The 204,205-nt window shown below is 39.3% G+C and overlaps 10 protein-coding genes and 1 long non-coding RNA gene across 24 annotated transcripts; 8 read left to right on the forward strand and 3 right to left on the reverse strand.

Moving 5' to 3' along the window:
* Nucleotides 1-15,471: 15,471 nt before the first annotated feature.
* LOC119497463 (ubiquitin-conjugating enzyme E2 E2) lies at nucleotides 15,472-46,014 on the forward strand. The gene is made up of 6 exons (XM_037785606.1): nucleotides 15,472-15,642; nucleotides 18,328-18,511; nucleotides 20,055-20,105; nucleotides 38,579-38,711; nucleotides 42,333-42,480; nucleotides 45,171-46,014. Exons 2-6 carry the CDS (start codon nucleotides 18,336-18,338, stop codon nucleotides 45,266-45,268), a joined length of 606 nt encoding a protein of 201 aa, XP_037641534.1. The 5' UTR covers nucleotides 15,472-15,642; nucleotides 18,328-18,335; the 3' UTR covers nucleotides 45,269-46,014.
* Nucleotides 46,015-54,110: 8,096 nt separating this feature from the next.
* On the forward strand, nucleotides 54,111-71,727 carry LOC119497464 (ubiquitin-conjugating enzyme E2 E1-like). The gene is made up of 6 exons (XM_037785607.1): nucleotides 54,111-54,262; nucleotides 56,820-57,003; nucleotides 58,954-59,004; nucleotides 65,078-65,210; nucleotides 68,707-68,854; nucleotides 71,439-71,727. The coding sequence occupies exons 2-6, from the start codon at nucleotides 56,849-56,851 to the stop codon at nucleotides 71,534-71,536; spliced, it is 585 nt and encodes a 194-aa protein (XP_037641535.1). The 5' UTR covers nucleotides 54,111-54,262; nucleotides 56,820-56,848; the 3' UTR covers nucleotides 71,537-71,727.
* LOC119497466 lies at nucleotides 58,881-60,585 on the reverse strand. The gene is made up of 2 exons (XR_005208929.1): nucleotides 59,147-60,585; nucleotides 58,881-59,069 (listed from the first exon to the last, which is right to left on the reverse strand). It is a non-coding gene; the product is annotated as an uncharacterized LOC119497466 (long non-coding RNA).
* Nucleotides 71,728-81,496: 9,769 nt separating the features above from the next.
* On the forward strand, nucleotides 81,497-87,579 carry nr1d2a (nuclear receptor subfamily 1, group D, member 2a). 3 transcript variants are annotated; one of them, XM_037785598.1, is made up of 8 exons: nucleotides 81,497-81,759; nucleotides 83,938-84,159; nucleotides 84,265-84,353; nucleotides 84,463-84,607; nucleotides 84,723-85,384; nucleotides 85,492-85,677; nucleotides 86,002-86,212; nucleotides 86,330-87,579. In XM_037785598.1, the coding sequence occupies exons 1-8, from the start codon at nucleotides 81,729-81,731 to the stop codon at nucleotides 86,527-86,529; spliced, it is 1,746 nt and encodes a 581-aa protein (XP_037641526.1). In that variant the 5' UTR covers nucleotides 81,497-81,728; the 3' UTR covers nucleotides 86,530-87,579. The 3 variants fall into 3 exon arrangements, with proteins under 3 accessions (XP_037641526.1, XP_037641527.1, XP_037641528.1); XM_037785599.1 differs by having other exon boundaries at nucleotides 83,941-84,159; XM_037785600.1 differs by lacking the exon at nucleotides 81,497-81,759 and adding an exon at nucleotides 83,791-83,836 and having other exon boundaries at nucleotides 83,941-84,159.
* A 1,153-nt stretch (nucleotides 87,580-88,732) lies between these two features.
* On the forward strand, nucleotides 88,733-97,159 carry LOC119497462 (macrophage mannose receptor 1-like). 3 transcript variants are annotated; one of them, XM_037785603.1, is made up of 8 exons: nucleotides 88,737-88,958; nucleotides 90,476-90,536; nucleotides 91,688-91,739; nucleotides 93,071-93,436; nucleotides 94,850-95,218; nucleotides 95,572-95,663; nucleotides 96,037-96,133; nucleotides 96,221-97,159. In XM_037785603.1, the coding sequence occupies exons 3-8, from the start codon at nucleotides 91,703-91,705 to the stop codon at nucleotides 96,229-96,231; spliced, it is 972 nt and encodes a 323-aa protein (XP_037641531.1). In that variant the 5' UTR covers nucleotides 88,737-88,958; nucleotides 90,476-90,536; nucleotides 91,688-91,702; the 3' UTR covers nucleotides 96,232-97,159. The 3 variants fall into 3 exon arrangements, with proteins under 3 accessions (XP_037641533.1, XP_037641532.1, XP_037641531.1); XM_037785605.1 differs by lacking the exon at nucleotides 96,037-96,133 and having other exon boundaries at nucleotides 88,733-88,958; XM_037785604.1 differs by lacking the exon at nucleotides 90,476-90,536 and having other exon boundaries at nucleotides 88,736-88,958.
* Nucleotides 97,160-100,254: 3,095 nt separating this feature from the next.
* LOC119496940 (C-type mannose receptor 2-like) lies at nucleotides 100,255-110,569 on the forward strand. Its single transcript, XM_037784625.1, has 7 exons — nucleotides 100,255-100,639; nucleotides 102,419-102,760; nucleotides 102,845-102,933; nucleotides 103,023-103,041; nucleotides 108,640-108,900; nucleotides 110,248-110,336; nucleotides 110,474-110,569. Exons 1-7 carry the CDS (start codon nucleotides 100,294-100,296, stop codon nucleotides 110,567-110,569), a joined length of 1,242 nt encoding a protein of 413 aa, XP_037640553.1. The 5' UTR covers nucleotides 100,255-100,293.
* A 9,261-nt stretch (nucleotides 110,570-119,830) lies between these two features.
* On the forward strand, nucleotides 119,831-142,065 carry LOC119497461 (retinoic acid receptor beta-like). Of its 2 annotated transcripts, none has more exons than XM_037785602.1 (8): nucleotides 119,831-120,829; nucleotides 126,588-126,742; nucleotides 129,037-129,178; nucleotides 133,167-133,330; nucleotides 136,976-137,152; nucleotides 138,666-138,870; nucleotides 138,993-139,151; nucleotides 140,604-142,065. In XM_037785602.1, the coding sequence occupies exons 1-8, from the start codon at nucleotides 120,628-120,630 to the stop codon at nucleotides 140,759-140,761; spliced, it is 1,362 nt and encodes a 453-aa protein (XP_037641530.1). In that variant the 5' UTR covers nucleotides 119,831-120,627; the 3' UTR covers nucleotides 140,762-142,065. The 2 variants fall into 2 exon arrangements, with proteins under 2 accessions (XP_037641530.1, XP_037641529.1); XM_037785601.1 differs by having other exon boundaries at nucleotides 120,628-120,829; nucleotides 133,164-133,330.
* A 4,386-nt stretch (nucleotides 142,066-146,451) lies between these two features.
* Nucleotides 146,452-164,962, reverse strand: nek10 (NIMA-related kinase 10). Of its 2 annotated transcripts, XM_037786228.1 has the most exons (36): nucleotides 164,733-164,962; nucleotides 162,849-162,962; nucleotides 162,673-162,733; nucleotides 162,414-162,547; nucleotides 161,588-161,683; nucleotides 161,419-161,503; nucleotides 161,273-161,314; nucleotides 161,095-161,173; nucleotides 160,943-161,010; nucleotides 160,013-160,092; nucleotides 159,853-159,939; nucleotides 159,303-159,527; nucleotides 158,229-158,368; nucleotides 157,660-157,721; nucleotides 156,729-156,800; nucleotides 156,568-156,632; nucleotides 156,323-156,425; nucleotides 156,028-156,156; nucleotides 155,779-155,916; nucleotides 155,654-155,699; nucleotides 155,449-155,570; nucleotides 154,017-154,119; nucleotides 153,859-153,934; nucleotides 152,415-152,544; nucleotides 152,246-152,316; nucleotides 151,724-151,931; nucleotides 151,442-151,529; nucleotides 151,266-151,340; nucleotides 151,010-151,055; nucleotides 150,756-150,793; nucleotides 150,524-150,624; nucleotides 150,205-150,315; nucleotides 149,189-149,294; nucleotides 148,930-148,973; nucleotides 147,967-148,022; nucleotides 146,452-147,632 (listed from the first exon to the last, which is right to left on the reverse strand). In XM_037786228.1, exons 2-36 carry the CDS (start codon nucleotides 162,917-162,919, stop codon nucleotides 147,596-147,598), a joined length of 3,195 nt encoding a protein of 1,064 aa, XP_037642156.1. In that variant the 5' UTR covers nucleotides 162,920-162,962; nucleotides 164,733-164,962; the 3' UTR covers nucleotides 146,452-147,595. The 2 variants fall into 2 exon arrangements, with proteins under 2 accessions (XP_037642156.1, XP_037642157.1); XM_037786229.1 differs by lacking the exons at nucleotides 160,943-161,010; nucleotides 161,095-161,173.
* A 747-nt stretch (nucleotides 164,963-165,709) lies between these two features.
* Nucleotides 165,710-187,023, forward strand: sept7b (septin 7b). 7 transcript variants are annotated; one of them, XR_005208849.1, is made up of 16 exons: nucleotides 165,711-165,854; nucleotides 168,789-168,799; nucleotides 169,676-169,778; nucleotides 171,483-171,589; nucleotides 173,425-173,525; nucleotides 173,675-173,809; nucleotides 178,888-179,005; nucleotides 179,967-180,059; nucleotides 180,173-180,269; nucleotides 180,480-180,531; nucleotides 180,740-180,868; nucleotides 181,666-181,686; nucleotides 182,838-182,973; nucleotides 183,595-183,737; nucleotides 184,099-184,245; nucleotides 185,726-187,023. XR_005208849.1 is itself a non-coding variant. In XM_037784724.1 (15 exons), exons 1-15 carry the CDS (start codon nucleotides 165,809-165,811, stop codon nucleotides 185,763-185,765), a joined length of 1,332 nt encoding a protein of 443 aa, XP_037640652.1. In that variant the 5' UTR covers nucleotides 165,710-165,808; the 3' UTR covers nucleotides 185,766-187,023. The 7 variants fall into 7 exon arrangements, 2 of the variants coding, with proteins under 2 accessions (XP_037640652.1, XP_037640653.1); XR_005208851.1 differs by having other exon boundaries at nucleotides 165,794-165,854; nucleotides 169,679-169,778; XR_005208850.1 differs by having other exon boundaries at nucleotides 165,794-165,854; nucleotides 168,792-168,799.
* On the reverse strand, nucleotides 186,639-190,279 carry LOC119497006 (protachykinin). 2 transcript variants are annotated; one of them, XM_037784728.1, is made up of 5 exons: nucleotides 189,715-190,277; nucleotides 188,793-188,895; nucleotides 188,682-188,705; nucleotides 188,470-188,526; nucleotides 186,639-188,390 (listed from the first exon to the last, which is right to left on the reverse strand). In XM_037784728.1, exons 1-5 carry the CDS (start codon nucleotides 189,814-189,816, stop codon nucleotides 188,380-188,382), a joined length of 297 nt encoding a protein of 98 aa, XP_037640656.1. In that variant the 5' UTR covers nucleotides 189,817-190,277; the 3' UTR covers nucleotides 186,639-188,379. The 2 variants fall into 2 exon arrangements, with proteins under 2 accessions (XP_037640656.1, XP_037640655.1); XM_037784727.1 differs by having other exon boundaries at nucleotides 186,639-188,526; nucleotides 189,715-190,279.
* Nucleotides 190,280-191,908: 1,629 nt separating this feature from the next.
* On the forward strand, nucleotides 191,909-203,411 carry LOC119497188. The gene is made up of 13 exons (XM_037785124.1): nucleotides 191,909-192,037; nucleotides 192,159-192,875; nucleotides 194,486-194,616; nucleotides 195,707-195,882; nucleotides 196,202-196,362; nucleotides 197,136-197,276; nucleotides 197,713-197,834; nucleotides 198,479-198,647; nucleotides 199,071-199,216; nucleotides 200,990-201,114; nucleotides 201,193-201,319; nucleotides 201,674-201,807; nucleotides 203,181-203,411. The coding sequence occupies exons 2-13, from the start codon at nucleotides 192,424-192,426 to the stop codon at nucleotides 203,304-203,306; spliced, it is 2,010 nt and encodes a 669-aa protein (XP_037641052.1). The 5' UTR covers nucleotides 191,909-192,037; nucleotides 192,159-192,423; the 3' UTR covers nucleotides 203,307-203,411.
* Nucleotides 203,412-204,205: the final 794 nt, after the last annotated feature.

Genomic DNA, 204,205 nt, shown 5'->3' on the forward strand with positions numbered 1-204,205 from the left:
GCCCAACCATGACTTTTTACTAAACCTAACTGCGGACGTAACTGTAGCTTTGTTGCGTGGCGTACAAATGATAAGCGAAAAGCAAAAATGCTTCCTCATGACACGCGGAATGTCGTTTTAATGTCGTGCTATTTATACGCCTTCCCATGAGACCTGGTTGACTCCATAAAGCTGCTCCCTGGATGCATGAAGGTGAAGAAACACAGAAAAAGCATCATTTATTCTGCTAACGGAGCCTCAGGGGAAAAAGAAGAAAAGTTAAAAACCATGTGTCTCTGTTCGACACAAACCTCTTAATACCAATAAAGGAAGTATTTTCTCAGTTTTGCGCTGCAACAAAGTCTTCAGCTCTGACTCAGAGCGAGTTGGAAAGCGTCCAGCTCCACTTGAAAAGTCAGTTTCACATGATTGACCCTGAAATAGAACAGGACAGCCATAAAGAGCTCTGCTGCACCCTTGGATGAGGTCTGTTGTGGGAAAAACCTCCAGTTTTGGTGATTTTAATGTTTTATTCTGAAGGGATTAATCAATATTTCTGTCCATTCTGGGCCCAGAAATGTCAGAACCGGGGATAAAAAGTGGACCACGCAGAATTGTTGGTATGAAAGCCAGAGTAGACTAGATTTTTTTTGCCTCGGCCATTACCTGAGAAGTGTAACCTCTCCCAGCAAAATCCACTTTCATACCAACTTATAGCTGATTTTTAATGACTCAATACTATCAAAGAAAAAGCTATAAAAGTCCCTTAAGACCAAATGCCTTTCTGTGACATTTCAGGAGGGCGATTACACCTGGTAAAACAATTTAAAGCCTTGAAGGATCATTGAGCATCAAACGATTCTGGGCCGGGAGTTCATTTTTCCATGCTTAAGGGACTATGAGGGAAGCTTTTAAACAGCCCGTCCTCCCCATGCTTCGCCGCGGAGCTCGTCCTGCTTAGAATAGAGAGATGATGGGTTTGAGTGACCTTGGCGTGCTGTGGTTTGTCTCGTCACAGAGCGGCAGTCCCGTCCAAATCAATGTCTCCCAGACTCAAGTTCTGCCATCCCTGAGCGGGAGAGGGAAAACAAGACTCCCAGGAATCCAAACACACACACACACACACACACACACACACCATCTCACACGCTGGTCACGCCTCCTTCACTCCACCGCCGTGACATTAAGATGACAGCAAGCACCGACATCACCACCACGGAGGAGAACAAGTATACAGAGAGATGAGAAACATGAGAAAGGGAGGTCTGGTGATTAGCACAGGTCTCACAGCCCCACCTTGTGTTCGTAGGTAGGAAGTGACACAAACACACACAAACACGCACAGATCAGGGTGGAGAGAGAGAGAGAGTTATGCATTCCAATAGGGTCAGAAAAACTGATTGGTCAGATGATGAATACACAGCAACACAGATTTGAATTTTACAAGGAAGTAAAGCAGACTCACACACAAACACACATTTGCTCACATGCACACAGATGCATGCTCATAAAACTGGAGCAGATGCTTCTTATTTAGTATTATGCAATATTTGCTTTTGGGGGAGAATCTTTCATCATTCATGCACGTAAACAAAAATATTGAATTGAATTGAAAGTGTGTGTAAAGTAATTATGATGCCTTGTCGTCACTCTGAGCCACAATTGAACCCGTCGTGCAACTGTTTTATACTATTATTATACTAATACATACATACTAATATATAATATTGGATGGATTTAAATTGATTACCGGTATCCATGTTCCCCAGAGGATGAATCCTACCCATTCTGGTGACCTTCCTATCACACCACCGTGAGGTTAACCGTTGTGGTTTGAGTGAAATTTCGAGTGAGTGTTGGATGAATTGCTTTGAAATTTGGTACAGACATCTATGTTTTCCTCAGGTGAATTGTAATCACTTTGCTGATCCATCTTCTTTGTCCACTACTTAATGTTTATGACCAAATACCTGCAAAAAAAAAAGACATTCTCATGAGCCTCAGCTGTACTTTGTGCTTCGTTCTAAATACCAAATTTTAGCATGCTAACACATCAAATCAAAATGTTGAGCATGGTAAATTTGAATTGCTAAACATCACCATGTCAAAATAGTACTCCACCAATTTAGCATTTCACTCCTATAACAATACTCACAACGGACAGATTTTAGAAAATTATCAAAATCGATGCAGAAAAATAAGAGATATTTTTTATTCCGCTTCTTCCTTCTCAAAATCTGGTGCCTATGTTACCCACAATGCAACTTGACCACCAACAGCTCGGTTGGAGAGTCAAGTTTTTTTATGCATAGACTGTATATAAGAAGAAGAATTGGTTCGTGGACTGACGATCTGAAGCCTTTAATTCTGCATTTTGGCCGTCGCCATCTTGGCTTTTTGCAACCAGAAGAGACACGAGAGGGTGGAGCTAAGTACAACCGAACGCTGAATAAGACATTTTTTAGGCGACCAAATTGTTACAATTAATTTTCATGAACTGAAAACACACTGTGTAATGGTTAAAGTTAAGACGAAAACATGAACAACTCCCAGACCGGACAACGTCGTGGTAGCGACCTGTCAATCACAAGGCAGCCACGCCCTAAAGCATCCCCTGGTTTATGGTCTATTTGACTCTAAATGGGACCATCATTTACTGAATGAACATCATGCTGTATTGAAGAAGACTTAAAACTAGAGAGATAGGCCATAAACTTTACTGAGGTAATAAATCAAGTGAGGTCATTTTCTCATAGACTTCTTTACAATCAGACTTATTTTTGCAACCAGAGGAGTCGGCGGAGTTGGCTTCACTTTTCAGACCCGGAGGTTACCCGCTGGTATTATGCCAGTGACGGCTAATGTAGCCTCAAGCTGCTAGCCTCAGCCAGGGATGAGGAGCAGCCTACATAGGTCTGATAAACTCACATCTTTCTGTCTCTACACCCCCAGATTTTTTTCATTGTCAAACTTGTAGTCCCCAACTAACACTGACTCAAGTGACATCACTTGAGGCAACTTGTCAGACTTCACACAGCTCCCTCTGGAGCCACAAAAGGCTTTATACAACTTTTTCACGTAATGCAGTAGTGTTTCCCCAACACCTGTAAATAGACTTAGGTGTGTAAAATCGATGGAGTTCCCCTTTAAGGTTGTTTTTGTGAACATGTTAGCATGCTGACATTAGCATTTTGATCCAAGCACAGCCTCACAGAGCCGCTAACATGGCTAGTCTTGTTTTCTTCTACTTGCTCCTAAAGCAGATCATATCATCAGTTTTTTTCAATGTGCTATTTAACAGTAAACAAGTCAGTCTTACAGAAGGAAATCTGATTGCACGCTGCTGTGCAGAACAGAGGATGAGATCATGGTGAATCAGCAGTACAGCAGAACAGATGAATCATGCTCTTGGCATGAAAAACATTACAGTCAGCCAGCTGACGTGGAACAGATTTACTTTTATATGAATAGTGAGTATGTTTTGAGTGTGTACAGAGGTACTGTATATTTTAGTGTCTACACCGATTTTACTCTTGCTGCAAGGATAAAACAAGCTGAGCTCAGAGGAGGTTGGGGAGTGACGATATTTAACTTTTCCCTCCCGGGGGAACTTAAGGCTGGGTGGTCCCGATATTTTTAAAACTTTTTTTGTATGTTTCACTGTAGGACACTTTAGCCTGTTTTCCACGTTCCAAGTGAGTCATCTTGGCACTGAGAAAATTGCATCTTATCTCAAATTGCATGCTTGTTTCTTCTTTATTGTTGGCTTAATATCAGCACAAAAGTCAATTGCACATGAATCGATCCTTCATGCACATTATTACAGATGGATTTCATTCTCTTCCACCCCCCAGTCTCTTTTCCCTGCAACATCTGTGTCAAATCTAAAGAATACAATGCCACCCCACTCAAGCATACTAAACACTTATCCATCCAATCTGCAGGCAGGTCCCATAACAAGGATCTGCCACGGGACTCACAGCCTATTGCTTCTGGATTGGAGCAGGGGTGACCGGGGAGGGGGCCCAGCTAACATGGAGGACCAGGTTTTGGATTGTTCTAGGGGTTAAACTTTATCCACAGGATTTCCATCACAAAAGCCTCCTCAGCAGCGAGCAGACGTGACCTTGGGGCCTGCCAGGGACAAACTGAGGAAGTGGATTCACTGAAGCGTCCCCCCATTCACGTGTAGGCCTTATAGGTCGCTGTCTATCACACCGAGTACCCGACCCTCGCCCCACCTCCTCCTCCTCTTACACTGGCCAGAGTCCCTTTATTATGCTGATCTAATGACTGCGGAGGGTAATCCAAAAGGCCTTCGTTAGAATGAGGGTGGCGTGTTACACACTCAGCCAGATCTGAACTGACACTGGGCGCCATACCTGCCAACTTGGGTGAGCTTCAAAGGCAGCAGAAGAAGCAGAACATTTTCTTCTTTTTATAATTGTGGATTTATATTGATCTCACAGTTGGAAAATTCCTTTATCGCTGAAACACCTCCGGAGATACAAAGAGCGATCAATACAATACCCACACGGACAGAATCAGCAGTGCCACACAGGAAACATGAGATAACATGATGCTGGAAGGCCACTTTACAGAAAATGTGTTTTCTGATAGGTTTGTATGTATAGATAGGTTGGGTAATAATACAGAGGAGATAAATATCTCAATCGGAATAGTGTTGTGGTTGCACAAATATTTGATTATGAATTATATAGCACTCGAATGCTGAAAAGTAATTAAAAAACATTGTGTTTAAAGTCTCGGATGCTCTGCTAACTGGCTAAGGGGCTCAGTATGCTTCATACTTTAAAAGAGTATCTCACTTTAAAGGAACAGTGGGTAGCATTTAGGGGAAAAATGGAATATAATATTAGTAAGTATGTTTTCTTTAGTGCATGATCACCTGAAAATAAGAATCGTTGTGTTTTCGTTACCTTAGAATGAACCGTTTATATGTACAGATGGAGCGGGTCCTCTTCACGGAGCCGGCCGCCATGTTTATACAGTAGCCCAGAACGGACAAACCAAACACTGGCTCTAGATAGGGCTATTGGCATTTTCGCGTCAGCCACTTTAGTTCTCCTCATAGACTGTATACAAGATGTGGACGTATAGTCATCGTAACGTCCACAATCCATTGGTTTGTTCCATTTTGAAGCCTTGGAGTTCGGCATTTTGGCTGTCGCCTTGTTTTTTTTTTTCAACCAGAAGTGACACAAGAGGGTGGAACTAAGTACAACTAAACGCTGAATAAGACATTTTCAGGCGACCAAATAGGTTATAATTAACTTTCATGAACTGAAAACAAACTGTGAAAGGGTTAAAGTTATAAGACGAACACACAGACAACTCCCAGACCGGACAATGCCGTGGTAGCGAACTGTCAATCACAAGGTAGCCATGCCCTAAAGCATAGCTGCTTTATGGTCTATTTGACTCTAAATGGGACCATAATTTACTAAATGAACATCATGATGTATTGAAGAAGATTTGAAACTAGTGATTGAGACCATAAACTCATGTTTACGATGTTTACTGAGGTAATAAATCAAGTGAGAAGTAGGTTCATTTTCCTACACACTTCGCACACGGGAGAAGTTTCAGTTGGTTGCAATCTGCAACCTCACCGCTAGATGCTGCCGGATCCTACACACTGGCCCTTTAAAACCGGAGAATTCTTGATACATAAGTTTGCACTATTTGTCATCCAGACACATCTGAAGGCAAAAGTGTGTAGTAAGGGGAGTGACGTGATAATTGTTTGAGTATAATGGTGCGCACTTTGTCTTTCCTTGAAGGCATTCTTGGTGTTGCATACACAAAGTTCAAATCCAGAATACTTTCACACCTCCACACACCTGAACAAGTGGTCGTGATTATCGGAGTGTTGATCTCGGCAGTTACATTTGTCTGAGCGGTGTAGGGTGGAGGGCGTTTCCAGACGTTGTTCGATGATCCAACAAGCACTTTGTTTGATCCCCCTACGCAATGTTTGTACAACTGAGTGCAACACAGAGGAGAGACTGTCTGAAACGGTTATACCTGTTTGTGCAATCAATTGCATCAAGATACAAAGACACGCAAAAGACACAGGGTTCTTGAAGAGACAATGGGGAGACAGTGTGGTGCACCCAGGAGGACGCTATGATGGCAGATGTTTTGCGCCGCCTTCAAGTGTGGCCGTTTGGTAAAGATAGAAACACTTTTGCCTTAGACCTGATCGGATTGCATGTCGTACAATTTTGTTTCAAGAGATTATATTTCGGTTGGTCCAGACTGAAAAATCAACAACGAACTATTAGATGCATCGCCATTACATTTTGACATTCATGATCCTCAGAGGATGAAATCTAATGGCTTCGGTGACTTTTCCTCTAGTGCTACCAACAGGTCAAAGCTTTCAATTATTCAGAGAAATATGTCAGCATCTACTTGATGGATTGACACATTTTGCACAGACATTCATGTTCCCCAGACGATGTATCCTAATAACTTTGGCGATCCCTGACCTTTCCTATTGTGCCACCAGAAAGTTGATATTTTGGCTTTTTATTAACAACTATTGGATGGATTGCTGTGACATTTGGGAGAGACACGTTTGTTCCCCAGAGAATGAACTGTAATAACGTTGGTCCTGGCCTTTAATGAAAAGCCTTTTCAAAATTTCAATTTTCCCAAAGCTACCCCTACCAAAAAAAAGATTATTCAAGTGTGCTATTAGTATGTAGTATTAGTATGATTTCAGTTTACTTTTTATGTACTTATCAGAGATATAATTAATAAAATTATACTTATGCATACTTGGCTTATACTGACAAGTATACAGAAAAGTCTAAGTATACTTGGCTTATACTGACAAGTATACAGAAAAGTCTAAGTATACTTGGCTTATACTGACACGTATATTTGGGATTGGGAACATCATGAACATTAAACATGAAACATAAACATCCTAGCATTATATTTGTGAGTATGTTAGCATTCTGATGTTAGCATTGAGCCCAAAGCACTGTGCCTATCCAGCCTCACAGAGCTACTAGAACGGCTGCAGACTCTTCGTCTTGCTTAATTAATGGTGAGCATTGTACTTCATAACTTAGTGTTCTCTGAGTGTTGCAGTGAAACCTCTTCAGCCCAACAGACCATTTGATGGGTCCATTATTACAAGCTCATGTTGTGCAGACAAGGATTGCTCAAACCCAGAGCATAATTGTTAATTCTAGTCTAGAGCCCGATGTTTCCCAGAATACCAAACATGTTAGTCTGAATTACAGGGAAATGTGCTTATAATGATGCAGTAGACATCTAAAAGATTTCATGCAATGCAATGCTGTACCCAGATGAAATTAACAGGAAGTGTTATACAGCATCATTGAAGGCTATAAGAACATTTAGAATTTGCATATATTATATGTGATGTTTTCTAACAGTGAGGAGAACATTTAATATATGAGTTTTAAATTTATTTACAGAGACATTTATGGGAATGTTAGGTAACATTTTCTGGCATTTCTCAGCCTCTGACAAATGTCTTTGTAATGTCCAATAAGAGAAAAGTGGGGATAAAAGATATATAAAGCTTTAAGGGCAGGGCTGGATTATCAGCAGAGTGAGTATAACTGTCCCCCAGGCTCCAGACCTCAAAGGCCCCATATTCATTGTGTGTCAGTTGGTTTGATGAATTGCCAATTTGTTTAGGAATATGCACCACTAAATCATAATATCAACTCAAATGATTAAGGGCAACAAAGCGGATAATGCATGACTACTTGCTCTGTGTCAAAATGTACATGTTGCATATTCCTAAACAAATGTATGTTTAAAGGACCAATATGTAACATGTAATAAATCATAAAATGACCATGATATGTCATCAGAGATTAAGGAAACGTGCTAAATTGAAATACTGGCTTCTCCGACAACAATGCTACGGCCAGTATGTTCTCCTTTCAAATTTCCATTCCGGTCCGGAACGTCTGTTTTTGTTTGTGATCCCGTCCACTGCCCATTTCAACACCCCGTTGCCATATATGAAACAAACTGGCAGGCAAAAGGCTTCTGCAGCCATGGAAGCAAGCAAACGGACCGGATCAACAGAGATAACTTTGGATTCTACACGACCTGAAAAGCCTAGGCACATCTCTCTGTGGTCCGTGTGCAGCTGGGTTATTAAGGCAGCGAGTATTTGAGACACACAGCCGGTGAAGTGATTACGACTACTGCTGCTGGCCAGAGGCCAACCATCCGTGTCTAGAAGGTAACCCTCAAATTGTGTAAACGTGTGCTAACTGCAATCAGTCGTACCGAGGAGCGGACGGGCCACGGCTCCAATGTTTTGAATTTGGACTGCTGTTACCTATTTTCAACGCTAGCTGTCAGTGCTACATATTGCTCCTTTAACCAAAATGACCACAAACAGAGGGTCAGTGGGGGCCCAACAACAAATGTCTGCCCTGGAGCCCCGTTGTGAGCCAGGCATGTCTATGGGTCAAGAGAGAAGTCACAGTTTAGTCACCACTCGTGTGAATAAATGCATTAATTGTGCTGGATCAAGTACATGCGAGACTTTGACCTGGTGAGCATCCACTCTAAACTCCTTCAACGGTTTGAAAGGAGATTCAAGGTTTGAAAACTCTTCAAGAGTCCATTGATCTTACATTTTCTACCTCTCTTTCCCTCACACTTGATCATTTTCTGTGCCAGCACCTGATCTTTTTCTTGTCTAAAAATCTGCTTGGCTTTTATTCAGTAGAGCTCTTCCATTATTCTGGGGTAGGTAGTAATTATTACTGACATCAGTTCTCTGGCTACTTCTGGCTATTCTACTTTAATGATACGCTCATTGTAATTTACTTTAACAGGAGGAAAAAAAAAAGTAATGTTTCTGAAATTGCATGTTTAAATATGTAAATGAGTCATTATCCTATCAAATATGTATTAATTTGCATACATTTCCAGAACAAAAATCTGAACGTTGGATAATGCTATGTTCAAAATTATTAGAGTCAAAGACTTTTACAGAGTGAATTGTGGATATCTCTTTCTATCACTCCATAAATCAGAAAATACTGTCAACAGCCATAAAAAAAAAATCGAATTTCGCCATGTTTTTGGGAATAAAACATTCTATAAATCAGGCTATGAATGATGTATGAACAAACCCCTCTGTATAAACCTTCAGAATATAGATAGGAATAAAACTGGAAAGTTTGGTGTATGTAAGAGCTACTGAAGTGGAGATTTTATGGCTCAGAGAATGAGAAAATTTGCATTTTTAGAAAACGACCTTTAAAGATATTGTCTGTAAAATGTTATTAATTCATTCATTTTGTAAGAGACTAGGTGAATAGGGTAAAATATGTTTAAGACAATTATTTTTTTATTTTTACAAGTTTCTGCAATTTGATGATTAAATATGCAAATGATGCATTATCACGTTAACTTTTGGTAAATTTAGGAGAAATCTACAGACGCAAAGTAGTAAAATAAACACCAAAATGTGTATTTTGGATGTTTTCTTTCCACTAGTCTGAAAGAAAAAACATGTTATAGAAGCAAAATAGACCAAAATCTCATAACTGACCAGTGCATGAACAATTATGTTTTTGCCTGGGATATCTCCCATTAAATAGTGTTATTTACTATGTAAAAAGAAGTGAAATATAATGACTAATCCACCATTCTCAGCACAGTCTGGATTTTATTTTACAAACAAATGAATCAATTATGATTATAAGTTTGAATTTGACCCAACATCGAATACATAACCTTTTGTAAAAGTCAACTATACCTTGTTTAGACATTGAAATACAAACACTTTACAGTGTCAAAGTACGCTCTTGTAAAAAGCTGTCGTTGCCACACTCAGACTGTCGGACCGTGTGACAAATTCTCAGGCTATAAATTTCACAGTGAAAATAAACATCCTCGATCCAATAAATCTCTGTGTAAACAGAACAAGAATAGCACGCTTCAGCCTGTATGTGTTTTATCGATCCTCCAACAATCATCCCACAGGGGGGAAGGTGAGACTGTGAACCGTATTGGATAATCGTTATTTATTATTTTTTCTTTATTGAAGGAAGTTCTGCCAAAAATATGCATAACTGTAATTAACAGACATGTCACACAGGAGGAGCCAGTTTCACATGGAGCGCTGGTTTGGAGCCAGTTATTGAACAATTTATTCCCTCATAGTTTACGACAGAGCTTCCCCTCAGGCGTTTCCACAGATCTCAGAGGATTGAGTCTTAAGGCAGACAAAAAGAACAGCGCTTCCAGTAAGCCATTACCTCTGACCATAGGGTTATTAATCCAGACAATAAAGGCTTTCGCTGTCAGCAGCCCAGGTTTTTACATTTACAGCGTGGGCTTATAGAATGAGAGATACAATGATTATGCAGGAAAATGCTTTGGTGTTTTACTCAAAGACAATCTGAGTAACAGTGGGGGGTAAAAATGGTAACTATATATGTCGTTAACAAGCAGGAAGTGTTCAGATCCTTTATTTCAGGGGTCCGGAGACCCCCAGAGGTCCTTGAGGGAGTTCCAGGGGGTTCCCAGAAAAATGGGGTATAGCTTATTTTCACTATTTAATTCACTATAGAAGTGAGTCCAATGTGAGTAAGAGTCATAGCCGTGACAATTCTGATCATAGGTTTCACTTCCTCTGCGGTTATCTCCTCAACTGTAGTTGGTCTTAATCATATCTAACAACCAACATCTTCTCAAATGGAGGTCGGTGACCTAATGTGTATCAATTTAGGAGTCCTTGACATGAAAAGGGTTGAGCTTTATTTAAGTAAAAGTAGCAAGATAAAATAGGATAAAACTTTATTCATCCCGAGGGAAATTGTTGTGCAGCAGTTGCAATGCAAAGCAAAGTGGGAGGTGTGCAAATATAAAAGTCCAAAATAACAATAATGATAAGGTGCAAATCCAAAATATATACTGTATATATATAATGCCAAAATCAGGTTAACAGTATGGATCATAAAAATATAAACAGGTTAACAGCAGGGATCAGTCTATGGGTTGCATATAGATATGTATGTATCTGAAGCATAGGTACATACAGAACAAGCAATAGTGCAATAAAAAATACTCAATTGTCCTGCACTGAAAATGTCACTTAAATAAGAAATATTATTAGCAAAATGTACTACTTTCATTATTCAGAAATATACTCCTGTTATAGTGTTATAATAATGATAATAATAATACTAATTATTTTATTATTATTATTATAAGTAGTTATATTATATGGTATTATTTATATTATTGGATTATTATTACTTATGCATCAATGAATCAAAGTGAAGTAGAATGTACAATGAAATGGTATTTCATAAGTAATCATCTCATAACCTCATTAAAATATTGTTTTAGGTTGTTTATATTAATTTGACTTTCCTTTTCAGTCTCATTTTGTCATAAAAGGTGTCAAAAAAGGCACAGACAACGTAATTTCTGACCAGTTGAAATGTGTTTACGTCCCTCTGCGTTAGCACAGAACAGGCCCCTATACTATAAGGGAGACGCGATGGGAAGTGGCAGTCATATGGTTGCAGTTATCTTGTTTTAGCTGTTTTGTATTAAACATAATGAGGGCCATCAAATAGCGGTAAAAGGCAGGACGCAGCTTGAAGGCCCTCCGCTGACGATGTCTCACATGTGAAACAATAAACAATTATATGTAAATCAGGCCGGCAGGAAGGTAAAAAGTTTAAACAAATGAACTGGATTAGATCGGATGAAACTTTAACGATCCCTGTGGGGAATTTGGGTCATTTCAGCAGCAAGAACTGAGCATCAAAGATAAATGCAAGACAACAAGTAAACACCATTACAGTTCAGGGTACTACATCAGATAAATAAATGAAGACAGTAGATACATCGAACTGTTTGTGTTATCATTTCACACTTTCTGGTTCAGATAGAAGTCTATTTTGGTTTTCAGTAGCTCACTTACATACTAATATTATTACATAGGTATATTAATGTGCACTGTCCCTGTAAATAATCCAAAGATCATAAATACTGTGCTTCAAGTGGCCTTTTTCCAACCAACACCACAATCTTCCCTTAACTTAACCAGACATAACCTTAAAAAAGCGTAATAATGCTTTAGTCATTTTGCAGATGTGCTCTGTATGAACTAGCTGTCAAAGTTAACGCCATAATAATGCATTAATGCAAATTCGTTTTGACGTCATTAATTTCTTTAACGCATTAATGCATCTTGTGATTTTTAGGTTGTAGCTGGGCTCAGTTTTAAAGTGAAGATACTGGCATCATATGAAACTAGTACCAACCATGTCTTACTAGCTTGTCACCAAGGAGGCTAAATAACGCTCCACATTTACGCTAAATTTTGCCGAGGAAAAACTGTCATAGCCATCTTCAAAGGGGTCCCTTGACCTCTGACCTCAAGATATGTGAATGAAAATGATATTGCTTGACAAATCTTCCTTTGAGGTACATTTTCAACAGATAAAAAATGTGTGATTAATTAGCGATTAATCGCGATTAACTATGGACTATCATGTGATTAATCGTGATTAAATATTTTGATCAATTGACAGCCTTAGTATGAACATTTTGTGACTTGACAGGTACATTAATTGGCCAAAGCACATGTCCTCATTATGTTAATAAAACAATAAAACAGGAGTCTAGTTGCCATTGTATTTCTTTCAAAACATATCTGCTGTTGAAAATCAGTAGTTTGTAGTGTGAAATCTTTAGGAGACAGGGTTGGAATTTCTTTTAATTGTGAGCACGTGTGTAAATGTGCACTGTAACCTGCTCACATAGAGTGAGATAACAATCATGTACATGCATTAAATATTACATTTTTTTAAATATGTATTACTGTAACTGCATTTCAAATTACTCGTGTTTGGAAATTGGATCGGTAGAAATTTATAAAACTGCAAACCGTATTCATCAAAAACACAGCAGAAAAAAAAAAAACTATTTTATTTAACATTTATTATTAAAGTGGAATAAAACCTGGCTGAGGTTTTTTTTTCTTGTGTGTTAAACAAACACAGATTTTAATCAGGAGTCTATTAGGCCATGTATATGTCTAGTAATTCATCAGTAAATTGATGAGTGGAGGTGTGTTTGAACTGAGATTAGATGACAGAAGAGTGTAATTATATACACATCATATTAAAAGTCAGCTAATGGCTCTAAACTGGATCCATTCTGCTCTTCTTCTTTTTGTTTTACTTGGCAGACATTTGACCTGAACCAGTGTGGACAGAAACATGGTCTGCCTTGTGGTGGTGTGTGACAAAGTGTGGATGTGAACGCATGCTGTTAGAGATAGAATAAGTGTTTTAGTGCTTTTGTGGGTGCTTTGGCTGAGAGTTAACACAGTTTCACAGCGACTGAGAAGAATACATTTACTTTAAATATTCCATGAAAGTGCTGCGGCAGCACAGTGTGTTGTTTGAACTAAGAGAATCGTTGAACAAAGTATTTAATTCATGCTTTGACTTTTCCACAACAGTTAGTGGAGCTGTTTCTTGGTTTATCGTTCTCAGGCCCTGTTCACATTTGGTATACACCGAAATGATTTAGTTTCAGTGCTGCGGGTATTTCTGGTTAATGTGGACAGCCCGTTCTCATTTCCAGGGCGTCAAATACTGACGCTTTGTCACGGCTCTCTTGTTCGATACCGCCGCACAAGGCACCTTTTAGCGCCGGTATGAGACGCACCATGCTCTCCATTAACCACAATATAAACCAGCAACAGTAAACGCTCAGAGAAAGTGCTGTGGTGATGTAGTTTAAAGAGGGAAAAGACACAGGGCAGGTGGGTCCAACAAACACAAGGCTTTCATCCAGGAGACCGTTGTTTGTGTGTTATGTTTCACCTTCACATTACAATCAGCTGTTCGTTCGTTCGTACCATCAGTGTTAACCCTCATGCAACAATTTTACAACCATCTGAGTTATCAAATGAATGCCCACCAGTAATAAACAGGGGAATCTTTCCCATCTCCATCCATCTATCCCATGATGACGTGACCTGGCTGAGTGCAGGACACTCAGAACTTAAACACGGTATGAGGAATGTGACAGCGCTTTCTGAAATCAGGTTACCCGATCAGAGTTATTTCTGTGGCCAGTACAGTGTGAGGCGGATGTTTCACACTGTATGTATCTTAAAATGAGCTGGATCCTTTGTTGTTTGCTCCCTGTTTATAAGCTAAATAGACACATTTTGAAGTCACCATATCATGAGGTTAGAGACGTGTGTTTATACTTACCAGGAAAATGTCTTCTTGCTCACTCCTTTTGTTACACTGCAGAATTACACCGGCATTGCAGCTCTAATGTCACAACACTATGTATTGTGGGTTATTCCCTTGAGCAAAGTCTGCAGACTTAAAGGAAAGTGTGCATAAAGAGCTCAAAAACTTAACCAGAGCACTCAAAGTCTGTTAAGTCCCCTAACAGGGGATGTTGGAACTGGGCCCTATAGAGTGCAGATTTCAGGCTGTGACCCCACTCACCCACGCTTTCATGGCAATACCTTCATTCTGATTCTGACATGTTTACACAAAGTTCATAATGTGAAAAAAAAGTTAAAAAAGAGTTGGGACCATGCGTCAAACTCTGTTTGAGCATATGGGGCGGCAGTAGCTCAGTCCGTGGGGACTTGACTTGAGAACCGGAGGGACCAAGTACCGAGTGTGGACTGGTAGCTGGAGAGGTGCCAGTTTGCCTCCTGGGCACTGCTGAGGTGCTGTTAAAGGGACTGTTTGTAAGAATCAGAAATGCTTGTTAACAGCGACACATGTGGCCGTTAGGTCAACGAAAGTCAGCGTCGGGCTCGCGCTTGTGCTCGCTTTACAAAGACATGAACGAGCATCGTTCAAAACAGTGAGGCGACACACGTCAGCTAAAACCACAATATCACTCTATATTTCAGCTGCTTGGCAGTAATGTTAGCTGACCAGACGAAGGTCTCTCTATGAATCAGTGCTGATCCCATTGTTGGCTTTTTTCCTGCTTCTGCCTCCGGGGCTGAAGCAGGAAAAGCGGGTCGGGGCCGGGGCTCCGCAGCGAGAAACGTTATCGTCTCCCGACTGCGCCCGCAGGGAGACACCAGCACCCGGTCGGAGATGATAACGTTTCTCGCTGCAGAGATCCGTCTCTTCAGAAGACACGGAAAAAAACTCATATGCGCGGGCGAGCAATATGCGAGTGCGCATTGGATCCCGACCCGGTATATTTATACGTGTAAGAAGTTACAGTCCCTTTAACAGTAGAGTTTCTGTCTACACCCCCTGCATTCACACAGGACCAAACAATGTTACACGTAACAGGTCCAACATGTTTTATTATATTATAGTATTTTAATTAATTAGTCAGTCTATAATAAACACCATGGTCTCGTGCTAGAAAATCTCTCTTTACCAATGCAGCGCACGTGCTCGAGCCAGTGCGCGCAGGCCTCGGCAGCGCGCGTGGAGGCGGTCCGGTGCTGCCTCCAGTTAAAGAGCTGGTAGGACGCGGGAGCGCGCAGCAGCACGGCCGCTGAGAGAGAGACAGAGAGAGAGAGAGGAGATATTACTTTCTGTCGGTACCTTGTTTGGATTACGACGCAGGAATTTGCAGCATCGACGGCCAACCTGCCAGGTAACAAAACATTTAGCACATTTAACCGCCGCTCGGTTCAGACAGACGAGAAAAGTCAGTAAATGTCCCGAGAAAAGTGTCGTTTTTAACCAGTGAAGAAGAAGAAGAAGGAGGAGAAGGAGGAGGGAGGTGGTGGATGTGTGGGACGAGCCTCCCTTTGTGCCGAGGAAGGGTCACAATGTGGACACTCAACAAACGGAGAGGATCCGCACATTTCACCTCCAACCGCCCAACTGCCGCTCCGCCGACCAACCGCTCCTCTAACCGTCCTCCATCAGCCAACGGCCGTCCGAATCAGCCAACGGCCGTCCGAATCAGCCAACGGCCGTCCGTCGGCCGTTGGCTGATTCGGACTCGTCCGGGCAGAAACGCCTTCTTCTTCTTCTTCTTCTTCTTCTCTGCGTATTTCCAATGACTTTAAAACACCGAGGCCTTTTATTAAATACCCCTCAGCGGTAATGTAACGTTACTTTACCGTCTCCTTCGGCCTTGTAACGTCAGCTAGCTCCCCGGTAATGTTTACTCGGTTTCACTCCCAACGGTTGTTGACCCCTATTGTGTTTTTCCATCCCCACAAATGTTGACCTACCAAACAATTCAAGTGATGTATTTAAATTCCCCCGGGGGGGAAGGAAGGCGAGCTGTCCTCCACTTCACTTCATCATGTTGATTAACTTCTCTTACATGTCACCTATAGCTTATATATATATATATCTGTCTGGGTTTATATTACATTTCTCAAGTAACAACATTATCTGTTATAGCCATGTCTTTTGTTGTCTTCATTATCTAGTTGTCCTTTCTGATCTGTCACCGTTGGTTACTTTCTCACTAAATCAATAAGAGTTATTTTATCCATCTGTTTGGACTAGCAGGATGTCACCATACAGGAAATCTAGTAGTCGATACCAATACCGGTGAATTTCCACGATTCTCGATACCACAATTCGATACCACGGTAAAAAAACCCACAAAACAACAACAATGAATCCCATGTAATTCAACACGCACTCTTTTATTAAAGGGACTGTTTGTAAGAATCAGAAATGCTTGTTAACAGCGACACCTGTGGCCGTTAAGTCAACGAAAGCGATTTTCATTGATTTAACGTTTACTCAAGCTTGATCGCTCTAAATAAAGAACGAGCAGCGCTAGCCCCGCCGCTCACCGTCCTCCATCAGCCCCAACTGTCCGTCGGCTGTTTCGGGCACATCTGGGCATAAACGCCTTCTTCTTCTTCTCTGCGTGTTTCTAATGACTTTAAAACATTGAGGCCTTTTATAAAATACCCCTTAGCGGTAATGTAACGCACACTACTTTCCACCTTCCTCCTCCTCTTCCTCCTCTCGGCCTTGTAACGTCAGCTACCTCCCGGTAATGTTTACCCGGTTTCACTCCCACCGCCATCGGTTGTTGACCCCTATTGTATTTTTCATCCCCACAAATGTTGACCTACCAGACAATTCCCAGCCCCCACCCACGGGAGGAGGAAGGCGAGCTGTCCGCACACTTCACTTCATCATGTTGATTAACTTCTTACATATCACCTATAGCTTACATATCTGTCTGGGTTTATATTACATTTCAAAGTAACAACATTATCTAGTATAGCCGTGTCTTTTTGTCGTCTGTAAAGAGGGGCATGAATTAATTCATTATCTAGTGTCTTTTCTGACCATAACGTTAATGAGGTAATCGCCACAAGGTGGATGGTGTGCACGGAGCAGTGGCGCCAGGTAGACCCCCGCAGCGAAAGCGCTACAGGCGAGGCCAAACACACCACCACCAGACGGTACAGATCAGAGTCAGCGCTCTGCACATGTTGACCGTCATCTTTTCTTGTAAAATGTCCGGTGTAATCGGTAACACCGGTGTTCTCACAAGTTTATTAACCGGTGGGAAATGACCGTTACAGGCATCGTACAGTACCTTCGGTACTGCAGAAAAAGAGTACCGTCACTTTTTAGAATTTTGGCATCGACTTGGTACCGCAGTATCGGTTCTCGTGACATCCCTAGTTTGGACCCCATTCCAGTATTTGTTTAAAGAAAAGGGGCAGACACAGAGCAGCAATAATGCGCTCTGTTTTTATAAATGTAGGCCAGTAAAGCTGCTCACATAAAGTCCTCCAAACAATTAACCTGTAATATATAACCCCTAATAGATCATTAGGTGAAAGGCTTATTATATTCCTTTTAACAAGGGACCCATACATACTGTAATTCACAGCACTAGACTTTGACAAATGTCTTTTCATCAGCTCGCACTTTGCACATCCCTGCCCTGCTTTCACTCTCATCCAGCTGTACATTAGATTAAATTAAACCAATCTTAACTACGGCTTCCCTCAAATCTACCCGGTTTCCTGAAGCAATTTGACATATCCTCTGGGGCTGTCCTCAAACTAAGAAATTCTTAGTCAATTAACACACTAATTGATTTAATTGACAGATCTGTGAAACTTGAGTTTCTCCACAAAAAACTTTAAATCTTGTGTTTACCATGAGATGTGCTCATAAATTTCTTGGAAATAAGCCATTCAGCATGGAAAAAAGCATAAAAAACAACTAATGGACTACAGAAATCTTAGACTAAAACAACAAATAACAGGGGGCAGCCCTAAAATCATCTTTATTGCTCTTTAGTGCTCACAGGTTGTGGTTTGTGTGTGACATTGCTTTCCAGGGCCCACGATGTCCAGTGAAGTGCAGAGACCGGACGACAGCCCCAGCACCAGCGGGGGAAGCTCAGATATTGAACAAAGGGAATCGGTACCGCCTGAACATGAGCGGGAGCAAGCGCAGCCCAAAAAGAAGGAGACCAAGATTTCGAGTAAAACCGCTGCTAAACTTTCAACTAGTGCCAAGAGGTAAGAAGAAAGAAGCTGGCTCTGGAGAGCGGCATTTACACAGGGGTTGTTTGTTAAACTAAAGGCCTCTCTGCTCGTGCCCCGAGGGTGTGAAGCATATATAAAAAGACTATAGTCCCAAAGGCATTGTCATTTCAAACATCCAGTGTGACACTAAACCCACAAAAAAGGAGGTAACTCGCACAGCTCGGCACTGTCATTCGAAAGAGATATTCCCATTCCAGCCTGTTTTGTTTGAAAAGATGTGCCTCATGCTCCGCAGCACTCTTGTCTCTCCTACACCGCCAACACTACCTCCACCGGTCTTCGCACTTATTCCCAAAAAAAGACAGGCGATGACAGAGTTATTATGCAACCGGTTGAGCGAAGGGTTGGCTGAGGCCGCTGCTGAGTCTTTTTATAACAGCGACCCATGTTACCAACATCTCCCTTTTGTACGTCGTCTATGCTTCACTTAAAAAGCAAGTCTCCATGAGGGCCTTCAGCGCAACAAGGGGCTGGAACACATCGAGGCTTCACTGTTGTCTGAAGCACCGTGTTTATATCAACGCAAGCTTAGCAGCAGCGTGTGCACTCCGTTGCCCTTCACAGTCTGAATCATCATTTTGCACGGTTATCTGAAACCCTCACAGCAGTCGTGTTCATCCTCATGCTTGATGTTCCTTTTTCATTTTGTTTATGCACCACAGGCTAATGACGACAATGAGAGAGATAACACAACACCAAAACTTTTATATTCTATTCATGCTGGTATGATAAACTTTAAGCTTTACTTAATTTATGCCCTTAATGTAGACAGCAAATTAAGTTACAGCCTGCTTGGTGATGTTTGGAATATATGAGATGCCAACCAGGTCTCACGGGAAGGCATATAAATACCATGAACATTTCGCAATTAGGTTTAGGCAAGAAAACCCAGCCCAATCGCATGAAAAGGTGTACAAAATGCCAGGATAATGTGCAAGGCATTTAGTATGCAATAAGTACACCTTTCTTGATTCTGACGTACGCCTTTCTTTTGTACGTTATGTATCCTGTACTGACTGTAATGGCATATGTGTATAAATGCTACGGTAAGAGTTAGTGACGTAGTATAAAAAGCGAGAAATACCACTTATGGTGGGCGGGTGGGAAGGTCGATGGGTCCAACAAACACTGGACTTTTAACCAGGAGACCCATGTTCGAGACCGTTCTTGACCGGTGTTTTGTTTTGTAAGTTACGTTAGTGACATTTGTCACGTGATGAATGTCATGTGTTTTTTGTTGATGTTTATGACGCGTTTTACTTAGTTTACTTACTTATTGCGCATTGTCGTGGCATTTATATGCCTTTTCGTGCGATCGGACTGGAGATGCCCTCAGCAGCTCTGTCAGTGTTGGATGCTGTGTTGCTGGTCCACATGTTTGAAGGTGTGATTAAAAGCAACATTTACCTCATCACGAGCTCCAAACACTGACCTCATCCCTTCAGCTTTTATTATCCTCTGGACATTTGCCCTCCAAACATAGATTTTTAATAATAAAATCCTTCTCTTCTTCCAGGATCCAGAAAGAGCTTGCAGAAATAACACTAGACCCACCTCCAAACTGCAGGTAAGAAGATGTTATCTTTTCAAAGCGTTTCTCTAATGATTCATAAGCCTGTACGTACAGATGTTCTAGCTGTAAAGGATTCAGACGGCAGAAACGCGCTTCTTTCAAGGCTTCTTGTCTCGTAAAAAGGAAAGGCCACGCTGCAGTGCACTCGCTTTTGTCTCCGTTCCCATAATGCTGTTGTTTGTGTTTTGTTTGAGATGGTAATCTCAGGTGAATTAGAGAGACTCTAGCCTATTCTGGCATTGTTGTCGCTGCTGCATAATGCACACTACAACCTCTGTTGAAAGCCTTTTAGATCACAGTATTATGGTCGCGCTGAAATGGTGGAAAATGAGCAGCAGTGTGACTTTAAAAGCTGTTTCGATTCTCGTGTGGTTCCCCTCCCCACCCACCCCCCTCGCTCTGCTGGGGATTTACCACAGACAATGGTTATTGTGTGCTGCTGCCGCGGCTCTCAGCCCTTTTGAGGAAGAGATATGGTCGCGAGCGAGTGGCACGCCACATGTGCATCAGTCCTCTCTAGACATGACAAAATGCATGGGATATAGTAGCGCAGGAGCCCGCTTTTATAAACTTAAATAATACTAAGTGATTTAGTTTATTACAGCGCAATAATTACTCCCTGAATCAGCGCTCCACTGCAAATTAAGAGAGAAAATGGAGGCCGGTCCTCGCAAGATTGAGGACACTTGTGGGAGATGCGGGTGCGTTCCGACCAGTTTGGATTGGCTGCATTCGTTCACAGGCACCTGCTTAAAATGATTAAGGAAAACAGCTTCGTATGACTCATCTGGCGATTTGGAATTACTTCACCCTAGACGGCCTTGTTTATTGCATGAATTAATCACCCCTGCTGGGTCTCATCAGAACCCTACCATCATTAACGATAAACATTGAGCTAACCTTTTCATTCCAGCTCACAGCCCAGTTTTGTTATTGTACTGGAGGCTAAAAGAGATGTTGTTTTCCTCGAAGACCCTAATCTATTTCAAACCCCCACCTCCCCCCCACAAACAAACTAGGTTGGCTCACATGGAGGATTTAGCTGGGGGACACGAGTAAGTCATTTGAAAGTAAAATAATCGCTAGCGGAAATTTCACAGTCATCGTCTTAGTGGGGAACTAGTTGCCTGGGAAACAATTAAGCTTCTTCAAGATAATCCTTTTCGGTGTGTGTGTTCCCTTTCTGTGCACTCCAAAATTATACCAAAATCTAATAATGTGTTTTTCTGTGATGCACCCAAATAGATTAGCCCTCTGTTAACAATGACAGGGGGAAGCAGGGGAAGGGGCGGTGGGGGGGGGGTCAGATGCATCAAACATTCAATTTCCCACAGCACCGTTTACATTCTCGCATGAACGAGTGCGCACGGGCGGCGGAGCCAGTGTCGTCATTTGTATGCCACACGTTCCTCGCTCCCGGCCAGGTTAGCCTGAAAGGTTATTCATTTCTTTCCCTGCGACAAATGGAGTCACAGACTGTTGGGCCCCTTCAGGAAGCAGACAGAGAGTTGTGTTAAAGAGATTCACTTCGGCACATTTCAACAAACGCTGCGCTGGGGGGGTTGGTTGATGTATGTCGTCTCATCTGTATCTCGGCTGAGGAGGAGCCCCTCAGTCTCCCTCGCCACTTTGTCGTGGTCAGAGAGAATTCGCCGTCCTCATCACGTTAGTTAAGATCTACTTAAAGTCTCTTTGGTATCACGTATCTCCTCAGTATCACCTTCGGGGCTGTTTGTGCAAAATGGAGAGCTCTCTGCTTCGTGTCTTTCGGTGTAGATGTGTGCTGAGAGACAGAATTTACCATTTAACGCCTTGGAAGTGTCTAATTTAGTGAAACATCTGTGGCAGGAGGTTCCCATTTGATAAGTCTAATAAAACGCCCACCCTTTTTCTTCCAGCAGCAGTCTAAGGTTACCCTCAGCTGCATTTGAAATCACAAACCGCTACAATAACTCGTCTGTGTTGATAAATCACACGCTGATGTTTCCTTGCTTTCTGTGGCTATGAAGAATTTGTAATATTAATGCTTAAATTGTTTTAAAAAATCCATTTCCATACAGTGTGACTGAAAACTGTCATAGCTTTAGTGCTATGTCACTACTTGGAAAACGCACGCAAGTATTTAAATTTGTTGCCAAGCTTTATCTCACTCTCGGCATTGTGACAGCTCGCTTGTCACCTTGGCAGTTGTCATGCATCAAACGAACGGGAACACGCTGAAGCCCAAGAGGATTTGACATGGCAATTATTCTCACTGTCATACACTTCCAAGTACATTGTACAGGCAGCTTGTGCTTTTACACCTATTGATACAAATGAAGCAGCGTCTGAAAGGAGCAGTGTTTTCCTTAGGGATGTCACGGTGAGGAAATTGTTCCCACCGGTTTATAAACTTGTGACAACACCGGTGTAGATTACACCGGACATTTTACAAGAAAAGATGACGGTCAATAAATGCAGGGTGCTTACTTTAACGTTGGGTTGGCGGTGTGTCTGGCCTCCCCGGTCGAGCTTTCGCTGCGGGGTTGCAGGTTTCCACCCGGCGCCCCGCACACTGGCAGCCCCATCCTCTGCACGGCGATCGCCTCATTAACGTTAAGGTTCCCTTATAGCATTGGGTTTAAATCCGAAATACTGCCAAATAGGCGCTTTCGCTTTTCTCTTTGACACCAAATCCTCCGCCATCGTCTTGTCTGTCATCTCTCTCTCGTCCCATGTGTGTGAAATCTGACTCCTGCCACTCTTATTGGGACTCCGTACGGAGCAGACACTTTCACTTTAGTTTGTAGCGTCCGTCGTCCGACTATGTATTGATAACACAACGCTTATGCGCGAAAATGAACTAAATGGGTTTTTATTTATGCTAGTCGCGGTAGTCGGTGTTACTGATGTTACACGGTGGTCGGGCACACACTGATTACATTATGAACCCACTGCCGTTTTGCTTTTTTTTACAGAAATAAAACCCATTTAACTTAGTTCATTTTGCTGTACCATGGTAGGTACCAATGGATTCCTTAGGTTTTCTAGTCTCATGTGATACCAGTATCTTCACTTTAGCTTTTTAAAACTGATCCACTTTCGTAAAAATGAATGGTCGCATATAAAAGCGAGTTGAAAGTTGAGTTGGTGGTTGTGAATACCTAGAAAATTCCCCTAATAGCTTTTTTTGCTCACTTTTACTGTTTTTTTTTTCCAGTCCATCCGCTATGGAAACGTTTTTTCATTGAATGCCTGACATTAGGGCTGCAACTATTATTTTCACAATCAAGAGCCGTCCTAAAAATGCCTGTTTTGTCCAACCAACAGTCCAAAACTCAAAGATATTAAATACCGTGCTATAAAACACAGCAAAAGCAGATAATCCTCACAATTTGAGAAGCTGAAACCAATGAATTTTTGACATTTTTGCTAGATTAAATGACTTAAATGATTATGAAAATAGTCCAGCTTTAGCTGATTTGGTTCAAATGTTATATCTTTCCAACACCACAGGAACAATGGTGGCGATTCTTAAACTGAAATAATCATTCTGCTTTATCTCACATACCCGCCTGAATCACATTCCATCTCCCACATCTGATATTCTCTTGTCATAAAAATACTCCTCGCTGCTTCTCACTTCATATTTCCATACTTATCACTTCCATCTTGTGCATTTGCATTGCCGCTGTTGTATCGCAGGAATAGTTTTAGCTGCAGTTGTTATTGCGGTGCTGCGACTGTTGTGACTTGTTACTATTCCTTCCATGTAGTGTTGATCCACCGACGCCAACATTTCAAGCAGGTATCCAAACAAAGACACCTTGACATTGTTAGAATAACTGCTGCTGGTGTTGTACCTTGCAGTTCTGGACCACTGTGCCGTTTGATCTGTTTATCTTCTTCTCACAGATGGCCAAACAGATACTTTCATTACAGCTACAATGGAGTGATGGCAGAACAATGTTCAGCTGCCTAAAACATAATAGTACGTGTCAGGTTTTGGTGTCAACTCATCCGGATTCAAAGATTCCGTTTTTTTAAAGCTGCTATTGTTCACTGACATTCAGCAATCACAGGAGAATAATCCGTTGCAGAAGAGGCAGAGACACCAATTTCTCATCCCGAGGCAGCTCAAATAGATTAAATGCAACGCAGCCACAACCCATGGTTTTTTTTTTAGTAACAAGTTCACCCCCCCCCTCCTCTGTCAGGTTGTCACAAGTCATTCTGGGAAATGTAAGAAACTGCTAACTGAAGTGGAAGTAGATAAGGTTGAGGGAGAGTTGAAACGTCAAGAAAAGTCATTTACAATCCTTAATTAGAGAATAGCTCCTGTAGGGCTTTGGACATTACACACTGAGAACACTTTAACAGTGTATAGATAAATATACAGAATTGGATCTTTATTTAAGACAACGGATTATTTGTTAAGCCCCACCCCCCCTTAGTCAAGGCCTTTGCACACCAAGTCCGTGTTTTTCGTCATGTTTAAAAATAAATACGGCCTCATGTTGCGTCAATCACGTTTACACTCAGACTCTGAAACTTCAGAATCAGAATCATATTTATTCGCCAAGTACATACATACAAAGAATTTGACTCCAATTTTATATATATATATACACCAATGACCAACAATAACAAATAAGAAATAAAATGTCTAAATATTCTATAAGTTGTTGACAATACTAATAGTGCAAAGAAATAAATACTGAATGGATATACATGAGCTGGATGATTATATACAGTATGTACATGTAAAGACATCTATATAACTATTAAAGGAAGAGGTTTGATTTTCTGCTATTTTCACTTTTTTTCTGTTAGAATGCAAAAGAGGGTTGTTTAACTACTTAAAATGGCATCTGATAAGATGATTCACTCGATTCACTTCGTCTCCCAGCACAAAGCCCTTTAGGACAAACAAATTAAAGGATACAGAGATGTCGATTTTAAAGATGGATTTCTGGCAGGTGATTGCAGAACAGCTTGGAATCAGGGATGATTGCAAAACAAAGGATGCAGGAAAGATTTGAAAGTTGTGATTGTGCTCTAGGCAGCTAAACGATATAGCTTCTTGCTAATGTCATTCATTCATTAGCGCAGTTTGGGACTAGCGCTATCCATTTTTGTTTCGTATTTTGAATTTTCGGACGGATTTAAAAAACGCATACGAAAGATACGGACTTGGTGTGTAAAGGTCTTTATTGTTGCTACGCCTGTCAAGCATGTCGTCCTTGCACGGCACAAAGCTGTTTACATTGATGACATTGGCAGATTTACCACTCGAAATTCATAGTTATGTTTTAAGCAATGGGTCCTTGATTACAGACAAAAGTTGCATCTCGTCTCTAGTTGGCGACCGTCAATTTCTGCCAGCTGAAATGACGGTCACTGGCAGATATTACCAGCTGTAGATAGCTAACTAATTAAGCCAACGTTAGCTGCGTGAGTTGTTTGAAAATGCTGTCTCCATGACTGACTTTAATGTTTCCAGCTGACTCTTTTTAAAACGAGAGTCTTGCTTAAGGTGTTTTGCATTGTTGTAGGGGTGCGACTAACGATAATTTTCATTGTTGATTAATCTGTTGATTATTTTCTCGATTAATCGATTAGTTGTTTGGTCTATAAGTGGTCAGAAAATGGTGAAACATGTCGATCAGTGTTTCCCAAAGCCCAAGATGACATCTTTAAATGTGTTGTTTTGTCCACAACTCAAAGATATTCAGTTTACCGTCATAGAGTAAATAAGCCAGAAAAAAATCACATTTAAGAATCATGAATCAGAGAACATTGTTGCATCAGCATTGTTCTTGTCTCGCAATGCAGAGCTAGTTAGTTTTTGTATTATACGTAATAAAAATAAGATATCTTACACTTGAAATCCAAAGCTTGACAGGCCTTTTTACGATTGCTACGCTATAATTGGACAATCACTATTCGGGGGAGGGGTGTAGCAAATTGTCAATCCTTTGTATTGTCTGTCTCTTGATTAGAGCTTTAGCTGACCTCAAATGTCACTCCTCCTTTAGTACAGCTGTAATATATGGCTGGTCCTTGAAACAAATAGCCTTCTTTGGTCCTTGAATTTTCCTGGTGCGATGTAATGCCCCCATGATGCCCAAAACAGAGCTGTCAGTCCCTGATGACAGCACGCAAGCTGCGGGGAACGGTCTTTTCACGAAACACACACCCACAGCTGGTCACTGCACCTCATGCTCGCTGGCTTAAAGCCTTGACATGAATATGCATCTCCATCATCATCAAGTCTCACCAAGAAATGAGGCTCTCGTTATCGTAGGTTCTGACCTCTAATTCTCTCCTCGCTGATGGAATCATCTTCGTGTCTGTGATCGCTGCATATTAGTTTGTGCCATGCCCCTGGGGGATTATGTGCCAGAGACACACCCAGCATCATTTTTCACAGCGTTACCATTAAGCACAGCAGGGAGGGTTATCAATATTCATGAGGGGGCGGAGGGATGAAGACCGGAGGCGGGGGGGGGGGGGAGCTGCAGGACTACCTCCTGGCTGGTCGAGCTGATCACCGTATTGTGCATGAATTATTGTGGGTGGGATCTTTTGCAATGTGATGTCAATTTGCAGCAAGCAAATGCTTTAAAATGACGGCTTCTTTGACCTTGGATGAATCCGTCCTAATCGATGTGTTGTTCCATAATCGCCACCTTCATAAATATTGATGAATTATAGGCACCCATCTGTGTCTGACGCTGGCGCGTTCCTGACCTTTCAGTGAAGGTCTTGTCCATCGACTGCAACAGCTAAGAACCTTCATGAAGGCACCCCTGCAGAATCAGAATCGCTTTGTTCACCAAGCAGAATAAATGAAAAGGGGTCTTCTTGGAGACGTTTGTGTTAAAGCATATCTAACAGTTTGCATTGGCACAAGGCGGGGTCAGAGACTGACGAGGAAGTGTGGGCAAAATCAACCTTCAAAGTTGATGAAATGCTTACAATAAATAAAGAATGAGCGAGCAAATACTAAAACTAAAACTGAACATTGAAGGAGTGAAAGTTGGTTGAAAATAGAGAGGGGTAAAACTAAGGGCTCTTAGTTTGCAGCAATGGAAGAGAGTGCAAATAAACAGTTTGAAGTACTATGATTTTATAACAGCAACAGTAAATGTATTATAGATAACTAAAATTTCTCTCAAAGAGGACCATAAGACAGGAAGAAATATGCTATCTGGAAAATAAAACATCTTGGCTAAAGATAAATAAAGATGTTTTATAGCTGATACAGCAGCAGAAGGATATTGTAGCGTACAGATGGACAGTGCCAGACTGGTTTCTGCTGATTTGTTACTGCCACCATTCTCCTTGTGCACCTATGAAACATCTGCTGAACATAATTTCCCTCCCTAGCAAACCAATCTGCCCTCATCGTTTTTCTCCTCACACAAAGTTTTTTGAGTGGAAAAGAAATAAATTTGCTCCTATAGAACAACGGCAGCGTTACGCTCTCCCTCTGACTCCGGCCTGAGTTTAATTCATCCTTAATGTTTTCCACTGCGGCACTTGTTTGACAGCGAACATGGCCTGCCTTGATTCATGCGCGTCATTGAATTCTCAATGTCCTCATTTGTGAGGTAGCTTTCTGGCAAACATTTGTCCAGAACATTATTAATGGGTTCGCGGGGGGAAGCCGAGCATGAGGCACGGCGTGCGGTGGACATTTTGTGGTGGAGTGTTGCCATTACACTGCCGGTTCCACAGAAGCAGCTCAGGTCATTGAGGGTGACTGAATCTGACATGAAAGCAAACAGAAGAATCTTTTGGCAAGCGAACACATAACTCCCAAGTAAACAGTTCGCATGAGATCCCATTACTCCTGTGAGATCTCCAAACCTGATAGATTCTCCCCCCTGAAGTCACAAATCACAGCTCCTGCCAAGACGCTTTAAAGTGTCTTAATGACATATTTACAGTCCGTGGGACGAAATGTTAACACTCTTAACATCATGTTGCAAATGAATAATAACCAGTGAATAACATCCCAAAGGAATGCCCTTTTCTCTGTGCTGATTTGTTTAACCCGCAGCTTAAAAATCGTGTTACATTTCTCTACCTGCAAACCTCAGGGCTAATATGGTGTCAGGGGAATAGACCAACGGAGGATCAGGCTCCACAGCAGATCTGGCAGCTCAGCTTGTTCTGATCACTGACCTTTCGGTAATAAGTCCGTTCCCTCGGCCACCGGGCCAAATGGCTGCCCAGAGTGCTTTTGTGGAGCGAGGCTGAAGAGAGTCTCTAATTATGGCTGAATAGACTTCGGTGCAGGGCTGTGAAATTAAAAATATTAACATCGTACTCTTGACTAATTTGGTTTATAAATTGCAAGAGGCTGCAGTTTTGTCTCGGCGGCAGATCTGTTTTTTAGGCGGTTTCCTTTCCTGAAGCAGTGAATCCCTGGACTGCACACCAATTTGCATGTCAGCACAAATTCTTACACAAGAACTTGTTTTATTCAAGCAAAGCAAATGTTTATAATTACCCCTCGACAAGAAGCTCTTTTATGTTCAGAAATGATTGAGAAAAAGCTGCCGTCCACATACATTGTGATTAATATCACACACACAATGTTTTTATCTTAAATTGCACAACTTTGGTTTGAGGGTCATGAGCTCCTCGTTTATGCAACTAAAGCTTTTTCTTTTACTATTAGATGTTGTGTCATCCTTCACCCTGGGTGCACACTACGGCAATGCTTTGTGGGCTCAGTGATATTTTTATGACTCATGATGTTGTGCTGTTTCCTTTATGCACAAGCCTGTGTGTTATGGTAATGATATATGCTCTGCATTATTCATGTTTTAGCCAGAGGCAAACATTTTGCACTGCATCAGACGCCGGCTGCATGTAGCAGCTCAGATGCAGAGAAGAAAAAACGCTTACCGCACCAAAATCTCTCCTCAGAAGCATCTTGCTGAATCAAAAAGGAAAGGCTCAGGAAAATAAACAGATCCCCTGCTTTATTTACAGGCTTTGTTAATGTGACTTTAAAACCTCAGTGGTAACAAACTTCCTGAGTGAAAGGCCAGTTCTTCAAACCTCTCTTTAGAAGTGTAGCTACTTCCTCAATTCAATACTGACTGCTGTTTGGATTGATTCAGCCCAGCATGCGAGGTTGCCCTCCTGTGTGAATAAAATTGTGCTGTTCCCTCCGACTTGGAAAGCATGCAACCACCTACGCAACCATTTCCCCTGTTGCTGGATAAACCGTCCGGTCAGTAATTGCAGTATTCTTTGTACACATGAACAATAAAAGGCTTGATTAAAAAACAAACCATGTCATTTGAGACAATAAAGAGAAGAGAACAGAGGAAGGAGGTGTCACCTCGGCCGTTGAGCTGCACAGTAATTGGTCTTGGGGCTCTTTCACGGTCGGGGGGAAAGAAGATTGCTTCATTAAAGTTCCTCTTCTGATAACCGCCGCAGCCACACACTGATAGAAAAGAAGATCTTAACTGAATGACGGCGCCATTAGGAAAAAAAGTGCCCGTGGGGAACGAAGTGGAATGGCGAATAATGCAGATAATGGCTTTATTTGTGCATGGCGGTATTCACAAGTTCCAAAACATACTGATTCACATTCAATTACTGGTTTACTTTCCTGTTTTATTTATCAGCCCCTCGGTGCAGTTCTGGGCTCAGACAGCTATTTACCTGCTCGCTGTGTGTGCGTGTGACAGGCTGCTTTGGGAACACACTGGTGTTGTGCTCGCTGTGTGTAGTGTTTTCACACCAGTAACATGTTTGCATGATTTGTTTTCTGACCCTTTTATGTTGTTATGTTGTAAGTGATATTCAAGCTATCTGATCTTTTATATGTAAGTTAATCTTAGAGTATCAAACACCCTCTTTAGACTTGAAAGGCGGCTGTAAAAAGTGTGTAGTTTCTTTCAAGGAGCAGCTGTGGTCAGCTTGAATTCCAATAGGGATCAGTTTTTATGGTGGTAAAATCCCACTCCTGCAACACTACGCTATAGTCCATTCATACGCTCAGTATGTTCCCACTACAGTCATATTTTCACAGAAATATGACTAAATAGACTGCTTTCAACTAGGTGCATCTGTTACAGCAGGTGATATTTGTCATAGGAACTAAATTCACCCAAACATTCTCGTGTTTATGACATCAACATCAGCTGCAAAGCACAGTGGCTGAAACATTTCTTTGAAAGGGCGTTAATGTTTCTCGACAGTTTTCTGAGAACAGAGGCTTTACTTTGTGGTTTCCTTTATTAGGCCAGAAATGTCATAATTACCCACGAGCACCAGAACTCCTCACATGCCTGTGAGTTACACGGTTAGTTTAATAGACCTGGACAATGAGTAACAAATGATCATCCTCCACATGCGTACAGTCTGGCACCAGGGGTTGCGTTAGACGTTCTCGATGTCCGTCATTTTGACAGAGAGGGTCATAAAAATTCTGTCACAATCTATTATTACCAGTCATTTTTATTTCAGGATTTTTATGATAATAAGACATATTCAATAGCATTTCAATTTCATTCATTCATTTACATTTTTGATCATTAATATACAGAACAGGCTTATAGATTATGCATTTATAAGGGCATGGAGAGAAAAGATGAACAGACACACCGATCCGTGCGGTCACTTTTCAGGTAGGGCTGTGACGATACATCTATCTCCCGATTTTGATACTGTCATGATAAGGAGAGTGACGGCTGGCTTGACCGCACGTTACCGCAATACGATAACGTTTCCTGTCCATGACAGAGTTAGCATGAATGCACCTGAATCTCGTTTCATTTTAGAACGTGATCGCCTCGTTTGACAGCTTGGTCCAAGTTTCATGAGCCAGACAGGCTCATTTGCGTAAAGGACTGTTCCCCGCCTTTCCATTTTGAAAGAACAATGGTCAATGAGGAAACTCCAACACTCGACCGACCAATCGTGTCACTCAGTCAGTGACAGACTTTTGCGTTTGTAGGGCTGGCCCTCTGCGGTCCAACCAAAAATTCAGTCAATGATGGAAAGTATTCGGTTAACGCAACCTCTGTCTGGCCCTAACAAGACTGATCTTTGAAGTCTTAACAGTGTACTCTTTGGAGTTTTGTTTTTTTTTGACAGACGACTGTATATTGTTTGTTGATTGATTGATTTTATTAGACAATTTCATTAAAAAAAAATGCCAGCTCAGCCAGGGCAGTGAGCGCTTTCATAAAAGGAAAAGTCACAATAAAGCCCTGAGGCTTATTTCCAAATGTCTAAATGAAAGTTTCTGTTAGACTCTATTACCACCGCACACACTCATTTTAGGCACACAAGACTGTTTGTTCCTGCTGGGTTCGGCTCTGGCATTCTTTAACTGTGGTTGTTTTCAGTTTTGTCTTTGATCTTAGTTTATTCTGGTGTGTCATTGCAATCTGCTCTGGTGCTCTGGATTCCCAAAACTAAATAAGTTTGGATCGAAGATGTACAGTAGTTTAACAATGTTCTCTTCTCAATCTTTTTTTTCCTCCCTGTAAATATGATCACAGTCGATGAATTCACCTGTGAGTGGCACAGGCCTATCTCATGACTACATCTCTTTCATCAACTTAACCCGAGCCCTGGAGTCTGTGGGGAATTGGCTCTGGGTGACAAGATAGGTTAGCGATTTTGCGGAGATTAGCTCAGCTCTCATGGCGCAAGATAACGGTTATCTTTTGCATTGGCACCAATCTGCAGATTGCCCTGTCGATGAAATAAGGCAATGTGGATGATTAAATGGGCATCCTGGTCTCACATAGCACACTGTATCGTGAGGCGGAAAGGTCATTCAATATATATGGAAATTATTACTGCTGTCTGTGATTATGGGGCACAGCTTGGATAGTCTTCAGGAACTGAGAATGAAAGGTAAAAAAAAAATGGCGAAGTAGGTCCGTGTTAAAGTGTTTCTTTATATTTGAAAAAGAACTAACTGTTTTATTAATCCTTCTTCTCTGAAAGCTGTCTCAGTGCAGTCTTTGGGTTTCAAAGTGTCCAATCTTCCTCAGCCTTGTGTGCACTGATGAGTGTTTGTTGAGGTGAAGCACTGAGCAAGGTCAGCGTGGGATGCAGATACTCGCTCCCTCACTGGTTCCACAAACAAACGCTACTTTATGACTGAATCCTGGTGACAATACAAGCTGGTGCTGATGCTACATTTAGCGAAGGATCTGGGCTGTTGTTTCTAGGGATGCACCATCGATTGGCAGCCAATAGAACCATGTAGCCCGTTGTGGAATTTCTTTTGTGTGAGTGAAGAACACATAGAAAGAAAATTGCAATTTGTCACAACTGCAAGTCCAAAATAAGCTGTGGAGGAACAACCTTAGAAACATTTGGAACAACTAACTTAATCAGAAACTTATTATATTGTAATTCATTCCCATGATGCTGCTCAGAGCAATCACAGTGACCGCCTCGTCTGCTGACAGCACAGAGCGAAAGAGCTAACGTTTAGGGAGGGCGCATTGACTTGCATTATGACACGTTAAAGTTCTACTCAGTAAAACAAGAGTATTGGGCGAAGATCGATTGCAACGCTATTATGATGTGTTCAAATATAACCTTGTAAAATGTATTTTTTGGCAAAAAACTTGAATAGATGCAGTTGTTTGAAGGATATGTTTTTGCAGCAATATGAAATGGATATTAGAGAGAGAAATATGACCTGCTTAACTTCCTAACACTAGCTCTAAGCAGCTTATAACATACAATTAAACTACTAATGCCAAGATTTGTTTTAATCAAAGCAAATATTTAAATAAAAATGCAATCATTTATTTCCTAATCATTTGAATTGTGTTTTTATACATATAGACACATTTAGATATTTTGTTTACACTGAGTTCAAAACGGTTGAAAATCATTTCTCGTGACGGTTCCAGGACAGTGGTGAAAGAAAGTAGAAAAACCCAAATCTGAATCAGCAGGTCAGACTTTTAAAAAATGGAAATCTGCCAAGAAAATTGTAATTGGTGCATCTCTAGATATTTCTATTAGAATAAGAATAATCCCAAAAAAAGAAGATGAACTCTAAGGAAAAAACATTAAAGAAAGAGATCAGTGTGAATCTGTGGTTAAACACTATTTTTGTGCTCCGTCGTGGAAGAAGCAGCCCAGCTGTCAAAGTGGGTTCCTACATGAGTGTAATCTCTGAGGACAGGGCAGTGGCAAGACTCTCACGGACACCCGCACCCTAATGTATCCCAGACCCCTGAAACAAATGACCCAAATACTCACTGAATCAAGGCATTTGGCTGACAGTGCACTGCAGACGTACTCCTACTTACACAGAGGTTGGTATTAGTGCAGCCTCCAACAAAGCCCATAAGAAGCACTGTTACACCAGTTAACGTCATGTATTTAGATCTGTCTGCTTGAAGAGAAGATTGTTTTTCCGTAGAGAGAGAAAAAAAGACAGGAGTGACACGGATATTTATCTGACTGTCGCTCTCAGTTTCAGGGCTTTGTGTTAGATTATCGTGTGTTTGTTCTTCTTAACGCCTCCATTGACTTCACATTGACTGATTTTTTTTCAATGAGGACTTTGCAGCCGTGCATGACAACACAGAACCCTGAAGAGATGTTGAAGTTGCTCTTGCAGAATTAAAATTCATATAATGACTCGATTACCCAATGATTACTGTGAATTTAATATGTCAGTTGCAGAGCGTAATATTCTGCACGGCTATTAACCGGGGTCAAGGAATCAGCGGCTATTTAACTCCTGTCATTAAGCGTGCATTAATTAAAGCCCGGCGAATGGGATCTAACTGACGAATCTGCAGATTGACTCAACTCGAGCTTCTTGCGATGTCCACGCCGCTCACCTCTCCCAAAACGAATGGCCAAGCGAGAGACTGTCAGATCCTGAATGAGCTGGCCCTCAACCAGCTGCAACAAAGCGCCGCAGGAACGCCCGAGCCGGTGGGGGGAGGAGGTCTCCAAGCAACAGCCAGCGGTGGCATGCACATTCAGCTATTGACTTAGCCTTTATCCACAGCCCTTGTGTGGTTGTCAGATCCCCTACAGCAATCTCGCTGCTGAGCGAGGACCTCTGCCATGCCCGCTCATCTCTATCTTTCCATCATGTCTAAGTTATTATCACGGCTACAAACTCATCAGCCTCCAAAGGAAGTGAGCATCTGCTTCTATTGGAGATGTTTGGAAATGGAGAAGTCGGCTGTCTCTTTCAACATGGTGTCAGGTGAAGCTTTTGAATAGTCTAGCAGTAATGGAAGTGTTACCTTGAGGTGTGTGTGGCTCAGAAGTGTAAGCGCAGAGGGGAGATTGCCTTGAGCAAGGAAAATAAGCTGTCTATGTGGTTCTGTCAACAGCAGGAAATGTAGAAGGTAATGTTTGGAGAGTTGGGGAGGGATCATAACAAGTTCAGTTGATATTTCTATCAGTCACGATCACGCTGCCTAATTACAAGCCAAACAGGATTTTCTTGAAATGAACTGGTTTGTGCAACGCGTCGCCCGACCACATCTGAAGTGTTAGCTGATCTTAACGGCTCATTTAAATATGGAGATAAAGGTGCAGACTTTTTGACAATCTTTCCTCTAAGGCATTCACAGTGTGGCACTTATTTGTGGATACAAAAATGCCAGAAGTGATTTTGTGAAGAATGAAAAAAAGAGCTTGAGAGAGAAGTTTAACCCCTGCCTACTTTCTCACCTCCACATACCTGGTCGATCAATGCCTGCAGTGAGCGTGTGCTTGTTTTTTTAAGCATACTGATGTCTTAATAGTACAGTGTGTAGGATTAGGCGGCATCTAGTGATGTAGTTGCGGATTGCAACCAACTGAGTAACCCTCCGCTCACTCCTGCCTTTCCAGGACTGCAGTAATGTGAGCCACCGAGTGCAAAACCGTTGTAACGCCGTTCACCTCGCTTAGAGGTCATCCTTACTACAATAACGGTACTTTAGGAGCAATGGAAGGCTGCCATGTTGAGATCAGTTGAGGAAATACCAAGCATCGCCCACCAGCCGGAGCAAACTTTCTCATTTCACAGCTAAACAGTACATAACAAGATGTTTCTGAAAACATTTGAGGAGAGAAATAGGCATTACAGTAACAGAATATTGATTAATATTTGATCAGCGTGGCCTAGTTTGACCGTTTTGATCGGAGTTTGCGATTGATTGACAGCTGCCTCCGTTGAATGAACAGCCAATAAGAACGCTCTCTCTCTGAAATGACCTGTGGTTGACCAAAGTCTCCCGTCACGGGCAAGGGTTTTTTTAAAGCCTGAAAACAGAGCCATGAGGAGGTGCAGAAATCCAGTTATTTCTCAGAACACTTGAATTACAATATGCTGAAAGGTTATTATGGATTTTTGCCCAATGATGCCAAAAACATTCTGCCTACTGCCGCTTTAATTGACCTTTGGGATCTCAGTCTCTAAAGAATCAAGTTGTTTTTCATGTGCTTTTTATTCAGATTTGTTTATTTGTAATCACATGAAAATTAGTCACATCTGTGGCTCTTTGATAGGCGCCAGATCTAAAGAGCTCCATTTGTATTCATCTGCAGAGGGACAATAAATACTGAAGAAACGACTGGACAGATTAATCAATTAGTCAAACTCCTGTGACATGTTTGAATTCTTCGGTCGAGGACAGCCCTTCAAGTAGGTCATTTATTGAAAAGACATTTATTTTGGCAACCTGACATCTTGTGTCAAAACTCATTCAGTTCCAGCCAAGGCATGATGGAAATATTGAATCCCTCTGCTCCAATTTAACTCCTGTTAAATAACACAACAGAAGAATGTAGGAGCAGCTAAATATGACCACCAGTTCGTACTGCGGTTCGCCCTCACTTTACATTGTTATGACAGGCTTTCCAAGCACAAGTAACTGCTGGCTATCACATGTCAACATCTGTCTCTGTGTGCCTATAAATCCTTGTATTTTGAGGTCATTTCCTGTGGTTGGTTCAGATAGCGCTCTCTGTCTGTCTGTTTGTTTGGAAGAGAAACAAAACCTGGTCATATAGAGGTAGCATCGTTTGGGGCCTGCCAAAACAAATGAAACCAGCATTGTGTGATGCGAACATGTTCTTTAACACCTTATTTGACAGCTTGTACAGCAAGCACCCACCGCGTGTATTAGGGGTGTAACGATACGTTTTTACTACGATACGTATCACTTTCTATGGTTCCGATACGATTAAAGGATGATATTTGGCTCCCCTAGAGCGATACGATATGATATGACTCAATGACTTGAAATTGATAGTAATTTTTTTTTACAAAAATTCAATCAGTGTGAATAAATAGCTGGATACTGGACAGTGCAGGTCAGGATTCCTCAAAGCTTTTCTTGTATGGGAATCAGGGATGAATTATTTATGGGTATAAACAAGTAAACGCAAAGATTAATGGCAAATACATACACCTTTTATTTGAAAATAATAAAAAGTGCAATTTCAGGACCTACTGATTCAGTTCTCAAGATACAAGGCGGTGCAATATTTAACAAAAAATAAAATAAACCAACTTCTATTCAAGTTAAATGAACAGTGGTTTAAACTGCTGCTTCTGTTTTCATGTTCAAAGCAAAAGGTAGAGCAATAACATTTATGAAAAAATAAAATGCAACCAACTTCTCTTCAGGTCGAATGAACAGTGGTTTAACCACCTGCTTATGTTCTCATTTTCAATATAAACGGTAGAGCAATAATACTGGCGTCTCAGTAGGTGCGTGGAAAGATTGGTCGTGTTGCCGTTGTATTTTATCTGGCCTTTGCATATCCTGCAAACAGCGGGCGATTTATCAAGGACATCTCCCTTTTTGAAAAAGCCAAAATGTTTCCACACGCTGGACCCCAAAACTCGGCTTGAAAAATCTCTCGCTCGTCTGGCTCTTCCCCGCCATCAGCCATGCTTTGTTTTGTTTTCGTCTTTCTGAGATTGGCGTCGACGACGTCATACACGGAGAGAGTGAACCGGAGTAACGTTTAACATTTCTGTACTATTAAAAGTGCTAAAAAAAAAACATCTATACATCGTTTGTTGTGCTTAAAAACAAGGTGCAAATTCTTAGAATCGATGCGATAGATTATTTACTTAGCAAATTGATTTTAGGTCGAGATACGTCCCCCGTGAAGGACAACTTGTCGAGGACCTGTCGATATAAATCGATACATCGATGTCGAAGATGAATCGTTACATCCCTAATGTGTATGGTGGAAGTAATCACTTACTGCAGTACCAATAAGTATTGGGTTTACCATAGACAAGTACTCTGTATGTGTCCCCTTCTTATACACCAACAATGCCCAGCATGGTCCCTTTACAGTCTTTGTTTTTATTTTATTTTCACTCTGACAAAAAAGATTTTCTTTGTGCCTAAAACAACAGGAGTCCAGATTGGCGACGTCCTTATCGACAGTGCATTTTGAAGTAATTCCCCAGAGGAGAAGTAATCATAATTGGCTAATTAAAGAAGGCTTAAGAGAGGGGCAGTGTGTGAAAAAAGAGTGGCAAAGTAGATTAGTGGAAATTTGCTTGTGTTGATACTGCAGGAGGAAGGAAATGTCTTATTTCTATTTATGGAGAACGATCTGTTTTCCAAGGGCACGCTTGGAGCCAGATGCTGCTTTTAACAGTTTGCTGTTTGAGGTTATTACACAGGAAATCTCTGTCTGAGATTATTGGTTTATGTCTGAATAAAAGTGAACAGTAATGCAACAGCCTCCAGTGAAACCCTGTGTGTGTGTCGGGCAGTTTGCATGCGCGCATTTGTAAGCTGCCAGCAAGCTAAAGGTTGGCGTTAAACACCATCCCAGGTAATTACATGAAATCGGAGGGATTGTTCATTGTCCCGGGCTTTGTGATCTGGACATTGTCCCGGTCTCTTCCTGGCTCTGTGCCAGCTCAGGGTCTTACACACAAACAACAGGGAGGGGGGGGGATGGAGCCCCTAATATGGAAATGGCATTAATTACTGGGCCTATACAACAGATGTGACCTTCAGCCTCCACTTCAGCATAAATACTCATCTCATGAATGAAGACTGACTCCAATATGAAATCATTTTTGCACCGTTTGGCCTGTGAATATCTCTTTTCTTTCTGTGTAAAAAGACTTTCTTTCAATCGTTACATGTTTGAACTGGTTCACTGGTGTGTGTCAGTGTGGTGTGTGTGTGTGTGTGTGTGCTTCAGCAACTCCCAATAGCAGGTAATCTAATCTTCTAATCAAAATGTTGAAAGATAATCTAAATCCTACTAAAATAGCCGTGAACTAAAAACCCTCAAACCTCCACGGCTTCGCCGTTCCCCAAATCTCCATTATTAACTTGTCAGAAGGTAGCATTTACCGCCTGAGCTGCTCTTTCCCCCAAATCTCTGTCAGCCCGCTGGCAGTTTGAGCACCAGGCTGTCGAGTCCAATGCGCTCTGCTCATTAACATATTAACGCGTCTTTTGTTTCAATTTTTCTAGCGCCGGCCCCAAAGGAGACAACATCTACGAGTGGAGGTCAACCATCCTGGGACCCCCGGGCTCCGTGTACGAGGGAGGCGTCTTCTTCCTGGACATCGCCTTCACGCCAGACTACCCATTCAAACCCCCCAAGGTCAGCAGCCAGTACATATAGCTGAAATATCTGGATGTTTGAGTAAGCTGATAAAGATCCTTGCGCAGAGTCTGGAAAAGTGTGCAGAATATATCTGGGTCATTTAATGATCTGGAATAGTTAAGAGATTGTGATACACGCTGTGTATGACCACACATTTTCTTCCATCAGAGACACAGAGTCACTTTTATATTGAATATGTTTTGTGCGGAGTAATTTACGGTTACATATGGCCATGTGGACTGTCATTACCAGCAGATACATCCATCCATTATCTGTAACCGCCAGACTATCACAGGGCTGACACATCCAGACAGACAACCATTCACGCTCACATCCACACCTACAGGCAATTTAGAGTCAACAATTAACCTAACCTGCAAGAACCCGGAGAAAACCCACGCTAACACGGGGAGAACATGCAAACTCCACACGGAAGGGGTTTGAAGCCGGGTGTGAAGCTCCACCAGCAGATACAGAGAAGCGTAAAAGTATTAATTTGGAGTCACGTCTCTGGCCACCTTGAACTTTTATTCATAGTTTTGAGGAAGGGTTGCTGTAACTACAAAATAACACATATTCTTTATATATGTGCACAGTGTGTCTGCTTTCCCATGAGTATTAGGGTTATCAGAGCAGACTCTCATTAGCTTACATTATATAGGGCATGTTTTTCTGTAGTAGCTCTGTGACAGACTGGCAACCTGTCCAGGGTTTACTCTTCCTCATACTCTATGTTTACTGGATTAGCTTCCAGCCACGGACTGTATTTCAGTTTGCAAACTGGAAGATGAAGTTATGACACAGGGTCTTTCGTTTTGTTTGTTTACAGGTTCATAAACCTGTTCACAAATCGTACAGAGCCCCTTTCCCTTTTTTTTTTTTGGAGAAAAACCCCACTAACACCCGGATATGACGTTGTCTGCAGAGTACTTTCAGGATGTTGAATGAACGTCGTTATTGAACCCGCAGACTGTCAGGGCCGGTCTCCGTTTAGTTTGCAGTGCACCCTATTACCCTTTCCCTCGGCCTTCATTTTCTCTCCCCTCTTTCTGTCATAGACACCCCCGCTCGCTCGCCCTCTTCTCTCCCTCTTCCTCGCTCTTTGTGCTGTGTAACCACCAGCTCTGTGTTTGACAGCAGACTCAAACAAATCCACAGGCTCCGGCCCAGCTTTCTGTTGCCAGAGGGACTTGAGTGTTTCCGCCCCTTCCAAAACCTCCTACCCCTCCGACACACACTGTGATCTGCAGCCAAACCCCCCTCACACACACACACACACCAAAACCTTCGGCCTGTGGCTGCCATACACTCCCTCACTATAGAAAACACTCCAGTGGAGCTCAGTTGCTGAATGCAACTCAGACCTCATGCTTGGGAGTTTTGGACCCAGAATCCGACTCGCTTTTTTAAAATCTCAAGACTCTAAAAGAAAAACAAGAGCTGACAAGTTCTCCAGGTGGATGTGTTTCTGTTTCTGAACTCAGGCCAGGAGAGGAGCTCTGTGTCTGCAGAGGAGGTGGAGGGGTTGGTTATTTATAACGTCCTGCCCCTGTGTGATTTTTGGGAATGCCAAGGCTCATTAGAGGTTTCCTCTGGAGGGTCAGGAGGGCCAGATGTTGGTGATTGGAGCAGTGGGGGCGCGCAGTGGTGTCAAGTGTCAGAAAACCAAGCAGATGTCAAGCTCACATCTGAGCAGAGACAGACATACATAATCAGTGGTAGGTTGGTTGTTGAGGGTGTTTCAGTTTCAGCATAAATCAAGGTAACATTAGTCTATAGGTTATGGGTTACTGTTTGAAGCTGTGTGGTTTGGGGAGGCTGTTTACTGTGATGGTGCTGGGGTCCAATATTCAATGTGGCAACAAAGGTGTTGTTGTGTTGTTTGATTTGACACCATGCTGCCCTCTGTTGGTCTGATGTATTAAAATATCATGAGAATTGGGGGATACTAGATAGAGGAAATCCTATTTTTCAAGCCAGACAACAAAAACCATAATAATACAAGTTTCACTGACTGCAATAGAATACACTCATTGTATATTTGTGGCGACATGCACATCCAGCAACAATGTCAAATGGTGTTAAATGGCCCTCAGTGAAGCAATTGAGTGGGGCCATTAAACTGGTACTGATGATGATACATAATGTGAATAAAAGAGAAAAAGGAGGTGAAAGGCCCACAGCAGCCTTTAACTGTCCTCCATGTCTCACCTGTTATTACTCCCAGTTACAACAAGCTTCTCAACCTGGAACATTGCCATAGACTGTATATAAGAAGTGGACGTAGTCACCGTGACGTCACCCATTGGTTTGTGGACTGCCGTTTTGAAGCTTTGAGTTCAGCATTTTGGCCGTCACAATCTTGTTTGTTTTTTTTAACCAGAAGTGACAAGAGAGGGTGTAGGGTACGACCGAATGCTGAATAAGACATTTTTAGGCGACCAGAATGTTACAATTAACTTTCATGAACTGAAAACGCACTGTGAAAGGGTTGAAGTTGTAAGACGAACACATGGACAACTCCCAGAGAGGACAATGCCGTGGTAGTGACCTGTCAATCACAAGGTAGCCAAGACTTTATAGTCTACGGTTAGACTTGAAACTAGCGATTGAGACCATAAACTCTTGTTTACAATGTTTACTGAGGTAATAAATCAAGTGAGAAGTAGGCTCATCCTATAGACTTCTATACAATCAGAGTTCTTTTTGCAACCAGAGGAGTCGCCCCCTGCTGGCTGTTAGAAAGGATGCAAGTTTAAGGCACTTCCCCATTGGCTTCACTTTTCACAACCGGAGGTTGCCCACTACACACTGCACACCAAATTGTCTTTCTTTACTTCATCTACTGCTTACGTGGTATTTGAAATTTTAGCATATCTTAACTCTCCGCAGGTCTCTGTGGTCATACTAGTGTAACAGGAATGTTGCTGTACATCTGTAGAGCACCGACTGTTGGTGGTGGCAGTTTTGGGATTAATTAAAACCTATTTCATTATTCCGTTTATTGTAAATTTCTCTGAGAAAGAATATCAGCAAATTAATTGTGTTAAAATGGCAACATCCTTTTATTTTAGTTGTTTCCTGGTTATTTTTTGTGTGTTTATTGGCTTATAGATATTTTTTTTATTATTGTGAATTAATCATTTTAAAAATGTTGTTTATCTCTGTGGAAGACATCTGACATTTGGTTTCCACTTCTAACAAGGCTTGTGAGCCATTAGTGAAAACGTATCTCTGGGTCATCAGTTAGTGTGGAAAAAACTGATAAATGGAGATTGAATTAGAGATTAATAAGTGCCTGGCAACGACTTGTTGTGAAGTGAATGCAATGGAACGGAGGAGGGAGAATGCGACATCTAGTGGCTGAATGTTATCAATGTTATCAATAGCACTTCTAAAGGTAACAGTTCCAGGAAAGCGCTGAGTAAACAATGATAATTATAAATTCTAATATTGTCATCTGGATTTCCTATTCACACAGTTCCTATAAGTTGTTGACATTTCTTTGCACCACCATTGTCCTTGTTATAAAGTCCTATTTTCCTGTATTCGGAAAAGTGAGAACATTCGGTTGGTAAACTTCTAAATGTCTAAACTGTAGTATTTTTGTGTCTGCAGGTAACTTTTCGTACGAGGATCTATCACTGCAACATCAACAGTCAGGGGGTGATCTGTCTGGACATCCTGAAGGACAACTGGAGTCCCGCGCTCACCATCTCCAAGGTGCTGCTGTCCATCTGCTCCCTGCTCACAGACTGTAACCCAGGTAAGACCAGCATCTCTACAGCACGGCCTTGTGACGTTTGTTTAATGCTTTTTGTAATGTTAGTAGATCTCTTTATCCACCTCAGTAAGATGTAACTGACACTAGTTGTTCTGTGTAATGTGTGTTTTTACTCAAGGCCAAAAGGTTCCAGACTGTTAACGGCGTATTAAGTACTGTAAGCCATGAGCAATTCAAACCTTCATTGGTTCTCAATGCCGTCTAACCCTGACAGATCTTTGGCTCAGTCGCTGACCTGAAGTTGTAAATAATAAAACCACATTTCCGCAGCAGAGAGGAGCTGCTGGCAGAGGAGAATAACTGTTTAATGAAACACTAATATTATCATTTAAGATACTAAAAAAATAACAATACTGATGATTTGTCATTTACTTTTTTAGCTTGAGAACAAAATGTCGTGCATAAGTACAGGCTGGAAACTTCAAGATCTGGTGAAGGAATAATTGGGTCAGTGGTCTTACATAAAAGATGTAAGATGGCCATTTTGTAGCAATTTTGAGTTAAATATGATGTAAAATATGTGAGCATAAAGGAAGTACAGGGAATTAACTAACCAGGATGGTTTTATTGTCATTTTACCGCCTTTCCACAAATCTCTCTTCAGTCTTTGCTGCTCCTGGAGGGGCTGTCTTAGCTTTTAATATGATTAACTGGTTAATGATACAGCTGAATTTCAGACAGTGTAATCAAGTCTACTTGAAGGTCACCACACCATAATAAAATGAATGCTGCATCTGTCCCGCAGGAAAAACTCTTTATAGTTTGGAACCAACATGAGTCCGGTAGATGGCTTAAGATCTGGAATGAAATTTGATTGCATTTATATCCGTCATGGTTAGTGTGGAGGGCAAAATGTAAGACAGCATTTGTCAATTTTGGCCATAGTTTTGTTTGTTTTTTTGAATGTATATACTTAATAGAAATTGCCATTTATAAACTGCATGAATTTGCAAATGGTAACTGTACATATAAAGTAATTCTTCTCAAAGGAAAACAATCAGGGGATACATGAGACGGGCAATATGCATACTTGCCAACCTTGAGACCTTACGCCGCACAACAATGGCTTTTTGCTGCGTCGAGCAAAGCCCGACTTTGGGCGCTGCACGCTGTGGCGAGCGCAGCTTAAACATGAGCACCAAACTGCACTGTGTCGCGAGCATAGACTGCTCTCTTCCGCCGGGAAACAGCAGTTGGTGTAGCTCCATTGTCGTCCGGGTGGAAACAGTAGGGGATTATACACACTGTTCAGTTCCAGAAACAGGATAAGATAACAAAAAGGGGGAAAAAAGTGTGAAAATTTGCCATAAATTGGGAGAAATATGGGAGAATTGTGTCTTGTTTCTCATTCATTCAAGCAAATTGCCCATGTTTTAGCACGTGTGCAAAGAGTCAGTACAACTGTCTACAGTTTGCACAACAACCACTTGCACGTCTTGCTGATCAAACACTCCTTCATCGTTTGAGCCGTCACATGCAAAATTATCCTTTCAGTTATCAAAATCTATCAGACATACATGTAAAATGGCATAAATATCTTTGACATGGTGTTACGTACTGTGGGGAGGTACAGTTTGTTGGTTTTTACTGAACTACGACAGCTTTTTTCATTGTTGCAGGGTTTGTTTTTTTGGCATTGATGTCATTTTGTGGCAAATGTTCTGTTCACTGTATATGTCTTTACATGAAAGCTCAAAGGTGAATTTTCTGTTAATACTATAATACATGTAACGCATCGCTACACAAATACATTTACTGTAAACACAAATGTGCATATCCTGTTTCTGTGTATACAGTATTGACTTCTCCCGGTAAACTTTGAACTGCTGTTGAAATGGGAATCTAAAAAGCTTCGTGCGATACACATCCAGCTAGACAAAACTGACATTTTGGTATCATACAGTAAACACTGTGTCAACAAAAAGTAGAACGAAACAGAGATTTGCATATAAGAAACATTTCCAGGTTTGACTGCCTTGGTGAAAAAACATGTAAACATTCTGACGAGTACGGCTCACACGATGACAAAACAACTTTTCATTTTGGGCACGTTGGCCAGTTTATTGACACAATAACTGTTTCAAAACAGTTATTGTGTCAATAAACAAATCAAACAGTTAATTACGAACAACACACAACACTTAGCCTGACGTGATTCAATCAAATATGGTAGAAGTCTGAATAAGTTGGATGGGGGAAGACTGAAGGGACATGGCGGCGATCAACCTTCATTTATTAAGGTATCATGAATCGCAAAATAATTATTAGACGTGTGTATAAATCCAACTTTATTAACAAGAGATGAATGCATACGAAATTGTCAAAATTACAAACACATCAAATTGCATTGACATCCTATAGGATATTGGGTTTTCCGCCTTTACAAGCCTTGACTTTTTGCAAACTTTTTTCATTTTTTCAATGATCTGATCTGCAAAAAAAATTAGATTGTATAATATATATACAGTATATAACCATAAATACTGCTTATTGGCATGTTCCAATACATCCTACGGAATATTTGATAATTCATCTTCTCTTGCACAAAAGTTTACATAATCTGGACCCGAGAGGATAAAAATGTTTAGAAACATAGTTTGTGATTCCTGCCCAGCAGCCGAGGTGATAGATTAATGATTTAAATATCCTCTCTCTGTCTTTGTGCCTTTCAGCCGACCCTCTGGTGGGAAGCATCGCCACACAGTACCTGACCAACAGAACAGAGCATGACAGAATAGCCAAACAATGGACGAAGAGATACGCCACATAGGCCAGCAGCCATCTCCTCCTTTACCTCCCTCACCCTTCACTGTACCTCTCTCTACCTCTCTCTCTCTCACCCTTAGTCTGTCAAAGCACACTCACTAAGTGCAACGGTATACCTGCCCTCCTATCACCCTCCTCCTCCTCCTCCTCTTCCTCCTCCACCTCAACATTTTATCTACCTTTTCTGTGTAAAAAAAAAAAAAAAAAAATCAAACAAGACAAAAAAATGTCCTTTTGTTCCTTGTTGACTTGAAAGCTTCTTTTTTATACAAAGAGTAGATTGGGATTTTTATTTTCCAATATCTGAATGTTGGAAGTATTGTATTGGAGAAAAAACAAAACACAGAATATTATAAATATCATACGCATTGTCCTCCAGCTATACAGTATGTATTCTCATTTTCTTAGTGGCACCTGGAACAAACATGCAGAATATTATTATGCTTTTACTTTGTTTTCCTTTGTTTTTGTTTTTTTGTATTTGTCATCAATATGTTATCTGCATGGAACAGGAAGGTTTGCGTCAATGGATCCTTCATGCTTTTTAACTTCCTCTGATTTTGTTTGTACTGTATGTATTTTTTCAACGGCTTTTGAGGCAGACCACAAAAGTATAGGTCTGCCTGTGAAAGAGGCAGGACTTGTATATTTACTGGCTACCCGCCACCTCTGCAATTGCAGAGTGGTTTGTTGTGCACTTGTATTACTGAAGCACCCAATAAAACACACTGTGGTTGGCTTGTGAGAAAACGCTCGCCTCCGTCTGGGATTTGTGTTTGACTGCAGCCCTCAAATATTTACACCTCGTCACTCACTGATCTTCCATTCACTGCTTTTATGTCTCACACACACCTGATTATACAACTTTACAGGCTGAAACATCGGCTCAAATACAATAAAAGTTCTTATCAGATATCTGCTTCAGCTGGGTGTGGCTCATTATGACTGCTGCCGTATCTTGTAGCTTTTATTACCTCTATCAAGGAGGTGTGATGTTTTCATGCATGTTAAGTCTCTTCAGTCTGCAGGATATCTCAGAAACTCGTGAATGGATCTCCATGAAATTCTTCCTTTTAGGTCGAGGAAGAAGTGATAACCAGACGTGTGATATCTTGTGTCGGTCGAGCTTGGCGTGTTTACATGATAAAGAAGTCAGATTAGATGGTAGGAATTAACTAACTGAAGTACTGTTGTCACTGTAATTAAAAAGCTTTTTGATGTAATGTTCCAGTCTGATCTCATGGGAGGCATCAGAATAGTTATGGGAACGCATTTTAGCCTTTTCGCTAGTCATTTGTACGCCTCTTTTCACATGTTGTTTTTTACGCCAGGCAACAAAACCACGTAAGTTTAGAAAAAATGTCATGGTTGGGGTTAAAATAAGTATGTAAACTAAGTAAAAGTCAAAAATTTCAATTTTTCAAACACTTTGGTTTCTGATACTTGACATTCCCATCAGCATCTGAATCTGAGAATTTTGACTTTTTTTTCTTAAAAAAATGACCAATTACAAACCAATTAATGGAATATCAAAATAGTTAGCGAATAACTAATCGATTAATTGTTGCAGCTCTAATGCTAACGAGCTAAACTAAAACGGTGGCATAAACATCATACCTGCTAAACATCAGCATGTTAGCATTTAGCTCAGAGCACCGTTGGAAGTACAGCTTCACAAATCCGCTAGCGTGACTGTAGACTCTTAATCTTTGTTAAATATTTATTAACAAGCAACACAAGACAAACAAACAGAATACACATAAAGACAGCAGACAACTGCTGATCCTGATGTGGAAGAAATCTAGTGTTGAAGAAAAGTCACCCAGGTCCAATTTGAAGAAAGGATCTTTACTCAGCTTGCATCCTAAAGGCAGCGACCTTTAAACAACCTGTTGTCTGATAACCAAATGGTGAGGAGATGAACAACAGGACAACACACATCTGGCTTCCCACGGGCCAAATGCCAATTGAGTCGGGGTTGCAGGATGATACATTTTACATCTCAGTGATACTTAAAGTTGTAATCCTAGAAGATCAAAAGAGAGTCTATATGGGATTCTGGATCAGGTTGAGCTCTCGTGTAAATTCAGGTGTGACTGAGCTCTCATCGTAATAATAAATGGAAACAACACAGCAGCTACTGTCACACAGAAATGGCAGGAACACAAAAAGACAATATGAACTCAAATTTAGATATAAAATCTTCTTCTGCACTTGTTTATAGTCAACAATGTTTGCACTTCATACAGTAAACAATAAAATTACAACATTAACATTTTATCAAATAATAAGATTACACCAAAACTAGGGCTGTCAATCGATTAAAATACTTAATCACATCTGTTCAAAATGTACCTTGAAGGGAGATTTGTCAAGTATTTAATACTCTTATCAACATGGAAATGGACAAATATGCTTGCTTTATGCAAATGTATGTATATATTTATTATTGGAAATCAATTAAAAACACAAAACAATGAAAAATATTGTCCAGAAACCCTCACAGGTACTGCTTTTAGCATAAAACAATATGCTCAAATCATAACATGGCAAACTGCAGCCCAACAGGCAACAACAGCTGTCAGTGTGTCAGTGTGCTGACTTGACTATGACTTGCCCCAAACTGCATGTGATCATCATAAAGTGGGCATGTCTGTAGAGGGGAGACTCGTGGGTACCCATAGAACCCATTTACATTCCAGACCCCAAGCCAGTGTGACATGGTTGGCACCAATGGATTCTTTAGGTTTTGAGTGTTGCAGATGAAGCCAGTGTCTTCACTCTCGCTTTAAAACTGAGCTACAACCTAAAAAGCGCAAGTTCCGTTAATGCGTTAAAGAAATGTGCGTGTATTTTGCAGACCGGTCTTCAAGAACCTCAATCACCTTTTTAAACAACTCACTTCGACGACAACTCCAGTCCCATAAAAACTCCAGTCCCATAAAAATTCCAGTCCCATAGTAACTCCAGTCTTTCTAGGATATTGTGGTCTTCATAGGTCGGTGGCGGTGGAGACCACTGGAAAGCCTCTTCTTGAAGTCGAGCAAAACAAGTGTCATAATCAAGCTCATCCTCGTCACTGTGTACAGCTTCTGGCTGTTGACGCGTTTCCACTCCGGCGTCAGTCTTAGCAGCTTCTTCTTCGGTCCGAGCAGCGGCGTCACAGTCCTCTGCTATAAAGTCACTGTCATCCCAAAACTTGATCTGTTCTTCTGACCATAACCATGGGGGGGAATTCAGCACAATGTCATGAGATGAATCTGTAAAGAACACAAAAAAAACAACTTAAAACATCGTAACATGCATTGCAATTTTTAGAAAAGCTGCCATGAAATCAGGCATTTTAAGATGATTATGTCCCAAGCTTTATGATTCATAAAGATGGTTTCCACTGTAATATACTGTATATATATATACATAAGTAGTGAAATGTTGGCTTACCTTCTCTGAGTTTGGGCTGTTTTGCAGGAGGTTCACCTTCACAGCTACAGCTCGCAAACACAGAATTTGAGAATCTGATGTTTTTCTGCTAAAAGTGTAACAAAAAAGACACGGAGGATTATTCTCTAATCCTGATCAGTCCACATGTACACATAAATAACATGTAAGATGTTAATTAGACTCACCGTCATTCTGTCTATTGGGATGTTTCAGAGTTGACGATGGTTCTGGTGTTATTCTCACCAGCCTTTATGCTTATTGGCCGAAATCTGCAATTCAAAAAAGGTGCTTGTAACAAAACACACTTTGTTTTCCTCAGATCATTCTAGACGTGAAAGAAAAATCCTGCTTACCGCTGCTCTCCTTGTATGTGACAGTATCTCTTCTACTTTTCTTTAGTTGTGGTCCATCAAGCAACTCTACACAACAGACAACAGATGTTTCACTTAACCTTTAGATAAAAGAAAAAGAATAACTATTGGCAAAGTATATATATAAAATCATATTACACAGTAACTCACCATTGCAAGTAGATGCTCCTTCACTGTTTTCCGGAAATAAAATGCCGCTCTCTCAGTGTAGGCTTGTAGAAGTCGAGACATCAAGAATGAAAGTACCCTTATGTATATATGCTTGTTTAAAACGCCACCCCCTTGTAACGCCTTGTAAAACACCCACCAGAACCCTTCAAACACCCCGGAAGACTTGTGACGTGTCCTGAGACAGATAGTCACGTGACGCAACCAGCATGAGGTCACTTTCTCAAGTGGTTATAACCCCCCCACATGAATGTCAAAGACACAGACCCCCCGCCCTACCAACGACCTTTACAACAGAGATACAACACTAAGATTACAAACGCTTGATTTAAATGTGAACTGTATCTCGACAGTGGCTCGCTGGGGTGTTTTTAAATAGATCATTATTTACCCAACGCAGACTTTATTGTCAAACCACAGTGTCATTCTGTTGAATAGTAACGTTATTTTAATTACAGTTGGGAAATGAAGAATATTTGTACTGGGGCTGTCATGTTTACGTGATAATAACATGTTAACAGGAAGCGTTCTGAGTTTTGGTACCAACCATGTCATACTATGTTGTCGTGAAGGAGGCAAAATAACGCTCCAAACTTGCGCTAAAATTTGGCGAGGAAAAACTGGCATGGACATTTTCAAAGGGGCCCCTTGACCTCTGACCTCAAGATATGTGAATGAAAATGGGTTCTATGGGTACCCACAAGTTTCCCCTTTACAGACATGCCCACTTTATGATAATCACTTTATGATAATCAATCTGTTGTTGCCTGTTGGGCTGCAGTTTGCCATGTTATGATTTGATCTGTTTTGGCTTTGTGACAAAACTTTGGATGTAAATGTTGAGGATGCATACGTCTCCACCATCCTGCCCCCTCTGGGAATATCAGATCACAACTTGGTTCTTCTCACCCCTGCCCCCCCTCATAGCTGCCCATTGTCCAGCAGCTCTCTGTGACCAACAGGACAGTCAGGAGGTGGTCACAGGATGCTAATGAGGCACTACAGGGGTGTTTGGAGGCGACAGATTGACTGGGATGCACTCTGCGAGCCCCATGGGGATGACAACGACAGTACATCACTTTCTGTGTGGACGACACCGTCCCCACCGAGATGGTCTTTCCCCAACAATAAACCCTGGATTACCAGTGATCTGAAAGAGCTTCTGAACAAACAAGAAGAGAGCCTTCAGGGACGGAGCTAGAGACGAACTACAGAGTGCAGCGGGAGTGCAGCAACGACGCCTAGAAGCTGTAAAACAAGCTCCAGCAGAACGACGTCAGAGAGGTCCATCCCAACGCCTGGGATGGAACAGATCACAGGGTTTGAAGACAAAAAAACAGACAGAGGTGACAATGAAATGAGATGTTTTTCAATAGGTTCAGCTCAGGGTTCCCTGCTGCTCCCCCCCCCCCATCCCAGCATCTCGCACCTCCCCTGCCCCCCCACAGCACACCCCTGCTGCCACCGACCATAACTACAACCACCCCACCCACATCAGCCTGGAAGCCAGAAATTCAAAACTGCTGTGAAAAACAAAATAATTGTTCAGATTATTGTTTTGAAAAAAAATATGAATGAGAAAAACTGTAATCAAATAATTATTTCAGCTGTACTTGTATAAATGTTGGGTAGTTTGATTTATAACAATTATGTTTCATGAGCTCTTCATACGCTTTTGTTTATGCAAAAATCTTAATTTTTAAAGTAACTAGAAAACTAAAACTGTCAAATAATTGATTGGAAAAAGTAAAAGCCTGAAATGAGTATATAGAAGTAGAAAGTGGCATGAAATGGAATTACTCATGTACCTCAAATTTGTACTTAAAGGGGACATATCATGCTCATTTTCAGGTTTATACTTGTATTTTGTGTTTCTAGTAGAACATGTTTACATGCTTTAATGTTTAAAAAACCCTTTATTTTCCTCACATACTGTCTCCCTGAGTATACCTGTATTCACCCTCTGTCTGAAACGCTCCGTTTTAGTACATTTCAACGGAATTTCAATAGAATTGCGTTGCTAGGCAACAGCTTGGGTCCATGTTTACTTCCTGTCAGCTGAAGTCATTCACATACACTGCAACAGGAAATAAACTGGGACACATTTAGAATGTTTACGTTTAAAACTGTGAAATGGTCTAAATATTGTAGATTTGTGACATCACAAATGGACAGAAATCCTGACGGCTTGTTTTAAAAGCTCGGTTTCTGAATACGGGCTGTGTGTATTTCCCTGTGGATTGAGTGTTTCGATACTTTCACAGTATTTATATAGCACTTAAACCTGCTTTATAATATAAAAGCTATGAAAATGTCACTTTTTACAATATGGGACCTTTAAGTACAGTACTTGAGTAAATGTTCCGGTTACATTTCACCACTGATCTTTGGGAAAGTAATATCAAAAGTATTCAAAACAGAAAGGAATGGACCGTTCAGACTCAAATCATTGCACACAACATGTTTTGGCATTATAAATTAATTATATAAAAGCTTTTAAGCAAATGACCACTTCAGCTCTTGGTCTGTTTTTTTTGTTTTTTTACAGATTTGGTGTTCCACTTTTAGGATCCTGCATGGTGCAAAATACCATTACAAAAAAAATACTTTTGATTTTTATGAATGTCCTGATTTGCCATTAGTCTGCATAAATAATAAGATGTCCATTAGCCTGCTAGAAAGTAGCAGCAGGCTGCTTGCCAGACTGGCTAAAGCCTCCACGCCTGCATTAATGGGTGCTGAAATAACAACACCAGATATATATTCGCCAAAGATTATTAAAGGAAAGGATTCGGTTCATGTGCTGCAGTAATAAAATGTGTCTGAATTCATTAGCGTTTGCTGGATCTTAAAACAAGTTGTTCTTCCGTGGCTCCTTGAGGTGTGTGGCCTTTGTGCAAGAAAGAATAAATCCTCAAATTTAACTTCACCGTGAATCGTGCAACTTGGATTTCACTCGGCATTATACAGCCTCAATGAAGCATTGAAACAGACACATTTCTCAGTTTCTTTAACTGTTAAGACATGAAGAAACCTTTTTACACCTCATTACAGACAGATGAGGTGTAAAAAAAAAGGTTTCTTCTGTCTATAATTTAAATAAACTGAAAGGTAAATCTATAATTCAGGACTTAAAGAGGGTTAAAGATGAGCACATGCTATACTGTCAAAATATTGACACAGCTAGTGTTCACAATTTGAGATTAGCCTATTAAGCTTTTAAACTCACACATCCGCCAGCAGGTAACAGTACATACTGTTCTTTACGGCTCATTTAACTGCTGTAAGGCACCGCTTTCCACCTCACAAATCTCTTACTACCTAATTTGTTAGTTAATTGCACCAGATGCAGTTAAAATACTGGCTTCACATGATGGGATACGAGAAGTGCAGAGAACTAATGAATAAAAAAATCCACAATATCACCTTGAAACTGTGAAAATGTGCTCCTTATTTTCAACTCACTGGCTCTTTAATAACACCTTGTTAGTCATGAGTCAGACATGGTCAGTTTAAGTGGTTTCTGTGGGCAGTGATGCAGCAATTTAGTCATTGCTGGAGTTCTATTAGTGTAACCCCCTCTCTGAATATAGTAAACAACACATCATATTTTCCAGATTCTATTTTTTATATTATGAAAAAAAAACTGCCATTGTATTTGTGCCCAGAGTTTTTATAGGCCTAGTTGTCTGTAAAATGCTGCTGATTGTTAAAATGTTTTTATTTATTACACATTGGTTGTTAAAATTGAATCATCTCAAATTAAATATTGAAGTAATGTAACTTTAAAGGTCCCATATTATGCTCATTTCCAGGTTCATACTTGTATTTTGTGTGATTCTTTTATGGAAATGATTGAGGAACTTAAAGGTCCCATATTGTAAAAAGTGAGATTTTCAGGTCTTTCACAGTATTTATATAGAACTTAGGGCGCTATAAAAATACTGTTAAACTAGCAAAACGCTCAATATACAGAGAAATACACACAGCTCGTATTCAGAAATTGTGCGTTTGAAACAAGCCGTTAGGATTTCTGTCCATTTGTGATGTCACAAATATACAATATTTAGACCATTACACGGTTTTAAACTTAAACATTCTAAATGTGTCCCTAGTTTATTTCCTGTTGCAGTGGATGTGAATGACATCAGCTGACAGGAAATAAACATGGACCCAAACCGTTGCCTAGTAACGCAATTCCGTTGCAATTCCATTGAAATGCACTAAAACGGAGCGTTTCAGACAGAGGGTGAATACAGGCATATTCAGACAGACAGTATGAGGAAAATAAAGGTGTTTTTTTTAACATTATCGTATTGTTGTTTTTTTCCCTGCTGTTACGGCATTCTTCCTTCATTTCACGGAAGATGAGAACACTTGTAAACGTATACTGCCCACATATATTTGTGACATCACAAATAGACAGAAATCCTAACGGCTTGTTTCAAACGCACAATTTCTGAACACGGGCTGTGTGTATTTCCCTGTGGATTGAGCGTTTCGATACTTTCACAGTATTTATATAGGACTTAAGCCTGCTTTGTAATAAAAAAACATGAAAATCTCACTTTTTTATAATATGGGACCTTTAAATCTGTGTCTGTTATCACAGCAATAAGGTAGTTTAAATACCAGAGTACAGAAAGGTGTTAGTATTTCTACTCTACCAGCTGCTGTGGCAGATAAACCAGCAGTTGCTTTATGAAAACATGCAAATGAAAGTTTATAAATATTTATAATATGGGACCTTTAAGTTCACAAGTTCGACCTCATGTTGCAAAAACACGTGCAAGATGTTGGGATTTTTAAGATAACATTAGATCAATAAACTTAAATGCACATAGTGAGTTAAAGTGTATTAAACTGATATATAATGTAGGATGTGTCCTGGTGTCTCCAGAGGAGGACCGGGTCCGTGCAGCCCTCTGCAGCCGAGGCAGAGCCACTTCCGCTCCGCAGAGGGCGACAGGCAGCAGCCTCTGACTGGTGGAGGAGGACCAGACACAATAGAGACTGGGGTAAGTTTCATTAGCGAGCACAAATACATCATTTAACGCCGATATCTCACCGTGTGGTCAGAGAACACGACTCAGTCCTTCGCCTGGATGCGTCTCGAGCTGAAGTCTTAACTCAGTTTAGTCAACAGAGAAAGAAAGAAACATTTAGTTAGTTACGGAAAACGGGCGCCGGCTACGTGCTGGAGCGGAGCAGTTCCTGCTGTCTGACGCGTTTTAATGTTTCACATTTAGACCTTGAAAATACATATTTATACGCTTTTGTTTTAATATACGTGACGTTATATTTAATAGCTCAAGACAATAGACGTGTATATGTTTATAATGACAGTTAATCACGGTTGTTGGGTCACTTGAAGAGAAGGATGCTTAGCAAGCAGCTTTACACACCACGCCGCTCCAGGAAGTAGTCTGAGCCCTGAAGTCGTCGCAGGGCCTCTGAGTCGTTACCAGAGAAACATCTACTTTATATCAGCTAGTAATATCTAGTGTTCAATCACCAGCTAGTAATATCTAGTGTTTAATCACCAGCTAGTAATATCTAGTGTTCAATCACCAGCTAGTAATATCTAGCAGTCAGCAGAGTGGAGTCTACGGGGGATGTTAACTTGTGATCACTTCTCTAGCTTGTTGGTTAACAGCAGTTCATCACAGACACACACAGAGACACACACAGAGACACACACACACAGAGACACACACAGAGACACACAGAGACACACACAGAGACACACACACAGAGACACACACACACACACACACACACAGAGACACACACACACACACACACACACACACAGAGACACACACACACAGAGACACACACAGAGACACACACACACACACACACACACACACACAGAGACACACACAGAGACACACACACAAACACACACACAGAGACACACAGAGAGACACACACAGACACACACAGAGACACACACACAGACACACAGAGAGACAAACACACACACAGAGACACACAGAGAGACACACACACAAACACACACACAGACACACAGAGAGACACACACACACAGAGACACACAGAGAGACACACACACACAGAGACACACAGAGAGATACACACACAAACACACACACAGACACAAACACACACACAGACACACACACAGAGACAGACACACAGACAGAGACACACACACAAACACACACACAGAGACACACACACAGAGACACACAGAGACAGACACACACACAGAGACACACACACAAACACACACAAACACACAGAGAGACACAGACACACACAGAGACAGACACACACACAGAGACACACACAAACACACACACAAACACACAGAGAGACACAGACACACACAGAGACAGACACACACACAAACACACACACAAACACACAGAGAGACACAGACACACACAGAGACAGACACACACACAGAGACACACACAGAAACACACAGAGACACACAGAGATACACACACAGAGACAGACACACAGAGAGAAACAGACACAGAGACACACACACACAGAGACAGACACACAGAGAGAAACACACACAGACACACAGAGACAGACACACACACAAACACACACAGAGAGACAGACACACACATACATACACACACACAGCCACACACACACACACACACACACAGATACACACGCACTGAGACAGACACACACACTCAGACACACACATACATACACACACACACAGACACACACGGAGACAGACACACACTCAGACACACACAAACACACGCAGAGATACACACACACACACAGACACACACTCAAACACACACACGCAGACACACACTCAAACACACACACACGCAGACACACACTCAAACCCACACAGAGAAACACACTCAAACACACACACACTGACACAGACACACACTCTCACTCACACACACACACACACACACACACACACACACACACACACACACTCTGCTGGAGCGACCAGTTGAACAGATGACCATGACATGAGTATAATTTACCTGCTAATATATAAATAATTAAGTTAAATACACATCTAATGTTGACACAGTTTCTCTTAAGGTCCTCAATCATTTCCATAAAACAATGTTATCATAATAATAAGGTGTCAGTATTTCTACTCTACCAGCTGCTGTGGCAGATAAATGAGTAGTTCTTTATGAAAACATGCATATTAATGTGTATAAACAGCAGCTTTAAATACACATTTGAATGTTGACACTATGTTTCCTCTAGTTCCTAATAATCATCTTCATCAAAACACTTAAATCTGAGTCAGTTATCATAATATTAGGATAGTTTAAATACCAGAGTACAGAGACGTTTGTCAGTATTTCTACTCTACCAGCTGCTGTGGCAGATAAACCAGCAGTTGCTTTATGAAAACATGCAAATGAAAGTTTATAAATAGTGAAAGTGGCTTGTGTGTATTATGAAACTTTATCAGCTATTGTGGCGACTCACGGGACGAATTAGCATCTGCTTTGGTTAGAAATGATTCAGAAACTGCTCCACCTCCTTGCAGCTGTGGTGTCAACTTATTCCGTTGTTTGTGTTTTTTCTCTCCCTCAGGTTACGGCTTTTCTCCAATCCAAACCGGTATGTCGGATGAGGATTCCCGTGCCAGCACCAGCTCTTCTTCATCGCCGCCTTCCTCCAGCCAGACCAGACAGAGGGACACGCTTTGCAAAAAGAAACGGGAGAGCAAAGCCAGCATGAGCAAGACCTCCAAGCTGCTTTCCACCAGCGCCAAAAGGTAACGATAAAACCCCAGATTGTACATTAATGAATCGCTCATTATATTCTGACTAGAGGTGTTAGAAAATATTGATACACGTGAATATTGCGATATTGTGTTTTGCAATACTGTATTATTATTAACCTCTTAAAAATCCGACGGCAGACCTGGCCACGATTCTGTCTTCATACTGAGATGTCACGAAGGAGGCTAAATAACACTTTAAAGTTAAGCTAAATTTTGGCGAGGAAAAACTGGCATGGCCATTTTCAAAGGGGTCCCTTGACCTCTGACCTCCAGATATGTGAATGAAAATGGGTTCTATGGGTACCCACGAGTCTCCCCTTTACAGACATGCCCACTTTATGATAATCACATGATGTTTGGGGCAAAAAAACATGCAGTTTTCTGCATGCAGTACAAATGTGTTAATGTCAGCTATTCTAAAATTGTGTATTTGAATATTTCTGCATACTGGGGTCCCTAAACAGTTTTAGAAATACATAAATTGGGTATGACTGGAAAGCTGAGACTCTTTTGGATCTAATGAGTCCATTTGTATTAATGTGTGATGATGTTAGTCCCCATAGTAGCCATCTCACATAGTGACTTTTTTTACTTTCCTTTTACTTATTTTATACATCTGGTGTGTCTTTATACCATGACAGTTTTCTTAAAATTAGATTTGAAAAAAATCTCAATTATCGGCTTGCTTATATATACATTCACCGGCCACTTTATTAGGTACACCTTGCTAGTACCGGGTGGTCTTCTGCTGCTGTAGCCCATCTGCTTTAAGGTTCGATGTGTTGTGCGTTCAGAGATGGTATTCTGCATACCTTGGTTGTAACGAGTGGTTATTTGAGTTACTGTTGCCTTTCTATTATCTCGAACCACTCTGCCCATTCTCCTCTGACCTCTGACATCAACAAGGCATTTCCGTCCACACAACTGCCGCTCACTGGATATGTTCTCTTGTTCGGACCATTCTCTGTAAACCCTAGAGATGGTTGTGCGTGAAAATCCCAGTAGATTAGCAGTTTTTGAAATATTCAGACCAGCCCGTCTGGCAACAACAACCATGCCACGTTCAAAGTCACTTAAATCCCCTTTCTTCCCCATTCTGATGCTCGGTTTGAACTTCAGCAAGTCGTCTTCACCACGTCTAGATGCCTAAATGCATTGAGTTGCTGCCATGTGATTGGCTGAATAGCTGTTTGTGTTAACAAGCATTTAAACAGGTGTGCCTAATAAAGTGGCCAGTGAGTGTATATCACAACATATTGAATTGTTACCCCTGTATCATGATACACATCGTATTGCCAGATTCTTGCCAAAACACAGCCCTAATTCTGACATAGCTCAGGATATATCTCAAAATCAGTCAGTTGTTTCTTCTAATATTTATCTTTAATCTGAGTGCTTTGCTTGTTGTAATTTGGGATTTCTCTTGGGAAGAAAGGCACATGACAAAAGTCCACTTTTAATCATCATAATACTAACAGCTGTGGTTGCATTTAGACGATTTCTTGCAAAACTATGCAAATTTGACACCACGTTGAGCTACTTCCAGTGCAGCTACAATTACGTTTTATATCAGGAAACAAAATGCAGAAGCAACTGTGAATTTCAGAAGAACAAACAGCGTTTTCTAGTACTTCCACCTTGCCTCATAGAAGAGGAACACACTAATTTCTCAACAGACCATAACGTACACAGTCACAAGATATAAATATGAGTGGCTTACTTTCACAATTAATGTTGCTCTGCCTTTGACACAAGAAACCAATGGCAGAGATTACATTACTCACAAACCGATTAGATCAATATGGTTTGAGTAAGGAAACCTAAAATGTAAATCACATAATAATGCTCTGAAGATCAGAGATGAATGATGCGTTTCATTATTTAATATTTAAGAATGATGTTTTGCCAGTGTGACTAAATTTGAATTCCTTTTGTGTGCAGGATTCAGAAAGAGCTGGCTGATATTACACTGGACCCTCCGCCAAACTGCAGGTGGGTTTCATTCTTTGCTTTAAAGTCTGTCCGTTGGCGTACTCATTAGGAACACACTGATCCCACTATTTCTCTCCTGATACCTATTGTAGTAAAACCTAAACTCGGATACAAAGTACTCACCTGAATCCCGCTATTTTACTTACTGAGTGGGATCATTCCTTTGGTGCATATTCTAATCTCTGTTGTCATTCAAAAGTTAATATAATCCTGTTATTACAGTTTTATATTGAAACAGCAGTGAATGTGGATCGAACACTGATACCTGATCTGTTTAGTGAGGTCAGTATAAAGGTGGATACTGAGCCATTATATCAGGCTACGCATATATTGGCAAGTGTATTAAAAACTGCAGTATTTCTTTTTAATTCATTCAGAACTAAATGGGCAGTAGAGGCCAACTGATACGGGTTAGAGGCTGATCTAACTGGTGGGGTTGGGCCGTGTGTAAAAATGCTTAAACCGTTTTTTAAAGTGAGCCAAACATCGGACCCGACCTGTATACAGAATATTTCCACTGGGTGTCGCACTTCACTCTGTTGTCTGACCCTGATTCAACCCTCCTGTTGTCAATTCAAACCAAGTCAGTCAACCCGGGTCAGATATCAGATACGATCTGGGTCACACCCGGGAGCAATGCATACCACTTAGCTCAGGTGTTAGATATGAGCCGGGGGGGGGAGTTTACAGGTGTGGAGGATTATAGAGAGAGGAGATGATAGTGGCATCATCAATGTGTGCAAAAATGTCACAGAATAATGCATGCACAGCATTTTTAGTTTAACTACCGTATGTTGTATGTATGGAGCTGTAATGTATGCAAAAACATACAGACAACATGCTGTACAGATTTACAGCATCTATCTCTCTCCATCACGTCATCTACCGCTTTTTTTCTTCTTCACCGCGGACGGCCAGAAGCTCCCGCACCTCGATGTCTCGCCACACATCCGTGTTGTTCTCGTCCCTCGTGTCGTGTGTCGGAAAACATTCCTGCTGCTGTGGCACCGTTTGTTTATGAGCCACGGTGACCTGGGTTGAGAAGCTGAGTCAGTCAACGCGGGTTAACCCTTTCATACACACAATCAACCCTGGTTCAACCTTGGTTGAGTCCTCGGTGTGAAAGGGGTATGAGAGAGCCCATGAATGAGAGTGTTGTAGTCTTGCATAGCCAGATCTATCTCCACAGCGCTGTGTCAGCTCTAAAGAAACGTCTGGCTCCACACATTATCATTCTGGTACAGATAGTATAAAGCTAACAAAAGCTTGTTTGTATTTCTTCAAACCAATCACAGTCGTCTTGGGCGGTGCTAAGCTCAGGATGCAGCGATGGTGCCCTTGCAAAGTATATATTATGTTAATCACATTGTCATATTACTTATTACTAATGCAATACAAGCTGGATGGTTGCTGATGTAGGCTACTTTTTAATTTGCCAGAAAATGTCATAATGACAAATGTCAGTTTGCATAAAATCTAACCAGTATGAGTTGGGATGTTCTTATACCAAATCTCTTTTTAGGCCTGTGCAATTTTTAATTATGCTGTCCTCAAAGATATACGTATATATGTAATGACGGCCACTAATTTGTTTACATGACTCAGTGTTCATGAATACTACTAATTTACTGTCAGGTGTATTAATATAACTGCAATATTTCATTTTTAGTGCATTCAGATTAGATTAGATTATGTTCAGTTTTATTGTCATTGCACATAGTACAAGAACAACGAAATGTAGATCTGGTAAATTTTCATGCACCATTACAGTAAAACCTTTAAAGCACAAAATGTATTTTTTTTCAGTCGAAGAATCTAAATAAAACTCAGGACAGCATGGCACTCATATAACGAAAAGTAAAAATGTCAAAGGAAACATTCATTCAGAGCCGAAACGATTAATCTAGTTATCAGTTGACAGAAAATTGAACCGCAACTATTTGGAGAATCAGATCGTCGTTATCATATTTCAAGCAAAAATGGAAATATTTGCTGTTTCTAGGTCCTTAAATCAGAGAATTTGCTGCTTTTCTTTGTTTCACATGGTAATAAACTGAATATTTTTGCGTTTTGGACCGTTTGTTGGGCAACACAAGCAATCTGAATACGTCACTAATTTCTGACATTTTATAGGTCAAATGGGAAAATAGTTCACAGATGAATTGAAAATGAAAATAACCGCTAGTTGCAGCCCTAAACTGATATTGTATTTAGCGTGAGGACTTGGGTGTGACTGACACTTCTGCAGCTCGGTTTACTTTAGTGTTGTGATTTGAAAGATTATCCTTAAAACCAGATGGTCTGGGTCCGAGCTCCCATCGCAGCAGGCGTCCTCCCTGTCCCGAGGCGAATCACCAAAGCCCCGCTCTCCCTGCTCCAGGCTGCTGTTCTGCAGCAGAGCTTGACCTCTGACCTCCCTGTGAAAGGAGAAAAGAAAAACAGAGGAATCTCTCCCATCATGGCTCAGTAGATCAAACAAGCCACCTCAGGCCACAGACCATCCCCAAAAATGAACACCCGTCTGGATATTTGCTGCTAACTGGAAGAAAACAGTTGCGTTAGGTATTCACAGTCGCAGTCTTAAAAAAAGAAAAGTCTGTTTCTATTTTGATTTTTTTGTTGTTACTGCTGCCACTGTTTCCTCATGTATAAAACAACAGCTTCTCAGGCGGAGTCTCGGCGGGAAAAATAGCTTTTCTATTCTCTCTACCTGCCACCTCACAGGCAACCAGGCTTCATTTGAAAGTCTGTTCATAAAATCAAGCTGTTAGTTTGCTGCAGGGGAGCACATGGCATGTGCAAATGTTTAACTTCACCGCATAGCACCAGCGTTTTGAAAAATGTGTTTGGAAGATTGCAACCATCTGAGAGTTTCTTTTTTATGATACAGCAGTAACTTAAAATCATGTTTTTATGTTTTCATTCAACATGTTGATTACTTTGAAATAGCTTCGAGCTTTATTTATATCTTGACTTGCACTCACAAAATTGATGTCCAGTTCTTGCATAGTAAGCCCTCTTAAAAGCTTTCCTTCTTAAATCCTGAGATATTTTCAATGAAGCTTTGAGTGACATTCAGAAGGTGATTTGTGTCTCTGACTGTATCATGACTACAGCGTGATGATGTTCTCGGTTAAACTAACGGCTTAAACTCTGGATTAAGGACGGATGACTGCAGCTGAAGGTTCTGACACTGAAGGACAACAGCAGTTTCTGGTTTCTGCCATTTAGGCAAATTCATAATGGACTCGCTAATTACGACAATGAAGTGTGACAGCTTAAAACACAACCTGACGAGCACACGATGAATTCAAAGCCATGGTTAATTGAGTACCTCGTATTACTGTATATGATAATGTATTTTGTAATAACTTTCAGAATGTGAAAATACCCTCAAGCATAACTTGTTATTGAAGGGGAATTTAGCACATCTGCATTTTAGTGATATTAACACAACTGAAGGCATCTCTTTTTGGCTTGTATCGTAGTTTTAACTTGTTTATTGTACATATTTAAATCAACAGGGACAGTATATTTATGATGTAGATTATTTATTGTTTCATTTATTAGAGCTGCCACTAGCAATTATTTTCAATATCGAGTCATCTTGAGATTATTTTCTCAATTATTTTATAAAAAGAATAAATAATAATAATAATAATAATAATAATAAAAATATATATAAATAATAATAATAAAAAAATATATAAATAATAATAATAAAAAAATATATAATAAAAAGTCCCAGAACCATAAGTGACATCTTCACATTTCTTGTTCTCATTAAATAAAAACACTTCCTCTTAGTTGCTACCTCTTTGAGGAAGCTTTTATGTGAAGTTGTATTGTAATGAGTTTTGCTGCTGTGACTCTGGAAACTGTTTAAGTTCAACCTGTTTGACTGTTTAAAGTCTCCATCTTGAATACATTTCATAACTGCTGCCTAGCTGTGATGAAACTATGCACCGACCACACTGCTTTGATTGATGGAAAAGGCTTATTGCGACAGTTTTCATAACTGTATCCGAAGTAGCTGAACCAACATATCTTATATGATATCAAAATCAATTGCTCCCGTATCAGACTCTGGTATCCCTTAATGGCTTATCATGAATAGATAAGAGAAGAGTAAAATGTTGTTTTGAGGCTGAGTGGGAGTGTGTGTGTGTGTGTTGGAGGGAATGTGTTCACATCATTAAAATCAACAACTTGGAAGTCTTTCATGTGGTGGAAGTTTCAACTCGTCACATTTCCCCGTTATATCTTTTAACACCCAGTTAATTAGTCCAAACTGTGCCCTCTGAATCGATTTCCTCCGTCGTAGCACTGAAACTCTGCCAAACATCCGTGTTAACGTTGATCAAAAAAAGCACAGCGGAGCGCAACACCTGCCCCCTCCCCTAACCCCCCGCCAACAGTTTTGGATCAATACTATTATGTCTTGTACTCATGACCCCAAGGGGGTTCAAGACCACATGTTCTGCATGTAAGGGGGATAAAAGCCGGGCTGCTTTGAGGGAAAATCAATACAGATTACAGCTCATGATGCGCAGACACATCACCGGGGATTTGCTTTGAACTGTCTTCTGAATGATGCACGAGGGAAATTAAACTTTCATCACTCTATATTTAACGGGGAAAACTTTCATTATTATGACCATTAATCTGTGAAAGTAACTTTGCAGAAATAGTTTTGTGTTAGTGCATTTTGCTGTGCAGTTGCAGTTTGCTATTTTGCTTAGGTGCTTTGCTTTACCTGCTTTGTTTATTTTACTACTTTCTCTATTATTTGTATAGCACAAAATCACAAATTTGCCTCGGGGGGGGGGGCTAACATCCACCAAACTTTCTAATCTCATTTCTATCTATATTCTGAAGGTTTCTACAGAGGGGTTTGTACATAAATCATTCATAGCCTGATTTATAGAACATTTTATTCCGAAAAACCTGGCGAAAATATATATTTTTTATGGCTGTTGACTGTATTTTCTGATTTATGGAGTGGTAAAAAGAGATATCTAAAATTCCCTCTGTAAAAACCTTTGACTCTAATATGTTAAAAAAAAAATGAAACAAGAATTTTGAACCTGGCTTTATCCAATGTTCAGATTTCTGTTCTGGAAATGAAAGCACATATTTTGATAAGATAAATAATGCCTCATTTGCATGTTTAAACATCACATTTCAGAAAACTTGTATACAAAAAACCCCCAATTGCCTTAATGTAATAATCAACTGGAGAAGTTGCATGGTAATACTTATTACTTCTCCTCTTAAGGTTACAGGAAATGGAACACATTTGCACATGTTATATTTGCTTTCATCCATCAAAGGCGGTGCAAGCACGAGATTTCCAAAGACACTTTTCCCTTTGATCCTTTGAGCTTCAGAAATGATGGAAATGTTTCATACGGCATCTAGTCCCGCAGAAAGTATTTGGTTTAATGCCACACGTCGAGCAGATCTTGAATGGAAAGTGGCATTTATAGTCAGTTTTACTTCTCTTAAGCAAGTATCTCCTTACTGATGAAAAATACAACGCCCACATACTCCAGAATGCTGCCAGTAAGCTTTAGTGCAGTGATTCATCAGGTTACACACACAGTACATGAATAACTCTCATACTGTAGTACATACGGCATTGATTACTCCATTGATGTACATCCAGTCGCATCTGCTTGAAGCATATAATCTACATTGATGTATTGACAGGCTTCCTCAGTGTGTGGGTGTCTTTTTTTTTCTCAAGTCTTTTCCTCTGACTTAATTTATTTATTATGCTGTATTTACTTTGAATGGTGTGGGTGTGTTTTTCCCCTGGTAGTGTTTTTCTTCCTCTGCATCACTGATGAGACTGTGAGGTAGAATGTAAATATTGATGACCAAGAAAGATAAGAGTAAACATTGATTCTTTACATTTTCAAATATGAATCACGGTGTGCAGTAGCAGATGAATCCATAATGTTTTTTGCAAAACAAAACATGAAATTGACATGCAAGATGATGCGAACGGTTATAAACTTTTCTAAGTGATTGTGCAGCTGTAAGTGAGACTTGTGTTTTGTGCCTGCAGTGCTGGCCCAAAAGGAGACAACATCTATGAGTGGAGGTCGACCATCCTGGGACCACCGGGCTCCGTGTACGAGGGAGGCGTCTTCTTCCTGGACATCGCCTTCACACCTGACTACCCCTTCAAACCCCCCAAGGTACTGAGATTAGTACATGTCTGGTAGCACTCAAGCAGACTGATCGAAACTTTAAAGTAGTGTATAGATACTACCAGTCGTATCCTGACTTGGTTCTCAAACAACAACAAGACAAAATGATAGATAATCTGATTACTTTAATACATTTCTGAATACTTTACATCTGCATGTCACATGTTGACCCCAGAGATTAATATTGAGAAGAGAAATGTAACTATATAACACAGAAATCCTTCGACCTGACATCAGTAAACTGCACAAAGCTGGCTGACATTCTGACTCATTATACTCTATGTGAAAGTTGAGATCTGACATTGGGGAGTTTCTGCTGCTGTCACAGATGTTTTTTTGATATTTAGCCCAAAGGTTAAGCTTTGAAAGAGTTATTTGAAGGATAAGTCTGGTTTTTTTTTTCTATATTTTTGTCAAATCCAATGAAAAGACCAAAACCAACGGTGCTACATGTCCGTGTATTCTTAAGACTTTTTATCTTTTGTACTCTGTCTTTGGCACTCGACCTTGAGCCCATTGGTACCAAAGGAAGATGAAAATGTTTTTAAAAAAGTGAAATAATTAATATATACTTTCATTAAAAATTAAGATTTCCTTAAACAGCTTGGCACTGTAGTTTTTAGTGTCCGTTACTCAAACAGGAATTCAGTGTATTTTTGGTGACTATATTAAGCCACAGATTTGGCGTAAAAGATAAACAAGTGTTTAACTCGCTGCATAGAGAAGCAAAAATATATACGGTAGTTAACGAGAGACAAATCATTTTTTAATCCCTTATGAATCGCGCCATAAACCACACATATGACTGATGTTTGTCAACTTAAAAGATAATTTTGCAAGTCAAGAAAGTTGCAGTTTGTCGTACAACTGTTGAAATACAAGACATAGAAAGACTACACACCCAAAACTTCCTCTCTCGCTGAAGCTACGATGCGTGTGTGTTTCGTGCTCACACAAGCAACTGGTCTTTGCTCGTTCTTTTGCTTCCCGGCTGATTTTCAAAAAGACCAGGAGGTCTTTTTGGCGTCGGTGACATAAATTGCGCGAGACGAGAGATGTAGTTCACTGAGCGGTTTCACACAAAACTAAATGATACTACGACAAACGGCGACTCTCTTGACTTGCAAAATTAACTTTTAAATTAGCTAACATCATGATGTAATTAATGCCACAATTCAAACGGGATCAAAAAATGATTCGTCTCTCACCGTTTACTACCGTATGAATGTTTTCAAAATAAGGTCCCATGGGCTCCACCGTCATTCTACAGCACTGTACGCTAACGTGTGGCGAGGACAGAAGAACAATGGGGCTCTATGACACAGAAGACAAGTAGTTGTTGTTTTTGGTCTTTTAATGGGTTTTGCTGACAACAGGAAAAATAAAAGAATAACCCCAGACTGAAAAACAAAAAGTTGTTTACAGTGAAGTACAGCGTCTGTCAGATCACTTACACTCAACTATTAGCTATAGATTGTGCTTTTGTCTGACGTGTTGGAGCAGAAACAAACACAGCTTCTCCTGAAGCAACACAACAACACAAAACAGGATTTTCTAGAAAGCCTGCTCTCTGCATTTTATACACAGATTTACATTCTTGAGTCGGATCCTAACTATGTTGTCCGTCCTGATTTTTGGAAAAACTTCTGTTCTGTTTGACCAAAGTCCTGACGAAGTCTCTGCTCTCTTTTGAACGGTTGTATCCACCGCAGGCATGTAGAGGATGCCACATAAAGTCACTTATCAGACATCAGTAGTTGATGTCTGTGATTTTCTCCTCTATAATAAGAGCTTTCTTCTTTTTTTATGATCTCATTGCTGTTGTCTGTACACTAAGGATCCACTGTTGACATTCAGTGTACTGAGCAGATGGATAGTGGTTCATTTGTTTGTCCCCACAGGATTATTTGGACCAATTAAGCTACATTATGTAACAAATACGGTCATTATGATGACAATAGAAATGTCAATCCTGATTTGTTTGTTCTGCTAAGGCTCGTTTCCAGTGGGATAAAACAAATTGTCATAAAAAAAAAGTGATGTAAGCCTAAAAAACAATAATAAACAGGAGGTTGAGAAAACAACCTGTTATGGAGAGATTAAAAACGAAGCAATGAACCATTCCACAATCTGTTTTGTAGCAGGTATTTGTTACCGCTGTTTGTTTTGAGCTAATGTTTTCTCAGCTCTGGAACATTATACGATCGTGACATGATACATATTTGGTCCTTTGCGTGTGTGTGTGTGTGTGTGTGTGTGTGTGTGTGTGTGTGTGTGTGAATGGAAAGTTTGGTTTACTGTGTAAACACCAGCAGGAAATAGTCTTGTGAAGTTAGAAAGGCAAACGTGAAACTGAGATTAAAAATACCCACACGAGCATCTTTAATCTGAGAATCAAATCGGCGTGTGAAAAGTCGTCTTTATAAATCTGCACCTTTTTGATGCTACATGTGCTGCAGATCTACACTGATGGACAAATACAAAGAAAACTCCAGCTGAGATTTCCCACAGATCAGCACAGTGTTCCAAAGAAATGTTGTTTTCAGTTTCATCAGAACATTTACAGTAAATAAAACCACATGCTTTCACTGCTGCCTTAATGAGAAGTTCTTAGTAATATTTTTGTGAAAAGCAGAAGTAACGGCAGACAGCGTTTCCTATCCATTCATACAGTAGAAGTACCTCTTTTCAACCACCAGAGGGCTTTCATGTCCTGCAGATAAAAGATGGACCTTCAGCATCAAACCTGCAGTCACTGCTCCACTAAGCATTTCTTAGTTTAGTGTCTCTGTATGATTCAACTACAGTTAAGTCTTTATGTCATCTTTAGAAACGATAGTATAACAACTTAATATAGTAGATATAGTATAACATTTAATTTTCTCCATATCGCCCAGCTCTACACACACAACTAAAAAAAGGTTTTAGAAACTTAAAAAAAAATATCACAATATATTTGACAAAATACCTCTACCGATATTGTAGTGTTGTTTATTGGTGCTTTTAAAAAATATTTCCACAATGAGATTTTTGATAAATAAGCATCAGTAATGTGGATATAATGGCTAAGTGGGTAAAATTAATAATAACTGGAGCTATAACAGGAACGAACTATAATGCAGAAAACAAGGAAAAGACAATAGTTATGCTATATTACGATGTTACAATATCCAAAATCGAATACAAGTCTCATATCACGATATTGATATATCAATATATTGCCCAGCCCTAGTTGTGTGTATATTTGACTACTTTAATCATCAAATTTCTTCTATAAGAGTGTAGGAAATATGTATATGTAAAGCTTGCAAACAAACTTGACAGCCAAGTACGTAATACTGCATCAATATGTAACATTACACATCATATCAGACTTTTGTTTTGGGATCGTTGGCTGTTTTTAGAGTATTTGTTGTGTGGATAAACAAAAGTAGGGAATGTTTTCGCACCCTGACTGTGAACGGCACTGTTTGTGTGTCTGCAGGTAACTTTTCGTACGAGGATCTATCACTGCAACATCAACAGTCAGGGGGTGATCTGTCTGGACATCCTGAAGGACAACTGGAGCCCCGCACTCACCATCTCCAAGGTGCTGCTGTCCATCTGCTCCCTGCTCACAGACTGTAACCCAGGTAAGACTCAATGACGGCTCGGTAGTCAGAGCACCATCACACTGATCGAACTGCTGAAACAGATGTTTGGAAACATCTAGGGCTGTCTCAATAACCACAATATTGCAAATACCCCACTATTGACAAGCCAACCGGAGGGGATGGCAAACATCCGCCACAACTGCGATGTTTACGTTTTCTTTTTTGAATTCTTTGCAACGGGCGTGCCGCATATTAACACTATGCACAAACGCCAGCAGCGTGACGAGGTGCTGAGCATCTATTCTGCGCTGAGGGCCGAGAATTGAAAAATGGTCAGCTTTGGGTAAAACTCTGCGCTCGTCACTGTCTCCTTTTTACCCAGTCATCCAATCATTGGTCAAAACATTGTCCTCTCTCCCTACGGGCTTCAGCCTTCCCTTCATCCATAGCAAGCACTCTAACTTGTGCCGACATTTTTACTTCTGCGGATATTCCGTATCATAGCAACCAGATGCAACCAAAGCATCTCGGGAAAAAAACGCTGCGCCTCATTGCCTTTGTGAGTTCTGCATTTAATAATACAAGTATTTCATTAGTTTTAAAACTCTGTCATCTTTGTCATTTAAAAAACAATAATAGCCTAACAATAAAGTTTATTTATATAACACTAAAATCAGGATAAATGAAGTAATTTGCCAAAAAAAAGGGCAATAATACCGTATATTGCGCTGTTGTGCCAAGTATTATTATCGCAGGGGAAATTCCCTCAGCTTTATTCAAACAGCAGGCTGATGAGTTGTTAAGCGTCTGAGGTGGACTAGTTCACAGTTATATTTTGTGTGTTCGGCATGCTGCAAAAAGCAGCTAACACGGTGGTTATAGTTTCATAGTGGCAGTTATGTTCTAAATTTTTTTTAATCTCGTTGGCGTTCTTCATATCTTGCTGATTTCCGCTCTACTTCTCGCAGTGTGCCACATCAAGTATAAATATCCGTAGGTGGACACGCGTTCCCTTTTCAGAATGTGACTTCAATCACTTTTCAGGCTCGTTAAATGCTGCCTAAACAGATTCTGCTCCATGGTTTTGCAGAACAACAGGGATCTGAAACATCGGGTGTGTGTAAAATGCTGGTAAATTCTGTCAGCGCTGCCACCTTGACAGGAAACCCAGCGTCATCTGGACATTCTATTCTATTTTCGTGTTGTTTGTAAGAGTGAAAGCAGAGAGGGAGTTTTTTTTGTATTGTACCCGCCACTTGAGGCCAAAGTTAATATGGTGCGGAAAAAAGACATAATTTATTCTGACGTCTGAGTGCTGATTTATTAAAAGATTGTACATGAGTAGAAACAGACAGTCCTGTCAAAAAGATTTTACTCTATAATAAACCTTTCCAATCCATAAAAGGCATTCTTAAAAGATTTTGAAACAGGTAAGTTGAGGTAGTGGAATCAGTACTAAAATTTCAAGACATTAACCCTCTGAGACCCACAATAGACCCGTTTCTTTTGTCTTTTTTAGGGGGGTGCAGGGGGTCTTTAGAGGGAGATAGACGTCACATAGAAGTGGTGCACGTCATCTGAAAGCTGGGAACCTGACGATTAATTTGAGATGCAGCTCAGCACTGTGTGTCAAATTGTTCCAGTCATAAATCAGGAAAAAACATTAATTAATTAATTAATTAATTAAAATAAATTATAAAAGTGTATAACGGTTCAGGACGTGATGATGAAAGTATATGATGTCCATCCCCATGCTCTATTATGTCTCATAAGTTGATGCTACAATTTTTGGGTTGATACCATTTGTTACACAGATTTGGTGCTAAATTTTACCATTTTTTACCACTCGAGATAACAATAATAATCCCTCCAAAATACCACATTAAGTGACCAAGACCTTGAGGAATACAATAGAAAAGCCATGCTGTGATTTGATATCAAACATTTATGCAAGAATTGCATTTTTCGGTGATTGGATGGCGAGCACTTCTGTTCTGGAAACTGCTCAGAAACCCCCTTATTGTCAATCTACCGAGGGAAGCCATCCATCCTCTGAATGCACTAGGTGATGTGATTATCATAAAGTGGGCATGTCACTAAAGGGGAGACTCGTGGGTACACATAGAACCCATTTTCATTCACATATCTTGAGGTCAGAGGTCAAGCCCTTTGAAAATGGCTGTCCCAGTTTCTCTTCGCCCAAAATGAAGCCTACCTTTGGAGCGTCATTTAGCCTCCTCACCTCCCTGTTACCAAGCTTGTTACCAATGGATTCCTTAGGTTTTCTAGTTTCATATATCCTGTACCTTCACTCTAGCTCTAAAACTGAACCTGCTACAGCCTCTGAAAGACAGTGAAGTCGGTCGGGATCGCAGGCGGGTCTCAGGGGGTTAATGGGACGAAATCTATTACTCGTTTTTGCTATGCACCTAAAAGATGTTCATGTTTATAATAAAGACATATGGCAAATGATGATGTTAATTCAAACGAAACAAAATGTAATGTTATGAGACACATCGAGATATTTATATGCCCTTTAGTGTCCTCTTCCTCTCTTTGTCTGTGTTTTATTATTTTTCTGTGCGCGGACAAACTTAACTTGACACCTGTTTTTCCGTTTCAGCCGACCCCCTGGTGGGAAACATCGCCACCCAGTACACGACTAACAGAGCGGAACATGACCGAACAGCCAAACAGTGGACGAAGCGATACGCCACATAAACCCACAGAGGACGCCGGTGGGGGGAGGAAGAGGAGGAGGAGGAAGAGGAGGGGTGGGGGACTCCGGGTGGTTTGTGTTGGGGGGTTATTTCTATCTCAGATTTTTAGTACTTTATTGTCTGGTATATTTTTTGCTTCCTGATTAAGTTATCTCCACAAATATGGTAATAAAGGAACACAATGGAAAGGAAGTCTGGTCTGCCTCTTTTTTATTGTTTCACATTGTTAATTAAAGGGTAGATCCCACATCGGACACATTCCCAGTAATCACTTATGTAACACTTGTACTGTGACGATATCACTTTAACCTTCCCTATTTAGCATCCATAAGCAGTATGTAAACACTTATTAGTCTTAAGTGTTTATTAATGTATTCGTCAACAATGACCATATATCTCCCTTATACTGCTGTATAAACAGATAACGAATGACAATGTAGTAAAAACACCTGTAATGATATAAAATAGGAGAAGTTATAACTGTTTACGAATACTGCACATTACATATGTAGTTGTAAGGAGATAAGAAAATTTTTAAACACTTAAAACATGTCCTTATATCCTTTCAACTACATTATATTGCGTTGTAAACCATTTATTAAATGTTAATATAGTGTCTCCTTACTTTAAGACTCCTATTTAACATTTATAGGCAAGTGATGAAATCTTTTAGTTTGTCTTCTGGCTGCTGCTGCCACATCTTTCTGGTGCTTGACTGGTTCAAGGAGTCTTAATGCTTCATGTTAAAGTCAAAATATCTGCCAAATAAATATAAATAGTGCTGCTTAAGAAAAAAAAAGCACTGCCAACACTACTATGCCATTTGCAGGGAAAAAGTTGTGACAGTATGGCAGATATGATTAAGACATTTTATCAAACAAATGTTCAATGCATTTAAAGGACCAGTGTGTAACATTTCAGGGGATCTATTAGCAGAAATGGAATATAGTATTCATAACTATGTTTTCATTAGTCTATAATCACCTGAAACTAAGAAACGTGTTTTCGTTAGCTTTGAATGAGCCCTTTATACCTACAAAGGGAGCGGGTCTTCCTCACAGAGTCCGCCGTGTTACTACAGTAGCCCAGAACGGACAAACCAAACACTGGCTCTAGAGAGCCGTTTGTGTTTGTACGTTACCTGAAGGCCACCGTAGTTCTCTGACACACTTGTGAAACTGCGGTAGCGTGAGCCGCAGACTGCAAAACCGTGGCACCACCAGATGCCACCTGACATCCGTTGCTCCTAAAGTAGTGTTATTATGGTAAGGATGGCCTCTGAGCGAGGCGAACAGTGTTACCACAATTTTGCACTCGCCGGCTCACGTTACTGCAGTCTTGTAAAGGGAGGAGTGAGCTTGAGGGGTATTCCGTTGGTTGCAATCTGCAACCACACCACTAAGTGCAGCCAAATCCTACACACTGTCCCTTTAAACTCTGTTCCATTGTTATTCTCGCACATGTTAAAAGCTTCAATATATTATTATTTTGTACAGTTTTATCATTAGTTCAGACGAAAGAATTTAACTTGAAGTAATAATCTTGAAGATTTTCATTTAAATAAATGTCTACTGGTAAGTCTATCACCGGATGAGGTAACATAATGGTGATTGAGCCTATAGGCCACTGATGAAAGCCCACTCTTTTGCAGTATTATAAACCGGGTGTCTGTGGCGATATTCCCGGCAATTCCAGACACTTTGGATCTCTGGGAAGTGAGATCCAAAAAAGCACACCTGCAATTACCGCTTCTCGCCATAGGTGCCGCCAAAGAGAACCAAACAGATCTTCAAGATTGTAACTTTAATATCACTGAATGATTATCAGATTGCAATTCCAGTGAAATTCAGTAAATAATAATACTGAATAATTTCCCAACCCTAGCGTCACTGCATTTTCATCATTGATCCCAATTTTAGTCAATACAAGCTGTCACCTTTGGGGGTTTCGGAAAGCAGGATTACTAATTCAGCTACATAACTGGTAACCAGTTAACAACCAGCACCACTTCAGTCTATTTTCCACTTTTAAAGCACATGTCATGATAATCCCTCTTTGTGACCCCCTCTCACTCAGTGTTAGTTAATGTGTTGGATTTGCTGCAGAGAACGCCTCAATGACATTTAATGTCAGGGTGACATTTTCCATGAAGTGATGTCACCTCTCTGGCATCATGTAGGGCAACAAAAAGCTGTATTTATCTCAATCTGTTGGCAAATAACTGCCCTTTTCTTTATGACTCAACAGTTTTGGGACATTGGTGTGAGTGGAAAAAATCAACCAGTATGTAGGCGTTATAAAGGCAGGCAGATTTACAAAAAAAAAAGCATTCTGACCGGCCACAAAAAAGAGAAACCATTTCATTAGGATTATCAGTTGGGGTCCTTCGCAGACAATTAGTGGGGGAAAAAACCTGCACAGTACACAAAACAAATAGAAGATAGTATCAGACATTGAACTGTTTGCCATTCATCAGAAGGAGCAAGGGGAATGTACACCTTCCTCTCAGCGTACAGTACTTGCCAACACCGCCTCAAGGAAATTACATATTTGGGAGTGGAGGAAATGTACTCTATGATGATGATAATTAATACCAGAGGAAACACTCCAGTTCTTACCAGACATAAGTGTGCAAATCAGAGAGGGAACACTCTGACCTGCCAGGTGGCATCACTGGAGATATACTCGATGTTAGATAATCAGTTCATGAGGAGGAATTAAAAAAATGATCTGCCCCTCAGAGCACCCGTTTAAGTAGACTTGATGCAAAGTCATTGATAATACTTTACTTTCATGTAAACTCAACACACCAAAATCCAGATAAACTGAATAGATAGATACTAAATTGCAGCAACATACACATCTTTGTTGGTTTTTTTTGTGTGACATGTAACATATACAGTTTAAGACGAACAACCTGAGGCCTGAGATTTGGCTGAAGTCTCAGACCAGCTGGGGGATATACTGTACAGAGTGGGAGGCTCTATGGTGTGAACATATAGCAAAGTCTAAAGCCAATTGTTCTCAATCTCCCCTGAATGAACAGTATGTAATACAGTTTTTATTCAATAAAATTGGATTCTCTGCTTTACTGTTTGTCCGTCGCCTCAGAAACTGTAAACGTCAGTGATAAATCTCAGAAACTGGATGTTAAAGAATAAGTTTATATTTGTCTTATTGTCAACAACCCCAGTCCGTTTACTCCTCTGTGCCATAGAGCTCTGTTGTTGTCCTATTATTGTCCTTAATTAAGCACACCATTAGGTATGTTCCTTCGACTCAAAGAACATGGGCGCAGTAATTAGTTTGGAGTCCTTCCCACATACACCGTCCTGCTGACACAAATACTCAATACTGATGATGTAAGAAACGAGAAAAAGGCTAATAACTACAGTGAGCAGCTGTTTTAGGAAATGAATTGGCCTATTTTATAAATCAAAGTATATATTTGTGAGCCGTTTTTAAAGATTTATGTTTTTAATAGAATATAATAGGGAATATATTCTGTACATAAATAGGATACAAAGCCCATTTAAAACAATTAAGCCAACGGTGTTTAACTGAATTTTATTTATTAATTCTATTTGTGCTTCAATTCATTTTCATTTTCCTTTATTAAACCAGGTTAACATGTCGTTCTCAGAAGAGAACTCAGAATGAAACCATTGTAACCCTGGCACCAGGCCAAGGACATCGTGTATACTTTTAATTTCCAACAGTGACTTTGTTTAAAACTGTGTCTCAATGTTCAACTCTTAACATACTTTCGATGACTGAAAGGTCTTGATCACCTGCCAAGAGTGAACTCCTCAGGTTCAGACAGCTCAATCAGGTAAATAAATACACCCTCACTCTGTACTGAAGTTACGAGTGCACATGAATTTCAAACTGACTGACAAAGGGATTTTTGTCCCTCTATTTCTATTAATAATCGTCTTCTTGTGAAAACGTCTTTTCCTGGAACCCAGTACAGTATATTATTTTTTTTCCAAAAAGAAAGTGGCCAAAGTTAATAATTCACTGATTTTCAAAACACAGCTGATTTTGTACACGTGCGATAACAAATTCCAAACGTGAAATTCCTCCAGTCAGAAAAAGGTACATGTTAAACATTTACATTTCTGTCATTCACATTTTAGGTACATACATAGCGAGCCTGTGAGATTTACAATAGCCCAGAGAGTAGAGTGACTCATGATACAATAGGCATAACAACGTCATGTTATTACAAGTAATTAGAACGAACAAGTACATTGCGTTCTAACCACAATTGTTATTAGCTGCCAAGTATTTTAAAATAGATCAGCTAGAGTACAATTCCTGTGGTTTGTTGTGTTAGTACATTGTGTACTTTGCGGTTTTCACACGTGAACCGGTACACCCATCAACATTGGCAGGTCACGTCAAGTCTTTCAGTGTTTCAGTGTCTCTATTTCAGAGCATAATTTGGACCACAGAAAAAAAAAAAAAAATACATAAACATTTTGTTTTCCTTTTCTCTTTCAGTAAAACACTTAAATATTATTTGGGGGAACTCAAACATGTATAACTATAATCCAATCAAGTGTTTCATTTGGGCCAACTATCCAACCAGCCCTGATGCTAAGCATATGTAAGGTTTACCATGTTTAAGAAAGGAAAATAGCAGCGAGCACGTCTCCAAGTCTTGAACAGTATCGGTTGCCAGGTAGAGGTAAGAACAAAAGAAACAAATCACAGATAAAAAAGTCTTTTATAGTTTATTCTGGGCAACCAAACGAACGTGTTTCAGCTATAAGCCGTCATCAGCGTCTGACTCAGACTCTCTATCTGTGAGTGCCGCTGATTTGTATCTTCAGGTTTAAAATGTTCACCATCTTAGTTTAGCCTGTAAGCATGCTAACATTTGCCATTTAAGATAAGATAAGATAAGATAAGATGAACCTTTATTAACCCCCGTAGAGAAATTCAGGTGTCGAAGCAGCAACATCAGCAAACAGAGTGAAACACAGGAGAGGTAAAGGTATACAAAAATTATAAAAAAATAATAGAGATATAAAAGATACAGAGTGAATGGGTGAACATAATGTGTACAGTCCGTCAATAAATAAATGTAGTATGTACAATAAATAAATGTAATGTGTGCAGTCTATAAAGGGGTATATAGGATGTATATTGTAAAGTAAGTGTAAAGTGCGCCAGTGGTTTGAGTCATTTAGTATTAATTACAAAGTTCAGCTAAGGCTGACGGGTACGTCATTAGTTTTGCCGGCTTTGACCTCGAATGGTTAAGGCTAGGCACTGATCTCGAATGGTTAATGTTCGGCATTGATATCAAATACTTAAGTGTAGGCTTTGATCTCAAGTAGTTAAGGTAAGGCATTGTATGTCACTGTATGATATCATCTGACAGGAAGTAAACATGATTCCAAGCTGTGGCTCAGCTATACAGTTCAGTTGAAGTTGAACCATTTCACTTAAAACCATGAATGCCAACCTGATGGTGCAATTGACCACCATTTGTCGATGGCAGCAGCGCCGTAATGTGATATCATAGCAGGTGTGTTGAATTGCGGTCTGCAAAAACTTTGTTTACATTTCAAAATAATGTGGTTTAATGTGGTCCTATTAATTCATTCCTTCCTCTTCCTCCTGATTTGACAACACAGTGAGGTGTGGGTGGAGGCCAGCGGTCTGTATTCGTTAGAATTTGCTAAAATCCCTTCCTTCCCTCTCCTAACTACCCCACACTCATATATTCTGTAGACACTCTAACTGTAGTTTCACTGTGACTGTTTAAACTTTGTATACTGTATCTGTCACCTTGACACCTGTACATCCTTTGACCCACAATCATCAAATCTTTGATTTCTGGGGGAGTTCGGGGACTTCCAAGGGGCTCGACAAACTGACAAATAACGCAGTTTCAATTTCACTTCTTAGAAGTCAGCGTAACGACCGAGTGCACAAGGACGACTGTTTCTGTACAGATAGATGTCTACACTGTAAGTCTCATAAATCTACATAGGTGTCATCTACTTGTCAGTCCATAAGGGACCTATATCATTAAAGCACAATGAGATGAGACACTGATTCAAAAGTTAACGGTATATCAATCTGCGTAGTAGATGTAAAAAAAGGTCTGGAAAACTTTGATTTTACTCACACGTGTTGAATTGATTAGGAAAAGATGGGACATGCATTTCCAAGTAGTCAATATAAGTAGGATATTAATTCAGACTGTGTGGTTGTAAAGGAAAAATAAACATGTTGCAAGCCAATGTCATTTCCTGAAGTTATTGTTCCATATCTGTAAATATATTAGTTGTGATGGGATGAGTCATCAGTTAGATTAAATTAATCCTTGTTGGTAGAACCCAAACTAATACAAGTCTAACTTGAATTACATAAATTGGGTATCACTGTAAAGATGAGACTCTTGTGGATCCAATGAGCCCAACTGTATTCATGTGTGATGATGTTAGTCCCCATAGTAGCCATTTCACTCTAGTGAGCGTATTTTTTTTCTTCAAATTTGACCTTACTGTATAAAATGACCTGTGGTGACCTCTAGGATAATCACAGCCTCATGAAACTTTACAGCCACAAACTAGACACCTAGAGCATTCAGAGGATGGATGGCTTTCCTAGGTAGATCGACAATAAGGGGGTTTATGAGCAGTTTACACAACAGGAGTGCAATTCTTGAAGAAATGTCAAAATGTCAAAAGTTTTTGATACCAAATCACAGCATGGCTTTTTCTATGGTGTTCCTCAAGGTCTTGGTGTCTTAATCCGGTATTTTGGAGGGATTATTGATCATTTTTTATCAATTCTTGAATGGTAAAAAACAGTAAAAATGTAGCACCAAATCTGTGTAACAAATGTTATCAACCCCAAAGTTGCTGAGAACAACGTATGACACATAATAGAGCATGGGAATGGCTCTATTATTTTCTATCAAAATGTTCTACTCCCTTATACACTTTTACAATTAATTTCAAATGAATTAATTAAATAATTGAGTAATTAATGTTTATACAACTTGACACACAGTGCTGAGTTGCATTTCAAATTAATCTTCAGGTTCCCAACTTTCAGATGACGTACACCACTTCTATGTGACAGCTACTGTTGACCTGCTATCTCCCGCTAAGGCCTCCCTGTACCCGCCTAAAAATAGACAAACACAAATCTATTTTGGGTCTCAGAGGGTTCAAATTTAAGATTTTACAAACAAAACATATGATGATCTTATAACATATGATACTGTGCTATATATTGATCTATCAATATGAAAATGCTGCTACCAATAATATATGTTTAAATAGCACTTAAACCTGCTTTATAATATAAAAGACATGAAAATCGCACTTTTTACAATATGGGACCTTTAAATATTTTAAAGGGGACATATTATAAAAAAAGTGAGATTTTTTATGACTTTTATATTATAAAGCAGGTTTAAGTGATATATAAATACTGTGAAAGTATCAAACACTCAATCCACAGAGAAATACACACATCCTGTATTCAGAAACAGAGTGTTTGAAACTAGCCGTTAGGATTTCTGTCTATTTGTGATGTCACAAATATAGAAAATTTAGACCCTTTACGCAGTCTAAACGTAAACATTCTAAATGTGCCCCAGTTTATTCCTGGTTGCAGTGTATGTGAATGTCATCAACTGACAGGAAGTAAACATGGACCCAAGCTGTTTCCTATAGCAACACAATCCTGTTGCAATTCCGTCGAAATGCGCTAAGACGGAGCGTTTCAGACAGAGGATCCTATTCAGGCCAACAGTATGAGGAAAATAAAGTTGTTTTTTTAACATTGCAGCATGTAAACATGTTCTAGTAGAAACACAAAATACAAGTATGAACCTGAAAATGAGCACGATATGGGACCTTTAAGTCAATTTTGCTGTTAATACTTTTCTTTCTTTCGTTCTTTTTACTTGTAAAAGAGTATTGTTTGTGGTATTGCTACTTTCCCCTTTATAATAGTACTTCTTCCACCACTGTAGGCTATACTACCAGAAGGAAATGTACTTAATAATAATAATAAAACGGAGCGTTTCAGACAGAGGGTGAATACAGGCATATTCAGGCCGAAAGTATGAGGAAAATAAAGGTTTTTTTTTAACATTACAGCATGTAAACATGTTCTAGTAGAAACACAAAATACGTATGAACCTGAAAATGAGCACGATATGGGACCTTTAAGTAAATTTCGCTGTTAAAGCTTTCCTTGAATGTAGGACGTTTACTTGTAAAAGAGTATTTTTGTGGTATTTTCCCTTATAATAATACTTCTTCCACCACTATACTACCAGAAGGAAATGTACTTTTCACTCTATTTAGCATTAATTATCACAGATTAATATGTGAGTACATCATGCACATTTACTGCTGCAGCTCGTCAGTGCTGAAAAAAACCTTTAACGAACTAAAAAACAAAAATGTTTAACATGACAGCATGTAAACATGTTGTAGTAGAAACACAAAATACACATATGAACCTGAAAATTAGCATAATATGGGACCTTTAAGTAAATGTTGCTGTTAATACTTTTCTTTCTTTCTCTCTTTTTACTTGTAAAATAGTATTTTTGTGGTATTTTCCCTTATAATAATACTTCTTCCACCACTATACTACCAGAAGGAATTATAATTAAAGCTGCAAGCAGCGATGAACGGGCCCTCGCCCCTACTTGCGCGTCGGGGATGCTGGCGGGACGCCGACCAACGCGGCCGGGCACCGTGAAGCCGAAACTCTGACGAGCGCCACGACGCCTGCTGCAAGGCTCTACGACAAGCGATTCACGAGTTAGAAGGGGGGCGTGGCTAATGTGTAGGGGGCGGGCATAACCTTCACCAATGAAACAGGCACTCTCTGCTGAGTGATATGACACCTCCCGCAAGACTGTACTACAAACGGATCATGAGTTATGAAAGGGGGCGGGGCTAACGTCTTGGGGCGGGGCTATGAGTATAATTTTTCATATACATGTCATCAGTACTGGACCACCATCATACCTGAGAGATTTGGGGCAGATCGGACTATGTACAGTTGAGTTACAATAACTGCCTGTTTCATGGCGAATGGCTCAAAATGGCCGCCACTCTACGGTCCGGTCGTTAAGTGAACACTCATCATTTTAATAACTTTTCATCTTCAAGGTCTTAAGATGGTCCTGACCAAATTTCAAGTCGATCAGATCAAATCTGTAGGAGGAGTTCGTTAAAGTACGCGGCCTATAAAACGCTAAAAATGACATGAAATCCAATATGGCCGACTTCTGGGTGGGCGGAGCTAATGAAACCCAATGAGGAATATGTTTCAAATGATGAGTGGGATATGCATACCAAATTTCATGAATATCGGATCAACTTTAGATTTCGACGCGTTAGGGGGCGCTATAGAGCCCGCTGGCGACGCCCGTTCCTAATCACTACAGAACATTGCAATTTTCGCCACTCCCGACGCATGTTCCAATTCTGGTGAGTTTTGGGGATGGCTAAGGTCGTCAAAAACGCGTTCTTGCAGCAGAAAAATAATAATACCGACAAAAACAATAGGTTCCTTGCACTTCGTGCCAGGACACCGTTGGGTCCTGGCACTTTCGTGCTCGGGCCCTAATAAGTGAGTACATCCTGCACGTGTTCTGCTGCAGCTTGTCAGCGCTGAAAAAAACCCTTTAACGGACTAAAAAACAAGCCTGACAGGCTGCTCCACGGACAGCACGATGACTGTACTGTACAGTTGGTTGTACACGGTTCACGTTGAGCTGTGCAACGTGAGCACGATGTTACCATTCCTCGCCTCCGGCCACGAGGCTGGCTGGCTCCGCCCTGCCGGTGTCCTGAAAGTGTGTCACTGGGTTAAAGTGGCTCCAGCAGCCGGTGGGCGGTGGGAGGAGCCGACAAATAGGTCACATGGGCGAGCCCCACGATGGAGAACATTTAGTTCCCCTGACTAACCGACCTCAGGCACACTCAATAAGGAGGAGCTGCTCAGACTCAGACCTACCAGTCCACTGCTGCTCTCTCAGAGACAAGGACCTCCTGATACATTATTATCATCATCAGACTCCTGATATGAGCTGCAACCTTTAAACTAGTCAACTTTAAGTCATTTTGTTCAACCTGTGACAGAACAACATTGAATCACCTTTTGGAGATTTTTTCCTATTCCTGGATCATATATATATGCCTGAGGACATGGGAACAACTAAGCCTGGTAAGAGGACAATTATTTCATATTGAATAAAATGTTTTTTATTGCATGCACTGTGCAGACTTTTACTGCAATTATTGTGGTAAAGAAATTACCTCTTTATATATAATTAATTCTTAAAATTAATTCTCACACATATATATCAAGTGTCTCTTCCTATTAATGTGGAAATATTACAATGTTGAGTTATGAAAAATGCATATTTGTTGCTCGAGTTTATTCAATGCATTATACTCTTAAATATATCTATATACAGACTTTACTGCAATTATTGTGTTATCATTTAAATATACATTTATATATAATTCATTCTTAAAATTAATTATCACACATACATTACATTCATCTCCCTATTAATGTGGAAATATTACACTGTTGAGTTATGCTAATGCATATTTGTGGCTTGAGTTTATTTGAATGAATGCATCATACTCTTGAATAGATCCAGGAAATAACAATCTTAGGAGGGGCAGAACACAAATGAATGGTGTCTTGTCATTGAAACTATTGCTTGCTTTAAGTGCACACTTTTTATAAGTTTATTTATTATTTGTTTATTTGTTTTGCACAATTTAAGAATATACAACATAACAAAAAAATAAATGAATAATATACAGTGCAGGAAGAGGCAAAAAAAAAAACACTGGGCTTATCTGAAGCATCCAGCTATAGAGACAACATTAATATAAAGAAATAATATGACAAAATAATAGTGATAACAAAACAATTAGAACAAGATATAAATATATATATAATAACAATAATAACAATACAGTAAATATATAAAAAAAAAAAGTTTATTTATGACATTGTCTGTCTGTGCTCCATTCACGTTGACACAACAGCAGTGTGTTTATGTTCCTCGGCCTGTCTCACATGCACATCGTAGTCTAGCCATGTGTCCGTGTGTACACGCTCCTCCTGGAACACGCCTCTGATTGGCTGCTCTCTGAGAGCACGCGTTCTGAACGGACGCGTCTCTGATTGGCTGGAGCGCAGCCTGTGACGTAGAGCCTTGCATAATTCACGCTGTACAGCAGCAGAGGCTGCACTGCGAGGTACACGTGAGACCGTGAGACGGTGGTGTTGGTGGTGTTGGTGGTGATGGTGGTGGGAGGAGGAAGAGAGAGAGATACAGCAGCCCATGACCTAGATTTTTTTTCTACCCCTCGAAATTCATGACAGGTCCACGTGTGGGTGGGCTGTGAAAGAGGACAGTCACTGTGGAGGGTTAGGTAATCATCTATGGCCTCTAAATTTAGTATCTTATACACATATATTCCAATAAAGACATCAAATGGAAGCATATAAAAAAATTATAAATATTGCACTTTAATTGTTAAATTCTAGTGCCTTGCCCAAGGGCACTATAACAGAACTTAAACAATGTTGAATTATAAGGAACTTGCTTATTACTCTGAAAATTAATTGATCTCTGGTTGTAACATGGCTTCAGGCTACCACCAAACTCCATTTCAAATTCTTGTAATTTAACTGTCACCATGAACTGGTCAAACCTGTCATTACATAATAACCCAAACAGTGGATCTGTCTTCCCTTTTGCATTATTTTCTCCCCACTATACTGTTTGTGTTGCTTCAGTGCTTCATTCACCCTGCCTGGATCACACTCCCCATAGCACAGAGACCCATGTTTGTTATGTAATAGCGTTATCCAACCACCAGCAAACTAACTGGAGGAGATAAAGCAGGTCAAACCTTGGCAGCAAAGGAAACACACACATATTTTGGAGTGTTCTGCTGTCTAGGCGTGTCAGATTGCACTAGTACTTGATGTACAGCCAAGAGTTTTGTTTATTTGGCACACGGAAACATTGGCACTGCTACTATAATTTTTTTTTATCACTGCGGCTCATGTTCCTGTTATAGTCTCTGGGGTCACAGTTTGGCGAGCGTGATGAGTAGTATAGAGTGGGTGTGTTCTCAGAGATAGATTGACATAAAAACAAAGTGTCACACAGACACACGCCACACATTTTGTGTTTGCTCAATGGTTCACACTAGAACAGCAGCAGTAGGACGAGTCTAAATGTCTGCAACGCCACCATCATATACAATTGGTAACGAAACCTTCATGGACATTGGATGCAATTGCATCGACAGCCTTTGAAAGAAAGGGAAGTAATTAACCTGCTATAACTATGTCACCTTCTCTCAACAGCAGGCGTCATTGCCTACATTTCCTCTGGATCTTCCTCCAGCCCAGAGCCCTGTATGATGAGCACCAGCCCCAGCAGAGGCTACCTGTCCACATCACAGTCGGTGTCCCGCCAGTCGCTGCCCAGCAGGGCCGTGGGCATGGTGGTGGACATCTCTCCGCCAACCAAGCGCGGCATGGAGAAGGCTGGACGCTCATCCACATCTGGCAAGAGCAGCATTACCAGTAAGCACAACATCAAAGTCTTTACAATCAAAATACCACACTGTTGAAAAAAAATGTTGCTGATCAGGTGCACTTGACTAACGGCTTATCTTTTTGTTTTTGCAGAAATCAACGGCATGGTGCTGTTGTGCAAAGTGTGCGGTGATGTGGCCTCTGGCTTCCACTATGGCGTCCACGCCTGTGAGGGCTGCAAGGTGAGACCCGTTTACCAGAACGAGGCGTCGCCTTCTCTGCGAGTTTTACTCATATTCTATCTATCGCTGATGCTCACATGACTAATGCTCCTCTCGTTTGGTTCTTCAGGGCTTCTTCAGGAGAAGCATCCAGCAGAACATCCAGTACAAGAAGTGTCTTAAGATGGAGAACTGCACCATCATGAGGATCAACAGGAACCGCTGCCAGCAGTGTCGGTTCAAGAAGTGTCTGGGTGTCGGCATGTCCAGAGATGGTAAGCGGTGCATTTAGTTTGAATTTCATTCAGCTCATTTACTCTAAAGCTTTTTGTTTTTGGTGCTGGTAATGTTCACACAATCTAATGGCTGTCCTTTTTTTTTTACTCCCAGCTGTCCGATTTGGCCGCATCCCAAAGAGGGAAAAGCAAAGGATGCTGCTGGAGATGCAGAACGCAATGAACAACATGATGAGCAGCAACAGCCAGCTGCACAGCATGCTGCACGGCCACCAGAGCCCCTCGCTGCCCATGGACTCCGTCACCAGAGACGTCAGCTCCTCACCCTCCTCTTCCTCTTCTTCTGCTTCCGATTCCCCGTCGTGCTCCAACCCCTCGTCCCCGCGGTGCCCCCAGGACTCAGAGTTTGTGGTTTCCATGGACACCAACTCCAGCTCCCCTTCCTCCTGCGCGTCAGACAGCGGCGAGGACGAGGCCCTCGTCAACGTGAGCAGGCAGCATCAAGATGCCTTCGCATACAGCCAACAGAGGTCGCCGAGACAGGGCCAGGCCTCGCCCACGTCGGGTACGGAGGGGCAACAGGAGAGCTGGAGCTGCTGGAACAACAACCAGCACGGTTCATACAGTAACGGCCAACACGTCACCAACGTCGCTTACAGGGAGGACAGTGGAGTTTACCAGCAGCAGCAGCAGCTCAACAGCGCCCCTAGCTGTCCAGCATCAGGAGACAGCCAAAGACAGCACGGCTTTAACACACAAACTGCCTCAAGTGGTTATCATGGACCAACCAGCTGCATGAATCGTAGATCACACTTGGTGAGTTATTTATCTTTTTCATAATTGAAATTGATATTACTATTCTGGAAACTTAAAGTTAGGCGTTTTTGATCAACCTCGCTGACTGACCTTGATGTTTTTTCCAGGTCTGTCCAATGAACACGTCACCCTTCGTGGACCCCCACAAGCCGAGCCAGGAGGTCTGGGAGGAGTTCTCCAATAGCTTCACCCCCGCCGTGCGGGAGGTGGTCGACTTCGCCAAGAGGATCCCGGGCTTCCGCGACCTTCCCGAGCACGACCAAGTCGGTCTGTTGAAAGCCGGCACTTTTGAGGTAAGAGGGCAAACAAGCAAAACATAAACACTCCTTGTTATTCTGCGCTCGCTTTGAAATCAAACAGGGTAGGGCTCTTCAAATACTGGGAATATAGGCGCCACTGTGGCTCTCCCAAACAGAGCAGACTGAATAATATTTGCTCTGATAACAGTTGGAATGGAAATGAAAGAGACTTCACAATGTGTTAAAGACTTTTCTAGTTGTAAGAGACGAGACTCAGTCAGTTAGATCTACAAACTTATCACAGGATGTCTTTTGAGTCCCTTGTTTATCTGCACGAATGAAAAACTAAAAATCCTCCTTCCCTCTCTTGACTCCCAGGTGCTGATGGTCAGATTCGCTTCTCTGTTCAACGTGGTCGAGCGCACGGTGACCTTCCTGAGCGGCAAACGCTACAGCCTTGACACCCTGAGGTCACTGGGCGCCGGCGAGCTGCTCAACTCCATGTGCGAGTTCAGCGAGAAGCTGGCGGCGCTGCGGCTCGACTCTGACGAAATGAGCCTCTTCACGGCCGTGGTGCTCGTCTCAGCCGGTAAGAACACTTACGGTGGAATATGTTGATGTAGAAGTCATACAAAGAAACATTAATGAAGCCCTGTTCTGTCCTCCAGCATTAACACTTTCTCCCTCCTTTTTTGTGCTGGCACAGATCGCTCAGGAATCCAAGACCTGAACTCAGTCGAGGCCCTGCAGGACAAACTGATCCGGGGGCTGCGGCACCTGGTGATGCAGAACCACGGCGAGGAGGCGGCCACCACCTTCACCAAGCTGTTGCTCAAGCTTCCCGAGCTGCGTTCACTCAACAACATGCACTCAGAGGAACTGCTCTCCTTCAAAGTGCACCCATGAAAGCTTCCCGAGGGGGTTCACCTGCACCCTCCACCTCATCCACACACCTCCACCTCGACCTGCCTCTTACTGCCCCGTCACCTTCTGGATTCGACCAACCCAGTTTGTTTCTAGAATGTATCGACAGTTATTTTTTATTTCTATTTTCGTTAAGTAGACCATGTGTGGTCTGAAGAGAGAAAGAATATACTGTATTTATAGAGCGATAGCTTACGCTTGTTGCACACAAACACACGCAAGTGCATGTGTGTCAGAGGTTGTTAGTTTTGCAAAGATGGAGGCGCTTTTATATTTTCGAGAGAACGAAGAGTACTTAACTGGCTTCATGAAATAATATGAAGAGAAACCACCAATTGGACGATCCAAAAGACATTTAATTCCAAAGCGTATCCTCTGATGAGCAGGTGTACGCGAGAGACATTATATACCCTACATACCGCATGTTTCTTTGGTCCAATATTCTGACTGATCCATGTCGGCGAGGAAAGAAAGGCAAGCTATCGGAAAATGTATCGAAGAATGTGTGACGATCGCTGCTAATGCATGGCTGTACTTAATGCAAAACAATTATTACTTGGATCTTCTCCCCTTGCCTCAGAAAGCATCAGTTCACAGTTTCAGTGTAAATAGTGTTTGTATATGATTTCTTTTTATTTAATTTTTTACACGGTTTATTATGTCAACTGCCTGTACACTGCCTGGTGATTTCTGGGGGAGTCGATGACGCCATTTTCAGCAACACTACATTTGCACGTTCTGGAGCAGGAAAACCAAGTAACATGTAAAAAGGCGACATGTAAAAAACAAAATAGTCACACAAGTGTTGTTGCTGTTCTCCCCACTTTGTTTTTGTTTTTTTTATCGAACTTTATGTGCATTCAGCATAGCACTGAATTTGATGTGTTTGTCATCCATTTTGTTGAAATATCTGTTTCTTCGACTGGCAACACTGCCATATGTAAATATCTATATAAATATATATATATATAAATATCTGATGAACATAGAATATAAATATGATATAGTATGAATAAATACAAGTGAAGAATACTCTTTGTGGTTTGTGTTGTTATTGATATCCAAGTGTTTTTAAATGAATGAAGCTGACATTAGATCAGCACAATGAGTCTCCAGAGGAGCAGAGCCAGATGTTCTCCATTAGGTGGAGCCATTTGCACACAGCATCTGGATTTCAACTCTATTCTTTGCAAAATGCTGCATAATATGAGTTTAGTGTCCAATGATTCACGAGTAGCCTGCAGAGCTGAACTGATTTCAAATCAGTTAAGCTCCAACAAAATCCTTTTTAAAGAACACACTAATCTGATATGGAGTACAGAACCTGCCAAAATAAATAAATAAATAAATAGATAAATAAATAAATGTCATTAAATGCAGCAAAAATAATATTAAAATTAGATGTTGCATTAATTGAGTGATAAAATGGGATATCAATTGATATTTCTGTTTTAAATTGTTTCTTTATTTTTTTTATCTTTGTATTAATTCCCTTATTTATTTACTCTTCTGTTTAATTTCCCCCTCTTCTTTTACATTATTATTTATTAATTTGCGTGCATGCACGATTTACTTTTGCATTTCACCTCTTATTTATTTCCCCCAAACTTATTTATTTATGTATTCTTTTCTTTAGAGATTTCTTTATGCATTATCTGCCTCATTATGCCTCATATATATTTATATATCGAGTCATTTATGTATTTCTTTTTTATTTTGGCACGTTCCATCCTCCATAACTGAAAGCTTTATTCTCTAAGAGGTTGGGTTGAGCCCTAATGTTTCTTACAAGTAGCACTATTAGATGTGTATATATAGATATAGTAGTAAGACAATTATATTTATTTATTTATTTATATAGCGCCAGGTCATTACAGAACAAGATTACATTTCAGGCTTAATTACAATCAGCTTGATGCACAGCCAAAATTTAAGACCTAAAACTTATAAATCACCTGAAAAAAATGGCTGCAGAATAAACTCACACAGACAAATAATACAGTAAATATACTCAAGCATCTTGTTGTATTTTTTATGTTAAAAACAAGAGCCAAATATCAAAATCAGTGAACAAAGAGGTATAAAACAAACACTGAGGATACAGAGGTAGCCTCACTGCTCAGATATTAAACTATAGGCATGTCGTTCAATCATCTGTATCTGAAGGTCTGCAGAGATTTATTTTCCACCAAAGGTCAATGTTTTAACAAGAAGAGATTGTTTTTGTATTCAAAGCTCTCCGAATGTAAATTGTGAACCGATATTAACGAGTTTAGAGTCCAACGACCCATGAGCAGCCTGCAGAACCACTTTCTAACTCACCTGCAATTCATCAAGCACAAAGTGAACACACCTGTAGAGGTGCTTCATACATTTGGAGGAGCTTTCTCCACATCATCCCATACAAACAGGTAAATATTCACAGGTAGACTGTGCTCACTGTAGAGACTTAAAACATGTTGTGATTTTAAAAAAGTTTTTAAAAGTGAATGTTAGATCAGTGGTTTTTAAATCGGTGTAGGTTTCTTCTCCGTAGACGTTTTAACACAACTAGATCGTCTTTGTATTCAAATCTCTTTAAATGTATCATTCAAATCCAAGAGACCACACAAACAGCAACCACTGATGATGATGATGATGATGATGATGATGTTTGTGGATGTTTTGTGCATTCACACAAACAACATCTAGCAGACCTTTTCATATATTTAAATGACAGGAAACAATAGAATAAATCTGTCTGTTCTAGGAGATGATTTTTTTCCCCTTTAAGTATCATGTTGAATTTTATGAGTTAAAGGTGCCCTGTGGAGTTTTCTTGTAAACAACAGTTTCTGTTTAGATTCAGTGTTATTCACCTAAACAAACTGTGAGTATCCTCAACATCGTCCCCATACAACAGTAATGGTCAAAAACTCCACAGGGTACCTTTTGATTGTTTCTGGTTTGTGTAATTGTTTCAGGTAAATTTTCCTTGTACCTGATCACCGTAAAGAGTCAGACTAGTTACAAACTTCAGATCATTTACATTCAGGGATTTCCAGATGATTCATTCAAATCTAACTGACCACATAATGTCAACATCCAGTCCGGTCTGATGATGATGTAAATGTGGTAATAAAAGAGAAAAGCACTTCTGAACCTGAATCTCCAGTCTGATGTTTTTCTGTCATAAATTGGTATTGAATTAAAATTGTCATATTTAACATACAAACAAGTCCAAAGTAAAAAAAAAAAATACACCTACCAGCAACTTTAAACCTTATTAATCGACACAAACTTGTTTGTTAGGAGTGTTCAATCAATCATCAATCTTCTCATCTAAAGTAAGCAAATAAGTAGGCCTATTTCCAACATTTTGAACTTTTCCTTTAAACATGTGGGGATAAATACACTTTTTAGTTCCTTTTGAGTTTAATTTAGGCTCTTAAAATAAGATTTTAACATTAAAAAAATGTTTTTTTAAATTTTTAATTAATCTTTAAGACGTTGTGTAACATTAAACATCATGTCGTGTTTTGTCGAAAGGCATTGAGCTTACCTTCTATTAGCCGTAACTAAGAAAAACTCTCTTCTCAGTTATGCATTTATTTAACAAACCATACAAACATATTTTTTCTGGTTCTTTTTGATCAGATATTAAGGTTTCTACAGATATAATTTCATATCATATCTTATAAAGAGCTCAACAAAGCTAAATGATCTCTACTGGTATAATCCGTGAGTGATGACCTTCAAATGTTTAAATTGAGTAAAGTTTTTTTAAGTAATAGCTTTTATTCAGACAAAGGAAACGGTTGAGTTTCTGGTCAGCGTGGGCGTTTCACAGTTTTCTCATCCAATCCGTGTCTTTCAAAGTTAATCATTCAGCTGTAAGTCTACTGTACTGATTTGCATTAACGTATAAAAACAACCTTAAACACAACAGTCTAACACTGAAGAGGACAGACAGCTGCTCGTGTTCGACAACTGAAGAAATTTAACATTTGGTAAGAGGATATCTTGGTACATACGTAGCTTCATGTGTTGTTATTGTATTAAATTGCTTTATTTTTATTAATGCAATGTGACATAAATCAGAAAAGATTAAAAGAGTAGAAACTGCATAAAGGAAATATGACTTTATTTTATGCAGCTTGTCGAAACTTTATCACCACAGGATTATTGAGGGAAAAAACATCTGAGATTTCCAGAATAAAATCATAACTTTACGAGAAAAAAAGAAATAACACGTACAATTTCTACTTTATAATATCATGACTTTATTCTCATAATACTACAACTTTTTTTCTTGTAAACCTTTGACTTTATTATTGTAATATTACGACTTTTATTCTCTTAAATTTCAGATTTTATTCTCATAATATTATGACTTTTTTCTCGTAAACCTTTGACTTTATTCTCGTAATATCATGACTTTATTCTCGAAATCTCAGATTTATTTATTTTTCCTCAATGTGGCCCTAATACTCCGTCGTACCATAGACCTACAACAATGATAAATAAAAATATTATTCATTTCCATTTTTATAAATCCACAGGGAGCCACTGGAGAGGAGCTAAAGAGCCGCATGTGGCTCCGGAGCCGCAGGTTGCAGACCTTTGGTCTAACCAAATTCACAGAAACGGGTTAAATGAAAATGTAAAACGAGGGGAAACTTGATAAATACATTAAATTAAATCAATATATACTTGTCTACACAAAACGTACAAAATGTTTTGCATAAAACAAGAGAATAAAACACAAATAGAAGCCAGATCTAAAAACAGCCAAAGAAAAGGTTACAACACTAAGTTAGTCTTGAGGTTAAGTGTCAGTTCTTCAGCTTCTGTGCAGCATATGAGCTAAAAGCAGCTCAACACCACTACATTTTGGAGGCCAATGTTGTACTTTTTTACTCAACTACATTTATGTAATACCTTTAGTTTCTTTACAGATTCAAATTAATAATAACAAATATAATCTGCAAATAAATGATGATGTATTATTATGGATAAAAACTTTAGGCAGGCTAATACAATGCAGAGGATACGTATGATAGCAGTCCAAAAGACTCGGCAAAGTAAAGGATCTCATTGAAATGTCTCATTAAAATGTGTGAGTGCTAATTCAGCTCTCATGTTCTTTTTTCGTCCACAGTTAATCAAAGTCAGAATGGACGGGACTGTGTTTGTGATACTCCTGCTCACAGGTGAGATGTGATTCATGTGATCATTGATGATGATAGATAGATGGAACAAACCATCACGTAGTCTGAATTTCCATCAGGGAGGTGTGTGGGTATATGGTATTGGTACATGTTTGTATTTTTTTCTTTCTTTTTTGGTATATACAATTTTGTCCAAACAAGTACACATATCAAAACAAAGCATAAATATACTTATTTCTTAGTAAAAAGGTATTTTAATTTCCCCTCTGAGACCCACAATAGCGGAGATAGCATGTCAACAGTAGATATCACATAGAAGTGGTGTACGTCATCTGAAAGCTGGGAACCTGAAGATTAATTTGAGATGCAGCTCTGCACTGTGTGTCAAATTCTTCTAGTCATAAATCAGAAATAAAAATTAATTAATTAATTAATTAATTAATTAATTATTTAAAAATAATTGTAAAAGTGTATAAGGGCTTAGAACATTATGATAGAAGTATATGATGTACATCCCCGTGCTCTATTATGTCTTAAGTTGTTGCAGCAATTTTGGGTTGATACCATTTGTTACACAGATTTGGTGCTAAATTTAACCATTTTTACCTCTTGAGAATTGATAAAAATTATCAATAATCCCTCCAAAATACCACATTAAGACACCAAGACCTTGAGGAACACCATAGAAAAAGACATGCTGTGATTTGGTATACATTTTTTTTTTACATTTGGTGATTTCTGCAAGAATTGCATTTTTCAGTGATTGGATGGCGAGCACTTCTGTTGTGTAAATTAATCAGAAACCCCCTTATTGTCAATCTAGCTAGGAAAGCCATCCATCCTCTGAATGCTCTAGGTCTCTAGGTTGTGGCTGTAAAGTTTCATGAGGCTGTGACTATCATAGAGGTCAACACAGGTCATTTTATACAGTGAGGTCAAGTTTCAAAACATGGTCTCACTACAATGAAATGTCTACTATGGGGACTGACATCATCACACATGAATACAGTTGGGCTCATTGGATCCACAAGAGTCTCAGCTTTGCGGTGATACACAATTTATGTAATTCAAAGACTGTTTAGGGACCCCAGTATGCAAAAATATTCAAATACACAATTTTAGAATAGGAGAAAATAACACATTTATACTGCATGAAAAAAAAAGTTTTTTGCCCCCAAACTGCATGTGATTATCATAAAGTGGGCATGTCTGTAAAGGGGAGACTCGTGGGTACCCATAGAACCCATTTTCATTCACATATCTTGAGGTCAGAGGTCAAGGGACCCCTTTGAAAATGGCCATGTCAGTTTTTCCTGGGGGCTGAAGGGGGTTTAAAGAATCCTACATTTCAACAGATCCACTTCCCTCCTCAGGTTTCTGCGTGCTCTCCACGTCCTTTCCAAACGTCTACTACTTCATCAGCCAGAAGATGACTTGGGATGATGCACTAGCCTACTGCTCCTTGGAGCACACATCAATGGCCCAAATAGTTAACAAGGAAAACGTTACAGCGATGATGAACACTCCACCTGAGGGGTACACGGGCAAGGCCTGGATCGGACTGTTTGAGAACATGTCAGAATGGACCTGGGTGGATGGACAACCAGCCACGTATTTCAATTGGGGATTTGGTCAGCCAGATGACGTTAATATTGATGAGATCTGCGTGGCCATGGATCCGGAAGGAAACTGGAGAGTTGTCAGCTGTTCAGAAAAGAAGGGATATGTTTGTCATGGTGGTTAGTACGGTTTTGACATTCTGGTGCTTTAGCTTCTTGTTCTGGAAGACTTCTGAATTTTCTGCCTTTCAGAGGGAACTGTAGGCTACTTTTCACTCCACTAGATTTATCTGACAGCTGTACTTACTTCGCAGACTGAGGTGTTAAAATCAAAACATGCAATAAGCTTACACATATAGTTTATTTAGGCCCCGATCCCAAACTGAGTCCAATATGATACTTACTTTCTCAGCTGCCCAGCGCACACACTATAGCTACAACCAGAAAATGACATAAGACAGAACTTATAACCAGTAGAACTAATAATCTACTACATAGAAGCAGAAGATATGCAATATTGGAATAACGTGTGTGGCCTGCTGAATTTGGGACAGCTTATTTTTCACAAGCTGCTTGATCCAAATTTTGGAGGTCCTGGGTCAAAACATTTCAGTTGTTTAGCTTAAACTACTATATTATATGTTATCAGTAGTGGAAGAAGTACTCGGATGTTTTACTTTAAATACTTTAAGGAACAGGATCAATTAGCAGAAATGGAATATAATATTCAAAACTGTTTTCATAATCACCTGAAACTACGAATCATTGTGTTTTCGTTCATATCTACATAGGGAGCGGGTCCTCTTCACAGAGTCCGTCATGTCGCTCCACCATGTTTCTACGGCAAACCAAACACTTTCACTTTTTCATGTTACCTGAACGTTCTCCAAAAACGATTGTGAAACTACGGTAACGTGAGTCGCAGAGAGCTAAACTGTGGTACCGTTGCTCCTAAAGTAGTGTTATTATGGTAAGGACGGCCTCTGAGCGAGGTGAACGGCATTACTATGGTTTAGCACTCGGCGGCTCACGTTACCGCAGTCTTGGAAAGGGAGGAGTGAGCGGAGGAGTATTCGGTTGGTTGCAATCTGCAATCACACCACTAGATGTCGCTGAATCCTACACACTGTCCCTTTAAATTACCAAAAGTAAAAGTACTCATTATGCAGGCGGTAGGGCCATTTCAGAATACTATATATTATATTATTGAATGAGAATTAGTGATGCATTAATGTGTATCAGTATCGCTAATGATGGAGCTGGTAAAAGGCAAGCTTCCACTACTTTATATACTGTTGGTTAGCTTAATCCATAATAATACATCATCATTTAATAGTTTATTTATATTTTGATGACGTTTCACTCTTTTTGAACTACAGAAACACTCATAGTTGTACAGTGATATTATGGAGTAGACAGCTGTTTGTTTTTTTTACTCGACAACACAACTAATAGTGGCTGTTCACATGCATTGTACTGCTAATACTTGCTCAGTTTTGCTACACCTGTGGTCTAAATCCATCTGCTCACGGTTTACTGAAAAACTATTTTTTAACTATTTCTTCCACGTCTTCATTGTCTTCATCTCAACAGGTGACAACTACTTTGTTGGTCACAAAAGGATGACTTGGAATGACGCCAGAATCCAATGTGAAAGCAAAGAGGACGTTCTGGTCACTATCTCTAACACGAGTATCAATTCTGAAGTCCAGGGGCTTCTGACAGACGTTGACGGAGACGATAGCGATAGCGATAGCATAGCGTGGATTGGCCTCAAAAGATCTAAATCATGGTATTGGTCAGGACCCTCAGAACCCGAAGAGGAATACACGTTCACAAACTGGCAAAATGGACAACCTGACAACGTGAACGGGGAAAACAGTTGTGGTGCCGTCGCATTGACAGATGGAACCTGGACGGATGAGCCCTGCAACGCGACATACCCTTTCTTCTGCTATGGAAGTATGAATCTCTCAAACATTTCCACATTTAAAGCTCGAGTTAGATGACAGAAGTGACATGTGAGGAACTGATTTATTACACACAGCATGGAAAGTGTATAGTCCTAAAACAAACCGATACTGCTGCTGGCCGAAACTGGGACTGCAGCTAACGTTATTTTCACTACTGATTGATATTTAAGAGATAAAATGACAGAAAACTGCAGCGCAAAATGCAGTCAAATCACCTTGTTTTGACCAACTTGAATGATTAATTAAAAGAAGTTAATTTCTCAGCCCAGCTGTTAGAAAACACAGATCTCTTGTATGAGTTTTTTTCTGAAATGTCTGCCTGTTGTTTGTGACCCTGTGCAGTTTACAAAGCACAGAAAAAAGTTGTGAGGATGAAGATCGAGACCAGCGCAAACATGGAAGATCCAGCCTGCAATGCCGAAATGCTGCGGCAGGTATTGTGTGTGTGTGTGTGTACTTGTACATCTATCTGTGTGAGGACCAACTGCAGAATGAGGACATTTTTGGAAAGTGAGGACGGTCCTCACTTCTTCAAAGGCCTGTTTGAGTGTTCAGACTTGGTTTTAAGGTTCAGGTTAGGTTTATGTTAGGGAACGGGTTGGGGTTAGTTGTGATTGTAAGGGTTCGGGTAAAGGGCCAGAGAATGTATAATGTCTATGAGTGTCCTCACAAAGATAGAAGTACAGGAATGTCTGTGTGTGTGTGTGTGTGTGTGTGTGTGTGTGTGTGTGGGAGCGTGAGCAAAAAAGAACAAAAGGGGATACAAAACAAAATACTTTGAGTATCATCTTTCTTCTTCTTCTTCAGTTGCGTGCAACACTCACTAATCAGGGAATGACTGACTTCAAACTGACCTGGAAGAAACTGCCAGAGAAGCAGACACAAGAGAACAGTGACATAAAAGGTACACACACACACAGACACACACACACACACACACACACAATGAATCTTCTCTAAATACCAAAAATGCTTTTGTCTTTCCGTTTAGATCCTTGTTGACGCTGTGAGAGCAACTCCCAGAAAGATGCACCACAGCATCATTCACACAGAGAATCTTTACTGTATGTAGTTCAGTAAGTTACTCTGCAACACATCAAATATATTCATGTTTGTGCCATTTTAAGTTAAAGACTGGAATCAGTAAGCCTTGCCATATACATGTTTTTGTGTGTTAGTGTTGCATCTGTGTGTAAAGATGCAGATTTAGTGATTTCAGTTCATTTCTATTAGAAGGCAGTGTGTTTGACCAACTCAGTCTCACAGGAAGGCATAAATAGCATGACATTACACGGACTTACTATGTGTCATGACGATGCATTTTAGACTTTTTGTGTGTCATTTTTACGCCATGAAACAAAGCTACGCTAACGTCTGCAGTTTTTAATATGTGACAAAAATACAATTTGAGTTTTAACACTGCAATACATTTTCCAAACAGAAGATATTGGACCATTCTGCAAAAATCGCAGATTACGATCAATTCGTTTGATTATTTCTACAAATCCATTCATGAAAACTACATTATTGTGAAGGTTAGGGAAATAAAACGTAGAAAAAGATTGTTGTCCTGCATTGGCACTGACCCAGGGATATTGGTGTATTGATATTGCATTTCCATTTACCACTTGGTAAAGCAGCTCATTCACGGTCACCCTGCATGCCTTTGCAGTAATGGACTAACCCCAAAACAAAAGAAGAATAAATCGCTAACGTGCAATGTTTCATTTGCAAAATGCAAAGTTTATGATTTTTGGTAATATTATGGTTAAGGTGTTATATTTAAGGCTTTTATTAGGCTAATCCCTGTTTGTATTGTCTACTGAGTGAAGTGCTTTATTTGCCTATAAACTCCCCCTTTATAGAATATTTATTCTTTTTTGACTTGTTGTGTTTTTCGGTTGTGTAGTAAATAAACATTTACAATTAACATATCAAACTGTCCTACTGTGTTCCAGTGGTTAACGATAGTTGTTGGTGCTCTTGAGGTTTTATAAAAATGTTAAAAGGGAAAAAATGACACTTTAACTTCACCTATAATGTGATGAGAGAAGCACACTGACAGCAGGGTAACTAAAGAGATCATACTGTACAGATCATTATTGTCTTTAAAGAGGTTCGTATGTTAATCATGAACAAACAGAGAAGCATCATGGTTTTTACAGTGTGTCACTAACTCATTTCAGTGTATCCCAGCAGTATATAACAATAATTCCTTATGATATAATAATTAAAATGAGCGTGACCTGGATCCGCATAAGTGGCATAAAATGTATGAATTAATCAAATCAAAATTATTTATTAATTTAAGTGAGACAATGAGCTTCCTAGCCACTGCAGTATTAACAGTGTTTGTTATAGGTCTGATATTGCTGACTGAAACTACAAAATAAAAGTATTCTTTTAGTTTGTAAGTGTGTAACGTCTCTCGACACCCTGCAATTGGATATGAAAATACTTTATAACCAATATTACTGCCCATAGCAGGCAAGAGGACATATTTACTTTACCTTTGTAAATTAAATTTAAGACTTTTTAATACATTTTAAGGCCTTTCTTGTGCTTTTTAAGACTTTTCAGGATCTGCAGATATCTTGTAATTACAGTTAGGACGTTGGACACAATAAAACCTGTTTAATTCAATTTAAGTGAAATAATAGAGCACACACTTTACTGTTTGACTAATTGCTAATTGTTTGAACTGAAGTTGTAAATGAAATGTAAAATTAGAAAGTAAAGAGCCCAAAGTACAACAGTCCATTTTACTCACAAATTCATTACACAAACTTCTTTGATATTAAACAACCATACCTCAACAGGGAGCTTAATGTGGTAAAACAAAGGCAAATGCAGCAGCAGCAGCAGCAGGGACACTAAAGATCCATTTACATTTAATTTTACTGTTTTGAATAAGAGATTACTGTTGACCCTATGGCTACGGCCTTGATTCAAATGCTCCGGTTGTGACTGACAGGTTGCTACCTCGGCGTTGGGAGTTGTCCGTGTTTTCGTCTTAGAACTTTAACCCTTTTTGGTCGCCTAAACTTATTCAGCATTCGGATGTGCTTAGCTCCAACCTCTCGTGTCACTTCTAGATCTAAAAAAACAAGATGGTGACGGACAAAATGCCAAACCAAAGGTTTCAAAACCGCAGTCCTCAAACCAATGGGTGACGTGACCGTGACTACGTCCACTTCTTATATACAGTCTATGGTTTCAATGTGACAATGCCCCCGTGCACAATGTCAGCTCCATAAAGAAATGGTTTTCCCAGGTTGGTGTGGAAGAACTTGACTGGCCTTTTCAGAGCTGTGACCTCAACCCCATCCAACACCTTTGGGATGAACCCAATGTGTAAAGTCTATCTTGTGTTCCTTTTCTTAATGCCGTTCATGTAAAACACTTTGACTGGCCTTCTCTTTGAAAGGTGTTATACGAATAAACTTGCCTTACTTTGACCACAAGTGGCCAAAAAAGATCAGTTAATGCAGCTTTAACAAAAGTTGCAAATTATGTTGAAAAATTAAACATTTAATTTTTATGCTGAGAGGAGGCTGATGACTTCATTATTGGATATTTACGATGCAACCAACCTCCTAAGCATAACTTTTACCAATGTCATGCTTAGAAGGTCATGTTCAAACATGATGCTTTGCATATGAAAATAGCGTCAAGCACCATATATTTCTGAGGGAGGTTAGAGCCGATGTTTTCTTTCTCTGTGTTTTTGGACGATTAACTCCAAAGAGTTCAGATCTCAACTTCATGACAACATTCGACAGCTGGATTTTAATCTTGTGAGTATACGTTTTTTTTCTCTATTGCACTTTTACAATAAACAAGGACTGCAGGGGAATGATTATCCAACGGTTTATTTAGAAGTTTTAAAATCAAAGTTTTAAAGTTGCTCACGTTCTTTCACATTTGTTAATATTTCAAAAAAATAGTTGGAATCAGATTTTTTGTTTTGTCAGAAAATCCAAAGCATTAATATTTTGACCATATGTAGGTCAAAAGGTGTTTAAATATCTAAACAGAAAATGGGATGACTTTACATTATTTGGACAACTTTTGTACATATTAACGTTATTTTAAAAGCATTTCAATGACTTCATTTCGACAGAGAGCAGGTCTCAGTTACACATCAAAGTGGTGGTGAAAATTAAACCGTTTTAAGCTTGACCTGTAGACTTCTTTGGACCGGCACCAACAAATACAGTAAAATGGTCCCAGGAATACAAAGTACACCACTTCACTTTGTGTTTTAAGGTGCCTCTATACACAAAGTACACTGGTGTTTTCACTTATTTTCTCATTAGACTTTTTCTCCCTCTTTCTCCCATTAATGTTGTTGCAGCTGCTACTTTTCTTTATCATACCTCTTCATTCATGAAGTTTGGTGACCTTACATAATTACCAGCCTCTCCCAGTAACAACCAGAGGTCCCAATCAGCCAGAATAACTGGAAACATCTGCGTGGTCATGAAGAGGTTTGAAAGTTCAGTGTTTATTATTTACCTATTTTCTTCTTGCTTGCAGGTAAAATCAGAAATGGATTGTTACGTGACTCTGATTCTCTTCTTCTTTGGTAAGGTCAAGTCATTTACATTATGTCATGGATGCAATGTGTGTTTTGGTTTTCAGTTCACACACACACCACAGCATTGTAAGCTTGTTGAGTCATGTAGCATAAAAGAGGCCGAAAAGGTAAAAACAGAGAGAGTAAGTTCACACACTCTTCTCGTGAACACGGTAAACACGTCCCCCATTTGAAGGCACCATTTGTTTCACTAAACCTGGCCAGTTTTGTCTGTCTCTGTTTCTGACATTCAGGTGGACATTGTGTAACCAAATGTTAATGTAGTGAAATAAAATAAACTGTGACAGTCAGTCAGGCTATGGACAATCTGCATGAGTTACTTGGATTTAGTGCTCTTGTATTTTGATGGCAATCATTATAATTCACTAAATACTAATTGTGCCCTCTTTCACCAACCCTCAGGATTTACCCTCAGCTCTTGCTCTCAGTTCCCCACGCGTCAGTACTACTACGTTAATTTGGCAATGAACTGGGCCGACGCTCAGCATTACTGCAGAGAGAAATACACTGACCTGGCGACCATCACAAGCATGGAAGACATAAGCAGGTTGAACAGACCTACTTTGCGCGACTCGTGGGCGTGGATCGGACTGAGGGATGACCCAAAATCCTGGAGGGAAAGCATGGGCAATGACATCAACTCCTGGAGATGGTCAGTGACTGGTGAAACGAGCAAAACTGGTTACCACAACTGGGATGCACCCGAACCAAACAACACAATATCAAATGACATCTGTGTGGTGACGACCCCCAAAGGAAAATGGGCTGATCAGCGCTGTGAAACTTCCTATCATTTCATTTGTTACAATGGTAAGAAAAGATTTTAATTTATGGATTTTACTCACTGATTTGTCAAGACAGACTGACTGCATTTGTTCACTGATGAATTTCATAGTAAATGTAAACACCTACTGCATCGCAGCTCTCCTCATGAAGTCTGGCACCATCTATATATGTTGCGATAACGCGTAAAAGCAAATTAATTTTAATGCCACTGATTTCTTTAACGCTATTGATATTGAGATGGTTGTAGTTTTTAAAAGTTGGAGTGAAGATACTGGTATCATATGAAACTAGAAAACCTAAAAAAAATCCATTGGTACCAACCATGTCATACTAGCTTGTTGCGAACAATGCTAAATAACGCTCCACACTTATGCTAAATTTTGGAGAGGGAAAACTGGCATGACCGTTTTCAAAGGGGTCCCTTGACCTCTGACCTCCATATATGTGAATGAAAATGGGTTCTATGGGTACCCACGAGTCTCCCCTTTACAGACATGCCCACTTTATGATAATCACATGCAGTTTGGGGCAAGTCATAGTCAAGTCAGCACACTGACACACTGACAGCTGTTGTTGACTGTTGGGCTGCAGTTTGCCATGTTATGATTTGAGCATATTTCTTTATGCTAAATGCAGTACCTGTGAGGGTTTCTGGACAATATTTGACATTGTTTTGTGTTGTTAATTGATTTCCAATAATAAATATATACACAAATTTGCATAAAACAAGCATATTTGACCACTCCCATGTTGATAAGAGAATTAAATACTTGACAAATCTCCCTTTAAGGTACATTTTGAACAGATAAAAAATGTGTGATTAATTTGTGATTAATCTTGATTGAACTATGGACAGTGGTCAGTGTATCTTTTGGTCATTCGATTTTCCTTTCACAAACGGATATTAAAAAAAAAAAAATTAGTGGTTACTTGATTTTCGTTTTAAAATACAAAAATTTTAATTTAAATACAAGGCGTTTATCTTTATCCGGGTCAAAAAGGGATGAACTAAACCTAAAAAACGGGTTCATTTTCATTTTCTACTTCTAAAAACGAAAAATTAAATCACTAGTAGAAAGAATAGAAAAAACGCCCGTTTTTTCATATTCTGAGACCGGAACTTGCCATTTACAAAGTAAGAGCGCGTATGAGGACGGTGTAACTGAAGGTGATGGACATGGATTTATTTAAACAACAAAAGTGTGTGTCTCAGGGAAGAAAACATGACTTATGAACTTCTTTCATAAACACAACGTTGTTAAATCACAAACGACGGCTCTTTCTCACTGTAGTATCACAAATGTTATGTGTCCAGCCCAGGACGGCTCGTTTTGATATAAATGAGATCGTAGCTCGTTGTCTACCTTACTACGGTTATAAAGAGCCGTTGTTTTTTCGTTTCTGTCTTCTAGTGATTTTAATTTTATGTCTTTAGAAATAGAAAATAAAAATCAACCCGTTTTTTAAAGTTTATTTCATCCCTTTTTTGACCCTGATAAAGAAAAACACCTTGTATTTCAATTTTAATTTTATTTTTTAAAACAAAAATCAAATAACCACTCATTCTCTTGTTTTTTAATATCTGTTTGTGAAAGGAAAATCGAATGACCAAAAGATACACTGGCCGACAGTCATGTGATTAATCGTGATTAAATATTTTAATCGATTGACAGCCCTAGTAAAAACAAAAATTTGAATACATCAAATTAATTCCACATCGCCAAGTCCTAACTATGAGAAACTGTGATGCAGCCTGAATTATTCAATTCAATGTTACACTGGCTTCATTGCTCTCTATTGCAGTTACAAACGAAAATGAAAAAACCTACGTGTACATCTCAACTTTAAAAACGTGGACTGATGCCCGTGACTACTGCAGAAAATACTACACAGACTTGCCGATGATCGAGAACAATGAAGAAAACGATGAGGTCTCTGCTGCAATAGAAGCCACTGACCCAGCTTGGATTGGTCTGTACCGAGTGCGGTGGAGTTGGTCCGACAAGAGCCAAAGCTCCGTCAGATTCTGGAGAAGTGGTAGCCCAAATAACGTTGGTGGTAACCAGTTCTGTGTGTCTGAGAATCCTCTACATGAATGGGATGACGATGGATGTAACTTTGAGTACCCTTTCATCTGCCAACAAGGTGATTGTTCAACAACACAAAGAAATTCTTTTAATTTTTAATGAACATTTTTGTTTTGTGACTGATGTTCATTGTATTGTCCAGTTACAAAATTGAAGACCACGCTGAGGATGAAAATTGAGACTGACGCTGACTTCACAGATCCAGCTACTAACGCGCAGATCCTCCAGCAGGTACAACTCTTTATCTTTCTTTGTTTTTGTTATTTGATGATGAAAAATGACGGAAAACTAAATAGTTTACTCCTTTTATTCCTTCTCAGCTGGGTGCAGAGCTAACAAGTCAGGGATGGACTGACTTCAAGCTGCGATGGAAGATTGACCCCAGAAAACAGGAGAAAGAGAAACTCACAGAGCCTCACTGCATTTCACATTTTTAATTCATTTTTATCTGCAAACCTACTAAATTATATCATGATTTTGTTGTGTTTTAATCAAGTAGTTTGTGTATGTAATTACACTTCAGCCAATAGAAGATACCAATATAATAATATGAGATAATTAGGCTTTTTGTTGTGTGCTGTACATTGAGTTGGTAATATGCTTAAAGCAGCAGTGGGTAGAATTGGAGCAAATATGATTAAAAAAAGTTATTTTTATAAAACGGTCACTATATCCTGACAGTAGTGCATGGGACAGGTAATCTGAAAAAAAATCATGTGCCTCCGGTGTCCTCCCAATGGCATCTGCTAGATTTCAAAGACTGGAGGAAAACAACCAATCAGAGCCAAGCTGGAGCCATGCCATCTCTGAGCAGCTGTCAATCACTCACAAACTCAGATCAAACGGTCAAACTAGGCAGCGCTGATCAAATAATAATCAATATTCTGTTACTGTAATGCCTATTTCTCTCCTCAAATATTTTCAGAAACATCTTGTAGTGTACTGTTTAGCTGTAAAATGAGAAAGTTTGTGACCCGGCAGCCATGTTGAGATCAGTGGAGGAAATACCAAGCACCGCCCACCAGCTGGAGCTATCTATCTTAATACTTTAGATCTGAGATCATCTGGTGAAACAGAGATGTACAATTGTGTGTCATCTGCATATTGTAGTATTTGACATTATAACGACTGATAATCTTGCCCAGATGAAGTATAAAGAATATAGAATTGGCCCAGATGGCTTCCTTGAGGAACTCTATACTTAATATCAGGTTCAAACTCGCCTCGACTAATAAAAAAAATAAACAAGGCAAGCACTACAACCAAGAGACCCACCCATTTCTTAAGTCTAAAAAAATCGAATATCATTTTGGCAATTTCTTACACAAGAAAGCCAAACAATTGCAGGTTCTATTTTCTCAAATATGTCTATTTGCTGATTTTCTGTTTCATTTCATTGTAAACTGAATATCTTTGAGTTTTGGACTGTCAGTCGGACAAAACAAAATATTTAAAAACATCACCTTGGACTCTGGGGAATTATAAGTCCGCCCGCAACCTGGGTGTGGTCTTTGACTCCGAGCTCTGCTTTGATGCACAGATCACCAAAGTAATTCAATCATGCTTCTCCAACTAAGGAACATCTCAAGAGTCAAAAATGTCCTTTTTCAAACGGACCTAGAAAAAGTCATCCATGCATTCATCTCATCCTGATTGGACTATTGTAATTCCCTTTATTCGGGGCTCAGCCAAAAAGCCATATCCTGTCTCCAACTTGTACAGAATGCGGCAGCCAGACTATTAACAAACTCTAAGAGACGAGACCATATCACACCCATCCTTGCAACACTTCACTGGCCACCAGTCAGGTATTGAATTGATTATAACATTTTACTAATTACTTTTAAAGACCTACACGGCCTTGCCCCTAACTACATTTTAGAGTTACTCGAGCCCTATGAGCCCGCCTCAAAACCTACTTTTACAGGAAGGCCTTTTTATAGCAATCCCTTTTTTTGACTTTTTGTACACACTGTTTTATTAAGTCTTATGTTCAACATTTTTATTTTGGCCTATGTGTTTTCATTCTATATTGTTTTTATCTTGATGTTTGCACTATTTTAACTTATGTAAAGCGCTTTGTAACTACGTTTGGAAAAGTGCTATACAAATAAAGTTTATTATTTATTATTATAATGGGCATTTTTCACTATTTTCTGTCATTTTATTGATTCATCGAGAAAATAATCAGCATATTAATCGATAATGAAATAAACCAGTTGTTGCAGCCCTATGAAAGAATTTTTTTTTTCACTTGCCCTTTGTAAACCATGGTAAGGTGTTACATCATGGTCACATCATGATCTGTACCACAAAAGGTAACCTTTACCAAGGTCGTGCTTTGCATATGAAAATAGTGGCCTTACAGTATTATATATCAAGGGGATTCACAGACATCTGTTTGTTTGGAGGATTTATTGCAAAGAGTGCAGATCTCAACAATCATTGTGAGTATGCTTTTATATTTCCATGGAATAAGTGATTAAATACAGTACCGCTGCAAGTTTACAATACTGTCAGCAAGGCATGAAATCCTGAGCCAAGATTTAAGTATTCTTTAAATCTGAGGTCATCTGGTGAAACAGAGATGTACAATTGTGTGTCATCTGCATATTGTAGTATTTGACATTATAACGAATGATAATCTTGCCCAGATGAAGTATAAAGAATATAGAATTGGCCCAGATGGCTTCCTTGAGGAACTCTATAATTAATATCAAGGGTCAAACTCGCCTCGACTAATAAAAAAAAATAAACAAGGCAAGCATTACAACCAAGAGACCCACCCATTTCTTAAGTCTTAAAAAATCGAATATCATTTTGGCAATTTCTTACACAAGAAAGCCAAACAATTGCAGGTTCTATTTTCTCAAATATGTCTATTTACTGATTTTCTGTTTCATTTAATGTAAACTGAATATCTTTGAGTTTTGGACTGTCGGTCGGACAAAACAAAATATTTAAAAACATCACCTTGGACTCTGGGGAATTATAAGTCCGCCCGCAACCTGGGTGTGGTCTTTGACTCCGAGCTCTGCTTTGATGCACAGATCACCAAAGTAATTCAATCATGCTTTCTCCAACTAAGGAACATCTCAAAAGTCAAAAATGTCCTTTTTCAAACGGACCTAGAAAAAGTCATCCATGCATTCATCTCATCCCGATTGGACTATTGTAATTCCCTTTATTCGGGGCTCAGCCAAAAAGCCATATCCTGTCTCCAACTTGTTCAGAATGCGGCAGCCAGACTATTAACAAACTCTAAGAGACGAGACCATATCACACCCATCCTTGCAACACTTCACTGGCCACCAGTCAGGTATTGAATTGATTATAACATTTTACTAATTACTTTTAAAGACCTACACAGCCTTGCCCCTAACTACATTTTAGAGTTACTCGAGCCCTATGAGCCCGCCTCAAAACCTACTTTTACAGGAAGGCCTTTTTATAGCAATCCCTTTTTTTTTACTTTTTGTACACACTGTTTTATTAAGTCTTATGTTCAACATTTTTATTTTGGCCTATGCGTTTTCATTCTATATTGTTTTTATCTTGATGTTTGCACTATTTTAACTTATGTAAAGCGCTTTGTAACTACGTTTGGAAAAGTGCTATACAAATAAAGTTTATTATTTATTATTATAATGGGCATTTTTCACTATTTTCTGTCATTTTATTGATTCATCAAGAAAATAATCAGCATATTAATCGATAATGAAATAAACCAGTTGTTGCAGCCCTATGAAAGAAAATTTTTTTCACTTGCCCTTTGTAAACCATGGTAAGGTGTTACATCATGGTCACATCATGATCTGTACCACAAAAGGTAACCTTTACCAAGGTCGTGCTTTGCATATGAAAATAGTGGCCTTACAGTATTATATATCAAGGGGATTCACAGACATCTGTTTGTTTGGAGGATTTATTGCAAAGAGTGTAGATCTCAACAATCATTGTGAGTATGCTTTTATATTTCCATGGAATAAGTGATTAAATACAGTACTGCTGCAAGTTTACAATACTGTCAGCAAGGCATGAAATCCTGAGCCAAGATTTAAGTATTCTTTCTTGTGTTACAAGGTAAGAAATAGTGACAGTTATTATAAACTACTTTTTAAAGTCATATTTGTATGCTGATAGTGGAAAACAAATAGTTGAAATCTGAATCTTTGATATTTTCCATAAGGAAATTTCTCTCTCAAAGGCCTCCATGTTTTCATTCAAAACTAAGCTTATATAGTATAACATTTTTAGCATTATCTAGTGTGTTTAAAATAATTATTATGTATGTTTAAGCTTAATGATATTTATCTATGATCATGCACACAGATACACAGAAAATAAATGTTTTGTGTCTGAAGAGTGCTAAATAATATAAATTCACAAAAAGAATATATAAGACTGTTTGTGATCATATAATATTTTCCCTAAATGTTGTCTGGTTGCACTTTATGACCTATTGAGGCTTCTGTCAGTGAAGAAAGTTGTATCGCTTCCTCATCTAGAAAGGATTTCTCCCTGGACTGATTGATGAACATTGGCAGAAAACGGTGGAGCATCACCAAAGATACAAAGTAAGTACTGATGAGGGTATTTGTAGGTCTAAGGACCTCTAGATTAAAACATTAGTTTGGTTAAAAATAAGACTAAATTTGGTTAAAAAAAATACAGTTTCTTTAGACAACTTCAGTATATATGTATGACCATTATTTCAACTGCAATTAAATTATTATATTTCAATATATAGCAGGTCCAAACTACACATTGAAACATAGTCACTGCAGTGTCACTGCATATTTACCCTAAACAAATGTAGTCCAGGATGCGTCTAGACCTCCAGATGTCTTTTGACTTGCAAACCACCAAAAATGATTACTGATGTTTACTGATGCCACCAATATCTTTGTGCCTAAAGATTGTTAAAGATTCAATATCATACCTGCCACCTTATATGCACTCCGTTACAAAGGTTTTCCCCAATCTTACCACAACGAAACACACCCCACAGCCTAATGGAGCACAGCCAAACATCTCCCTCATGCGCGTGTTAGTTGTGTTGCACATGTCAGGATTTGCACCGTTATATTCCTGTTCATTTGTGATGTTCGGCAACATCCAAGTATAGGTACAGTCAACATATTCTCATCCCAACTCGTCACATATGGCCGCTTTATCACACCCCTTGGCGTCACTTTATTTTTGGCATCAATACCACTATAGTTACCATTGGCGTCATTTTAGATTTAGGCAACAAAACCACTCAGTTAGGTTTAGGAAAAAACTACATGGATGGGCTGAAAATTACTACGTTTGTACAGCAAAAATGACACTGAGCGTTGTGAACACGTGATACGAACAAACAGCTGATTGTAACGTAAAAGCGAAACTTAACGCAAGGGACACAAACAGCAGACTCCTGGATGAAAGCCTTTTGTTTGTTGGGCCTGCCCTTAGTGTGTCTTTTCGTTCTTTAAATTACATCACCACTGTCACTCCCAGCGCACTTTCTCTGAGCATTTACTGTTGCTGCGGATAGGTTTACATTGTAGTTAGTGGAAAGCCCAATGGGTCTGATACTGATGCTAAAGGATGCCTTGTGCGGCCGTGACAAAACCTCCAAACGCCCTTGGAATGAGAACGGGCTGGTACAGTATGCCAAGTGTCAACCAGCACAGAGGTCTCTACAACCAGAATAACTGAAAACACCTGTGTGGTTGTGCAGTTTGTGATATATAAACAATATTTTACCTATTTTTCTCCTTGTTCACAGTTAAGTCATAAATGGATTTTAAAGTGACTCTGATTCTCGTCTTATTTGGTAAGATCAGGAGAGTTATTTACATATTTTTCAGATAAGTGCTTTCTTTTGGCCACCATAGTGCTCATGATAAATATGCCAGTCTAAATGAAATGCCTTTGATCATCTATCCCCAGGATTTGGCATCTCTTCCTTTGCCTGCCACGTCTGTCGTCAGTTCCACTATGTCAACCTGCAGCTGAACTGGGTCGACGCACAGCACTACTGCAGAGAGAAATACGGCGACCTGGCGACCATCCAAAGCATGGAAGACATAAGCAGGTTGAACAGACCTACTTTGATCGACCCGTGGGTGTGGATCGGACTGAGGGATGACCCAAAATCCTGGAGGGAAAGCATGGGCAATGACGCCAACTCCTGGAGATGGTCAGCAACTGGTGAAACGAGCAAAACTGGTTATGAAGCCTGGCAATCTGGTGAACCAAATAATGAGCGTGCACAGCACTGTGTAACGATGGTACCTTCGGGATCATGGAACGATACGATCTGTGGTGCGAAGAACCAGTTTGTTTGTTATACTGGTAAGAAAAGTTTTGATTAATGGAATCTGATAATTATTTGACGTCTTCAAAATGCTTGTTTTGTCCGATCTATGGTACGTTTTTTGTTTTCTCTTTAAAAAAACGACATAACAGAGAGAACTAGTAAATCCTGACTTCTGCATCTCTCACGTCTGTGGTGTCCACAACGACAGTGTTGCTGCTGCCAGCCATTTAGAGAGTTTGCCTTTCATAATGGCCATTTCATTTCATTATTGTCATTTATATTTATTTTAGACATAAAAAGGTTGAGAGAGAAGTGTGTGCTCATTTGTAAATAATAATAATAATCCACAATTAAAAGCCATTACTCATTCATTTATGGAGCCCTGCAAGTCACTGCATTTTTCCACAAGTCTGTCCTGCAAATATTTCTGAATAAAAGCCTTGTTCCAAATGAAAGACAAATGCTAGATGGCTTTTATTTTTAAACAAAACAGGAAGTGTTGAGTTAAAAATACATTTTTACTTTTTCATGTCTGTGACATATTCTACAGATAGACATTGAAACTGTAGTAATGTTGATGGTATGATATCAATATACTGACAAAAGATAATTTTCCCTGTCTATTTTTGCTGTGAACCGCAAAACAAAAGACTAGTCCTTTAATTAGAGTAAGCTCTTCAGTGGTGGAGTTTATCATTCAGGCTGCCCAGCAGTGTATTGCCTGAAAATGCTCTGAAATTATTTCAATTATTATATTAACTTCTACACTGGCTTCTCTTCTATCTGTTGCAGAGACCAACCAAACTGAGAAAAGCTATGTGTTCATCACAACTCGGCTAATTTGGCCTGATGCCCGCGACTACTGCAGAGAACACCACACAGACTTACCTATGATTGAGAACAATGAAGAAAACGTAAAAGTCTATAAAGCGAAACCATATTATGCTCTTATATGGATTGGTCTGTACCGAGTGGCGTGGAGTTGGTCCGATAACAGCAACAGCTTATTCAAAAACTGGGGAAGGGGTCGTCCAGATAACAATGAGGGTGACGAGTTCTGTACGTTTGAGAATGCGCTACATGAATGGGATGACAGGGGCTGTTGGAGACGGCATACTTTCATCTGCCATCAAGGTGATTGTTCACTACAACAGAAATATTTATGTTTTTTCTAATGTACTCCAATTCACAGTATGTGTGTCTTTGGTTTGTGGTTATATGTTTATTGGATCATCCAGATCCAAATGTGACGACGACCATGAGGATGAAGATTGAGACTGACGCTGACATGACAGATCCAGCTACTAACACGCAGATCCTCCAACAGGTACAACTCTTTTTTTTAAGATTATTTTTAGGGCTTTTAGGCAAGGACCTGACAAGGACTCAGCCTACATGGGGCGCATGCTCTACCTGGTGAGCTACAGGTACAACTCAGTCTCTTTCTCTTTTATTCCTCCTCAGCTGACTGCAAAGCTAACAAGTCAGGGATGGACTGACTTCAAGCTGCAATGGAAGATTCAGCCCAGAAAACAGGAGAAAGAGAAACTCACAGAGTGACACTGCATTTTACATCATTAAAGAGGACCTATTGTGCTTTTGTGCTTTTTCCTTTTCCTTTAGTGTGTTAGTGTATATATATTTTTTTGTGCATATAAAAGGTCTGCAAAGTTACAAAGCCCCAAGTCCACACCAAAAAAAGTTACTACCCCCCCAGAAACACTGCTCCTGAAACGCCTTGCTGGGAGTCCTGCCTTTTCTTCTGTAACATGGTGATGTCACCAAGTAACACACTTTGCCTAGCAGCTAGTTTGGCACCTCCTTAAACAAAGCTAGTTAGAGCGGAGCTGGAGCAGAGTCCAAAGAGTTTGGTTCGGTTGACCAATCAGAGCAGACTGGGCTTTTCAGGAGGGTGAAAAGAAGTGCTGCAGCACAGCCGGTATGAGAAAAACAAAGCGTTTTTTGAACATTAAAGTATGTAAAGTATGTACAAGTATGCACCTGAAAATAAGCACAATAGGTCGTCTTTAATATATTTTTGTTTGCAAACCACAAAGTCAGCCTTCATTTAAGATGGCTGGATAACATATTTCACTAATAATATTTGACCTAAAATACACATTTTCTTCTAAATGATGATATAACGACATTGTTGTGTTGTTAATTATTTTTTTGGCTATTTAATTAAGTTTCAATCATATCCACTATAAACTCTGTTTATTTCTGGTATTTTTGTGTTCTATATCTAGTTTTCAGGTAGTCTATAGTATAACAAAATGACATTACCTACTTATACATACTTTATCTGTTATTCATGGCTTTCTGTTATAGTCTACTTAATAAAGTCGGTGTGCTGCATACAATTTGTTAATCTTATCAGGTGCCTTATCAAGGTAACCTTTGTCAGATTCCTCCTTTGCATAGTCAAATATGTGCCTGCTCAAATGCAGCTCAGCACTGGATGCTTCTCAGAAAGGTCCCTTAAAGATGTCAGTGATTCCAACTTTTGGCAATTTGCTGTTGAAATGCTGTATTTCTTCTATTAAGAAGCCAGTGATTAGCTATATCTCCCTGAATGCTTTTGAACAACCCTAGTAAGAGATGCAAATGCAATATATTTCTAGTTATTATAGCAGCAACTATTGTGTGAATATTTGACCAGGTCTAAAACCATGGCCGTGCAACGTGTCCTGCATGCACATCATTTGTTTCAGGGTGGATTTTTAGCTGTTTTGCTAGGGTTGGTAGTGCTGGCTGTTCAAATACATTTTGTGTTAAATGTGTGTAAATTCTCTTTGCTTCCCGACAGCAATCAATAAATCAAATGCTCTCTGATAAAAAATGGCAGTCGCAGGACCTACCTACCTACCTGCCGGCCCTGCCTGTTCACACTCTGCCCGTGCACTCATTGTGCGTCAGCGGAGTCTTCCACAAGCTGCTAACTTGACAGTTGTGAATACTAACAATAGTCATGTTTGTTGTTTACAGTCATTATGATCATTTTGGGGGAGTGGCTTTAGAGGGAGGCCTGAAGGGACGAACTGTCAGTGATGCCGACTTGGTGACTTTCTCACTAGATTTATAGACTGTTAGAGCTGGTTTCTACTAGGCTACTTTCATTGGAAAAGAGTTGGCAACACTTTTTAAAATGTACTCTTGCCAGTGTTTCAGCATTACCAATCCTTCCTTAACTGTCTGCTGTCTCTGTAAATTATATTTTTAAATAGTTTTTCTTTGTGAGGTTTTGCTCTACCACCAAAGCTTCACAATGTGCCTTTTCCTAGACAGGCTAAAGGCAAATTAAACATTTGCAAATCAGATTGCCTTGCACACCCTCTATGAAAAACACTGTATAGACTAATTAAGCACCCATTGGGCGATGGAACAATAGTTAAAGAAACATTTGTCAAGGCTTTTTGAAATCGTTTGCTTCCAATAATTGGCATAACATCCAAAAATGATCTTGAAAGTAGTAGTATTTATCAAGCAGTGTAGAAGTTTTCTGTCTGTACTTCAGTGTTGATTTAATGTTTTGGTCTATATAAACTGGGAAAAAAAAGTTCGGAAACTTGTGTTTGGTAGATTATTTCTCTGTTTTTACGATGCTAATTGTCATTGTATTTTACATCGTTGGAAACCCTGTTTATTTACAATCACAATGATGTCCAACTTGTAAGGATCATGCATTTGTGGGATGAGCAGCACAGCTGATTATGTGGGTAGCGCCCAAGAAAAAATTGCCAAAATGCTCTGCCAATGGTAAACAGTGTATTCTCCTGTTGGAATTGACTCTTGTTTCAGTTGTTTGGTGGGTTGGATGATTGAACTCTCTATCACTAACAAGGAACAAACAAGACATATTGCCTATTTTAGTGCCAATACAATGCCAATTTGTATTGTAACAACAAACAGGGATTGTAACAACAGAGAAATAATCAACCGAACACGTTTATTAATGAAGACAATAGGTGAGTGTGTGGAAAACTTAATCTATCCAATGGTGATCTCTGACTGTGAGGTGAAATCTGCTAATAAAAGCTTTATCAGTTTGACTAGTGTCATTGTAGTTTGTCACTGTTGTAAAGTTGGGCAGTCATGAATGTAAAACACTTAATCCCCGACAGGTCAGGGTTACAGTTTGGTTGCAAGCCAGAGAATATAACTGCCATGTCCCAAACATCTCATTGGACCCAGATGTTGCAAATTAAAAAAAACATGGCAACTGTTCATCAATCAGAAGTGGTCTTGATTTTCAGTTGTTTAATAGGCCAGACACAATCCTTTAGAAAACTTCAAAGAGGCGTTTGACTTACAGAGAGACCTTTTAAACCTGTTCAGTCCCCGTCATCCCACTGCTGTTTGTGTGACAGAGAAAATAAAGAGATATATTGCACTAATAAATAACCCCTCAATGGTACCTGGCTCCAAGTGAAGGTTTACAACTGGTTGTAAAGAATCAAAAGGAAGGCTGAGGATCTGTTACGTAGTTGGTCGTTCTGCTCCTGCTAACCATTTGGTGCAACGCCATATTTGGACAAAATGCTCGGGAAATGAACAAAATGAGGACCAGATGAAAAGGATTTTACTGCTTTAACAAATCCAAGATGTGGTTTGTGTTTGTGTGGCTTGTATATTTAAGGTCGTTTTCCATCATGACTTTGACCAAATCAGAAATAAAACCTAAATAATAACAGAAAAGTAAACTCTTCTTAATGTTTTAGGATTATATATTAGTATAGTATATTAAAAAAAATCTAATTTGAAATTGAAACCAGATTTTGTTGTCATGGAATCTTCTGAAAATACACAAGAATGTTTGTTATTGTCAGAGATAATGCAAAGATAAATCAATGTTGCTGCGGGACCAGTCTGTTGGTCCAGAGTGAAATATTTTCACAGCTACTGAAAGAATTGCTATGCAATTTGGTACAGACATTCATGGTCCTCGTTGAATAAATCCAACAGACTTTGGTGATCCAAAGACTGTTCATCTAGCAACACCAATAGATCAAAGTTTGCACTTGTCCAACACAACATGACAGGTCCGTCATGACACGATAAAGCTAATGACAGAACTCCCGTCAACCACAACTGTACTTTAATGTCAGTGCTAAAACATGCTAAACACACTGCCATGTTAAATGTGCTCATTTCAACATCTAACATTCTAACATCAGTACGTTAGTAACAAGCCAGCATTTAAATGTTACAAAAGGAAAAGACTCCAGTAGTTGTGTCGTGCATGCTGCTCATTGTAATGCTGATGAATGATGGATGATAGCTCATTCACTGCGTGGGAGACAATCCCAGATGTTTCCCATAGAAAAGCTTAAGGGCGGCCCACTCTGAAAAGAATTTCAAATCTTAACAAATATTGAAAATGTGAGAGACCCCACACATAACAACATGCAATGATACATTTTACAGTTTTGTTGCTATAGTGTGTGGAGAGCAATAATTTGTGATTTTGCGTCTCTCCTCTGGGTTGCCCCCTCACAACAGGATATTGGATTGTAAATATTGAGCATGAAATCAGTGCATCCAGGATGGACTTCCAAGCAGATTGGGGGATGTAAAAAAACACTCTTAACATACCTCACACCACAGGAATATTTGGCACGATATCAAAAAATCAGGGTCCCAAAATCGGCTTGATTCTTGTGTAATGTTTGCCACACATTACCAGACAGTAAGTCTTCATCCTTGAAGCATTTTCTCTTGTAAAACCAACGTATGATGATAGAAAACACTTTCGGTCAAGCATATTATCTTTGTGTCGACTGTCCAAGTTTGTTCAGAGTGTGGAACGGGCTCATTGCTGTCCATTGTGGCTGATGGGTGGAAAAACACCCACTACAACCAGTTCTCAGCCGCTGTAGCTGTGGCAGGTGTTTTCTTCTTTCTGGCCACAGGGGACAGTAATGAGCCCATTACGTCTTGGTGCATCAGAATGAGGCGAGGTAGATGCTAAACTTGGTAACTTACTTGGAAAAGTTGTACAACCTGGGATTTGTTGGAATTGTTTTCAAACAATATATTTCTGTTTTAAAAGAGAGTGGGCTTCAAGGATGAAGACTAACTGGCTGGTTTGGCAAATCATGTCTTAACCAGTGGCAACCTCCGGTTCTGAAACGTGAAGCCAATGCTGAAGTGCCTTAAACTTGCATTCTTTCTAATAGCCAGCAGGGGGCGACTCCTCTGGTTGCAAAAAGAAGTCAGATTGTATAGAAGTCTATGAGAAAATGAGCCTACTTCTCACTTGATTTAACATTTTAAATATGAGTTTATGGTCTCAATCACTAGTTTCAAGTCTTCTTCAATACAGCATGATGTTCATTTAGTATATTATGGTCCCATTTAGAGTCAAATAGACCACAAAGCAGGGGTTGCTTCAGGGCGTGGCTACCTTATGATTGACGGGTCGCTACCACGGTGTTGTCCAGTCTGAGTATTGTCTGCATTTTCGTCTTAGGACTTTAACCCTGGCACAGTGTTGTCAGTTCATGAAAGTTAATATTAACATTATGGTCGCCTAAAAACGTTCAGTTGTTTGCTGTTAGCTCCACCCTGTCGTATCCCTTCTGGTTGCAAAAATTCAAGAGGGCGACAGTCAAAATGCTGAACTTGAGGTTTCAAAACAGCAGTCCACAAACCAATGGGTGACTACGTCCACTCCTTATATACAGTTTATCGTCTTAACAATACCTCAACCAACCTTAAAGCCTTCCCAGAGCTTTTCTATGGGACGTATCCAGGACAATCATGGTACAGCCAGACTGAATACAACGATACCTCTTATCTGCCACTCGTGCTGTCAATCCAAAATCAGTTTGCAGTAGTGATAGTAATTTGGATGTACTTTTGGTAAACATTATACCTGCTTAACATCAGCAAGTTAGCATTGTCATTGTGAGAGTGTGAGCACGTTAGGCCACTACAAGTACAGCCTCACAGAGCCGGTGCTTAATCAGAACAAATCAGTATATCCTAACCTCCTGCCACAAAAAGTTATTGATGAATGGCTGAATAGATGCACTCCTATACATAAAGAATGAAAACAAATGACTGAGTGAACACTGGAAAGAGCGGTCAAGATGAGAGCGAGAAAAAAAAAAAAATGTGAGCGATGCTAAATGGGACAGAGGGAAGAGGAGGTGGACGAGGAGCCGGGGGAGGACGGATGAAGGAGGAGAAAGGAGGACAGGGGAAGACTGAGCTGGGAGGGACGTCCAGCAGCAGCAGCCGGCTGCAGGAATGTCTCACATGCCTGTCCTCTGGATGACCTCGCCTCCCTGGAGTGTGGGAGATACTGGGAGTAATTAGCCTCCTTTAACATTGGATCTGTGCTGCCTCTACGCCTCAATGGGGTTAGCAGTGGCATTGAAGGAGACCAAGTGTATTTATATTTTCAAACTAAATACACTGTTAAGAATTTCCCAGTAAAGAACTGGCAGCCGGGTTGCCTTTCTGTTACTGTAAAATTAACATTATTATACTGTCGCTGAAACTTACAGCTTTGTACTGTTAATGAAAAATACAGTTTGAACTTTATATTATATATATAGTATTTTACAGTTAATTTACTGTTTAAAGATACATTATATAAACTGTAAAAAAAACATGTTTTTTACAGTTTTTTTTCAAGAAATTTAACATTTTTTGTCTGTATTTCAAAATGACAGAAAAAAATGTAAAAATGACTTGTTTCATTTGTGATTTATATGTAAATGGTCTTAGATTTACAGTATTTTTTGTAATCACAATCGTAATTATCTGTATTTAAACTTTTCTTTATCATTTTTAAAGATAATTAATCTGTTTTTTAGATGTTTATGACTTTATTTTAACAATTAATTTATGTTAGAAGAAAAGGATTTCATGGAATTCTAAAAATATTTCTTGTAAAAATACAGATTTTTTTGCAAAACTTCTGAAAGTTAATGTAAATATGGGCTTTTGCAACGTAAAATTACATGTTTCATTTGTGATTTATATGTAAATGGTCTTAGATTTACGGTGTATGACTATTCTAACAATAAAAATATGTTAAAAGTAAAATATTTCTTGTAATATTACAGTAATAAAGGCTAATTATATAAAGATAATTACTGTTTTTTTTTTACAGTTTATTTATGTTAACTAACGGACAGTATTCTTCCATTTTTTAACAGACATTTTCTGGCACCCCTGCTGCCGGAAAATCTCCGTTATTTTACACTTACACTTTTTCTCCTTTCTTTTACATTATCTTACTGATTTGTTTTAATGCACTATTTAGGTTGTATTTTTTACATAAATTTTAATAAACATTATTTTTTGCCTAGATGAATAGACTTAGCAGGTTACAGACATAGGAATAGTCACACTAAATACAATTAAAGGCACTTGTTAGGAAAAAGGCTATAATAGACTGGCTACAAGCACAGAATGCAAACCAGAACAACATGTGAGTGAAGAACAATAAAGCTAACTCACTGATTTTACAATCATGTACAATGTACAAGCCTCACATGTGCAGATCAGGTCCCAGAATTAAAAACATACTGCATGAAACTGTTACTGATGATACTTTAGACAGTTGATCAGCAGTAAAGTGCTGTTTTTTAAGAATGCATTATATTCAGTTAAAAAACGGTCTATGAGCGTAATTTAACAGGTTTTCTTTTGTATTAACAGTAAAGCACTGTTTTTAGCAGTAACAGGTTAATACTGTTGAAATCCTGCTGTAAATTAACAGCACTTGTTTACAGTGTAGCTTTAGTATTTGGCAGCACGCTGTCTCTTTTTTAATTGATCATTTTTAGGTCATGCATTTAAATCCCTTTCTATGTATTTCTTTTTTTTTGTTTTAGGTTTTTAGGGCAGGGGAGTTGTTTTCAGTCATTTCCAGTTGATGAATGCTGTGAAATTGGTCCATTATTTTGAAGTGGAACAGATTTCCTTCCCCCCACCCACCAACCCATCTTGCAGCTGACCTACTTCATCTCCCCGTAGATTTAATTATGGATCCTCCTAGCTGCAAATATTTCTCACTTAAAGTCAAGGATCAAGAATTGAAGTGGACGTGAATGAAGAGAAACAGAGCCTAAAAAGTATTGATTCTGTAAAAGGCCACATGGTTTCAATCATGAAATGCCAATACGGGGACATCAGTGTTAACCTGCTTTGCTTTGATGCCCTTTATTTAAAACAGGCAAGCGTCCTTTTATGGCGAACCATGAATCCAGAGCTAAAAGCCTGAATGTTCTCCAGCATAATGACACTAATCTTACTGCATTTGTGTGATTTTGGGGGGAGCAGGACGAACATTTCACTTATGTTTCGGAATAATTTGAATACCATCAACGTCCAGTGAAAACAATTGTTTGATTTTTTTGCTTACCCATTGGCTCATGAATGGATCCACTCTTTAGGAGCATTGCAACCACTGGGTCTTAATGAGGATTTTGACATGACATGATTTTCTATGAATAAACCATAGGCCTAATAGATTCTATGTTGCTCTATGTTTGATGATGGCTAAAGCCTGAGGATTGCATTGCATGTATCACTATTGTTGTGTATTATATCTTGCATATATTGTGTATTTTGTATATTCAATGTACTGCTTCGAACACAAGTGTTCTACATTAAGGCTAATCAAGTGATGTTCCTTGCTACCTGTAGTCGACTTGCCTTGAAGAAGGTCGCTGACCGAAAGCCTTAGCCTACTAAAAAGACTTTTACACAGATTTTCCTTTCCTTTAACTTTAAACTTAGGAAAACATTCAGTTTCTAGTTAGGTGAGAAGATAGATCGGTACCACTCTAATGTCATTGCGCTAAATAGGGAGCTTTAGAGCTGCAAAGCAATTAACTTAGCTTAACATAAAAACCAAAAGCAGCAAAACAATATGTCTATCAAACAACTCTAAAGCTTTTTTTTCTGAAATTCGGACATTTCTGTTTTTGTACAAACAAACAACATACCAAGCCTTATAGTGAGCTTTAGAACTTTTTCAACTTTGGACGGAGCCAGGCTAGTTATTTCCCTCTGTTTCCAGTCTTTATGCTAAGCTAAGCTAATAGCCTCCTATCTTTAGCTCCACACTTAAAAAGGAAGCGTGCCGATTCTACACATCAATCAGTACTCTGTTACTCAAAGTTACATTTAAAATTTAATTAAAGGTATATAGGTGATAATTAGCATATAAATATACTTAAAGGTCCCATATTGTAAAAAGTGTGATTTTCATGTATTTTATATCATAAAGCAGTGCTTTATAAATACTGTTAAACTATCAAAACGCTCAATATATGGAGAATTGCACACAGCCCGTATTCAGGAACAAGCCGTCCATTTGTGATGTCACAAATATACAATATTTAGACCCTTACACGGTTTTAAACGTAAACATTCTAAATGTGTCCCAGTTTATTTCCTGTTGCAGTGTATGTGAATGTCATCAGCTGACAGGAAGTAAACATGGACCCAAGCTGTTGCCTAGCAACACAATTCCATTGAACTGCACTAAAATGGAGCGTTTCAGACAGAGGGTAAATACAGATATATTCAGGCAGACAGTATGACGAAAATAAAGCTTTTTTTTAACATTACAGCATTTTTTTCTTTTCTTTTTTTATATATGTATATATATATATATATATATATATATATATATATTTTTTTTTCATTTTTTTTCTTTTGCTTCCTTTTTCTCATAACGAAATAAAATAAAATGAAATATGGATAAAACAAAATGGAGAGAAAATAAATTAAAGAACGAAAATAATAAATAAAGAAAAAAAATAAACAAATAAATAAATAAATAAATACATAAATAAGGAAAGAAAACTTTAAAAAGCCGTGCAGTACTAAAAGTGCAGGACTTTGAGTCATGTATTTATAGATACATTCCACCACCGATGAATTGCATTATGGGTAATGTAGTGCGCCAGCTTTTGCAGAAAAAATCTGCAATCTCTGGTTCTGCTGCATCAAATGTGATACTTTGTTAAAGTTAAACTTTGATCTACTTTTACAGTATTTATACTTTTACTTGAGTAAGCTATAACTGTTGCAGGACTTCTTCAGTCCTCGTTTCCAGCTGCTGCTGCTGCTGCTGCTGCTGCTGGTGATGATGTCAGACAGCGGCTGGGTCATGTGAAGGTCAGCAGCAGCAGCGGCAGCAGAGGAGGAGGAAGAGGAAGAGGAGGAGGTTCACTGGGAGTTCACTCGCATACATTAGGTAACACCATCGCTCGCGCTGACATAACTAGTATGAAGCAGGTTGAGTTGAGACATTCGTCAATAAAGAAGAGAGATAAGAGGAGGAAGAGAAGAAGTCCTGGCTGCATGGGACTATAACTTTGTTATGCAAAACAGCCTCCTGATCTGGATGTGTTTCACCGTCTCTTGCTGCAACATGCAAACACTTTGTGAGCGTCTGTGGGAGATCTAGCTGGGTCTGTTGTTGCAGAGCTCACACGCCCCTTTGAATGCAACACTGGGAAGGCATGCTTTGCTGTTGAAAAACACCAGTTTGCATTAAAACTGAAAACGGCTGAGAGAAAGCTGTGCACTTCTTGCTGTGGAGGATTTTTGCACATGCTGGATACAACATCTCCATCGCTGAGATCATGTTTGACTATCTGGAATTTCAAGCTTTCGGTCCTGGAGAGATCATGATGGACTTGTACACTTCTTCAACATCCAACCCTGCTGCATGCACGCTGCAGGAGCAGGACCAGGACCAGGAGCAGGAGCAGGAGCAGGACCTGGCAGCCTTCTTCCCAGAGCTGATCGAGGCGGACTGGCAGCAGCAGCACCGGTGCTCACAATGTAGGTTTGAAACATGATGTTAAAACAATTTGAATCAGTGATGTTTTTGGTGAAATATCGCTTATTATCAAAAATGTTAAATCAAGTAATTTTTTGCCAAAATCAGAAACCATTTTCAATCTGTGATTGACACCCTCCATCCTTACAGACCCTTAAAAATAAAATGGCTAAATAAAATGGTATCAGGTGAGTTTAGTCACTAAGACTTTAACCAGTAGGTCACTACTTTTTTAGTCATGCATCTACCACAGTAATTGAAAATCTGATGTTAAAACAATTTGAATCAGTGATGTTCATCATGGTGAAATATCAGCTTATTTATCAAAAACAGAAATCAATAATGTTAAATCAAGTCATTTATATTCACCAAAATCAGAAACCATTTTCAATCTGTGCTTTGACACCCTCCATCCTTATAGACCTTAAAAAGTAATTTATTGGCTAAATAAAATGGTATCAGGTGAGTTTAGTCACTAAGACTCTTTAACCAATAGGTCACTACTTTTTAGCCATGCATCTACTACAGTAATTAATGCATTTTTTAAGTGATATATCTGGCGGTAGTTTGGTATTTAAGTTAAAGGTTATAGGTGTTCAAATGTAACTTTATTTATCCTGAAGGAAATTATTGTGCAGCAGGTGCAGAACAAAGTAGGAAAAAAAATGCATATATAGAGAGTGAAAGTATAAAATATCAATAAGGTGCAGATCCAAACTATACACAATGCCAAAAAATAAAAACAGGTTAACTGTATTGATCATAAAATAAAAACATGTTAAGTAAGGATCATAAAATATAAACATATTAATTGTAAGGAACCGTCTTGGCTGGTTTCGTATACAGCTTAGATATGTATGATTAAGAACAATTTCCCCATTGGATTAACATTTCAAAACATTAGGGTGCACTGATAGGTAGGTAGATATTGATAATGTATACATACAGATAGAAATTGTTGTTATCTGCCCTGTTGTGACTTTATGGTTCGATCAATCAGTCAATCAAGCTTCATTTGTGTTGCACCTTTCATACAAGGTCTGCCATTCAAAGGGCTTTACAGATGACTGACAAGGTAATAATGAGATTGTGCAAAATGTAAACAGTTAAATAATTTGAGACTTAATGCACGTGCAAAAAATTATGAAAATTAATTAATATAACATCATAAGAAGGGGAGGACAAATGAAATAGATAAGAGTGAATAAATCGTTTTAGCAGGAATACAGTTAAACGAGTAAATAATGGACATAAACATAATTAAAATAAAATCCTAATCAAAATGTAGGCTAAAAGAGGTTTACTTTTAAAGATATCAACACACTCAGTTGACAAAAGGGTTGGTGCAAGATCATCAAGTGCTTAAAAAACAACACTAGATGTAATACAGCATATTCTATATTCATTTTGTATCGCTATCCACATTTCAGATTTGTTCAGCGACTGATATTCATTTGACCGAAGCTGCTTTCATTTTTACTGAAAGATTTGTCCTCTAATCACGTCTGAAGGATTTTACTTTCTAGAGTAACACTTCACTTTAACCCTCCAATACAACACTTTTAACACCAGTATACAAACATTTAATAAATGGTTTAATGTAGGCAGATATAAGTGTTTATCAGTGTATTTGTTAACTAACTATAACTCATGTGAGCAACACATAAGTAATGACAATATAGTAAAAACAATTGTAATAATATAAAATATGTCTTCACAGGAGAAATTATAACTAGTGACAAATACTGTACACTAATAAACACTTATAATGTCCACACAGCCGCGTACAACTACATTATAGTGTGTTACAACCCGTTTAGTAATAATGCTTATAAATGCCAAATAGGGGAGGTTAAAGTAAAAGTAAAACACTTTTATACTGTGTTTCTTTTCATCACAAGTTTCCTCTCGCAGGAGCTTTTGTTTCTAACAGAAGCAGCAGTAAACAGGGTGCTGTTCTCAGAGCAGTTCATGACAGTGTGGTGGTCTGTGTTTGGGACGGGGCCGGTCAGTTTGGGGTCACCGCGGGGTTCACCGGACGGTCACCGGCTCACGAGGTCAGAGGAGAGCCAGACTGTTGCCAGTGGTGGAAGAAGTACTCATTTCCTTTACTTAACTAGTAGTACAAGTACAACAAATAATAAAAAAAAAAGTTATTAAAAGTGAAAGTCCTGTATTCAAAAGGAAAAGTACTGAAGTATAACTAGCAAATTGTACCTGTTCTGCAGAAAAATAGCACCCTGTGACTGATAATATATTATTATATGTGACATTATTAGATTGTTTGATTTATTGAAAGAAGAAAAAAAGTTCTGCTCCACGAATGTGTATTCATTTATTGGACTTAACTCTAATCTTTTTGTGAAATATTTAATAGTTTTACCTCTCTGGGCCTCTTAAACTCACAGACTGTTGCTGCTTTTACGTCTCAAAACACAAAACGACTCACTGAAAGTATTTTGAACCAGGAATAAGCAAAAACAAGTAGTTTTTCTTTCAACAAACTATATTTATAGTTTTAAAAGTTCTAAGATAGAGAAATACCATTTTTGATTAAATAGATTCGTCGATTGAAAGAAAAATAATCGGCAACTGTTTTGCTAATCGATTAATCGTTTTGGTCCTCTTTCAAGTAGGGCTGCAACTAATGATTATTTTCATTGTTGATTATTTTCTCGATTAATCGATTAGTTGTTTGGTTTATAAAACATCAGCAAATTATGAGAAATGACAATCAGTGTTTCTCAAAGCCTAAGATGACGTCCTCAAATGTCTCGTTTTGTCCACAACTCAGAGATATTCAGTTTACTGTCAAAGAAGAGTAAAGAAACCAGAAAGTATTCACAGTTAAGAAGCTGGAATCAGACAATTTTGACTTTTTTTCTTTAAAAAAATACTTAAAAATACTCAAAAATCTTAATTGATTATCAGAGTAGTTGGCAATTAATTTAATAATTGGCAACTGATCGATTAGTTTAAAAAAACAATTCCCCAAAATTAGCTGATTCCAGCTTCTCAAATGTGAAGATTTGAAACTTTTCTTTGTCATAAATGACGGTAAATGAAATGTTTTTGGGTTTTGGATTGTTGGTTGGACAAAACAAGCAGTTTGCAGATGTTGCTTTGGGCTCTGGGAAATTATTATGAGCATGTTTCACTGCTTTTTGACATGTTATAGAATAAACAAATATACAAATCGAGAAAATAATTAGTTAATGATAAGTTTAATAGGTCTGCCACAGGAAATGCTTCTATTGTAGTTTGATTTAGGGATGTTGTATTTAGCTGGAAGCAAAATGAGGTTAATCACAAAAAAATAACCACTTTCTTAGTATCAGTAAAACCAAAAGTAACGTTTAGCAGCATCTAGCATCTACGAATAAGCATGTACATATATCCTTTCATTTGCAAGTTGTCTTTTGAACTTATCTCTTTATTTTTGAGGCTCCAAAATATTTAAAATCTTCTTAAATGTTTGGCTCACACAATGCATTGTCGCGTTCATCAAATAACACCACCTAAATTGGGATGGGGGTTTCTCCCTTCCCCCGACCAAATCACTTCCACGGCCCCACCACACACACTTTCTGTTCCCTCTCCCTCCCTCTCATCAGTCAGCTGGGCTTGTGGCATGCTCCTGCATTGTTTTGTGTTGGGAGAGCGCCGGGGCTGATGGGGGTGTCCTCGATTGACCCGCTGATTCCAGGTTCAATCAGAGGGCACGGGTTCGAGGGGATGTTGATGAGCAATTTTTCTCGTTTTGTCCCCCTTTTCAAAACGTCTTTCTTCGTTTTCTGTCAGCGGTGGAGCGGTGGAGGTGATCAGAGAGCCGGCGGGGAGGCTGAGCGAGCCCCACAGACCGGAGCAGGAGTGGTTTTGAAAGTGGGAGGGTGGACTGTTGTGAAATGATACATTCAACTGGAAAAAATGGAGATAAAAGCTTTGCTACAATAGGTGCAGCTGTGTGTATATTATGGAGAGGTAAATTCTGACACTTGGGCTGGTTTGTGGCTATAATGGGTCCAGCTTTCTCTGGAAAAGAGCAGCCACTCTCCTATTCATGACACAGTTTTTGCGTTTCACTCTATTGATTTGTTTTTTTTTAGTTCCTAAAGGACAAGTGCAGATATGTAACTCCACATTTTTATTCAGACAAACTGAGCAATATATGTGAGTACGTCTGGGAGGGGAGGCGTTTCTCTTGTTGCAGCCAGAGTCTGATAAAGGCTGATAAGATCGGTGTAGAGTTACATGAAAGTCCGGCCCAGTGAGAAGAGGACAGTGAAGCAATTCTCTGAGATCATTACTTGACTTTACTCCAAAGTCTCATAGCAACTTTATGAAATTGAACAGTCTGAGCATTTAGGAGTCTCTGACCTTTTGATTATGTCCATATGTTTGCATTATCTTCCTATGAATATTTTATTTAATAGAGGCAACTTCAACTAGATGTGTTATCTTGGCACAAAGCTTGCTTTGTAAGACAGAGTTTGAAAGACAGAAAGTCTAAAACTCCACGTGCAGCTCCTGGTGGCTGTAATCCATAATACAAACGTGATCATTGACCATCTATTGATGCTTTCGACCTAACATGCTTTGGATTAACGCTTGCTCAGCTGATTTATTTATTCATATTATGATCCGTTATCTATGATAATTATGATAATCTATTATTTTCGTTGCCTTTGTTCGATTTTTTTTTTCCTCAATAAGGTTAAATGAAATAAAGATATTCTTACAATCTGTATTTTGGCAAAATCTAAAGTTTCTCCTGAAGCATACAGGAAATGCCATGGGGCCTTTAAAAGGATGAACGTGCTCAGCAAAGTTCAATGAAATCTGCCAAATAGATTATGAGATATCTTGTGTGGGAAAGCTCTCTCGTGTCCAGAATGACATGGGTTCATCCTCTGGTAATGTACTCAGGGAATTTCATGACAACGTGATTTTAGATTCTTTGTATTTCTACTGTACAAGTGGATCTTTTGACCATAGACTGTATATAAGAAGTGGACGTAGTCACTGTGACGTCACCCATTGGTTTGTAGACTGCCGTTTTGATGCCTTCGTTTTGGCCGTTGCCATCTTGGTTTTTGCAACCAGAAATGACACGAGAGGGTGTCGCTAAGTACAACCGAACATGGAATAAGACATTTTTAGACGACCAAAATGTTACAATTAACTTTCATGAACTGAAAACACACTGTGAAAGGGTTAAAGTTGTTAGATAAAAACACAGACAACTCCCACACCGGACAACGCCAGTAGCAACCTGTCAATCACAAGGTAGCCACGGCCTAAAGCATACCCTGTTTTATGGTCTATTTGACTCTAAATGGGACCATCATTTACTAAATGAACATCATGCTGTATTGAAGAAGACTTGAAACTAGCGATTGAGACCATAAACTCATGTTTACAATGTTTACTGAGGTAATAAATCAAATGAGAAGTAGACTCATTTTCTCATAGACTTCTATACAATCAGACTTCTTTTTGCAACCAGAGGAGTCGCCCCCTGCTGGCTATTAGAAAGAATGCAAGTTTAAGTTACTTCCGCATTGGCTTCACTTTTCAGACCCGGAGGTTACCCACTGGTTTTGGCCTGATGTTGGTGCTAGAGGAAATTCTCTACAGGGTCACCAAACCATTAAATCAAGTGCTTAATCCGACTTCTGATTTATAAGTTACAGTATGTAACATTGTCCCTGTTGTGCTTGTTTCTGAGTGTTGATTGGATCTCATGTTGTGTGTTTGCAGCCGTTGGAAGCCAGAGCTCCAGCTCCAGCTCAGACGACTTGTTCGCCGGCCCAGCCTCCCCCCTGCCACCTCCTCGCACTTACAAGCCCTGTTTTGTGTGTCAAGACAAGTCGTCAGGATACCACTATGGCGTCAGCGCCTGCGAGGGCTGCAAGGTAACACATCAGGCCTGTTGTCCACTTCACAACATGCTTTAAAAAATCCCCTCTGTTATGCTCCAATAAAGCCATTAAAAATAATATTCTCATTTTGTAAATGTGTCTAAAAAAGGAAGACTTCTCATTTTGGGACGAAACCTTTTCATTTGCAATACATTTTTACAGCATGTTTTATTATGTTCAGTCACATTAGTCAGTTAATGATTGCTGTATTTGCTCAGAGAAAACACCAACATCACTACAGCGCCTGAACTTTGTCCTGATAAGCCAACATGTGTGTGGGCAACATGTCAATATGACAGTATCAGTAACTTCCTTCTAGACAACATAAACACACTCTTGTAAATAATCTGATTTGTGTAATTCCAGATGTTTCTACCCTTCAGTTTCTTTTCAACAAAATTCAAGTTTCAGTCCGTGACTTTTTTGTAGAGTCAAACTGAGTTTCTACTGAAAATCAAGCTATTTAAAGTAGGGATGTTACCATACCAGAAATAAATCCCATGTACTCCAACATACACTCCTATATAACCGTTTGCATACTGGTTTTGTGACTTTATTATTAATCCCTGATGATTCGCCTAAAGTTTCTCACCAAAAACTACATTTGAACACATCATAATTTACTTTTGCCCAATACTCATTTTACTGAATATATCTTGAACACATCATAATGTACTCAATGCAACCTCGGTACGTTAGCTGTTAGCTCCGTTATTTAGCCAAGCAAGACTGTGCTGGCCACCGTCTGCTAACAGCTAACGTTAACTAGATCTCCTCCTGCCGATTCCAACACAGATTTGTTGTTCACAATGTAGAATTAGGGAAATTTTCTATCGTCCACAGGACGACTGGCCCATGTTAGGCCTGATCCCCTGACCACAAATTAATTAATATCTTAATGCATAATACGTTTATACTAGGGCTGTCAATCGATTAAAATATTTATTCGCGATTAATCGCATGATTGTCAACGATTAATCGCGATTAATCACAAATGAATTGCTCAAAATGTACCTTTTAAAGGGAGATTTTTCAAGTATTTAATACTCTTATCAACATAGGAGTGAACAAATATATTGCTTTATGCAAATGTATGTATGTATTTAATATTGGACATCAGTTAACAACACAAAACAATGACAAATATTGTCCAGAAACCCTCACAGGTACTGCATTAAGCATGAAAAATATGCTCAAATCATAACATGGCAAACTGCAGCCCAACAGGCAACAACAGCTGTCAGTATGTCAGTGTGCTGACTTGACTATGACTTGTCCCAAACTGCATGTGATTATCATAAAGTGGGCATGTCTGTAAAGGGGAGACTCGTGGGTACCCATAGAACCCATTTTCATTCACATATCTGGAGGTCAGAGGTCAAGGGACCCCTTTGAAAATGGAAATGCCAGTTTTTCTTCGCCAAAATTTAGCGCAAGTTCGGAGCGTCATTTAACCTCCTCCGCATCAAGCTAGTATGACATGGTTGGTACCAATAGATTCTTCAGATTATAGATTCATATAATACCATTATCATCACTCTAGCTGTAAAAATGAGCCCGCTACAACCTCTGAAAGATTGATTGCGTTAATGCATTAAAGAAATTAGTGGCGTTAAAACAAATTATTAATGCATTAACTTTGACAGCCCTAGGTTATACAGGATTTTCTATTGCGTTCTGTCACATTAGTCAGTTATTGATTTGGAGAAGCTTAACAGTAATATCAATTTAATCTCTCCCAGTATTAGAGTAAATATACCTGTTTACATTGTCAAAACGATCGCAGGTTGGGTCTTGGGATTAAGGCAAGTTTATTTTCATACTGTAGTAACTTAGGATGTAGGATGTAGTGTCATGTAGGATTTGGTGGCATGGATGCAGATTGCAACCAACTGAACATCCTTACCATAATAACACTACTTTAAGAGCAATAGAAGTCAGACGGCGGTTGGTGGTACCACGGTTTTGGACTCTGCGGCTCACGTTACCTTCAGGTAACGTAAAAACATGAAAGGCTCTCTCTTGAACCAGTGTTTGGTTTGTCCATTCTGGGCTACTGTAGAAACATGGCGGACTCCTTGAAGAGGACCCGCTCCCAATGTAGATATGAAGGGCTCATTCTAAGCTAACGAAAACACAACGATTCTTAGTTTCAGGTGATTATACACTAATGAAAACATACTTGTTAATATTATATTCCATTTCTGATAATAGATCCCCTGAAATGTTACACACTGTTCCTTTAACTGATTAATATCTTCTCTTCACTCCCCCCGTTGTCTCTGCAGGGCTTCTTCCGCCGCAGCGTGCAGAAAAACATGGTGTACACCTGCCACCGAGACAGAAACTGCATCATCAACAAGATAACCAGGAACCGCTGTCAGTACTGTCGGCTCCAGAGGTGCTTCGCAGCGGGAATGTCCAAGGAGTGTAAGTGTCTGATCCACTCTGACTTAGCAGGAGTCCTCATGACACATCCTCCTCAACTCCCTCTGTTGTTGAATGCAGTGAATACATTTAGAGCAAATCATGACACCTTCAAGGAGAGATAGGGTAGATAGTAGATAGAGAACAATTGTAGATTGTAGATGGCATTGATCAGAGAGAGGAAGACATGAGAGGTGACTTAAAGGTCAGTGTCACAAATGTGAATTATCAACTCAGGTTGACCAGACTGTCCCGGTTTGCCCGGGACTGTCCCAGTTTCAAGCTGGGTGTCCCGAGTCCCCACAAATATCTGTACAACACTCTAATATCCCGTTTTTCAAGAGTGATGAACAAATTGTCCTGGTTTTCACCACAATTAAAATATTGATAAAAATATTATAACTAGAATGGCACTCGGAGATCGCAGACCTCCGCCAAAGTGCCCGAGTACGATTGCCCCCCCTCTCCGTGCAGCTTGCGTTGCAACAGCCACGTGTATTTTTGCTTATGTTGAGATCAGCTGTACGTAGCGGAGCATCGTAAAACACTTCATTCAAACTGCACAGAAACAACATAAAACTCGCCTAAACCGTCATCGTTGCTCTTTCCAACAATCACCAAGTGTGCTCTGGTCGAACTCAACTCTAATTTCTCAGAGTTAAATGTGAAAAAACGTAGAATCTACAGGTGCCACCCCCTCCCTCCACCCCCCGCTCTCTCTCTGTCCGTCTCTCTGCAGGCAGAAGGAAAGAGGCAGGGTGACACGTCATGAAAGCGTCATCAGTTACACTGCAAAAGTAATGTAGTAATGTTAGCAAGCTAGGCTAACTAGTGGAAAACTAACTTAAAGGGACAGTGTGTAGGATTTGGTAGCATCTAGTGGCGTGGTTGCAGATTGCAACCAACTGAGTACCCCTCCGCTCACTCCTCCCTTTCCAAGACTGCAGTAACGTGAGCCGCCGAGTGTAAAACCATGGTAACGCCGTTCACCTCGCTCAGAGGACATCCTTACCATAATAACACTACTTTAGGAGCAACGGAAGTCAGACGGCGACTGGCGGTACCACAAGCATGTCGGAGAACTACGGTGGCCTTCAGGTAACGTGAAAAAGTGAAATACTCTCTCTGGAGCCAGTGTTTAGTTTGTCCGTTCTGGGCTACTGTAGAAACATGGTGGACTCCGTGAAGATGACCCGCTCCCTATGTAGATATGAAGAGCTTATTCTAAGCTAACGAAAACACAACGATTCTTAGTTTCAGGTGATTATACACTAATGAAAACATTGTTATGAATATTATATTCCATTTCTGCTAATAGATCACCCCAAATGTTACACGCTGTTCCTTTAACAGCATGAGGGGTCCTCCCAGATGTTTTTTGAGGGGTAAATTGACAGCGGGCCTTGATGTCAGTCAAACGTGGTCATGGGAAATGACTCCCAAAACGTCCTGATTAATCAAGATATTCCATAGACCTAGATTTGCGGATGAAAAATGCTTTGAGCATTTCATCCCAACTATACTATAACTGAAACTATTTGCATGTTCAGACAAAACTAAGTGTTAAGAGGTTATGATTTCACTGGAATAACCTTTTGGCATATTCATTTTCAAATGACTCGTTGAGAATTTAACTCGACCTCGTACTCGACCTAGATCACAGAGTGTGTGTTATGTGCAGGAGGGCAGCGATGGGACAGCAGTGAAGGATCCACCCATCCACATGTTCTCATTGTTGCTGCTCCACACACATTACGTAAATACATCACATGTAGCCGACAGGTGGACGCTGGATGTAAAAGCTCACTGGCCGCTTCAGTCAGTCGCTGTGTAATACGATCTCACTCGGAGTGTTTACACAATGATGACTGAATGTAGGGCACCCAGAGATGACGAGGAGGAGGAGGAGGAGGAGGAGGAGAAGGAGAAGGAGGAGGATGAGGGATGTGGCGAGGAAGGCAGAAACGGGGGTGTTGCATAATACCGAGCTCCTCTGACATGTGTGTAGCTGCCTGAGCCAAGTGAGTGGGATGCACTGAAACGTGGTGACACCGTTACTGAAGTGATTATGAAAGGCTAACCTGGTTAGGCTGCGTTAGCCTGCTTCACATGCTCCCCGGAGTCACAGTTAATCCACACAGCTTACTGCCACCTGATTACATCGGAAACTATTTCCTACCAGAGAAAGAGCCTCTACTGTAAACTCAATTTTTAGAGGATTCGAGAACCACCATTGTAATTCCATTCACCTCCATTGTATTGGGATGGAGGTTGAGTCTGAGTGACTGGCCTCTGAATCTCAGTATAAAACCAAAACTGCACTACATGACCAAAAAATATGTGGAGACTCCTGTCCACATACTTTTCTGTATTTTTGGTCTGTTCTCCCTGGCTGCTAAGGTTTACTAGTATGCTGGTATAAAGCAATTAAATATAACTTACAGTAACTTTACTCTGTAAAACAGTATGGATTTAAACGTTTAGCAGTGAATTCTCCTCACTTTTTATGTAAGGGAATATAAACTATAATCATACTGCAGATATTGTGCCATTATTTTCCTTTCTCCAGAAGAGGATAAAAACACTTTTTTGTGGAAACTGTATCCTTTGACCCTGTTCAGACCTGGTATTAAGATGCGTCCGGTAAGTGATCGGATTACAAGTGGACAGCTTTAAGTACGTCTGTTCACACACCTGGCAGTTCGTCTAGACATGCATCTTCAGTGGCCACTTGTGATCCGATCTCGCTTCCCCGCCCCATATGCAAATAAACACGTAGTAAACACGTGGCTAATACAGCAGACGTTGTGCCGTAATAGTACATGAATATCAGCAGTAATATCCTACATATACGTGAATTCTGGTACATTGTATTAACATCAGAATAAAAGGTTATTGTACCGGCGGTCCCCGGTGACCTCCGCGCCGCCGGCACCGCTGCCTTTGCCAGACAACAGCTGGGTACATAGCTCCAGAGAGCCGGGGAGGACAGAGAACAGGCGGGCGGGTGGGTGTCAGCTCTGCGCAAAGCAGCGGAACAAAAACAGCGACACATCTCCGACAGTATGATGATAATGCATTTAGCATGCGTAGTCTGATAGTCTGTACATATGTAGCCTATAAACAAGATATATTTTAATAAAATACAGTTGTACCAACAGGATACAGTAGAGCACCGTTTGAATGCTGACAGGCGCCCGTGTCTGCCTGTTTATTCACCTGAGGGGCGTGGTGATCCCGCGGATATCCCAGCTGGACATCAGATGAGTAGGCGGTCCTTAATGTGCCCCAGGACGCATTCGCGTACACACTGCTAAAAGAATGTGATCACATGTGGCCCAGACCACCTCTGAATGTGGTCTGAAAGATCCGATCTCAATGCGTCTTTAGTGTGTTCACACCTGTACTTAGAGCTGTCCACTTGTGATCAGATCACTGAGGACGCATGTTAATACCAGGTGTGAACAGGGCCTGAGAGCTGCCGTTGCTACGACAAGGTTGATACAAGACCTCATCGCATTGTTAATGTACCGTTAGCGATTTAAATCGTCTGTCCTTCAACAACATTAAACATTTTTGCCCTTGGAACTGTCACAAGTCAAACCAAATACCAAGGACATACTGTATATGTGTACATACAGTATAGACTGTATATATAGATGGACAACACGTCTCCACTTCCTCCCACTGTACAGAAGTGAAGCCAAAATATGCCGGATGCGGGAGCTGCCATTTGGATATTTCGATGTCATTTGGAGCCAGCTCCGTTAGCACCACGGTAGCTGTTTGGCTAGAAAGACAACACATGCCATTCACAATGTCAATGTGAAACAACATACTAATTAAATTCAGGAAAGAATAAATCAAAGTGCCAAAAGTTTCAGAGTTTTAAATCAAATACCATCGTTTGAACTGTTTGTATTTTTTTAGTATTATTATATTAGTTATTTCCTAAACATCTTCTAACCTGCGTCATTCTTTTCCTCAGCAGTGAGAAATGACCGGAACAGCAGGAAGGGGAAGAAGGAGGCGGTGAAGATGACCATCATGGAGACGTACGAGCTGACGGCGGAGCTCGGCCTGATAGTGGAGAAGATCTGCAGAGCTCACAGAGAGACCTTCCCCGCTCTTTGCCAGCTGGGAAAATACACCACAGTGAGTCACAACATGAGAGCTGACTGTTAGAATAATATATTCCTCCACAGAGAGAAAAAATAATCTGCAGAGAGAAATAGATCAAAGCGTTCCTTTCATAAATTTAAACAGATATTTCCGCTGTGGCTGCCAACAGGAGATAAAACATAACAGGAAATATACACGGAAGTGGCTAAATTGTCCCAAAACTTGCCATATTATTCTTATTTTAAACATTGCTTTGTAAAGGTCTTTTCAGACCAAACGCTGATAATTCAAACGAATGAATCACATGTGAATTTAAAAATTTGAATCCATCTATCTCTATGAGCTTATTCACAGTAAATCTGAAACTTTCATATTTCGTAGTGCATTTCGTACGCCAATAAAAACAAGCCAACCAATAAACAAATTACTTTTTCCTCACGCGATCAATAGATTTTCTCAGACGTCAGTTTCACGATTCTGTTCATACCGTCACACAACAATATGGATAATGATCGATTGATCCATTTGGTATCCCAAAATAGTTTCCTCTTTGAAAAACAAAATAAAGATTATAAAGACGAACGAACATAAAGTGAACATCTGGGGAAGTAGAGCAGTTGAACTTGCTAGACAACCGTTCATTTTCTCAAGTGCATTAGCTGACGTTATGCTGTGGACATTATACGTGTCAGAAATGACATGTAGTCGCTGTGAAAGGTATTTAGGCCTACTGTAATACCTGACCATATAGAGTGGAAGCATATGAGCTCACTGTCTTTCCTTTAGAAATCAACTGAGCCCCGGAGGAGTTATAAGCTAACCATTAATATTATAGGCCATGTATCACATATAATAAACACATTTAGACTCTCAGCCCAGTCATGAATGATGAAAACCAGTTTCAATGAAGCTCAGCATTTACACTCTTTACATTAACATGCTTCTTTGGGTGTGACTGTGATCCGTAGCAAGAAAATATTTAAGATACCCGGCGGCGGTGCATTTAAAGCACTTACACGTTGTTATTATCCACTGTTTGAAATCATAAATGTAATCTTTGAACATAACATTAAACAGGGAAAGAACAGCAGAGCTGGAATGATAACAAATCAATTTATGTGGGATAACGTCATTAATAATAATTAAATAATATATAATTATAATATAAATAATAATATAATTATTAAATTGGATATATAATTATTCAAATTGGAAACATATGTACTCAGCAGATCAGTATGCAAATTATATTCAAGTTCACATTCTGTAGTATTTATTTACACCAGAGGAAACTGACTTGGAGAAATCTGTCACAACTAAACACCAGTAATTTCAAGACATCTTTTAACCAGTATTCATTAACACTTTATTCTGTGGGGCTGAATAATTTCCCAGGAAGTTTCATGAAAAAGAACAATATCATTTGGTGGATTTAGTCCGTTGAGATTATAAGAAGTTGATTTCCAGATTTCCTTGAAATAGTTGCTCCATATAAACCCAAGTAAAAATAAATAAGTTATATGCTTTGCCTCCCTGTAGACAAATTTCAAATTTTTGCATGTTCAGCTGCACTGATTAAAGACGCTAGTAGGGGTGTCGCGATATATACCGGTATTGACGATCACTGTGATATTCAAAAAATTAAATATTGATGTCTTGTTAATAATAATAACACATATGATAATATTGTGTCAATAATCCAGCGCCTCCTAAATCATTTTATATATACAGTTATGTTTACAGACTCTCTCTCCGTCTCCCTACATTCTCAAAAAAGAGACAAAACGCACAACAAACAAAGTTAAAGATCAAATTTTCTAAACATATCGTGATAATATCGTTATCGTTCTTTTGGCCACAATAATCCTGTGGTGAAAATCTGATATTGTGATAACCCTAGACACTAGTAATTGATCAGAATTAATTAATTGTAAAAGGCCTTGTTTTTATTCGCTTACTGTAATGCCTATTTCTCGCCTCAGATGTTTTCAGAAACATCTTGTAGTGTACTGTTTAGCTGTATAAAAATAACTTATTTTAATATATATGTACTGCAATCCTACCTACTGCAGCTTTAAGAGACAAGTTGTGTTTGCCCTTATTTACCTAAAGACTTGTTTGGTCTCATGCAAGTTTAAAGGCAGAAAACATAGGTTGAGGGAATGGAAATCTATAAAAATAGCAGCTGCACCTGATCTATCCGTCTGTGCCAACATACTTTTAGGTCATAATTACTGATGTCACCGCAGGTGGAGGAAAAGTAGGGCAGTTTGTTTCTCAACAACAGTAAACAGAACATCCAAAAAGAACACTATGTTCGTTTACACAGTGACACACAAACAGGAATAACTTCTCATGACAAAAGCCAGAAACTCCCTGGCATTGCACAATACGATGTCCAACTGTAATCTAACTGATGCAATGTTCTCAGGGTGTGCCATGTTCACAACTACATGAATGTTTCTCACCTCACATGCTTGTGGTTTGCCATTTCAGCAGACTTGAGCGATTCCCGATTCCCGGAGGCGTGAGTGAAATTAGAATGTACAGACAGCAAACACGTGTTGTTCTGTTTAAGAAAGTATAAATTCCTGCTTAAATGAAATGCCTCTAAAAGGACATGCTTGGCAACATTGAGACCTCAAGGGATAGGGAGGATTTCAAAACCAAGTATGGGGTCTGGGCATCCTCTCCCAGAAAAATAAAAAAGATTTTATTTTTTTATTTATTTTCAGACTTTGTTTCCTGCAGTCTGGTGACTTTTAAAGAATGGAAATAGTAAAATGATTGTGCATTTTGTGCAATTGTGCAAAAATGCAACAACATTTTTATCTTAAATACTTTCAATTTTACTTTTAATTCTCAGGAAAGAATGCAGAATAATTTGCCCCTCTGGTGTGAATCTCTGGCATAAACTTAATATTCATCTGTTTTCATTCATTTTTATTTCCGTATTTTGAGTATTTCTTTCACTTAGTAGCCTGCTATCAATTCCTCTCTCCATCTCTCACTAACTGAAGGCCCTTTCAGACACCGCTGCGCTTTGAAACCCATTATTTCAAACAGCATAAGTCGCACAACAACGTCTTTTTGCTGCATCGTGCAAAGCCCAACTTTTGGAGCTGCACGCTGTGATTGAGCACAGCTCAAACAGCGTTGTGTCACGAGCAGCTCTCTCCTGCCAGGAAATAACATTTGGTGTAGTTGTAATGTTGTCAGAGTGGAAACAGTTGTGTTTACACATAGGGCTGCACAATTCATTTAAATTTTATCGAAATCGCATTGTGGCCTACTGCATTTTTCAAAGCGCAGGAGGCGCAATATCTGTTGAAGGTGGAATGTGTGCCAAAATACTATTTTAAATTTCATATTGTTGTGCTGCAGAAATGTCCTGGTCTACATGTCATATTTCAACTCATTGTTTTGGTTTTATGGCTCGTGATTTTACGGTTTTGGTTCACTCTCAATGCTCTCATTGACCCGACTAAAAATCCCCTCAAGGCTACCAAACAGCTGACAGACAGAGTTGGCAACCAGCTAGTAAAAATTGTGAAGCATTTCTGTCTTTTTAACGTCTTTAACGATGCTTTCTGAATCTTGCATCTTCCCTGAGACAAGAACCTTAAACATATCTTTAACAACAACAAACATCTTCTCCGTCTTTTCTCCTCCATCCAGAACTCCAGCTCAGACCACAGGATCCAGCTGGATCTCGGGCTGTGGGACAAATTCAGCGAGCTCGCCACCAAGTGCATCATCAAGGTGGTGGAGTTCGCCAAGCGAGTGCCGGGTTTCACCGGCCTGACCATCGCTGACCAGATTACTCTGCTCAAAACCGCCTGCCTGGACATCCTGGTACGTCTGTGTGTTTCTTAAAATAACTTTCTACTTCAACGAATTGTCGTAGAAACTTTGTGACGATGACGTATAGTTAGCTATACGTAGTTTTATTTTACCTGCACCCACACAAGACCTTCTTAACCTGAATTACACTTAAAGCTGGCGTCGGGAACATCGGGGAAACCAGCAAGAGTGAACCAGATTTTGAAAGTATCCAACCGAAATACCGAGCCCAGTGTTGCCAACTCTTTTCCAATGAAAGTACCTAGCAGCACTGGCTGCTCACTAGCTCCAAAAGTCCCCAAATCTAGCAAGAAAGTTGCCAACACTGACAGTCAGGCCTCCCTTCAAAGCCACTCCCCTAAAATTTCATTCGGGCCGAATGAAATGATTGGACGGGTTTATTACAGTCCTGCGACAGCCACAGATGCATGATTTCTTTGGCCCAAACATTTGATTTATTGATTGCTTTCGGGATGTAATGAGAATTTAAATTAATATAACAAAAACAGTTTCTAAAAAGCATTACCAACCCTAGCTTCTTCTGTGGATCTCGAATCACGCTCTCTGCATCAGTAGACGGTAGACAGCTGCTGAGGTCCAGCTGGACTCCAACCGGACTTACAGTTACATTCTATGTAACTTCTAGCAAAGTGCATTGCAATATTTTTAAGTTATAACTTACAATTACATCTTATGTAATTACTTGTGTTTTGATATTTGACTTTTTTTTTTTTGCACTATTCTTTGTTCAGTGTGAGTCAATAATGATATTTGGGGAAAAAACAAGTCTGATGAGTTCTGCTGGTACAGATTGACAGATTTTGTGATCGTGTTTATACTGCTGGCAGGCTTTTAATGTGAAACAGATGGGGGAAGTATGACTAGCAAAGAGCAGCAATGGGAAATTATCAAAGAAAACAAGTGCAGATCAGAAAACAGGAAGGCGTCTCATAGAATATTCTTATATTAAACAGTTTATTTATTAAACAATGGAAATGGAAATACGTCCGATACTGCCTAAAATTCAGGATTGGTTATCGGCGAGTACGCCAGTATATGCACTGATCGGATACCATAATTTATTAACCCAGAAAAAAAATCCACTTGTTTAACCAGATTATTTTATATTTTATAATTTTTCATATTATTAATTTATGTTCTTTGTAACTGACAAACTGAATAATAAAAGATTCAGGTATCGGAATCGGTATCAGGAAGGACAACCTGTTTGATAAAATGTGTATTTTTTCATGATGCCGTCTGGTGGGTGGAGCATCGCAGGCTGAAATTCACATGCTGATTTAATTTACTTTGAATTCTGGCAAAAATAAAATGTACAAAATGATGAGATGCAGAGGCACAGTCATACGAATATGACGTCCAGCTTGACTAGAGCCAACACAGAATGTCTTTTTTTCGTTTTTTGTTTTTTTTTTGGGCATTTTCGCCTTAATTTGTCAGATGACACATCAAATCTGTTTTTCTTCTGTCCTCCTCTTCCTCGCTCTATTCGTCTTCCATCCAGATCCTGAGGATTTGCACTCGCTACACTCCTGACCAGGACACCATGACCTTCTCCGACGGGCTGACCCTGACCCGCACTCAAATCCACAACGCCGGCTTCGGACCGCTGACGGATCAGGTCTTCACATTTGCCGGCCAGCTGCTGCCGCTGCAGATGGACGACACGGAGAGCGGCCTCCTCAGCGCCATCTGTCTCGTCTCTGGAGGTACTGAAGCTCAGAAGAAAATGCAAAACACATTTTTGTAGTTTGGAGGAAAAAAGTCATACATGTAAGCTGTCAACTATCCCTGTTAACATGCTAAATATTCACTTCTATCTGTCTGATAGACCGACAGGACCTAGAGGAGCCGTCTAAAGTGGAGGTGCTGCAGGAGCCGCTGCTGGAGGCGCTGAAGATCTACTCCCGCAAGCGGCGGCCCAGCATGCCCCTCATGTTCCCCAAAGCCCTCATGAAAATCACTGACCTGCGCAGCATCAGTGCCAAAGGTCAGAAAGCAATGCCCTGCAACAACAAACACAAGGCTTTCATCCAGGAGACCAATGTTCGTGTCCCGTGCGTCACGTTAAAATCAGCTGATCGTTCATGTCCCGTGTTCACAACGTTCTGTGTCTTTTCCACTGAACAAACGTAGTCGTTTTAAGCTTAAGTTTTAAGTTTTCCTAAACCTAACAAAGTGGTTTTATTACCTAAACCGAAGCATGTGTTTTTGTTTACTTCACAACACTAAGCACGTGTTGACTGCGACCAAAAAGTGACGCCGAGGGGCTAAGTTGAACTGCGCCTCGCCTGGAAAGTAGACGAGCTGCGGTCAAGTTGGACAGTTTCCAGTCGTTGCCAGCAGCCTTCAAAGAATTTACAGGAAGTCACAGGAAAAGTGACATCCTGTTACATGGAAAGTGCATTGGATTCTATCCTTTAGTATTTTGAGGTCCGCCTTGTAAAGCGCTTTGTACTGGGCACTCATAAGTGATACATAAATAACTCATTATTATAATTATTATTATTATCAACCACACAAGATATGTGTGTGTGAAACCTTCATTGCACAACATGAGACTAATCATAACCACAATTGCTGCTTTGTACCTGTTATGTAATTCCCACAGATACGTCACAAAACCGAACACCGTTGTGTCTGGGTTCATAACGTCATCCGGAGGTGTATTCACTATCTACTTTAGGAGGCCACAGCGGTATGAACCCAAAATAAACAGATTCTGTCGTGATTTAAATGAAATAAACGGATGAAAAACGGATGTCGAAATAACTCCATAATGCTGCAGATTTGTAAAAAATCGGAATTCATGTTTTGTCGGGTCTGTCCTCAAGACGACAAGGAAACAACTTTTGAAATGCTTGTTTTCTGAATGGAGTTCTGATCGATCAGTGCCAGGATATGCTAACGTTGTAGCTGCTCCATCAACACTCAACATAACATCATCTAGGCATAAATACGGCAGCAACGTTATTGTTTATTCCAAATACAGTCTACGTTTTATACACATACATTTATACACAGAGAGTTTCGTCCGGTCTCTGTACAAATATCAGGTTCTGTCGTAGCTCTGGGTGTCCACGGATGGACGTCAACGTCAGTGCCGACAGGAGGAGAATCTCAATGCTGATAGGCTTTTCGCGTCAGGCGAATTTCTCGCTCGAGTTGAAATATTTCACCTGACAAGAATTCTGCATATTCGCATCATTTGCGTCACCAATTGCGTCACCAGTTGCGTCTGCTTCGCCGTCTATCCACATCTTTGCCTTGACTTTGTGTGCAATTGCGCCGCGCGAAAAGCTCACTTTGCGTTTAGTTTTGAACACAGCATAAGATCTGTGATGGGAGGTGGTAACCCTGCTGCTGCACATTATCTAATAAAGACAAAAACTGACAGGAATGTGTGCTTGCTAAAAAAAAACCACCATGTCCATTTCCACAGGAGCTGAGAGGGTGGTGACTCTGAAGATGGAGATCCCGGGCTCCATGCCCCCTCTGATCGAGGAGATGCTGGAGGATCTGCAGAACCTGGAGAAACACTCCGAGGAGGCAAACACCAGCCAGGACACACACACAACACCGACTCCTCACAGCACATGAACTTCTCTGACTTCTTACTCTGAAGTCGCTCAAAGAACGTTGGGCTCCCGTCTTCCCTCCCAGAGAAAACGCTAACAATACAAACTACAGATGCAGTGCAGAGGGTTACTAGTGTCTTACCTCAGTTGTCAAAGACGCCGCTGTGTTTGAGAAGAGATTCAGTTGTTACACTAACGACTACGCCGATGAACGAAGAGCTAACTTCTGCTTCAAAGCGCAAAAAAGAAAATGATGCAGTAATGTTTTGATTTGTATCACATTTCATTTTTAACCCCTCCTGGCAGACACCTCATAACCACTGGGAATCACACAGGTTTCTACTGTATTTATATTTGCATGGATTAATTTTTACCTCTTTAAATAACAATGACTTTAGCATTAGCGTAGCAAAGTTAGTAAACATATGGATAATTTATTGATTTCCATATGTGTAAAAAGAAAGCTCTGGACTAACTGTTTGAACATATTTGGAGAAAAAAAAATGATTTATCTGCACAAAAGGGAAATATAAAAGCTCATACTCATAAAGGTGAATGTTCATAACTGGCATTAACAGAGTTCACAAACATATGTAACTAAGTTTATACGGGAAAATAGGAAAGAAAACTGCGTACATGCCATGGACACTACTTTTTTTGTTCCACCGTGGCATGTTTTTTGAGAACACTATAAAAATAATGCACTCATCTCACAACTCAGAGTTCAGACACAAATAAAATGAAATGGTGGAGGGTAAATGTAGAGCACTGGATAGTAAACGGAGTGATTTTGGACACAGCCTAAAGGCCTTTACACACCGGGGGGCGTGACGAATGCATGACACGAAAATGCAAATATTTCAAAACTATTCATACCGGCAGCGATGCAAGTTTGCGACAGTTGCAACACTTCTTCAATAAAAGGTTAGAATAGATTTGCGCAGGTAGAGGACCAACTACCAGGATCCTATTGAGCCAGAGCAGCGTCTGTCTGAGATAAATTGGATCTGGTCTGCGCTGCCTTTGTCAAGGTTGAATGGAGTAATAAAGTTTGCCGTCTTGGTTCGGACAACGTAGCCTCCATGTTGTTGTACACTATAGTGTATGTATTGAATATGTCCGTTCCACAAAACGTGATTGGTTGAAGCCTTTATTCGCGGTGCAAGCGGTGCAAGCGGTGCAAGCGGTGCAAGCGGTGCAAATCAACCTTGTTCCGAAAAAAATGACGTCGCTTTTTCGCTGCGTAATATTTGCGTTCTGCGTGAAAGTACTCGTGACAAAAACAACAATTCGAAAAAATATATTGATGTGCGATTTAATCACACAAAAAAAACCCGCCCTCAATAAGTAAAGGCTTTGAGAACACTGGTTGCCTGGGAAACTCACAGTGACTCCAGGAAGTCACTGCATCCAATCAAGAAATAGTTCCCCGCACGTAACACCCCACAAAACCACAAATTGTTGTTTTTACACTCGGTTTTCTATGGATCAAATAAACAAAGAGCAAACATAACATGTTAATTAGTAATTTGTTGCATCTGGACTGAGCTAGGCTAGCTGTTTCCCCCTGTTTCCAGTCTTTATGCTAAGCTAAGCAAACCGTCTGCTGGCTCCAGCTTTATATCTACCGTGCAGACATACATGAGAGAGGTATCCATCCACTCTCAGCAAGAATACGAATAAACGTATTTCCACAAATGTGAAACTCCTCCTTCCAGAGCTCGTTGTTCAAACTCTTTCTGGAGCAGTTTTACAGCTAGAGATCTGCTCGATTGTTTTGCAGTATCAAATGTAATTACACTTTAAGTAAGCTAATTCACAACTTTATTGTTTCACACATATTCTAAATGCAAAGTTTTAATCCCAGATGGCATATTTGCAGTTACTGATAGGCCTGGATGTTGTTCGAAATGTTTGCGTTTCAGTATTAATAATGAAAAGATCTTTTTTTTTTTTTGTATAATTATGTTTTCTACAAACTTTTGTTTTTCCTTTTAACAAAATAAGCCAGATTTTTAAATGCATCAGTGTTTGATATTGTTTTTATCACAGATAAGCCGTACATACATTTTTCCTAAATAAAATACTTTGTACTGTAGAAATAATACTAATTAAAACAAAGAAAACGTGCAACAGTGAGAAAAATGATTATTGGAAAAGTGGTCTAATGTTTAAGAAAACAACAAGCTACACATGCAGAGGCATTATCTCGTTGTTGGCGAAGCAAATGGTATTATACTGTATATAAAATCAGAAACTTAAATGAGATTTGTGCCTCAAGAAATGTACATTCCATTTAACAGAAGGATGTTTTTAAGTGTATAAAATATGTAACAAAGCATCAGCCTGTGTACTGTAAGAGCTCATGTGCCTATACTCGAAATGTGCCAACATCTTCCATATTTTGTGAATTTTACATATTTTGCCAATTTAACCTGGAACATTTCATCACATTTCATATGTTTTTTGTTGGTCTATTAAAGTCTTGTGTACTGGATTTCCTTTTGCTGTTTCATGTTTCCACTGAAGATGCCGCTTTTTGACATTTCTGGGGCGACGCAGTAGTTTCATGTTTCATGTTGTGGAGCTGTGAGGTTGTTTGAGGTCAGCTCATCTTCTCTCCAAAGCCTGGTCCACACTGACCTCCTGTGGTCCCTCTAAAGCAACTACACTGCAGCACAGTTAATAGTCACAACTGCATCCAATGAGTTCATCTGTTCAGTGGTGAATACATTACAGTTTTATAGAATAAGAAACTCATTTTAATTTTGCTGTATAAGAGGATTACTGAAGGGGTTTTCACATTTTTCATACTTCTGTTTCTAAACATTAGACTGCTCCCAAACTGTGGTGTAAAAAGTACTTAGATCTTCAGCAATACCACATTGTGGAAATACTCTGTAACAAGTAAAAGTATTGCATTCAAAATCTGACATATTTAAAAAGTACAAACGTATTAGCATCATCAAAATATACCTAAAGTATAAGTGCTAATTTTTCAGAATGACCTATTTCAGAATAATTCATATTATGTTATTAGATTACGATGATTGTTGCATTAATGTGTTCATCACTAATTTTAATTATTCTGTGTACTGAATGATCTTAACTGTCTAATCTTAACCTATAATAACACATGTTGTAGAATAGTGTAGATTAATATAGATTATATTTTGTATCATTAGTCTAAATCGGCAAACAACTAGTAACTAAAGTTATCAAATAAATGTAGTGGAGTAAAAAGTGCAATGTTTCCCTCTGAACTGTATTGGAGTAGAAATATAAAGCAGCAGAAAATGGAAATACTCAAAGTACAAGTACGTTAAAAATTGTACTTAAAGGACCAGTGTGTAACGTTTAGGGGGATCTATTGGCAGATATGGAATATATTATAAATGAGTATGTTTTCTTTAGTGTATAATCACCTGATAATAAGAATCGTTGTGTTTTCGTTAGCTTAGAATGAGACGTTTATATCTACATTGGGAGCGGGTCCTCTTCACGGAGTCCGCCGTGTTCACATTTTTGTGTCGGCCACCGTAGCTCTCCAACACGCTTGGCAGAGGAGAGGCTTCGGTTGGTTGCAATCTCCTCACCTCACTGCTAGATACCGCCAGATCCTACACACACACTGCACCTTTAACCTATAATAATGTATTTGTTGATTATATTTTGTACCATTAGTCTAAATGTGCAAAGTTAGTAACAAAAGTGATCAAATAAATGTAGTAAAAACACAATATATTTCCTCTTAACTGTAGTGGAGTAGAAGTATAAAGTAGCAGAGGATTAGAGTACTCAAGTAAAGTACAAGTACAGTATGTACTTGAGTAAATGTACTGAGTTACGTTCCACCACTGCTCCCCAATGAGCAAAAATAACCGTACAGATGTTAACACATGTGGCCTCTTGAAGAATTATATGCACAAAAATGAAATGAAACTTCCTCATCCCATCCAAGGCTATTGAATGCACGCAGATGCACGCTGGGTATGACACATGCGGCAGCTAGTGAGCCTTTTATGCAACTGCAGACCAGATTTTACTGCGTTGCACCAATGATATGACGCAATATGGCGCCCTGACATCTCCTCTTTTAACCCTCCTTGATCCCATCCTGCATCATCTCCATCCTTCCCTCCAGCCACCTCTTCCCCAAGCCCCTGCATCTCTATTAAGCTTTATTGCCATTCTCCACCTGTCCACCAGATGCCCTCAGGCTTTCCTCATCCTGGTCACCTGACTCCCACATCCTCCTGCTCAGCTGTCTCATTTCTTGAGTCAGCTGCCAGATTTGTCATGTTGCTTCCTGTCCTTCCGGCCTTTCCGGCCACCTGAACCTGTAAATCTGTGACCTGAATGCTGAAACCTGAACCTTGAACCCTGTAACTGAACCCTAATATCTTCCTGCCTGTCTGCTGTGGATTCTCAGTTTGTTTGGACTTGCTACCCACACCAGTAAGCTTTTATATTTTCACTTTTTCTGTAAATCACTTAACTTGAACTGGATTTCCTTTCCCTTGTTGTTGAACTTCCCTCACAACCAGTGTTGGAAAGTAAATGTTGAGGTACTTTACTTGAATATTTCCATTTCATACTACTATCTACTACTCTACTACAGTGGTTCTTTTTGAGTTGTGCCTCCTCCAGGGACTTTGGATTTTTGATGCGTTCCTCCATCAGAAAATTAATATACACGCACACCTTGACTCTCACAAACACACTCAATAAAATCTATTCTGTGGCAAATTATATTACTGGTTTAGGCGTTGTAATGGCTGGGGCAGAGCTGTCAATCGATTAAATTAAATATTAAACGCAATTAATCGCATTGTCCATAGTTAATTGTGATTAATTGCAAATGAATCACACATTTTTCATCTGTTCAAAATGTACCTTAAAGGGAGATTTGTCAAGTATTTAATACTCTTATCAACATTGGAGTGGTCAAATATGCTTGTTTTATGCAAATGTATGTATATATTTATGATTGGAAATCAATTAACAACATAAAACAATGAGAAATATTGTCATTGTTTTGTTTCATATGATACCAGTATCTTCACTCTAGCTTTAAAACTGAGCCCGCTACAACCTAAAAACCACAAGTTGCGTTACTGCGTTAAAGAAATCAGTAGCATTAAAACGAATATGCGTTAATGCGTTATCGCATTAACTTTGACAGCCCGAATAAAAAACATTCCCCAGACCAAAATATGTTATTTTATTTTTTTCTCGACCACCATCTGGTGAGCCCCAGAAATGATCTTGCGACTACACTTCAGATGTGAATATTGTAATTTTTACTCAATTACTTTTCCCTGACAGCTGTAGTTACTTTTCAGATTAAAACATTACATAAGAAACACATGATATGCTTATAAAATACAAGATTAAACCAGTGGTTCACAGCTGTTTTGGCTTGTGTTCCCTTACAAAAGAGCAGAGTCTAGTTGTGGAGTTGTTTGCAGTTCCACCAAAGAAACATTCTCCCTATAAACCTCTCAGACGGTTGCATTTACATAGTGTTTAATTGTAGTGTTAGTACTATTAAGTAAATGTTCTGAATACTTTCCCCACTGCTCACACATCTGCTCAACATCAAACCTGCACATTTTATCAAGCCTACTCACGCTCTTCTCCTTACAGCAACACAAGGACAAAATGCTTAAACTTTATATTAACATGATAAATGATCACAACTAGACATTGTCTGCATTAAATAGAGTTTATTTAGTATGTTGTTTTAAAATAGCTATTATACAGATTATACTGACAAATCCTTTTTGGATCAAAGTGCATAAGAAACTCCCTTCAGCTGCTCTCCACTCTTCAAAATGACATTCAGTGAATTAAAAAGTATGTTTCAGATGTTAATCTTATTGAAAATGATAACAGTATTTCTTAATATTTAGCTGCTAGTAAAGCTGCAGTCAGACATTGCGATATGTTTTGAAAATTGATGTTGAATTAAGGATGAACTTTTGGTTTCTTATCAGCTCTGGAGGAAATTTGGCTCGCAGCCATTTCAAACACATGCCGTGATGTGCAGTCCTGCAGTGAGGAGTTAAAACATTCAAACCGCTGAGTCATGGTCCTGAGAATTTAAAGTGCTAGACTCAGATAAACCTGAGAAAACAGAACGGAAAGCTTCACATGAGCAGATAAAAAACCTCTGGATAGTGTCAGTCGGTTGTTTTTTGTGTGCGTGTGCATGCAGGTTACAGGCCGGCTCACTTTGATATGAGAAGCTTCTCATGTTCTGAACTGATAGAAATAAATATAAATTAGCTCCAATATTCATTCCAAGCACATGCAATATACTTATATTAAATATTCTTTCGGAAATACATACAGACTCATCAAACTTGTACACGGAATCAACGTCTGAGGAGGTGTAGAGCTGCAACAATTAGTTGATTAATCAATTAGTCGATCAACTAAATAAAAATAAAAATAAGAGAGAAAAATAATCTGCAAAATTCAATAAAATAAATGGTCAATTTCATCTCGTCATGTTTAGGCTTTAGGACATTGTGAGGAAGATTTTTCTGGCATTTTATGGACCAAATGATTAATAAATGAATTGAGAAAATAATGACAATAATCGTTGGTTAGCAACCCTAGAGTGGTGTCAGTTTTAAAGCAGCCTTATCCCAGTAATAACTAAGGTAAGTTGTAAATGAAAATAGCAATTTCATAGATTTATATGTAAATAATTATAAATTACACATAAAGAGGATTTTTTTTTCATGAGGTTAATTACATTTCTGCTGATGCAAATGTTACCACACTGGAATAAAGGTGTGTGTTTCCAGCTGCTTCTGTGACATCTGAAGATAAATACGGACGATAGTCACTTGTATTCTTGGTCAGTTCTTTTCTTTGCCATCCTGAAATGAACACAAACACATAAAAGATTATAACTGTCGGAACCACAGCAGGTCATTTTCAACTGAGTTAATTCAGGAAATAAATGGGAAAAAAAAAAAAAAAGTTTTTTAATAGAAAAACAATAGAAAATGTGACCCTGAACTCAGTAATTCAAGACAAACTACAGTAAAACAAGTTCTCAAACAAAATGATTGCTAGAATTTAAAATAAAACACATTATGACAAACGTGACTCATCTCAGGAAAAGTGCACAGTTTTTACAGCTTTTAAAGATGAATAATGTCTGAATTTTAGGTGTCTGTCTAATTGTCTGTAAGAATAGTAAAGTGTCACCTGCTGTGTGTTGCTTTATAGTAGCTGTTCTCCTCCAGCAGCTCCTCTACGACCCCCTAAAAAGGAACATTTGTACAGGAAATCACTTCACCGGCAGACGTTCAATATGACCGTGAAGCGGAAATTAAAGAGAAAAACAAAGGTGACACCTGCTAGAATAACACATAGCCTATCCATAGTACTGACACAATTGGTGTATATTAAAGAAAATGAGCCGAACAAACTTGTCACTCATCTGGCGATAGCAGTGTGATTTCCTACGCTGTGAGAGAGTGATCGGATGAAGCATTAAGATGTTAAATTTGACTCATTTACTCTGGCTCTCTAAGTTTCGTTACGTTACTAGGCTACTCCACTGTTTGTTTAAGTCGTTACTGCAAAACCTCACCTAAATGAGTCCACGACTTGCCTTAAATTGGTCTAGTTTATATGGAAGTTAGCCCGCTACGACTGTCTCAATGGTCGCCACTCTGACCATCCTGCTATGTTGATTTGAATTCTACTCCTATTGTTTCTATGGACTGGAAGCTGAGGGAAACGGCTAACCTGACTCTGTCAAAAAGTAACAAAATTAGCCTACCAGCACCTCTAAAGCTCACTAATAAACACTTCACATCTTGTTTGTTTAATCTGTAAAAAAAAAAAGTGTAAAAACGACGTGCTGTGGTTTTACAGGGATCATGTGCTGGAACTATTTCTTGGCCGGATGCAGTGGCTAGCTGTTTCTCCCTGCTTCCAGTCTTTGTGCTAAGCTAAGCTGACATCTCCTGGCTGTAGTTTAAGAGGTGAGAGTGGTATCGATATTCTCATCTAACTCTCGGCTAGAAAGCGAATACGGCTATTTCCCTGAAAAGGTTTTACTGACAACCTATATTTTACGGATACAGTTAAATCATGAACAGCTGGTATCGGCTTGTTTTTCAAAACTTAAAGCAGGACACAAACAAAAATCCAGAAACAGACCTGCATCTGCTGATAGGTGACTCCATCTTTGAGATTCCCATCACCTGTCAGAAGCAGAGAAGAAAATCAGATACACATTCTTGGCATTCAAATTTAAACATCCAGCTGTGAATGAGCAACATTTGAGGTAAAACACGCATCAGATCACATCAATAATTTCCTTTGAGGTTGAGTAAGAGGAAATCTGCCAAAAAGCCCACAGTGTTTTGTGTTTGATGTAGGGTGAAGGAGTAGTAGCTGTGGGAGTGGTAACGTTTACCTGTGCTGTCAGCAGCGAGGGGGTCTCCTGTGAAGTGGTGGACCAGCGGCCACCAGTCTGAACTGGTTGAGCCAAACTCCATCAGCTCTGGAGAGGCGTGGAGGAGCTACAGGGAAACAGGAAGGAGATCCTCATTTTGCTTAAAGAATAACAATGTGTAGCATTTCAGGGGATCTATCAGCAGAAATGGAATATAATATTCATAACTATGTTTTTATTAGTGTATAATCACCTGAAACTAAGAATCGTGTTTTCGTTAGCTTAGAATGAGGTCTTCATATCTACATAGGGAGCGGATCCTCTTCACGGAGTCCGTCATGTTGCTTCGCCATGTTTCTACAGTAGCCCAGAACAGACAAACCAAACACTGACTCTAGAGAGAGCCTTTCGTGTTTTTACATTACCTGAAGGCCACCGTAGTTCTCCAACACGCTTGTGAAAACGTGATAACGTGAGTCGCAAAGTGCAAAACCGTGGTACCGCCAGCCGCCATCTGACCACCGTTGCTCCCAAAGTAGTGTTATCATAGTAAGGATGACCTCTGAGTGAGGCGAACAGCGTTGCCACGGTTTTGCACTTGGCGATTCACGTTACCGCAGTCTTGGAAAGGGAGGAGTTAGTGGAAGGATACTCAGTTGGTTTCAATCTGCAACCACACCACTAGATGCCGCCAAATCCTACACACTGTACCCTAAGGGGAGCTGCAACACACTCCCCCAATATCTCAAAATAGTATAACAGAATTTAATAAACATACATCTGATAATGCTGTGGCTTGACTGTCTGACTTAAATAAACAAAGTACTTGCTAAGTCGCAATAAATCTGACGAGCAAAGGGTGATATAAAAAATAGTTAAAGAAAAATAGCTGATTAATTGATTAGTTGCTTGAAAGAAGCCTTGTTTACATTGCCATGTTCCAGCCTCTGACTTGTGAGAATTTGCTGCTTTTCTTTGTCTAACGTGACGATATATATCTTTGGGTTTTAGACTGTTGGTAAGTCGACCGTGCAAACCTTGCTGAGCTCCACCTTCAGGTCGTATGGATCGCTCCCAAAGTGGAACAGAGACTTTTTAAATCTTTCAATCACCCGTCGTTTGATGCTGTGGTGCGGAGCAGGTGGAAGCTGGAGATTGAAAAGAAACAACACAAAGTTAACATCAACATTTCTTATTCACACAATCTTTGATGGATTTGCAACAGAATGAATGAGCCAAACAGTCAGTTGATCATCTTAAACTTTATAAAACCAGAATCACTACATTTGGACTGATGAGATGTGTCTGCAGCGTTAACTTTGATAAGATCTAACAAAAATAGCTGTATAACTGTACCTGAGTGATGTATATGATTTTGTGCAGCTGCACGAGAAGCCTCTGAATGGGATCATCAATCTGCCGAACCTTCTTCTGGGAGACACAGATTCCTGCTGACACTGAGGTAAGAGCAAAACCACAGACACACAGACTGACTGAGGCTTAATAAACAGGACAGACACATTTTCTAAGAGGCTTTTAGGACGTTGTTTTGTGTTAATCATTCTCCCATCAGGTTAAAAAAATTTACCTGGTCTTGGTTTAATCTTTGCAGCAGCATAATCCCCACTGAGGTGAGAGGAAAATAGAAAAGGCAGATCAATAAATTGTGTCAGATATAATAATTTTTTTGTTTGTGCTTCAACAAACATCGGCCTCCATTTGCAGATAAATATATATTTTTTACATTAATAAATGATGGTACTGTGCCCAATATATACATTATATACAATATACATCTCCCACTGACCACACAGAGATATGAATGTGAGATTTTTCACTTACCCAGATTGAATTTGGTCCGGTGTAACACAGGCACTGGACTTTAATCCTTCGATCGAAACAAAACCAAAATCAGCCAAAATCAAATCAAACACAGTGAATCAACCAATCTGAAAAACTCACTTTTTCAGTGCTTGTTCACATGTATTTGGTTATCTACAGCGCCTACCAACCCACAAACAGTGAAATAAGACAACCCAGTCAGTTTTTGTGGGCTGCTTAGATCAGAAAACATGTGATTCAACAAGCCAGAACTAACCGAAGTGTTTTCCTGTCAAGGCGGTGGTGTCGATGTTGGTATCGGATCGTTCAACATCACCATCAGAGCCATCATCTAAAAGAAATAAGCCATAGTTATTTACATTTATTTTGATTAAACATCTTTCCCAGTCTGTGTTAATTAATTAAATTCTGTGCAGTATGGAACAAAGCGACCTTGACTGAAGTTGTGCTCGCTGTGGTTTGAACTACAGGCTGCAGGAGAGCGTGGAGTTGGAGATTCAGTATTCATTAAGGATTTTTCCTGCAAAAAGTGCAGCATGTATTTTATTTTAAACCCTGCAGGACATACTGAAAATATCAAGTTATTTACAACTTTCATCTTTAATCACAAATTTGCAATTATTACTGAAGTCATTAGCTACCTCTTTGTACTACAATAAATCTAATCTAAACAGTCCTCAAGGACGTCCTTTCGGTTTTTAAAATCCAATTCACCTGAGGCAGGTTTGAGTGACAGCAGTCCGTCCTGCTTTTGTGCCTCTCCAGGAAGTACTTCTGCGCTCGTTTCCTGTCTCTCTCTGCCCTTTTTTCCAGTGCATTCTGGGAAGTGTAGAGGCCGTCCATCAGCCTCATCATGAGGTCAGAGATCCTGGAGCTGACGGCCACAATGTCCGGCCGCTGGTCTGCATCTGGACTCAAACACCTGACAGAACGTCCCATAACTTTAGCATTGAATTACTAAAAATAATAATAATACAATAAATTGGATCAAATTTATGCCATAGACATTATGCAAGTTAGTTATTGAGCGAGGCGAACGGCGTTACCACGGTTTTACACATAGCAGCTCACGTTACCGCAGTCTTGGAAAGGGAGTGAGCGGAGTACTCAGTAGGTTGCAATCTGCAACCACACCACTAGATGTCACCAAATCCTACACACTGTACCTTTAAGGATTCAGTATAACTAATAGACTTTGATAGATCAATATCCATAATATCAAAATAAAAGTCTCACCATCTGATCATGTCTGTGACTCTCTCTGAGAAAACTCCTTCGTCAATCGGCTCATAGACGGCCTCGACAATCTACCAGCACAGAAAAAGAAGCAATGAACAATAACAGATGGCCGAGAGGAAAAACTTTAAGTCGAGAGAGAGTGTGTGTGTTTGTGTGTTCGTGTAACCTTGCTGGCCAGCGACAGCATGTTACTGCTGTAGAACGGAGGCTGTAAAGTGGCCATCTGGTAGAGGATGCAGCCCAAAGCCCAGACGTCGGCTTTCTCTCCGTACGGCTCGTTCTTCACCACCTCTGGACTAACACACACACACAAATGTTTGTACGTGTTACCTTATGAGGAACCCTCATAAAGCATTCCCTAGTATCCAAAACTTAATCTTAACCAACCGGAAAATACGCCTCCACTTTCCAAATTATGTGCTCACTCTCAGGGTCTAAATTGATCCTTATAAACATATCACACGTACACCCACACATCTGTTGTCAGGACCATAAACACACTTGAGCTGCTGTATCTGCTGTTTTCTCCAAGTTGCTAATAGGCTGTAAAAACACAACAACAGCTCTGCCGTACCTCCTTAAAGGATTGGTTCACCCAAAACACGTTTTCTCACCTCCTCTTAGTGTTATTTAGCCACGCAGATAGTTCTATTTGCACAGGTTTTGAGCTATTTGTCCCCTCAATCGACAACAATTATATTTAATTTATGATCCTCACAGTCATGAAAAATTATATTAAGGGGAGACACCCCAGGTGAATAGGGTGTTTTTTTTAACTAATAGATATCACCATGAAACTTCCCCAGTTGATTAATTATATTAAGGCAATTGTTTTCTGTATTGCAAGTTTTCTGAAATGTTATGTTTAATTATGCAAATGATGCATTATCTTATTAAATATGTGCTATTTTGCACACATTTCCAGAACAGAAATCTGAACATTGGATAAAGCCACGTTCAAAACTTTTGTTTCATTTTGTTTATAGAGTGAATGTTGGATATCTCTTTTTATCACTCCATAAATCAGAAAATACTGTCAACAGCCATAAAAAAAATCGCCATGTTTTTAGGAATGAAATGTGTAGAAATCAGGCCATGAATGGTATATGAACAAATCCCTCAATAGAAACCTTCAGAATATAGAGATGAATGAAACTGAAAGGTTTTCTGTATGTAAGAGCTACTGAAGTGGAGATTTTTGGCTAATAGATATCACCATGAAACTTCCCCAGTTAATTACTAACAATTATTTTTTTGTATTACAAGTCTTCTGAAATGTTTAAATATGCAAATGAGGCATTATCTAATACTAACTTTTGGTGAAATTAGGAGAAATCTACAGACACATATAGACATAATGAATAAAAACCTAAATGTGTATTTTGGATGATTTCTTTCCACTAGTCTGAAAGAAGACATGTTATGGAAGCAAAATAGCCCAAAATCTCAAAATTGACCAATGCATGAAAAACAATGTTTTTGCCTGTAGTGTCTCTTTTTCTAGAAACAGTCAGTGAGAATAAAATAAAGAAATAGTCCTGATAAAAAAACTCCTTAAAACCGACCATTTAGTCTAAAAGCAGCTGGATGCTCAGAATGAATGTCCTCACCAGGAGTAAAGGATGGTGCCGACCACCGACGTTAGCTTGCTGTTCTCCTGTTTCTGCTTCGCTAGGCCAAAGTCAGCTTCAAGTAGAAGAAAGACACAAGTTAAACTCGTATAATAAGACAAGAGAGAGAGAGCGATCAAATGTAAATTGACACCCACTGATGGTGACTTTGTCCTTTTCCCCCAGCATGATGTTGTTTGGTGTGAGGTCGCGGTGCACTATTCTCTTTTCCTTGTGCAGGTACCTCAATGCCAGACACATCTGAGGGAACATGGAGAAGATATATCAGTTAGTAATTAAGTCTTTGGAGAGACTAAAGATGTTTCCATTCAGCCAAAATGTAGCTTCTTTGCCAATGGAAATTATTTACATTCGTATTTCAGGCTTTTATCCAAAACTGTTGGCAATGAGCGCAGAATTAGACCGGGCTGACATTCCTCCACTGTTGGAGAATCCAAAATATATATATATATATATATATCTTTTGTAGTGTGGGGAATATGCAGGAAACAGTGTTGTACTGCTGTGGTTCCCAACATTTTATGTCTGATGTTCTTCCACATTCCTATCAGATGAGCTCAAGTAACCCTTCATCAACACATATTCATGTTCCACGTGCATTCATTTTAAACTAGATATTGTTTAACACTTTCAATTTTTTTATCATACAAGACATGGAAATCCTAGCACTCTCCATGTTTAGACTTGATCTCTTTTTTTCCTAGTAGGTTTGCTCAAGTTTGCATCTGTACTTCCACTTGGAGTGGCAGAATCTGGACATTTCAACCATTTAGCCGTTACTGTTAGCTTTCTATTAGCCCACACTCAATCACAGCTTGATGAATGTACAATGTACTGTATACTGTATTAATGGGGTATTTTTACATTATGGTATTGGTACTTTTACTTAAAGGGGACATATGCTCATTCTCAGGTTCAACAGGAAACTTCATATGGAGTGGAGATCAGGGTCGTGTGAAACCAGCAACATGTCGTTGTTTTTGTGTTCACAATCGTTAAGTTTCACTTTCACTTTCACTTTTGAAACGTGGGTATTTTATATGATTTCCCCTAAACTCAACTTAGTAGTTTTGTTGCCTAGACCTTAAGAAGCCTTTTTGTTTGTGTTCAAAAAGTAACGTTTCATTCAGTTTTACAAAGTGTTAAAACATGTTGCTTTAAAATTTCACCTTTACAACGTAGTAGGCTCATAATGACCCACATCTACAGTATGGTGCTTATAGCGACCGATAACGCCTATTTAATGGCCTAATAACAGTCTAATCAGGTGGTTTCCTTCTCATTGGCGGCAACTATGGTGATAAGTTGTAATTGCAGGTGTGTTTTTGGATCTCACTTCCCAGAGATCTTCACTTGTGATTTTTCCTGGGAATGTCGCCACAGACACCCAGTTTGTAATACTGCACAGTAGTTATGGGTTACAACAGGGTATAACAGGGATTTGGCTACATAGTTGAGGCAAATAAGCAAGTGACACTGTGCTGAACATCTCTGTGTATTAACATTGGACCAATACTTTACCAAGTGCAGATTTGTTTCTCAAAGAAGATTAAGTTCAAGAGTTATTACCTGTATGAATATATTCCAAAGTCTGTCTTCTGTGAACTTCTGCTGCTTCTCCTTCAGAGAGTTCAAATGTTCAGCCAGCGGCGCTCCCTCGATCAGCTCCATCACGATGTACAGCCTGTCGCCTAAAGTGAACAGTATGATTGGTGTTTTCTGCTTTAAATTTGTTGTTGTATTCCTATAACTGGGTGGCTAAAATGATCCTCACCTTCCAAAAACGTCTTGTAATATTTAACAATGTTTGGGTGTACCATCTAGAAAAGAAGAAACACAAAATGTAACTTGTTCAGATAGCGTGTTATTGAATTGACTCTTAATGATGAAAATTGAAACCTGTTCTTTGACGATCGTGAGCTCGGAGATGATTTTCTCCGTGTTACTGTCTCTGGACTTCTTGTCTTTGCCAAACGCCGGGTTATGGAGGTTCACCTCCTTCAGAGCCAGCAGGTTCTGGCCGCTCTGCTTTCGGACCTGTCATTGAGTATAATTATTGGAACCAAAGATACTTGATGTGAACCACCTGAAGCACTCTTGCCCAATTGGTCCAAACCAACACTGGTGTTTTGAGGATGTTTGTCGTACCTTAAAAACGCTTCCAAAGGCGCCGGTGCCCAGATGGTCCAGTATTGAGTAACCGTTGATGACTTTTAGGGGAGGTCGGTTCTGGTCCACAGCCTCGATGTTCTCTCTCAGACTGTCCACTTCCTCTTCCTGCATTACAAAACACATAGAACTCCATCCATATTTCAAAGTAAAGAATTATTCTCGTCAATCTACATAGTTTATTAATCCCAAATCACGGTCATATTTCTTTTTATTTCGCAGCCAGAAACCAGCTGAATAAACATCTGAATCCATTTAGAAGCTGTTTTCTTACAGTGTAGAGTGAAACTTTGGTTTGCAGTCTCTCGTAGGCCGCGAGGTCCCGTACATAATGTCCAACATCAATAAACAACTCAAAGAGGTCTGTGGGAAAGAGTCTGCAATAGATAAGAGATCACATAACAGCATTAGAGAACATTTGAAGAGATTTTTTCTCCGACAGTAGTTAAATGATTCATGCATGAAATGAACTTAAGGTTGAATATGTTTCTTTCTAAAATAAATATGTTGTCACATCACCTCTTAAACAGATGTCTGTTTCTTTCCACGCTAAAGAGAAACCGGAGGGTCCGGAACGCATAGCACTGCCGATATGCAAAGAAATGTACAAATATGTTACTTTAAGGAAGTTACAACATCTACATTATAGTGTAATTTAATACATATATTAAGTCACATACCTGTAAAGATGTGACCTTTGGTCCAGAGTTTTGTGGTAAAATCAACTTTGCGATTATATAAACCCCATTTTCCTAAGAAAAAAATGTAAAAATTAATTGACACAATGTTTTAATATATTTTAGTAGTTTGTAGGGCTGTCAAAGTTAACGCGATAATGACCCGTTAACGCAAATTCATTTAACGCCACTAATTTCTTTAACACATTAATGCAATCGATCTTCCGGAGGTTGTAGCGGGCTCAGTTTTAAAGCTAGATTGAAGATACTGGCATCATATGAAACAAGAAAACCTAAAGAATCCATTGGTACCAACCATGTCATACTAGCTTGTCACGAAGGAGGCTAAATAACGCTCCAAACTTGCGCTAAATTATGGTGAGGAAAAACTGTCATGGCCATTTTCAAAGGGGTCCCTTGACCTCTGACCTCAAGATATGTGAATGAAAATGGGTTCTCTGGGTACCCACGAGTCTCCCCTTTGCAAACATGGCCACTTTATGATAATCACATGCTGTTTGGGGCAAGTCATTGTCAAGTCAGCACACTGACACACTGACAGCTGTTGTTGCCTGTTGGGCTGCAGTTTGCCATGTTATGATTTGAGCATATTTTGTTATGCTACATGCAGTACCTGTGAGGGTTTCTGGACAATGTTTGTCATTGTTTTGTGTTGTTAATTGATTTCCAATAATAAATATATACACACATTTGCATAAAACAAGCATATTTGACTACTCCCATGTTGATAAGAGTATTAAATACTTGACAAATCTCTACTTACTTTATTGATCCCGAAGCCATGGACAATCATGCGATTAATCACGATTAAATATTTTCATCGATTGACAGCCCTACTAATTTGATAAAGGCGGACTTATTCATTCCCATCCTCTCAACTGTTCTGCTCTTCATGTAAGTACTTTTTCCTTACCTGCACAATGTGGTGAGCAGATGTGTCATCCAGACTAAGCTCAGTCAGAACTGTGCAGCAGGCTGGAAAAGGGATTAAAGGGGATATGACTTAATTCAAGAACTCATACATGCAATGTTTTAGTCTCAGACAGTCCAATGAACAGCTGTGAACATTAATAACTCACTCCCCAAACCACAGGAGGAACAAAGACTGTAAACACAGATGCCTTTAGAAAATTCAATATTTCTCTGCAGAGTCATATTGAGACAGATGTAACAAAATGTTCATGTTTTGTCTTTAGATATTCAGAAACGGAACATTTACAACAATTTCCTCCGAAATCATAGACACAGTAGGTCAAGTCTCAATAGGTCTCACTTCAGGAAAAAGCTGTTTACATTCTGAGCAACTGATAAGACTCCTCTGGGGGAAGAATTTACTCTGAAGTAGCAAGCATACTGGCCTTTTTCACCATCTTACATTATTAACAGCACTACATCTAACTGGGGGATTTCTAGCTCTCAAGAAACCCAAAAGAAAACGCAAAACTTAATGTGCAGTATGTGATAAGTTGTTTAGTCCCTGACCTGACTGCAGGGCCACAGTGTTGTCCACCTCCTCCTGCGGGCTGAGCTCCTCTCTGATGTGCTCTCTCTGGATGCGTCCGGCTGCGTTGGCGCTGGAGAGCGTCTCGATGGACGAGCGGTCAGAGACGTACTGCCTGTCACTGTGAGAGTTATGTTGTATGTTACCATACTAAATATTGCAAATTTGTCATTTGTTTTTGCCTGAAAAACAAAGCTTTAAAACTAAAATGTCTTGTGATGCTGGTTACTCAGTTGTAATTGCATCCTCCATCATTGGCTGTTGAAACACTGGGAGGTAAATCTGCTAGTTTTGAAGGCCAGAAATCAGAGAACCTAGAAGTCAACATCCTGCAAATATATCATGGTAAATTTTGTGGTATTGGGTAGTACAAATCTGAACTTTTTTCATTTTACAAATACTCTGAGGAAATGCGGAAATTTAGTTCACTTCCATTGAGGCATATTTAAAAAAGAATGGTTGAAACTCCTGCTGCAGAGGCTCCAAAATCACTGGATCCTTCAATTCCCATAATGCACCCAACAGCATATTTTTGTGAGACCTTCCCTGCCTGTTAAACACAGGTGTCTTTCCATACCCCTAGTTTGTAAAGCAGACTTTGTGCTCTAAACTTGAAGTCTCCCAAGCTGATATAACCAATGAATATAATGAAAGGTGATATCATTGCATTATGGGAAATGTAGGATCTGTTGTTTTGGGAGCTTGACCTATATTAGAGACTGAAAGTCTGGCCTCTGTTGATTTGATGTTGATCATTCTTTTTTTAATCTGTCTCTGTGACTCCCCCAACTCTATGGAAGTGCAATAATAAATCGCTGGAGTGACCCTTTAAAACCACACATCACTTCAACCTGGACAGAAAAGTATCTGCTGTAGCTTTGACTGGTGAATTTTCAGGGAAAGAAAAGTACAGATGAGTAGCGTTAACGAAAGTAAAAGGTTTTGGTTGAAACACATTTCAATGATCTGTTTTAACTCAGTGGTGAAAAACACCACTGAGTTCATATGATGTAATATAAATATCAGATGCCCTTTAATTGCTCAGTCTCTCAAACCTGTTGATCAGCCGGAGAAGCTGCTGCACCCCGCCCCAGCTCCGGATCTCCGTCCTGGTTTCGGGATCCTCGCAGAGTTGGACCAAGACCCAGGCGACGCTCCACAGCAGCTTCAGGTGCTGGCCGTACAGCAGACTCAGCAGCACCGGCAGACCCTCAAGCTCCCTCACCTGGTCCCTCACCTGGCACACCGGGGACAGGAGTCTCAGCAGCTCTGCACTCATCCTGGAGGACACATCAGGGTCAGTCTAGCCTTTCTTGTTTCCATGTTTTTATGTTGTTTCAAATTATTTCTATTGCTTTCTAGCTGCACTTAAATTGTAGAAATTATTAGTTTATTATTCAGTATACAAAGGGTCATATGTTCAACCCCTGCAAAAGCAATATGTCTCTCTACACCTTCAGATAAGACGACATGAACTTGATTCGTTTGTCTAGTTTTTTTGTATTTTATCAGCACTAATGAAAGAAGGAATGTTCCCATAACTACCTTAGACACAACATTTCATCTGACAGTGACAAATACATCAACAAAGAAGTGATTTCTAACCTCTTTGACAGCAGGTCATATTCCTGCAGTATTACAAGTAGATTCTCCACTATGGGTAGCTCGCCAATCTCCTGCTTGCATTCTGGGCTGCAGAAAAAAATGGCTTATAACAGGTGAAATCACAAATGTATTTAATGCATTAAATGAAGTGTTTGATTACCTCTCAGCCAAAGTGGTGAGTGCCAGCAGGGCTCCCAGCAGCACGCTGCAATCGGTTGTGGAGAGGAGCTTAACAAGGGTCTAGAAAGGGTGTATTTAATGAAAGACTTAACTCTTTCTCCACAAAGTGTATTCAAAATAGAAGAATTTAAGATGATAAACTGAGAGCAGAAACACTCACTGACCATCATGCTACAAGAAAAGCATGACTTAATATGGTCATACATCTCACAAAGAGAGTGTGAAGGATTTGTTATCACTCTCCGTAAGGGTTTTCATTGCTTCATTTGACAACTGAGAGTAAATATTTGCAAATGTTTGCACCCTGGAAGCTGCAACGTTCACTATCACCCACACTATCAAGTACTGTTAGTGGATACCACTGTTTTGTACTCTGGAGCTCACTTAACCGCAGTTTCACAAGGGTGAACGGTGGCCTTCAAGTAACATAAAAACGTGAAAGACTCTCTCTAGAGTTGGTGTTTAGTTTGTCTGTTCTAAGCTAACAAAAACACAACAATTCTTAGTTTCAAGTGATTATACACTAATGAAAACATAGTTATGACTATTATATTAAATTTCTGCTAATAGATCCCCCAAAATGTTACACACTGTTCCTTTAAGCCCCAGTGCTGGATAAAACAATGACTAAAATGGAATAACTAAACGATAAAGTAAAAATAAAAACATTTTCAATTTGAAATTAAAAAAAAATCTAAATAATAATAAATAAATAATAAAATCTCTATGATCTAAATAAAATATATTACGACCCTGTTTTAGAGTATACACAAATACATTCAATATACAGCATGAAGCTAGTTGTGTTGGTGCACCAGTTCCAATGCAGCAACAGGAATGACTTTCTGTTATGGCAGGAAGTTTAAACAGCACATAATCACAGATAACCTTATCTCAACGTATCCCTCACCCTGTGAGCGCCGCTCTCGATGACCCAGACCCTTTGATTGTCAGCGGCAGACAGCTTCTGAAACATGTCTGCAGAGAAATCAGCAACGTTGATGAGGACGTACACACGACTCATTATTATCGGTGTCTTGATATTGCCTTCAGATTACTCACAGGTCATTGTGACCAGCTTCTGCACAGTAAACGCCTGTTCGCCACAAGATACGTACATGGCAGTGACATGCTCCATATACTGAAGGAGGAATAGAGCAGCGATGAGGATGACATGAGATAATGTGAGGATGAATCACAAAACACAGACTGTTCAGGCATGTGAGAAGAGAGCATTTACCCTGGCAAGTAAACGGATGCCTTGGAGCTGATGGAGGATTTTCTAAAAGAAAGAAACAGTTAAAGGACGCATTCCTGTTTTTATACAGTGGTAGTATTTCCTACGATACAAAATAAACACTAAAAATTATTTGTTTTTTGTTGTACCTGATGGTGGGGATCTCTGATCAATAATCGTAGGCAGATCAGAACTCCAAGGACAGACTTAGGCAGTGCATGGTCAATCCATTCACTATAGAAGGAGTACAAATTATCAGTGAATCTTGTGTGAGGTTAACAACAGACGAAATGCTGCAGTATTTTAAAGACATTTTACCTGCAGAGTCTGTTCTTGACCAAAGACGCGAGAATGTCAGAGAAGAGTTTGTGCAGTGGGTGGCTGCTGAAACATCTTTGGTCTCTGTATGTGATGCTGAAATATGAACGTACATATAATTAGGTCCACAATTATACAGACTGTATCCTTAGTCTTTCATCAGTGGGTCATAGGCTCAATCTCCATTGTGTTACCTCATTTGGCGATCGATAGTGACTTAACAGACATTTATTTAAAGGTCACATATTGTAAAAAGTTAGATTTTCATGTCTTTTACATTATAAAGCAGGTTTAAGTCCTATATAAATACTGTTAAACTATCAAAACGCTCAATATACGGAGAAATACACATAGCCCGTATTCAGAAATTGTGCTTTTGAAACATGCCGTTAGGATTTCTGTCCATTTGTGATGTCACAAATATACAATATTTAGACCATTACACGGTTTTAAACGTAAACATTCTAAATGTGTCCCAGTTTATTTCCTGTTTCAGTGTATGTGAATGACATCAGCTGACAAGAAGTATACATGGACCAAAACTGTTGCCTAGCAACACAATTCCGTTGCAATTCCATTGAAATGCACTAAAACGGAGCGTTTCAGACAGAGGGTAAATACAGGTATATTCAGGCAGACAGTACGAGAAAAATAAAGTTGTTTTTTTAACATTACAGCATGTAAACATGTTTTAGTAAAAAACACAAAATACAAGTATGATCCTGAAAATGAGCACGATATGGGACCTTTAAATGAATATCTTCGAGATTGCCACTTTAAGTTTCAGATTATATGGGTAAAAAATAATAGAAAATTTAATGAAAACCTGAATTTCTCCAGTTCAGAGGCTTCACTGGCGATGTCGCTGTCACTCTGTCTGTTGGTGTCTTTTGAAGGATGCAGGCCGTGAGATCTGCTGGCTCCACTGCTGCGTGCTTTACTGTGACTCAACGCTGCCACCTGCAAGACAGGGCGTCTCATACTACAATATACACACAGACCTGAAGAAATATGAACCGGTTTGTTATCATTATCAAAATGTCTAGACACACTGCCTCAGCGCGGCGTCATTTGTTGTTGTTCACCTCTTGTCTGGGAATGCTTTTGGCAAGCAGGGACTGAAGCCTCCTGAGGTCATGAGATATCCTGGAAAACAGGCTTCATCAGGTGATTTGTTTTTTGTCATATCAGGGGAATTAATTCTAAATTATGTAATTTCAAGACTTTTAAATGAGTGTGAGGAGGAGATCGCCCAGCTTACTTGCTCTGGTTTCCTCTGGATTTCAGGGGCAATCTTTCTCCTTGTCTCACTTTTCTAACTGGATTGGACATTTTCAACGGTCCCCTTTGTTTCCATGAGTAGCCTGTGGTTCAGCTTCCGACATATTGGGCACATAGTGACATTTAGACAGTGGTGGAATGTAACTAAGTACATTTACTCAAGTGCACTACATAAGTACAATTTTTCTACTTCTACTCCACTACATTTTGGAGGCAAATATTGCACTTTTTACTCCACTTACATTTTATTTGACAAATTTAGTTACTTTGCAGATTTATATTATTAATAAAAAATATAAATCAAATAATATAATTCTGATATATTATTATAGGTTAAGCTACCCAACAGTATATAAAGTAATTAAAATGAACTGAACCTTTACCAGCTGCAACATTAATACATCGCTAATCATAATCCAGTAATATACTAAATATTACTCTGAAATGGGCCATTCTGCATAATGAGTATTTTCACTTTTGAATTTAAGAATATTTTGATGCTAATACTTTAGTACTTTTGCTATACATTTTTTAATGCAGTAAGCATGTAGCAGAGTATTTTTACACTGTGGCATTACTACTTTTACTATAGGCTAATACTTTTCCACCTCTGCAGATATTAAAGGTCCCATATCATAAAACAGTGAGATTTTCATGTTTTTTTTTATTATAAAGCAGGTTTAAGTCCTATATAAATACTGTGAAAGTATCGAAACACTCAATCCACAGGGAAATACACACAGCCCATATTCAGAAATTGTGTATTTGAAACAAGCCGTTAAGATTTCTGTCCATTCGTGATGTCACAAATATAGAATATTTAGACCCTTTACACAATTTTAAACGTAAGCATTCTAAATGTGTCCCAGTTTATTTCCTGTTGCAGTATATGTGAATGACATCAGCTGACAGGAAGTAAACATGGACCCCAAGCAGTTTCCTAGCAACGCAATTCCGTTGCCATTCCGTTGAAATGCACTAAAACGGAGCGTTTCTGATGGAGGGCGAATACAGGTATAGAACATTAAAGCATGTAAACATGTTCTAGTAGAAACACAAAATACAAGTATGAACCTGAAAATGAGCATAATATGGGACCTTTAACATATATCAAAATCTGGGCAAATAAAAGTAAAACTATCTGCACAGCTCGATACAACTAGTGATGATGTGTTTGTTAATTTGTGTCATTTGGGTGAACCAACCCTTTAATATGTAGCCTACATTATGGTACAATAGTATAGGTCAATATTTTGCACATTACATCACTTTATGGACAGCTCTTTACATTTCAAAAACATTATTTACATTGTATTGATATATATATATATATTTATATATATATATATATATTTATATATATATATTGATATATATATATATTGATATATATATTGAGGTATATACTGTATATATATATATTGATATTGATTATATATTGATATTTTACATACTTTTCATATTCTAAATTTCTATTTATTTTTTTATTTTTGACCTTTGCAGTAGCATAACGTTACTTGATTTTATTTTTTTATTTTCTCTTATCTAGTCACTGAAATGGGCCATTCTGCATAACGAGCTAATTTTGTGTATCCTACTTTAAATAGGCTATATTTTCATGCAAATATGCTTCTTTATTACTTCAATTAAGTACGATTTTTTAATGCAGGACTTTTACTTATAATAATGTTTACACTGTGGTATTTTCACTTTACTTAGACTAAAAGATCTGATTACATCTTCCACCACTATAGCCTCTGTGATAAGAAGGCTAGCTATAGTTTGACTATTTCTGTTTAACTAAAGGAAGAACTGATCTGTCCTTGTTCTGCAGTTTAAACAAGACAAGTCAAATGTCTCTTACCTTTTCCTCCAGCATCGCAAACTACCACATAGACAGTTGCTTTAGAATAAGCTAAATACGAATTGTGCTTCATTAAATATCCTTAGTTAGTTGATGGGGATATAGGCGACGTTAGTTTTTATTCTTGAAACAGCAGACTGAGACGTCCCCTACATTAGCAAATAAGTAAAAACAATGTTCAGCTTCACTGCTTTTTTAACCAATCCAGGTGAGCAATATAAGAGAGTCCTGGTTGCCATGGATACAACAGACGCTCTATACCGTCACCGGAATGTCGTTGAACAACCTGACACACAAATTCACACACAGCTGACACCGATCATGTAAAATAACAAGACATCAGCAAAAAAAAAAAAATAAGTAAAATAAAATAAAAATAATGGACTTTTTTTCCAATCTCTTTTGAAAAAATATGCAAATATATAAACATTGCAGTCAACATAATGGTAAAGAAACAAGAATATTCAAATAAATTACTACTACTACTACTACTACTACTAATGATAATAATCATAATAAATCTAATAATAATTTATAATAATTTATAATATTATAATATATTATTATATGAACTATATAATATAATAATATTATATTACAAATTATTATATATTATTATAATAATATAAAATACTTTATAATATTATAATATGAAATCATAATAAGAATCTTTAAAGAATTCATCATACAGTTAAGTGTTTATAAGTTTGAGAGTCTATATTTTTATTTTTATATAAGTCACAAAAAAATAAAGTAAAATTGGGGGTAGATAACTTTTATGTTGCATTTATTATATATATATACATATATATATATATATATGTATATATATATATGGATGTTCAAACAGGAAAAAAAAAAAAAGAAAATTGTTCCACATAAAAAAGTCTCGCGAGAACACATCATCGGGACTGAAAGAAAAATACACGTTATCGCGATACTTGATAATTTTCCTCCCTTTGTGATTCACGTAGAATTTACATCAGATTTCCAACGTAAGCACGTTGAGCGCGGTAGCCGCTACGCAGCCTCGTAGTGCGTAGCTCCAGCTAGAAGTGGGAATGTCTGCTAGTTGAATGATCATCGGGTTGTTTGAGGCGGCAGGGAGCTTCAACGTTATGGGTGAGAGACTTCTTCACTCAGTTTACTGTTAACATTTATACACAGAAGCCTGAGCTGTAAACACACAAACTGTGGTTGTTTGTGTTGGATTGTATTTTTTAATAGCGTCGCTAACGTGCCGTTATATAGCTTCTTGTTGTCTGAGCAACCAACGCCCAGTCCACCGCCTCCAGTTAGAGGGGCTGAAAGCTAACTAGCAGCTAACAGCTAGCCTAGCTGCTAGCAGGCTGCAGAACCTAACGGGAGAGTCATTTCCTGCCTTTACTCAGCTCTTTAGCAAAGTATTTCACTAAATCTGTGTGTGTTAATAGCTAACAAAAACACAAACATGCTAAGGTGACATTATAATTGTTTTTTTTCAAAGCATGTCTACAATTATACTAGCAATTACCTAGCTAACTATGTTGGATTAAACAGATTAATGCTAATTTACTGCATGTGAGAGCTGTAGTGGCTGTGTGTATTTGACTGTTAGGCTTTTGCTTTTCATTCTCACTGTGCAATATCATTTTCCACTTGTGCAATTTTGTTAATAGTCTTATCTTATAAATGTATGATCAAATAAATGTTACAGTTGAGGGGTCCATTAGATGCTGTTATGGAGCTTTCAATCATTCTTCTTCTTGTCTTGCTGATGTTGCTGCTTTGACATCTGAATTTCCCTCTGGGGATTAATAAAGGTTCATCTTATCTTATCGTATCTTATTTTATACAACCAGCACTGCTCCCAGTAGACCACTTACACACAAAAACTGACAATAACCTGATATTTTCAGGTGGAATTTCATTTCATTTTCCACTTGTGCAATTTTGTTAATAGTCTGTTTATTGTCAATACTGTATATACTGCTCCTATTTCTATACTTCCTTCAATTTAAATGGTTCATATTTTGTTACACTTTGTTTAGCTCTTTTTTTACTGTGTTAGCTGATGCATCTTGTTTTTTGCACTATCCCCTTTGCTCCTGTACACTGACAATTTCCCCACTGTGGGACTAATAAAGGAATATTTTATCTTATCTTATCTTTTAAATGTAAGATCAAATAAAAAGTGGTCGTTCTCCCCTTTTAAAGAAGCATTTTTGAAAAGAAACAGATGTACTGCTATCTACAGTGATTGTATTCTTCATACTGTGGGAATATTTGACGTATATCTTAACGTAAGATAAGATAAGATATTCCTTTATTAGACCAGCAGTGGGGAAATTTGCAGTGTACAGCAGCAAAGGGGATAGTGCAAAAAACAAGATGCATCAGCTTACACAGTAAAACAAAAAAGAGCTAAACAAAGTGCACAAGTGGAAAATGATATTGAACAGTGAGAATGAAATGAAATTCCAAAATATCAGGTTATTGTCAGTTTTTGGTGTGTAAGTGGTTTACTGGGAGCAGTGCTGGTTGTATAAGATAAGATGAACCTTTATTAATCACCGGAGGGAAATTCAGGTGTCAAAGCAGCAACATTAGCAAACAGAGTGAAACACAGGAGAGGTAAAGGTATACAAAAATTATAAAAACAATAATAGAGATATAAAAGATACAGAGTGAATGGGTGAACATAGTGTGTACAGTCCGTCAATAAATAAATATAGTATGTACAATAAATAAATGTAATATGTACATATGTGCAGTCTATAAAGTGGTATACAGGATGTATAGTGTAAATTAAGTGTAAAGTGCGCCAGTGGTTAGAGTCCAAGATGGTTGCAGATAGTGCATGTTTAAAGTTCTTAAAGTCCTCATAGTTCTCATATGGGGGTCAGCCTTGGCTGTGGAGCCTGATGGCTACCAGCATGAAGGACTGACCCAGGCGCTTTGTGTCGAGGGGGGACACGTCAAATATTCCCACAGTATGAAAAATACAATCACTGTAGATAGCAGTACATCTGTTTCTTTTCAAAAGGGGGGAGAACGACCACTTTTCTGTCATTTGTGTGGCCTAGAATGGGGGGCTGCATTAGTGTGTGTGTGATCAATAATTTGCTTAAACTGCCATGATTGGAGCATCTAGGTTAGGGCAAACAAAGCCAGAGAGCTGGAAGATGTGTCACGGCCAAGGCATAAGGAGGGCATGGCTTCCATCTAATCTGGATTACAGTGGATCTAGTACCTCAGAGATCATGTTTGACTTTTTTTTTTTAAGTTCATTGGCTTCAGACTGTGTGACCCTTTTTAAATCAGAATACTGTACCTGGTGTTCCTCTCAAACTGAAACAACAAACTCAAACACTATTAAAATATCTGACAAATAGTCCTCCTCCTGTCACCACTTCCTTTGGCTGACTGACTTGTCAGACATTGCCGGAAAGGAAACAAGACAGCTGTCATTTTAAAAATGACAGTTAAAGCAATTTCCTCTCAGCTTTTTTAGATTAAAAAAAAAATCAGCTGTGATAAAAGATGACTGGTGGTGACTTGCTAGTCAATTTATTGCCAAACCCAATATATAGTGATTCATAAACTGAAGCAGGAGGATGCTGCTGGGATTAAACTTCACATCCTGTAGGCAAATCCACATATTAAGTCATAGTGTCACACATAAGACATGTGGGCGGCTTTTGGTTGGCAGGAGATGCTCCAGAGTAAGAGGCAGAAATCCTCTCCTAGCCACGGGCAAAAAGAAAAAGCTGCAACAGTGAATGGGCCTTGCTTTATGGTGCTCCTGACATTAAAGGAGCAAGTGGAGTGGAACATGTACCACACTGGCCAAGTGTCTGTGTTGTTACAGTAGCCCAGATCATGAATCATGTTGCCTCAGGCTTCTCAGCTTGGGAAACTGATTCTGGAGACAGAATGGTTTGCTTGTCAGATGGCCTGAAATTGATTCTCTGTTGCTTTTTTTGTTTTTGTGCTGTCTCTCTTTGCTTTCTGACCCTGGAAACGCTGGCTTTTCCTGCTCATTGGGACCATGTCACATTGATCTACACAAAACAGCAGTGCAAACAGTAAGTATTGAAATTACCTAAATAACTGGACAGTATTTTTTTTTTTTCAATCTTTCAGTACAGACAACCAGTGTCATGCAGCTCTGCAGAATGTTATTTTAAATTTTTAGTCAAGACCTCAAAACTGTGTCCCTAATTACAATTTAAATGTGCTCAACACATCTAGAATATATCCATTTGATTTAAAGATGTCATCTTTTTAGATTTGAATTAGAGATGTTGTGATATAATTTTGTCCTTCCCGATACCGATACCTGAACTTGCAGTATCTGTCTATACCAAATACCGATCCGATACAAGCGGATCGGTCCTCGCTACTAACCATGTATGAATGTGAGATGATTACTATCTTTGTTGTATGGCCTGGCTCAGGTTAAACCCTTTGTAAAACATGAACAAATACATACAGAGAATGAATCCAATGGAACTTGGCAACACTAGTGCCGCCCCTCGAAACGGAAGCCTTACATACTGTACATATCGCTGTTTCACTTGTTGGATTTTCCACTGTGAAATATTGCCAAATGGCTGACATTTTTCCCCGCTCTGACTACCGTTACACTCTCCACTAGCACGGACACATTTCCGATACTGGTATTGGTATGGTAACAACTCTAATTTGAATACTTTACTCAGTGTAATGTAATGAATGTAATGAAAACTGGAATGAAGCTGTCGAACACTGTTGGAAACAATGTTTGTCTAACTTCAAATCTACTGGAGGGGAACATTAGGGTTCAGGTGGTTAAAAGACTGGGAGTATATTTCAGTTTTGGCAGCGTGGGAATAGGGCGATAAAAGCTCCTTTTTTTTAAGCTTCAGCAGGATTAGATTTCTTTGTGGATTTAATGTGTGTATTTTTTTACTGTCTTACAGCAGCAAAAGAATCTGGAAGGATATGTTGGCTTTGCAAGCCTCCCCAACCAAGTGTACAGGAAGTCTGTCAAGAGGGGCTTTGAGTTCACCCTGATGGTCGTGGGTAAGAACACGCTGCTCAGCCCTCTGTTTGCTCTTCGTTTATATGAATCATTTCATTGTATTTGTTGCGGTTGGCATTTTAAAGTCCTTCACTAGCAGTTTTTTTTTTGAAAAAGAGAGATTGTGTGTGTGCACAGTCATATCTATACACAAGGGACATGCCCCCAGCTTTGTAGTGTTAATTGCTGAGTCAGAAAGGAAGGGACCATTGCATTGCTGTTATTCTAATTAATCTTGATGTCAGGTCCTTGACAGTGTCTGCCAGAACAGAAACATTTGGGATGGATTTATCTCAAGCTGCACTCAGCGAATCAAAAATGGGAGGCATTCTTTTAAAAAAATGTCTGGATGTGGTGGTTGACACTCAGCCAAGATCCTCCTCGGCTGATCAGTCCCTGTTTGGAGGGAAAATGTTTCCTCGGGTCAAAACCATTTCCTGTGGTGGGACCGACAGAATTTACCCAGCATGCCTCTAAGAATAGCGCATCTCCCATTGCGTTCTACAACACTTTGCTTCTACAGGCGTTTTGCTTACAGTACTGCTGATACACTTAAGTTAAAAGTCAGTGTGCTGCCTTTTTATTGCTATTATTAGGTACATCACATTAGAGCATCCTCATGACAAGGCACTTGGATTTTGCACTTTCTGCAGTGTCCTCTGTAAAAGCTGCTGGATGTGGACCAAGTGGTCCCCTGGGGCTTGTGTGAATGCTTCAATGTGTTTGCAACAAATAGCTTCATTTTGGGAATAATTTCAGAAAAGACACAAATGGCATTGCATCTAGCAACAAGGACAGTAGAGGAGGTCCTCTGGGCTCGATGGTAGTTAAATGCTTGCCATTGTTTTTTATGGTATCACCCTCTTGCATGGACACACACACACACACACAATATTCCGCTTTTCTTGGCTCTGATGAGCTGCGAGCCCACATGTCCCTGTCGTGCAACGCAATGCGTCACCAGTGTGGTGTGAAAGAGGATGAAAGAAAGAGGAAGGGAAGGAGAGAGATGGGACTGGTATTACCAGCAGTGACTGGCACGCCTGCCCATGCCTCATGAAACACATGACCCGACAACCTGTTCACTTCACAGATTGCAGAACAGCTCATTGCACAGGCCTGTCATCACTTCACACTGCAGTAAATTTAACAAGCGCATACCCATAGCACATAGTTACATGCCACGCATAAAATGTACGACAAACAAACGCTATAGTGCGAGCTCCACACATTACCTTTTGACTGTAGCTCTGGTGTAAATGGTGGCTCGTTAAATATTGACTTGTGGCCGTCAGCCAAGGCAGGCAGTGTCAGTGGTCGTTTCCACTAATGATTCTTTTCATTGGGAGCTTGGAAACTGGGCACACAATGGCCAACCAAGCTTGAGAAGCCTCCCAGACCACACAGCCAGTCAGCTGCACATAACAAGAGCCATTGTCTGTGTTGTTTCCATAGCCTTTTAACTGTTAACCCAAATGGATTAATGTCTTCTTGGGCAAATGTCAGTCTCATCCCCAGACCGACACATGGCCTTTGATTGTCTTTAGGATGTCAACAGTCATCTTTGTGTGTATATAATACAAGATATTCTATTCCAAGTAATGCAATGCTTTACAGTCTGGTCAACTTTCTAACAATAACATGAAGAGTACAGGTCACAGTGTTCCTGAAATACTGATTTCTCTTCCTTTTTGTTTTTTTTCCAGGTGAGTCAGGGTTGGGCAAATCCACGTTGATCAACTCACTGTTCCTAACAGACCTGTATTCAGGAGAGTATCCTGGACCTTCACATCGAATCAAAAAGACTGTACAGGTACATTTTTGACAAATTTATATTATCTCTTAGCTGAGATGTTGCACACATTGTTTAAAACACACCTGCAGTGTTAGCCAAAAACAAAACCCAGATACACAGAAGTAAAATAGACAGTTTTTTTTAATGCAGTACTAAGTAGACCAAATATCAGAGTTGGAAATGTCATTGAAATGCTGTTGCACTTCGTGGTCGTGGCTGGTAAGATTCTCTAACCCACCAACAGCTTTGGCAGCTATTCAAACCATAATTGTGACCTTTTATTTGAAAATGTGGCCAGGACAGGATTGTTTACTGTCTCATAGAACATCTGTGTTAATGACATAAATGCCAACTTAATTATCATTTATTTCAATGTGTTCTCAACTATGTAGCTCACAAATAAATTCACTGCCTAGGCTGCATCCACACTAATATGTTTTTGTTTTGAAACAGAAAACTTTTGCTACGTTTATGCCTAGTGTCCACACTACTACTACTACTACTACTACTACTACTACTTTCGAGCCTGTAAGACAGAGATGTTTGAAAACGCTGCTCACCCCGTTTTAGTTTTAAAACTCCGGGTTTGTGTTTTAGTCTAGACGGGCAGAAATGGAGACCTTTGAAAACAATGACGCAGACACTCACTTTTGCTACTTGATCGGGTCTTATCAGTCATGACGTGTCTTTCCCTGATTCGTCATGCCCCTATCACTTGTCCCTTTTCCGGAATGAAAGAAATAACTTCAACCTCGTCTACCACTGGCTAATTTCAACATGGATAACGAATTACAAGCGTTGCCGACCTTGTTGTCTATGCTAGCAGCTGTTGTGCAGTTAAATTCTGCATTTTATAATGCTACTATGCGCAGGAGGCTTTGCGACAATTCCTATGTCCTACAGCAACAGTAAATCTGCTTCCTGTTTACGCCGGCACGCGCATGCCCAGTGTACGTGAATGGTCATGTGATATGTGTTTTCAGGCGTGGTAGTATGGACAGAGATTATTTCTGAAACGGCGATAAAACGCTCATCTGGACGGAGATTGTTTTCGCTTTAAAGCGCCGTTTTAAAAGGAGAATGTATTAGTGTGGATGTAGCCTTAGAGTCTTCTAAGATCAATACAGTAACATTAAACTTCTTGGCTTGCTAGTTAACGGTTACAGCAGCAACTGGACCATTAACAAACATAACGTATTATAAAGACAACATACATGAATGCACTGTTACATCATGCAAACTGATCAACAAAGAACACAGAAATAGCTACTCATCCCTCATTATCATCATGTTGTAAGGAGAAGAGAATTATGGCGTTTGGTGAGAAAAGTCTCTGTTACTTTTAGATTTATTTGTATATTGTGATGATGACGTTTGATTGACTCTTTAAGACGTGCATTAGTAAAACCTTTGGTTCTCATGATGACTCAAACAAGTCAGTCAGCCTCACTGTCCGCTCCTGCCATAAATTCCTTTATCTTCATCTTCCCTAATTACACAACGTTGTCCTGAATCTCGAGTGTCTCAAGTGCTGCACTTTATCTGTCTGGCTCCTGACTGGCAGCATTGCTGTCTGCAGATGCTTGTGTGTATTTCTGGCTTCTCAGCATAGTTAGCTAATAGCACAGTGTGACATGGCGTGTTGCTACATGCTGCTAGCGTTGAGTGTTTTTTTTTTTTTTATGTAAAATATATGATCTGCGACGCTAAAGTTGATGAGATAATGATTTCACACTCCTCCTTTCATATTGTGTTTTCATTTTTAGTATTATTGATTAAACGGTTTGGTTTCAAAGGCACAGTTTGTGGCAGAAGTAAACACAATGTGCCCTTTATTCTTTCTCTTGTGCCAGGTGGAGCAGTCCAAAGTTTTAATAAAGGAAGGCGGCGTCCAGCTGCTGCTCACAATAGTCGACACCCCGGGGTTCGGAGATGCCGTCGACAACAGCAACTGGTAAGGATCGCCACAAATTCAGCTCAGCACAGATAATATTCATCATTAATAATCCTTAAAATCCTCTTCACCATCCCTAATTCAAGGGAGTTCTGGGTCTTTGTGAGGATTTGTCTCTTAACGGAAGCTGTCATTTGTATATTATGCAGCTGGCAGCCAATCATCGACCACATAGACAGCAAGTTTGAAGACTACCTGAACTCAGAATCCCGGGTGAACAGACGACAGATGCCTGACAGCCGAATCCACTGTTGCCTGTACTTCATTGCCCCCTCGGGACATGGGTGAGTCTGGGAGACAAATTCATAAGTCAATTAATACTTTTTTATCGTGTACGCTTTTATTCAGAACGCCAGTGAGAATAAAGCTCTTGAATTGTTGCTTCACCACAAGGAGATGGATGTGGGGAATAAATAGGGCTCGAGAAGGGAAACGTTCTGAAGTGGAAGGGGGAACCGTGAGAGGAAATGACTAACAAATAGTGTAATGAGGGAAATGAGCAGTCAAAAGTGCCCCAAAGGTCACAGAAGCCGGTTTGTGACTGGAGTTTACAGTCAGTAAAGCTCTTCCTCTTCCTCCTTTTAGCATTATCAGCAAAGCGCTGAACTCCTCACTGCTTCTGGAACAGCTCGGTGGCCAACGGCATGAAGCTGTGTTCATGCCAGGCAGCTCCTGAGTGTGTGCAGTAGAGCTGCAACGATTAATCAATTAGTTGTCTATAGGGGTGTCACGATTCTAAAAATCCACAATTCGTTTTGATTTTCACACTTTCAAATTCTTCTTTAAAGAGAACTGAAAGTCAAAAATCAGACAACAACAGTCTACAATATAAAAAGCTGCATCTTCTCAATATTATCTGAGTGACCCACCTCAGTACATACTCATTACACAAAACAAAACCTAAATCCTTCTGCAGTGCATTACAAGTGTGCTGTAATCTACAAAAATATGGTTTTGTTGTCATTTACTGTCAAGCTTGTTTCTCTCCTCTCTTTTTTTCCCTCTCTCCTCTGATCACTGTTTGTTGTTGAGGGCAGAGCTTCGGACAGTCTGTGAGCAGAGCAGAGAGACGGCGCTCGGCAGCCCGCTAGCTTGTTGCTCTCGCTACCAATATCAGCTGCTCTGATTTAACAATGTTGACTTGAAAAAACGTGCTGGTCAGCTGAAAGCGGTGGAGGTGCAGTGACTTAATGTTAAATCAAGTAAGAGTAGAAGAGCTATGATGAGTAATGAAATTAACTAACTAAAGTTTGCTATCCACTAGGCTAATTCACGCAGTGTAAAATGCCATAGGTATGTGCAGGGCCTATTCAAAGAGGCTGGGACACAGGCGGACATGGGTCATGGGGTACGGGATATAAGATATGCGAAGAGTAACTGGAGCTGCGGTCGTGCGTTGCAATTCGCTCAATTTCAGCGAGTGCAGACCAGATTTTACTGCACATGTGTTGTACCCCAAAGATATGACGCGTTGATGGCGCGGGACATCTCCTCTTTCCACCCTCTTTGGGCATTTGCAGGAACTGCCCCAGTATCGTAGCGACAGAGACGGCCCACATTTCCCATCATGCCTGCCTAGTCCTGAGTGCTGGCCTGAGTAGTTTAAGTGTGCTGTTATATGTTCCAAAATTCAAATGTAACTTTTGATAGGGTTTGTAATGTAATGCGTCTGATAAGAACATGGTAACTAATGCTGGTAAATGTGATTTTTGTGCTGGTTTATAGTTTTAGCCATGAGTGAGATGGCTGTTACATTTCTTTAGTCAAGCTGTAGTTTTCGTCAGATACATGATAGTAGGCGGGGGTGGCGAAAAATTAAATAATCACAGATCCTGCTTTTGTTTTCAATGATCGAGATCGGAAGCTAATTTCGATCGATTCCCGATTTAGAATCGAAACCATGACACCTGTAGTTGTCAACTATTGAATTAGTCATCAACTATTTTGATAGTTGTAGTTATTTTGATCTGTTTGAGTAAGAAAAAAATGTCAAAATTCCAGCTTATTAAATGTGAATATTTTCTGGTTTCTTTACTCCTCCGTGACAGTAAACTGAATATCTTTGAGTTGTGGACATAAACAAGACATTTGAGGACATCATCTTGGGCTTTGGAAAACACTGATCACCTTTGAATTCACCATTTTCTGACATTTTATAGACCAAAAAACAAATCAATTAATCGAGAAAATGATCAATAGATTACTGAAAAATGAAAATAGTCGTTAGTTGCAGCCATAGTGTGCAGTAAATGTGTCTATCTCTATCTCCTACCACTACTCCCCCCCAGGCCATTGCTGTAAATGATAACGTGAGACTGCTTGTCTAGCAAAATAAGGGTTAAAACTTGTAAAAAGGGAAAAGAGACGCTGGCAAAATGCCCAGCTGATGATACTGATCGCCAAATGTTTCATAAAGAGATGACTGTGTGGAATTTTAACTGTAATGTTTATTATTCACAAGCCGCCAGGTCTTCTGCGGTTACTCATCTCATCTTCCTTTTAAAGAGGTATACGTGTCTTGCGTGATGCACTATTCAGTCAAAGAGCAGAAAGTGTGGGAGTAGTAGAAGTTGAGAAACTTCAGAGGTTATTTCCTGCCCTGAAAAAAAAGCCATTGCTGGTATTTGGTCAATAACACATTAAAATGCATGTATGGGTTTAAAAATGATGCTAATTTGAAAGCTTGCCCCTACTTGAAGGGCAAAACGAGCCTATGCTGTTTGCTATTGTAGGGCAGGATAGTGTTGTTTTTGTCTGCTGTATGGAGCTACCTAATTTGTGTACAGTATATGCAAATGTCCACCGTGTGCTCACATGTCCTTGAAGCTGTTGACATGACTTACTGTAAACAACGAAGAAGCCTCTGTCCTTCTCTCTCCTTGTGTTTTTTTTTCCTCTTCCTCGGCCCGTCCGTCCACTGTGAGACATTGTGTTTGTACAAGCCTGTCCTCTGTACCCACACAAGCTGTACTTCAGCCTTGAGGATGGGCAGCGTATGTCCTCATACACACTCACACATACAGCGTCCTCTCATAACACCAGCTGACTGCTCTCACACAGCAGCACAATGACCTCCAACACTGAGAGATTGTGAACATTGAACTCTCAGCTGAATTCTGGTGTCTGGGTTTTCTTAGAGGTTTGAGGACGGTGACTCATTAAGGAAAATATCACCCACATCAGTCTCTGTTAAATCGTTAAACATGACCTTCCCTAAACTGTGGTTCAACCCAATTATGAGAGAGGTTTTCTGATATTGCAAACATCTGTAAGTAGAGGATTTTCTCAGTTTTGGACTGATACAGTATATAGAGTGAATATCTTTGTGTTTTGGACTGTTACACATTAGCTTTCTGGAATATTGTGATAGGAATTTGTCACTGTTTTCTGGAATTTTGTCAGATTAATTGAGAAAATAATCTGCAGATTAATTGATATGATTTTTTTTTTAAATAATTGTTAGTTGCAGTCCCAATATAATAAAATACTCATATGTTAGGTCTGCATAATTAATTGAAATTTTATCAAAATCGCAATATGGCTTACGGCAATTTTCAAATTGCAGAACTTGTTAAAGTCACAATATTTGTTAAAGGCAAAATGTGTGTCAAAATACCATTTTAAATTAAATATTGTGGTGCTGGAGATACACATCATATTCTACAGACTTCAGAAAACATCTTTGTTTGGTACAGATCCCTGCAAAAATTACACCATAATGATTTTAATGTTTGTCAGAGAAAATGAGAATAACGATGTATAAAAATATCATCCCTCTAATATTGCAAATCATATTGCAATTGCAATATCAGTCAAAATAATCGCTATTAGATATTTTTTTAAAATTATGCAGCCCTTATATACATTGTCATGTTCATTTTTGCTAGATTATTTTCGTTCTCACAAAATATCGTCACCCTATTTGTATAACACAGTTTGGGAAATGTGCTTGTTTAGGGTTGATATTGGTTCCCTCTCAGTAAAGAGATTTCTCAGGGACATGTTTCACATAGCCTGACGGGTGCTGAATCACACTGAGGTTGATGTTTTTTGGGGTTTCTGCAATGTAGCTTGACAGCAGCAAATTCTTCTGGTCAGTTTGTGCAGCAGTAAAAACTCCAGACTAGGGCTGCAACTACCGATTATTTTCATTGTCGATTAATCAGTCCATTATTTTCTCGATTACTGGATTATTTGTTTGGTCTATAAATTGTGAGAAAATGGTGAAAAGACATTCTCAAATGTCTTAGTTTTGTCCACAACTCAAAGAAAATCAGTTTACTGTCATAGAGGAGTAAAGAAACCAGAAAATATTCACATTTAAGAAGCTGAAATCAGACAACTTAGATATTTATTTCCATAAAAAATTACTCAAACCGATTAATCGATTATCAAAATAGTTGAAGATTAATAGTTGACAAATCGTTGCAGCTCTACTCCAGACCTTCAGGGCTGTTTTTTAATGTCATTTATACATAATTTAGTGTGTTTTATTAAGATAGATATTGCTGATATAATACAGGTATGAAATATTGATATCAACCATCAGTGTTGTGGTGTTTTTTGATGTGTACTACCACAAAGGGTTTGCTGATGTGCACTTTATGTGACTGCTCCATGGACCAGTTGTCTTTATTTGATGGTATTTAATGATACTTGTAGGATCTTCAGTGCATTTTTTAATCTGATAAATTGAGAACCGGTGAAATAGTTTTTATTTGTGCTCTTCTTTCTGATAAAATCAGTTGCTATCAGCTGTTGCATTCAGGTTCAGTGTCGGTGCAACCCTGTGCTGTAAATTGACCTGCCTGGCTGTTGGCGACGTGACAAACATCCCACTCTCAAAACTAACAGCATCAGATTCTGCTTCGAGGCAGAAATCACCTCAGAGGGATATTTCCACTGTGCCCTCAAAGAATCAAATGAAGATGAATATATAACAAAATACAAAGTTAAATGTAAAACTTTAACTCAATAAATCAGTGATGTGAAATGTTATTTATTCAGCTCAAAAACAGCCATGAATAGCGTCGCTTTTTCACGACTACCACGTCATTTTCTCAACATTACAAACATCAGTAATGCAGTGTTACAGATACTTTTCTTTATTTGGGATAGCTCTACTTATCCTTGTGTTGTCTAAGGAAGCCCAAAAGAAACATGATTAAATGTAAATCCAGAATTCCTATACTCCTATGATGAGAAGGAGTAAGAACAGTTTGATTCATTATTTTGTACTTAAATGTGCTAGACAGATTTCAGATATCAATACTAAGTTCAAGGTACAGGGCAATTCAAAATGTTTTTTACGCTGGTTGCCGTATCCAGTTGAGCTACAAACTGTGTCTTTATCTCCACGCAGACTGAAGCCATTGGATATTGAGTTCATGAAACGGTTGCATGAGAAAGTCAATGTCATCCCGCTGATCGCCAAAGCAGACACCCTCACCCCAGAGGAATGCCAACAGTTCAAGAAACAGGTCAGTGGTTTCCACAGCTGCATACTACTGCAGAAAAAGTATCTGAGAGCGTTTTTTTTTTTTTTTTACTGTGGTCATCGGTATGATGGTGAGAGTGTGCATCACGAAGCAAAGCCAAATATAGTAGATCCTGTTTGTTTTTACAGTTGTTTGTACAACGGTGTCGCCGCACTGTGTGGAAGGTTTTCTGTAAAGTATACATACACATAAATACAAAAAGAAAGATGGATAAGTAGTTCTTGTAAGATGGAACATTGCAAACAGTTCCATTTTGCAGTGTGCTTTTGTGTGATATATCTTGCTTTATTACACACACACAGCAACATCTTTTAACCAGTCATACTAAGTTTGAGTTGTTTGAAATTCATTTAAATTAGGAACATATGCAGTAACAGTAGAACCTTCAGTGACTACGTTTACATGCACAAAATATTCTGGGTTTTGCCCTTATTCTGCAAAAGACAATATTCCTCCTAAGCTGTTTACATTGCTCATGAAAATTAATATTCCACTAATATTCCCGTTTACATGCAGCCGTGCATACAGGCAAGAGACCGCGGGGCCGTGTGCCGCAAACTTCCATAAAAACACAGATTGAAGCACATATGACGAAGATGCAGTAATTTATCAGTAAGCCTCACTCAACTAAACAAAGAAATAGATTTCCAGCATCGTAAATCCCTCATAGTAGCTTTACTGCTCAATTTTGCACTAAAATTATTAACTTCTCCTCCATATATTTACCGTAGACTGATATTTACGGAAGAAAGTAAAGATATCTGCTTGCTGTGATCAGTTGTTCCTCGTCACATGACATGCGGTGCACATTGCTACGTTCCAAAAGTTGGAGCTATTTTTATCTTGGGGTGCAGCCGTCGCACCCTGATGGCATTGTTTTGTTTAGCCATTTCCAATTAGCTCTGCCAGGAGGTTACTAAAAGATCTCACCTTTTCCTGCTAGATCATGCGGGAAATCCAAGAGCATAAAATCAAGATCTATGAGTTCCCCGAGACAGATGACGAAGAAGAGAACAGGCTGGTGAAGAAGATAAAGGTACCGTATGTCACCCTGGGGGCGTCATATTACATACACGTGCTGCTTTGTTACAAGCCCAGATACTCATACACTTAACGTATTAATAACGCCACATGTTTTTGTTTTGCTAGGACAAGTTGCCGCTGGCTGTAGTAGGAAGCAACACCATCATCGAGGTGAACAGCAAGAGGGTCAGAGGGAGACAATACCCCTGGGGGGTTGCAGAAGGTATGAGTGTTTAGTTACTGAAATATTACCACAGTGAAAAATACGGATTCGATTGTTGTGTAAAATATCTAAGCTAAGGAACTGAACATTACTCACAGTATGTTCCCACGTTGCCCTGCTTGTTTAAGTCCTTGGTGTCTGAGGTACAAACAAGGTCACATATATTTTTTTCTGATAATTGTCTCACTGACTTCTTGTTTTCCATTCTAGTTGAAAACAGTGACCACTGCGACTTCACCATCCTCAGGGATATGCTCATCAGGTACTGAAAGAAACCGATTTACAGTTAATAAACACTTTAATCAACTAGGCAATAAATAAACAGACTGTTAATGTGGTTTCTTATAATATAAGATATAAATGAATATCAGTTATTGTTCAACTTGGGTAGTGTTGTAGCTGAAAGACCAGTTGAAACATTACTCAGAGCATTTTGTAAATATTTTGAATTCTTTGTCGTCCCTCCCCAGAACTCACATGCAGGATCTGAAGGACGTGACAAACAACGTCCACTACGAAAACTACCGCAGCAGGAAGCTGGCTGCTGTCACCTACAACGGAGTGGACAACAACAGGGCTAAAGGTCAACTGTCCACCAAGTAAGTCCTGAACAACATTAGAGACAGGAGTTGTACTCGAGGCAGGCAGGATAGGTTCACTTCTAAGTAATGTTATCCAATGACCTGCAACCTAGGTTGTGTAGAATAGAACAGGAACTCTGGATTGCTGGTTACGGGTCTTAAAAAACTTAAATTTAACTTGGTGAACCTGCAGAAAAATCCCGATAAAGCAACCAGACTGACATGTGGTCTGTAGAAAGTGATTGCAGATGGCTGAGTTGTTGTCTCACTATTTACTCCTATCCTAATTTATTCAGGTATTTAGGTTTCAGCTAAGTGGAAAAGTCTGAGTCGGGGGGAGTTCATTCATCGTCCATTCGTTCTCTGTTTGTGATGTTTGACAAACACTCAGTGATTTTTGCTTCTGTTGCAGCCTCTCACTGCACTACTTCGCATTAAAATCATAATCTTCATAAATCTTCAATCAAAGCACCACGCTGCTTTCTCATTCACGTAGACACAAGCAAACGGCTAACTCACTAAGCTAATTCCAGCTCTACAGCTGAACAGAGGCCTCACACTGCTCATGCTAACACACACACACACACAGCTCAACATTTGGCCATCTCTGCTAATGTATTTGACACCCAGCTCACAAAGCCCACAGTGTTATTTTTTCCAAGCTTTGCAGTGAAAAAGTAGCTGAAATCACAGAAACACGTCTGTAGTTTTTATTTTAGTGCATGACCTCATTATTGCATGCTGTGTGTGTGTGTGTGTGTGTGTGTGTGTCTGCGTGTGTGTGCGTGTGTGTTTTGGTTGTATGTGTTTTTTAGACATGACACAGGTGAAGGAATGTAAGTGGTATTTTTTTTTCTATTATTTTTGAGACCCTTGTGTATGATGTTCATTTCTCTCTCCTGTTCCTCCTCTCTCCCCCGCTGCCTGCATTTGGGTGTTTTCTGCCCTCCTTGTTGACTTAGGTCTGCTTCTCCCACCTCGTCTTCCCCCTATCAGTAGATATTTCCAGGAACAGCGGGAGAAAAACTGTGAATTGCCACACTTATGAATGTAGTTTGACAGCTATGAATGTGATTCCTTCATTTCTTTTCCCAACAACAAAGCCTTTAACTGTTTCCACTATGTGTATTCATTGCTGCTTCCACTTGCCATTAGCCCCACTTGGAGCCTAAACAGAGACCTGTTGCCTACATGAAATGTATGTAGTGGTTAAGAGTGATTATAAGACGGACGCCATAAACATTTTGCTGAAATTACTTAAAGCTACAACATAGAACATTTTGGCATGAGGTGAATGTAACTGTAAACCAGCAACTTTCATGTCGGGTCTCTGTACACTAACACTTTAATAAAACATCCTGACGAGCTTTACTAACATTTAACCCACCACCTGCACTAACAGTCAGTGTTCACAGGTTCTTTGCATCAGCTTTTGTTTTCTTCCTCTGCCTCTCAGAAAAGCCTCATGGTTGGTTTGGTTTCCTGTTCCTGTCAGAGCCTTGTTGGATCCCGCCATTCCTAAAACTTTACCTCTCGCTCTTGTTTCCTCCCCAACGTGATGTATTTCTCGGGGAAATTAGGGCTAATGTTGTCACGATACAGTCTGAGATTTGTATAGAAATCCTACTGGACAGATTTCAGTCAGTTTGTCGTCTGTCTGTCAGCTCTTGGAGAAAAATCGTGGCATATTTTACTCTGACCTGTTTGGTGAAAGTAAAACATGCTCCTCATGCTCCGTTTTTATCTGCACGCAAACATATTCAAGAGGAGAGGAAATGCTAAAATAAGATTTGGGTCAAAGAGGTTAAACACACTAAATTCAGTTTTATACTCTCAAGACTGAAACTCTACTGATCGTGACAACTCTAATAACGGGTGACATTACTGTTCACAACGTATCATCAAACTGCTGAGTACACCGATGCCTGTGATGCTCTGCAGTGCTGATCTAAATGTGTGTGTGTGCGCTCCATCTCTCCCCGTGCAGGAGTCCCCTGGCCCAGATGGAGGAGGAGAGGCGAGAGCATGTGACTAAGATGAAGAAGATGGAGATGGAGATGGAGCAGGTGTTTGAGATGAAAGTCAAGGAAAAAGTGCAGAAGCTCAAAGACTCTGAAGCAGAGGTAAAACACACACATACACACACGCACACACACACACACACACACACGGTTGAATGAACACTGCGGTATTGTGAAGTTACTCATCTGTCTGAGCTCCTTCCTTCCTCTTGTGCTGACGTGTTTCAGCAGTTAGAAGTGTGAGTGGGCTTTAATGAGTGTGTTGTTGAATTGTGTAAATGGATGGTTCCGTTTGCAAGTTTCCTCTTTTGTGTTTTACTTATTTAGAGTTAGAATTCACATGTGTGTAACAAGCACACTGATCATGTCTGTATTAAACAATATCTGTTGATGGAACCACTGATATATTTTATATATTTTATTTAGGGCTCTCAAAGTTAACGTGATAATAACGCAAATTTGTTTTAATGCCACTAATTTCTGTAACGCATTAATGCAACTTGCGATTTTAGGTTGTAGCGGGAACTCAGTTTTAAAGCTTGAGTGAAGATACTGGCATCAAATAAAACTAGGAAACCAGTGTGACTGAAGAGGGTATTGTATTGTGTAAAAAGCTCTACATGTTTTGCAGTGCTGTGTTCAGTTTTTTGACTGCATGTGTGACAGTGCTTTTAGATACAAATTACCGACGTTCTCCTCTGTCCTGTCTGTCTCTCTCTGCAGCTTCAGCGGCGTCATGAGCAAATGAAGAAGAACCTGGAGGCTCAGCACAGGGAGCTGGAGGAGAAGAGACGCGTGTTCGAGGAGGAGAGAGCAAACTGGGAGGTCCAGCAGCGCCTGGAGCAGCAGAAACTGGAGGCCTCCAGGTATAGCGGATCGGGTAGTGGAAAGATCATGCAAATAGTGATACCAGCACCAAATTTGGCACGATGATTCCCGAGGGGACACTTGGCAAATATGAACGATTGGCCACTTGAAAATCTAAAGATGCCAGCCATCTTGAAAATGGCCTGCTGACGATGATTTCTCTCATAGAAATTCATCTACTTGGTCGATTTGAGTGATCTTGGTGTCAAATTATGTGTTTTTCTATCATGCTGGATCTAATTTGGATAGTTTTAACAATTTTTAACTGGGTAAAGGGTAAAGATGGCAGATTCGTTGACTCTATGAAATGTTTGGAGCTAGACATCACACAGAGACTCTATGTGTGCTACCCTCACCTAGTTTATCCCGTGAGCCAACACGGTGTTCCAGGGTGTGGCCGTTGCCGTGCACTAGCACTTCTAGGAGCCATAGGTGAGAGTTGAGAGAGTAGTGAGGACCAGTGCCAGTAGTCCATCCTGGAGGATGAGGCTGACTTCTGAAACAAAGGTATTACCATTACCACTAAGCCCTTACACCTAAGGCAACAGCAGCTATTGATATCCACAACAGTAGGCCTACAATCCTATTGAGCCATGCGAACACCACAAAGCAAAGACTCACCGGACAGACAAAAAGTAAGAAAAAATGTATTGGAGGATGTTAAAGCTGTACAAATTAGATCAAGCATACCAGAAAACATATAATTCTACATCACAATCATCGAAATTGACCAAGTACATGCATTTCTTTGACAGGCCATCTTGAAAAATGTCCGCCATATTGCAGTTATTTATTATTAAAACAATCAGAATGAGATCCAGCATGCTAGAAAACACATCATTTGACACTAAGATCACTCAAATCGACCAAGTAGATGAATTTCTCTGAGAGAAATCATCATCAGCAGGTCAATTTGACAGCCATCTTGAAATCCATCTTGGATTTTCAAGTGGCCAATCATTTATATATTTGCTTAGTGTCCCCTCGGCAATCATCATGCCACATTTGGTGCTTGTATCACTATTTGCATGATTTGACTGAAAAATTGATGTTACCCGCTCCACTAGTACAACTGACACTCACCGTCACACTGTTCATGGTTCAGCTGTTTATATTAACAAACCCAAGCACTTAAACTCCTAAATCATGCACCGATTCATCACGCACTGTGAGATTGACATCAACCTTAAAATTAAGTGGAAGATAAATGCTGGGCTAATATAGAGTAGTGGCACCGTGTGGCCGTCTGACACTTCTGCAGAATCAGAAACATGTTTATTGCCAAGTTTTCACATACAAGGAATTTGCCTTTGTATTTTGATGCAGAACAGTCACAATACACATAGAAAGAGAACGGAAAAAAACAAGTACTGCAAAAGACAAGAATCATAAATATACAACAGAAATTTACAATGTAAAATATGTCAAATATATGTTTAAAAATGAAAGTGCTGTGCAGTGTTTAAAACGAAGTTGATGGGATGTGTAAATATTGACTGTTGGCAGAAGGATAGATTGAATTTTCTCTGCTTAAAAAATGGGCTGACAGAATATCTATAACTAAACTGTCAGACAAGACAGTCTGACAGTTTAGTTATAGATATTAGTTATATTATAGATACCGGTGATACTGGTGATTCCCTCAGTGCCGGAGCTCCACCCTGCTATTCTGGAGGTCTGAAAAACTGTCCGTTGAAACCGCACCTTGCATTCATACATTCAGCACTTCCTTGTTTTTTATTTATTGTGTAACAAGTTATGACTGTCTCTGTTATGCTGAAGTTAAGCAACCGCTATGTTCACATTTTTCTTGTTATAAGAATTCTTTGCAATAGGAATGCTGCGTATTTACATTATGCTACAAACAACAGCAGCATCACGAGGCGCTGTGCATCTATTTGCTACAGGTAGAGCTAATTAAATATTGTTTAAAACATTGTCTCTGATTATAGAGTATATGTGTGTGTTTGTCTCTCGTCTCCCGCAGGACTCTGGAGAAAAACAAAAAGAAAGGCAAGATCTTTTAAAAGACAGTCGGCAGGACCACCCCAACTCGAGTTATTTTTGTTTGCCAATGTTGCCGGTCAGGACACCAGTGTGTGGCACTGACATCACCCACCTCCTCCTCCTCCTGCTCCTGCTCCTCCTCCTCCTCCTCTTTCTCCTTCTCATTCTCCCCCTTTCTACCCCCCATTCACCCCTCCTTGTCTCCTGTCCCTGCTCTGTCTGCCAGCACAGCTGTGCTCCTGCTCCCAGCCGCTAGAGGGGGTACTGGGGGTATTATGGGTGTGTGAGGAGGTGGAAGGGGGTCTGAATGTACGGTCAGATCCACCGCCACAGAGCCTCCCCCCCCCACGCTGCCTCGGGACTCATCATCAAAGCATAAAAAAAATAAAAAACATTTCAGAACGGCCAAACCCATATTCTTATTTTAATTATTATTATTATTATTATTGATGTTATTATTATTATTATTATTATTGTTGTTGTTATAACTGAATACTGTCCCCGCCCCTATTTGCTGCTCTCTTTCTTTTTTCACCCCAAGGTTGCTTTTAAATGACTGATGTGTACAGTTTTATGGAGAGCAAAGACAAAAAAAAAATCCCATGAATCATGTCTGACTGTTGTACAATCAAGTTCTGGTGAATTCTATTTGTTTACAGGAAAAATGAAAGTAACCGTATATGAACATTAACCTGATCTTCCTTCGTGTATTAAAGTAAGAAGAGGACAAGGCATTAACTAATCCTTTTTGTTTTGAGTGTATCTGATAAACCTTTAACCCTCCTGTCAGTGCGACTGAAATAGGTGTCAACAGGAAAACCAAGAAAAACAATAAAATGCACCTTGGGCCTTTTTTTATAGATTTTAAAAAATGGGTTTTTTTTTCTGAAATGTAACGCTTTCTTTCTCCTCTGTGTTTAGCTATTTCCACTAGCCTTGGACCACCATTTATAACGTCATAAGTGTTATATTTCACTTTAGTTTATTTTTATATATACCGAGCCAGCCGAAGTAATAACTTCTTTTGTATGTTTAGAAAATCCTCAGAGACTTGAGAGCAGCGTCCACTGTTTAACAGAAACACTCTTTCACAGAGAACAGTGATCCATCGATGCTTTAAAGAAAAAAAAACAATATTTCAATCACTCTGCGGTAACGATCTGTGGAAAATGAAGAGTCAACACCGCAATTTGCTTTGGCTATGTACTCCATCTCTGTATTTTTAATTTTATTTTTCATTTGTATTGTACAAAGTCACTTAATAAACCTGTGATGATACTGAGGAGTGAGATGGGTTTATTATGAAAACTGGTGTGGACACTTTTTGTGAAGCGATGATACATTCTCTTTTTTACATGATACTGTTTTTATATTTAAATATTACTGTTAAAGGGGAACACCACCTAAAGTAACAATTCCAATATCCTATTTCCATGGCCTAGGAAAGTTCAATCAATATTTGTGAGCTACTCTCGCAAAGCCAGAAACCAGAGAAGTCAGTCTCAAACTTGTGATGTCATCAAGTATAAAGTCTGGAGCTGCTCCATAGACAATGACTGGGAGACTGAGGCTTCATCCGAAATCACATACTATACACTACATACCCAATATGTGTGCTATCGTTCAACATTCTTTTGCGTGAATAAACAGTAGTATGTTTCTTTACAGCTGTAATTTATGTTGTCACTTCCTAAGAGCATCCTTGCTGGTTGGAGACGCGTAACCATGGTAACCCATGCCAATCTCATGTGGCCAAAATAGGAGAATCAAAGTCTGAACTAATTTTAAATGTATATTATGCTTAGCAAAGTGACATCTTATACTTGCAGTTAAATTGAAGCGTTACTGAAGTCACAGAGCTCTTCGTCAACGTCCGTTGCCATTATGAACTACCGTATTGCATTGTGGGATATTTATGCCGCCGTAGTGTCCAGTGTTGCATACTGTAATTTGTCACCGGAAATAGTAATAATAATAAGGTTTCGGACATACTAAAATATCTCAAATACTGTTTTAGCGTGCTAAATAGCAAGTTAATGTGGAATTTCGGACGCAACCTGATTTTGTGGACACACAGAATGTTTGTTTTCTTTTCTATACCCAAATGAGCTTTATTCTGTTGTAGTGTTATCTTGTGAAACAGAAAATGTTCCCACATACTCAGAACATCCCCCTGAGTGCTCTCAGTGTAATCTCCAACATCTTTCCCAATTCATTGTCTATGGAGCAGCTCCACACTTTTTAGCATCTTGATGACATCAAAAGTTGAGTTTAAGCGCTCCAGTTTTTGGATTTAAGAGAGTTTTTTCATGTTTGCTAATATTTTTCGGACTGTCTTAGACCATAGGAATAGCATGTATGGATGTATGAATTTTGAAAATGATCATAGTTCCCCTTTAAGTTTCATTCAGTGATGCATTTAACGTTTCCAGACCAATTTTTCCATCATTTTATTTCAACACTAGATGGCACCGTCTGACTAAAGATTCTCAGCATTGGCAATTGTGTCAACAAACTCCACTGTTAAATGTGACATATTTAATGAAACAATTACAAATACAAAAAAAAAATTGTCAGTCTGAAATCAAACAAAGTAAAAGAACAAACGCAGATATCCTCAATCTTCTGTGCAGCTCACTGGGCTCCTGCAGGGATGACATCAGCGGTTACCAGGCAGATTTCCTCCCTCCAGTATATTTAATGTCAGTGTTGGAGGTTTCATACCTGGATCCTCAAAGCTCCTTTTACCCATCAGACCCACAAAGGTTTTAAATCTATGCCCTGTGAATGAAAACATCCTTTAAAATGATATATTGTCACTTCAAATATATATATATATATATATATATATATATATATATATATATATATATATATTAATTATTATTATTTTATTTATTTTATTATTTATTTTCAAGCAAGAGAATAATACTTACGTTTACGTGCTGTCTGCATATTTGCTGTTTGGAGGAAATAAATACAATTAGACCTGAGTGCAGCAGTCTTTAACATAAATACAGTAAACTACGTTATTAATAATTCCCTACCAGAGTTTTTCTTCCCCATGAGTCCAAGATATTGGCGTGGTCCTGGTTTTCTGGTCATTCTCACTAACATATCTTGAATTACATCAGAGTTTGGCCATTTGTTCTTGTATGAGACAAAAAATAATACAAAGAATTTACTAGATTATCTCTTTAACTCTGTACAAAAAATATTGTTGGTCAAAGAAATCATCTCACCGAGAGCTTCTAATCCAAAAAAGACAATTATCATAAATTATTTTGTATTTCAGTGAAGACTTTTCTATCAGAAATCTTTTGTGTCTTTTGTATACACAGTTATAATTATATATGACCTTCGAATTAACTTAAAACATTTTTTTTCTTTATTATTGTTATTATTTACTTGTTTATTTATCTCACTTATTATTGTAAGTGTTGGTATTATTATTGTTATTGACATTATTATCATCATCATCATCATCATCATCTTTATTATTATTCATATTATTAATATATATGTGTATATACTGTATTATTTATATATTTTACTCATTTATTTTGTTTTTGTTTTGTTTTTGTTCCCCCTATGCTCTACACATAAAAGGAAGGATGTCTGTATGTGTTTAAGAGTAGATATATGTCATATATGACCATCTAGCCTCATTTAATGCCAAACACACATCCATTATCCACATCACACACACACACACACATTCTTCAACCTGCTTTTATCCCCTTGTATTGTTTTAGTTTAGTGTTGTTTTAGTTTAGTGTTGTTTTAGTTTTGTACTTTGTTATTTGTCTTTCTCTGTATGATATATTTTGTTTTTTTTTTATATATGTCCCTGCACATGTCTTCACTTGTTTTGTAATCACTTTATAACACAATAAAAAGAAAATAATAATAATAAAAAAAAAATCTTTTGTGGAAACAATGGAATAAATAAGTTTTTATAAGTCTTACCTCGTCGGTGTCTTCTCTCCAGTTGTCAACATCCATTTCTTGGCAGAAAACATTTGTCAGAAGCAGCACAACTATCAGAACCAGTTTAACCAGCTCCATCATTGCAAACCGTCCGTAATGTCACCCAAAAGCTGAATGCTTTCCGCCTGGATTACAGCGTATGTTGTATATGTGTGTGCAGGTAGTCCGACTCGCTGCTGGATTATTGTAAATGCTGATGGAGAGAACCGAACAGCGTGTCTTCTCTGATGATGCGCCACATTAACGCTCCATTTTACGCACAAGGGCTTTTACGCACAGCTGGAGTGGATGATGTGGGCTTTTACGCATTCCACATTCCCAAATGTAAATTTACAAAAAAAAAAAGCCTCAATTCTTTATATTTATGAATGGAAATGGAACAATATGTGACAACAATTTCTTCCTCACAATATTCACAAAATGCTGTTAAAACAATGAATGTACAGTATGCAATATCTTCACAATTTTTAAGTGAATTTATTGTCATACGTTCGCGTGTTTATTTAAATTGTATTTATTTTATGTTGGATTTGTTTCATTTCTATTATCTTTTTTATATTTGGCACTGCTTTTCGTTTATTTTTTCGCATTGCTTACATACACACACATATATATATATATTATATATATATATACAATATTATATATACAATATTATATATATATATAATATATATTATATATTATATTATATATTTTATATATATAGAGATTATATTATATATTATATATAATATTATATATATATAATATATATTATATTATATATATAATATATTATATATATAATATAATATATATGTGTGTGTGCAAGTAGTCCACCTCGCTGCTGGAATATTGTAGATGCTGATAGAGAGAACAGCATGTCTTCTCTGATGGTGCGCCACATTAACGCTCCATTTGTGCACAAGGGCTTTTACGCACAGCTGGAGTGGATGATGGTGTGGGTCGATGCTCATCTCAGGCAATTAGTCTGTGAGTCACAGGGCTTCATTTTGACACAGAATTAGTTTCATGGCTGGGTCCACGGAAAGATAATACTGAACTTAAAGTTTCTGAAATACTTTGATAGGTAGGCTACTAATACATAAAGTAGGCGAGAAAAAAGTCATAACTTTATGATACAATATATACATACTGTATATATATATCATAAAATTATGACTTTTTTCTCGTAATATTCTGACTTTTTTCTCGTTAAGTTATTACTTGTTTCTCGTAATATTACGACTTTTTTTCTCGTAAAGTTACTACTTTATTCTCGTAATATTACGATTTTTTTCTCGTAATATTACAACTTTTTTTTTCGTAAAGTTACTACTTTATTCTCGTAATATTACGATTTTTTCCCCCATAAAGTTACTACTTTATTCTCGTAATACTACGACTTTTTTTCTCGTTAAGTTATGACTTTATTCTCGTAAAGTTACTACTTTATTCTCGTAATATTACGATTTTTCCCCCCATAAAGTTACTACTTTATTCTCGTAATATTTCGACTTTTTTTCTCGTTAAGTTATGATTTTATTCTCGTAATATTACGACTTTTTTTCTCGTTAAGTTATGATTTTATTCTCGTAATATTACGACTTTTTTCCAGTAAAGTTATGACTTTATTCTCGTAATATTACGACTTTTTTTCTCGTAAAGTTATGACTTTATTCTTGTAATATTCAGACTTTATTCTGTAAATCTCAGATGTTTTTTCCTCAATGTGGCCCTAATACTCCGTAGTACATTTGCACTTTGGCCCTCACTGCATTAGACTTACACTCACCGGCCACTTTATTAGGCACACCTGTTCAATTGGTTGTTAACACAAACAGCTAATCAGCCAATCACATGGCAGCAACTCAATGCATTTAGGCATCTAGAGGTGGTGAAGACGACTTGCTGAAGTTCAAACCGAGCATCAGAATGGGGAAGAAATGGGATTTAAGTGACTTTGAACGTGGCATGGTTGTTGGTGCCAGACGGGCTGGTCTGAGTATTTCAAAAACTGATCTACTGGGATTTTCACGCACAACCATCTCTAGGGTTTACAGAGAATGGTCCGAACAAGAGAACATATCCAGTGAGCGGTGGTTGTGTGGATGAAAATGCCTTGTTGAGGTCAGAGGTCAGAGGAGAATGGGCAGAGTGGTTCGAGATGATAGAAAGGCAACAGTAACTCAAATAACCACTCGTTACAACCAAGGTATGCAGAATAGCATCTCTGAACGCACAACACGTCCAACCTTGAAGCAGATGGGCTCCAGCAGCAGAACACACAGGTACAAAGGTGTGCCTAATAAAGTGGCCGGTGAGTGTATATATATATATATACTGAGATTATAAACTGTGTTACCTCCATCACAATGATCACATGTTTTGTGGCTCCAGACAGAGTTTTATTAACTGTTTTGCCTAAAATGTCTGTTTAGATAGTAAAGGTTGCTGAGCCCTGGGTTAGTGTACGAAGCTATCAACTGTTTTCGCTTTTTTAAGTCTTCGTGTCCCTCCGCGGCCTCCGTAGTCAGCAGCACGACCCGCCTCCAACTCAAAACTCTGAGGATGGATTTAGGAAGTCCATCAGAAGAACCAGAGAGACTTTAACAGCAGTCTGACCTCTTAAATCCAGATAAACTCTGTAAAGGAGATGCTGGTCTGTCTGTGGTGAGTTCACGGACCCTCAGCGGGAACACTAACATGGTTGTGTTGCGTTCAAAGACCTCCATCATGTTGTGGCTCCTCGCTGCTGCTGCTGTTGTTGTGACAGCTCATGTGAAACCGAAACTACTGGATGACAGAGCGGCTTGTGAGAACCGAGACACCGCGGTCAGCCTGAGGTCCAGTAAAGCCTCCTCCTCCTCACCGGACGGACCGGAGCCTGGAGACCCAGCAGCCGCCTTCAGCGTCCCGACTCTGGACGGAGAGTTCAGCTACCAGCCCGGAGCTCCGCCAGGAGGACCGCTCATCATACACGCCTTCTCCAACAAGTCCGGCTTCCTGGAGTGTCTGTGGAGCTCCGAGGAGAGCCTCATCAGCCTGGTGGAGGAGCTGCCCAACAGCACCCAGGTGCTCTTCCTGTCCATGGACGAGTCTGCGGTCAGTGATGCTCTGTGGATGAGAGAGCAGCTGCAGAGGGTCGCCATGAGCAGGTGAGCTCCAGAGGAGAGGAGACACTCACTGCTGCAAGGCTGCAAAGTGATGCACAACATGCATACAGTCCAACTAGTCAACTAAACATGTTTATCAACATCTGGCATATCCAGGGGTGGAAAGTAACTAAGTACATTTACTAAACTGAAGTGCTCCATTTTCTATCACTTTATATATTTCTGCTCCACTACATTTCAGAGGAAATATTATATATTTTTTTTATTTGAATATTTTTGCATCCAAAACACACAATCAACTTAAAATTGTATCAGTTTTTTTATAGATTAAAATACACAGCAGTATATGAATTACTTAAATTAACTTTTTTTAAATTTATTTATTTTAAATACACTTAACAAACAATAAAATAAAGAAAACACTTAGAAAAAAGGAAAAAAAAATACATAAGTAAATAGATCAATAAATAAATAAATATCGAGAGACAAAAATAAATTAATAGGCTCTCTTCAGTAATTCAAATAATTAGGTTAACAGTAGTAGTATTTTTTTTACTTTGAATATTTTTGCATCCAAAACACACAATCAACTTAAAATATTATCAGTTATTATAGATTAAAAATACCCAGCAGTATATAAATTACTTAGAGTGATCTCAACCTTTTTCTACAACATGAACCAAGTACTACAGGCAAAATATGCATAACAAACACAGCAATATGATGACATGGCAATATAATCTCAAAAATAAAGAAAACACTTAGAAAAAGGAAAATAATAAATACATAAGTATATAAATAAATAAATATCAAGGGACAAAAATAAATAAATAGGCTCTCTTCAGTAATTCAAATAATTAGGTTAACAGTACCAATAAATTTAGAAACTGAAATATACATATATATATATAACACATTTTCATATGATAGTATTTTTTAATTTATAAAGTACTTAAAGTGAACTCAACCTTTTCTACAACATGAAACAAGTACTATTCCTTTAGATACTTTGAGTACATTTTTGCTGATAATACTTCTGTACTTTTACGTAAGTGAGATTTGTTTTATTTATTTATTTTAATGAAAAATACACATAACAAACAATTAAATAAAGAAAACACTTGGAAAAAAATTAATAATAATAAAAAATAAGTATACATAAGTAAATAAGTAATTAAATAAATAAATATCAAGAGACAAAAATAAATTAATACTCTCACTTCAGTAATTCAAATAATTAGGTTAGCAGTATCAATAAATTTAGAAATTGAAATATACATATGACAGGTAGAGCATATTTAATTTTAAATAAATAAATACATTAATTTAATATTTCACATAATTTCACTTTAAACTGAGACTGTATGTTCATTTTGCTCCCAAGTTTTTGAGAAAATACTGTTAATTTATCAAATATTTAATTCACACAGGAGTATACAAAACTAGGCTTTACCATGTCATTATTTCATATAGACTATTTATCTATTGAATTACAAGAAAACATGCTATGTTTTGATATGTATCGTTATCCAGATATGAAATGACCTACAGTATGTTGTGATAGAAAGTTTTGGCCATACCGCCCAGCTCTACCCAAAAACATTGGTAACCACTTAGACGAACCACATTTAACCTCCTTCATGTTTCTGCAGAAACAAGGAGGTTATGTCCCGGCTGCACTTCTCTCCGGTGCCGGTCTTCGCTCTGGGTAACTGGATACCCAACGTGCTTTACTACTGGCGCTGCGGCCGTGTCTTCTCCCAGGCCGTTTTCAAATCCGAGGGTAAGAGTGGCCCTAATGGCACTCTGTGACTGATTGTTGGGAGTAGGACTGTCTTTTATTAGTAGATAGTAGTAATACTACTATTACTATATCACCAAAAAATACTGTATAATGGTAGAATGAATAATATATTTAAGCTGCATCAGACACATTTTTTTACGAGGACATCACTGTTATCATCTTAGCATCCCAACTAACTGCAGTGGACACATTTTTTCTTTTTCCCAGCTAGGTATAGTCTTTTCTCCGCACACAATAAGTGACAAAAATTAAAGGTCCATTTTTGCTGGTGTCTTAAAGGGACTGTTTGTAAGAATCAGAAATTGGTTGTAACAGCGACACCTGTGGCCGTTAAGTCAACGAAAGTCAGCGTCCTGTAGCTCGCGCTCGCCCGTGTGCACGCGCTACCTGAATGTGAACAAGCATCCGTCAAAACAGTGAGGTGACACACGTCAGCTAAAAGCACAATATCACTCTATATTCCAGCTGCTTGGCAGTAATGTTAGCTGACCAGACGAAGGTCTCTCCATGAATCAATGCTGATCCTAGTGTTGGCTTTTCCTGCCTCAGCCTCCCGACCGCGGCCGGAGGAAACAGAGGAGACACCGGCACCCGGTCGGAGACGATAACGTTTCTCTCTGTGGAGCCCCGTCACTTCACAAGACACGGGAAACCTCTGTTGGTCTGGAGGAGCTGCAGCATTTATTTCTGCACAAACATCCACTGTACATTCACTAGTTATTCTCATAGCTACAAAGTCTTCTGCAGTTTGTAGTATTAACGTGAGGTGGAGCAAGCTGTGAGTGAAGGCAGGCAGGCAGAGGAGCAGAGTACAGCAGAGACTCTGGCCCTGGAGACCAAAGCTTTGGTCTCCCCCACGTCCTCCGTCAGCGGCCAACACTGTTTTGCAAAACGGGCTTCACTGAACAGCGTAGCCACACGCGAGCGATGTGGAAACACGTCACACCACAAAAGACAATATCAATCTCTTCATAAGATTTTTAAGAGTTGATAACAAACTGTCTTCTGGACAGCAGCGAGCGCTCCGTCTTATCATTTTGAATTTATTGCTTTTTTTCTGTCCTCACAGGGTGGAAAATGCCTATAATCGTCAAGAGACTGGATGCCAGGTTCGATTGGCTTATGACGCGCTCGAATCCGAGGTCGTATCAGCTGATGGATGCAGGCGATGGGTGTGAACCTTCCCCCTCCGTGACGGGTGCTGTGGCCTGGGTGTCCGAGGGCAACTGCTCTTTCTTCACTAAGGTCTGTTGATGTTAATGGTGATGAAGGGTCTTAGTCGACTAAGATTTCGTTATTCAATCAGTAATTTTTAATGCTTTTTTTCATGCTGATTGACGTATTTCCAAGAAACTAATGAGCACAGCTCTGGTAAACACAAGATTGTAAATCGTATGTTAGTCAACTAAGAATTTCTTTGGTTGGGACAGCCCTACACTGAAGTAAATGCAAGCAATACGTCTTCTCTACATCATTCTCTGTTTTTTCGTCTTTGTAGTCGGCCACTGTTTAAACAAACAGGAAGTATTGACTTTCATCTGATATGATCTCATCAACCCTCCAGGTGCAGAGCATGGCCAAATCCAACGCCTCTGTTGTCCTCGTCTACGCTCTCCCTGGTAACCCGCTCCAGGACATGAACTGTGTCGGGGATGAGTGCAACACGACGCTGGGCATCCCCGCTGCCATGGTGCATCTGGAGGTCTCGGTCGCTCAGGCGCTCGAGTAAGTCCCACTGACCTGGAGGATTAAAAACCTCCTCACTTTGATGAGTAACATCCTCGAACACAGATTAACTGAATACTTTGAAGGACAAAGTAGTGATTCTCTTAAGTCTGTTTGCTTCCTCTCTTTAAATGTTTCCAAAATATTACATAAGCTCTTCAGGAGGGAAGATATTATCCCCTGAGATTCATCATTCCACGTCTCTAAAGCAGTGATTCCCTGGGTCTGGGTCGCAGGAGATTTTATTAGGGTTGCCAAATAAATTTGCAGAATTTATTCCAAAATCTTTTAATTAAGATTTAGATCTGAGGGAGCCTAAATGTTCATATTGTTCTGCTAACTGTAGCCTATTTATAACATTTAATCTAATATGAAAGAATAGCATACAGTCTGTTTGTTTTACTAAACGAGGGCCTGTTAACTCCACCTAAATATATTTATTTGTTCTCATTTATAAAGTATTTAACATGTGTATATGTTTTCAATAACAAGTATGAAACAAAGTTGTGATTTATCAAACGTGTCTCTCTGGTTTGCCTATTCAAGAAAATGTAAGGTGATGTGGAGGGAACGTTCATTTAGGCGCAAATTCGCTCTTCTCTCGATTTATAGATAAGGACTATGTGATGGTTTGTCATTTTTAAAAAGTGGGTCTCCAGAAAAAAAGTTTGGGGGAACACTGCTCTAAAGAACAGACAATCTGAAGTGTTTAATTTTGTACCATCCTGTATCCTTCATCATTGTGGTCTGTTGCTTCTGAATTTGTATTGCAGGTCTGGACAGCTGGTGTACGTGTCCTTCCAGAACACCCCATCCCCAAACTTCTTCATCAGTATTGACCATCAGGGGGCGCTGGCTGAGATGGGCTGGTTCATTTACCCCTCGTTCAGCTTCATCAACTGGCAGGCACAGTGGTAAGGAGGACACAAATGAAGGGCTGAAGTGTAATGTCCAGGAGTGTTGAATGTCTCTTAATATAGATCTCAATAATCAGGCTGGTAAACTAGTAGTAGTGTAGACAAAGATCATCATAAAGTTGAAAACTATACAATCAGGAAATATTTTCAGGATTGCAATCATAGACTGTATATTAGAAATGGACGTAGTCACCGTGACGTCACCCATTGGTTTGTGGACTACGGGGTTTGAAGCCTCGAGTTCGGCATTTTGTCCGTCGCCATCTTGTTATTTGCAACCAGAAGTGACACGAGAAGGTGGAGCTACGTACAACCGAAAAAAAACAATTACCCACCATACCAACCTCTCCACAGAGGCATTGTAACAGTTTTCATGTGTGAAAACTAAGTTTTTCTTTTTTCATTTATCTCTGACTTTGTTCTCTGTCTCCAGGTTTGATTTCTATGCAGCTCTGCAGATCAAACTTCAAAGTCCTGCAAAGATTGTTCCTGTTTTTGACAAAGTCCAAATGCAGGGGGAGATAGGAGCGGTGGCCACAGTCGACCTGCCATTAGGTAACTTCATCAACACTATGATGTGTGAGAAGATGAGCGGGTTTAAATGGCAGTATTTTGAGCTTAGTGGCCATTTCATACCAAAGGTAACAATTGGTTTCCAAATTGAAAAGTCCTGAAACTGGATTTAGACCGTCATGTGACACTAAAACTCTCCTCTGAAACCAATGCATTCCTTAGGTTCTATATTTTCCTATGATACCAATATCTTCACTCTAGCTCTAAAACCTAAGCCTGCTACAGCCTCTGAAAGACGGTAAAGGCGGCCGAGGGCGCCGCGCCCTCAAGGAGTGGAAGAGGTTAAGACAAAGTGTTCAGTTATGTTCAATAGTAGGGAAACTATAAATGTGCAAAGAAAGTTTATTGCAGGTTATACAAACGCTTTCTGTGTAATTGAGGTACGAGAGGACTAAGAAACAGATTTAGATCCATCCTTGATGGTGTAATTATATAATTTATGGGACACTTTTATCCAAAGCATCCATTAGAGACAAAACTACTAACCCTGTTCTGAAAAACAATATTTCAGAACAGCGAATTTAGCATTAGAGCCTCAGTGTGAACTCTTGCTGCAGCATGAGGGGGACACGAACAAAGTTAAGTGTTTAAATTATACTAACTAATGTCCATGATTCTCTCCGCAGCCCTGTGGGACTTTGACATGCTGGAGCTCGATGCGTCCCTGTCGTGTCCCGGCAAGAGAGACTCATCCTGCGCTCACTGGGATCACACGGTGCAGCTGTTTGTCTGCTGTGATCCTCTTGGCCAGTACTGCAACACGGAGCTGGGCCGATGGATCACTGCCTTCCGCAGGTAAGACGTTGATGTAAAACACTCTGATGGCACGAATACAAAAGATGATCATAATAATTACTATTCATATCAGTAATCCACAGCTTTGTTGTTGTTTTATTTTTGTTTTCCATCTGGATTTACTCATTTGTTTATTTTTACTTATGTTTTATTTATGTACTGGAGTCTGCCTGAAAACAATAGAATATGCATGTAATGTACCAAGCCTTTCAAAAACCAATACAAATTAAAGTTAAAAAAATAAAGAAAGCTAACACAACTGGAGTTCATTGCTCATCAGAATATTCTTATTAACATGTTATGATGAATATTGATTCTGTATCACCTGGCCCTTATTCCAGGAAGAATAAAAAAATAATTTATTTTGTGTGATATGTGTGATATGACTGTAACTGTGTGTGTGTGTGTGTGTTATTTGGTCAGAGGTACTGGGCGCTGGCTGACAGACGTGTCCCCTCTGATTCCCCTGCTGGACAGCAACAAATGCACCCTCACCATGAAGACGGTCCCGTGGGCGATGCCGTGGGTCGTCTCCCTCAACCTCAGATTCAGTGGCAGCAGTCGGACAGGTATGAGCTGTCATAACGCTGAACCCACATTCAAAAACTGTCATGATGTTAGTGAGTGTACCGAGCAGGTAGTATAATCGGGCAGTACTGCTTTAGGTGAAAGGGACGGGTGTATGTCGGTGGCCTGAAAACAAGGGAAAGTTAGTTAGTTTGACTCATTGATGTGGCTCGCTCATTAACAAAGTCAGTAGCAGTGACACACAGCTCATAGAGGCAATTAAGGTACTTAATAAAACACTCAGGCCTGATAGCCGTAAATGATAAACACATTTCAAGATTCACTTCCCGAGGATATCATTATCTTCGATGCACATCACGAATAAACATCCAGAAATCTGGTTAGAAATCATAGAAAAAAGAACGTGATCCAGAACTTACCTGAGAATCTTCACGTTTTTATGTTGTTTTTTTTTGTGTTAAAGTAATCCAGTGATAGTTGTCTGTACATCCATGGGTACATTGCAAACAGGAACTGCCAATAGTTAATTCGGTATACTTTTAATGGTGACGGTTTGTCAAAATGTAAACAAATATAATCTAAAAAGATGGGGCTCAAATTGTACTTTATTGATCCCGGGTGGGGGGGGGGAAATTGGGACGTTACAGTTGTTCTTATATCAAAGCATAAAGAAATATAAGAAAAACAGAAATAAACAAGTATGTAACATGTAAGTTATGTACATAATGCTACAAATATAGAACACAATATATGTAGAGAAATATAAATAAATAATAGAAATAAGAAATGATGTACAAAAATGTGTCTTAAACACATAACCACAGTGTAACTAAGTAAATAAATAATATATACATTTTCAGTAAAGTTTAATTTACAGAAAATATACCATATAACAATATACAGTATATATCAATATTTCAATATAAAATTACATATAAAATGATAAAAAAGGGTCCATACAGTATAACCCACTCTCACTCTCACCTCTAACCATTGCATTGGTTGAAGGTGTTCACAAAGTTCATGGTTTGATTTCACATATCACAGTGGTTTCACAAAAATCCCAATATAGCCATAATGAAAGCGTGCCTCTCAATTCTATTTTTAAATTAGTATAAAGTCAGTTGCATCATCTCATCAACCACAGCACCGCAGTGTTTAACACTGTCTATCATTCACCCTTTTTGCAGAAGCGCTCAGATAAGCATCATTTTTAACAGCTACAGCACGGAGCTAAAACTATGTGCATGATCACACTGTGTTTGTAGCACCCTTTTTTGTCAAAGCTAACACCACCTGTGGGTTTTTTTAACACCACATTCATAACAATGTCATGCTCAGATCTGATCTCTCCCACTGTGAGAACGGAGAGCATTTACTGTCCATTTTCTCTCACCGGAGCAGATATCTCTCTGCAGGAAGGAGCAGTCTCTCTGTAAATAGTTACTGGAAGATATCTGGGGCAAAATGACATTCACATCAAAAATAATGCTTTTAGTTCCTGGAAATATTTTGACTCAGTTTCCTTAAAAAAAGAAAAGAAAAATACAGTCTGTATGATTATGAGAGGACGGTTTGGAATAAACAGGAGCCTGTCGGGTTAGTTACTTTGCAGATTCAGATTGATACAAAATATTATCACCAAATAAATTTATTATTATTATGGATTAAAGATAAGACTTTATTGATTCCTCTGTGAAATTCACAAGCTACCTGCCAGTGTATAAAGTAAAAGAAGTCCCACCTTTACCAGCTGCTAAAGTGATCTGTATATTAGTGTATTAATAATAATCCAATAACATGATGTGTTGCAGATTATAGTGCAGAGAAGCTCCGTCCCTACAGAGTAATACCACTGTACAGCGGGGGAACCTTCAACAAAAACTACAACAGGAGATACCGGCCAACCAAAGTCTCCTTCCCGCCGTCGATCAAAAAGGTAACCGATCGGACGCCGACCACTAATCATTTAAAGAGCGTCCTGTCTCTCAGCAGCCGTGTGTGTGTCTGTTCTCAGGTGGAGCTGTACGCCGTCATCACGGCCCACGGCTACGATGACAACAAGTGTGGAGAATATTGCGTCACCTCCCACCACTTCTTGATCAACGGCGTTTTTAACAACACACTCACGTTCGATTCTGCCGGTGAGAAATATGTGAAGGTACATTTACCGGCCGACTTTGTCGGCCAACTTGTGCCCTCGCCTTGTTGTTGTTGTTGTTGTTGTCGTCTTCAAATGTTGTGTTTTGTCCGACCAACAGTCCAAAAGATATTCTCTCCACGATGACATAAAACAGACATTTTCAAGAAATCCTCACATTTGAGAAGCTGCAAATATTTGTGTTTTTGCTTGACGGTTAAGTTCTTGTTGATTAATGTTCTGTTGGATCAGCTAATTCATAAATTGGACTGGACATTGAGCCACTGATTGAAGGGTCATTTCTTAACTGATTGTCGTATTTTCACATCTTTTTGGGGTCATGGTGGGGAACCATCAGGATCACCTCTGGGCTGCACTCTGCGGGTGAAAGAGGGCGCGGTACCAAACGAATACGGCACGTGGCTGTACGGGCGAGGAGGTTGGTGTGATGGACTACAAGTCGACCCTTGGAGGACCGATATCACCAAACAGGTACAGCCCTACAACCCCAAACATTATCATTTGATGCTAATTACATTATCAATCTCAAACATTTTCATTTTGTCTACAATAGTTGATTAATTACCTTGCACTGCAGCTGGATTCTCGCAATATCACAAGATCACACGATCACACGAAATCCATCTTCTCAGGCTTCAAGTAATTGCGTTTGTGTCCGATCAGCGTAATGTGAGGAGCTATTGGCGGCTACAGATGTGGTTTAGGTGTGTGTGAGACGCGACACGGAGTGGTGACTGTTCTAAACAACAATGAGCGGAGGTCAGCGTAGATGCTGCAATAGCATCAGTTATATCAGAACTGGAGAGTATTTCTTCATGGAACGAAGAGCAAAGAACGGCACTGAAGGCTTTTCTCGATGGAAAAGATGTTTTCACTCTTCTCATAACTGGCTTCAACAAGACACTGATTTCGTCCAATCACCTTCCAAATATTTTTTGACGGCTTCTCAGATGGTTCTGTCTTCTGTGTAACAAACCATACGGCACATCAGGTTAGTTGTTTAAAGTTCAATCAATGTTTTTTATATTAACCATGGATTAAACGTGTAATGTGAAAGTTGTCGTTCGTAGTGACGAACCCACAGAGAATTACCCCCCGACTCTGCAGCTACCCTCAGCTTTAAGGAGCGTTTTATCTTCCTTATTTTGGTTTTATGGCACACTACTTTACTGTTTTGGCTCTAAAAACACTACTTGCTCTCCACCAAACAGCAGGCAGACACAGTTAGCGACTAGCTGGTGAACATAGTGGAGCATTTAGCAGCTAAAAAGCCAGCCCCCCGATCACTACTGGACAGACTCTGGCTCCAAATGACGTCAAAATTTCCAGATGGCAGCTCCCATATCCGGGATAGTTTGGCTTCACTTTTGTATAGTGGTAGGAAGTGGAGATGCGTTGTCCATCTATATATACAATCTATGGGAAAAATTCATTACTACATGTTGCATATAATGTCAGATTTGGGATTTGTCACTTTTTAGGGCCAGTGTGTGGGATGTGGTGACATCTAGTGGTGAGGTTGCAGATTGCAACCATCTGAAACGTATCCCGTGTGCCAAGTTTGTAGGAGAACTACAGCGGCCATCGTGAAAACACAAGTGTCCCTCTCTAGAGCAAATCTTTGGTTTGTCCGTTCTGGGCTACTGTAGAAACATGACGGCCGGCTCCGTGAAGTGGTCCCGCTCCGTATGTAGATATAAACGGCTCGTTCTAAGGTAACGAAAACAGGATTTGTATTCAGGTCATTATACCCTAAAGAAAACATACTTATTAATATTATATTCCATTTCTGCCAATAGCTTCTTTGATTGTGTGGATTTCTTTCTGCTTCTGTTCTCTTTCAGCTGAACATGAGTGCGTTTCAATCCAACACCGTCATCTACTACGGCTTGTTCGAAGGGAAGGATCCGAATCCATCTAAGGACCCCGGATACATCATCATGTCTTCTTTTCTTGTCTTTTACAAATGATGCCGTCCTGTAAAACTGTACATTTTGAATGGTGATGTAAATTAATGATTGTGTTACTGTGTATGTACAATCAAAGTCAAAGATTAAATTTCTATTTTTCCATCACTCTTGCTCCTGTTTCATTAACTTGCGCAGACAGAAGGTAACCTGTTATAGTAGTAGTTATAATTATATATGACCTTCGAATTAACTTATATATATACTTACTCATATAATATATATATTTTATATTATATTACATATTATATATATATATATATTATATATAAATATATATAATATAATATATATTATAGGATATAGATTATAGATTATATTGTATTTTTTATATATATAAAATATATATTATATAATATAATATATATGTGTGTGCAGGTAGTCCACCTCGCTGCTGGATTATTGTAGATGCTGATAGAGAGAACAGCGTGTCTTCTCTGATGGTGCGCCACATTAACGCTCCATTTACGCACAAGGGCTTTTACGCACAGCTGGAGTGGATGATGGATGAGGTAGGCTACTAATACATACAGTAGGTCACTGGGCTGATCAACTAGAGCAAAACTGACCGTGTCCGTTAGAATATTGTTAGATTCTTTTTTTTTTTTTATTATATGTTATGTGATAACAATTTCTTCTTCACAAAACAGAAATACTATGAAAACAATGAATGTACAGTATGCAATATCTTCAACATTTTTAAGTGAATTTATTGTCATACTTTTGCTTGTTTTTTTCAATTTGATTTATTTTATGTTGGATTTGCTTAATTTCTATTATCTTTTTTATGTTTGGCCCTGCTTTTCGTTTATGTTTTCGCTATGCTTATATATATATATATTTTTATATATATACTGTATGTGTGTGTGAGTGATTCTAATCTGTCCTTGTTAGTCTGTATA

The sequence above is a fragment of the Sebastes umbrosus genome, chromosome 11, assembly GCF_015220745.1.
Source record: "Sebastes umbrosus isolate fSebUmb1 chromosome 11, fSebUmb1.pri, whole genome shotgun sequence".
NCBI lineage: Eukaryota > Metazoa > Chordata > Actinopteri > Perciformes > Sebastidae > Sebastes > Sebastes umbrosus.

Coding starts and splice junctions, on each gene's coding strand:
- LOC119497461 (XM_037785601.1), top strand. CDS start 120,628: ATGTTTGACTATCTGGAATTTCAAGCTTTCGGTCCTGGAGAGATCATG. Junction 120,830..126,587: donor GCAGCACCGGTGCTCACAAT/GTAGGTTTGAAA, acceptor GTGTGTTTGCAG/CCGTTGGAAGCCAGAGCTCC. Junction 133,331..136,975: donor AGCTGGGAAAATACACCACA/GTGAGTCACAAC, acceptor TCCTCCATCCAG/AACTCCAGCTCAGACCACAG.
- LOC119497463 (XM_037785606.1), top strand. CDS start 18,336: ATGTCCAGTGAAGTGCAGAGACCGGACGACAGCCCCAGCACCAGCGGG. Junction 20,106..38,578: donor GACCCACCTCCAAACTGCAG/GTAAGAAGATGT, acceptor CAATTTTTCTAG/CGCCGGCCCCAAAGGAGACA. Junction 38,712..42,332: donor ACCCATTCAAACCCCCCAAG/GTCAGCAGCCAG, acceptor TTGTGTCTGCAG/GTAACTTTTCGTACGAGGAT.
- LOC119497462 (XM_037785604.1), top strand. CDS start 91,703: ATGGACGGGACTGTGTTTGTGATACTCCTGCTCACAG. Junction 91,740..93,070: donor TGTGATACTCCTGCTCACAG/GTGAGATGTGAT, acceptor TTCCCTCCTCAG/GTTTCTGCGTGCTCTCCACG. Junction 95,219..95,571: donor CCCTTTCTTCTGCTATGGAA/GTATGAATCTCT, acceptor GACCCTGTGCAG/TTTACAAAGCACAGAAAAAA.
- LOC119496940 (XM_037784625.1), top strand. CDS start 100,294: ATGAACTGGGCCGACGCTCAGCATTACTGCAGAGAGAAATACACTGAC. Junction 100,640..102,418: donor TCATTTCATTTGTTACAATG/GTAAGAAAAGAT, acceptor TCTCTATTGCAG/TTACAAACGAAAATGAAAAA. Junction 102,761..102,844: donor CCCTTTCATCTGCCAACAAG/GTGATTGTTCAA, acceptor TGTATTGTCCAG/TTACAAAATTGAAGACCACG.
- LOC119497188 (XM_037785124.1), top strand. CDS start 192,424: ATGGTTGTGTTGCGTTCAAAGACCTCCATCATGTTGTGGCTCCTCGCT. Junction 194,617..195,706: donor GGCCGTTTTCAAATCCGAGG/GTAAGAGTGGCC, acceptor CTGTCCTCACAG/GGTGGAAAATGCCTATAATC. Junction 197,277..197,712: donor ATCAACTGGCAGGCACAGTG/GTAAGGAGGACA, acceptor CTCTGTCTCCAG/GTTTGATTTCTATGCAGCTC.
- sept7b (XM_037784724.1), top strand. CDS start 165,809: ATGATCATCGGGTTGTTTGAGGCGGCAGGGAGCTTCAACGTTATGG. Junction 179,006..179,966: donor GCCAACAGTTCAAGAAACAG/GTCAGTGGTTTC, acceptor TTTTCCTGCTAG/ATCATGCGGGAAATCCAAGA. Junction 181,687..182,837: donor CATGACACAGGTGAAGGAAT/GTAAGTGGTATT, acceptor CTCCCCGTGCAG/GAGTCCCCTGGCCCAGATGG.
- LOC119497464 (XM_037785607.1), top strand. CDS start 56,849: ATGTCGGATGAGGATTCCCGTGCCAGCACCAGCTCTTCTTCATCGCCG. Junction 59,005..65,077: donor GACCCTCCGCCAAACTGCAG/GTGGGTTTCATT, acceptor TTGTGCCTGCAG/TGCTGGCCCAAAAGGAGACA. Junction 65,211..68,706: donor ACCCCTTCAAACCCCCCAAG/GTACTGAGATTA, acceptor GTGTGTCTGCAG/GTAACTTTTCGTACGAGGAT.
- nek10 (XM_037786228.1), bottom strand. CDS start 162,919: ATGTCCAATCCAGTTAGAAAAGTGAGACAAGGAGAAAGATTGCCCCTG. Junction 161,684..162,413: donor TCTGAACTGGAGAAATTCAG/GTTTTCATTAAA, acceptor TTCATATTTCAG/CATCACATACAGAGACCAAA. Junction 151,056..151,265: donor CTTGACAGGAAAACACTTCG/GTTAGTTCTGGC, acceptor TTTCGATCGAAG/GATTAAAGTCCAGTGCCTGT.
- LOC119497006 (XM_037784727.1), bottom strand. CDS start 189,816: ATGATGGAGCTGGTTAAACTGGTTCTGATAGTTGTGCTGCTTCTGACA. Junction 188,896..189,714: donor GGAGAGAAGACACCGACGAG/GTAAGACTTATA, acceptor GTCTCATACAAG/AACAAATGGCCAAACTCTGA. Junction 188,527..188,681: donor TATGCAGACAGCACGTAAAC/GTAAGTATTATT, acceptor TTTCATTCACAG/GGCATAGATTTAAAACCTTT.
- nr1d2a (XM_037785598.1), top strand. CDS start 81,729: ATGCCTGAGGACATGGGAACAACTAAGCCTG. Junction 84,160..84,264: donor TGGCAAGAGCAGCATTACCA/GTAAGCACAACA, acceptor TTGTTTTTGCAG/AAATCAACGGCATGGTGCTG. Junction 84,608..84,722: donor TGTCGGCATGTCCAGAGATG/GTAAGCGGTGCA, acceptor TTTTACTCCCAG/CTGTCCGATTTGGCCGCATC.